General features: G+C 41.1%; 1 protein-coding gene across 4 annotated transcripts; it reads right to left on the bottom strand.

Annotated features, from left to right (window-relative positions):
• Positions 1-70,450: 70,450 nt before the first annotated feature.
• Positions 70,451-264,360, bottom strand: PKP4 (plakophilin 4). 4 transcript variants are annotated; one of them, XM_065413829.1, is made up of 22 exons: positions 264,300-264,360; positions 213,449-213,582; positions 190,181-190,293; positions 171,484-171,518; positions 154,686-154,817; positions 154,399-154,589; positions 152,912-153,470; positions 145,732-145,923; positions 142,602-142,822; positions 137,592-137,720; positions 121,929-122,142; positions 93,035-93,218; positions 91,915-92,032; positions 91,164-91,355; positions 90,798-90,971; positions 88,790-88,940; positions 84,324-84,519; positions 79,021-79,105; positions 78,779-78,896; positions 74,609-74,740; positions 71,517-71,590; positions 70,451-70,699 (listed from the first exon to the last, which is right to left on the bottom strand). In XM_065413829.1, the coding sequence occupies exons 1-22, from the start codon at positions 264,328-264,330 to the stop codon at positions 70,451-70,453; spliced, it is 3,624 nt and encodes a 1,207-aa protein (XP_065269901.1). In that variant the 5' UTR covers positions 264,331-264,360. The 4 variants fall into 4 exon arrangements, with proteins under 4 accessions (XP_065269901.1, XP_065269899.1, XP_065269898.1 ...); XM_065413827.1 differs by lacking the exon at positions 264,300-264,360 and having other exon boundaries at positions 70,451-70,627; positions 213,449-213,577; XM_065413826.1 differs by lacking the exon at positions 264,300-264,360 and having other exon boundaries at positions 154,692-154,817; positions 213,449-213,577.
• Positions 264,361-268,101: the final 3,741 nt, after the last annotated feature.

The following is a 268,101-nucleotide window of genomic DNA, read 5'->3' as shown; positions in this document are numbered from 1 at the left end:
GTGTTCATCATTGGTGATCTTATTGTGTCACTGAAGCTTATGGCAACCATGTGATCGCTGACCATGTAGTGGCATTCCTTGATATCACGCTATGTAATTTCAGCCAAATTATTTCCATACCAAGAAAAGCTCTGAAAGCGAACCAATGCTGATGGAGGAAGTTACTGGGCTCAGCTACGAATAGCCTCACTGGTGATCTTGTCCTGACCCTTAATATGAAGCAGCTGATGAAGACAATGAGAATGAAAAAGTCAATCCACCACTCTTCAGCCTTCCTTTGCAACCAGAATTCACTACCATACATTTAAGTTGGTATAACCATAGTTCTATTGGTCTGCAGATTTGTGGTATGCATAATGTCACAACATTTCCACAGAGGCTACTGAAGGGCCTGTAACAGAATGGCAGCTGCTACTATAAAAGCAGCCATATCTTTAAAACATCCTCCAACATTGTCTATAACCAGGGGTACATTTAAGGGTCAGAACATGGTCACCAAACAAGCAGTCTTGGGCCCAATGGTCATGTCACTTTAAGCTTTTTTAAACATAAAAGGTAAAAATAAATAAAACAAATGCAAATTGTGTTGACTTGCGTATTTCCAATTATTGGAAACTAGCACCAAGGTGACACTTTTCCTTGCCAAATTGTTCTGTGATGCTATCCAGATCCAAATTTGCTGTCTGGTCTTTCTCAAGAGGGAGGAGCTCAAGGTCACGCAGCTGTGTCTGTGATAGTGTTGAACACATGTAGTTTTGGGTATGTCTTACTATGCTCATTGCACATTCAGCATTAGCCACTTCAACTGGTATGGTAAGAAAGAGTGGACACAACATTTTCATTTCTGGTAAAACATCATCAAGAGAACTTGACACTATGAAATTCAAGTCGCTCTGCACTCTAAGTGACAAACTTAACACCTGTGTCTTATGTAAAATAATACATCTTGAAAGACAATCTCATGAATCAAGTCTAAAGAAAAATATAAGTATTTTGCCATGAATTTCAGAATGTTTTCCTTTGATTCTTCTGAAGTTATATTCTGAAGTCACCTGGGATGGAAGAAACCAGATAGAGTAGCTACCTCTTGAAAACAATCACATGGAGCTCTTAGTTCCGTGATGACATTGTCTAAAACGTCAAAATATTCCTTCAAATGGTTATCCTTTGCTTCTAAGGCAGAATCATGTGCAAATTCATCATCCATGCGGCATACACGTATCTTCCTATGGCTTGGATAGTTTACATTTTCAAAGCCCATTGCTTCCCACCTGTTCTGAGATTCTTTTACAATTTCCTCATACTTTTCTTCAGATCTGAGTTTGCGAAGCTCATTCACTATACTCTCAAATGTCCAGAGGACTTGGAACTGATCAATTTTCTTTGACTAAAGGATTCCAAATGCTGGAGTCATGACAACTAAGCTCCTATGCCACCATGACAGATTGAGGTAGAGCATCCAATCCATCAAAGACAGGTTGCTTTTTGCTCAGTTTTTTGCTCATTCAATTATAGTCTGAAAATTTACTATCATTGTCTCAGTGGTTTCATTCAAGCTGCCTATCTAGTCTTGCAGAGTGCCTTTAGATGTAAAGGTTTCCTTTATTCTTCCAAAACCTATTCAATGTCACCTACTGCATCACTCCTGTCAACTTCTTCAGGGGCCTGAAGTGCATCATCAGTTTCCTCTTCTCATTGCAAAATTGTACTCTCTTCAGCAAGAGTTTGAAGATAAAGAATATTTTTAGACTCAATCATTAGTTTTTCCCATTGATAATAAAAGTCTGTGAAATATTTATATATTTCCTGCAAAGTTGTGAAGAAAACCTTCAGGTCTGGACTGGCCTTATCTTCAGCAGCATGCACCAAAACTAGGTTAATGTGATGTGCTGGGCAAAGGATGTATAGTGCGTATATTTTGTCTCCCTTGCCTGAAAGGTATTCTTTCACTTTTGCTTGAAATCTTCCATGAGTTCTGCCATAACACTGGCCCCATCATGTCCCTGTCCAGAAAATGTATTGGAGTCTAATCCATACTTGCAGAATAAAACATTAGTTAACTGGTCACACAATGATGCAACATCTGCCTCCCTTACTGCCACAATGCTTACAAAATGCTCTTTTATATGTACCTTTCCTTCAGTATGATCAATATTAGCAAAGCAAAATGGTCATTTGATCAACATGACTAATATCCATGATTGCATCTGCAATGACAGGAACAAACTTAGCTTCTTTTTAGCTATTAAGTATGAGCCTCCTGGTAACTGATGCTAAAAGACTTATAAGTTCATCAGTAATTGTTTTGGTCAAGTATTTGATTCTCTTGGTGTCACTCTTATGCTGGGCAAAAGTTGTATTATGTCTGGCAAGTAGCTTAGTGAGGCTTTGAGTAAATACTACAACTGTTGCTCTCTAACACTTTGCAGTGGCCATGGAAGGGGAGAGCTAAACTAGCTAAAGTTTTGACAGTGTAAAGCAATATTTTTAGTACTTCTTGCCGTTTCCTAATATTTTCAGATGCTTGTTTATCAAAACATGCATTGATACTACACAAACTGTAGAGCTGCCTTATGTGACTGTAGATGTTGTTTCCTCCTCCGATGAACAGACATTGACTTTAACATATTCTTCCAATCATTGAAACCTGTTACACACATTGATTTTTGAGTTTCTGTGTCCCCGAACCACCAGGAAATGTGACAGTATACACAATCTGAACAATATGGGTATGCTAGGCACATAACATGCAAATCTTCATACAGTGCATTTTTCATTTTGTAAAATGAAGATGAAAAATGGTGGTTTATAGGGAAAAAATGAAACTGTCCATTTGGAATATCACTTTCAGTGGGCTGGCAAGGACCAATCTACACAAGCATACACAATTGCTTATGTGATAAAACTGAATCTTTAAAGCGACTTATCAGATGGGAACTTCAAACCTATACCTTTGACCTGCTTCATTGTTGACCTGGGGTTTGGAACAGCTTCCCTATAAGGAGAGATTAAAAAGACCAGGACTGTTCAGTTTAAAAAAGAGACGACTACGAGGCGATATGACAGGTCTATAAAATCATGAATGGTATCGAGAAAGTGAATAGGGAAGTGTTAGTTACCCCCTTTAAAAACCACAAGAACTAGGGGTCACCCAATGAAATTAATAGGCAGCAGGTTTAAAACAAATATAAGGAAGTACTTCTTCAAACAACACACAGTCAAAATGTGGAATTCATTGCCAGGGGATGCTGTGAAGGCCAAAACTATAACTGGTTCAAAAGAGAATTAGATAAGTTCATGGAGGATAGGTCCATCAGTGGCTATTAGCCAAGATGGTCAGGCACACAATCCCATGCTTTGGATGTCTCTAAACCTCTGACTGCCAGAATATGGGACTGGATGACTGGGGATAAATTCTCATTAAATTGCCCTGTTCTGTGCATTCCCTCTGACCTTGCGGACTGTATCACTGTATGACACTTCCCAAGCATTTGACAGTGCCACCTGCTCAATATCCCATTGACACAGGTTAATACAGTAACTCCTCACTTAAAGTCGTCCCGGTTAACGTTGTTTTGTTGCTGATCAATTAGGGAACATGCTCGTTTAAAGTTGTGCAATGCTCCCTTCTAATGTCGTTTGGCAGCCGCCTGCTTTGTCCACTGCTTGCAGGAAGAGCAGCCCGTGGCAGCTAGCTGGTGGGGGCTTGGAACCAGGGTGGACTGGCAGCCCCCCATCAGCTCCCCCTATCAGCTCCCCGCTCCCCTAAGTTCCCTGTGCAGCAGCTGCCCAGCAGGCTAGCAATTGCAGCTGTCCCTCCCCCCACTGCCATGTGCTGCTCCTGCCCTCTGCCTTGGAGCTGCTCCCTGAGCCTTCTGCTTGCTGTGCGAGGGGGAAGGGAGGAAGAGGGGGCTAATGTCAGCATGTCCCCCTCCCCCCTGCTTCTGCACCTCGCTTACCCCATCTTCCATAGAGCCGGGGACACACACGACAGGGCTCAGGATGGAGGGAGCTTGCTGGCAGCAGCTGCATCTCAGCAAGCTGATCTAATTAACAAGGCAGTGTACTTAAAGGGGAAATGCGCATCTCTCTCTCTCTCACACACACACACACGGTGTGTGTCTCTTCCTCTGTCTGCGATGCTGTCTACCCTCCCTCCATTCCTGCTGCCTTGTAGAGTGTGAGAGTTAAGCCTTGAGGGCTCAGTCAATTGCTAGTTCATCATTTAGCAGTAAGGCATTCCCTGGGAAATATCCCACCCTCTGACTCCTCCACCTCAACCAAGCTTCACAATCATCATCACTGTGTACCAGTATTAAATTGTTTGTTTAAAACTTATACTGTGTGTGTGTATATATATACCCCATTGACACAGGTTAATACAGTAACTCCTCACTTAAAGTCGTCCCGGTTAACGTTGTTTTGTTGCTGATCAATTAGGGAACATGCTCGTTTAAAGTTGTGCAATGCTCCCTTCTAATGTCGTTTGGCAGCCGCCTGCTTTGTCCACTGCTTGCAGGAAGAGCAGCCCGTGGCAGCTAGCTGGTGGGGGCTTGGAACCAGGGTGGACTGGCAGCCCCCCAATTCCAGGGAATTTTTTTTCACCAGACAAAAGACTATATATAATATAGTCTTTTGTCTGGTGAAAAAAAATTCCCTGGAACCTAACCCCTCCTTTACATTAATTCTTATGGGGAAATTGGATTTGCTTAACATGGTTTCGCTTAAAGTTGTATTTTTCAGGAACATAACTACAACGTTAAGTGAGGAGTTACTGTACTGAGCTAGTTGTAATCTAGTATTGGAGGCTGCCTGATGGTAATGGCAAGGGACTTTGTTTTATCCGGATTAATAACCAAAACAATGCATACTGCTTCTTGCCTGCCTAGACTGGCCATCAGCTGCAGTGATTCACCTGAACTAGCAGGGCAACATCCTCTGTGTATTAGAGGTCTCAAAGCAAAATGGTGTTCAGCTCCATGCTGCCAACAGCTGCCTTCTTAAGCTTATCCACTAACCAATCAATACCGATATTGAACAATGATGGTGGCAGGACGCAGCCTAGCTGAACTCCTGTGGAAATAGGAAACCATGCAACGTATCTACTATCAACTTGAACACAGCCTTCTGTTCCGATCTCTTCTCTCAAAATGTAAATCAAGGCAACAGTAGGCCAAGAACAACTAGCTTTCCCCAGCATAATTTAACATATGAATATGTAAAATCAGCAATAATGGATTTCGGTCAACATTTTCCAGCAATGAGTGGCACAAGCAATTTCTACATTTGTGATATTTAGAAACAATATTCTTCTGGTTTTATTTCATCAGGGTTTTTTCCCTGTTTAAATATAAATCCAGCAAGCTAGGTACAACATATTAATGAGAATATCACACAACCGAATACTACATACAACTGAAACACAGTTGGTGTCAATGAAGATGTCTAAATTCTACCCTATTTTTGAAAAATAAGGCTGTTTTACTTGTGGTCTCAGTTCAACATCAAGGTACCATGTTTATTGAAATATCTCATCAGCAGTTCAAATTAAGTAGGTTGCTGGAAATAACAAAGTCTGGTTTTGCAAACGTGATGTTCACGAGCGTAACCCATATGAAACCTTTTTGCAGGATTGGGTCCTAACCTAACACTAACATAACTACAATTAATTGAAAATAAGTATATGCAGTAAGGCTCTCTGAACCCCATTATTAATTCTTATAATCCTATAGTCCCACTAGTTAATCCTATTTCATCCTTATAATGCTATAGTCCCACTAGTTAATCCTATTTCATCCTATGCAGAAATTAGATTGTCCAAGGTAGATGTCTGATTATCATAATAATCTTACAATGAAGACAGCAAGCAGATAAATCTAATCTTGAAGCTTTATTTATTGGATAAATTTTTTTTTACAGTTTAAATTACACTAAATTTAAAATAAAAATGCTAGTAAAATATTGTCTTCTAAAAGCTATCACCCTATGGTGCACACTTTCTGGGCTAATTACTGGACTGGTCTGAACTACATTAAAGGGACACTATAGGTACTTTGAAAGAGACTATACACTACAGTCAAAGTTGCCCCAAAATTTAGATTTTGTAAAAGAAACTCTTACAAAAATGAAATACTTCAGGAATTAAAAAATAAATTCAGTAGAATTTAAAAGACCATCCAAAACCTTAGAAACTTGCTACAAAGTGAAACTGACCTGACTATATTCATTGTGCTTGTGAAGAGACATGCAAAAAGTAAACAAACATGAGCATTAATGAATTTTTTTTTAAATTATTTCACTTTTAATAATTTAACATTTTATTCATAAGGAAGAATATTTGTGTCTTAAAATATTATTTTTAATTTTTCAGTGTCCCAAAAGCCTGTGCCTGAGGTACATTCCTTTAGGGCAAGCTTCCATAAAAATTCTGAACGACATGATGTGAGGATGTTTGTCCTATTTCTTTAAAACTGTAGCAGGAACCCAGACCGGGGGAAGTGGGTTGGGGAAGGTTCTAGGTAGCATCTTGTTAGTGAAATAGAGAAAGAGAAGGAGTAGCTTCAGGGATAATATTGTTTTGCTTATTCATAAAGCATCTTGTCCAGAATTAGAAATATTTTTTCTGTGTTTTTTCCTCATTTCTACAGAACATGTTGTCAGAAGATGACTAATTTTGAACCAGTATGAATAGGACAAAAGAAAATGTCCCAAGAGTTCCATTATGATAAGTCTTGAGAATGGCCTGAATGGAAGGAGCACTTCAGCAGATTCTGAACCACAGTGGAGCTTACCACAGAGAGTGGAGAAGTACAGGTTAGTTCATTCATTTATACAACAGGGACTGAGCCTGAAAACATTTATAAATTATTTGCTTTTGTTAAGGGATGAGACAGAATTAACTATGACATAGAGTATCAGAGGGGTAGCCGTGTTAGTCTGTATCCACAAAAACAACGAGGAGTCCGGTGGCACCTTAAAGACTAACAAATTTATTTGAGCATAAGCTTTTGTGGGTAAAAAAAACACCCCACTTCTTCAGATGCATGGAGTGAAAATTACAGATATAGGCATAGATATATTGGCACATGAAGTGAGCTTCATAGAGTGAGATTCTTTCCCTTGTTCTGATCCATTTATGCTGGGCAAAAGGACTGAAGTTGCCTAAGAAGCTCTAAAAGCCCCAGATCTGGCCAGAGAGAATTCCCCTCAGCATGGCTGGCTCCAGGCACCAGCCCAGCAAGCAATGCTTGGGGTGGCCAAGGGGATGGGGCGGCCAAGGGGGAGGGGCGGCACATCGGGCTCTTCGGGGGCGGGTCCCTCGGTCCCTCTCGGAGGGAAGGACCTGCCGCCGAATTGCCGCTGAAGAAGAAAGCGGCGCGGTGGAGCTGCCGCTGATCGCGATCGCGGCTTTTTTGTTTGTTTGTTTTCTTTTTTCGCCACTTGGGGCGGCAAAAACCCTGGAGCCAGCCCTGCCTCTCAGCACAGGGAACTGAGGACACTATCAGAAACCCTAATGTAGGGGTGGTGTTAGGGACCAGAGAGGTGTTTTGGGGCCAGGTCGCAGTACATAGCATGTATTGATTCTGGACAATGCCACCGCCCATAGAGCGGTTCGGCGTGGCAGGCGTAGCCCCACATGCCCCTGGGCTCTGAGTTTTGTGCTGTGCTTCTAAGAGGCACAGCACATAATCTCATGCATAATGCTTAAAAAAACCTGATCAGCATTAAATTCTATGAACGAACAGGTGTGCATTTATCCAAGGGTGCAGAGGCATGGGGAAAGAATGGGAACCTTTATAAGGACCCTATAGAAACAAGCAGAGCATTGTGACTTCACTATTAATAATGTACAGCCCATCTAATAGTTGAGATTCTAAAAGAGGAGCTTTCAGAAAATTACACTTTTTAAAATTTTGAAGTTGTTTCCAATATGCAGAGTTCAAAAGAGACTTTTTTTTTTTCAAAATTTAGCAATTTTTTTGTATAAAAAAAGTTACCAAAACGTATGGACATTTTGAAAATCGTTTTGATAAAATATTATAATACAAATTGATAAAATATTTAAAAAATCATAGAAAATTCACATAAAAATACATTTAAAAAAAACCTCAATAGTTTTGTCCTGAAATTTATTGTTTTAATACAAGTATTTTTTGACAAAAACCCTTTTCATTCTAGTAATTGTCAACTACCTTTACACTTAGGCTATGTCTACACTATGAACTAGGGGTGTGATTGCCAGCTTGTGTAGACATATTGGTGCTATGTCTCATCTGAGCTAGCATGCTAAAAATAGTAATGTAGCTGGGGAGCACAGGCAGTGGCAGCAGCAACGTCATGCTAGCTGCACCAAGTACAGTCCTGCCTGAACCTTATAGGGTGGCTAGCATGTGCCGTTGCTGCAGCTGCTTGTGGTACCATGGATGCACTACTATTTTTAGCATGCTAGAGCAGATGAGAGTTAGCACGAGTACGTCTACACAAGCTGGGAATCATGCCCTTAAGCTCATAGAGTAGACATAGCCTAAATGTCTGAACTTACTCTGAAATAGGTGTGTAGAAGGTGCACCACCACCCATAGTGCCACCTAGTGGTTAGGCAGGGATTGATAGGTCGCCCTCCTGTTAGAAATTCGGTCCTGCCCTTCGATGGCCCTGCCTCAAGGTTTTCCGGTCCTCCCCTCCTGCACAGAGGTAGCAGGGGCTGGGGCTTGGAGTAGTCAAAGCCTATTCCAGCAGGCCTCTGACCTAGGTGAAGGCCCCTGGTGTTGCACGGTCTTGTGGGAGGGGTAGGGGAGTCTGAGTCCACCCTCTCCACCAAGCTCCAGTCCAGGGCCCAACGGTGGGCAGCTACACTTGGCCCTTTGGGGTGCTAAGCCTCCACCCTCTCTGGACCATTTCTTACCCATCTTTTTAGTTGTACCAGAGTAAGTAACTTTTCTCCAATCTCTGACCTATTTGCTCAGTCACTTATCTTTCTTTTGTAGGTTCTTCACTGGTCTGTGTATTGAGGCCTCAGGCAAGGTGCTCCTGGGTAGTATTTTCCCCTGAGAGTTCAGGGCAATTGTCTGTTCCCTTCCATTCCTGCTCCAATCTTTAAAGCCCTGCCTCCAGCTTGTACAGGCCCTGCAGGTGTGACTGGATGGGGCCGCCTGGGCCCAGAGCTACTCTTTAACCCCTTGCTCACCAGTGTGGTGTTTGTAAACCCCATCACAAGGTGGTACAACTGGCTTAGCATCTGAACTAGCAAAAAAGAGTAATCCACCCAAAGTAGTGAAAGCATAGTGCAAGAGTTTAAATATATAGGCCAAAGCTTTAATTATAAAAGAGTACGATTAACTGATTTTCTTAAGTTACATTGTCAGAATGATTTCTGGTTTCTAAAAAAGGCATTTAAAAAAAGTTGCCAAGGTAAAAAATTAAGATGACAAACTTTCCCTTTCCTGGAACTGATTTGCATATTGGCTTATGCAAATATTTCAGTCTCAGCAGCAACAGCACCATCTACTCTTACTTCATTCAACGTGAAAAGCACTCAGATACTACTGATGGATGAGTGTGGTATGAGAGTATAAATAGAACAGAATAGATTACTGGAGAGTTTACTAAAGAATCATTTTTACACTGTTAATAATAAAAACAAACAATTTCCTTTAAGTTAAATCCACTGTGGCAACTTCAGTGTGCTTTATCAACCCAGTAAAGTGAAAGGCTTTTTCCACTTTAAATGTGTATAGTTAGGGATTAACTGCAATTGTATAAAAAAAGTATCCATTTTTTCTTGCTATATCTGGGACAGTTTATTTTTTAGAAAGTACATTATACACAGATTAGATATGCCACATTAATTTAGAATAACTATGTACACTCAGCTATCATAGAAATGTCCCACCCAGACATTATTTGCTACTGGAGCTCTGCTATGAAGATTTTATTTCTATTTCAGTGTCAGGCTGTTTAGATCTAGTTGTTTTGCTAATTTAACCAGATATACTATATGTTAGCTTCCCTATTAATTGCTTAGGCTTTATATTTTCTTACAAACTGAACATTACCTTAATATTTCTGGCACATCATGCAGCCTACTAATGATTGGATAGTTTGCTTGTAAATAAGAACAAGTAAGTATTGTTGGTATGATTTGAAAATGTGATACCCCCTCAGACCAAAACTGAGACTTTCCCGTCTAAGTCAAAGAAATCCTGCTGGTTTTCCCACACTTGCAGGAAACAATATGCTAACATTTCATCTCAATCCCCCTAACATTAGCTTCACTATTCTCATTATATGAATCATATGGTCTTCTCCTTCCATTCTGCTTTAATCTGCTTAATGCATAATACTGAACAACCAAGAAAGGTCTTTCATCATTTTGAATATCAGACAAAGGTTTTTCTGCAAAGTGCTGAGGATAGCCAAAAGTACAGGGAAGGTCTGCTGCCCTGCTCTTATTAAATAATTCCACTTATTCTTGTTTTCCTTTGTGATACATGTGACCAATGAGTGAAAGTTTGAAAAATCCACTTGTTTTTATTATCCAAATGCAGCCGGTTGTGACATGGACACTGGAATCTCTGCTCTTTTATTTGGATCCTTTCAAATATGTTTGACTGGTGGCTCGTAAATTAAACAGTGAGTCCTAGTCATCACAATAGGAGTCTCCACTTCCAAGTGTGCGAGTGAAGGCTATGCACATTTGAATTGTACCTCAGATATAATTACTGTCCATTAAATTTATTAAACACTGAAATTTTTGTTCTGGCCTCTTTAATATGTTAGCCTTACAAACAGAAATTGTTTCAGTTGCACAATGGGAATAGAAGTGCCAGTCCTGGAAAACAGACTAGCATATTATCAGCAGATAAATATAATGTATGCACTTAGCAAGCAGTCTGCGGATGCTGTTCAGTTGTTGATTTTGCTTCATTTCTCTGCCAATAGATTGATGGTTTATGTGAATATTAACAGAGTTGAAGAATGCCCCTCCCTACCCAGGGCTACTCTGCAGAATTAAAGGCTAAAAGACACTGAAATAATGGTACATGAGGTCAATTGGGTAATGTGGAAAATCCTTTGAATGAGTTGTCCCAAACTACAATTTAATTTTGAAAACAAGAAAGGCTATGCAGTGTCAATCACTGATGAGGGTATTTTTTTACATAAGCTTTTTGTTTTGTTTGTGTTTCTCTGCTTATACAACAGATTTTATTATAGGCAGAGCTGATAGTATCAGTTATAGTTAAAGTTGGCCAACTTTTCCCATTATAAGACCCTGTTTTCAATTGCTTATAACTTTGTCAGACTAACCATTTGGGCTGGGTGTCTGCCTTGAGCTGATATTTTGGGGAATTTTTCAGCAAAAATGGCTCTAGCACCTTCATGACTGGGACAAGAAGCTCAGAAGGACAGGATGATTGGGAGAGGAGACTGGGGCTGGCTAGGCAAAGATTTCTGAGACTGGATATTTGTTCAATATTGTCATCTCAGCAGTTCACTACAGTTGAAAATTCACTGAAGCACTGAAACACTTGAAAAAAAGCTGAACTTATTACAGTTTGAGGGGGTCAATCTCCCTTTTAGAAAAATTAATTTTTGCTTCAAACATATGTACTTTATAGATGCCATCTGGTAAAAAATAAATTGCTGTGTTTTGTCAATGTTTCTGATCTGGATTCAATAGGTTTCTTTAATGACCTATCTCCAGCTTGGAGAAGTATGAATTCTGTGTCCCTGATGATGACACCTGCTGCTTTGCCGTGCAATCGGGCAAGTGCAATGAGCAAGTTGCTGGTGGAGTTCAAAAGCTCTTCTAGAGAGAGTACCCTGTCCACTTCAGAACACTCAAAGGTGGATTAAGACTATACTGGACCCAATTTCACCAAAACTTTACCACTCTATGCCCTCCCTCACACAGCTAGTAGTGTGTGCTGCACACAAGGCTGAACTGGTCACTGCTGAGCCTCACACTCCTGGGGTGACTAAGGCTGTCAAGCAATCAAAAAATTAATCACAATTAATTATGTGATTAAAAAAATTAATTGCGATTAATCGCGCAATCAATCACACTGTTAATAATAGAATACCATTTATTTAAATATTTTTGGATGTTTTCTACATTTTCCAATATATTGATTTCAATTATAACACAGAATAGAAAGTGTACAATGCTCACTTTATATTTATTGTTATTACAAATATTTGCACTGTAAAAAAAAAAAAAGAAATAGCATTTCAGTTCACCTAATACAAGTACTGTAGTGCAATCTCTTTATCATGAAAGTTGAACTTACAAATGTAGAATTATGTAAAAAAAACTGCATTCAAAAATAAAACAATGTAAAACTTTACAGCCTACAAGTCAACTCAGTCCTATTTCTTGTTCAGCCAATTTCATTTGCAGGAGATAATGCTGCCCGCTTCTTGTTCACAATGTCACCTGAAAGTGAGAATAGGTGTTCGCATGGCAGTGTTGTAGCCGGCGTCACAAGATATTCAACCACCATTCCAGAGGACATGCGTCCATGCTGATGACGGGTTTTGCTCAATAACAATCCAAACCAGTGCGGACAGATGCATGTTCATTTTCATTATCTGAGTCAGATGCCACCAGCAGAAGGTTGATTTTCTTTTTTGATTGTTCGGGTTCTGTAGTTTCCGCATAGGAGTGTTGCTCTTTTAAGACTTCTGAAAGCATGCTCCACACCTCATCCCTCTCAGATTTTGGAAGGCACTTCAGATTCTTAAACCTTGGGTCGAGAACTGTAGCTATTTTTAGAAATCTCACATTGGTACCTTCTTTGCGTTTTGTCAAATCTGCTGTGAAAGTGTTCTTAAAATGAACATGTGCTGAGTCATCATCCAAGACTACTATAACATGAAATATATGGCAGAATGCGGGTAAAATAGAGCCAGAGACATAAAATTCTCCCCCAAGGAGTTCAGTCACAAATTTAATTAACAAGTTTTTTTTTTTTAACAAGTATCATCAGCATGGAAAAATGTCCTTTGGAATGGTGGCCGAAGCATGAAGGGGCATACGAATGTTTAACATATCTGGCATGTAAATACCTTGCAATGCTGGCTACAAAAGTGCCATGTGAATGCCTGTTCTCACTTTCTGGTGACATTTTAAATAAAAAGTGGGCAGCACTATCTCCCGTAAATGTAAACAAACTTGTTTGCCTTAGCAATTGGCTGAATGAGAAGTAGGACTGAGTGGACTTGTTGACTCTTAAGTTTTGCCTTGTTTTGTTTTTGAGTGCAGTTATGTAACAAAACAAAACAAAAATCTACATTTGTAAGTTGCACTCTCATGATAAAGAGATTGCACTATAGAAAAATACTGTTTCTGTTGTTTATCATTTTTTACCATGCAAATATTTCTAATAAAAAATAATATAAAGTGAGCAGTGTACACTTTGTATTCTGTGTTGTAACTGAAACCAATATATTTGAAAATGTAGAAAAACATCCAATTTTTTAAAACAAATTTCAATTGGTATTCTATTGTTTAACAGTGCGATTAAAAATGCAATTAATCATGATTAATTTTTTTAAGTTAATCATTTGAGTTAACTGCAATTAATTGACAGCCCTAGTAGTGACATGGCCTGTGAATTCAGGGTGCATTTACTTCTCCCGGTTTCTGCTGTGTACTGTGCTAACTGCTGTTCACTGACTCACTTCTGCATCCAATAGTGGCCTTAGGCCCAGGTCATCTATGCAGACATACAGGACCTCTTATAGAGCACCCAAGTATACTTATCTGACCGGCCAGCCATAGCAGTACTAAGAACACTCTCCATCTCTAGTTGTTCTGTAAATCCCCTCAGTCATCTAATCCCCCATATAGAGTTTGTATATAACTCTTTTCACCTTTACCTTGTCCTGTCAATAATGGTTGGCAGCTCTTTTACTTCAAGGGCTCTTGTCAAGTTAGTCTTCCAAGCTGACACCAACCTTCTTCATGTCCTCCTTCTGTGTTGCAAGCAATCTTTTATTGTGGTCTTTGTCCCATGACTGCTACCTCTTGTACTCTCTGGCCAACATATCCCACATCTCATCATCTGACATGACCCAGCCATCTCAGTGAGCCCTCCATTTACACCAAGTGCTCTTCATGAGACTCCTAATTTCAACATCCACATTCCCATCACGGCTCAACACTGAACTGAAATACTTATATTGTTGCACAGACTTTAACTCCATACCATCCAGTTTTACTGGCTTCTCATTGTTCCTCTCAATGAAGCTTTGCATGTATTCTGTCTTTTGTTGGGTGATTTATAAGCCATTTTCAGCTCTCCTGAGTTCTAGGTCCCTTTTTGGTTCATATTTATCTTCAGGGAACATGATATAATCAGTGAAAAGCATGCTCCAGGGAGCCTCTCCCCTAATCTCCTGTGTCAAACTGTCCAGTACAGTCACAAGAAGGAAGAGCTTAAGGCTGATCCATGATGTAGGCTCACCGTCACATTTCTTTTTTCAAAGCTTTGTTCTCCATGACAATTGTCATAGCCCTCACTGTGTTCTCCCACATGTCCATTGAGATTTACTCTGATAATTAAGTGCTCCTCAGCTTGTGGTACTTCACTTATCACTTGGTCAAACGCTATCTGGAATTTCTCCTTCTCATCACACGTACACCAATCTGTGGAGTGTCTCTGCATGTAGTGTTGCAGATTTGTCCTCTGTTCAGTGCTATTCTAACTTTCTTTAGCTGGTCACTCTTCCTTTGGATATTCATTGCCATATCCTGTAATATTTCTGCTACCATTATTCCTGGTCCATTCCTCCTTGCTACTGAGCCAGGATACATTATCTTGTAATAATCCTCCCTGTGATAATGGATTTTGACCCTTTCCATTTTGTCTCTAATATACAGGAAATGTGTACTCTCCTTCTCTTCAGTGTCTTGGCTACTTTTCTTGATTTCCCAGTCATTGTTCCTACATTCAGGGAAACTATATGTAGTTCTTGGGTTCACTTCTTTAGCTGCATGCACCCAGAATGTACAGCAATTTTAGCAGCAAGCATGTAACAAGCTCTATTAAGCAAGTTGCAAATTGTAATTTTTGGAGGCTTGTAACTCAGCCAAATTTGGGTGTATTTTGATAGGAGCATAATAAAAAGCACCTCCCTGACCCAGGACTGCCCTCCTGCCAAATTTTAAGTTACTGCTTCAAAACATGCTAGTACAAGAACCTTTCAAAGAAATGGTTAGAAATGTTTAATACGGGCAAAACTACCTATTTTTTCCAACCCTTTCCTTGAAAATAGCTGAAACTTTTTCACTGAATTATTAGCAAAATAACTGAAACTAAAGCAGAAACATGGTATGGTAAATTTCAGCCTGAACAATTAAAGTTTGACAAAGTTATATGCAATTGAAAACAGGGGCTTATAATGAAAAGTCTTAGGTAACCTTAACCATAAGCATCACTACCAGCTCTGCCTATAATACAGTCCATTTCCTTGTAATTTTGCTCTTGCTAAACTTTTTAGGATATGGAGTCTATGAAAGATGTTGTACAAAATAAAGTTATATTGTATATATCTACACTAATCTAAAGATGAATACACTCATCTACATATGAATGACTCATGTTTCACAGTGTCAAGTAATAAGCTTGCAGCCAAAACAAAACAGCTAAATAAAAACACTATAACACAAAAGGTTACTTTCCCAACTAACACTGCTTTTTCTTATTTAATCTCAGCTACAAAAGCAACTCTGTTGTGACTCCAGCGGCATCTGATATTATTAAACCCCTTAGTCATATGCACCCAGTGTCCAGGCTCTTTGTGTAAAAAAAAAAAAAAAAAAAAGAAATCCTCATTTGATTTCAGGGGTGAGATTTCAAGCCACAGTCTATAAAAGACTGATGTCAAACACATTCAAGGTCAGGATCTATCTTCCAGTCAATAGTGTTTGTTTAGTTCTTACTATGGTTCTTATCCTTTCTATTTCCATGTATTCTATTCCTTGCATGACCTATTCTTCTTTTCTGAGCCAAGTGATCATGATATTTCCTTGATGCTCTTACAAGCATTTTAAACAACCATTTCTATTTATTCTTAAACAAATTGTCTGGTATGCAGTATAACAATTATTTAAGTCTAATTAAAAAAATCATATTCTCTCCCACATTTAACACATTTTATTTATTACTATAAATATGTTAATATGTTCTAATTCACCTCCATGATTCTCTGCAATATAAATTGTCGAGTCTAATGGTTTAATTATATTGTTATTTTTAACTTTGGGAGGCCAGCTGTACAGGAATTGCATTCACTAGCCAATTTATATCAGCTATCATACTGCTTTGGCCTAGAACTCATCAAATTTCATTAAAGTTAACTAAACAGAGTTGTGTTAAGTTTGAAGTGTATGTAGTCTCTTAATAAAATACATTAGGAGCAGATAAGGAACAAATTCTCTATTGAAAACAGACTTAGAATGGCTCATGCTATCCCATAACTTTTAGGTTAACTTGTTAAAATGATCTATACCAGGGGTAGGCAACCTATGGCATGTGTGCCGAAGGGGGCACGCGAGCTGATTTTCGGCGGCACTCACACTGCCCGGGTCCTGGCCACCGCTCTGGGGGGGTTCTGCATTTTAATTTAATTTTAAATGAAGCTTCTTAAGCATTTTTAAAACCTTATTTACTTTACATACAACACTAGTTTAGTTATATATTATAGACTTATAGAAAGAGACCTTCTAAAAATGTTAAAATGTATTACTGGCACGCGAAACCTTAAATCAGAGTGAATAAATGAAGACTCGGCACCTCACTTCTGAAAGGTTGCCGACCCCTGATCTATACCATATAACCATACAGAATACCAATATTTAACATATCCCTGATCCCGAATATGAAAGTTATTTTAACATGACTTTTATTAACTAGAAAACTAAAGTAGATTATCTTGAAAAGTGGTTTAATATAGGGATTATTCTGTCTCAAGGTGTGGTGCTTATTATATACAGATACAAACCATTGGGACTTCTGACACTTGCTTTTTGGGGTACTGGAACTTTCACCAAAGGATGGTGTGCAAATGTTTGTACATGCAACTGAGCATCTGAAAATGTAATTCCTCTAACCCTGTCACACTTCAGGTAGAAGTAGGAACTAACACTCTGCATCAAGAAAAGAATCTAGTGATTTGAGTGTGGAACTGGGAGCTCTTGAGTTCTAATCCTCACAACCCTTATGGTCTTGAACAAGTCACTTAATCTCTCTGCATCAGTTTCTCTATTTGTAAAACCAGAATAATAAAATTTACCTACCTCAAAGGAAGATTATGAGGATTAATTAATGTTTATAACATGTTTAAAAGTTGATAGTGAAAAGTTTTATTTCTATCAAAACAAAACAGAAAATCCTCTTGTGCCTCCTGTCTAGATTAATAAGCAGGAGAGTTGATCAGTATTTCTTATATTTCCCAGCACACATTCCCACTGATCTGGTAGGCACTTTTCCTTTTTTGGTTTACTGATTGGTGGGTCCTTGACAAAATAAAATATTCTAGTGAGGAGGGAACTTAAAGTGTTTGGGGTTTAAAATAGTGTATAAACATTTGAAAAAGTTCTGCTAAAACATTTTTTTAAATTTGATCCCTTTACTCCACAATTCCCTGGAAGTCACAAGTCACCCTGTGCATATGCTACCATCCCTGTACATCACTGATGCTTGCAAATTGCACCATGTGATTTCCCCATTAATGGACTGCCACAATGGAGGTGGCTCAGCTGAGTGGATGAGCTGCCTTACAGCTAGAGGCAGCCCTTGCTTAAGGTTTATAGCTCAAGACCATGGAATATAACCCTCTGGGCTCCAATAGCAGCACCGAGGGGCAACAAACTCCCTTTACCCCGTGACTCTGCCACCAGGGATGTGGGGCTACAATGGGAGAAGGTCCTGTGCTCTCATAGCCAGGCTCAAGTTGGGATGGGAGGTGCTGGAGAAACAGGGAATAACAGTGTGGAGGACAGAGAATGAACAACAGTGATAAAACCAGATCTCAAAAGATATATGTACTACATTGTGGGAGGGGAAGTGTTAAGGAACAGATATGTTCTTATTGTGATGGCTCATGATTATCTGGTATGGATAGGGGCATCAGTTTTCTAACACACTGTTTTGGTTAATGTAGAGAGGACAACATGCATCTAGAATCAAGTTAGGGAATGATATTATAGCTAGAGCCCTGTGCATAATGCAACTGTGCTATTGGGAAAAATGCATCATAATTGTCCTTTTTTAAACTGGTGCATAAATGTCCTCAAGAATCTCAAGTCTCATAAAAAAGTTGTTAGATCTTATGTGTGGGAAGATGCCTGCCTTTTGTTTATCTCCACCTATTGTCACTTATCATACATTTACATTTGTTGGAATGGGGATTGTGTGTGGACAGTGTCTGGCACAATGGGGCTCTGATCCCTCATTGTCAAATTGTGAATTATTTTAGAAAGCTTCACTAAGAGGTGGGAGCAGAGGCTCTAACTTTGTGGGTGTTCCGGGGCTCATGCATCCATAGAAAAAAAATTGGGGGTGCTCAGCACCTATGAGCCATACTGGTTCCTGGCCCCCCCTGAGTTTCGTACCTGAGGTCTGCTAACAGCACATGCCTTAGCCCTAGACAGAGCTTGAGTGTGGAATGTGATAAGTTCTGCACTGCTCCCAACTTCCGCCTTTGGGACAGGGAGTTTGTTTATAAACAGAGGCAGGGTGATTAAGATAAAATGCTTGTCATTAAATGAAATTAAGGATTGTTAGATGATCTCCAAAGCATTGCCAGGCACTCCTGTTAAAAGATAGATAGGAATAAATGGTCCATTTTCAGAATGGAGAGAGGTAAACAGTGGTATCCCCCAGGGGCCTATAATGTGACTATAATGTGCTGTTCAACATATTCATAAATGATCTGGAAAAAGGGGTAAACAGTGAGGTGGCAAAATTTGCAGATGATACAAAATTACTCAAGATAGCTAAATCCAAAGCTGACTGCAAAGAGTTACAAAGGGATCTCAGAAAACTGGGTAACTAGGCAACAAAATGGCAGATGAAATTCAATGTTCAATGCAAAGTAATGCACATGGCAAAATATAATCCTGACTATACAATCTAATAAACTAAATGACCTGTTACCCATCAAGAAAGAGATCTTGGTGTCATGTGCAGTACTCTGAAGCACTATGCAAATGTATAAGGATCCTTCTCACCGTGTCTGTATCATCCTGAACTGCAGAATGCTCATTCTCCAGCTTCAGAAGACTTAAAAATTATCTCCAGTCATCAATGGGACAGACACAACTGAATAATGTAGGTGTCCTTAACGTGCATCAAGACCGTACCAGGGAACTAGATGTAAATAAGATTGCTGATAGTTTCATGCAGAAAGCTACAGTAAGACGTAATGTCTTTAAACTGGGATGTTAGTGAAGACAGCTTGTAGGTTACTGCAATGAATGTAATATACTGTAATTCATGAAAATGTAATTATGTAGTTCATAATAATGTAATCATTATTAAAAGAGTAAAGATACCAATGATAAACACCCATTCAATAACTATAATATGAAAGAAGTGTATAAATATGCTGAAAATAGCCTCCCCCCAAAACTGGCAGTGCCTCCCCCGCCAAACACACCTACCTCTTCAAAAGCATTCATTGGCAAATATAAAAGTCAGTGCTTATGGGTGGGAGGCTATTTGGAGTAACGAGTCCCCTTTTTCCTCACATGAAAAACTGAATAGTAGGATCTCAATTTTCCATAGTTCAACAAATGAATGAAAACAATAGCATGAATAGAAGCTACCCTCTTCTATTGTGATTCTACTGCCTCCGAAGTCTGAATCAGACTTTATCATATTCCTGGAGAGTGTCCTCGGAGTGTTCAGAGAGAAATACATCTCAGAGCACAGATAGATAACATCAGTTTGATGCCCAAAGTGATACCAGAGTTCAAATAAGTGGCCATTAAATAGGAACTCCTTGATCCCAGCTTTGCTTTTCCTAGAGAAGTACTATTGAGTAAGTTATTTCTGGTTTTATTTGATCTCTTCTAGCTCCTCTAGACTTTTTGGTTTAGCTATTTCCTGACAGTGTTTATTAGGTTGGCTATTAGGCTGAGAAAAAATTTCCCCATATCTTTTGATGCTCTCTTATTAGACTCTGTAAATTTAATTGAAAGTCATACATATTGATCTCATTGAGTTGGGAGGGGCACTGCCACAACCTTGGGATTGTAGACTTGGGGTCTGCTCTTACTCCCACTATAGTCAGTGGTTGACTTCAGCAGGAGCAGGATCAAGCCCATAAGTATCAGATTTCAGAGAGTAGTTAACTTGGCATTTGCATTCAAAGAGATTCATGTGCTGGTGTTAGATTTTGGATGTTAGTAATTTTGCGATTGACTGGATTTGGAATGGGATTTGTTTTGTAATAAATGTTTTTCTAAAACATTGGGGATTGCTTAGAATAGAAGCAGGACAATGGGATGGTTAGTGTGAGTTGGTGTGCTTTGGTCAGACGGAGTGTGGCACAGAGTGCACTTGGTCTGGTGGGGTGGTCAGTCAGCCCCTGTTTTGTGAATCTCTGTGGTGGTCCCATTCTGGGCTATGGGGGGTGTTAGTTTCAATCCTGCTGGTGTATATGGGTTTCCCCTTATACTTGGCGAGGTTAGCTGGTCCTCAGGGAATCTGGAAACCGCTTTGGTTCTTAAGTCTTTGTGGAGGGATCGGTAGGGGAACCCAAGCCCGCCTACTCCACTGGGTTCCAGCTCAGGGCCCTTTAACCAGGCAGTCAGAATCAAACCTCAACAACTCCTCCTGCTCTGCCCTGAGCTCCTTCCTACCTCCCTTGGTTCTGTAGGTTTTTCCAGCCTGTTGATCCAGTCATCTCTGCTCTGGGGTGTTGTTTCTGGGAGGCTTCTTATAAGCTTGCTGGCAAGATTGTCCTTCTCTAGCCTGCTTGTTCCTCTAGCACCACCCCACCCCTCTGCTTCTCAGCTGTTTTATTCTCTTGGCTGCTGTGAGGCTGCCAATCAGTACTGGCAGGGCTGGTTGTTGCATTAACTCCTTGGTTGCCAGGCCAGCATGGGATCTATACACCCCATGACAGTTAGTTTAGACAAAAGATGCAAAATACCACATGAAACTGGTAAAGAATTCACTTGGAAGTGTTCTCTGAAGCTGGCTATTCTGGGTTTATTTTAGTGTTGGTGACAACTGCCTTTTCAAGATTAATATAGATTTTGTGCTCATTTACAGACCACCGCAGACTAAAAGATTCATAACTTGTTGGCAATGGGGGCAAAATACCCCATACCTCTTGTCCTTGGAGATTTCAGCACACACACTGACAAGGCCACGGATGCAAAAGCCCCAAAATTCATCTTCTCACTTGCCTCCCTAGGACTTCCACAGGTCATCTCTGGTGCAAACCATGCATAGCTGGTCACACTGTGGACTTTATCTTCCGCCTCACTGTCAAGATCAAGGACATCACAACCCAATTGCTGTCTTGGACAGACCATCATCTCATTAAGGCAGTGATAAGAGACCCTCCAGCTCTCAGGCAGCAAGAAAGACCATGGTCAAATCAGGATAATTGAAGACTAATGGACTCCAACAAATTCCAAAGCCTGCTGAATGACAACACTGCACCCACAGGATGAGGAGTAGAAGACCCAGTGAATCTGGATTCGGGCCAGAATGTGGAATTGAAATAACTTTAACGGCACTGATGGATGATCTCCTTCTGTCAGTGGACAGAGGATGTACCTCCATTCTCATCCTCCTGGACCTCTCTACAGCATTCGACTCTGTTGACCAGGAGATACTGCTGTCTTGTCTGAGAAAGGTGGTAGGAGTCCAGGGTAATGTGCTAAAATGGTCAGAGTCCTTCCTGGAGGGACACTCCCAACAAATAATGATGAGTAAATGCACCTCACTAGTAGACCCCTCAGTTCTGGATTCCCAGAAGGATCAATTCTCTCTGCAATCCTTTACAGCTTCTACATGCAACCTCAAGGTGAACTGGTCAGACAACATCCAAGTGCCAGCAGTATGGAGGTGATACACAACTCTACCTATCCTTCACCACACATGACCACAGCACTACCACAAAGATGTCTCAGTGCTTGGATGAGATCAGCTCATAGAGGAAGAACAGCTGGTTGAAACCAAGCAAGACAGAGGTGATGCTGGTGGATAGAAGAAAGCATTTTGAACTGTTTGCAGCCACAGTATAGTCTCCTGTGGTTGAAAATACACACCTATAATTGGTCAGTTTAGTCTGTAGTCAAGGAATACTCTTGGATTCCTTGCTGACACTAAGCTTCACATAGCAGCTTCCATAAATAATGTTTTCTATCATCTCCAGTTGGCTAGAAGACTCCATGCTGTCCTGGTGGGTGATGATCTGGTCACAGTTATTCATGCCTTTGTCACTTCTTGACTCACTAAAGCAATGTGATGTAACCAGGCATGAAGCTTTCAGTGCTTAGGAAACTCCAACTATTTCAAAACACTGCAACATATCTCCTCAACAACAGAGGCTACCACACAAATCCACACTGTCTTCCCATAGAATTGCAAATCAAATTCAGTCTCCATCCTTATCTTCAAGGTGCTGCATAGCCTGGGTCCAGGATATTTAAAAGATTGCCCAAAGTTCTGGGATGAATATTGTGGTTAATAACTATGTTCCTCTGACACAGTGATACATCCTACAATAAGGGTAAAGCTCATGTGTGCAAGACAGAACTTCCTTGGGACCTAGTTCGAGACTGTGGAATGAACTCCCACCAGAACTAAGGACCATCACAAACTACACCACCTTCCACTCCTAGTGCAAGGTCCTTGCCTTCTTTAACATAAATACACAGCAACATATATATTTTTTAAAAAACCCAAAACACATGTGACAAAGTTCCTCCTCTGCCCTGGTGGGTCCTGCACTTATTGGCAGATTTGCTCGCCTCAGAGATTCACAGCAGCCCTCAGTTTGGCCAAGTTTGCTAGTGGCTCAAACTTGCCATTCACTCAGCTAACCTCATCACTGGCCAGCATGGGGAAAGGGAGGAGAACAATCCCTGCAGTCTCTGCTGACCCACCTAGTGGGTCGGGGGATAGGCCAGGGACCTTCTCCTCTGGTGGGACCCACAGTCCAGGTCAACTCCTCTTGTATCAAATAGGTTGTTGAGGGGCATAGGGGAACCTGGGCCCGCCCTCTACTCTGGGTTCCAGCCCAGGGCCCTGTGGATCACAGCTGTCTATAGTGTTTCCTGTAACAGTTGTGTGATAGCTACAACTCCCTGGGCTACTTCCCCATGGCCTCCTCCCAACACCTTCTTAATCCTCACCGCAGGACCTTCCACCTGATGATACTTGTACTCCTCAGTCCTCCAGCAGTACACCTTCTCACTCTCAGCTCCTTGTGCGCCTCTTGCTCCCAGCTCCTCACACGCACCTCACTAACTGAAGTGAGGTCCTTTTTAAACCAGGTGCCCTGAATAGCCTGCCTGTCCTAATTTGATTCTAGTAGCTTCTTAATTAGCTCCAGGTGTCCTAATTAGCCTGCCTGCCATAATTGGTTCCAGCAACTTCCTGATTGTTCTGGAACAGCCTATTATCTTACTCAGGGAAAAGGGACCTACTTAATCTGGGGCTAATGTATCTACTTTCTATCACTCTCCTGTAGCCCTCTGGCCTGACTCTGTCACATACACCATACCCCAAACAAAATACTCCATTGCACACAATTCTCCCCTTAGGGAAAGGTTGAGAGAATAAACAACACATGACAGCTGTATAGACATGTTGCTTAATATATTACTGGAAGGTGCTCAGACACTACAGTGATGAGCATGGTATAAGAACCATGTTTAGTTAGTATAGTATAGCATAATACAGCATAGAATGTTACAGGGAAGTTCCTTCCTGTCTGCAAAAGATTAAAAAAAATCACTTGGCAAAATCAAGAGTCAGCCTGTCATTCAGTCTGTTGGAAATGTAATCTAACTTGGCTAAAAGCTATCCAGAACAATCATACCAAGTAGATTCCTGGGTTTCAAACATATACTTTAGCTACAGACCTGGTTATCTTTTTAAACCTATGCCAGATCTTCCTACACACTGTGATTAATTTCAGAATTCAGTGCTTTCATTTAAAAAATATCATTCGCTCACATCCTTCCCGCATGGTATTACAGCAGTTTCTCTAATCTACATTTTCTTTGGGATCATGGCTTTTCAGACTCCAGAATTACTGATCTTTGGCCTCTCTCTGGTAAATTGAGCCTGCTCACGCCTGTGTGTGACATTGGAAATGTGAAATCTTATTAGCTTTTTCTTAAGCTCCGCCAGTGACAGGCAATGTATCTCTTAATGGAGTCAATGCAGCCATTTATCTATGTGGCAGGAGCACAATGGAGACTAAAAAGCATTATGGTGCAGTAACATGACTCATTTTTGATTAATAGATAAACAAAGTTTGTTACCTTTAAGTTAAAGTTGCTCTATGTCTTAGGTTTTTAGGTGCCTGTCATCATGGTAGTTAATAATAAAGTCGAACCATATGAATTCTAAGCAACATTACAGTTAAGAAACCTAAAAGCATGGAAAAAAACAAGTAAAGAAGGGTGATTTTCAGAGAGACTCATAGCTCATATAAATACTTAGATAAATGTTCACATATATATATATATTAGCGAGACAAGCTAGAGAGCTAATATCTTTTATTGGGCAAATTTCTGTTGGTGAAAGAGACAAATTTCTGAGCTACACAGAGCTCTTCTTCAGGTTTGGGAAAGATACAAGGTGGTACAGATTGTTTAGCATAAATAGTTAGCACATATTGTAAGAGATCATTCAAGATGAAGTGGCCAGTTAACATCTCTGCAGTCATGGGACAAAAAAGTGGGTTACAGATGGTCGTAATAAACCATAAATCCAGTGTTTTTATTAAGACCATGATTTTTTAGTGTCTAACAAAGCTATGAATTTAAGCTCCCAGGGTAATTTTTAGAAGGTGTTGTGCAGATTTCCTTTGAGGAAAGGACTGGGAGGTTATATATGGAGTGATCATTCTGTGAAAAATGTTCACCTACGGGTGATATGGTGTTTTTGTCTTTTATAATTTTTCCGTGTGACTTCATTTGAGAACTCACCATCAGCTACTGCCACACACTGGAAGGAAAAATCAGTAAACCTACCTGGAAATCATGCAAAAAACCTAAACCAACTTTAAAAAAACCCTCATGATAGTCATCCAACAGAAAATCAAATAGTGGAACCACTACAACAACTCCACAACCCACAGAACACCATCTCTGGGAGAAACCATGACACTCGGACCCACCACATGGACATTACACGACACCTCAACATCATCAATTTATCAAGACTATCCCTAACCAGAGCTGAAGTATCTGTACTCTCCAAGGGACTGAACTTCTGCCCCATCACAGAACCTGATACCATACTAATGTGGAGAACTAGAAGAATTTTTTCACTGACTCTGCCAGAAAGAATTATTTCACAACAATGGTAACATCACCCACAACTATCATGTCCCTACAGACAGGCATAAGAAAAAAGAATCATTTGACTGGACACCCCACAGTGGACAGCCCACTTAATCATTACATTGTTTGCTTCAGGAAAAAAATTGACTATGAAATCCTTAACAAACATCACATCCACCACAATCTCTCCACTGCCAAGAGGATACTTACGCAGTCCCTGAAATCCAGTTACCAGATAGCGACCAAACCAGCGGACATAGAAGGTGCCATAGTAATTCTCAACAATGAGGACTACGTTAATTAGTCCAACCAACAACTTTCTGACACTACCTACTATAAAGAACTCAAAGAGGACCCCACACCACAATTCAACCAGGAATTTAAGGACCTCATCAGATATTTCTCCAAACTATTCCAAGAGAAACTCTACAACCTCATCTCCCACAGACCCACTCCAGTGACCTTCTATGATGCCGAGCCATCATATCTGGCCATTGCACTATTAATAAAGGAATATCAGAACTCATAGAACCATCCTCAAACCACTCACCATAAAGGGCCAGCTTCCTCCAGGACACAACTGACTTCCTCCAGAAACTCCACAACATTAACAATCTCCCACAGAAGAACATCCTGGCCACAATTTATGTCACTTTCCTGTATGCCAACATCCCTTATAATGATGGCATCGCTGACACATTGCCAAACTCATCCATTTCATCCTCACCCATAACTATGTTACATTCAACAACAAACATTTTGTCCAAATCATGGGAACAGCCATGAGTACTAGGATGGGTCCCCAATATGGTAACCTCTTCATGGATTACCTTGAGGGAGAATTTCTGGACAAATGCACTATGAAACCAATGATATATCTGAGATACATTGATGATATTTACATCTTCTGGACAGATGATTTAAACTTCCTCATAGATTTCCAACACAACTTCAATAACCAGCACCCATCCATCAAACTTTCTCTAGAGCACTCCCACACCAGCATCAACTTCCCGGACACCATGATCAGCTTCAACAATGGAACCCTACAGATAACTATATACAAGAAACTCATGGATCACCACACTTATTTCACAGATCCAGTAACTACTCCAAACACACCAAGAAATCTATTATCTAGAGTCAGGTACTCAGATACCACAGAACATGCTCCGAGGAGAAAGATTGGGATACATAACTTACTACACTTTAAACTGCTTTCACCAAACAAGGACAGTCAACCAGAAAAATAGATCTTATCATGGAATGAGCCACCCAAATACCCAGAAAATATACTTCAATATGGAAAAAAAACCTCTGACCACACACCCTTAGTTTTCACCTACCACCCCACACTGGAACCCATACAGGGTATCATTAAAAAATGACAAGCCATACTTGATGGGGACCACATCCTGAAAAAAATCTTCCTCAAGTCCCCCTCTTCTGGCCTTCAAACAATCCTCAACCTTGCCAAGTTCATCATCAGAAGCAAGCTCTCCACAGACCAGGACCAACCAACTCAAAGCAGCACCAGCCTCTGCCAGAACAACACATGCAAAACCTGCAGACATATCTCCACTATTATGACATACCTTTCAAGATCCATGGGTCCTACACATGCCTATCACAACATGTGGTGTACCTCATCCAATGAACTATATGCTCTAATAACAACTCTGGGGGTAAAACCAGACAATCACTATGCTCTCCAATGAACTCACACAGAAAAATGATAAAAGACAAAAACACCATATCACCTGTAAGTGAACACTTTTCACAAAACAGTCACTCCATATATGACCTCTCAGTCCTTGTCCTCAAAGGAAACCTGCACAATGCCTTCTAAAGATGAGCTTAAATTCATAACTTTGCTAGAGACTAAAAATCATGGTTTTAATAAAGACACTGGATTTATGGCTCATTACAACAATCTGTAACCCACTAACCTCTACTTTTTGTCCTATGATTGTAGAGGTGTTAACTGGCCACTTCACCTTCAATGGTCTCTTACAATATCTGTTCCACCTTGTATTTAGCCATGACACTCCAAATACCTTTCCCAGACTTGAAGAAGAGCTCTGTGTAGTTCAAAAGCTTGTTTTTTTCACCAACAGAAATTGGTCCAATAAAAGACATTACCTTACCTCCCCCTTTGTCTGTGTAATATCCTGGGACCAATACAGCTACAACAACACTGCAGACAACTCATGTATATATCATATTTCACATTCCACAAATATCTATGTGTGTTGGCTGCATATCTATACTTTTTTAGGTAACCCATATCTCAAGAGGCTCAAATAGCCCTCCTGAACTCTGAGGAAGTTCAGAACCAGATTCAGATCTGGATCCAAATTTTGTGACAAGCCTAGGCACTATGCTGTTGCCTTGGCCAGAGCAAACTCTGTTCTTTGTGTAAATAGAGGATCTACTTTTATTAGTTAGTTTTGACCATGGATTATGGCTGCTCTCACAGAATGACCAGACAGAGACCTATTTATGTCATACTGGGCTCAACTTGTTTGATCTAACCTGAGTGGCCTGTGAAAAGCGTGTAATATCAACATATTGGGGAGAGTAAGAGAACCAATTCTAAATGGCCCATCTGTGACAGACCCTCTTAGCTCTATGCAAACTGTTGCACAGGTTCCATAGTTGCTGCTGGATCATCACAACCACAACTGTCAGTTCTCCCAATATTTGGTGCATTTCTGAAAGTCCCAGCTTTTGGATTCATTTGATTATGTGAGAATCTCAGAGTTTCTAGCCTTCATGAATGTGAAAAAAAGCTTGAGAAACTCTAAAGCCTATACTACCAAAAGGCAAATAAAAAGCACCCAACATGTGTTTTTTAAAATCTTGTGATTTTTATGCCCATCTTATGATTTTTGAATGTTTGGGGTTGGCAATGCTGCAGATCTTTTCCCTTCATCTCTCTTCTATTTTCTCTTAAGAAATACCACAAAAGAGAAAATTTTCATAAGTATTGTTTGCCACTAGAGGGCATGAGACATTCAATAATTCAATGATAATGTTCTAGCATTGCTTACCCTGATTTCCTAATGGGTCTTGTATAAAAAGAACTCACACGTGATTGATGTCCTTCATGGTGGGGAATATATAAGTAGACTCAAATTTTCAGACAACTGCACGTGATACAGGTATTTCCTGGACCATTAATGCTGAAGAGCTGATCCTGCAAACATTTACACACTTTAGTAACTTTATCCCTAGAGTTAGTCAAGTGTCTGTTAGCAGGATTGGACCCTTATATTACTGGCATTGTCCAAACTGTCAGAGAAATTAATGCTTTAAGAGCAAGTACGTGTTTATATATATTATAAGGATCACAGCATTCAGTGATGGTCAGAAATACATTTGAACTTGGTCTATCTAGGGTGTCAGTATTATTAGATCATAGATACTGTAAGCAGTGAATAGACTATTCAAAACTATTAATAGTTTTCTGAGCCAGTAGCACTTTGTTTTCCATATATGCATGCACAAGATCCAATTAAGAGGTGGTGTAAGTTATACATCTGTAAGTCGGTGTTCTGTATGTACCATTACATAAGGCACTATGGAGTTGCCTTAGGGGTTTCATAGTTAAAGTTGTATTTTGTTTTACACTTATAGTGATATGTGGAGTCCTTAATAAAAGTAGAAAATTCGCAGAGTGACCGTCAAATACAAACTATTTCAACTTGGATGATGCACCTGAATTTTCTATTAACTTGTAACTACCTGTGGAACATCCTTTGCAGGAATCTAAAAGACTGAAAATCATTTCTTTGTGATATTTGTAGGAGATGTATAACTTTTTTGTGACTATATAATATAACATTAAAACTTGAAAACTTGATATTTAACCCAGTGTTCTCCCTACACATAACAACAACATGGAAGGTCCAATGGTAGAATTTGTAAATAAACCAAATGCTAAAAAGTTATTGGCACTTTTCACTATAACTATTGAATTGTATGCAATGGAGGAAGATAAGACATTACTTCCGCTTTGCTTCCATCCTCTGTGACTCATCAGATGTCCTCTCCCCGGCACAGATAGTCCCACCTCCATTCCCCTCTCCAAAATGCTACAAACAGTTAATGCAGCATTAGAGCTACACAGTTATAAATCACAAAAAAATATTAAGGTTCTAACAATGTTAACTTGGCCACACTGGACATTTTGTGAATTTTATGACATAAACTATTATATTTTAACAACACATGTAACAAGAAGAACAGAAATTTTATATACACACACACACAACACAGAGGAATTAGTACAGCGTCCAGAACATTAATTTGTGTGTTTCTAGACGTTTTTATTGTAACTGTGCAAACTTTATGTTGTGTTTGCATTTCATTTCCCAGGTTTAATGAAACAAAAATGTCTCATGTGTTAAATAATGTTACTACTTACATTGTCTAAGCTAGACTTTGAAATACTACCTCATTGATGTGAATTGAGAGGGAAAAGGTTGAATTGCTGCTGCTCATGTTTGGCTGGACACAGTTTCGAACGAGGCTTGGCTAGCAGTGCAGTGGCATGGAGTTATATTGTGACTGATGTAACTACACAATGAAAGAAGAGAGAAGAATAATTTTAAAAAAGTAAAGGTTAGAATTGGCAGTGTTCAGAATTCTATCACTACTGTGGAAAGGTCCTAAAATTGATTAATCAGGAATTTTGTCATGCCCGTACTCCTATTCCTGACATTATGGCAGATTTTGGGAGAATTTTTTTCTGTGGGCTAGATCACAATCTATCCTTTTTCAGGTGTGTGGGTCGGGGTGGGGGAAGTGAGCAAGAAACCTCCCCTTCATGCAGCTTGTACAAAGGCAAAGCATGAAAGCAGTCCTCATGAACGGGGATTGCTCAGTCCTTTTATCTTCTGAGGAACTTATCACCTGGAAAGAGGTGGAAAGGAGACAGGGACATAGGAACCCCACTACCACCTTCCACACTGTGCACAGAGCAGGGTCAGCACACTGGGAGAAGCAATCTTCACTATCCTAATATGGGATACAGAGTGTACAGCCAGCAGCCTTGGGAGATATTATGTCTCCTGAGGACTGGTTTCTCCAGATGGTGCCCCAAAACTGCCTCCACATAGTGTTCTGAGAGTGCTCTGTGTCTATACACACACATATATATATAGACAAATAGTTAATAGATAAGGGGCCAGTAGGGTGGTGCTCAAGAATACATAGCATCGCTCGTGGTTTTCTAGAACCATAAAATTTGTAGTGCACTCTAACTGGCTTTCTTTGTGCAACTCTTTACATCAGCTCTTAACACACAGGACTCAATGCAAACTGCACAATCTAGCCCCATGTGTGTATCAGGGGGACAGTTAAAATCTCCCTCATGCAGGTTGTTCCAGGAATTAGGAAAAGGTGCAGTGAATTCCAAGGCACCAATGAGCCCCACTAAAATATTAGCAGATGCCCAATGAGCATGCTCAAATGTGATGTTTCAATTGTGAATAACTTTTTCCTCTATCAAATCTAGTCAAGTCATTAGGTTCAGTGAGGGCTATTATCCATGTAGTCAATTTTAAGTTTCAAACTTCAGCCATTTTTAGCCCAGTTCAACCAAGTGTGGTTAGAATGGTTAGAATTTATTTACTTTTTTTTTTACAGTGGAAAAACTTTCCCTCCACTGTCCCAAACTCAAAAATGGCTCAAATCGTTTTGCTCAATCTTTTATAGGAAACTCACCTTCAGACAAAGAATCAGAATAGAACACTTCATCCCAAAGGGGGAGTGTTGCAGAATGTTATGGGGGGTATGAAAAGTGGGCATGGGGGTTATAATGGAACTTGTTTTGCAACCTTTAGTATTGCTGGCATGACCAGAGCCCACTACAATTAACATGTCTGTAGCTGTTAATAAATGCTCATTCACTACTTCCAATGTCTATGGGCCTAATGATATTGACAAAATAGACAAGACTTTAAGGTTAGAAGGGACCATTGTGATCATCTAGTCTGACCTCCTGCACATTGCAGGCCATAGAAACTCACCCACCCACTCCTGAAATAGACCCCTAACCTCTGGCTGGGTTATTAAAGTCCTCAAATAATTTTTGACAGCTGCTGAATGGCCTGATCCTTATTTCATTATAGTGGATTATAAGTGTGTGCAAAATTTGGAATTAGATGAATCCTCTTCTGCTAAATCAACCCATTAACATCTCTGAAAGTGACTGACAGCTTTAAATAGGATCTGGATCAATAGAAACGTGGGGGGGATTTACAGCCAAATAAAAAGGATTATACATTTTGTTCCCATGTCAACCACTCATGATTCTTTTTTTTCCCCCTGGTGTCAAAAGTAATTTAGCCTTTCATGCTAGATAGTGATCTCAGTCCTATCCCTCTCTCTGACCACACAGGGGATGAGCTGGCTGATTCTAGTGTTACTTGACAATCTGAATCATTTCAGTAGACGATCAATGAATTGTGCTCCACTCCAGCAACCTGATTATAAGCTTTTTATAATGAGCCAGATGTCTTTTGCACTTAACTCTAATGGAGATCAAACCCCTCTGGTGGTGTGGGATTGCTGTATGGGGATATGTAAGGGGACAGTTCATTTCACACTCTTCAAAGTTGAGAAAAACGAGCCCACACCTACCTTGAGCAAATAACTTGGAAAAAGAAATTAACCAGTTAAAATGTCAGAAAACCTGTGTTATGATTCATTCTGTAAAGCAATACAGTGAAGAACAAGTAGCAAAATAAAAAAAATAAAAAATCTGCTTATTACCAACAGGGAAACTTACACGTAAGGATGATTCCAAGTACTAGGGATGTACAAAGGAATATAGCAGACAGGATGCTGTGATGCCTAAGGATTGGCCTACACTGGGGACTGCTCTCACCAGGAACTCTAATTTGCACTCTGACACCCTCAAAAGTCCTGCAGGTTTTCCACCATGTCTCCAGCAGGGAAGGGCTAGATGCAGCTGCCTCCAGTATTCAGTTCAGGCTCAGGGTAAGTCTTAAATGGGCCCAGATCTCAAACAAATGCAAGGCCACAATTTTGAAGGGAGCAGTGTAAGAGAGGGTCATATCATAAATGACTGCCTGTTGGTTGACCATTCTTTAATCTTAACTTGATCAGGCTTCAGATTTTGGCATCCTGGAGTCAGAGTTGTGGTGCTCATGGGGAGGGTATGGTATTGTTCTGGGTACTGGGGAGTAGAGCTGAGGGTTAGTCATATGACGGTTATGGGAGGCTCTTTGCAGATATGTGGCCTGATTCTCAGGTCCGGATGAGCTGTAATCACTGCAGAGGGGTGACGGAGAGTGGGGTAAGTGTGACTTTATACCCCCTCGGTGGCTTCTCAACTCTGGGGCTGACTGGGAAACAGTATGGACCCCAATATAAGGTAGAACAGTCCAAGAGCTGATCTATTTTATGTCCTGCTGCCAGTAGCCCAAAGAAGCAGTTCTGGCAACCAGCAATATCCAGAGCACAAAAGTGTTCCAGCCACATCACCTTCTCACTGGTAGCCCCCTGAACGGAGGAGTTTGAAAGGGGGTGGCATAGAGCTACTGCACTAGTCAAAGCTAACTGAGCATTTCTCTTACATAGGGATATTCCCAGCAGGCTGGATCCATTGTGTTTCTAGGTCCTTTGCATTGGCCTGGAACAAAGAGTTGGGCCCAAGGTGTAAGGCTGGGATGCGTTCACGTACCTGAGTGATGGGCACAGTGCCTGGGTGCCTGGGATGCACCACACTGAGAATGCCACACTCAGGGCAGACTGCAAGAAACAGAGCAGACAATTCCCCCAAACTGGTGGTTTATTCTATAATTAGATTCACCAAGCCAGTAACAAAAGAGCTTCTGCAGTACCACGCTGGTTAACCAGAAGCCAAACACAGTCCCCTCTAGGCATTCCAGCCCTTGGCTCTCATCCAGATAAACAGGTCTAATATAAAGCAACAGAGGGTCCTGTGGCACCTTTAAGACTAACAGAAGTATTGGGAGCATAAGCTTTCGTGGGTAAGAACCTCACTTCTTCAGTGACAGGTTCACCATATGTGAGGTTCTACTAATCCCAAAGGATCATACACTTACCCCCAGGTCAATAGGTATCTCAGATCTTACCCAAATATCACGCTATCAGCCAATCCTTAGTAAACTAACTAAAGAATAATTAATAAAAGAAAAAAATAGAATTCTAAATGGTTAAAAGATCATATACATACAAATGATCACAAAGTTCTTAGATCAGGTTTGTAGCCGTGATGGAATAGACTGCTGACTTGCAAAAGTCTCTCTGGTAACTTCCAAAAGATTAGAAGTCCTCAGTCCATAGTTGTAAATCCATAGTCCAGAGAATTGAAGCAGGAAAGAGGCAAAAAGGAGATGTGTCAGGTATCTTTTATATCCTCTGCCATGTGCATGGAAAGTTACTGTCCCAAACAAAGCCCACAGCCCCGTCTATGGAAAGTTACTGACAAAGATGGAGTCCAGGTTACATGTCCTCATCACATGTCCTTGCATGGTTTGCTGAATCATGGGGCAGCCATTGGCTCCTGGCTGTCGGAGACATCCACAGGAAAGCCCTACTGGGTTTCTTCAATGGCCCATTGTGCGAGTGGAGCGTCCTTAGTGGGCCACCAACACATAGATTTAGATCAGGGCTAGACAGCTATCTGGGAGGTGTCACCCAGGAACATAACACATGTTTGAAATACAAATGCATAGCCAATATTCATAACTTCAGATACAAAGATGATGCATGCATATAAACAGGATAATCATACTTAGACATTCAGACCTTACATGACATACTTTGTACAAGATTTGCTGCAATTGTATAACAGCGGTAACAACAGTGATATAAATGATCATCTACAATCATACAGCATCATAGGTGCCATATAAGACAGAGAGACACAAATAGAGACTATGCTGGAGATTGCTGGGCGGGGGAACTCAGCCTGTAATGTGCCTGTAAAGCAGATCCCAGATTGCTCCAATTCCCCTGTGCATCAGAGGCCTGGCCTGGATCAGTGGACCTGTTGAATCTATGGTTAATCTGTGATAAGTCAATGCTGCCTCATGGCAAGCTACTGAAGTGCCACTGGAGTGGTGTCAAGTACATCCTTCCCTTTCTAAAGAGCCAAGCACACTGCACCTTAACAGCACTAAAACTTCCTACTGACCTAAGAGCAAAGGACTCTTTGGGGTAGGAAGGGTCCAGAGTGACCTAGACAAATTGGAGGATTGGGCCAAAAGAAATCTGATGAGGTTCAACAAGGACAAGTGCAGAGTCTTAGAAGGAAGGAAGATTGCACTTAGGAAGGAAGAATCCCATGTACTACTACAGGCTGGGGACCGACTGGCTAAGCAACAGTTCTGCAGAAAAGGACCTGGGGATTACAGTGGACGAGAAGCTGGATATGAGTCAGCGGTGTGCCCTTGTTGCCAAGAAGGCCAACAGCATATTGGGCTGTATTAGTAGGAGCATTGCCAGCAGATCGAGGGAAGTGATTATTCTTCTCTATTCGGCACTGTTGAGGCCACACCTGGAGTATCGTGTCCAGTTTTGGTCCCCCCACTACAAAAGGGATGTGGACAAATTGGAGAAAGTCCAGGGGAGGGCAACAAAATGATTAGGGGGCTGGGGCACATGACTTACGAGGAGAAGCTGAGGAAACTAGGGTTATTTAGGGTATGTCTACACTACGAAATTAGGTCGATTTTATAGAAGTCGATTTTTAGAAACCGATTTTATACAGTCGATTGCGTATGTCCACAGTAAGCGCATTAAGTCGGCGGAGTGCGTCCTCACTACCATGGCTAGCATCGACTTACAGAGCGGTGCACTGTGTGTAGCTATTCCACAGTTCCCGCAGTCTCCGCTGCCCATTGGAATTCTGGGTTAAGCTCCCAATGCCTGATGGGGCAACAACATTGTTGCGGGTGGTTTTGGGTACATGTCGTCAGGCCTCCCTCCCTCTGTGAACACAACGGCAGACAATCGTTTCGCGCCTTTTTTCCTGGGTTACCCGTGCAGACGCCATACCACGGCAAGCATGGAGCCCGCTCAGCTCACCGTCACCGTACGTCTCCTGGGTGCTGCTGGCAGATGCGGTACTGCATTGCTACACAGCAGCAGCTCCTTGCCTTCGCAGCAGATGGTGCAGTAGGACTGATAGCCGTCGTATGTCTCCTGGGTGCTCCTGGCAGACCTCGGTGAGGTCGATCGGGGCACCTGGACAGACATGGCTATCCGCCTCTTAGAGCACTGAATGGGAGCCAGAGACTCCGGGTCATTCTCTTCTTTAAGTTTCATCTCATGGAGATTCAGTCCTGCCTGGAATATCATGCGAGCTGGAGGCTTCTGCCTCAGGCTGCTCTCCCAGCCGGCAGCACCGCGCGGTCGCACCTACCCCAGCCTACCACTTGCTCCCATGGCTCATGAAGCCTGGACAGTAGTAAGGAGCAGTTCAACTATAGGTTGAGCAAGTGCAGAATGGTGGTAGAATGTCCTTTGGACATTTAAAAGCTCACTGGTGCTGTTTGCTGACTAGGTCAGACCTCAGCGCAACCAACATTCCCATTGTTATTGCTGCTTGCTGTGTGCTCCGTAATATCTGTGAGAGTAAGGGGGGGCCATTTATGGCGGGGTGGGAGGTTGAGGCAAATCGCCTGGCGTCCGATTTTGAGCAGCCAGACACCAGAGCGATTAGAAGAGTACAGCAAGGTGCGCTGTGCATCAGAGAGGCTTTGAAAACCAGTTTCATGAATGGCCAGGCTTCGGTGTGACAGTTGTGTGTTTTTCTCCTTGATGCAAACCCGCCCCCGTTGTTGATTTTAATTCCCTGTAATCCAACCACCCTCCCCCCTTCGAAATAAAGTAACTATTGTTTTGAAACCATGCATTCTTTCTTTATTAATTAAAAAAAAAAGAGATAACGGACAAGGTAGCCCGGCTGGGATGGGGAGGAGGGAAGGCCAAGGCCACATTGCTTATTAGAGCCACACTAAAAATCAAACTGTTTGAATGATAGCCTTCTGTTGCTTGGGCCATCCTCTGTAGTGGAGTGGCTGGGTGCCTGGAGCCTCCCCCCCGCGTTCTTGGGCGTCTGGGTGAGGCGGCTATGGAACATGGGGAAGAAGGTAGGCGGTCATACAGTGGATGCAGCGGGGGTCTGTTGGCTTTCCTGCAGCTCCAACAGATGCTTCATTATGTCTGTTTGCTCCCCCAACAGACGCTTCATCATGTCCATTTGCTCCCCCATTAGCCTCAGCATCGCGTCCTGCCTCCGCTCTTCGCGCTCACTTAATTCTTTCCTGGCCTCTGCCACTGAATACTTCCATGCATTAAGCTGTGCCCTATCAGTGTGGGAGGACTGCATAAGCTCGGAAAACATGTCATTGTGAGTGCGTTTTTTTCACCTTCTAATCTGCGATAATCTCAGGGACGGAGATGATAGGGGGAGCGTAGAAACGTTCTATGCTCTACGATTCTGGGGGTACTGCATGGTAACCTGTGCTGCTGAGTTCGCCACGCTGACCAAACAGGAAATAAAATTCAAAAGTTCCTGGGGCTTTTCCTGTATACCTGGCTAGTGCATCGGAGTTCAAAGTGCTGTCCAGAGCGGTCACATTGGAGTACTCTGGGATAGCTCCCGGAGGCCAATACTGTCGATTTGCGCTCCCACTACCCCAAATTCGACCCAGCAAGGTTGATTTTAGTGCTACTTCCCTCGCGCTAGGGGAGGAGTACAGAAGTTGATTTTAAGAGCCCTTTAAGTCGACGGAACGGGGTTGGTTGTGTGGACACATCCATTTTAAAATCGACCTAACACAGCTAAATTCGACCTAACACCATAGTGTAGACCAGGGCTTAGTCTGCAGAAGAGAAGAGTGAGGGGGGATTTGATAGCAGCCTTCAGCTACCTGAAGGGGGGTTCCAAAGAGGATGGAGCTCGGCTGTTCTCAGTGATAGCAGATGACAGAACAAGAAGCAATGGTCTCAAGTTGCAGTGGGGGAGGTCTAGGTTGGACATTAGGAAACTATTTCACTAGGAGGGTGGTGAAGCACTGGAATGGGTTACCTAGGGAGGTGGTAGAATCTCCATCCTTAGACATTTTTAAGGCCCGGCTTGACAAAGCCCTGGCTGGGATGATTTAGTTGTTGTTGGTCCTACTTTGAGAGGGGTTTGGACTAGATGACCTCCTGAGCTATCTTCCAACCCTAATATTCTATGATTCTATGACTGAGACTGGCTTCCCCCTGTGGCAGGATAGTGTTGCATTGCCCAGCTGCCTCTAGGCTGTTTGGACCAGACAACTCTAATGTTCTCACTTATGCATTTCTGCCATACCCATAACATTTTTTTATAACTGATTTTTCTGCCTAGTCTAACCACTGAAGCAAGGACTCTTTTTCTATTTTTATATATAACAACATACCTTGCTAGTGAGCACTGTATTATTATGTCCTTTGACTGGCCTGTGTTCAGAAAGGGTGTAGCCAGCAACTGAAATTTTGTATCCACCCACATTAATTGGTCTCCCCATCTACTCTGTTGCATCACTCCTCACACCTATAAATAATGTATAGAAGACAATTGGTATTTCAACACAGCAATATCTTTAAATGAGCTATTTATTTCTTCGCTTGTGGCACCTTTATGAAGTGCTACCCCCTTTTGATAATTTTTCACATCATCACATCCACTACTGGCTATTGCTGGAGCTTCCCTATAGAGGTGAAAAATTCCTCTGCCCACTCCCTCAGCTCAATTCTACACCTTTTTGTTAAGCTCATTGGATCCCACAGACAGCAGGAGTTGTTTTCATATTGGCTTGGGTTGCATGAGCCAACAAGTCTTTCAAGGTAAAGTGTTGCCCATATTCTTAGTATTCTTCTTGGGGATGTTTTTGAGGATGGATTATGATGATCATCATTCTTACAATGATTAAATCTCTTTGCTTTGGGTAAAGAACCAATTAAAAAATATTTGCAGTTTCAGAACTTCCTAGTGGAAGAACAAATGTTTTGTTTTCTCCTCTGTTCATTGACAGAACTATGAGTGTCTGCTGTTTAATTTCCTGAGGCAACAATTCTACTGGTGACTGGCAGGTTTTCATTGTTCTTCATAAAGCCTTTTATTAACACACTGTTAGATCTCTATGTCTGACCACACCCACAATGTTAGCAATCAGATTGGGTTTAATAGTAAAGGTCTACCACAGGAGTTTATGATATCCTGTGGATCAGCCAGTATGCATATAGATTTCACAGTACTTACTAGCTAGATCCCTGCTTATCTTCAGAAACAACTGTAAAATGATCACTCTGTCTCAAAGTGCTTCACAGGCAGGTGCAGGTTAAATTTTAGTGTAAATCGGGATAAACGTTTGCATTTTATAGTCCATAACAGGAACACTCTGATTTATAACATCCTTACATGGTTTTGTATGACTACACAGTACATTTGAGATGCAGGTTAGACTGAAAGAACTAAGGTCCTTCCTGAAAGATCTGCAGGTGGGATTTTCAAAAGTGCCTAAGCAGTTAGGAGCACAAGTTCCATTATCTTTTAATAGAATTTGTGCTCCTAACAGCTGTAGGCATTTCTGAAAATCTCACTCTGTGACTGTATTGTTAATGGAAAAGTGGAGAATACCCTCAGACAGGATACTGGAATAACAGAGGTGAAGTGGGCTCTCCCAAACCGACATGCACCCTAAGGAGCTGGTCTCTCTTTCCATGATTTGTCCTCATTCCTACACTATAAGAGCTATGTCCACTGTAGTCTGTTGTCATAGTTTGTTACGATACTTGTCTATTTTAAACTATACGCTTTTCTGGACAGGCGAGTTATTTTCTTACTTGAGTGGAAAGTACCACACACTAAATAATTCTATGAAAATGAAATCAAAAGGAATAAGAACAGATTGAAACAGAACCACTCTGAACCGTGTCCAATATGATCTCTCTACTCTCACTGATTGTACATATTCCTGGCTATGTAATACATTCATTTCAATATGATTCCCAAATTCCTCATTTTTGCAGTTCTCCATTGACAGAGGTGTTTATCTTCTAGAAACAAGCCAGTTTGCTTCTCAACACACACACTAATGCAGTGGGCAAGGGAGGGTGACAGTGAAGCAAAGCAGAATGCAAATGCCATACAGCGGGGTTCTCAAACTGGGGGTCGGGACCCCTCAGGGGGTCGCGAGGTTACTACATGGGAGGTCGCGAGCTGTCACCCTCCAGCCCAAGCCCTGCTTTGCCTCCAGCATTTATAATGGTGTTAAATATATTAAAAAAGTGTTTTTAATGCATAAGGGGGGGTCGCAATCAGAGGCTTGCTGTGTGAAAGGGGTCACCAGTACAAAAGTCTGAGAACCCCTGCCATACAGGCTTCTGAAGTCTACATCAGAGAAGCAATCACTCGAGTCACACTCACAAGAACAGTGTTTTATTTCTACCCTCAGTCACCAACTCCCACACACTGAGGCCCTCTGATTCTTGCTTCCTTTCCTGGATAGTATTTACAGAGAATTCAGGTTATTGGTTTTATTTCTATTTTGTGCTGTTCAATCTTATCAGGCATGAGAGAGGAGACAGAGTGGAGTTGAGATCAGTAATCGGAGGGAACCAAGCCAAAAGAAACAAGATCTGAAAAGGGCTGTGAAGGAAGAAAAGGAGAGGCTGTTCCAGGGGTAGGGGTAGCATGAAAAAAAGAATGGGGTCATGTGTGTAGGGAGACAGAGGGCACAACTAAAAGACTGTCCCATCTGCAACAGACCTGGCCATGATAATACTTGTGTTTGCTTCCTATTACTTGAATTATGGCAAAGCAATGTATTTGGGTTTGTGAGCATAACCTGAGAAAACTGCAACTGGAGCTGAATGCTGGAGCCATCTGTTCACATTACCAAGAGCATGTCCTCCCAGTGCTCCGCTCTGGCTCCCTGTACAGCACAACCGTCATTTTAAGGTTTTGGTTCTTATTTTCAAAGTGCTAATGGGCAGGGTCCAGGCCAGAGGCCTAAAACACTGGCTCGTCCTCAGGGATCTCAACTATCCTTGACACCTGCACTGCTCAGGGAAAATGGAACTGGTCACCAACCACAAAGGTGAAGCAAGAGAAAGGGCTTTCTTAGTGGCTAGAGCTCTCTGTCCTAAGGTCTGAAACCTCCCACACAGGGCCACCCAGAGGATTCAGGGGGCCTGGGGCAAAACAATTCCGGGGGCCCCTTCCATTAAAAAAAAAGTTGCAATACTATATAATACTATATTCTTGGGGGGCCCCTGCGGGGCCCAGGGCAAATTGCCCCACTTGCCCCCCCCCCGGGTGGCCCTGCTCCCAAAAACCTCACTATGCTCCAGCTCAAAAGAAAGGCTCACTTCTGCAGATTTGCCTTACTCGTGCACTTTAACATACACAAAACAACAAATACCTACACATGCCATCCACTCTGCCCCCATGAAAGGAACTGGGGAGGAAACCCATTTGGCAGATGTTAGTCTTCTTATATTTTTTTTAACTCTGGAAGACACTCAGATGCCATATAAGAACCTAAATAGATCAGAATAGCACTATAAGTACAACAGTGTTTTTGTGACCAGTTCGTGACACACTCATCTGGCCCAGTTATAACAAATACAGTTAAGTTCTGCCCACTGCATATTTTTTTCACAACACAGTCATGTATCAGGTGGTTGAGTTTGGGCATCCACACGTACTATGCTGCCTAACTGTGTTTGTATTAGGGCAATCTAAGCCACCATTCCACAGTGTCAAGAGTCATTGTTTCTGGGATTTATCATGTGTGAAGACAGAACCTGCCTGGAAAGTGAATTTGAATATTCATGGCAAGACTGTTGACTTTAAATTTGACTTGGGAACTGACATCCTACGTCTACACTACGGGAGGGATCGATTTCAGATACCCAAATTCAGCTACGGGAATAGCGTAGCTGAATTCGACGTATCTGATCCGACTTACCCTGCTGTGAGGACGGCGGCAAATCGACCACCGCGGCTCCCCCGTCGACGGTGCTTACTCCTACCTGGACTGGTGGAGTACGCGCGTCGATTCGGGGATCAATTATCGCGTCCCGACGAGATGCAATAAATCGATCCCTGAGAGATCGATTTCTACCCGCCAATCCTTTAACCACTCCCAGAGCTGAAATCACTTGTCACAGCTTTGTCTAGGCCTGGAGGTATTCTGAAGGAAAAGGCCAGTTCACCACAGGAACAACTTACAAAGATAAAAGCTATGTATTCAGAGTGCATGTATTCAAAGGATCAAAGACTAGCAATCTTCTCAGCCACAGAGTGGAAGCCATGATGGGTCTAGTGAGAAAGGTGGAAGAACTCAGTGGAAGATTTGATATTGGACTTTTGAAAGGAGATCCAGTACAAATCAACTTGCGACAATGCTGAACCCTACAGTGTACAAATACCTCTACCACACAAACCTTGGAAGAGATTAGCTGCAGTTTTATGGAAATTTAGAGGTCATTATTACCTGGTTGTAGTGGGCTATTTTTCCAGGTATATAGAAATCATGAAAGACATAACATTTCACAGTGTTATTGAGAAACTAAAGTTCACTTTTGCTCATTTCTATATTCCAGAACAACCAATGACAGACAACGGACCACAATTCACTGCAGCAGAATTTAAGTCACTCTGAACAAAATATGATTTTTGATCATATTCTAGCAGCCTACCTTACTACCAGCCCACATTACTAGCAGCCCACATTACCCACAAGCGAATGGAGAGGATGAAAGCATGCTGTACAGACAGCTAAGAAAATCCTACAGCAGGAACATCCATTCCTTGCTCTTCTGAGTTACATATCGACATCAATAACAGCTACTGGATATAGTCCAGCATACCCCTGATGGGAAGAAAACTCAGAACTACTGTTCCAACTTTGGAAAAGAATCTATTGCAAAAGTGACCAGGCATGAATACAGTAGCCAAATTGGATAAACAGGCTAAAAGAGCTTATGAACGCTTACAACAGACGTCACTCAGTTAAAAAACTGCCAGGTCTAGCCCCCAGTGACTGTGTTTGCCTCAAATTGGATGGAGAAAAGGGATGGACAACTCCAGCTGTCGTAAAGAAAAAGAATTCAGTGCCCAGATCATATGTGGTTGAGACCAACAGTTGAGAGTTCAACAGAAACCACTGACATCTACAGTTTGTTCCTCAGAAACGACAGTCAACAGAGCAAACTCTACAGATGGCAGATGCTGAACAAGAAGATGACTCAAGGATTCCAAACCGACCATGGTCAGTCAACTAAGGCCTGGTCTACACTAGGAGTTTATGTCGAATTTAGCACCGTTACATCGAATTAACTCTGCACCCGTCCACACCACGAAGCTATTTAGTTCGACATAGAGGTCTCTTAAATTCGACTTCTGTACTCCTCCCCAACGAGGGGAGTAGCGCTAAATTCGACATGGCCATGTCGAATTAGGCTAGGTGTGGATGGAAATCGACGCTAATAGCTCCGGGAGCTATCCCACAGTGCACCACTCTGTTGACGCTCTGGACAGCAGTCCGAGCTCGGATGCTCTGACCAGCCACACAGGAAAAGCCCCGGGAAAATTTGAATTCCTTTTCCTGTCTGGGCAGTTTGAATCTCATTTCCTGTTTGGACATCGTGGCGAGCTCAGCAGCACTGGCAACGATGCAGAGCTCTCCAGCAGAGATGGCCGTGCAATCTCAGAATAGAAAGAGGGCCCCAGCATGGACTGATTGGGAAGTCTTGGATCTGATCGCTGTGTGGGGCGATGAGTCTGTGCTTTCTGAGCTGCGCTCCAAAAGACGGAATGCAAAGATCTACGAGAAGATCTCAAAAGCCATGGCAGAGAGAGGATACAGCCGGGATGCAACGCAGTGCCGCGTGAAAATCAAGGAGCTGAGACAAGGCTACCAGAAGACCAAAGAGGCAAACGGACGCTCCAGATCCCAGCCCCAGACATCCCGTTTCTACGAGGCACTGCATTCCATCCTAGGTGCGGCCGCCACCATTACCCCACCACTGACCGTGGACTCTGAGGATGGGATATTGTCCACGGCCGGTTCCTCGGACATGTTAGCGGACGGGGAAGATGAGGAAGGAGATGAGGAGGACGAGGCAGTCGACAGCGCTTACAACGCTGATTTCCCCGACAGCCAGGATCTCTTCATCACCCTTACAGAGATCCCCTACCAACCGTCCCCAGGCATTAACCCGGATACAGAATCAGGGGAAGGATCAGTCAGTAAGTGTTTTAAACATGTACACATTTATTTTTAACAGAACAGGAACATTAACAATATTAACAATGGGTTTTTCATGATTAGTTTGCCCTAGGCGCTTAATGTTTCAGTCCTTGGCAGTGCAACTACTGAAAAAAAATCTAACAATGTCCGGTTTAGCATGATTGTTTTGCCCTAGGCGCTCTACTGTTTAGTCCCTGCCAGTGCAGCTACAGTAAAATCCGGTCTATATGTCGGGGGATAGAGCAGAAATCCTCCTGGGACATCTCCACGAAGCTCTCCTGGAGGTAATTGGAAAGCCTTTGCATCAGGTTCCTGGGGAGAGCGGCCTTATTGGGTCCTCCATGGTAGGAAACGTTTCCGCGCCAGGAGACAATCAAGTACTCGGGTATCATTGTCTTGCAGAGCATGGCGGCATATGGCCCTGGTCTTTTGCAGGCTTTCCCGAAGCATCCGTTCTTTCTCCATCTCTGAAATCCTCATCAGAGTGATGTCGCTCATGGTGACCTGCTTTGAATTAGGTAGGGGAATGTTAGTATTGGGACTGCTTGCCTGTTCCTTTACAAAACTGTAACCGGCGGTTTACAGCCACGCGGTGGAGGCGGGAGAGGGGCAGCATACAGGGTTCTTTCCCTGGGACAGCCGCGAGGGGGTGGGACAGGGGCAGAGTTCATGCTTGTCGGATTGCTGGCAGCAGGGACTGGCATTGCTTTGAACGTGAAAGGAGGCCAGTGCTATTATTAAAGTTTTAAGCAGCCACAAGTCTACGGCTTACCATGTCAGCCTGTTACCCAAATTCCGCTGTCCTGTCCCGCTTGTCTGATCTGCACTGCAAGACCCCAGGCACTGAATGCGAAGGCCGAAAATTCGACCTTGTCCTGAGTGCGCATGTGATAGGTGCTGTGCATGGTCTTGTTCACAGAGAAAGACTATGTTCTTTGTTCACAAAAAAATTTATCTTTCTGAGGAATTCACTCCCTTTTTCCCATCCCACAGCTGCGACTGTCTCCCGACCTACCCTGGCATCACACTCCCAGAGGCTAGCGCAGATTAGGCGTAGGAAGAAGAGGACACGGGAGGACATGTTCTCGGAACTTATGGGCTGCTCCCGAGCCCAGGCAGCCCAGCAGACCCAGTGGAGGGAGAACTTGTCCCAAATGCACCGATCACACATGGAACGGGAGGAGAGGTGGCGGCAGGAAGACCAGCAGGCGACTCAGACGCTGCTTGGACTAATGAGGGAGCAAACGGACATGCTCCGGCGCCTTCTGGATGTTCTGCAGGACCGGAGGCAGGAGGACAGAGCCCCGCTGCAGTCTCTCTCTAACCGCCCTCCCCCGCCACAAAGTCCCATACCCCCCTCACCCAAAGTCCCAAGAAGGGGGGGTGGCAGAGTCCGTGAAAACTCTCACTCCACCCCTGCAGACTGATCTACTACTAGAAGGCTCTCATTCCCCAAAATTTGACAAGTCCTTTCCTTCCCGCCTCACCCAAGCCCCCGTCCAAGTTTCACCCCCCAGTTTCATGTGTAGTTGCTAATAAAAAATACGTTTCTGTTAATTACTGTTTCCATCATGTTCTTTAGAGGAGAGTCTGTCTGAAGGGGGGGAAGGGGGTTGGTAATTGGACAGGACAGTCACCTTTACCAGGGTACAGAGGCGGGGGCAGGTTCAGCAGCAGGGCACACACACATTGCAGTCACTAGTTACCCTGGTCAGTCTGGGAGGTGGTTTTCATGTTCTGTGTGGGGGGGGCTATGTGACTTTGTGGCGGGGGAGGGCGGTTAGAGATATTATGCAGCGGTCCTTATCCTGGATCACAGAGCCACGCAGCAGGGGATCTGTAACCGTCCTCCCCCTGCCACAAAGTCACATAGGCCCCCACACAGAGTCCCGAACAGGAGGGGTGGCAGGCTCCGTTGAAACAACCAGTCCACCAGTGCGGAGCCTATCATTCCTGGAGTTTAGAAGCGTCCTTTGCATCACTACACTACACCCGCTCCCCACCACAGTCTGCGTCCCAGGTTCAACACTTTCCCGCGAAAACAGTAATAAAGAAAACGGTGTTCATTAACAAATTTCAAGTGATTTTTATTTTTAAACGTGTGGAACGGGGTGAACGGGGTATGTAACTGGAGAGGATAGTGAACTTTTACTGGGTAAAGAAACGGGGGCAGGTTCAGCTTCTCTGTAAACAAACTTAATAGTCACAGGTTACCCTGCTCACTCAGGAACCTAGCTTTCAAAGCCTCCCGGATGCACAGCGCGTCCCGCTGGGCTCTTCTAATCGCCCGGCTGTCTGCCTGGGCGTAATCAGCAGCCAGGCTATTTGCCTCAACCTCCCACCCCGCCATAAAGGTCTCCCCCTTGCTCTCACACAGATTGTGGAGCACACAGCAAGCTGCAATAACAATGGGGATATTGGTTTCGCTGAGATCAGAGTGAGTCAGTAAGGTTCTCCATCTCCCCTTGAGACGTCCAAAAGCACACTCCACCACCATTCTGCACTTGCTCAGCCGGTAGTTGAAGAGTTCTTTTTCAGTGTCCAGGGCGCCTGTATAGGGCTTCATGAGCCAGGGCATTAGCGGGTAGGCTGGGTCCCCAAGGATGACTATAGGCATCTCCACATCCCCAAGAGTTATTTTGTGGTCCGGGAAGTAAATACCTTCCTGCAGCCGTCTAAACAGACCAGAGTTCCTGAAAACACGAGCGTCATGAACCTTGCCCGGCCATCCGATGTTGATGTTTGTAAAACGTCCCCTATGGTCCACCAGGGCTTGCAGCACCATTGAAAAGTAGCCCTTTCGGTTAATGTACTGGCTGGCCTGGTGGTCCGGTCCCAGGATAGGGATGTGAGTTCCATCTATAGCCCCACCGCAGTTTGGGAATCCCATCGCGGCGAAGCCATCTATGATGAACTCCACGTTTCCCAGGGTCACTACCTTTGAGAGCAGTAGCTCAACGATTGCGTTGGCTACTTGCATCACAACAACCCCCACGGTAGATTTGCCCACGCCAAAGTGGTTCGCGACTGACCGGTAGCTGTCCGGCGTTGCAAGCTTCCAGAGGGCTATGGCCACTCGCTTCTGGACACTCAGGGCTGCTCGCATCCGGGTGTCCTTGCGCTTCAGGGCAGGGGACAGCAACTCACAAAGTTCAAGGAAAGTCCCCTTCCGCATGCGAAAGTTTCGCAGCCACTGGGATTCATCCCAGACCTGCAGCACTATGCGGTCCCACCAGTCCGTGCTTGTTTCCCGGGCCCAGAATCGCCGTTCCACAACATCAACATGACCCATTGCCACCATGATGTCCTCGGCGCGGGGTCCCGTGCTTTGTGACAGGTCTGTGCCACTCTCAGACTTCAGGTCCTCACCGCGCTGCCGTAGCCTCCTCGCCCGATTTCTCAGGATCTGCCTCTGGGAAAGGTGGATGATAAGGTGCGAGGTGTTGACAACGGCCATAACTGCAGCGATGGTCGCAGCGGGCTCCATGCTCGCAGTGCTGTGGCGTCCGCGCTGTCACTGACCAGAAAAGTGCGCGAACTGATTTCCCGCCGGCGCTTTCAAGGAGGGAGGGCGGGAGTGACGGTTCGATGACGACAGTTACCCAAAACCACCCTCAACACATTTTTTCCCCCAGAAGGCATTGGGGGCTCGACCCAGAATTCCAATGGGCAGCAGGGACTGCGGGAACTGTGGGATAGCTGCCCACAGTGCACCGCTTCCAATGTCGACGCTTGCCCCGTTAGTGTGGACTCACAAAGTCGAATTACTGTCCTTAGTGTGGACACACACGTTCGACTTTGTAATATCGATTCCACATATTCAATTTAAGTAAAATTGAACTACTCTCGTAGTGTAGACATACCCTAAGTTGTTATGCATACGGGTCATGTAATTAGAAAACCAGAACAATTCAGACACTTAGACTAATTCCTACTGAAATTCAAAGACAGTGTGATAGTGTAAATATTGTAAATAGTAGGAATGTAGAAGTTAAAGAGGGGTGATGTAATGGAATGTTAAATTGCATTATACTGTTCAGCCATTAAGTAGCACTGTGTGTAAAATACCTTATTTAAACTAAACTGAGCCATATCTAGCAGGCATTAAAGGGTCTTACACTGAACACATCTAGTGTGTATAAGCAAGCTCTGTAGCCAGTCCATATCTGGTACAGAAGTACATGACACTCCCCATAGCACATTAACATATACTGCTTACTAGGCAGCTGCAAAGATTTTAATAAAGCCTAATGAAGCCTCTCCCCATCTGTGACATCACTCAGGACTGGAGAGAACTGGCTGGACTGACCTGGACTGAGAGTTGCAGGAACTACTGTTTGGGCAGTGTAAGCTGGTGGGTGTTTCACCAGCCAGGGAAGGGAAGTAAAGTTTGAGCCATTAGTCTTACAAAACCCTTTCCTCAGGATTTGTTTTATCATACGCAGAACAAAAAGCACATCAACTGAAAAACATTGAGCAATAATTCTTATAGGCTTTCCCTGATTTAAGTAGCTAGGAGGGGACAAGACACACCCTTTGCTTTGACCGGGGTTCCCTTTTTTATAATACGCTTTCCTGAGCATCCACAAGACAGGCAGGGAGTCCCGTTAAGCCTTTAGAGACTGCAGCACCCTTATCTTGTCAAAAGCAATTTTTAAGAGGAGATCGTAGGTATATGTGGCAAAATTCCTCCCTTGTACCTTTACATCAGGAACAGGGGCACTGTTTTTAAGTGAAATAACTGTGGTTCTTGTGCTTTTTAAGGTCTAGCCACAACTTCAACTGCATTCTGCTATTTGCAAAGCTTCACATTTTAAGCTCACTTTTATTTAGGGTGTTGTTTAGGGTATTTATGCATGCCAAGATCTCACAGGAATCCTCCCGAGATCTCCCCAGGAAAGTTTCCTGAAGGTACTCAGTAATCCTCTGCCACAGTTTCCTTGGCAGAGCAGCTTTGTTCCTTCCCCCACTGTAGGAAACTTTCCCACGCCATTCAGCAATCACTTGTGCGGGGACCAAAGTAGCACATAGGGGAGCAGCATAGGGAGCAGGGCGGAAGCCACAAGCATGGAGTAGATGTGCCCTCATTTCCCTGCTTACTCTTGGCAGTGAGATGTCTGCTAGAATTACTCCCGCCTGTGGTAAAGTGTGGGAGAATTTAAGAATTTGTCTCCTAGAAAAATGTACCATGACCCTTGCAAAGAGTGTGTGCTCTTTTCCCCATGTGGAGCACCTTCCCCTCTCCCACCGTCCCCCAACACTCACCATGCTTTGGGTGTTCGCAGAGATGTGTGCCTGGCTAGGGTCAGTGAGAAAATGATGGCAATGTTGCAAAACGTGTATTTAACAGAAATGTTTCAATGCTGTGCGTGAATTGGACAATCTCACTTCTGTGCACTGTCCCCTGTGCTTCACCAGATGTGGCCTTCAGGAACACCCCACGTACCCTGGCCGGATATCTCTGCCAGATAAGAAAGCGCCCAAGACGCAGCAAAGAAGCCATGTTCTGGGAGGTCCTGCAGTGCTCCAGTGCAGAAAAAAGGGAACAAAAGGAGTGCTGGGAAGCCGAATGGCAGGACAGAAGAGAATCACACATTTGTTAAGGACGCTATTGAGAGGATAATTAAAGTAATGGAGGAGCAAACGCAGATGCTGAAGTCCTTAATAATGCTGCTGACTGGGCAGATCAGTGCTCGACCTCCACTGCAGCACATTCAGAGCTCTTTTCCATGTCCCCCCAAACTCCGCCCGCACAGTCCTTTCCACCTGCCGGGACTTCTTGGTTTCCCCTTCACTCCACTCCCTTGGACAACTTTCACAATGATAGCTGGACCTACACACAGCTGTGAAAGTCTGCCCTTCCCTGGTTCCTCCTTTCCTGCCAAGCATCTATGTGTTTGTGTGTGCTGCTGCTTGTGCAATAAAAGCAAACTTTTATAATGGTAAATCATCTTTATTTTTTTTCTACAAGGGGAGATTGCAGGCACTGCCAATATATGCACAGGCATTTTAATCACTTTATTACAGGAATATAAGGCCCCAAATGTCAGCATTGCCCCCTCGGAAAACTACATGTAATGTAACATTGAAGCAACTCAGATAGAGAGATATATTACTGGTGGTCATTGCCAAAGTGCTGCCTCAAAGTCTCCCTGATTCGAATAGCTCCCCTCTGGGCTCCTCTGACAGACCTGGTATCTGGCTGCTCAAAATCAGCGGCCAAGTGGTCTGCCTCAGCACTCTACTCCTGAGCAAACCCTTCACCCTTAGCTTCACAGAGATTATGCAACGTACAGCATGTGGCTATGACCATAGGAATATTATCCTCAGTGAGGTCCAACCTGCTGTAAATGCATCACCAGCGCGCCTTTAATCTGCCAAAGGCACATTCAACTGTCATCCGGCACCTACTGAGCCTGTTGTTGAATCACTCCTTATTAAATGGCTATTAGCCAGGACGGGTAAGAATGGTGTCCCTAGCCTCTGTTCGTCAGAGGATGGAGATGGATGGCAGGAGAGAGATCACTTGATCATTGCCTGTTAGGTTCACTCCCTCTGGGGCACCTGGCATTGGCCACTGTCGGTAGACAGACACTGGGCTAGATGGACCTTTGGTCTGACCCAGTACGGCCTTTCTTATGTTCTTATGTTCTTATGCTGTCCAGGTGGCCCGTGTAAGGTTTCATGAGCCATGGCTGTAAGGGGTACGCAGGGTCCCCCAGGATCACTATGGGCATTTCAACACCTCCCGCTGTAATCTTCTGGTTAGGAAAGAAAGTCCCCGCTTGCAGCTATATGTACAGGCTGGTGTTCCTGAAGATGCGTGCGTCATGTACCTTCCCAGACCACCCCGCGTTGATGTCAGTGAAACGCCCACGGTGATCCACAAGCGCCTGCAACACCATGAAGAGGTACCCCTCCCTATTGAAGTACTCCATTGCAAGGTGGTCTGGCACCAAAATTGGAATGTGTGTGCCATCTATCACCCCTCCACAGTTAGGGAAACCCGTTTCTGCAAAGCCATCCACTATTTCATCCACATTTCTCAGAGTCACGTTCCTTCATAGCAGGATGCAATTTATTGCCCTGCTCACTTGCATTAACACAGCCCCAACAGTCGACTTCCCCACTCCAAATTGATTCGCGACCGACCGGTAGCAGTCTGGAGTCGCCAGCTTCCACACAGCAATTGCCACACGCTTCTCTACTGAGAGGGCAGCTCTCATTCTAGTGTCCTTACGCCGCAGGTCTGGGGCGAGTTCTGCGCACAGTTCCAGGAAGGTGGCTTTCCGCATCCGAAAGTTCTGTAGCCACTGCTCATCATCCCACACCTGCATGACGATACGATCCCACCATTCAGTGCTTGTTTCATGAGCCCAAAAGATCTACCCTATGCACCTGCTCTGTGAATGCCAAAAGCAATCTAAAATTGCTCCTATCCATATCACCTGTGAGTCTTCTTCACTTAGGAACTTCATGATTAGCCGCACTGTCATCTGTGATGTCTTCATGACAGTTAACAGAGCATAGGAGAGCTGTGCAGGATCCATCCCTTCTCACAAAGATGCCACGGTGCACAGCAAAGAAGGGCCATTGAAAAAATGCCATGAAAGAAAGCTGGAAGCCCATGGAGTGCTGGGACAGAAAGCAATGCATAACGGGACATTTAGCACTGTCCCAAGATGTGCCGTGATCCGCTCCATCGTTCCACAACACCTAGCGACAGAAGGACAGTGCGATAGGTACCCACAGTGCATTGCTCACACTGTTGATGATGGTGCCCCCACTGAGGACGCAATCTGCCAACAGACAGAGCACGTGTGAACATGAAATTGCGATTTTTATTATGTCGACCTTTAGGCGTCAACATCACTGAGGGATAGCTCAGTGGTTTGAGCATTGACCTGCTAAACCCAGGGTTGTAAGTTCAATCCTTGAGGGAGCCACTTAGGGATCTCAGGCAAAAATCAGTACTTGGTCCTGCTAGTGAAGGCAGGGAGCTGGACTTGATGACCTTTCAGGGTCCCTTCCAGTTCTATGAGATATAGGTATATCTCCATATATTATATTATAATTGGTAGTGTAGACATGGCCTAAGTAAGATGAGGTCTATCCTAGCATCCATGCCTGTAGAATATTCTGCATAACCATAGCATCCCGTAATATATTACTCAGGGTTTTTACTCCAACCATCTCAGGTTTAGTCTCAAAATAAATCCCAATGACAACAGAGACATGTGAATCCTCCCTAGACTAGCAAGAACTATGCCACTGCATGTAAGTCCATCTGCCACAACTAAGAGCCAACATCTTTTGTGCCTAACTGTAATATATACAGACTTAATATCAGTGCCTAAGTAGTTCACATGCTGATGCTTAAGTGAAATGACTTGCCATGATTGCCAGTACACCTCTACCCTGATATAACGCTGTCCTCGGGAGCCAAAAAATCTTACTGCGTTATAGGTGAAACTGCGTTATATCGAACTTGCTTTGATTCGCCCGAGTGCACAGCCCCCCGGAGCACTGCTTTACCACGTTATATCCGAATTCGTGTTATATCGGGTCGCCTTATATCGGGGTAGAGGTGTATACTTCCTGCTCTAAACGCCAGGACATCAGAATTGATGCTCATTTTTTGCAGCCATTTGTCTGTTTTTAGAAATGAGCAAGTTCTCCTTTTAAGAAGTATAACTGGAACCTGATTTCTGTTTTTCAGTCATTTGCCTCTAGGTGGCATACAGGCCATAATAAAAACAGATGGAAGAGGCATGCATTGAGGCGCTTTCATCTGCAAATTACATTGGCCTTTGCTTCACTGTAGCACATACACTTGAGCTGCCAAACTGGCTGATAGCAAAAGTCTTTATGCATATTTATTTACAAATGGTAATAATCTAAGAGGCAGAACTAAGATGGGGGGGGGGGGCGGGGGGTTATTTTGTATTTTTTGTTAGTTTTGTGTATCTTTTGTAAAACACTGCAGTAATTGAAATCACCATCTCAGCAAATGGAAGCTCCAGTGAATTAATCTCAGTTAAGCATCTCTGTTGTACTTCTCACCATGTCCCTGAAGTGAGAAGCTGGTATTTAGGATTTTATTACTGTGGTAGGGCCAGTGGAATAAGAAGTTGCAGATGTTGTTGTGCAACCTTTACCAAGGCAAACAGTTAATATTGATACAAATGAAATCCTACAGTGAGGCAAAGAATGAACTGTAACAAAGCAAATTGCTATGGCAGCTAATTGAGCAAGAAGTACCATCTATAACCCCATGGGTTAATTCAGTTTTACTTACACACTGTATATCAACATAGTTTTAGATGCTGTGGTGGAGTTGGGGGGGGGTAGGGAGGGGAATGGCATGTTTCCTAACTGAGCAAGTCTATTAGTCACTATGCTACTATAAAATGGAGTGTGTAATATTAAACACAAAAATGAAAAGTAGTGTTAAGAGTCAGATGCTTTCCACAAAATACTGGCAGGGACACTCATCCATATAAAATTCAGATACTTTAAAAAAACAACCATCCTTATCTGTGTTAATCATTAACACCTTGCACAATCAAAACTCCAAGGAATATCAAAAGTCAAATTTACTTTTTACTCTTTCTAAATGCTGTTTGTTTACTTTTTGCACTGCTTTGGAGTTGGTTATAACAGCACATCAAATAGTATTATTTTTGGCTCTCCTACACCTCACTCACAAAACCCAGTCAGATGTTTTACCAAGGTTTATCCCAAAGCCCTTTAGTATGCCTAACTTTTAAACATGGGGTTACAGAATCTCACATAATATAGTATCACCTGCTGGATAAGATGACTGATAAAGTGTCATTGTGATATTATGACCATGACAACCACCCTGCTGCTCATTTGCCTCCCCCTGAGCCTACACTGGATTCTTCTGCCTAGGGCTGGCTCCAGGCACCAGCTAAGGAAGCAGGTGCTTGGGGGCGGCCAATACAAAGGGGCGACACTCAGTCTGCTATTGGGGCGCCATGTCCGGGACTTCGGCAGGAATTCGGTGGCAGGTCCCTCAGTCCCTCTCTTCCTCTTTGAGCTGCCGCTGAAGTGCCGCCGAAGAGGAAGGGAGGGATTGAAGGACCCGCCGCCCAACTGCCGCCGAAGAATGGAGCGGCACAATTGAGCTCCTGACGACGTGCCGCCTTTTTTTTTTTTTTTTTTTCCCCCGCCGCTTGGGGCGGCAGAAAACCTGGAGCCGGCCCTGCTTCTGCCATCCTTTTCTTGAATTGTCAAGTGCAAGGGGAAATGCAACTTCTTCATCTTCGACTCTGTGCTTAGACAATTACCTCACTCCAGATTTAGGCTACTCTGAGGTCACAGTTCAAGCTCCTTCTCCCCAAGAACAAGCGACCCAATTTAGCAGCATCCCCTTCCAGTTCTGGTTGCCTTAAATAGAAGCAGAAGCTCCTTGGCACCGTTAAGAACATGCTGAAGAAATACGTTAAACAGAATTTAGAACGATGTTTACTTAGGCTGTGTCTACACTATGGACCTTACAGGGGCCTAGCTGTATTGCTGTAGCTGTGCTGCTGTAAGCTTTCCCGGGTAGCTGCTCTATGTGAGTGGCAGAGAGCTGCCAATCCAGTGCCTTTCATGAACAGATGAACTGATGAAGATTTTTTTCAGCCTGCTCACTCCAGGACTTAGTGCGTAGGACAGAAACTGGACTCCTGGATACTGGAAGATGGGGGGGGGGGGGGGGAGAATCAGCTTCATATTATTTGTGGTGTTTTCCTCACATTTGTATTTGCTACTTTCAATGACTGGCCACTATTTCAAATAAATCTTACTGATTAGAAATGGGACTGGGCTGCAAACTTTAGCTCTGGATTCAGACTCCCCCAATGTTCAGATCCCAGTTTATGGTTTGGCCCACAGAGTGGCCAGCAATGGAATTCAGATTAGAATTTCCCTGAAATTTGTAGGTGTCTTGTTTCCAGCCCATGTCTGTCGCTGACCATCTAATAAAAAATTGATGTTTTTGTGCAGATATGGAACGCCAATGAATTTGAGCTAATTTTAATGTAAGTCCAACAGTACAAGCATCAGCGTTCTGTATGTACACTGTACTCAGTTTGTTATGAAGGCAAGAGTATGCCTGTGTTTTGGCTTTGGCAAATGCTGCAGTGCCACCTGTTAGATAAGACGTTCATATGACAGATGCCAAGCCCTCATTTTCCACAACAGACTCTCAGGCATCTGCCTAAGTAAGACTCTGCGTCAGATCCTTGTGAAGAAGTATTTTAAAAAGCATCAAACCTTTCATTCTTGCTCTAGATTGATGAAAAGCTGCCACTTCTAGTGAGTCCTTCTTTCTGCAAACAACAGGCAGGCAGCTGCCATGCTCACACATTCCCTTGCAGATAGCAGACTGCATCAGGCTCCAGCTACAGTAATTATCATATACTGGTTGTCTCTTGGCTGGCTCACCTACTGACAACCAATCAGAGAGCAGGAAGTTTGTAGTTCCGTACTGAGAGCCATAGTAAGCGAAGTGGGAGTGCAGGTGCCAGTTGTCATGGAGAAGTGAGTTCTTATTTTTGCAGGTATTGGGCTTTGGCTGCAAGTTGTTTGATACATCAATTTGCAGCCAATTCTAAAAATTACCACTATGCCAATGACAAACTTAGGTAAATAACTTTGCAATAGGATGAACAGGAATGGCCAGCAAAGACTGTGTAAATATGGATGTTCTTCATTTGTCTTTGCCACAGGGTGGCAAAACTCATGAGTTTGTTGAGGTAGCCTTTTTGGGTTAGGTCACATGATGAAGAACTGGAATTTGCTCCCTATCAGGTTAGTTTGAAGATTTCTCTTATAAAAATATAATGTGGTGCAAGGTTTAAGATGATGATAAGCTTTCCTGGGCAGGAAAGAAACACATACTGATATGTCAGTATGGAGCCAGGAATACTTACCGTACGGAATGAATAATAATGATACTAATTAAGGAAGCTCCCCTGTGAGATGCAGTTTGAATCACACAAGGCAGATGTCTCCAAAATATTGTTCTCCCTTCTCATGGGAGCCATCCTAACTTGCCTGTTGTATTAGGACATGCACAAGTGCAGGGACCATGGTTTTAGGGGCCTCTTCTTAGAATGTTGTTGTGCTGTGGTAAGTGATTGGATACTGAATGGAATGGGTCTGAAATTTTGCTCCTTTGTTGCACACCCTCCCAACACTATGACACAATTACCCCTAGGTTATAATAATGTGCTTATATTTTTTCACTGGAGGATCTCATGTCCTTTTACAAAGGCAAGTGAGTATTGTTATTACCTTTTTTAAAAAATGAGGAAGTTGGAGGTACAGAGTTTAAGCCATTTGCCCAGGTTTTCCACAATAAGTCAATGGCAGAGCAGGAAGAGAACCCAGGTCTTCTGACTCTTAATTCTCTACTCTAGCGAATGGAATGGGCTGCCTCCCTAGGAAAGATGGGAAGAAGAAAGATAAACCATAGCTGGAATTTGCACCCTAGAAATAAATACATTGGCTAGCGCAGCTAAAGTGAAACGAAGCTAGACCTGGGATGTAAGTTTTCAGATGCCAATTCAGGGGATCTGCTGAAACATACCATGCAGAACCTGTGGCCTATAATCCTATTTAGTTCACGGATTATTATTTTATACTCTAAATAAGATAATATCTGCCAATCTTTACTTCCCCACAAGCTGAGAAGCATTTCAGGCCAGGTAACCTGGTTCACTGGTTTGGGACGTGCAGAGAAATTTTGAGAAGCATCCTAAAATGATACTGTATTGCCCTCACTTTCCTGGGTCACAGTGTACTTGTGGGCATTAAAAAGGGTACTGTACAATGTGCCTGGTTTTTGGAATGGTGCAACAGATAAAAGGGATGAGTGTTAGCAAGAAAATGTGTGTGCACCGAAAGCAGTAAACTAGCAATAGTTTGAATATCAACCAGACATCATTAACAGCAGGTATGTGCAATAGGAAAGTGACAATGTTTAGGTCCATGTTTCCTCCCAAGCCCTCCACCCCCCCGCCCAGTTTCTGTGTATGTTAACAAATTGAAATCCTGGATATATCATATGACTTTACATACAGGATTGGTAGCATTTTATGCAGTGAATATTTAATAAAATATTTAAACGAAAAATAGAGAAGGTGGGGCATATCCTGGATTCATAAGCATAGGGAGTGGAGGAAACAGAGAGAACATAAGAGAGACTATAAGGAACATATGGCTCCAGCTCCCAGTCTCTCAGGCCAAGGCACTGATGCCAAAAAAAGGTGAGTTCTGCACTGGCAGGAGGTGAATCTGTCTCTTGTGGAGAACAAAAATGGGGAAAGAAATGATCTGTAGTGTATTTGCATATCCTTCTGTTCTCTATCTGGCTCTAGGGAAAGGCCTTTTTAATGGAAATACTTGGTTTAGATGATCAGCTCTGTTATTTGAAGGCTACAGTAGTCAGTCTCAGACAATAAATCTCAGTTGATCATCTGAACAGAATATTTTCATTGGAAAAAGGGCTTTCTAGAAGCAAGTATCTCTCAAACATATAGGATAACCTCAAACACAAATTTGGCTGGCAGTCTGGACTATTGTCAACACTCTAAGGGTTCAAAACAAGAAAACAAGACATTTGTCATATCCCATGTACTGTTAAGAACTCACCCCTTTCAACAAATAGTCATTCCATATGAAGCAGGCATCTCCACTGCAACTCCATTCACGGGTGCTATTAAGACCAGCAAGTACGTAATGCTTTTTCTGTCTGGAGAAAGATGAAAACAGGCATGTTCTTCACACAGTTCTAAAGAATACACATTCTATTCTGCTACTCACAGCTCAAACTGTGGAGTAGACATCTCCCCTCCCTCCTCCTCAGATTTAAACTGGCACATTGAGCCAGTGAACATATGTATTTATCTAATCATGCTGTGCTAACCATATCCCTTTACATAATATTTCAGTTCCCACGGGGAAAGACATGGCCAAGTTTTAGCTTACCTTAAAACAAATAATCACTGTTGGATATTCTTGTGTCTGCTTAAGAACAGGTATTTGTTAAGTAAGAGAGTTTATTTGTATAGACATTCAAAATAAGCAGTCTACTTTGGTTTAAAAATCAGCTCTGAAATCTTTAATGAAATACAAGTTTAATGGTCTTCTCTCTATCCACACTAGAGAATTCATCATGACAAAAACAATAGATACTTCCAACTCAATTAGTTCCCCATTATTATTATTTTGTCCCTCAGGAGACCATTTCTGCATGTTTATGTCAGGAAGTTCATAGCACATTTAATATACTTGTATTGTAAACTGTTCCTTTGAGTTAAAAGGCATCTGAACATTGCAGAAATACTAATCCTCAGGCTTTTAGAAAGTAGGGGGAAAACATTCACAAACCTATTATTTGTCCCTATGGCTAAAGCAAATGAAAAACTCCTCGAAACACACCATAACCACACCCCCAAAAACACGTAACACATACCCACCCAGCTCAAAGGCTAAGCAAATCTCTCTCCAAAGAGATATATTGGAAGTATTTATGTGCCAGCTCTTTCGTAATGATAATAAAGCTGACTGTTGTGCTGGATGCTTTCTCATAAGCAAATAGTCTTGTGAACAATAATGATCAAAATAATACAAGAATATGAGAAAGAGATTTACATTAAAGTTCCACACACTTAATCATAATGCCCTTCCCACAGTGGGAATTTCAATAATTATCTTTACTCTGCTTAATGATTCTCTAAACTCAGTGTTTTATATAAAAAATTAAATCTTAATAAGGATCTCACAGATTTGTTTTATTCTTTTCTTGATTTTCAAATTTCCCTGCTCTCTAGTCACTCAGCATTTCCACTTTATATCATTAATATAAACACCGAGAAACATACTGTTTGTCTTTATTAGCTTCTTCACTTCTGAAGGTTAGTGAAAAGATGTGCAAAGCTATTGATGAGTGAGAGAACCACAAGAAGAGGATTTCAGTTACTAGCTTTAAAACAACCTAGACCTAGTTTAATGATTTACTTTCCTATACAGCACATGAGCACATGCAGTGATATAGACAGACAAATTACACGATCAAAGCAGTGTAGCTGAAATCTTAGTGTAACAACCCAGGCAAAATACATGTTAGAGGGACATGTGATCATATATACTAAGTCAGTGTTAGACAAACCCATCCCAAGCATCTGTGGTCCAAAGGAGTCCAAATCCCATCTGGGGTGCCTTTTATTTTAAACAAGCCATGGCTATACACATTAATAGGCACCTTGCCACAGTCTCAGAGGACACAGAACCTGGGCTCTTAATCACCTAGCTCTCAGCCTCTAGCACTTGAGCTAAAAAGAAAGTCTTTGAGGCTGTCTTAGTCACTAAAACCTAAACTTGCTCACACGCACTAAGTCAGTGTGTTACACTACTCACACACTATTTTCAACTGTGCCATCCTTAGACAAATACTATGAGATCGTCTAATAGCCTTGTCCTTCAAAAGTAAACAGACCTGTGTTCCATGTTACCCTTTATAGCCAACCAAAGAATGTCTCATTCACCACTGTCTTGTGTCTTGTGCAGTCATTTACATCCCTGCTTAAAACAGTCCCAAGATTATAACTGTGGCATTTTATGGTCGCTTAGCCTGTGTGTAAATGGCTACACAAACCATGAGGTGCTGGTGTGTCAGGCACAGAAAATCTCGATGTGAGCCTTAACCAGACCAGACCCAGGACAACCCTTCTCAAACAGTCAGATCTCAAGTCAAATTCTGCTGCTTAGGGTGATCTTGATAAGCTAGCCCTGAGCTGAAAAACAACCTCCAAACCCCATCAGATATCAGGAAATTAAAATGTTTGCTGTTTCCTATTGGCTGACCTCAGAAACAGGGTTGTTAGTTTTTTCAATTTTTACAAACTTACGTTGGAAATACAAAAAGTGGCTTCCCACTGGATTTTTCTTCTTCTTTTTTTTTTTAAATGAAATGGGTATCTCTAGCGTTTTGTTTGATAAAGATAGCTAAGCTGGTCCCAGGCTTTGGTGTGATAGTCTGGTCCAACTAGGATTTTGATTCTGGTTTCCCTTTGTTGTTCTTCGTGTGACTAGGAGTAGCACAAGAAAGAATACATCTAGTGATTCTAGATAAACAATGGATTATTTCATACAGACTAATAAATCATTCAGAAAAAAGCAACCCATCCCATTATTGGTAGTTGTTTCATGCTAACCACTAAAACAGATCACTAGGAACCTCAATCTGCTTTGCTAGTCCCAAGATACAGTATCTGGTTCAACATGACCGGCTGTCAGTCACTTTAGAAACTTTGGGCGCAATTCTGTCCTTACAGGCATGGCTAGGGCTCCTACTGATTTCAATAGATACATGCTGGAGGCAGCAGCGTCTATTGGAAAAAGCAGCAGACTGACTTCTAAATCCCAAGGTCACATACAATAAGCCAATGGCAGAGCTAACCTAGGTCTTCTGAATCAATCACATATGGACATGATGCCTTTTTTTAGGTGGTTTATTGGTCTGACACTCACTGAATAGAAAAAAAAAATCAACTGGGGAGCCACTTCAAAGTCACTTAACTTCTGTGTCCCACTTTTCCCATCTGTAAAATGTAAAGATCTACGGCTACAAAGTGCTATATAAATGCTAAGTATTATTAAAGGGCAGAATTTGACATTGTGTCTTAGACTCTTGCATATAAATAAAAGAAAACGGCTATTATATCTGCTTTGGATTTAGTCATGCTGTCTGATTACCCCACCATATTTTCTTCTAATTTAGTTCTCTGTGAAATGTGTGGTGGAAAGATAGGTTGTATAGTAAGGACTGAAGGTCCAATGGTCAGATTATTCCTGATTTCTTTTGGGAAGATGGTCCATATGCTGAGTATGGCTGTAGAAAATACCTTACTTCCTGGACACTCAATTTTTATCTTAGCTTTTTTAGTTCTTTTCTTGCAGACAAGCACAGCTGCTCTAGTGGGTTCCAGAGGGTACCTCTGTGATAACATGGGCCTATCCCATTCAGAGCTCTGTAAATCAGAAACAGGTCCTTAGAAATGGATCTTAGAAAGGGCCAGTGCAAGTTGCAGCACACTGGTATAATATACTCTCATCCATTGAGAGGAGATTATACCTTCCTCATAGAGTATATCATTGACTAGAACAGAGTATGCTAGGGAGTCACAGTATTGCCAACCTCAGGCATTTGAAAATCGTGAGATTAACTTAAAAATCAAAGTTTAAAAGTAATGTCACTTTTGGGTTCTTTTTGTCTTCTGGTTTCATAGGCTTTAGAGTTCCCATTAGTAATCCTGTCACAGTGATGGTTCTATATGTTACTATCTCAGAGATAGCTCATATTCATATAAATCCAGTGAAATACCAGCAGATGAAAGAAAATTAATAAGGGACCATATTTTCTTTTAGACTGGGACACCTATGTTCTAGTTCAAAGATATGCCTTTGCCCGAGCTTGGTGCAGTCTAATGTTCTGAAAACAAGACTAAGAACCAGAAACAACTCAGTTCTGGTCTTGGCTCTGACAACAACTTCCTCCCTGAGCCTGGCAAGTCATGTAGCCTTTCTGTTCTCACTTTACCCATCTGCAAAATGAGGTTAATAATAATTGCTACACACTTATCTACATCAGTGAAAATGTGAGGATTAATCAGTTAGGGCTAAGTTCTGCTGCCTTTACTTATGTTGAATACTGCCATTGAAATCAATGATAAAACTCATTGTGTCAAGAGAGGCAGAATCTTTCACTGAAAGTTTTAAAGGGCTAAGTATTTTTAAACATAGGATGTTTATCTGGTGAGAGCTAATTAAAATTTCCTAATGCTTCAGCACTACTGGTTGATAAAAGTTAAAACAAAACAAAAAATCAAATTATTCATATGTGCAATCAAAACATACACTCTTAAGTATAAACCAGTGTCTGATAACAAAACACTTAACATCTTAAAGGCCCTGCACAGGCATAAATTGATTAGTCCTCAGAGCACTCCAATGAGGTAAAAAGTCAGTATTACAATGACCATTTTACTTATGGAGAAAGAAAGAGAGAATCAATAGCAGAATCAGGATTGACACTCGAGAGCGTCCCCGTCACCTCCTGTTAATCCAGTAGGCCATTCTGCCTCTCGCTGGCTGAAACAGCAAACAAGTCTGATTAAACCCAGTCAGAATGCACCTGTTCAATAGCCCTGTGGTATGTAGCTGTCACTGTACCGACCTGCATCAACCTTTTTTTATTTTTTATTGGACTATGACTTTATAACAAGATATATTACAGTACCTGCTTGGTAGCCTATAATTAACTACTTGAATGCCTGAGAACTGCAAATGTTTACTGAATTGCTCACTGGTCAAGTCAAACCATTCCTGCATGTGGGCAAAGGAACATTAAAAAAAGCCCTTTTATGAACATTGTGATCATTATCAGAGCTGACAAGTTGTCCATGTCCTAGAAACTCTGCCTGGGACTTAATGAAGTCCTTGAAATTACTGAAAAATGACACCATCAAAAGAAATTACATAGAAAAATTAATCAAAATCCTTTTTTAACATATTTGGTGGAGACACCTTTATCTAGACCTTGCTTCTAACAACCTGCTCAGATATGTTTGAGTTAAATAGTTGTTTATATCCATTAGCGAATGAGGATTGTTAGAAGTGAAGATATATCCAAAGTACTCTGCAAATACCTGATTAATAGCTTTAGAATCCGTAATTATAGCCCTGTCAAGAGCCTGAAGTCCTCAATAAATCTCCTCTCATCTGCCTTTTTTGGTTGCTGGGAGAGGAGTCAACTTGATTTATTCCCTGGTTCACATATTTCCACTTTATTATGCCTTTGAGAATGCAGCTTTTTAATGGTTGGAGTTTAATTCTGGTCTAGTTTGCAACAAGTAACCTAAGACACTAATGTCCTTGTAGAAAATAGGCTAAGTCTCCCAGATTGGCCTGACTTTCTGCTGCTTTCCTTTAATTCTCCCTTTTTCAGCAGCATGTCTCCTCTTCTCATTGTGGAGACTACTAGTATTCCTCCTTGCTCTGGTCACCTGATAGCTGATGGGCTTAGGGTACTGTCCTCAAACCTGTTAGGTGGAGGCAGCAACTTCTCTCAGGCTGCTGTTTGCAGCATAGAATGGTTTATCAGTCTGGATTAGGATTGGAGTCTGTCTTTTGGAGGATGGTACTAGCACAAGTCTTAAAAATGGAGGGCCTCTCTGCTCAGCCTACACATTAACAGTTTCACTACACTGTTCTTAAAAAGGGCACTCTGTTCCCTTAAGCAGAATTCCTCAACACACACTTGTGCAGAATGTTGTGAAATGGCTGCTTCCCATCATCCCAGAGGTGGTGGCATAAAGTAGTTAAGTGATTCATAGAGATAAATTTCCATGTGTTGATAGACATATGACCAAATCCATAGAGCTTCTGCCCACCAGCAACTACTATTGGAGTCAATGAGGGATGCTGGAAATTAATGTTATTCAGAACTTGTCCCATTCTTTGCAAAGTGCTTTGGGATCCTTTGGGATGAAAGTTTCCATGTCAGTGTAAGATATTATTAATGTATATCCAGCTGCTAGAGTGCTCCTACAATGATGCAGTCAGAATCAGCATTCTTGATGTGCATTTCACTTTTGGAATATTGTTCAGGAGCTTGGGGAGTGGGAATCTTATGGTTGCTTTTAAACCTGAGTGCGACACACAGCTACCCTTTTCCCTGCACCACCTTTAAGTCCCACTGTTTTCTTGAAGCATAAATGATTACCCAGTGTTGAGTAAAAGCTTTAAATAACAACCTGAATGTAAGAAAAAAAATTAACCGAAGAACTGTACTTAGACTGGAAGTGAATTTGTTCCGTAATAAACTTCTAAAATTCAGGTTTTAGTGAAAAGCAGACCATTGTTTTAGATGTACAATTCATGTGAAATCCATTAACAAATCACTTCAGGGACTGGTGGGAGATGGAAATAATTTAGAATAAAACATTTCCATGATCACCAGCTGAGAATGGCAAGGTTCAAATTAAGAACAGTTAATATCACATAGGAATGCAATTCTTTTTTGTGAATTCTAGCCCCAAAGCTTAGCTTTGTGCAATTATGCTTAATAATAATACCTCATTTGTTACAAACAAAAAAACAAACACAAAATCCCTCAAATGGATGCTTCATTGTTTGTTTTAAACACACACTGGGCAATCTGGTGTAGAAAACATAGCGCTTAGCTGACTGGCTAAGTTCATCCTGACTTTAATGAATCCAAACATTGCTATGATGATGATTATATCATATTACATTCCGAGTGCCATAATGTGGTGTTCATAACATGATGGGTGTTGACACAGAGCGAATACAGATGAGATGCTCAGTACCACAAACAGTTTAGCCACCACTAATTAACTAGAAATGATTTAATATAAAGTGGAAAATCCTGCAGTTTTGCACTGGCAGTGCTGGGGAAGTTGCAGAAAGATTCTTCCCAAGTGTGTTTATGTAGGAGTTGGGAAGAATAGGGATAGCTCAGTGGTTTGAGCATTGGCCTGCTAAACCCAGGGTTTTGAGTTCAATCCTTGAGGGGGCCATTTAGGGAACTGGGGTAAAAATCTGTCTGGGGATTGGCCCTGAGCACGGGGTTAGACTAGATGACCTCTTAAGGTCCCTTCCACCCCTAATATTCTATTAATATGCACCTAGACCTCCCCTGAAGGTCAACTAAGTTGTCTGGTGGTTTCACATAACCCCAAGGAGGGAAGGTCTTCCAGCCCCTGTGTCTGTGTCCCCACGCTCCCAGACCACATGTCTGGGAAACAATTATGATGTAACAAATGGAGGTTGACCAGTGATTTTGCAAAGGCGCAAATACATTTTAAATCCTATTTTAAATGGCCTTGGTAACAAATAGGGGACAAGAGAAATAGAAGTACAGAAGCAGAACAGTTTGAATAGATGATTCTTGTACCGTTTGGCAAGAGATGTCAGCAGCTTTTTAACAGGGTTGTGAACATTTCACCAGGAAGCACAGCAAACAAAAATCAGACTTTTAGATATGAAAATGTATAACTAACCATACAGCAGAAACCTCAGTGAAGCAGAGATATTGTACACTCATCAAAAGAACTGAGAACTCCCAATAATTAAACTTTTGTATAAGACTTTATTCTCTCCAGGCAGCTGCTTGATTGGTGCACATGAACTCCACAAAAGAAAAAAAATCTTTTCAATGTTCTGCAAACAGCAACAACTTTGTGGTGTAAGTGGAAATAGGCATCATGAAATTTTATATATCAACCAGGGGGAGAGGAGTTATTTCTAAAATTGCAGCACTGTCCAAGAGTTGGAAACTAATTAAGTATTGGAGTACTTTTCCAGCTCTACCAGCAGCTTACAAGACTCTGCAAAAAAGTTGTAGTGTCCTGTAACATCTGATAGCATCTTAAAATTCACTCAAGTTTTTTCCTCTGCACCAAGCTGTCAGTTCTCCTGTAATATCTTTCTATTGCTCTTCTGAATGGCTGTTCACAGGTGCTTCTCCCATGTAGCCGTAATGTAAACATGTTTTGAGACCTAATCTGTTAGTTCTTTTTTATTTTTTAAATAGTGTGTGACAGAATGACTTACAACATGAGGCTTGTAAATAAATAAAAAGATTTTGTTGTGCTTTCCCTCTAATTCAGTTAGCAGATTGAATAGCACGCACACTCGTTAAATTCTTCCAGATCCCACTCTTTCAGATTAACATGCTTCAGACTAATGACTGAAATCCATCTTCCTGTTGTCTCTCTCTGTAGGATAATAATACCATAAAGAAATATGAACTTCATGCTGCTCGGTCCCCACAGTTATCAGTTCTGTTGATGGCTCCTAATGCCAGTGTGTTGATCATTGAATCATAGAAGTGTAGGACTGGAAGGGACTTAAATTGGTCATCTAGTCCAGTCCCCTGCACTCAAGGCAGGACTACTTAATAACTAGACCATTCTTGACAGGTGTTTGCCTGACCTGTTCTTTAATACGCTCCAATGAAGGAGATTCCACAACCTCCCCAGACAATTTATTCCAGTGCTTAACTACTCTGACAGTTAGGAAGTTTTTCCTAATGTCCAACCTAAATCTCCCTTGCTTCAATTTAAGCCCACCGCTTCTTGTTCTATCCTCAGAGTTTAACGAGAACAATTTTTCACCCTCATCCTTGTAACAACCTTTTATGTACTTGAAAACTGTTATCAGGTACGCCCTCAGTCGTCTCTTCTCCAGACTAAACAAACCCATTTTTTTCAATCTTTCCTTATAGGTACATTTTCTAGACTTTTAATCATTTTTGTTGCTTTTCTCTGGACTTTCTCCAGCTTGTACACATCTTTCCTGAAATAGGGCACCCAGAACCTGACACAGTTCTCCTGCTGAGACCTTGTCAGTGCCAAGTGGAAGAATTACTTCTCATGTTTTGCTTGCAATACTCCTGCCTATACATCCCAGAATGATGTTTGCTTTTTTTGCAACAGTGTTACACATAGAAATGTAGGGCTGGAAGGGATCTGATGTCATCTAGTCCACCCTCCCTTGCTGAGGCATGATTAAATATACCTAGACCATCCCTGACAGATGGTTGTCTAACCTCTTCTTAAAATCCTTCAAAGACAGGGACTCTACAGCCTCCTTAGGTAACCTATGCCTGGGCCACATTTACTGCAGTCCTGTCCTATATAAGTGGTGATTATTTTCTTACCAATGGTGGTTGATTATTTTAAGTAGGTAGAACTCAAGTTCCTCACGAGATTCTAATAGTTGTAAGGAAGGTGACATTGTGAGTGGAAAGTATTTGACAATGTTCATAATTTTGAATTCTTAAATGCAGTAATTTCTATCCAGTTCCAAAGACTAAGAGAGGAACAAGAGGTAGGTCAGTGGAGAAGTAGAAGACATTGAACCCCTCATCTGAAAGAAGAAAGTCTAATATATAGCACTATAAATTACTGATTCTAGATGAAAACATTATAAGCCTGACATTCATTGCTATGTAATATTTATAAGCTGAGAACATTCCTACTCCCACTTCCTTTTAGAAAGAATATTTGGGAGGAGGGAATATTTCTACTTGTACCTTGGGCAGCCTCATTTGCTCTCAACATCAGACACCAACTTTATGCCCACACAGCACAAAGATTCCACTCTACTTTGAACTCTTCTTTTCTATCCAGACTCACATCTCAGACATTTCCAGATGTCCTACAGTTATTTCAAATTCCCCACACCAAAAACGTGTCTTTTCCTCACCACTTGTTGATAACTGCACTAATTTATCCAGGACCACAACTCAATTTAATTTTTTATTTTTCTTTCATTCATTGCTCACATCCAAACTCGTTCCCAAGTGTTTTTGCTTCATCCCCATAACAGTTCTAGAACCCATTAGTCTCTTAAAATCACGGTCCTAAATTTTCAAACCTGACTAGATTTTACATAGTTCCCTGCATAATCTCTGACATGGGTTGGGGCAACACCCAAGAAAGGCCCCAGGTACCTCTGTAGTGAAGACAAATCCTAGGTTTGAAACAGCTCCTATCTAAGTGGAAGAAAAGCATTCTTCCTCTCCTTTTCGAAATCTATCCTTAAAATTCATGTTTTGTCTAGCCTTCCATGGACACTTATTTATATGTAACTATCCCAATCAGACTAACACCTTAGGGTAGGCATGGACACTTCGTAAAACCGTATGCACAACTGTCACCTTATGTCCCTTAAATTTGGCTCTTGTCCATAATAAGTGTTTCCTCTGCAGACAGGACGACAGACCTGAAAACAGTATCTTTTGTGGCCTTTTTAGTAAGAATCTCAAAATGGGACCCTCAGTAATACCTCTAACTATCCTTTGAATTGCCCCCTGCTTACTTATTCCACAAAAGTTATTTCCACATATGAATCCTCCAAGAGAGATGTCTATGTCTCTTACTAAGTCTCCATTGCATATCTTCTAAATCCATTCAGGATTATATTTGCTGCTTTGAATAAAGTTTTGACTCTTGTTTTTCTTGTACCACGTTTACAATTTAATTCTGTGAAAGGTGTATACAAAAATGATAGTTTCCCAGCTTCTTGGTGGCATTTAATTTCAAAATTTGCATCCCCTTTCCCAAGGCCATCTGCTTTTTGTTCTAGTTAAGTATGCCTTTTCCATTTTTATTGTCCTCCCTGGAGATGTCAACCTGAATGCACAATTGTGAGCTTGATTCTCTTCAAAGGAATTCAGCTCATAATTGTGCACCTGACATTTTGAAACCAGGCTGAAAGTCTAACTGGATCACAAAAATCAGTGTGCCAAAAAGGAACAATCTAGACATAATGATATCTGTGCTACGTCACAGAAGAACCAGGCCTGGAGGGATTTCCTTGGTCTCTTGCTTCTGAACTCAGTCTCAGCAAAGAGGCAGAGTCACTTCAGCACACTACCGCTCAGTACTCAAGTGACTTCCTCCATAGTCTTTCTTGGAGCACCACCACAACTGGATTCTGAGAAGAGAACACCATGGACTGTAACCATCCGCAGAGGAAACATCTAGCTTCAGGAAGCAAAATTGTAAACTAAATCATAAAGCCTCCCCTCAACAAGCAAATGATAAAATCCAAGCTAAAAAGATACAGACTGTAGGGGGTGGGAGATCTTGAAATACCTTGCTAATACTTCCTAATAAAAGTATTTGCCACCTTTTAAGTTCTTTTATTATGTAGCTTTAGGCTCTTAACACAGTATAGCACTATGAGGTATTATTATTTTATTAGATATTTGTACAGAGCCCATCACCACACATTTAGATGTTTACAGTCAATTTTTTAAACAGACAATACACACAAACATATGCGTAACCCATAGGGGTGGCTCAGTGGAATTACCACTCTTTGGGCTATATTCTCTGCACCCAAGAGCTGTAAATTGCTATGATGACAGTTAATTAACAGCCTGCTAAATGATCTGTTCAGAGGTGGCTCCTAATTTATTCCATTTTTAGTCTATTGTTATTAAGACATTCTGCATTAAAAATAGAGCTTTTTGGAAACAGAAGGCACCGTCTGCAGACCTGGGGGGCAAATTGTGCCCATGATTATACCTATGCAACCATACGGTAACCTGTGTGGGGGATGGGTTGCAGAGCTGTCAGAGTTTGGCCTATAACTTATTAATTTTGTTGGGAATTTTTCATTCACTAACACAGAGGCAGCAGTGTTCTAGCAGACAGAGTCAGGAGAACTGGATTCTATCTGCTCGCTTGCTGTGTGACCTTAAACAATTCAGTTCACCTTTCTCTGCCTCAATTACCCCAACAGTGAAATGGGGATACTTGTAAAGCACTTTGAGCTCTATAAAGAAAGTGAAACAATGGCAAATGAATATTGTAATAAATACATATAAGAAGGTTAGTAGCATCAATAGCATGGGACAAATGCATGATTTATGACTGTTTTTTACACAAGAATTCTAATGGAGCAAGTGGAATATAGGCCAGATGGTCAGGTTGCTGGATGAAATTTCTGTGAAGTAAAAAGAAGGGGCTTAAATCTATTCCAACTTTTTTTCTGGCAGAAACACGATAAAACTGTGAAATATCCTGGATTCATCAAACAGAGAAAGTAAAAACACTAGGCTAGAGGAAAAAACAAGGGAGGCAAGTGCATAATTTCATGCTTTGGTATACCAGCTTGACAAATAATAAATGTATGAACTATAGAAAACTGGGAAAATGGCCAAAATGGTGTGAGATATTTAAACTTCTTACAACATGCAATTAGAATTCACATTTGTTGTATTTGTTTTTGTATATTACACACACAAAATAAAAAATGAGCAGGAAACAACTTTCCATGGATGAGACTTCCACATTTATTTTTCTTGAAAATGGCAGTGAAGTATCCTATGAAAGAGGCAGGGAATGAGAAAAGTGTAGATATACGTGACTGTACTTTGTGCTTCAAAATTACACTATTAATTTCAAAAACAAAAATGATATATTTTTAAATTTATAACAGTTCCTTGTATTTTCTTTTTTTGTTTAAAGATGTCACTTTCCAAATCTGTTTTCAAATGACACACTGCATAACAAATGATGGCACTTTTAACCAATGTGGCGTTTCCATATTTACACCAATGAAAGAAATTTACAAGACGTAATAGCATACAATCTCGACATTTAGTAATAGCAATAAAACAAGAAGGGCATCCATTTTATTTTTCTGTACAAACTATCATAACAAGACTTTTATTCACATTTTAAAAATCAGCTTTAATTTTATCTGACCTACACATTTTCCAAATTCATTTTACTCAATTCTCAAACCTTTCATCACATCGCCCACACCTTCACCAGACTACAGGAACTACAATTAGATCTAACGTCTAAACAGAGCAAGAAGTTCTCCCTTCCAATTTCTCTCTCACCTTCCTGATAAGTCCTTGAAAAAAGCTCCTCCTTGTTCCTCCTTTTACTTCACTTTCACATTTCACCATCCAAACAGCAAACAGGCCATTCCATTTCTTCCCAAGCAAGATTAGAAGTTATAGCATTCCTCTGTGTAACTTTCTGATGCTACACCCAAGAATCAGGTGACCCTGGGTATTGTTCTGCTCTGTAAGAGGGCCGTCTAGTGGAATAGAAGTCTACATAATTTGTGGTTGATTTCAGTCCATATTGTGTCATGTAATCTGTAGTAGCTGGAAAATGAACTCGATCATCAAAATAGGGGTCTTCATAGCTATGTGGGGACTGTAAATATAATCTGTATGCATCATAGTTCTTTCTGTTGGAGTCATCTTGACTGTAGTACAACTGCTGATGCTGTTGACAAAATGGACAAATAAACAATTAATTTTTAAAAATTAGATTTTAAGGGAAAAATATTTGAGTTTCTTTTTCTACCTTTGGGTGAGTTTTCAGAGTTGTGTGTATAATAGGCTTTATTGCAGAGATGTAGCTATATATTATCCATTCACGCAATGGAGTGGTGCGGTGACGTCTTTGCATACTGATCTCTAAAATGTTACTCTTTTAAGTCACCATGATTTTTCAGACCCATAATTCTCAGTGGGTGCAGCTCCACCAATTGGGCCAGTATCCCACAGACTACTTTTTTTTTTTTTTTTTTTTAAAACAAGTGTGAAGTCTAACCAAAGGTTAGATGAAATAGTGGAAAAAATTCTTCACCCCCCCATCTACTCTACACCCTCCACAAGTGCAACTACACCCACATGGAATCACAGGTCTGGGGGGAAAAGAAGTAGACACAGCCATATTTACTATCAAACATTCAGATAACAAAAGTATCTTTAGACTGCATGGATTATGACTCTCCCTTCAGAAACTACAAAAAAGGCAAGTCAGGAAATGGGTCTCACAAACCAGCCACAACAAGAATAGATGAATAATTAAAGTCAAGTGATTAAAAAAAGGAAATACAGACGCATTAAACTGGTAAGTTATTTCCAGATACAATAACACTCTCTAAAAAACTATTTATTAGAAGTGCTTTCTGTGAAGCATATGTATAACATGCAATGGTATACTCTCCCTTTAGTTCTACTAAAACAAACAATACTATCATTATATGTTGAGCCTTGGTATCAGTATTCTTTTAAAATGAGATTTCAAAAATTACCTGTAGCCGTCTATTTTGTTCTCTTGCTGGTGAGGAATAGGAACTGATGTAAATCGGTGAAGGTTTGCTGGACCCTGTAAGAAAATATAGTATTTTATCATTTAATGTCCGTCAACATCTTTAGTTTTTACAGTGCCTATAACAAATGAAAGTGGCACTTGTATATTTAGAAACTTTCACATCCTGCTAGTCCCGACACTGTGCTGAAATCAGTGGAACTGTTTTATAAGGGCCTGTGTGGCGGGGCCAGACTACCCCGCCTTAACCCGGAAGGAGTTAAGCCCCAGGGACTGGCAGCGGAAGTCCCGCCTCCCCGGGCAGACTGGGCATGCTCCAAGTGCTACAGGAGTATAAAGGGAGGGAGACCAGCTCATTCTGGGTGGGAGCCTGTAGGAGAAGGACCTGCTGGGGGAGCGCCTGCGGCGGACCAGCCACAGCCACTGACTGCACCGGGAAGAGACGCCGTCCACGGCCCGCCTGCGCCCCGGCGATTGGAGGAGACCCAGGAGACGACCGAATCCGACGAGTACCAAGGACCCGATGACTCCTGGGAGACCCCAACGGACAGCCTGGTAGGAAGTGACCCTGGGAGGGTGACAGAGTGGTACCTTCCCCCCCCCCGGGGAAACTCAGCGTGTTTTGGTCGGAACCCCCCACTGAGTTGGTGGCAACCCACTATGCTACTGTTACGGTCCTGGGTTGGGGCCCCCCTACTGGGGCTGTTGCACCCCAATGATAAAGACTCTGGCTGCTAGGCCATGCTACCCTCCACCCGAGGGTTGCTTCCTGGACTCTGGCCGGTAGGCCCCACTGCCCTGTAGCCAAGGGCTGTGTTATAGACTCCTGCCGTCAGGCCGCGTCTCCTTGAAGTAAAGGGGACGCCATAGACTCTGGCCTGGACTGAAGGGCTATTTTACGGATGGTGGCGGATAGTCCACGCCGCTCGCAACCTTAGGGGCGTGGACCGTCACAGCCTGACATGGTCTACTATATCAAGATAGTGTCACTACTGTCATGACATCTAAAGTATTAATGACAGTGGCTAAACCGTGCACCTTGCATATTATTGTGTTTTGTTTTTTTAAATAAAATCTACAACCTTTCCTTCTAATTTATTTCCATGGCACTGGGATTGAAGTTTTCCTTATGCTGAACATGAAGGCAGAGTCCATTGGAACATATTTAAAGTTACAGGTGGGAAATGTTTTTGTTTTCTGTGGTTATTTTAATAGATTTTCCTCCGTAAGTCTGAGGTGAAGAGAGAGTAGGCACCTGACCACAGAGATAGGTGAAGCATGAGTATTTTCTGCCCTCCATTTATATCTATAAATAACTTAGAGTGAGGAATCTATCCCAGCTTGGAACTGAAACAAGATTTATGGGTCCAAAAGTAGAAGATTTACTAGTTGGGGTAAAAGAGAATCTCCATTAGCTGTCAGCAGCAGTAGAACCTTAATCTTCTTCCTAGGGTGTTGCCACTAGAGGGCAAAATCATTACCCTTGGTGAAAATCAAAAATGAATCATCATAAAGGGGAGTAGTAACTGAACATTGGCAGTAAAATGACTTCCCCTGGATATGTACTCTGAGGGCTTGTACTTAGGACTTCTGGATTGTAAAGCATGAGCCTTTACTGTCTGAACTAAAAGATCAGGTAATTATCTAAATGCAGGAACAGACTCACATAATCCTTTATATATGTTTTAGCCATTACAGGGAACAAAACATCATGGTGTTAGTGTGGCTACAATAAATTAAGTGAGAGCAGAATGTTTTGAGCTCAAGATAGACTGGAAACCACAAATTCCTCAATTCTAATCTTTGCTCTGCCATCAACTCTACCTGTTGCTTTGATCAAATTACCTGACAATTAGCTTACACCTTAGATTCCCCTTATGTAAAATGGTGATATGCCATCTATCATCTACCTCAAAAGGAACAAACCCCATACCTATAACAAATTAGTTTATTGGTGGCCGAAAAACAAACAAACCAAAAAAATAAAAAAAAAAATAGAAAAGTTATGTGATGCGTCTATGCAAAAACTGTTACTTTACAACAATGCCAGACGGACAAATAAATCTCACAATATATGTTTTAACAGGCATTTCCTTAGAAAAGAACATTGTATTTGCAATGTAGCATTCCTGATGTAAAACACCCATTTACTGCCATAGTAACCATACATCATTAGTAAACAGTAATGTGAAATCACAGCTTAAAAGACAACAGCACAAATGAGATCTGTCCCTCAGCAGCAGTTAAATTGCCTCAGGATTTTGTTGTTGTTTAATAAACCAGCTTTTTAAATAAGGAATTTGTGTTTTTCCCTGTTTACTCTGCCTTACTTGGGGAGCATAATAATATGTAAGACAGTTGAGATCAGGGAGAATATGAAGTCTTGGCATATTTCCCCCCCTAATATTTATGAATAAAGACATAAAATAAAAATAAATATTCAACATGGTTTGATTATAAATGTTCAGTTTGGTATAATCAAAGATCACTTTTAAATGGTAAGCCCAACATGTGCTGTTATTCACTGAACCACAACCTTCCCACATTTTTAAAGACAAATATGTAACCTGATCTCTTCTTTTTCGGGTAAATTGGGCATTTCTAAGAGAAACAGCAAAAAATAACCGAAACAAAAACCCCATTCTGACACACACACAGTAAAATTAATAAATAAAAATGAACACAAAAACAATGTAAAAAGTGCAGAAGCATAAGTAACTGAATCTCAGGGCAGCTGAGATGTCAAGATACATGCCAGTTTTTACTTACACAAATTCCTTTGCAGCACAATATTTAAGTTGGCTTCAAATTTTATTACATTGATGCATTGTTTTTAAAACAACAAATGCAAAACAACGGTATAAAACGGTCATATCTGGGAGGAAAGTGATTTGCTCAAGGAATCAATGGTGAACAACTGACATAGCATTATTGTTCAAGACAATTTTGTTGCTGCTGAGGAATGCAACAAAAATAGTCCAATCACTAGTTTTTAACTGCACACAGTACATTGTTCCAGGCCGAAAGAGTATTTTAGAAGCATTTTGTTTAGAGTAAATCTAACTGGTCTCTTACCAGTATATATGTCTTTATGCGTAATGACATCACCTTGGCTATTGTAATACTGCATAGAAGGTTGTGTCCTATTGTATTCAGAACGAGGTTCTCTAATTCCTAACAGTGCTGGCGATGAAGATGTGCTGCCAACTGATGAAAAGGAGGTAAGAGAAAGAAAGAGCATCAGTGTCTGAAAAAACCTTAGGGAAATGAGAGTGATAGCTGGAGATATGACAATGAGTTTGGTTATAGAATCATCACCACTCTCAAAAATATTGTCTGGTACAAGTGAGGCCAAATGTCTTCAACAACTCAAGAATCACGAGAACGCTGAACGACCACACTGCATCAGAACAATGGTGCATCTAGCCCAGTATCCTATCTTCTGTCTGTGGCCAATGCCAGATGCTTCAGAGGGAATCAAGAGAACAGGGCAATCATCAGCTTCTGGCAGTTAGATGCTTAGAACACCCAGAGCATGGGGTTGCATTCCATATCATCTTGGCTAATAGCTGTTGATGGACCGATACTCCAGGAACTTATCTATTTTTTTTTTTTTAAACCAGTTATACTTTTGGCCTTCACAACATCTCCTGGCAATGAATTCCACAGGTTGATTGTGCGTTGTGTGAAGAGGTACTTCCTTTTGTTTGCTTTAAACCTGCTACCTATTATTAATATCATTGGGTGATCTCTGGTTCTTGTGTTATGTGAAGGGGTAAAAAATAGTTATTAACTTTCTCCACACCATTCATGATTTTGTAGACCTCTGTCATATGCCCCATTTTTCCAAGCTGAAAAGTCCCAGTCTTATTAATCGCTCCTCATACGGAAGTTGTTCCATACTCCTAATAATTTTTGTTGCGCTTTTCTGAACCTTTTCCAATTTCAATATATCTTTTTTGAGATGGGGTGACCACATCTGCACGCCGTATTCAAGGTGTGGGTGTACCAAGAATTTGTATAGTGGCACTATGATATTTTCTATCTTATCTATCCCTTCCCTAATGGTTCCTAACATTTTTAGATTTTTTTTGACTGCTGCTGCATATTGAGCAGATGTTTTCAGAGAACAATCCACAATGACTCCAAGAACTCTTTCTTGAGTGGTAACAGCTAATTTAGACCCCATCATTTTGCATGTATAATTGGAATTATGTTTCCCAATGTTAATTACTTTGCATTTATCAACACTGAATTTCATCAGCCATTTTGTTTCACAGTCACCCAGTTTTGTGAGAGCCTTTTACTCCTTGCAATCTGCTTTGGACTTAACTATCCAGAGTAATTTTATGTCGTCTGCGATTTTTGCCACCTCGCTATTTACCCCTTTTTCCAGATCATTGATGAAAATGTTGAACAGCACTGGTTCCATACAGATCCTTGGGGAACACCACTATTTACCTCTCTACATTCTAAAAACGGACCATTTATTCCTACCGTTTCCTGTCTTTTCCTGTCATGAGAGGACCCTCCTTCTTATCCCATGATTGCTTTCTTTGCTTAAGAGCCTTTGGTGAGGGACCTTGTCAAAAGCTTTCTGAAAGTCAGAGTACATTATATCCACTGGATCACCCCTGTGTACATGTTTGACCCCTTCAAAAATTCTAACAGATTGGTAAGGCTTGATTTCCCTTTACAAAAGCTGTGTGGACTCTTCCCCAACAAACTGTGTTCATTTATGTGTTTGGTAATTTTGTTCTTTACTGTAATGTCAACCAATTTGCCTGGTACTGAAGTTAGGCTTACTGGCCTGTAATTGCTAGGATTGCTTCTGGAACCTTTTAAAAAATGTGCGTCAAATTAATTATCCTCCAGTCATCTGGCACAGAAGCTGATTTAAGCAATAGGTTACATACCACAGTTAGTAGTTCTGCAACTTCATATTTGAGTGCTTTCAGAACTCTTGGGTGAATACCACCTGGTCTGGGTGACTTATTACTGTTTATCAATTTGGTCAAAAACCTCCTCTAATGACACCTCTATCTGGGATAGTTCCATAGATTTGCTACACAAAAAGATTAGCTCAGGTGTAGGAATCTCCCTCACATCCTCTGCAACGAGGACCAATGCAAAGAAATCATTTAGCTTCTCTGCAATGGCCTTGTGTTCCTTGAGTGCTACTTTAGCACCTCGATTGTCCAGTGGCCTCAATGATTGTTTAGCAGGCTTCCTGCTTCTGAGGTACTTAAACATTTTTGTGTCTTTTGCTAGTTGCTCTTCAAATTCTTTTTTGACTTACCTAATTATACTTTTATGCTTGACTTGCCAGAATTTATGCTCCTTTATTTTCCTCAGCAGAATTTAACTTCCGATTTTTAAATGCTCCGTTTGCCTTTAACCGCTTCTTTTACTGGGTTGTTTAGCCATGGTGGCACTTTTTTGGTCCTCTTACTATATTTTTTAATTTGGGGTATACGTTTAATATGAGTCTCTGTTATGATGTTACCACTCGGCTTGCAGGCATTTCACTCTTGTGACTGTACCTTTTAATTTCCATTTGACTAGCTTCCTCATTTTTGTGTAGTTCCCCTGTCTGAAGGTAAATGCTACTGTGGAGGGGTTCTTTGGGATTTTCCCTCCCACAAGGATGTCATATTTAATTACATTATGGTTGCTACTACTGAGCAGTTCAGCTATGCACCTCTTGGACCAGATCCTGTGCTCCACTCAGGACTAAATCTCCCCTTGCGGGTTCCAGGACTAGCTGCTTCAAGAAGCAGTCATTAATGCTGTCTTGAAACTTTATCTCAGCATTCTGACCTGAGGTGACATATACCCAGTCAATACAGGGATAGTTGAAATCCCCCATTATTATTGAGTTTTCTATTTTTGTAGCCTCTCTAATCTGGAGAATTCACAATCATCATCATCATCAGCCTAGTCAGGTGGTCAAATGCTATATTCCTACTGCTATACTCTTTGTTATTCAAGCGTTAAATTTCTATCCATAGAGATTCTATTGTACCATTTGATTCATTTAAGATTTTTTACTATATTAGACTCCATACTTTCATTTACATATAGTGCCACTCCCCCATCAGCATGATCTACTCTGTCATTCCTATATATTTTGCACACTGGTATTACTGTGTCCCATTGATTATTGTTGTTCCACTGTTTCTGTGATGCCTATTATATCAATATCCTCATTTAATACTAGGCATACAAGTTTACCCATCTTAATATTTAGACTTTTTGCATTTGTACACAAGCACTTATAAAATTTTTCACTTTTTAGCTGCCTACCATTATGTGATGCAATTGAATGGGGACTCTTTCATTTGACTGTTTCTTTTCAGTTCCTACCTGTACTTTATCAATATAGAGTATCCCCATTAATAGACCCTCCCCTACGGGATGTTTCTGTCCGAACTGTGTGCTCCTCTGCATCTATCGGCTTTCCACCAGCCCCTTAGTTTAAAAACTCCTCTATGACCCTTTTTAATTTTACATGCCAGCAATCTGGTTTCTGCTTTGGTTTAGGTAGAGCCCATCTTTCCAGTATAGGCTCCTCCTTCACGAAAAGGTTTCCCAGATACTAATAAACCTAAACCCCTTCTCCCTATACCCTTGTTACATCTATGCATTGAGACCCTGCTGTTCTGCCTGTCTAACTGGCCCTGTGTGTGGAACTGGAAGCATTTCAGAGAATGCTACCGTGTAGGTCCTGGACTTCAATGTCTTATCTAGCAGCCTAAATTTGGCCTCCAGAACCTCTCCTCCCCAGCACTGCACATATGCCTGTCTAGATGTCTTGAGAGATCCACAACCTTCACATTTGGCAGGTAATTCACTAAGCGGTTCTCCTGGTCATCAGATACCCAGCTATCTATATTTCCAATGATCAAATCTCCCATTACTATTACCAGTCTCTTCCTAATAACTGGGATTCATGTCTCCTAACAACAAACACTTTGAAGGAAGTATTATTATAGTATATACATATTATATGCATAAATCATACTGTGTTTTGTTTTGTAACAAAATATAAAAGAAAACCCTTAATTCCAATGCACTGGTCTGAAAAGCAAGACTGATAAGTAATCTAAGGGCTAAAATCTGTAATATCACTGAAAGTAAGGCACATTCAAAGGTACCCTGAAGTTCTAAAAGAGACATACTAGATCCCCCTCAAATGGAAAAGCCCTTCAGGCAACCTGTCCACAAAGAGGGATATTAACTGACCTGACTGAATGATAGGTGACATTTGCTGATTTGTTGTAGACAAGGAAGGATGTGATTTGAATCGGTCTCGTTCTAATGTTGATACTGGTGTAATAAAATGATTCTGATTCCATCCATCCTGTGGAGTGGGAAAAGGAGTATGTCAAAATGAATTACATTTCATTAAAATAAATGGTTCAGAATCATTGTGAAGTTGTTTCCAGATGAATGCTAATTTTGTCAGAACCATACTTGTAATTTACCTTTTTATAAATGCTACGGAGGTCTCGGTATTGCCATAATGTATTCAATACCTGAGCTGCTGCCTTGACCACTTTAAGTGATGATCTAAGAAGATAAAGAATATTATATTATTATACAGGATTGACTCTTGTAAAGAAAGTGCATGTACGCATTACAGCTTGAAACACTATGTGAAATGGGCTGGGCAGTCTCAGCCTAAGGCCCAGTGAACAGATTACCATGTCACAAAAATTCCACTACTGCAACTAACAGTCTCAGCAAAGAGGCTGTATAGGACTGTAAGACACAGCTTGACACTAGAAGTGATCCCTTCAGGTGAGCCTTGAAACACATGAAAAAGCAGTACGGGTATGTCTACAACACACCAAAAAAAAAGCAGTGGCTGGCTTGGGCTCGTGAGGCTTGGGCAGCGGGGCTGTTTCATTGTTTTGTAAACTTCTAGGTCCCAGAGCTCAGGCTCCAGCCCGAGCCCGGAAGTCTACATGGCAATGAAACAGCCCCACAGCCCGAGCCTGATCCAGCTGGCATGGGCCAGCCATGGGTTTTTCTTTGTTGTGTAGACATACCCTATGGGGTAGTCAGGACTGCTAGTATCTGTGGTGTACATGTTTGTGAATAAACTTCTCTCTCCGGGGCTGTCAATCCAGCACACTTCATGGAAAGCATATGTTACATAAAATAACATTCAAATATATCATAATAAATCATTTACACTTCTGCCTTTAAAGCAATCATCCTATACAAATATAAAGATTATTGTAGGCAGGGCTGGTAGCTACTAATAACGTTGCCTGTCTCTTCCCATTATAAGATCCTGTTTTCAGTTTCTTATAACTTTGCCACACTTTACCATTTGGGCTGAAATGTTCTGTGTCAGGTATCTGCCTCAGGCTATTTATTTATTTATAAATTTCAGCAGTTTCCAGGAACAAGGCAAGGAAAAAAAATACACTTTTGCCACGTTAAAAAATTCTGGGGACTTTTTCTATGACAAGCAATAGCGCCCCCATGCATTGGAGCAGGAACTTGAAATATGGCAGGGGGTAGCCTTTGTATCAGGAATATGCCTTTTGCTGTCCCTGTAAAAATCTACCCCAGTTTAACCAAGTTATAAACTTTAAAAAAAAACAACAACAAATCGCAGTTCCCACATGCTCAGTAGAGATTTAGATTTTAGCAGCTAAATTCCCCAAAGATTTCATCTTCACTGAGCATGCTCCATCCCCTCATAGCTTGAAGTGCTGACAGGACTGTGCATGCACCACCCCCACAGAGTGACTAGAGGGGGATGGGAGAGAGAAACCATAACTTAGTGCTGGGATGGTGGAGTGAAAAAACACAGATTAGCTGGACAAAGAGGCTGAGACTAGGGACCAGTAAGGGTGAGAAACGGGGCAGGGAAGAGAGGAGACAGATCTGACAAGAAACGGTTACTTAACTGCGGTTCTTTGAGGTGTGATGCAGACGTGAATTCCACTTAGGTGTGTGCACGGCCGAGTGCAACGAGTGACAATTTTGCCTAGCAGTATCCGTAGAGGGGGATCGCTCGCACCTTGAGGCTGTAGCCTCCCCTGGCTATATAAGGCATTGCTGCTCCAACCCCCTTCAGATGCACTTTCAGTGAGCTAAGCGCAAGTCCCAACGACTGAAGATGCAGCAGGTACCCCAAGATGTCACGGATAGAAGCTAGTGTTGGTTGAATTCTATGAGCCAATGACCACACTGAAAACAGCTTCCTTTTAGCTGAATAGGCCATTCTGGTAGAAAACTTTCTATTGTTGAGTAGGGCCTGTTCAGCTGTCACCAAACTCTGCTCTTCCTCCTCATTTAGCCACGAAGCCACCCCGTGAGATGTAGGGGACTGAATGCAATGTGTGACTGTGATTCTTTGTGAGCAGGTCAGGATGGAGAGGATGGGGTATGGGAGACTGAACTGACAATGCGGGAAAGTCAGAGAACCAGCACTGCCTCAGCCATGTTGGGACAATGAGAATGAGCTTGGTCCAATCTGCTTTCAGCTTGAGGATGATCTGTGGGATGATCGGGTTTTGGGGAAAAGCATACAGGCAAGCCAAATGCCAGCTGAGATGGAAAGCATCAGACAGGGAGCCCAGACTGAGGCCTCTTGAGAGCAAAACAGGTGACATTTCCTGTTGTCCCTTGTAACAAATAGGTCGATTGTCGGAATGCCCCACGCTATGAAGATGACCCAGAGGACACTTCTCTTCAGAGACCATTAGGGAAAAATTCCTGCTCAGATGGTCTACGAAATGATTCAGGACTCTGGGCAATTGGTCAGCTATCGGTTAGTGCTCTCTGTAAAGGGCTTCACTTACCACTGTAGCACCTCCTGCTGGCTGTCTTGGGAATTAGCTCTGCATGTTAATGCGCCCTCTTCGGGTGGTGCCTTGCTGCTGTCACTCCTGGTTTAGGACCCATGTCTCTCCAAGGAATGCAGCGTCCTCTTCTGCGACACACACTGTGCTCCCCACTTCCGGGACCTGCAGTCCGCTGTTCAGCCATTTCCCTTAGTGGCTACTGCACTGAATTGTCTGGCCACTTCCTCATGCCCCAGCATCCTCTTTGACCTTGCCTCAGGGCCTCAGCAGCCAGCCAGGAGCTCTCTTGCTCCCCCGGTCCCTGCTAGCAGCACTGCTCTGTCCAGGGTGCTGGCAGTTCTCTCAGCCCTCCAGAGACACAATCCTTTCTCCCTGGGCTCCCAGCAGAGAACTGCCAGCCTCTGCCCTGCAGCTCCCTTTTTATATGGGCCTGCTTGGCTGCTCCCGTCAACCCTTCCCTAATTGGCTGCCTCCAGTGCAGCCTCCCTAGGGCTGCTTTTAACCCCTACCAGTGAGGGGCAGCTGCCCCATCACACTCTCCTTGATGCAGAACTGCCACAACCTGATTGCCTCTTGGGACAGAATCCTGGAACACATTCCCCCTTGCTTGTTCACATAATGCATTGTGGTGGTATCGTTGTAAGTATGTGAACCATTGAGCCCGATACGGTCCAGAAAAGCATGACATGCATTGTAGAAGGCCTGAAGCTCCAGCAAATTGATAAGGACTCCTGCTCCAACCACAGACCTTGAACTTTCAGCAACCCCAGGTGTGCTGCCCATCAGGGAGGCATCAGTGACAGCAGACCTGGTTCACAAGGGCCAGAGGGAATGCCCTGGCAAACATTCTCTGGACACATCCACCACTGCAAGGAGTACAGGACCAGTTAAGAAAGATGAACCAATCTGTCTAGGGGGTGAAGAGTTGGATGGTAAACCATCCTGAGCCACATTTGGAGAGGGGTGAAGGTGCAACTTTGCTACTGGACCATCTGGGTGCAAGCTATACTAAGGGTACTAATTAACTATATACAACTAGAAAAGTCACTAAAAATAGAGGGTTTGCGAGGTGAAAATCACAGAGGACTCTGACTCCAGCTGGGGCGGAAGAAAGAACAGAGGGAGGTCAAGGTGACATTGCCTCATATAGCTAAAGGAGGTGCTACAGCACAAGGCATGAGCGCCTCCCCTCTATGGGTTCTGCTAGGTAAAATTTATGACTCCGGTGCACACACACCTAAGTGGAATACAGAGCTGCATCTACTTGAAGAAGAAGGAGCTGAGGTTCAGGGGTGGAGAACTGTGACTGACTGCTCAAAGAGACTGGGATAAAGAGCCAGGAGACTGAAATTGGATGAGAAACCTGGGCAGATAGATTGGGACTGGGTGTCAGTGTGGAGGAAGGAGGAATGTGAGCTGTAGACTGGACAAGAAGCCAGGAGTAGGGAACAGGGACTGACTGGTCAAGGAGATTGGGGCTGGGATAAGAAGCCATGGGAATGGATAGGGAAGGAGACTGGGACAGGGCAAGGAGCTAATGGTTAGGTAGAGACAAGATCGGGACAGGTTGGAGAGGATGGGGCAGAAGGGGTCAAGCTTGGAGGAAATGGTAGTGTCTGTGCCGGTTAGATCACTGTCTCCTCCGCAGCCTGGAATGGAAACCAAGATCTATGAGTTTCACCATTCCTCTGCTTTCAGCAAATATATATGAAACCTATGGGCAAAATGTCCTATGCCCCTCTAATGCTGGTCATTCAGTGTGCAGGATGGACCTTCTCTGGAAATAAATCAGGGTGGTGTGGTAAAGGAGGCTCTTGTCTTTAGGATCCCTGCATCATTTGTTGCACAAATTGGAAGGTGTGTCATGAATGAGGCAGGAGAATGCTTCCCTGAAGAATTGGATTTTATCACTTCCTCTACCACATAGTTTCCATGTGATACTAGTCAGGTCATTTCATTCAAACTTTTCACAGGTGGTCATTACTTAGGCACCCCTCATTTTCTGGCTGCTCAACTTGATACCCTTGGAGTCTAATTTACAGATGTACCGAGTACTCACAACTGCAACTAAAGGTAATGGGAGCTGGGCTTTGAGCATATAAAATGCTATGTAATCGTAAGTACTCTGAATAATTAGGCTGTAAGCATCTCATATTGGGCATCCAAAATTAGTGGATACCGTTGACCTTAATCTCGCCGTGCCTTAGGTCCTCAGCTGTAAAAAGAGGATAATACCTTCTCATCTCACAGGGTTATTACGAAAATAAAATTAATTAATGACTGGGAAGCACTCAGATATTACAGTGATGAGCACCATAGAAAAGCCCATGAAGAAATTAAGAATTTTTTTTTCAGAGCAGGATTTGGGTAGTGTGCAGTAAGACCTAGGACCAAACACTGAACAATGAGGAGAAAACAAAATATTGAGGAGCTGCTCATTAAGTGAGCAACCTCCATGCTGTGCATGGATTGAGACAGAGGTCCTGTGGAAAAAATAATATGTGATCATATATAATTAAATACTTTATCATAATGTTATGCACAAGGGGGCCAAGATTAGGGTTCCGCAGGCAATCTTAATTCTGGCATTTCCTAACTTCTACTTGCCTGACTTTTCAAATCTTAATAATGTTCTATTAACTTTTGTGTGTGTGTTTAATATTCATAACATCATTTTCAGATACTTTTATTTTATAGGTCCAATGAATCTGACTACAGTATATTACTGTACAGCCCCTAGAAGCTTTATATGGAGAATACTGTACAATGTAAATGATTGGCAAGTACTATATGGAAATAATACAGTTTGCAGCTGTGTGAGACTGCTCGTCTTATCAGCAAACCTGAACCGAAGTAACAAATCCTTTTTCTGCATGAAATTCACTTTACAAGTTTTGTTTTCTTGTTTTTATCTGAAATGGATGAAAGAAACATTTTGCTTGCAAATCTAGCTGCCCACTTGCCTGTCACCCCTTCCTTTTGTTATGTTCACCAGTTTTTCTATTCCTCCTGTGTCAGCCAAAGCTTTGGCATTTTCCATGTTTTTACTGGTGACCTCATGCAAAGCACAGCAGATTGCTGCTACAGTCTCATCAGACAATATGCTTGGGCCATTGCCTCCTGGAAGGCGATTCACCAGATCTCGCATAGCGTATTTACCTACAAAAATCCATAAACCAAGTTAGGAAATGCACTTTGCAATTTACATTTGAAACATAAGCACTCTGACAAGAAATATATGTCTAAAAGCAACAATGAGGAAAGTAGAATAAAAAATCAACACTAAGTGGAAAACTGAAATAATTCAGATTGCACACAGAGGCAAGAGACACTGTAATGTAATTTGCTAAATGGAAAATACATTGCGTTTTTCTTCTGGATTAGGAAAAGACTGATAAAAAAATATTATGGCCATGTGCCAATGTACACAGACATACACTGATCTGTGAGCTTATTTATTTTAGTTAAGGATGTTTAGCAGAGTTGTTTTATAGCAAGAGAGAAGCAATGTTACAAAAAGATTACTTAAGCATCTTTCAAACAACTTCTATTTTATAGAAATGTGTAAGATGTTACACTTGTGCATATTCCAGTCTTCTTTAGGCAGGACTTGAATTGATAGGTGGCTATTGCATGATCACATTTCATTGTTTCTGATTGTGATAGTTTAAAAAAAAGTTGAATAAAGGAATAAAAGGTTGAGAAAATGTTGGAACTTGCTATCACTTACCCTTTCCCCTAATTCAAGTCGTGCTTTAGTTGCTGACAGATACTATGATTATTTGAAACTCTTTATGCCTTTAGATGGACACAAACCACCACTTGACCAGAAAATAGCACAAATAAAACTGTTTAACAATATTTATGTACACTATAGGATATCTGTTGACGCATCCATATAGGAAGAGATGCAATAAAGAATTTGGCTAAATAAAGTGGGATAGAAGGCACAACTTGGCCTTAATACTGGATAGTTTAGAAATAGGAATTATTGATCAGAAGTAGAATTGCTACAGGAAAATGACATTATTTCTCATCACTGGGGGAGCAGTAGGCTCATACTGAGATTTCCTTTTAGAGAGGTGTGCAGAAGCCTTTCTGTAGTTTTGGAGGTATTACCAGACATTCTGTTCACCTCATTTATCACCCATAAAAGATTAGATCTCAGCTCTTTCAGATTTCAATTACCAACTGACAAACAGGAATAATCACTTTGCAAACAAAGGAAATTAACTAAAGCTAAAGTAAATATTATTTTTATTGAAGACATATATTTAGATATAATGGTGAATAATGGGATAAATTGTACATACAGGTATTAACTTTGTATTTGCATAATGTGTCAGGGGAGAAATTCTGATCCTTAACCACAAAAGAAATGCTACTGAAAGTAACTTCTTTTTAAGCATACTAGAAAACTGCAATATTTTTTAAAACCAGACAACTTGGGATATATTGATACTGTGACTCCACCTGCCTTTGAGGGAGCTAACCAAAAGGTGAAGTGGTGGCACCTTTGGTGTAGTACCTGCTAGGGTGTGGAATTCAATCTACCTTGACATTTGCTAGCGTGTTTATATCCCCACATTTAAAAACAAACAGATTTTTCCTCAAGGCTTTTATTTAAAAAAAACACACCTATATATAACTGTATTATTTCCATAATTAGACACTTTCTCCTCTTTTCTTGGTTGGATCTTTCATCTGTTTATCTCATCTATCTACTTTTTGGAAGATTTTGATTATTATATTGTTTGTAGATATGTGCAAAATATTAGGTACACACATTTTCCAACTACAACAGGTCTATTTTAAAGTGAAACTTAATTAATTTTTGCAAATATGTTTTTCAGAGCAAAAACATGCCAAACCTCATTTCTGTTAAATATTTCTTCACATACAAATTTAGGAAATGCAGAGTCATGTAACACAAAGTTGGCAAAAGTATATTGCAAAATTCCAGAAACAAAAATTGTAACCCTCTCAGTACTTCTAATGTTATTTTGATTTTATTTATTTAGATTGGAAAAAAAATCAAACTCTGGGGTCTACATACAAGACTTAAAATTCCCAGTAGAATAATTATATTAGTCCAGTTAAATCTGGGTATGTCTATTTTGCAAAAAAGATCCGTGGCAGCGAGTCTCAGAGCCCAGGTCATCTGATTCGAGCTTGTGCTATGGGGCCAAAAATAGCAGACTAGATGTTTAGGTTTGAGCCTGAACTCTGAGACCTGGCAAGAAAGGCGGGTCTCAGAGCCCCGGCTCCAGTCCAAGTCTGTGAATCTACATTGCTGCTTTTAGCCCATTGTGTGAGCCCCATAAGCCTCAGTCAGTTGACCTGAGCTCTGAGACTTGGGCCACAGGTCTTTTTTTGCAGTATAGATGTACCCTCCATTGTCACTGACCCCACTATCATAGTCAAAACTACACAAAAACAATTATCCCATACCAATCAATAATTCCATCCCCTTCTCAAAATTCTGTGGAAAACTAGATCTGTTTTGCAGCATGTCTGGAGACTTAACAAATCCAGGCTCTGGTAGACAGAAGAGAGGGCCCATTCCAGAGTTGAGCAGCCTCAGGAAAAATACTATGCCAGTATCTCTCTTTTGTACACTTAGAGAGGTCCAGCTGGGTATTATCAGGATGCTGCAGACACTGTAGCACCCATCTTCTTACTGCCTTCTTGTTCGCCTCATAGAAATTGAGCAAGAGAGGGGAAAGAATAGAACCCTGCCTTACCTCCAGTCTCAGGGTGCATAAATGATAGCCCACAATCACCTGCTGGTGCTCCAATGTAAAAAGGAGTAAAAACACTTAAAAGGGGCTCCCATCTACTCCTGCCAAAACGTAGAGCCTGTTAATGCCTTATGATCAGCTGTATAGTATGATCAACTATATTTGACTGAAGACAATGTATAGGTCTAATAAAATCAACACAAACTCTATTTGTTCACCAACAGAAGATCACTGACCAATGCAGCTATTGTAGTTTCCATCCCATGCCTGGATATACATAGACCCCTAGACTGATCTATGAATCTGAAGACTGTTAATATTACCAAAGCTGCTTCACCAACATCTTTCTCAATAATCTTTACCTAAATCACAAAGCAGTGAGTATTGATCTATAGTTGGCAAGATCATTTTTATGATCATAAAATTATTGCACATCACCCAGACTACTCAGGATGGAGAAGCTTTATAAATAAAATTATTATAAAACTGTACTTGCAGTAGCATTTACATTTCTGAGCATGAACTGTACCTCTATTTGTACAAGTAACACTGGCCTAATTACCACACTAGTCTAAAAACAAAGCCAGAAAGACATTTTTTCCTGTTCAAAAATTAAGATTTTCTGCATCATGACAAATGTTGATAGAGTTAATTTAGGCCTGGTCCACACTAACCCCCCACTTCGGACTAAGGTACACAAATTCAGCTACGTTAATAACGTAGCTGAATTTGAAGTACCTTAGTCCGAACTTACCGCGGGTCCAGACGCGGCAGGCAGGCTCCCCCGTCGATGCCGCGTACTCCTCTCGCCGAGCTGGAGTACCGGCGTCGACGGCGAGCACTTCCGGGATCGATCCGGGATCGATTTATCGCGTCTAGACAAGACGCGATAAATCGATCCCAGAAGATTGATTGCCTGCCGCCGAACCAGGAAGTAAGTGTAGACGTACCCTTAGACTAGAACAGTCAAGGGTGAGGCATTGCAGCATATGCTGTTCCACTTCCCGTGATTGGTATTGCAAGGTTTCGTATCTAGGGCAGGACAAGTGCTTTTATTTCAGCAGAAAAGTATATAAGATGAGAAAGGCACAGGTTGGAGGTGAAGAGAGTTCATCATTAGTTTAGAAAAGGGAAATAATTAATGAATTATCTCTAGAAGAACAGCCCTGTCAATTACATATATATGTATACTTAGACTTGGAGCTGGTTTCTGGTGGAAACAATTATTATGGCAGGAGAAACAAAACAAAACAAATCTGATATTGTCAGAATAAAGCATTTATTTGTGTGTTGAGACCTGAACTGTTAAATCCCTTTATGATACAGGACCCTGTAGCCCTTTGAGAAGGTTACTAGTTAGCTTCAAGAAAGGGGAGTGGTATTTCTCATCATGTTTTACAATGAAACTTCCTGTATGATTCAGTTTGAATTCAAGCAACTTCTTTTTGCTGTAAGGGGACTGGCTGCACAGGTTGACTAAAGACAAACAAATAAGACAATGTTGCTCCAAAAAGCTATTTCTGCCAAGAAGACTAAAATGTATGTGACTCTAATGATGTGATATGATTGATACACAACTAGCTCACATGGTGTATTCTCATCCTAAAATAAGTTTTCTTCAAGCACTGAAGGAAGGATTGCGTTGTGCTGCTATCCCTGCATACTTAAGTATAGTTACATATACTTACCAATAAGCTCCTTATTGCGAACATCTAAAGCCATATTCCTTAAGGCAGTTGCCACAGAAGAAACAACTCTATCATTATCCATTCTCAGAAGTTCCACAAGGATTGGAAGCCCTTTTTCTTTTCTGACAGCAGCTCGAATATATGCTGCAAACTATTACACAAAACTCAATTACTTACATACCTACCATATTAAAACAGCACCAATATTATCTTTTACTGTATTACAATTCATACATGTTTTAGTGAGAAAGTTCCAAAGGCAGACACAAGAAGTGGGTGCCCAGTTCCCATTACTTGGCACTGGGAGTTAGGCCTCTGTGCCACTGAAATTGTTCTCCTTGTAGAAGAATGTTTAAATATATGAATTAATAAAAGAAATGTAGTGACAAAGGAGGTTAAATCTATTAGAGAGGGAATAGTATTTCAGGAAAAAGATTGATTAAAAATGTCAGTCACAAAAGCTTGAAAATCCCAAATGATATCTGTCAGCTATTTTTGTATAGCAAAGAAAACAATGAATATTTTTATTTCTATGACAAATACATAAAAGTGATTAAAAAGAGATGTCATGTGGTGCCTTTGCAATGGACCATACATGAGGGTCATAAGCAGGAGTGCACAGTTGGAATATAGCAGCAAATAATAAAAATTATGCCCTGCTCTTGTTAATAACCAATTAGGTATCAACTACCATCATTTACTGTAATACCCATGTTCTGATACTTGGGAAGAGGTGGTACTTGCATCTATTATTTTGTACATTTTTTAGTTGGCTTTGGTCTTTTTGGCAGTCATTTTCCACCACAATTCAGTGTTCAAAGTTTTTTTTGGCACACGTATTCAATGGGAAAAACCTACAAGTTTTCATTTTTTTTTCTAAATAGTGGTAACTGATTTTAATGCCATTCCCAATAAGCCACCCATTTTCTGCTGCTAGCTCTTCATTGCCTTTCACTGTGAAAGTGAAAAGGAGTGGAATGGAGAGGACTGTAAGGGAATTGAGACCAAGAGAAGTGTATAAAGTTTTCTCTTTCTCACCTTTACCAATGTTTTTCCCCTCACATACTTTATTTGTAAATTTATTTAAAAATGAAAACCAGAAGAACTTTATATTATGACAACTACGAATACTATTAATGAAATAATGGCTGTGGTACAGTTGGAGATTTAAGCGAACGCCCTGCAATCTTGAGCTCCTGAATGCCAGACCCAGGTCTGCCATTAACACCATAAGTGGTTTTCGACAAAATTGTTTAACCTCTCTCCCTCGGATTATACTTCTGTAAAACGACAGTAGTATTTGCTTATCTATTTCATAAGACAGTTGTGATCATTAGACTATTTTGTAAGTGTTTAACATAAAGGGCTACAAAAATACAAAATATCAAACTGTATGTTGTTGTTTCTCTAGACAAAAGAATACCAAGAACAAATAGGATATGAAAATAATTAGATTAAAATAACTGAAAAGAATGGAATCTCCCTAAATTAATCTTAATTCCAAGTATGTGTGTCCACATCACAAAGACATCTTGAAATTTGGCACGTTTGGTTCTGTGTTCAGACAGGCCTCGGACAGGAATTACAGAACTGCCAGGGTGTCTGAATGCACTGTGCTTGACTCTAGCTTATGTTTTGACATTTCCTTTGCTTTTCTAAACGGAGGTCAGGCAAATATTAAGGAAGTGATGCATTTGGAGCAGGATGCTGAGGATCCTCCATTTCCATTGACTTCAATGTGAGTTTAGGAAAATGCCCACCTCAGAGGAGCCACTGAGCATATCTCAGGACTTTGGGTTTCATGGAGAAACACAGGAGGGGTGACTGTAGGACCACTAATAACACTGATTAACGGAGAAACACCATATGCACTTTAGGAAATGGCATATTCTACCCTGCTCAGATGTCATGACGTTGTTAAAGGAGAACACTTAGTTGAAGTACAAGTGTAGTAGAAGAGGTGGAAATTCATTTGCCACAGGATTATGGGATGGGTTTAATACAATACCTTCCAGTTGCCTGCAGAAAGATTCTGGAGAGATCCTGCAGAGCCCTCTAAAGTAGCTGGGTTGGAGCTTTCTGCTAGAAGTGTTAGATAGGGTTTTACTACAGATGGGTGCCACAGCATTTCCACACCCTTAGGAGACTTTGAAAATCCTGGTATAGGGCCAACTCCATCCCACTGAGAAAGAAAAACACGTTAGCTATAAGTATATTGGTTTAAGCAAAATTGAAATCAAATGTTTATATCATAATTTTAAAAAGTGGATATAGTCACCATATTACTGGATATGGTCAGTTTTCTCCCGGACACAGTATTTTACTATTGGAAAAACAATACTTGATGTTTTTATAATAGAAGAAAAATACAAACCTGATCTTCTGGTGAAGTTCGTTTTTTCTTCTTCTTTTTTTTCCCCCAGCAGCTTGGCTCTGAATCTTTGCTGGGTGATTCTTTCCCTAACAAGTCATCCAATTCATTTATACCCAGCAGACGTGCCTGAGGTACCTCCAATTCTAGGCGATAGGACAAGTTTCTCAGTGTGCACACACAGTTCTCCACTGTCTGGAACCCAAAGTATGGAGATATCCTGTAATTAATATACTTTCACAAATGGTGAAACAGCATATAAAACAAATCAAGTACAGGTGAAAATATTTTTGGAGCACAGGATTGGGGAACAAGAACTCCCAAATTCCAGTTGTCAGTCTCACAGTGGCGCTCTCTATGGCTCTGGGTAAATTATAGTCTCTCTGGTTGTTTTCTCAACTATAAAACTGGTGATAATAGGGGCCTACCTCACAGGGGTGGTATGAGGATTAATTAAGCATTTATTAAAAAGAGTTTTGAAGATAAAAAGCATGGTAAGTGCAAATTATTATTCCCCCTCCCCCCCCAAAGAATGGGTGCTTCATCGTGAGAATTAAACACACAGAATAAATAAATTTGTGTTCCACAACAGAATTTGATTTTGTGCATAAATAAATGTAGGGGTGGAAAAGGTTTTGTAAAAATAAGTAGAGCTCAAGAGTTTTGTGGCTGACTTGCACTATCCAAAACAAAAACGGCACATCAGACAACTAGTCTGATACCTAGAAATTACTTAGTTAAAATAAGCACACACCTTGCTGTCATAATCTGATGTGTTCACACATGTATGGATCACATATAGCAAAGAATCAACCAGCCCTTCACAAGACCTCATCTGCTTCCTTGCCTCTTCTCCTGCAGAGCTTAGATTCCTAAAGTGTTAAAATGCAATAAGAATATTAATCAATATACTGTATATTTATGTATGGTTTTCAGAGTCATACATATATACAAGTAATGGTCTAATCAAATCATTTGCAGAAGGAAAGTCTTTTTATACAGTCGGTTGATAATATAATTTTTTTTAAAGTAGTCTCATGTACTGCACATGACCCCTGAATTCCCTGTCATTTTTTGTGGTTTTATGTTTTCCTATTTTTAAAAGTGCTTTTTTTTCTTAATGCTGTTTGAAACACCCACTTAAACAAGAGAGGAAACAGTGAAACTGACTATACATAAAGTGTCGAATGCAGAAGGTAAATGGATTAAAAAAAAAAATAGAAAAAACATATTTGTCTCTAATTGCTTTCATTTATAGTAATCTCAGATATTACTTGTAACAATAGCAGGTAAAAAAAGTTCATTCAATAGAACAATTTTTAACTTGATAGTGTCCATTTAATTTATATACATTGTTTGCTGTCAGTAATGTTTAAATATTCAATCTAACAAAGCACTCCTAGTTTTCTTACTTAGGTTTTTCATTAAAAATAAATGCCTCTAAAATTTATTTTTCATCAAAATTAAGTTTTAGATTTTATATAATCTTATTAATGATGTGAACAGTATCACATGATTTTTGTAGAGATGGCTTTACTCAAGTTAATTCAAGGTTTGAAAGAATAAGTTTCATAGACAGTACCTTCAATATCAAGACAGTGGTGATTAATATGGAAAAGATTAGCTATGAGCACAAAAACAGTAGAAGCTTAATCCTTACCAAGTAGCAGCATTAATACATTCATAAAATATTACCTCTGAGCTCCTAAGTTTATGCTCTTTTCCTACTAATTGGCATGCGAGGAAGAACTAAAAGGGTTAAAAAGGATGTAACAACTATATTATTTAAGAAATTGCCATTTAAAAGGAATTTGAATACATTGTTGTATAACTTGATTACTGTGTTAACAGAGATCTTGAATAGGGTGATTTACCTCAGGCATCCCGTAGTATTGCGCAGAACTAGAGAAGTCTGGAATTTAATTTTATGATCATCGTCAAAGGAAGAATTATTCCATCCAGAATGTGGAACTATCACAGTGTTAGTTAGTGTTGATAGAGCATCTCGAATGATTGTCATCTTTACTGCATCACATGAGGACAAGTTCCAGAGAACTCCTAAAAAGGGAATTAATGTCAGAAGATAACTGGTAACTTTGATTACAGTGAACAAATATAAACCAATAGTAACCACATAATATCTATCTCCTTAAACAGAGGGGAAAATTAATTTACTTATATACAACCAAAAGAAATATAGTGGATTAATTCTGTAATGCAACCTTTATTCTCCACATATGACCAACAGGTGGTCTGCAAAGTTGCCCTTAAAAGATTTATTTTACAGGTTGGGGAGACAAAGTGGTTCCTAAACTGTGGGATATGTTTTCTTCAACATTCCTCAGTCTGGTTGATCCATCAGGGAGCATACCTGTAATTTCAGATCGGCAGTGTACCAATTAAACTTCCTGATGGAACAGACAGAACATGTGATTATTATCACAATGGACCTAATGTTGGGTAAGCTGGTGGGTTCCTGGGGTGGGTGGGTGGGGATGAGCGTGAGAGAGCAGGTGCACAAGTGAATGCAATATATTTCTCACATCAAAGAAAAAAAGAACCTTAGAGAAACTCCCTCTATTGATTTGATGGGGTACAAAATAAAGATTCACTGAGGAGGACAGAGCCCTGTTTCTGTTACCTGACAGGAGAGGGAAAATTCCCCATCACATTCTAGAAGCCAGGAGGAAGATTCTCCTGTGCTTCTCTAGTAACAATACAGAGACACCCAGAACCCCAACTTAGTTGCCAAATATTCCTACATGCTCCCCGGAGATAAATACCACAATCCTGACACTTGTACCTCCAACTGCTAAACCCTTACACATCTCAACAACCAACCAAACTAGCAACTCCTCTCAGACAAAAATCTTCCCAGCACTCCCCACAAAATTACAAGCACCAACTCATAGTTCTTTAATATGAGAGAGAGAGAGAGAAGCAGAGAAAATGCTGTAAAGTTGGCAGAGGATGAGAAAGAACAGTGGTGGCCAACTGTGTGGAAAATTAACTTAATACTAGGGTTCTAAGTCAAGTGGCATGCTGCATATATTCGCTACTCTTCAGATGCCATCTTGCGTGCAGAATCTAAGTTTTCAATTTTTAAAAAGTGAATCTGAGAAGTAAACTGATCTCAGCTCACCTTAAGATGTTAACTCTGAAACTCAGTGATGATAACTTAAATGTCAACATTAACTATTTCACTACTGACCAGAGCATGTAAGAAAAGAGAGAATCACATTACAAAGGTCTGTACAATTTACTGTGAATGACATCTCATTTTGGAGCCATGAATGAATACTGCTTAGGAGATACTACCACTTTTCTTTTTTGCTACAGTTATGAAAGAACTAAGCCCAAAGAGCCCAGCAGACTCCATGGGTGTATCTGAACCCAACGGGAGAAGCCAAGCCCCAGGAGTTCAGCAGAGCATACATGATGTAATTTTGATCATCTTCACAATACACTGAGTGGTGTCTCATTTTGTGTCTCAAATACATGGACCTTTGAAGAATATTACTTCTCCACCTGCTCTGATATCCCGTATTTGACTCCTGGCTAATACTTGCATTTTGTATGGTAGGTAAATATGTATGCAAGTTAAGTGCTCCTCTGCTTTTAGCAACATGCCAATACAACCTTTACTATTACAAAAGCTGACCGTCACTACTCAGGGTTAAATTTAAATAATCATAGACACAGGAGTAAATCCACTTATTCCTGTTCATAAAGACAAACACTTGGAATCAGATTTGCCAAATTCCATTCAGTATAAAAATAATTTACAGTAAAAGTTTTAAAATTGTATTTAAGCTTAGGTCATGTGTATTTGTTTTAGAACACAATTTACACCCAACATTATTTAAGATGCAATGTTCCGGTTAACTCCACTTCATCTGAGATGACTTACTGATTGGGACAGAAGTCTTACGTTGCTTTCATTTCTGCTATTTGAAAAGAAATGGTCAGTCTGTACCTCAAACAAATGAAAGACTTTTTTGGGGGTTAGACTCTATACAAAAGACATGCAGACAGCAACTTTATCATCAGGAAGAGTGCTCCAAAAGTTGCATATCTCGTACCAAACTTTACCACAGAAAACAAAGAATCAAAACATACTAGATACAATTTAACAAACAATTTCCTGGCATCAAAGAGAACTGGAAAGAAACCAGTGATTTATTCCTTCCCCTCTTTAGCAAGGTTATATGTAGCTGAAATAATATTCTGCTGTACTAAGCACTTTGTTGGTGCTGCTGTAGTGGTTACACTCTACCAGCACTATATGAAAAATAATCATAAGAAAAAGCATTAGGAAGAGGCTGGTCAATTCTACTTATCCCTTTGCAGTGAAAAAATTTCTGGGGCCAGCTAATTAAATTAATAATATCTGTGCACTCACTACCTCATTTAAAAAGTAATAAACCACATCCCCTCCATCTTCACTGAAAGGGTGACACTTGATGGGTCATGAAAAATGCTATTAAGAAAATAGTAAACAGAAAAGACATCCACCCTAAGGGACAACAAGACAGATGAGAAGGCAGAGAATACAAGAGTGATATCCTTTCATAATAGCAATACAACAAACAAGATAAAGTACATGGTGTTAGATTCTAATATGGCACAGAGCCTTTTAATAGCAACAGCAATTACTTTAAATCATTTCAAGACAAAAGTTTTAAGAAAGAAGGAGAGTAAAGTTTGTTTTTGTTACCAATACTATTTTGCACTTTTCTAATTCCTTTCACTGTAAAAGTTTTACAGCTATTATAATCCTTACAGTACCCTCTTGAAAGAGGCAAGAATTACCAACCCCAGTTTTCAAGGAGTTAAGGTGGTGAGGGACTCATACAGGGCAATTCAGGTTAAAATTTTCAAAAGTGGTTTCTGATTTTGGGTGACCAATTTGAGACCCCATGCACTTGATTTTCAGGATTGCTGAGATCCATAACTCCAGCTGAATGCTGCTGGCCACCCAAAAATTGAGAGGCAGAAAAATTTTGAAGCTTTTAAATTAAGTGTCTTTCCCAAGGCTGCAGAGCAATTCAGTGCAGCAGGAGCAGAGTAGAAATAAATTACTAGCCCTGTTTTCAAATCATTAGATTATATTCCTCCTCCTCATGAGTAAAGTAAATTAGGGTGACAGGCATGCTACAGTAGAGAACAAAAAGGCTTAGAAACAAACAACTTTAGCCTAAACTTTCTCCCCAAACTTGGCAGTTCCCAGGGTTTGCCCTTGAGGACCTTTGCTGTCACAGCTTTTGATGGCACTAACAAGATCCACCTATTATGTGTGTCAACAGAAATTATTTTAGTTTTTATCCCTATCCAGGGTCTGATAGCTTGCCACCCTGCTACAGACATATAGTTTATAAAAAACTAAACCAAATCTGAAACCAAATCTAAGGAACAACAAATTTATACACACACATTTGCAATCAGTTGGACTGATATAGTTTAGTAAATAATTTAAGCAGTATTTAGTCCACTGCATTTCTATCATAATTTTTTCTCCCACCAGGAAACACAGCTTGAAAATTCATCTAACTTCTCAGTTAGTATTCATCCTTCACTGGATGTATTTTTAATTTACTCTTCATGTATCATATTTCACTACTTATAGAGCAGAATAGCAGTGTACAAACCTCCAGAGAAAGTTATTAAACGGCATTTCCTCAATAGACCATTACAACTACTATTATAAATGACATGATTAATTTTTCAGTTTGACCAAACCCTTAAAACATTGTTAATTCTCCCTTCATTATTCAAACATTTCTGGCCACAGAGAAATGTGACAGAGCAAAACCTTCGGGCATGCAGCAAAGCCCATCTTTTTCAAGGCAGTTGAGTAGGGGTGGGTGAAGGCAGATATATTTATGGGCAGTCCTCTGTTTTATGTTGTGATTTTCAATTATGAGATACTCAGTTGGGGCACTGGATGCATTCGTACACTGGCTTCCCGTTGAACAACTGAGATTTTTTGAAAGCTTCTAATTCAGCAAATTTGAGTGGATTTTCACAGGAATGGCAAAAGGCAGAGCCCTGAAACAAAAGCCACACCCTCTGCCAAATTTAAGGTTCCTGCTCCAAAGCACGGTAGTGCTAGAACTTCTCAAAAAAACAAACAAAAAAACAAAAAAAAAAGGTTGCCAGCATTTTTTAACAAGAGAAAAACTTATGTTTCTCTACCCTTGTTCTCGGAAATGGCTGAACAGTTTTGGCCGAAATTAAGCCTGAGGCAGACACCCCAGCATGGGAAATTTCAGCCAAAATGGTTAAAATTTGACTAAGTTATAAACAACTGAAAATAGGATCTTATAATTGGATGTACTGGGTAACCTCAGTAATAGACATTTCTACCAGTCTCACCTATGATGCACACATTAAGTTAATATCCATGTGAAATTGCAGACTAAGACAACAAATTGCACTTATGTACCTTGGACGGCCTTACCTGAACTCTGCATGAATCCCTCTCCATCACTCGGTCTAAAGTTATATCTACATGTAGGGTGGCATGTAGAGTAGAGAGAGTGCACGGGTATAAATATCAGTGTAGATGGTGAGGCACGTCTTAGGTGAGTGGAGTATCCTATATGCCTGAATCCTAGGGTATGTACCATACCCGGCTCTCTATGGCAGTGCCTTCCATGTCTACACTACTCATTTTTAGCAGTGCAGAATCCCACTGCCTCTCCGCTGCTGGCGCCTTTCTTCACCACAGGGAAAGGCTCTGAGAAGGGGTCGGCAGCAGGAAAAAGCTCTGGGAGTGGGGAGCTGCTGGCGCCTTTTTCCACTGCCTCCCCCACTAAAGCCTTTCACTGCAGGATGTAGCTTCCTGTGTAATGCTTGTACTCTACATGCTACCACACGTGTAGACATAGCTTAATATTAAAAAACATACGTTCCTCTAAATGTGGAATTTCACCCCCAAAATTTCACTTCTCTGAAATCCTGGCTGGGCAACATTCACTTCTGCAGTAGTGACAAGATCAAAGTCCAATATCTCTATAATGGTTATTGGGATAGCTGGATCTGTGTCCCTTTTGAAAGCTTAGGACTTGTCTACACTTAAAAGGCTGCAGCTGCGCTGCTGTAGCTCTTTGGTATAGACACCTACACCGATGGGAGGCTTTCCCCTGTTGGTGTAGGTAATCCACCCCCCAAGAGGCAGAAGAATTCTTCTGTTGACCTAGTGCTGGTTTACACCAGGGGTTAGGTCAGTATAGCTACATCTCTCGGGTGTGGATTTTTCACACCCCTGAGAGATATAGCTATACCAAAGTACATTCCTAGTGTAGACCAGGCCTTAGTCATCCCTCTTCCAGTGGTATAAAGCTTTCATCTCTAACTCTTTAGAGTTACAAGATGTTGAAGGGTGTGGGGGCTGCTTTGAATTAATCTATAAATACTGTATGTTTGATATGATTTTCTAAGGCCTTGTCTTCACTGATAAAAATGGTGTTTTTTTTAATCTCTAGGTAACTAACATGCATGATCTAGGCTGAGGTAAAAACACACTGACCAGACACTTGAGTTTTACTGCAAGGTAAACATACATATGCTCCCTTCCAGGGTTGACCTCACAAAGATTAACTTGCAGTAAAACTATGTTCCAATTGGGAGAAGAAATTGATGATTGAGCCTGGTATTTTCTTTTATGTGGTTTTGTTTATTTACAAGGAATGCACAAAGTCCTGCTGCTCCAAATGCAGGAGGAACCAGAAACAAAAGGAGTAGTTTCTTAGCTTACAAGCCCAAGCTTCTTTCAGCCAGCAATCCCCACCCAGACCCTTTCTCTAGGCATCTCTCAGGACCACATTTGGCCTATAGGTTGCTGTTTGGTTTTCTTGCTCTGCCTTTGAGTCTCTCAACTCGCTTCTCAACTGTCAGTGCAGCTGTCATTCTGGTGTCCCTGTGCTGGAGGGCAAGAGCAACCTTGGCAAACAGATCCAGGAATATGGCCTTTCACATCCAAAAGTTCTGCAGCCACTGTTCATTGTCCCAAACCTGCATTACAATGTGATCCCATCAGTCATGGGCCCAGAAGAGACTCCCCAGCATATGAAACTGCTCCATGAATGCCACCAATAACCTTGAATTGTTTTTCACTGTGTCCCTTAGCACCCTGTGTTGGAAGAAATCATTTTCCCCCATTGTGTGGTTTTACCTGTAGGTCTGCAAATATAGGAGGATTGTGCATCCTGTATTTGCAACTTTCATGCGAATAATGCAGAGGTCTGCAGGCTCCATGCTTCTGTCAGATGGTGGACAGCAAAAAGTGCCACGCAGATTTGTGGGATTTTTTAAAAAGGCACAAAAATTATGGGATATGGATGGCATTATGGGATGGAGAAGGTTGCATGCTGGGAACTTGACCCCTAGCTTCAAGAGACCCCAGGGCAAGTCATTTCTATCCCACAACACATTGCAAAAATTTCCCAAAAGGCACTACAATGGACACCACTGGCACATCTACTTGTGGTGCACTGCCCTTTACACTGACAGTAGAAAAGTGCAGCTGATCCTGTTCACCTACCTATTTAAGTAGCTAAACCCCAGCTGCTAGGGTGTAAATACTTCCCTGCTACTCCCAGTCTTTCCCTGTCTCTCTGGGATTCTGAAGAGAGGGGCACTATTGGGAGGAAGGAAAGAGGTGCTATGACAGTGGGAGAGTCCAAGTGGAGAGGCAGGGACAGCTCATGGTGTGGGGGGGCCATAGAAATAAAGCCAGAGGACTCCCCATGTCACAGTGTGGCTAGGTCTTGGATTACCTCAATCTGGCCCTGGGCTGTTGGAGTAAGGAGTCAGCCTCCTCCTGCCTTGTCCATATTTGAGCTACTGAAGTACTGTGGGAGGTATGCCTTCAGTTTGTGGAGTCTGAACTGTTCTTGAAGTCAGAAGAGGAGTAGGGGGCAAAAAGTAGAGACAGAAAGGAAAAAAAATAAAAAAGAATCAGATTTAGAGAACTCAACAAAACAGTGAAATACAGAGTATAAAGGAGAGGTCAAGTCTCAGCATTGGTAGCAGTGGGGAATTTAAGACAAGTAATGGAGCTGTAATGGGGGAAGAAATTCATTATTGTGAAGAAATGAAGGAAAAATTCAGGAAAATGGGGAGGCCAGTAAAGTGGAACAGAAAAATAGAATCTCAGAATATTTCCCTTAGTTACATTAACAGCAGCCCTCTGTGAAATACCAAAAATATATAAAATGCAATATGAAAAGCAACAAAAAATAGCATTTTTCTATTTAGATATCAAATGGCGTGTCCTTCTCATCCCCCATCAAATTAATGCTTAGCAAGATGTATATGCCTGCAGTCTCCCTCTTTCACCCTGGTCTTACACAGTGAAAAAAAAATTACATTTCTGTACCCAATTTGTGCTTGTTTTAAAATATAGTTAATGAAATATAGTAAGTTCATGAACTTTTGAACTGGTTTTAAACACGTGCTAATATCTTTGTATTCTGTGTAGTTAAGAAAAGGATGAAGTGTTGAGTGAGCACAGTAAGGTTTGGTCCACAGTAACAAAATTACCTGTTGCGGACACTGAATTTGCAGCAACCGGCATAGCTGCACACAGTTTAACTGCAAGTGTAACCATGTAAAATATGTATATATAGCACCATTTTGACAACTTAGGCTACAGGTTTTAACCATAGTTTCTAAAATGGTGTGAACACACTTTGTCCTTCGCTATACTTGCAAGGACAAAATGTGTTCAGCAATCTGTTGTCAGCAACAGATTTTTTTGTACAGGAGGTAAGATTTAACTGTATTATTTATCATTTACACATTTTTAGCCTTGTTTATATTAGGAAAATTACCTGTTGCTGACAAAAGGTGCCTGTAGTAGTTGCAATCTGAATCGGTTTTTAGTGATTTAAATACAAACGCAGACCAAAAGAAGCTGATACCAGCACAGTTTCAGAAACCATCGCTGAAACCTAAAACCTAAGTTTCGTAGTGCAGTCGAGGCTTATGACAAATGTAGAAAAAAATCTTCAAGGTTTTTCTGTTCCTTTTAAAATGTATATATATTTAAAACTAAAGGTATGTTGGAGAGCTGATTTGTTTTAAAGGCAACCGGCAAAGGATTGATTAAATATGGGCGTGTGCCCTTTTGCCTTCTTTATGGTGTAATAAGAATGTCAGAGGGGGTTTTAATTTTCCCCCTTTTGTTTATTTTTTGGAAATATACAGAATGTCAACTCCTGTCTGTTTTGTGTTCCTCCAGTGCTTGAAGACTACAAAATGCATGGAGTCTTGTCTGCCATATTTTTGGCAGAAGTTTACAACCATTGCAGCTTTCACAGTGATAATGGCATGAATGGATAATGGATGAAAACTCTAGTGTAGATGAAGTTTCTGCAAACACCACGTGGTCTAATCCTGCTCAGAGCAGATCTCAACAGCAAGCGAATGATATGAGCTACAGGAGCCTTTTCTGCACTAGAACTTCCATTGTTATGGTCATTGGCAGAGCTGCAGTGGTGTTAGCAACAACTGGATTTTTTTGCCAAAATTTTGCTACTGTAGCCTCAAAGGATGTATATTATTAGGCCCACAGAACAACAAAGACAGGATGGCTTAGAGCAATGGTTCTCAACCCGTGGCCCAATCAGCACACGGCTGCAGCCCATGTGACATCCACAGGGTCATACAGGTAGTACTGGATGCGGCCCACATAACACATTGTGGGAGGCATATGTGGCCCACAATGGTAAATAGGTTGAAAAACACTGATTTAGAGACTGTATTAGGGCATTTCTATCTGAAATGAAGACTGACAAATCTTGAGATTGTGTAGGCAGAAGTCTAGAACAGGACAGAAAAATCCACATAGAGTTTCTCAGGGAGAACCTGCAGAAAAACTCCCTTTATCTCCAACTGGAAAGAAATAGGCAGACAGCTCTTCTAGGATACTAGCCAAGCAGTTGAGCAAAACTACAATGGATCAGAGTCTGGAAGAAATCTGATTGTACACTTGGAGCTGATCATGTTCCTTTCCTGGTATGTGAAGAGGAGGCCCCCCGACTCCCCCAACACATGATATGAGATTTTCACCCACAGAAAAGAAGCAGAAAGTGTCAATCCTGGGCCAGCAGAAAGAGGTCTGCTTATTGGGACTCTCCCCAACAGGATGAAAAGGATCCTCTAGATCAAAGGGACTTCCTGCAAGAAGAAGACGAGAACTAATGAAACTTCTCATTCTGGGATGTAAAACTAAAGTGAGAGGATGATGATGACTACACAGAGAAGCAAGGAAACTGGGAAAGGAGGGTCCTTATGGGATTCAATGTTCTAATATCACATTACCTTTCTGGAGGTTTAGAGACCTTTGTAAGGGAAGGTCTGTCAGTTAAGTACAAAGACAACTTTGAGATCCCAATTATGGTGCCACATGTGGCATGAGCTGACAGTGGAAACATACATGGATCTTTCTGTGTAGAGATACAACAAGAAGAGACTCTGAGGATGATTCAGCTCAAAAGAATGTAAGCAAAAGGATGAAAACCCTCCAACAACTTATATAAAGGGCTTTTGAAACAAAGGTAAGATGGCAATTACTGTGACCTCAAACCTTGTGCAACGAGACCTACTTTCTGTTGGAAACATCACTACATCAATGATAATACAGGAAGATAAGACCTTGGCATCAACCACGAGGAATGGAAAAATGAGCATTTCCATACCATGGAACAGTGGCTAAGGGGCTATGAACACTTGTTCCCATTTCTCAGAAGCCACATCCTGGATGACGGAGTGCAGCACTGAAGCCACTGAGGGGAGTTTGTAGGAGGGAGAAAGAATAAAATCAGCATGTCTCAGGAAAGGTCGCATTGCCAATGCCAACACTGCTCCTGGCTCCTCCACCTGCATCTGTGTTCAGACAGAAAAACTGACCATAGATACCTCTACTCAGGTCTTGCTGTGGATTTGCAGAGACTTGTGGCCTGCATTTCCTCATCATAGAAAGGGTGGGGGCACCATCAAGTGAGAGAGGTGTCTACTGGTAGAATCTCTCAGAAAACAGGTGGGAGAGCTAAAGGAGGAGGAGGTGGCTAGACTGAGCACATGAGAAATTCACTGAAAACATTCATACAGAGAACTCCAAGGCTGAGGAAGTAATCCAGCTGGAGGGGACTGTAGTAGCACTATTGGGGAGGAGGAAATGGTTCCTTCACAGGGAGGAGGCTGGCTGCTGGTTACTTCTGGCAGCGGGCAGTGCTTCACTTCTGCTCTCAACCCACCGTCCACAGAGAGAAAAAAATGGTATACTGCCCTGGCAATGTGAGATGAGGAATCTTTCCCAAAGGTGAAGGAGGAGAAGCCATGTTCCATCAGTGCTGGGAGCATTATGGCCACCACTCTCAAGAAGAAACGAAGGGTGGTGATGGTGATGATCGATGACTCCCTTCTAAGGATAACATAGGGATCCAGTGCTGGCCTGACCTGGCATCCTAGGAAGTGTGCTGCCTGCTAAGAGTCCATATCTGACACATTATGGAAGGATTGGTGAGGATCATCCATCCCCATGCTGCTCATCCATGTGGGTACTAACGATACTGCAAAGTATGACCGTGATCAGATCAGAAGACTACAGGTCTCTGGGAATGAGGGTGAAGGAGTTGGGGGCGCAGGTGGTGTTCTCATCTATCCTTCCAGTCAAGGGTAAGGTCCCAGCCAGAGATAGACACATTCTGGAGGTGAATGCATGGTTGCACAGATGGTGTCACCAGGAGTCCAAAACATGGAAACCTGGGTGAAGGATCCGAATCTGAGTGGCAATCATAACAGGGACAAAGAAGAGACAAGATGGAACACAGAGGGGAAATCTAATGAACATCTTAGATGTCTGTATACTAATGCAAGACGTATGGGGAATAAACAGGAAGAACTAGAAATACTAGTGAATAATCACAATTACAACATAGTTGGCATCACAGAAACTTGGTGGTAGAATTCACTTGACTGGAATATTGGTATAGAAGAGCACAGATTGTTCAGGAAGAACAGGCCGAGAAAAGAGGGAGATGGCATTGCCTTGCTGTAGCAGGGTGGTTACCCCGGTCCTGCCCTTAAGACAGCCCTGGGAGAGGGCTGTTGCAGGGGGAAGCAGCTACTAGGCTGATTGGGGGAGCAGCCGCAGCTGGGCCACGCCCCAATCAGGCCACAGCTGGCCTGTATAAAAAGGCTGTGAGCCAGAGGCCAAAAGGAGTCTCTCTCCAGGCTGGCAACTCCCCAGGCTGCAGGGCCTGGTCCAACGCCCATTGAGGGGGCGCTCCGGAGGCTGACGGGAGCGGGGCCTGGCTGTCTGCAGAGAAGGTACCGAGGGTGGAGCAGTGCTGGGGAAGGGCCAGGGAGCTGGGGAGCTCCAGCCTAGCAGAGCCCCAGGCTGCAGGCTGAAGGAAGGGCCCACTAGAGGGTACTAGGGCTGCAGAGGGGCAGCTCCGCTATAGGTGGAGGCAGCAGGTCCAAACCCCCCTTGCCTATGATGAGTGGCTTTTACACTGCAGTCTGCCCCAGGGAGCGGGGGCTTGGTGATGACTGGCAGTAGCCCAGACTGAGGCAAGGTGGGGATTAGAGGGTTGGGGGGGTTTCCCAGAGAGGGGAGACCCATAGAGACTGGTGGGGTATTGCCAGGGGGCAGCCCCAGGGTAACGGGGCACCGGGGTCCGGGAGGGACACGGGGCCAGCTACAAGTGGGACACTGGCCTGCAGAGGGCGCCCAGGCTGGAAAAGAGCTAATTCCCTGAGACAACCAGCAGGAGGCGCCGCAGGGGTGAGTCCCATGCCTTTACACTTGCATATCAAAGATGTATACACTTGCACTGAGGTTGAGATAGAAGTGGGAGGCAGATGTGTTGAAAGTCTCTGGGTAAAGATAAAAGGGGTAAAAACAAGGGGTTACTACAGACCACCTATCAAGGAAGAAGAGGTGGATGAGGCTTTTATTAAACAACTAACAAAATCATCCAAAACACAGGACTTGGTGGTGATGCGGGACTTCAAACTAGCTAGACATCTGCTGGAAAAATAATACATCAGAGCGCAGATTATCCAACAAATTCTTGGAATATACTGGAGACAACGTTTTATTACAGAAGGTGGAAAAAGCGACTAGGGGAGAGACTGTTCTAGATTTGATAACAACAAATAGAGAGGAACTGGTTGAGAATTTCAAAGTGGAAGGCAGTTTGGGCGAAAGTGATCATGAAATGATAGAGATAATGATTCTAAGGAATGGCAGGAAGGAAAACAGCAAAATATAGACAATGGACTTCAAGACGGCAGACTTTAGCAAAATCAAAGAATTGGTAGGTGAGTAAGTTAAGTAAATCTAAGGGAAAAAAGAGTTCAGGAGAGTGGACAGTTTTTTGAGATTTTAATTGGGACATAAGAGCAAATTATCCCAATGTGTGGGAAAGAGAGGAAGTCTGGTAAGAGACCACGCTGGCTACACCAGGAAAAAAGTGGAAACTACATCAAATTATGAAGGCTGAATATAAAAAAACAACACAAGCATGTAGAGACAAAATTAGAAAGGCCATGGCACACCATGAGATTGAACTAGGTTGGGACATAAAGGGCAACAAGAAAACCTTTTACAAATACATGAGACGCAAGAGGAATACCAAGGACAGGGCAGGCCCATTACTCGATGAGAAGGGAAAGACAATAACAGAATACGCCGCCATGGCCAAAGTATTAAATGTCTTTTTGGTTTCAGTTTTCACCAAAAATGTTAGTAGTGATTGGATGGCTAACCTAGTGAACATCAGTGTAAAAGGGTTGGATCTGAAGCTCAAATAGGAAAAGAAAGAATTACTTAAACAAGTTAGGTGTCTTCAAGTTGACCGGTCCTGATGAAATACATCCCAGAATACTTAAGGAAGAAGGCTAAAAAAGGTCTCTGAGCCATTAATAATTATTTTTGAGACTCGTGGAGGATGGGACAGATCCCAGAGGACTGGAAAAGGGCAAATATATTCCCTATCTATAAAAAAGGGAATAAGGACAGCACAAGGAATTATAGACTAATCGGCTTAATTTTGGTACCCAGAAAGATAATGGAGTAAATAATCAAGCAATCTATTTATAAGCACCTAGAAGAAAATAAGATGATAAAGTAACAGTCAACATGGATTTGTCAAGCACAAATCATGTCAAACCAACCTAATATCTAGGTCCCTACCAAATTCACAGTGCAGTTTGGTTAATTTCATGGTCATAGGATTTTAAAAATAGTAAATTTCCTGATTTCAGCTATTTAATTCTGAAATTTCACAGTGTTGTAATTGTAGGGGTCCTGGCCCAAAAAGGAGTTGGGGGGGGCCCGCAAGGTTATTGTAGAGGGGGTGCAGTACTGCTACCCTTACTTCTGCGCTGCTGCTGGCGGTGACACTGCCTTCAGAGCTGAGAAGCTGGAGAGTGGCGGCTGCTGACTCAGGGCCCAGCTCTGAAGGCAGAGCCACTGCCAGCACAGCACAGAAGTAAGGATGGCATGGTATGGTATTGCCACCTTACTTTTGCACTGCTGCCTGCAGAGCTGGGCCCTCAGTCAGCAGCCGCCACTCTCTGGCCACCCAGCTCTTAAGGCAGCAGTGCAGAAGTAAGGGTGCATGGTATGGTATTGCCACCCTTACTTCTGCGCTGCTGCTAGCGAGGCGCTGCCTTCAGAGCTGGGTGCCCGACCAACAGCTGCCGCTCTCTGGCCACTGAGCTCTGAAGGCAGTGCAGAAATAAGGGAGGCAATACCGCAACCACCCCCTTGCAACTCCCTTTTGGGCAGGACCCCCAATTTGAGAAATGCTGGTCTCCCCTGTGAAATATATAGGGCAAAAGCACACAAAAGACCAGATTTCATGGTCAGTGACGTGTTTTTCATGGCCGTGAATTTGGTAGGGCCCTACTAATATCCTTCTCTGACAAACTAAGAAGTCTTGTGAATAGGGGGAAGCAGTAGATGTGATATTTCTTGACTTTAATAATGCTTTTGATACTGTCTGACATGACCTTCTCATAAACAAACTAGAGAAATATAGCCTAGTTGAACTTACTATAAGGCGTGTGCACAAGTGTTTGGAAAAGCATATTCAGAGAGTAGTTATCAATGGTTCATAATCAAGCTGGAAGGGCATGTCTAATGGGGTCCCGCAAGGATCTGTCCTGGGTCTGGTTCTATTCAATATCTTCATAAATGATTTGGACAATGGTATAGGGAGTACACTTATAAATTTGTAAAGGATACCAAGCTGGGAATGGTTGCAAGCACTTTGGAGGACAGGATTAGAATTCAAAATGATCTTGACAAACTGGAAAAATGGTCTGAAATAAATGGTCTGAAATTCAATAAGGACAAAGGCAAAGTACTATACTTAGGAAGGAATATTTAATTGCAGAAATACAAAATGGGAAATGACTAATTAGGAAGGACTACGGCAGAAAAGGATCTGGGGGCTATAGTGGTTCTCAGGCTAAACATGAGCCAACAATGTAATACTGTTGCAAAAAAAGCAAACATCATTCTGGAATGTATTAGCAGGAGTGCTGTAAGCAAGACATGAGAAGTAATTCTTCCACTGTACTCAGCTTTAATAAGGCCTCAACTGGAATACCAAGTCCAGTTCTGGGCACCACATTTCAGGAAAGATGTGGACAAACTGCAGAAAATCCAGAAGAAAGCAATAAAAATAATTGAAGGTCTAGAAAACATGACCTACTAGGAAAGATTGAAATATTGGGTTTGTTTAGTCTGGAGAAGGTGGATATGATAACGGTCTTCAAGTACATAAAAGGTTGTTATAAAGAGGAGGGTGATAAATTTTTTATCCTTAACCATGGATGACAGGACAAGATGAAATGGGCTTAAATTGCAGCAAGGGATATTTAGGTTAGACCGTAGGAAAAACAAATTACCTAGGGAGATTGTGGAATCTCCGTCATTGGAGGTATTTAAGAACAGGTTAGACAAATGTCAGTGATGGTTTAGATCAGAGGTCGGCAACCTTTCAGAAGTGGTGTGCCGAGTCTTCATTTATTCACTCTAATTTAAGGTTTCGCGTGCCAGTAATACGTTTTAACGTTTTTAGAAGGTCTCTTTCTATAAGTCTATAATATATAACTAAACTATTGTTGTATATAAAGTAAATAAAGTTTTTAAAATGTTTAAATTAAAATGCAGAGCCTCCCCGGACTGGTGGCTAGGGCCCAGGAAGTGTGAGTGCCACTGAAAATCACACATGCCATAGGTTGCCTACCCCTGGTTTAGATAATACTTAGTCCTGCCTCAGTGCAGGGGACTGGACTAGATGATCTATCTTCCAATCCTACATTTCTATGATTCTATAATTCTGCTGAATTCTTGAGGATTAAATATTGGCTGTCGAGTGTCTCCACTCATGTTGAAATGTGCCTTGGGACGGGGAGGAGGACTATTCGGGCTTTTTGCAGGGGTCAGAATTTGGCTTAGAATCTTTAATGATAAAAGGAGAAAGGGAACAGATCCAGTCAGGGCCGGCACAACCCATTAGGCGACCTAGGCGGTCGCCTAGGGCACTAACATTTGGGGGGTGGCGACCGTGGCGGCTGGATCTTCCGCCGCTTCTGTCGGGGGCGGCATTTCGGGGGCGGGACCTTCCGCCGCCTAGGGCGGCAAAAAAGCTGGCGGCGCTCCTGGATCCAGTCCATATATCACCATATTTCTCTAGTATGGTATGAGTTTGCAAAACTTCTTTGTAATTTATTAATTTCTATCTCAGATGTAATTAATAACATATTGTAATGTTCTATACACCATATTTGCATAAATAAAGGTAAATTACAGCTCTGTGGACATATGCTAGACAATACTACATCAGAGTTTAAAAGGTGTCTAGATCCTATCATAGTTAATGAAAAAAGGCCCAGATATTTACTTCTAATAACATTCTCTAGGATTTCTCTGGATCACTCCTTTTCAAAAAGCAACATCTCCAACAAACACTGTTTTAAAAGCATAATGATTTCAGACAGTTTGATGTTTTCTCACTTGCAATCATCAGTGCTGGAAATGAAGGTTACTCAATTGTCTGGTAACAAATCAATGACATTTCTTCTGGGTTCAGTACTCTCCTGCTTTTCATCCATGCATTTAAGACACCTCAGACATGCACTTTACAATGTTACTGGGAATTCAGACATCAAGTAAAAATAAAATTGAAACCAAAAGTATCTTTTGATTTAAAAAAATATTACCATAGCAATTGTGAATTGTGAATTGTTAACAGAAAAATTCATTACGGTTCATAGATTTCTACCTAGTCTTAACTCTTTAAATATAACCAAGAATACACAAGAATGATCTCAAATGATAAGAAATGGTTCTGAATCATACTTGAGAGTTTTTACAAAATCTCTGGAAACACAATCAGGCCCTGCTTCTTTCAAAGGTAAAGATGCAACATAAAATGCAGGAATTTAACTAAATGGTCATGTATTTAAGAGAAGTGTGGGAGCTTTTTAACCTATGGTTTACTAAATTAGTTAGAAAATAAAGCATTCAGTGAAACCTAGTAATAAATTAGATGAGGAGACATAGTTTAAAAAAGTTATTTCAGTGATCCACAGTAGAATGATACGACTGTACAAGAATATTCATTCCTACTTTTTTTGGTCTGTCAGGCATAGAAATTCAGAAAATAACACGACTGCTTTCCACAGTAGATGAATATTTCCACTCATTAACATTGAAGTAAATAGCTTGTCACATTTTAAAAGTTGTTTCCTAGTTATAGCTTGTAAGTTTTTCAAGACTATGACAGTTTCTTTGCGTGATTCGTCAACGCGTACCCCAGTGGGATCCTGATCCTGCTTGGACTGTCTGTGCACTATTGCATTAAAAATAGTAAACATTTTTTGAGGTTCTGTGGTACAACAATATACAATAATTTTGAGTGGTTGACAGTCCGTTGAATCCTGACTGTTGAAGCCACTTGGAAACAATCAACTTTTCTGCATAGTAAGTAAATTTTCCATTTACTTCAAGAACGGGTTTGACTTGATTTGGGCAGGCTTGGTTGCTGTCATGGGAGAAATTCTGCATCTAGAGGGACAAGTTAAATACAATCTTCTATTTGGAATTCAGCCAGTTTTACTGACTGAGATTCTGAAAGTACTAGGGGAGCTTTAATCTATAAGCTGAGAGTTGGACTCATTTTCCTCATTGCTCGTAAAAAGCAAGTGGGGACATATTGGTTTTTTTGACAGTTAAGGTTAATACCTCCCTGTGGAAGATGGGGTGCCAACATTTCTCAAATGAGTGAATACTAGGCCTTTACTCAAGAAGCCATTTCTTGATACTGGAAATTCTCTCCAACTATTGCCTTGCCTTTAACTATCCTTTTGGAGACAAGAGTATTGAGAAGGTTGCAAAAAGGGCAACTCTGTCATCTAGAATCCTTAGATTTTCATTCATACTATTCATTATGGTTTAAGACCTGCACTAATATTGTTAGGTGACAAACTACTGGCAATGGACCATGAATAGGTATTCATGATGATTCTTTTAAATCTTTCAGTAACTTCTTATACTGTTAACAGTGAGGGCTTTTTTTTCTTTTCTTTTTTTCTTTAAACTTGCCAGCAGATTCTGTGTCTGGGATGGATGGTATTACGCAAGTAGTTTTATTCCTGTCTGAGAGGTGGCAAGGGGTTTTTAAATAGTTGCTCCTCCGAACTAAGAATCTCATGTGGGGGCTCTGCAAAGCTCTGTTTTGCCACCAGATTGAATCAAAGTGTATGTGATGTTCCTGTGGTAAAATAGTGAGATGATACGGTTGTGAGCCATCAGTTTGCAAATTAAATGTGCATCATCGGGCCCAGATGGTGCTAAGTTTGTCCTTTACCTGTTTAAACTCAAACTTAAGCCGTGGATAAAGGTGAGATGGCTGGAGTTCATTCTGGAGAAGATGCTGAGGATGTGTCCACTTTTTGCCAAGAAGTTTGCAGTTTGGGAGTGTTCTGGGATCCCAACTATTTGTAGTGCCCTAGGTGGTGTCAGTCACAAACACTACCTTGTTGAACTTGTATCCAGTTATGTACTTTTGACCTTTCCTTTTGGTTTTGGACTTTGTTACAATAATATAGATCTAGAAAACACTACTAAAATGTGCTCTACTGGGCTACACTTGAAGACCATTTGAAAATTACAGCTGGTGAAGAAGGAGAGGTTACTTACCTTGTACAGTAATGGGAGTTCTTAGAGATGTGTTTCCCTATTGGTGCTTGACGTCAGGAAGTGTGCACACCTGTGCGCTCTTGACTGAAGCTTTTCATCAGCAGTATCTGCAGGCCCATGCCTGCGCCCTACACATCCTCATACTCTGGTATGAAGGTATATGGGCAGTGGAACGGGAGGGCAGACCTGCCACCACTCCAGTCTCTTTTCAACCACAAAAATGTGGTAAAAGGACTCGGAGGCAGAGGGGAAGGAGGGTAGGTAGTAGAGCACCCAAAGGGGGACACAGTTTGAAGAACTCCAATTACTGTACAAGGTAAGTAATCTTTGAGCAGTGTCCTTATGGGTGCTCCACATTAAGAGATTCCTGAGCAGTACCTCAATTACAGAGGAGGGTGTTGAGTTGGCAGATTCAGTATGGACCATAGAACAGTGTAATCAAAAGCCACATCAGATCTATTTAACGGAGTTAGGCGCAGGGGTATTGTAAAATGGGACCCTACCCCCACCCTAAGTTATTCCAGTGGGATGAGAAACAACCCGTCTCTCACGACCCCCAATGTTATCCAGAGGAAGAGTCTGGGTGTAGTTTCCCACCTGTGAAAAGGTAAGACACTAGTAATTTTAGGGGACTTTCTTCGCCCGATCTACCTAGCGAGGTTACACCAGCAGGGCCTTGCCTACTGGGTCCTCAGAACACTCTGGGATTGGGTTTAAGGCTGCAACCAAATTACAAATTACCCTCCCTTTTGAGGGACATCACAGCTGCTTGTGAGACCCTAGGACTGAGCCTCAAAACTGGAGACTATGGCGAAGGAGCTTCCAAATCGCCTCGCCCTTTTGTCACAGTACCTCCTCCCCAGTTGCTCCTCTTACCCACGTCAGATGTGTCTGTGAGGTGGGGTGCTTCCATCAGTTACTAGATAGTTAACATACTCTTAACTGGAGTAGTAGCTATAGCTTGAACTAAACTGTTTAAAAGGGCACACACACAAAATAGCAAATCAAAATCAAACAGTTTTATCTTTCCCGGAAACAGCCTAAAAACAGGAGAAAATTTGTTAGCCAGCTTCAAAATATACTAAGCAGGTCAAAGGTTTTAAATATATTAAAGCAATCCTTATCCTACTTCCTACATCCAGATGAAAAAGCATAGTATTTACTCTGCAGGTATACATACAACCCCCTCCACACTTTAAACAGTAAGTCTCTTTCTCCCCAGTAGGTATGAGTGAATGAAGAAGACCCACCTCCTAAGTGGGTGAATGCACTGGCTGAATACTCATTGGGGGGAGTGGTCCGCTCACCGACCTGGCAGTCCAGTGTCAAATGAAAATGGGGAGTAAAAGAGAAAAGAAAAAAACCTGTCCTCTTCTGAGTTTAGGACTGCCCGGCCTGCTGCGACGTGGGGCTGCCTTTGTCTGGTGCACAGCTCATGCATATCTTTGCCTTGGGACTGGACTGGGAAAGCCTCCATAGATCCGGCTGCAGTTACCCCACAGGACCCTCCACCCTCTCCCTGGCTCAGAGGCTGCTAGGAACTCCCCAGGCCAATTCTATTTACAACTCCCTGCCTGACTATCAGGGCAGTATGGGGATGGGGGTTACTGGGCTCCCACAGCTCGGCCCCCTCCCAGCTACTCCATTTACTCTCCTAGCTAGGGTCTCTGTGACGGTCTCTCATTCCCTTTACAGCATGTCTCAGCCACTCCCTACAGGCCCATCCTGTTTCTAGTGCTGTTGTTCACACCCCTCTATGGGGTCCTGCCTGGCTGAGTCTGTCACTGCTTCACAGTGGGTTTTCCGCTTTCTGTACTGACCGTCTGTACTGTACTATTCTGAGCTTGCTGGCTCTCACACACGTGTCGTGTCTTTAGGCAGCTCCCCTCCGGTCTCTCACACTGCACTTCTCCTCCTGGCTTCTGGCCACAGCTCCGCACCCTGTCTGGTGCTGCTCTCTCTGTCTTTCCCCCAGCACACACAGAGGCTGGGACAAAACACTACAGTTAAAACACCTTCAAAATCCACCAACCATTCACAGCCTCAAAATACCAGTACTACTGCCCCTTTACAAACAAGCAAACATCCCCCACCTCCTGTCCCCAACAATCCATCACCCCCATGAATCAGACTACATAAAGTAGAAGTCTCAGTTTATGATTCTCTGTCACCCTCTTCATCCACTGACAGCCATCTCTCCTGGGCAGAAGCAGGGCTTCCTACCACAGTAATGATACGAGAGAAGTAGAGGGGACTCAATGTGTTGATTTTGCTACTGGCTGGCTCCCCTCTTGAGAAATTTTACACTCGTTCTCAGATTTGAATTGTCAGTTCATGGCAGCGTTCTCTTGGCGGATGACTCAGTAATTATTAAAAATTGCATATGGGTTCTAAAATATGTAATCTGGATTTTGTACCTTTATGGATATTTTTCTACCGTATAAGACCCAAAAGCTCCTGAAATTCACAGGCTAACCCAACCTAGTGAGAGGTAAGTAAAATAAAATAAAATAGATTAGCATGCCACTTCCAGGTGTCTAAGAAAGTATCTACACACATAATGTCTATGCGTGGGGAACTTGAGAACAGAAAGAGGAATCTCTGAGTAAGCTGGAATGAGTCAAAGATTACACGTAGGAATAGCTGGTGCAGAATGCCTAATAAGATGATTTTGTACGTTACTTATTTTATTTAATACATGTTACTATTTGATTAACCTATAATTGATAAGGAAGTGATCAACAGCAGGCAAATGCAGTACTGAATACAACTGATAGAAGAATGGTCACATCACTCAATATTAAATGTACTTTTGAAAAAATAGAAAAACAACTAAGGTAGCTATACACATTTGAATACAATTATATGTACTGCTTTAAAGATAAAATGTTCAGGAATAAAGTTATTTTATGAAGTGCCACTTAACTATTTAAGATGAATACATCAAACTGTTTTATGAACCAATGGCCATTTAACTAATATTTAAAAAAAACTAGTTTTTGCCCATTGTCAAATACAAATGAAGGCCTTGATCCTGCACATTCCTGCATCCAGGCAAGCCCTTGTACTCATGAACAATCCCAAACAAGTAAAAATAAAATAAATAAATAAAACCCAAAACCTTCACACCTCTGGATTTGTATTGCTTATGACTGACCCATGGCTCACAGGAGGTGAGGGGGGAACACGGATAGGGTTACTTACCATACGTCCAAGTTTCCTGGACAAAGGCTTTTTTCCGTCTCTGTTCTCTGTCTGGGGGAGATTTTAAAAATAACAGGAAATGTCTGGGGGTTTTGCAGAGCAGACAAGGTGCAGCTCACAAAGAGCCCTGATTGGTCCACTCCCGGACTGAGGCCCTTATCCCCTTGCAGAGAACAGCATGGGAAAGGGACTGGCCCAGGTCATACAGGTAGGAATGCCAGGAATACAGCCTGATCTCCTGAGCCAAGCTCTTCGCATTCTCCCGCAGACCGGCCCAATGCCACGATACGAAGAGATTGCATCCTTGTATACTCCACTGAGCAATGACTCATTCTGAATTTGAGTGAATGAGCTTCCAAAGCGGAAGCATTAATGTGGAATGAAACATCAGATAATTAAGGAAACTTGTGTTCTTACCAAAGTTTATCAGTCTGTTTATCCTGAAAAACCTCAAATTCCTTTCAAATGTAGATTAACTCAGAGAATGCCACATTCTGTACTGTCAGCCTAACTCATAAGAGTCCACTAAATTCAAACCAAGCCCTGTCCTCACGACAACATCAACCCAGAGCCTCCACAGCCTGTCCCCTGCCTTCATGCTGACCTTCCCTATCTTAGTGAACAGCCCTGTCCCTTCCCACCTTGCCCTGTGAAACACCATTGTTAGTAAATACTAATCCTTTTAGTCCTCTTTTCCTTTTTGTATGTTAAATTCATTCACACATTAATTATTCTCCAAAAAATCTTTATGGTATTAGCAAAGAGTGTGTTTGAATAGTAAGGTCAGGGTGTTGGTTTATAACCTATGAGTGACCTGTATTCAGGAATTTTATGTGATTGAGTATTGAGCTGTATCTAACTATCCTCAGCATCTTCAGATGTGGGAATCCAGGTGTTCAGGGAAAAGACACCCTCAAACTACTAAAAGTGTCTGCAGAAGTATGTAATAAACAAAACTGGGTGATTGATAAGGGATAATTTTTATGGCAGATGTTTTCTGTAATAGATGAAATAATGGCCCACTGAAAGATGTTTTTAACTCATTAAAAACTGTCAGTTTTTACAGCTCGTAGAAATAATGACCAGATTAGAGATTCCTTTTTACTCATCAATCAGGTAAACTGAGCACCATAAAAGAAATTCCACCAGTAATGTCAAAAACAAAGAATACATAGTAAAATTAATTATGGGAAACAATTTTCTCTCCAAAAAGGAGCTTCTGTGTCTCACACCCTATAAAAAACAAAGGACTTGAAAACTAGGTTGGGGAGTGAAAACTGCCATCATCCTACCAGTTACAGAGGGGAGAGAGACAGAGGCCAGGACTCTATCTAATGATGTCTCTCTTCTTTCAGTATTCTGTATAGTTCTATACTAATCTCTGATTGTAATCTTTGATTAAATAATTCCATTTGAGCCTGTTATTTGACAGTCTTGAGTTGTTATTAAATTTAAACATGCAACACCGTCCTGACCCTGCTGATTCAGCCCTATCTATCTATCCCTGTGTGATGCTTTTCAGGGTGCCCAGAACCAGGAGCCAGTGTTACCCCTCTGCCTCAGCCAGAGAGAGTTTTGCTGGAGTTTAAACTGTGTGCCAGCTCCCTGACACACCAGTCTGTCCGCCTCCTCAGCACACTCCTTGAGACTCTGCCGGTCTGAAAAATGCCTTGCAGGTAACATTCAGGGCATCCCAGATCCCAACCCCCCATGAAGAACATTTCTCTGCAGCATCAAATCCATCACTGACCCCGTTTAAAATGCTTACTACTCTGAAAACCGCATGATGTATTGAACTTGAATAGTCAGTATAACTTTAGCCTGCAACATTATACATAAAGACTCTAGGGCCTTTTGGGCTCAGACAGAGCCTGAAGAAGAGCTACATAACATAAAAACATAAGAATGGCCATACTGGGTCAGACCAAAGATCCATCCAGCCCAATATCCTGTCTACCGACAGTGGCCAATGCCAGGTGTCCCAGAGGGAGTGAATCTAACAGGTAATGATCAAGTGATCTCTCTCCTGCCATCCATCTCCTCCCTCTGACAAACAAAGGCTAGGGACACCATTCCTTACCCAGCTCTGTGAAAGCTCAAAAGATTGTTTCATTAACCAACAGAAGTTGGTCCAATGACAGATATTATTTCACCACCACCCCCGTCTCTCGATTTCTATAATTGTCATTTGTTAACTAATTAGCCTTTCTAGGTAAATATATATCAAAGTAATTTCCAATTCCTTGTGTACTGACAAAACCTAGAACCTCCACAAAGCACAGTTTATCAGGAACCCTCAACACCTTTTTTGTTTATATTAGCAAAAATGGCTAGGAATACAATAGTAGCAGAAATATCATGGTGAAAAGCTCCTTAAATATCACTTGCAAAATCACATTCACCCCCCTCCCCCCGCAATTCCTTGCTCCTGGAAAGTTTGTTGATATTAATTTAATTGTTTGCAAACTTCACTTTATTTTGTTTTTTATTAACTGTTGATGCTTAAAAATGAAACCCAGAGACGGTATAGATTGATTAGAGTCAATAACCGCTCCTATGCGCATACTAATTCTTCTTGCTCTAGCTTTTGTAACAGCATTAAAAGGATGCATTATAAATGAAATACACCTTGAAAATCATAGTGCTCATAACTAATTCTGAATTACTGTTGTAGTTTAGGTAAATGATGTTACTAATTTTTCCACCACAGGGTATTTAAATCACATGCAGTGGTTATGGTTTTGTCCCATTTTGAAGGCTCAAGAAAGGTCTGATATTCTTGAATTGTTTCATTCTTTATGGGGAGATTGTGACAGGGACACTTGCCTCTTGTGAGTGTCTCCTGTTAGCTGGGTGCGATGCTGCAAGTTCTCCTGCGCCAGGTGCTGCCCATAGGTTGTTGACCTTACTAGATGGGTCTTCAGTGGCTCAGACCTCCAGCCAAGTCATGCAGTCTAAAATGGATGAACTCCTTCCGGGGTAGCAAAGAGTTCGACACACTGTCTGCCATCACCAGGGCCTTCACCCCATCTCTGGGCCCCTTTAAGTCCTGCCTTTCACTTCGGTTTTCCAACAGAGCTTGTCCTTCCCAGGCCTTAGACCACTTTGCTCATAGGCCCCGAGTCCCAGCCCAGGGACCTTTCACACAGCAGCCATGTACTGCTTCCTTCAGTTTGCTGCTGCTGTTCCCTGGGCCTTTTCCCAGGTGGCCCCTTTCTCTTCACCCTGACTTCAGGTCTGAAGTTCTCAAATCCTCTTCCTCCTCCCTGCATGCAAGTACCTCCAGAACCTGTTTTCTCGTTTTCTTCCTGAGCTCTTGTGACCAGCAACAAGCACCCCTGAGCTTCTCAGGCCCTGCAGCTCCTTCTAGCAGAGCCTGCTGGGCCCTGATTGGTTGCGTCTATGCTGCCTCACTAGGCAGGCCTCGAGGACTTACCTTCAGTGGTAGGGTGTGGTAGGACCAGGAGAGTCTCCAGCAGGGGGCTATGATGGCCTGGTACACCCCCTCACAGAGATATATTAATGGGGCACAGAATATGCATATTTATTCCTAGGTTTTACTCTTTCAGTATGCCCATGATTCCTAACAATCATTTGAACATAGATGGACAAAACAGTTAAGTTAATACTGATACAGCAAAGTTCCAGACCTCCAACAAAAACCTTTAGAAAGGCTGATAACAGAAAACTTAACAATACTGCCAAAAACCTGTGTCTTAACTTTCTCTAACACAGTAAAATTCCTTTGTATGAACATGCAATTAGGCTAAGTTTCTATACCCAGTTTTATGCCAAACCTTCTGTAAGGTTACCTAGTTTAACAAAAAAGGAGACTTTTAAAATTAATTTTGAAATAATTTTTGCATCTTAGAGAACAGATGATAATGTCTGAATGATCTCCTGCAATGCCCCTCAATTTTAAGCATTCTGCAGAAAATCTCACCTCAGATATTTGTTTCAGTAAAATAATTGTTTTGATTAATTGATATCTTAGGAATTATTAGGAACTATTTTAGGAATATTACTGTGCAATGTGTGCTTCAAACATAACTCACACAATTTTCATAAACAACTCTTTGCACTAATATGAATAATGGGCTATTTTGGAACTCGTAGGATCCTTACACAGCAACCCAAATGCAGATTCTATATTTAGTTCTGGATATGGTTTCTATCTCCATATTTTTTTGCCTTTTCAATCACTTTATTATATCACTTAGTTTTTAAATAACGGCAGGTTCCAGTTATTCAGCATTAGCAATTTCTCCCCAAATCAGGTTGTTTTCCTGAGAGAAATTTTCTTTCCCTGAAATTTCAAGTTTCTAGAATTCAGATTTTAAAAATTTTGGATATGTTCTAGAAACTATTTGCACAGTCAAGGGCTTGCCTTTATTAGTGTGCCAAAAATCATAAGCCAATACCTCCGCGTGAAGAAAAAGAAATCCAAACAGATAAAAAACATTCATTCTACATAATTCTTAGTTTATCTGGAATAATAAGAAAAGTTGCATCCATCCCATACAATAAGAAATGACACTGGAGGGTAGGATTTCATAACCCATTATGCTAGAACATATGTGCTGTAGTTAAAGACAGTAAACCAATGGTGATTGTTCCCTTTTTTAGGATTCCTAACATAATTAGTACTGAGAGATTGCTAATGAGACAGACATAATTTATTTGATGGAAAAAAACCATGAAAACCCTTTTATGAAAAAAATGCACACTTGTTCTTCATTACAGAATGAAGGAAATGTGATGAATGCTTTGAAGCACTAATTAACAATGCTGGGATTTATCTGAAATTTGAGAGAGACCATAGCGTTACCCTGTGGTGTAGACCTGTACTACAGACATTTTTCAACATTTATTATGCTATGTCTAGGTAAGAATATATTTATGAGGCACTGCTAGGGTGTGGTTTGCCATCCATAGCTCTGTATTTCTAGGTTTTGCAATTGTTAATCGAATAATTGAAGTTATTGGATATTTTTGCTTGAATGCTTTAAATTTTTTTTTTAATATACTGATACTTTTCAAAATGTCTTAAAAAATCTCTAACCTTCTACAGTCTATATGGTGGGGTTTTCAAAAGTGTTTAGCATTCATATAACTCTGCTCTAACTGAAGTCAATGCCATTAACTTCCACAGGGCAGAATTAGCCCAACACTCAGCACTTTTGAAAATCTCACTTGTAGTTTTTTTGTTAAAAAGGAGCCTGAAGAATCTATGAGTCTCAAGATCACCTTTCTTAAAACATCCAGTTGAAATTAATTAAAATGGAAATGAAGAGATTTATTTGAAAATTCTATTTTCACTCACAAATTATGTGCTGTAATTTTGTGAAAGATTATAGTGTATTCTTCATAAAAAATAAAAAGATTGAATTCTTTCTATGACTGAAAATCTGAACCCAGCCTTAACTTTGCAATTCAGATGTATCCAGCACATATCTGGTATAACACGACACACAAGCTAGGCTCATTTTAGTTTAAGAATCATTAAATAACCTGACTGTCTCCTCTTTATAAGGAAATAACCATATCCCTGGTAGAAAAAACTCCAAAGTCTGAAGGATAAGGAGTTTATATAGCTTAGGATATTTTCATTACCAGTTAACATGACGCCCTATCAAGTTATTACTGTATTTTGCAAGTATTTTAAATTGAACATTAAAATTTTAAATGGAGAAAAAAATTAAATAGAAACAGAAGGGCTATCAAATGTTGTTGAAACAAAACAGTTAAAGGAAAGTGAAACCTCTTTGGCTTTCTTACGCTCTTATAAGTTCTTTAACTCCATAATATCAGCATGTAACTCATCTTTACATTACGTAATAAATTGTGTCTGTTTACTTTTTACTCGGCAATTTGTGCTGATAAAAATGGAGCTCCTTTGTATGATGTGACCACAAGATACTGTGATTTATTAAATGTACAACCAGGTGTACTTACTTTCCATTTAGTGCATATAATGAAATGGATATTTGTAGGAACATACCATTTTTAAAATCACTTCACTAGATTGCAAACGGAACATTTTGTCATACATCAAGCAATTTCCCAGAACATCTTTTTCCATGACAGTATTACATATTACAAAAGAGATATGCAGTCGAAAATTTAGCTTCGCATTCTGATTTGATCGATTGTATGGTTACACAAAAGGCCAAGAGCCCTCTGATGCATACACTGGACAACTAAATTTTTAAGCTGAGTCATAGAAATACACATCTAAGCGACTTGATTTAAGGCAATTAAATGCTTCTAGATTTATGAATTGAGTGATGATTTAGACAAATGTGTTCTATTTTAGACAATGGAAGTTGATTTTTTTTAAACTAGATGCAAGAGAGTTTAAATTTTCATTGTTTAATTGCTCCAAAACAACTGATGCTTATAATGATATATTTAGAAGTGCATTGGCATATTGATAAGCATAATACATTTCCAGATGTAATTGGCAAAAGTTGGAACAGCTGTAGCTGAGATTCTAGAGCTCCAGTACATACACCATAGTCAAACAGTTAAATAATTTACCTTAGCTGTTGGTTAAGGTAACATTTCAACAACCTTTCGCATAATTTTGCTGAATGTTTTATGTTTGTTTCACACATTGTGAATGCTAATGCTGTGTAAGTGTTATATGTGTTGAACACATTTTAACACTTACAGCTGTTTAGTGTATTTCAAATTGCATTTAATCACAGAAACAAATGTCTATAATAGTATGCCTCTACATATATTCAAGTATCTACCAATACAATTATCATATTTCTATGAGATTATCTTTAAGTATAAAATATAAACTACTGTGGTACTGACAACAATAAACATCAGCAAGGAAGTGCTATATAACTAAAAAAACTAAATAATTCAAAATATCTAACACTACGTCAAACAAGGAACCAGAATACCAAAATACATGCTTACTTCTGGGTCCATTTTTGGAATTCTACAAGATCAAGTTTAAAATAGTTGTCAGTAGAATCCTAAAAATGTAACAAGATCAATAATAGAGCTTAATACAACAACATTCACATGCAGGAATCGAGGACTGCATCTGTAGATCAAATGTATCCCTAAATTGGATGTTTAGTTATTCTACATTTCTCACAATGTATCTGTGGGTGTATACAACTCATATTTAAGTGACAATAATCACAATCAAATGATCTAGATTTATATATTGACCAAATTAGTAATGCACAAAGAAAATTCTAATGGATATCCTGCAATGTTAGCATGCATTTTCCAGCCAAATAATTTAGCTTCAACTGCCACAGAGAAATATAATTTACTTCACCACATGCTATTTCCTTTCCAAAACATACCTGTTACGAGCTCTCTTATTTCTGCATCAATAGATTTTCTTAACAACCTCAAAAGGGCAGGTATCCCACCAACATTCTTCATTGCTATTTTATTTTCATCAGTCGACTTTCCATAAACAAGATTTCTCAGTGCGCCACAAGCGTTCTTCTGAACTTCAAGGACTCTGTGATCCAAAAGGTCAACCAGATGCTTGATTCCTCCTAACCTACATACCTAGAAAATAATACTCAATATTAGTTCAAATTAATAGTTAAATAAGTTTCATTCTGTGCATAAAATGAAAAAAAGTATAAAGAAAATAAAAATTCTCTTTCTAGTCCAAGAAGAAATGTTGTTGTACATGGGGACTTATCAATATAACACTCATATTTTATTGCACAGCTAAGTGTTTACTGGCACTTCCATTATACACAACTATTTTTAGACATTTATAAAGCAATCATTATTGAAATCTTTACATACTGTTTGCAAGTTACAATCCATACCACAGTACGTTCCACATCTAAGAATACCTCTATAAGGAATTCCAAGAGTACCACAGTAATGCTAGAGAAGCAAAATTATAGCGTTTTAATACCAGCTATATAACTTCATTTAAATGAGAGTTTTGGCATACAAAAGGTCCCTTTTTAGGAGCAAGATTTAGTTTACAAAAATGTATTAAATAAACAACTACATAAAATAATAACTATAGTAGGAAAACCTTCATACATGTTACTTAAAGAAAAACAAAAGGGAAAATTTAGGGTTAAATCTGGCTCAAAACAAGATTAATAGCATTGTTTACATAATAAATAATAAATTCTAATTAAAGCAATCTTTAAAAATCCCTCAGCACTGTTTGCAACGCAAATATTGCAGCATTGTATTAGCATATGAGAACCAGAAAATGAAATCTACAAGGAGCAAAAATGAAACTGACTAGCCTATTTTCTATATTCAAGCTTCCCCTCATCAATTAGGACCTGAAACAGCTCCAACTGTCCTGAGGTACTTTCTTTACCATCTATAATAGGCTGACCAAATTCATAAAGTCGTACACGATCAGCAGTGCCTGGCAGATTGAAAGCCAGAACCAGAGGGAGACCAGCGAGCGCTCTTTCCTGCCAAAAAGGTCTATTCTTTTAGCCTCCTTCTCACTAGATATACTGGCCTGTCACTCATCACCAGTGAGTCAAGGGCCAGGTGAAAGAAAATGAATCCTGATCACTTAATGAGCACAAAATAACTCTTCTCTGTTCACTTAAACCCCAGAGCTATGGTGGCCAGCATCTGCCAGAGTGTGCTGGCTGATTCAAGGATGACCTTGTTAATTGGCAGTGCCACCCTGCTTGGGCCTGTGTTGTGCAGAATGTCCAGCAGTCTATATGGAGCCTCCTGGATATCTTCCAGAGGAATATGAAGGGTCTCCACCACAGATTTAACCAGGTCCTGGAAGGCATTGAGTCATCTGCGCATGGTGGGTAAGCTTCACCCAGAGAGTATGACTCGTACCAGCTGGCATCCCAGGCAGACCTCCCTCAGCTGCTTGGTCATCCACAGAAATGATTTACAAATACTGAACCTGGAAGGAATATGGGCTTCCCCCAGGCGGAACACAGGGAGTGTGTGGGGTGTGAGCAGGGATCACTATCATACACAGGGGGGCGTTTCAGTGAGAGCATCACACCCCAAAATATACTATTCTAAATTAACTAAACTATAAACTAACTATTCCTAACTATTTACAGGAAAAAGGCTGAAGAGTTCCAGTGAGCACTGAGGCTCCATCCCAGACCACAAGTGGTGACAAAGAACTGAGATGGCGACAGTGCAGCAGCCCCTCTATGCCCTCAGTGCATAGCACAAGGACAGCAGATACTGCTAGGAAGAATTCTCCAGAACTGAGTGCATGGAGCACATGAGCTACCTAAAATGCACTACATATAAAGTTCACTCCACATAGGGACAAACACTTAAAGAAGATTGAAAATTTAATGAAAAGTTTTAGTATGTCGATTTATCTCAAGAGAATAACACAATTCTGAAAAATACACAGTATTAGGGTCTAGCCAAATCTATCAAATGGAAATTTTTAAGATGGAATCTAATATGTCAAATTATCTAAGGGTGGTGCTTAGATTGCAAGATGATAGGTGCCTTTATATATATATACACATGCACACACCCCTACCCCTAAAATAAGCAGAAAAGGTTCAGAAGGAATTTTGAAATGCAAAACCATCAGTAATATAATTCAAATTTTGTAACTGATCAGATCAACTCTTCTTATGTAGAAAAAAGAAATACATGAAAGGCTGGTGAATTTGGACATTTTTTTAATTCATCTGTTTAACAAAAAAGTCTGTTTTTTTTTCAATAAAACCCTAAAGTCAATCAATCCTTACTGTAATCTAGTTTACTATTGTTGGGATTATAGTGCAATTGACAGTCTGGTATACACTTGTTTGTACTTCCACAACACAATATAGAACTACACTGCAAATTGACACTATGTATCACACTTGCATAGAGTGACACTATTATGAAACTGAAAAAACATTGATGAGGTATTAATCTATTATATGAAGTCATTACTATGTCAGCAATCTCTAATACTGTATCTAGAGTATACAAGAGATTGAATCAGTGCTTATTTATATGATAAGGTTCCTGTTGCTGGAACCTTTTAAAATAAATTAATGGAGATATCCTATCTTCTAGAACTGGAAGGGACCTTGAAAGGTCATTGAGTCCAGCCCCCTGCCTTCACTAGCAGAACCAAGTACTGATTTTGCCCCAGATCCCTAAGTGGCCCCCTCAAGGATTGAACTCACAACCCTGGGTTTAGCAGGCCAATGCTCAAACCACTGAGCTATCCCTCCCCCCATTAAAAAAAAATTAAGATTGAATCAGTGGTTATTTATATGATAAGATTCCTGTTGCTGGAACCTTGTCTCTTCGAAATTCTGTACTGCACCAAGCACACTGTCAATACTCAAATTATCTATTTATTTGGTATCCATTACAAGTCTTTTTTACTCCTGCTCCTTTTGATGCAAAGAGCAATATTACAAAACATAATAGTTTTAGTTCCATCCAAGTAAGGCAAGAACATTCAGAGCAAAGATTATCTTTTTTTCCATTCTTAAATCTCCCTATTGTGCCTCCAACAATACAGCTCATGTAGTAACAAAATATCACATGAGATTTCAATGACATCTAGACACATCAAAGTGAGTTAAGTAAAGAGTGATGGTTTTACGTCCACTTCTATGCCTTAGTCATAACTTGACTGAATGCTGTTTTGGGTATTTAATATAAAATGAAATCTGAATTAGAAATCCATTCACAAGACCTTTTCACCGAACCACCATCCATCTATTCAAAGAACTATCTAAACAAAACTATAACAACTGTCATTAATACCAATGGGCACTTCCTTTTCTAAATGAAAAAAACCAAAAGAACTCATGCAAAATGACAGTTCATGAAATGATGTACCAGTAATTTAAAGTATTCAAGGAAAACTGCAAGTTGTTGATAGATGTTCTTTAAATATGTTCACTGCTTAATCATTCTGTTTAGTTTTATAGGCAATTTAAATAGTAAAGATTGGTTCATTGTAGATAAGTAATTTGCATACCTTCATATGTTTCAGCAATGCAAGCATTTTAGTTCATTTTGCAAGGCTTTTAATACCCTTGATATTCTAGTAAATTAATCTGATCATTATAATAGTGATAAAATAATTAATCTAAATAATGAAAAATTCAAAGTTAAGGCAGCTCTAGATAAGGCTTTACTGATTTGTGTGGTGAAGTAATTATGGGCCGTCTCCAATCCAAAACAGCCTCTTGGCTGCTTATCTCTGATTTGAAGGGGGCATACTCCTCATTCATAGCTCCTTCCCAGGAGTTGCCGACTCCATCAAGCCTCCTGAAGTTGAGTAAATCTCCATCCAGCACCCTAATTTAAGGGGCAATTTCTCCTTGGCTGATTCAATGTTAGCCAGTCAGGGAAGAATTGATAAAGGCCTCATTGAAGTAGTCTCTTTTGAAAGATTTGAGAACAGTTCTCTCTCCTACTGGAGACCGGCACAAACAAGTTATTTCAGCTCTAGTGTTACAGAAATTCCTAAGGGCTGCTTAGTCCCAATGGAGCCTGAAGGGAAAGGAATGATGGATCCAGTATGTCAATCTCATTTATGAGATTTTTCCTATCTCAGAGTAGTTCTACAAACCCACAACATGGATCTGGAAGGACTGGGGTATTTTTGCCTTTTCATGAAGGGGACAAATATTTGTCCTTTTCTCTTGGATAGGCTGACCTAACAAATTCAGTCTCTCGGGCCAAAAAATCATGGAGCAGGCCATCCAGTATGACTGAACCAGTATAATCTGTGACAGACAATAAATTGCTGCAGATTACTTCACCTCGACCTCCAGAGCAAGGTGTATGAAATTAGGGATTGAATTGCAACTCAGTCACAATTCAGTCTGCTCCTGGGGCAGCGCACCTATGCGCTTCTCATTTCCTCGGAGCTAGTGGTAAATCCACAATCTAAGTCCTTATAATTATAAATCTAGTCCAAAAAAACAACAACACCACAATTATTACTTTATGCCCACAAATTTCTAATAATTGGACACAGCCAGAGGAAGTGGGTCCAAAACCCCAACAAAAGATTAATTCAGCCTGATCCCACACCCATTTTTCAAGTAAATGGTAAAACTCCCATTGACTACATGGAGAACAGGACTGAGCCTTTGAACTGCAATGTAAGTTTTATTAAAGTTTATTTGCTGTTTTCAGACAGATATGCTATAGAGAATTTTGAGCTGTCTTTCCTATAAATCAGTATTTATACTTAATCCTAGTGAAATAGGAATCCAACACAATACAGATGCAAATGTGATGAAACACAGGTGCAGGAGTCTGTGCCAGTTTCTTTACACGTGTGGGGCAAATAGATAAAATGGTTACCTACCTTTTTGTAACTGTTGTTCTTCGAGATGTGTTGTTCACGTCCATTCCACATTAGGTGTGCGCGCGCTGCATGCATGAGCGTCGGAAACTTTCCCCTTAGCGGCTCCTGTAGGGCCGGCGGGGCCCCCGCCTGAGCGGCGCCACTGTGTCGTGCATATATATCCCCGCTGGCCTGACCCCCTCCAGTTCCTTCTTGCTGGCGACTCCGACAGAGGGGTAAGGAGGGCAGGTGGTGGAATGGACGTTTTTTCTTCTTCGAGTGCTCGTTCACGTCCATTCTACATTAGGTGAATCAGAAGCTTACCTTTGGAGGTTGGTAGGAGTCACGGAACAATTGATCGGAGGACCTCCCTGCCAACTGCCACGTCCTCTCAGGCTTGCTGGTTGACTGAGCCCCCTGAAAACCCCGTGTGGAAGGCGGAAATGACTGCCAGATGCACCCTGATCGAGGACGGGGCCAGCCCCTGCTGCTTGAGGTGCAGTAGATACTCTAGAATGGTCAGCACCAAAGCCTGGCGTGGCTGAACCTGTTGGGGCCCACACCAGCACGAGAACCTCTTCCACTTGGCCAGGTAAGTCGCCCTGGTAGAGGGCTTCCTACTACCAAGTAGAACCTGCTGCACAGGGAGGGAGCACTGGCTCTCCAAAGCATTCAGCCACAGAGCTTCCATGCCGCCAGATGCAGTGATTGCAGGTCGGGGTGGAGGAGCTGCCCTCAGTCCTGAGTGATGAGGTCCCGGTGCAGGGGCAGGGTTAACGGGGCTTCCACCAACAGCTCCAGGAGTGTGGTGAACCAGTGCTGGCGGGGCTAGGCCGGGGCAATGAGGATGACTGCCGCCCGTCCCTGCACACTTTGAGCAGGACTTTGTGCACCAGAGGAAGCGGGGGAAAGGCGTATTTCAATTCCCCTCCCCATGGGATCGCAAAAGCGTCTGCTATCGAGCCCGGGCTGCGACCCTGGATGAGCAGAACTGCAGGCACTGGGCGTTGTCCTTGGTGGCAAACAGGTCTACCCGGGGAAACCCCCACTTGCGGAAGAGCGAAAACAACGTCCGCTCTGAGCATCCACTCGTGCATGCGGTACGACCTTCTGAGGTGGTCCGCCAGTTCGTTCTGCACCCCCGGGAGGTATGACGCCTCGAGGTGGATGGCGTGGGCTATGCAAAAGTTCCAGAGGAGGAGAGCCTCATGGCAGAGCGGCGAGGAATGGGCTCCACCCTGCTTGTTTATATAAAACATGGTGGTCGTGTTGTCTGTCAGAACTGTCACGCTGTGACCACTCAATGTGGCAGAAAGGTCTGGCAGGCTAAACGAACCACCCTGAGCTACTTCACATTGATATGGAGCGACCGCTCTGCTCCCGACCACAAGCCCTGAGTCCTGAGGTCTCCTAGGTGAGCACCCCATCCAAGGTCTGACGCGTCCATTACAAGCGTCAGGTCCGGCTGTTGTGCGGCAAAGGGGATGCCTTCGCAAACCACTGTCTGGGACCGCCACCACCGCAAGAAGTCTAGCACGTCCCCCGGGGCTGTCACTACCAAGTCCAGGGGGTCCCTGCCTGGGCGGTATACATGTGCGAGCCAAGCCTGCAGCATCCTGAGTTTTAGTCTGGCATGCTTGACCACATGCGTGCATGCTGCCATGTGACCCAGCAGCCTCAGGGAGCATCTGGCCGTCGTAATGGGAAATTGGCACACGAAGGTCACTGCCTGCTGGATGGCCAGGAATCGTGATACTGGAAGGCTCGCATTTGCCTGTACTGCATCTAGGACTGCCCCTATGAATTCCACCTTCTGCGTTGGAATGAGGGTTGATTTGGGGACGTTGACCAGGAGCCCCAGCGTGTGGAATAGTCTCAGGGCCACCTGTACGTGGAACTGAACCTCCTCTTCGGACCGGCCCACCAGGAGCCAGTCATCGAGGTACGGGTAAACTCGAATCCTCTGCCTCCGTAAGAAGGCCACCACTACCGCCATGCATTTTGTGAACACCCGTGGGGCCGCAGCTAGGCGAGAACTGGTAATGTTCCTGGTTCACGGTGAAACGCAGGAATCGGCGATGCGCTGGGTGGATGGCGATATGAAAGTTCGCGTCCTTCATGTCGAGGGCAGCGTACCAGTCTCCCGGATCCAGGGAAGGGATGATGGTGCCCAGAGAGACCATGCGGAACCGGGCCTTGACCAGGAACTTGTTGAGCCCGTGTAGGTCTAGAAGGGTCGAAGGCCTCCTTTGGCCTTGCGAATGAGGAAGTATCGGGAGTAGAACCCTTTCCACTTTAGGTCTTTCGGTACCATTTCTACTGCCTCCACATCTAGGAGCATGCGAACCTCCTTTTCCAGGAGGTGCTCGTTAGGGGGTCCCTGAAGAGGGATGGGGAGCGGGGGTGGGGAGTGGGCAGGGAGGAGAACTGCAGTATGTATCCGTTTCGCACCGTGCGTAACACCCAACGATCCGACGTAATGCTGGACTACGCACGGGAGAAACGAGACAGGTGGTTCAGGAAACAAGGGGACGGATCCGGTGGTTGGTCTGGTACACTGTCCTTGAGCGCACCTTCAAAAGCCTGGTTTAGGGCCTGGCTGGGACTTATGTTGGCCTTGGCTTTGGCCCGGCCTATTGGAGCTATTGTTATTGTTATTATTACGTCGCCTCCTGTTATCCCCGCTTCGCCTGCGGTAGGGCTCATGCCTAGGACGAGGCTGGTAGTGACGCTGAGGAGGAGGCTGCAGCTTGAAGGGCTTCCTTTGAGTCGCCGGGGTGTGCATACCCAGCGACTTGAGTATAGCCCTCGAGTCCTTGAGGCTATGTAGCTTTGCATACGTCTGGTCCGAAAAGAGCCCAGATCCTTTGAAGGGGAGGTCCTGGAGTGAGTTCTGGACCTCAGGCAGCAGACCTGACTCCTGTAGCCATGCCGAGCGTTGCATGACCACGCCAGATGCGATTGTCCTGGCCGCCGCATCTGCCGAATCCAAGGATGCCTGGAGAGAGGTCTTCGCTACGGCCTTGCCTTCATCCACCAGCGCCGTGAACTCCTGCTGGGAACCCTGCAGGAGGTTGTCCTTAAACTTCCCCACTGCCGCCCAGGAGTTGAAGTTATGCCTGCTGAGGATGGCCTGCTGGTTAGCAATCCTCAACTGGAGCCCCCCTGAGGAATACACCTTCCTGCCAAACAGGTCCAGGCGCTTCGCTTCCTTGGCCTTTGGGGCCAGGGCCTGCTGCCCATGGCGCTCTTTTTCGTTTACCGCCGAGACTACCAGGGAACATGGGCTTGGCTGGCAAAACAAAAAGTCGTACCCCTTTGACGGGGTGAAATACTTGCGCTCCACACCTTTGGCTGTTGGAGCGCTGGAGGCCGGGGTCTGCCATATAGTCTTATAGTTCGACTGTATGGTCTTAATGAGCGGAAGCGCTATTCGGGATGGACCTTCTGGGCTCAGAATGTCCACCATAGGGTCCTCCTGCTCAACCGTCACCTTGGCCTGCAACCCCAAGTTATGAGCAACCTTATGCAGTAGCTCTTGATGGGCTCTGTGGTCTATTGGCGGAGGCCCTGCTACCGCTGTGCCTGCTACTGCTTCATCCGGGGATGACGAGGAGCAGCTTCCCCCTGCTGGTCCCCTTGGTCCCCTTCCCCCGCGGGAGGGGCTTCCGGCTTGAGCTGGGACAGCTGACCTTGGGGCGGCACAGGACTCGGTGCCGGTCTCTCCGGTCTCTCGCTCGGTGAAGGTGCAGGTGGTCTGGACATCGTAGCTTTCCGCACGGAGGAGCGTCGGTGCGGGGACTTGTGCACCGAGTAGCTGGCCCCGGAGGGAGCCCCTTGCCGCTGGTGGTAGACCCAAGGGGTCCAGAAGGGCCAGTGCCTTGGCGGTTCCCACTGGGGTTGCCACCCAGCCTGGTGTTCTCTGTTGCCCGGTGCAGGTAAATGTATTGGCCCGAGTCGGCGCCGGACTCCAGTGACGCCGAATGTGAAGGCCACAGCGGTGCCGTCGATCTGTGCCGGCAGGAGGTCAACAAGCGGCTTCTTGCCGATCGCGAACGGGACTGGTACCGCTGCTCATGGGACTGGTATCAGTGCTCCTGCGACCTGGACCGGTGACTTCTGGAAACCTTCGGCGATGACCGGCTCGCCTTCTCCTGGTGCCGGTCTTTGGGGGGTGCTGGAGAGCGTCGGGTCCGAGACTTCTCTCTGCGTCAGGGGTAACAGAGTCCACAGACTCGGAGCTCGACCAGAACCAACTCCGGGAGCGATGCCGGGACGGTGTCCTCGAACGGTGCACCGTTGCCGGCTTTCCCCTTGACGGCACCCAGGGCCCGGGTGCCGGAGGCTTCTCCCTGGTCGGGAGGGGGCTCAGCGCCTACAACCCAATGAGGTCTTTCACCGCCTCAAAGGTGTCAGGCGTGGAGGGTTGATCTATTAGTCCCTCGAGCCCATCGTCCTCACTGAGTTCACTTGGTACATCATGCTCTTCCCGGTGCCCGGGACATTAGATGGCAACGGTCTCCTTTGTGGGGAACGTCTGCGCCCTTCCTTTGGTTTAGTCTTGGGACGCACCGGGGAGGATGAGCTGTGCCTACTTCGCTCCAAGGCTGATGGCTTGCGGTGCTTATCCGGCACCGGGTCTCTTGCTGACTCCAGGGCACTTCGCACCGAGGAGGCTGGAGCTGGCGACGGGCGCTGCGGTCCCGATGGCTGCAGCGCGGCCTCCGTTAACAACTGCTTCAAACGAAAGTCTCTCTCTTTCTTTGTTCTAGGCTTAAACGCCTTGCAAATCTTACACCTCTCTTTTTGGTGTGCTTCCCCCAGCAACGTAGACAGGAGTCATGGGGTTCACTAACCGGCATAGGCTTGCGGCATGTGGCGCAAGCCTTAAACCTGTGGGCCCGTGGCGGGTGCTGGAAGCCTCCAAGCACCTAATCTGCTAAATGTCCACAACAAGGGAATGCTAATGAACTGATAGCAGTTAAGTACTCTAAAGCTAAGGGATTGCTTCTCATACGAGAGCAAGAGGTTGTTCCAATGCCACATCGGACAGTAAGAAGGAACTGGAGGGGGTCGGGCCAGCGGGGATATATATGCACGGCGCAGTGGCGCTGCTCAGGCGTGGGCCCCGCCGGCCCGACGGGTACCGCAAAGGGAAAAGTTTCTGACGCTTGTGCACGCAGTGCGCGCACACCTAATGTGGAATGGACGTGAACAAGCACTTGAAGAAGAATCATAGATTCCAAGGCCAGAAGGAACCAATGTGATCATCTAGTCTGACCACCTATATAACACAGGCCACAGAACTTCCCTCTAATAATTCGTAGAGCATGTCTTTTAGAAAAACATCCAATCTCAATTTTAAAATTGTCAGTGATGGAGAATCCATCACAACCCTTGGTAAATTGTTCCAATGGTTAATTATCCCCACTGTTAAAAAATGTACGCCTTATTCCCAGCCTCTTTTCTAGAATTATAAATGTCTTGTAAAGAGGTCAGTGTGACTATTTCTTAGTAAGATTTGAAGTATTTTTCTCCCTAATATAATGAAGTCTTTTGATATTAGAAAAATTGCACTGGAACAACAATTACAGAAAAGTTTAAATAAATGAAGAAAATTAAAAAGGAACTGTAATAGGACTGGTGTCTCCAACCTAAGTTTGGGGCCACTCCTCCTGTAAATCAGGTACCAAAAGAAGACCAGTCTCCACTTCCTCCAATCCAGTCCAAATAGGAACCAATGAAGAAAGTCTCTTCAGATTCATCTGGATGAGAACAGCTCCTCTGGGCAGCAAGGAGGCAAGTTCCACAGCTCTTCTGTGTCTCTGTTCTCTTCCCTTACTAGGAAGCCACTAGCTCTGTTACCTCCCAAGTAGGAAAGAGACAGAACTTGTTTCTCCCTGAAAGGCCCCCAGGACCTCTAGAAATCTCAGAAATTTTATGGTTTCCCTGTTTGGGGAACACAGCTGTCAGCTCAATCTCTTAGTAGCCTAATAGATCAAAAGTGTTAGTTCCTATACCCCCCAGCCCCTTCTCTCATCACCATAGGCACAATTCCATTTTACACACAAGAAATTAAATGAAACAGACCATCCTACACTCAAACACAGAACAGTAGAATACCTGGAGGAAATAGTACAGAACACAGAAAATTAATCTCAGATGAGGATGTCAGGGGCTATCTTTCACTCCAGTTTACAAGGAGAGGAATTTACAAGCCTCCAAGTGAAATCAATTGCTGTCCAGGAAGAAGAGCATTTTGTGACCTCATACAGTACAATAAATACTGCTGCTTCTTGTAATTTTCAATACTCTTTGAGGAGTATTGAAATTTACAAGTAGTTCAGGGCTCTCAAATCACACAAGTTAGCACATCACAGGAGGTGCTTAGCAACTTCCATGATTTGGATCTTTATCTCTACTGACAGGTACAAGAAAAATAAAGCGTTGCCATCAAACATTTTTCTCACTTCGGAGTATTTTATCCACATAAGTCAGTTGCTTGCTGATATTTAGGTGTACATTTTTGGTACTCCTGGGTTCTGTTTCCAGGCTTTGCCACAGCCTTGCTTAGATGAGCCTGGGGTAAGTCACTTAATTTAACTGTTTCACTAATAATTTTAATGAATGTAAAGACACAATGAGATTATCGGAAGAAAAGTGCTAGATCAGTGATTCCCAAACTTGTTCCGCCACTTGTACAGGGAAAGCTCCTGGCGGGCCAGGCCGGTTTGTTACCTGCCGCGTCCGCAGGTTTGGCCGATTGCGGCTCCCAATGGCCGCGGTTCGCTGCTCCAGGCCAATGGGAGCTGCTGGAAGCGGCGCGGGCTGAGGGACGTACTGGCCGCCGCTTCCAGCAGCTCCCATTGGCCTGGAGCAGCGAACCGCGGCCACTGGGAGCCGCAATCGGCCGAATCTGCAGACGCGGCAGGTAAACAAACCGGCCCAGATCGCCGGGGGTTTTCCCTGCACAAGCGGCAGAACAAGTTTGGGAACCACTGCACTATATAAATTAACAAACACAAACCACATTTAGTGACAGCTAAGATTTCATCAGGACTCATCCCACCCACCTAAATCCTTGAAAGCATGAAAATAAGAAGTCAAGGCAAATATCTCCTGCACTCCTTACCACCTTCACATCACCTATGACACTGTTGATAACAGACTCCAATTTGCTTTGCTGCATTAAAACTTGATGGTGACCACATGGTCTCTCATATTAACAGATCAACATATCTGACTGTCACAGATGTCATATCTCTACTGTCACTGGCCACTGTTGGAAGACAGGATACTGGGCTAGATGGACCTTTGGTCTGACCCAGTATAGCCGTTCTTATGTTTACGTAGCCCATTCATTTGGAAAGTTATTCTGCTTTAACATTGCTGTGGTTGTCATTAAGCTTTTTAATGACAGAGTGAGTTGGATGAAGTGAGGTATCTATTGCTTTCCAGTATGTGTTGGAGATGGAGGTGAATGCTTCATGGAGTGTTGAGTGTATTAGCAATTGTGTTGGAGGCAACATGAACATGGCAAGGAACGCAGGAGATGTTTAGTTTATTTCTACACTTTCAAGGATTTGGATAGGTGGGCTGGGTCCCTAGTGCAATCCTGACTTTGACTAAACATAATTTTCTGTTTATGTTAATTTCCCTATTCCATCAAGCACTGTAAACTAAAACTTCCCATGAGGCACTGCACCATCACATGGAAATGCAGTTTAATGTTGAAAGTACTCAAGACTAAACTTTTTGGGTCAGTTCTACAAACTAGTTGAACTGACCCCTCACCCTCCTTTTTTGCACAAAATCAAAATTATCCTGTGAAAAATTGACATTTTGCAGAAACTACATTTTCTGTCAATAAATAATTCTAATGTAAAATTCCCAACCAACTGTTGTCAAGATCACCGCATTATTTTTTAGCAATAACAACCTGTCAGCTGCAGAGAACTTCTGTGAGTGAATTTGTGGCATCATTCACTTCCTGAAAGATAGACTCATAGACTCATGTTCTCCCATGCAATCTTCTGTGAGTCATCTTGTATATTCCTGAAAGATGCTACAAGATCTCCTGAACTTCTGGAAATGTAAGAAAGGCAGGAGCAACTGCAGCAGCAGGATGAATACCTGCAATCCACCAGCAGGCCTGACTACCATGTTGTCACTTCTTTGACAGTCAAGGCCAGCAGTAAATGACAAAAATTATCATTTTTGCTAACACTACTTCAATCATGTGTTAGCAAAAATGATAATTTTTGTACTCTGCCTTTGTAAACTATAACTTATTCCAAAATGCCTCGAACCACCACCTCTACTGAAAATACTGCATCAACCCACGCTAACAGTGTGGCTCCACCTCAAACAAGCTTATGAATCTGCTACTGTCTGAGCTAATGACCATCATCCTTTAGCTCAAAGTAGAGGATCAGGTTTTTACATCCTCAGGTCAATGGTTCAGTCCCCTGCAGATGATCTGATTAGGGATGTATTACATATCATCTAGCCATGAGAGGGGGACAAAAAGCCACTCTGTGACAGCCTGGGTTATATACTCCTCATGCCCGTGATGCTTGTTCTGAGCTTCGGGTAGTCTGCAGAAATTCAAATCTTTATGTGTGTCTGACAGAATTAAACCTAGGATTCATGAAGCTAAAATTTTGAACCTCTAGTGCCTTGGTTGAAGGACTAGGTAAAGTCTGTTAACTTGGAGGCCGTAGCAGACTCAAACTTGTATATATGGTGCAGACACTTAAGGGTAACAAAGACATTTTGTGTAAGTGTGGGTTACACTCTGCTCCTATCTGGATGCTTCAGGTGTCCATAGCTGTTCATTCCACACATGTATCTCTCTGAAGAGAATCTGGAATCTCTGGATCTGAAAGAACAAACTACTGGTGCTTTAACTGAAGTACTAGATCCAGGAGAATAAAGGGAGGAGCAAACTCATAAGCTACTACTTATGGTGTAGCCCTCAGAAGGACAAATCCATACAGTGTTAGGATGGGTTACAACAGCATCTTCTGAAGTCCTTTGGTGATTTGTTAAGCAGTATGTCTGATACATCACATGATTCTGAACTTTTTGTCATTGTGTGGACATAGCTCCTATGCTACAATACCTTATATCCTTAGTAACACTGTATCAATATAACTTATATCAGCATTTGAAACAGTAACTTTTTCAATATTAATTAATTAACACAACTATAATTACAACTTTTATCAAACATTCTTCCGAAGTGGTCATTGCGAAGAATCACACACACTTAATTTCATATCTCGGTCTACCATAGTATGTTTTCAAAGGGGGTCAGAAGAAACCATTAGACACTGGACATTTTTTGTTGTTGGATGGTGCATTTCAAAATAGCAATATCTAACCTGTTTTTTTTTTAAATAATGGCAAGCATTTCATGAACAACGAGCACTTGAAATTGGTTTTCTAACTCCAAACAAGAGATAACATAGAACATTTTCATCTCTTAAAATGAAAAACTGGGAGCAAATTTAACTATGAGAGTGCAAGTGCTCCACTATAACATGAAGTATTATTATTGATAATAAAACACTAAAAATTGTTGAGTGCAGGGAGATCAAGGATCTCTACTAAAAGAGACTGTAGGACAAAAACAAAGGGAATCCCAGATGTGCTCCCATATAATTTGCTGGTTAGGTTATTAGCTCCATCTCCATTTTTTCACCTAAATATTTTAAAATAAATAACACTGTATAAGGGGAATGGTGAATAAGATGCACATGTGAGATGCGTATGACATAACAGATTCCTTCAACAATGGATATTTTATTGCTGCTGTATGAAAGGAATAAAACGATGGCCAGTAGCCCTTATATGTACAAAGTTTATATAAATTCTAGACATTAACTATGTTCTTCCATGTACCTATAACTGCCCTCCATATCACACTTGATAAACCCTTTCCATAGCTCCATAAATATTCAAGGTTGTTTTGATTAGTGCTTCACTGCACACCACAACTTTTGCTTTGTTTGCATTAAAAAGAGTGGAAGGCCTATGTAGATTTTTTTTTGAACCCCTTAATTATCAGTAGTAGTTCTTTAAATGCTGATTTCGTTGGTCCTGCTAGTGAAGGCAGGGGGCTGGACTCGATGACCTTTCAAGGTCCCTTCCAGTTCTAGGAGATAGGATATCTCCATTAATTAATTAATTTAATTAATAAGTTAAGCCTACATTTAAGAAATAATATAAGGTCTGACATCAGGTTAAATACTAGTAATACAATTTTGCTGGATTACCCACTTTTAATGATTTTCACTTGATAGTAAGAGAGAAGTGTTAATATATCTAGAATTCTCAGAATTAACATGCCTCTAGTACAAACAAATGCTTAAAAGCATCTAGACCAGGGGTTCTCAAACTGGGGGTTGGGACCCCTCAGGGGGTCGCAAGGTTATTACATGGGGGGTCGCGAGCTGTCAGCCCCAAACCCCGCTTTGCCTCCAGCATTTATAATGGTGTTAAATATATAAAAAAGTGTTTTTAATTTATAAGGGGGAGGGTCGCACTCAGAGGCTTGCTATGTGAAAGGTGTCACCAGTACTAAAGTTTGAGAACCACTGATCTAGATCCAAGTGTTACAGTCACTTTTGTGATCAAAATAAAAGGGAAAAGTGTACTTGCTCATTGTTTGCAGTTCTTCACGAAACAGAAAAAAAAATCAACACTGTACCTCAATTTTTACTTTGTTATCTCCAAAGCACAGGTGCTGAAGGTAGGCTGCTGCATTTGCTTGAACTGATGGGAACTGGTGCTGAAGCATGTGAATGACTTCAGGCAATTCTGGATCCCGCCATGCAAACTCCCTTCATTAGATAAACAAATTCAAGTGAAGGTGTTAGTTTATACATATGTTTTACTCCCTATAGTTACTGGAGAGTCTTAGCAGTTTTCTAAAGTATTTGCTGCCCTGTAGTATCAAAAGTAAAAGAGGAAACTAAATGTGTGAAAATGGTTCATTATTCCATTCCACCTTTCAGTTTTCCCATCAGTAGAGAAGCCTTTATATTCTTTATGCATCACAGCAAAAACATTATAAATGTCCATATTGCCTTCTTCAGTTAGATTGCTAATACAGAGTGTATAGCTAGAGTGAAATATATATACTTTAACTCTACTTACTGAATCACTGAAATCTACATAAACCTCCTTAGCTTTAAAAAGGGGGTGGGGTGAGGGAGAGGATGACCCATATGAAGATACCTAGTTCTTATAAATTTCATTCAGCGGAGGACAGGTGTAATTCATACAGAGAATATTTTTTTCTGAACATTTAACACATTTTTACTGTTTTATAGTCAATTATACTTGGACAAAAACAGGACTGATACGAGTGGCATTATCAACCATATCAAAATAAAGTACCACAAGGCTGTAACAGCTTGAATTGTCCAGGGACTGTGGACTTACAACTAGTTTTATTGTAACTGTTTCACCAAGTACACAGCTATTTTACGTAGCCAAAAACCTGGCAAGTCATTAGACACGACCATGAAATTTATAGCTTTAGGAACTGATCCAGTGACATTTGTTGGGCTATTTTCTCTTTCTAAAGAATTTTAAACAAAACAGTAGAGAGATCTTACTCTTCCTGAAAATCCAAACATGTGAAACAACTAAAGTTCCAAGAACAGAATGATAATGTTGTTCCAAAGTAATCCTTTCAAGCAGTTAAGACTCAGAATGTGACATATAATTCTATCCAGTTGGTTGACCTTCTAAATATCCTCTTTTAAAAGACACAAATTACGTAAGTTTGGGCTCAAATTTTATATTAAGAAAGATGTGAACAAAATCTAATAATAATACATATATTTTTAATTGTTATTTTATATTTCAAATTTCAATGGAAACAGTTGTTTGGATTAAAACATTTTCAGGCAGTAAAGGTTGCAGCAGTATGATAGTACATATGAACCAGCAGTTAAAACTCACTAACCACAAGGTAAAACTGTTTCATTGTGAAAGCAAATTATAATGCAGAAAGCAAAGAAATAGTTCTAGTGGTGAAAAGTAAATTAGATTTTTTAAAGGTCTGTTTTAATAATAAAAGGATTTATTATTAACAATGGTATGGAATTTTAGGAGTGCTTTTTTTGTGTGTAGGTTCTACACAAAAAAAGGAATACTGCACTTCTCCTGTTGGCTCAGCAGCAGTACTTAGCAAACAAACACTATTCCTAGAGCTACACTTATTCTTGCTGACATCATTAAGACAAGAGTACAAGTGAGCCAGTTAAATGGAATGAACTGTCTCCATTAGAAACACAAGAACTATATCAAGATTCCCCAAATGGAAAAAATGACTAAATTGATGGAAAATTTCATTTTCAAGATTTAGGGATGTGATTGGGTATACACCAGCCCCACACTGAGTCAACAAGGGTTAATGAGCTAGAGTGGGCCCACTCAGCCTTGACCTGCTATACCTGCACTTACTGTCAGATAATGACGGGCCAGTTAAAAAGGGAAGAGGACAGCCCAGTAGGTGCACTGACCAGGGAGAATAGATCTACCTTGTGCTCCCTGAGAAAAGGACCAGCCCAGAACCTCCACAGAGACTCCTGACTGCCAGAGCCCTCTGGAAGAAGATAGGCCTGGCACAGGACTATTGGTTTTGGCACTATTTGTTTGCTTTACTACAATAGGCTGTCTGTGCTGCCTCAGATAGCCCTGAGGGGCCTAATGAGACTGTTGCAGGGAAATCCTGTCCAGTCGGGGTGTTGGGAACTGCCTCAATCAACTCTGTGGACTTTTGCACCATACTTGAGTCTGCCCTGTAGTTTGTCCCTGAAGAACCGGCGGTCACACAGGAGCATTCCAAACAATGGAGTGTAAAATAAACCACGTTTATAGTCTCTCTTTAAAACAGGGTGTCTAAAACTTGTCAACCTCGCCATTGTAGTCTGACTATAACAGAGCAGATTTTTAGTTGTCCTCGTTTTTGAAATGGAGATACAGGCCCACGGATTCTACAGGTTCCAACTTAAGATGCTCCATTTTAAATGCATTTTATAGAAGAACCAAAAGTGTGAAAGGTGTTTTAAAGACAGAGAGGGAATCTGGTAGCTGCCTCAATTACCTCACAATCCAAGGGCCAGAATATAATTTCCAGAGGTCACTCCACCAGATTAAAGATAAAATAGAAACAAACTGTACTGTAAAGCTCTCTGGGCTTTATCTAGCCACATGTCTGATAACCTTTAAAATGAAACAAGTGGATATATGATGATAAAGATGTCATCCCTAGCTGCTGGAGTAACATGACTGTGCTGTTAATGTCTCTTTAAAATATCTTGAAGTCAGTTAGTGAATATTACAAAAAAAAAATTAAAAAATTGAGATCAGGCATTGGAGATAACAGACAAATCAGGTACATTTCTTGTTTTAATGATGAAACAAGGAAGATGGGACTGACTACACTCAAGACAGCTTTATCTGTACCTACACACCTTATTGTTCACAAATATAAAGTTGGGTAGGCTACAATTTTTTCAAAAGCATCGTTAACAGTGGGTGATAGTCTGTGAATAATGTCAGATATTGGACATAGAATAAATTTCCTTCAGTCCAGAGTCATAATAAGCAACTATTGTTGACTAAACTGCAAGAATAGAGTCAGGAAGAACCAGAGGAGTAATTCTGAAAAAAGTATATTTGTTAAAAATAAAGAGTTTAGCATAATTTTTAAAGATTTTCTTTAATATGGTTCTGAAACTCAGTCTGTGGGCTGCACTTTCAATAAGTGTGGTTGCTTCTACAATTTATATATATATTCTTATAAAATGTTTTAAAGGGAACATTTCAGATAATCAAACTAGTCATAATAGTTTAAAAACCATCAGACTATGAAATTATCATACTATAAATAACATATTAGAAAAACATGAAATTCTTGACTTAGAGAATCCGGAAGTTAATATTAGTTCTTTCTAACACATTAGTTCTTTCTAACTAGTTCTTCAATTGAATGCTTGTATTACTTTATATTTTATGGAATATTTATAATGCTGTTAAATTGCTAATAGTCAAGATACTATAGCATAGCAAATTTCAAGACATAAAACCTAACTTGTGCAATACTTTTTACCTTAAGAGGGCTATAACAGGGAAAGACAAGATCTGGATACGATAAGAGATGGGAATTTTATACAGCATAAGAATTCTTCTTATATTTCCCAAAGCATTTATTGCTCAATGTATTGTAGCTCAGACTCCATTTTATATTTTGACTATTACAGTATTACAAGGCCATGGAGAAAGATGGTAATTAGCTTCCTATGAATACTGGGTCTGCAACTTGTACAACAAATATACTAATGAGGCAATGAAAAAGATTTCTCACAGTTTCCCTCTTTTGTTCTAATATACAGATTAGAGAATAATGCATACCTCTTCTTTATTTTCACCAAAATGAGTCTATGGGCTTGTCTACTCTTTGAAATTTACCAATATAATTATTCTGGAATAGCTGTTTCAGTAAACTTCCAAGTGTAGACAAGCCCTTTGTCTTTCTGATACTTTTAAAGACCTGGTTCAGTCATCTTTAGTCTGATGAAACAGTACCTTACTTCTCAAATAGATCTTTTATATCAGTGATACTCAGACCTCAGTGGTTCAGGAGCCAAATTAGCAATCACCATTACCCAAAAGAGCCACAGTAGTGTGAATTCATTGTTTCATTTACTATTTTATAGCTATACCTCTATTTATATCTATATATTATTCTCACAGCAAAATGACTGAACAAGTATACTACAATTGGTTAATAACATAGTAAAAGCATCCTGATGGATTAATAATTAAATCACACAGTGTTTTAATATCATGTGCTGCAAAGAGCTGCAGCAGACACATCGAAGAGCCACTTGCACTCACAAGCGGCAGTCTGAGTACAACTGTCTAAATCAATATTTAGTATGTGGAGCAAGCTAATGGGCTACATGTTAAAAATGCACCAATGGCCAAATACCACAAACATGACTTGTTAAAGTTTGTAGCACTATTAAGCTGACCCAAAGAAGTGGTTTGAAAGTTCACTAACAGGGGCCAAATCCTGTTTGTTCTATCATGCAAGTAGCCCCATTACTGTCTACAGGACTATTTGAATAAGTAATACCGGAAAAACGGTCTCCATTTCCATTTTAAATGCATTTATTCTATGTTAATATGAAGCAACTGTTTTCTACCTTTGCAAAATGGTATACTTATTCCGAAGATTTCCAAGCAACTTTCCTTATAATGAAAGCTGTTCATAAATAGAATGATCTAGTATATTTAGATATTTACTTACTCATTTTCAAAACCTGGCAAACATGTGTGACAATTTAATAAAAAATACTCTATAAAACCAAATGAAACCTTTCAAATTCACAAAAGTTCCTCAAAGTATATGAAATTTCCTTTCGATATCCTAAAATAAACTTGGAAGAGAATTACAATAATTGTTAACACAAACGTAAGTAACAGTCAACTACTGTAGCAAAGTAAAAGCAATGCACTTACTGGTTAAACTTCTGAATAATTTTATAAATTGTTACTCATTAAACCTAAATTAATCACAATGATCTGTATAATACAGAACTAAAAAATGCACTACTAAGATTTTCAATTTAATCAAGGAACAATTTTAGAATCAGATAATTCTTGCAATGGTACATGATTCCTGAAAGCTCAGTTGGACTTGCCTAGGATCTTTCTGTATGCTGTCTATGGATGGAGATCTTGTTGTACCATCATCTGCTGGTGTTGCATGTTGTAGCCTGTTATAACTGGACTCTGACAGTCGGTACTGCATTGACCTGTAGGGTTCCGCATAGGCAGCTGTTGTGTTCAAGGGATAATTATTTCTTTGGTATGCAAGTGTGCTACGCTGACTGGATGACCTTTGCAGATTTCCAACACCTAGTGTAAAATCAATATTAAAATATGCTAGATATCTTTTATAGACATTTGTTATGAGACAATTATTGGTTTAAATAAAAAGCAAGCAAAATTAAAGTTGAAGTGAGACTGAAATACCCAGAGGTCTAAAAAGCTATCATTGAATAGTTCCCCAGCACCTCTCATATGAAAAATCCTTACAGAAAAAGTTCCAAGGACGATAATGGGCTGATTACACAAGTAAAGTTATTGTGGGATCAGGCCCAAGTTATTTCTAAATAAGATTGAGTGTTTCTGTATTTAATGTAGTAAGTACTATATGTGTCAAATATATTAGCAGTAAACCCGGAACTGAAGAGGAACCTGGTTACAAATAGAACAGTTTAAGAGGTGTTTAATAACATTCGATTGTATGCATCTATAGTACTGAAGAAAGAAAAATGGGAAATAAAACAAGAAGCTCTCCTGATGTTAATGCCTCTCCTTTCATAAAGTAGATGCAAGTTTGTCCTGCTTGCTTGGGCAAAATATTAATTGGGGATTGCATTGTATTTAAAGAGTCTTTCAAGGCACTAATCTCAAATGGTTCAGAAAAACACCACTCGTGTGTGAAATGAGGTATGAATATGAACCTTCTTGATTACAGTGTGTTCTTATGGTATTTTCTGCTCTTCTAAAAAAACATAAGGATATTAACTGAACTAGAACTTTATTTTTCAGTTTCCCAATTGAGCTAAAACTTTGACAAACTTTACCTGGTTCAGTTTTGCTTACATGAGTTTAGTTGTGGCAGGTGGGACAGGGAAACTGCAAAACTTGTGCCTCATTCATAGTACTCTGAATGCCTCAGCTGGTGCAAAATTATTAACAAGCAATTTAAAAGGTTTAAAAACATTATTATAGGTATTGTGAACTATCACTCTGGAGACTTAACAGTAAAACCTTCCTAATTCAGACTAATGATTGGGAGACCTATTGCAAACTACTAAATTGTGCAAATTAGTAAGTGAACAAAAGATCTAAAATCAGAATAATGCATCACAAACATACCATGCCTTTTCCTTTTATTTGAGAATTTCAGTTTAGCTGCAATTATTTATGATAGTACTTCATAGTATGTCATTGTATATTCTGTCATATAGCATATAAAAGTAATTAGATTTTAATATTGGATCTTACAATATAGCATTCCAGTATTAAATCTTTGAGAAGTTGGGTGAGACCACGTGTTTTATGGCGCAAGATGTGAATTAGTGCAGTGCAATTTAGCAGGGTTCTACTACATTGATAAAACAGTAAAAAGTGAGAGGAAGGATATGATAAATATGGGTCAACAGTGTAACACTGTTGCAAAAAAAGCCACCATCATTCTGGGATGTAGTAGCAGGAGTGTTGTAAGCAAGACACGAGAAGTAATTCTTCCACTCTACTCCATGTTGATAAGGCCTCAGCCAGAGTATTGTGTTCAGTTCTGGGCACCACATTTCAAGAGAGATGTGGACAAACTCGAGAAAGTCAGAGGAGAGCAACAAAAATGATTTAAGGGCTAGAAAACATGACCTATGAGGAAAGATTGGAAAAAATTGGGTTTGTTTAGTCTGGAGAAGAGAAGACTGAGTGGGGAATATAGTAACAGTTTTCACGTACATAAAACATTGTGACAAAGAGGAGGGTGAAAAATTGTTTTAATTAACCTCTGAGGATAGGACAAGAAGCAATGGGTTTAAAATTGCAGCAAGGAAGGTTTAGGATGGACATTAGGAAAAACTTCTTAACTGTCAGGGTAGTTAAGCACTGGAACAAATTGTTCAAGGAGGATGTGGAATCTCTGTCACTGGAGGTTTTAAAGAACAGGTTGGACAAACACCTGTCCGGAATGGTCTAGTTATTAAGTAGTCCTTGAGTACAAGGAACAGGACTAGATGATCTATTGAGGCCCCTTCCAGACCTACACTTCCTACACTTCTATGATTGGCTAGTGAGGGTTTAAACCAAGAAATACGCTATACCCAGCCCACGCCGCTTTCCGCAACTCCCATTGGCTGGGAACGGTGAACCGCGGCCACTGGGAGCTGCGAGTGGCCGTACCTGCGGACGCTCAGGTAAACAACGTGTCTCCTGGCCCTCCAGGGGCTTACCGTGAACAAGCCGCGAACCAAGTTTGGGAACCCTTGGTCTAGCTCAAAACTGACTTATCAGCATATAGTCTTGAGCAGTGTTTTTCAACCACTGTTCCGCGGCACACGCCTGGTGTGCCGTGGGAAAAAAATATTAAACCATGCTTGAATGTCGGAACTGGTTACTAAAATTTTTGAATCCCACCACTGATGTTAAGGACTATAAATAGCTCAGAATATCAGCTTTGTGTTCAGCCAAACAGGCCCAGGTTGCGCACTGAATAAAGTATTTTATAATTTTTCATATTTCTGTTTACTTACTATTTCATAATAAAGTAATTATAAAATACTTTCTTTGTGTTTATTTGATTCCTATTCAAGAGAATTACTTTATATATAGTCAATATAGGCACAGAGTTAAATTTTTTAACATTTTCTAATGGTGGTGTGCCTCGTGATTTTTTTCATGAAACAAGTGTGCCTTTGCCCAAAAAAAGGTTGAAAAACACTGGTCTTGAATACTTGCTATAGACATCACAAAAGAATAAAGAGCATTTTAAACTAATCTGTTTCTTACTCCTATCTGCCATTATTGTGCAAGGCTTTCAGATTTAGGTCTCTTCCTCTTCACTGATTTATGGCTTCTAATCTATTATTTTAAATTAGCAACACATATCTATCATCATGCATATTGATAGTGTGGCAACAAATTATATTCTCTCAAGTAGAAAACTAATATGTAAATCAAGAAAGATTTTTGGGGCAAATCATCTAAATTTGGGGAACGCTGAAAAACCTCAATTCTATACCTACCTGACCCAGTTCGATATAGTGCTGTCTGGGACCCTTGGTGTAGCTCAACTGCTCCATGATTTGGACTGCGGTATACAGGACTGTAATAGGTTCTCCCTTCATATATGGGGGTGATGTGTAGGTCAGGAGATACAGCTGAACGTAATTCTTGCCCAAGCTGACTGTTCTGACTAGCATACGAACTCCTCAAGCCTAGAAGCAAGAAAAAGGTAAATATGTATGGTATGCAATTTGTGGCAATTTAAGTCAATTTAAGTCAGCTGGAATTCAGAGGCTTTGTAGGAGTTCTGCCTAAACTTTGTAGAGTTGTTAGAAGTAAAGCACTGCAGTGAAATCAGTATGGACTACTTTTAATAAGCAGCAGTTTGGGTATGTCCAAACATAATGGTCATATTTCTGCTCCACCTTCATCAGAAAATCATCCCCATTAAGCAAGTGAATTGTGATGGTCCCTTAGCAATTTTACTGTTAGTCTTTTAATTAGCCAAAGTGATTATATGTGCTCCACAGTAAAAATTATTGCTTGCTTTTAAGTTTTGTGAAACTATTGTGAGATTTTTTAAAAAGTAACTAAGGAAATATGAAGTGCTCAGATTTTGCATGTACTTTTCAGGAAGATGATGATGATGACATTTTACCGTAACTTCTATTTTTAACATTTTTTAACGTGGGTTTTTATGTAATTTAGACAAGCAGATAATTCAAATTGTTCCTGAAACTTTAACATTTATTCTGAAAATTTCAAATGTTATTTGTAACTTTGCCTATTCAGATCATGGAAACATTTCAAAACAAGAAAGAATAGAAATTTGTTTCATATTCCTATTTGATTTTCACTTGTTACTAAACAAATGGTTTAGTTGTAATATTCTAAGGTTCTTAAATGTTTTGTATCAAAAACTTCAAAACAGTTCAAGATCATTATTTCTGGATTTGATGACTGCTCAGCAGAAAGCAACAGACTGTTAAACACCATTACCTAACGTTTCTCTCTTTTTGATGACAAATGTAGCAGTTCCATTCCAAGATATCCCCTCAATCTATACTGTGCTGCCAAGCTGATTACAAGATTCTGCAAAAACTACTCACAAATGAACTATTAATTTCACCTCCTGCTACCGCTGAAGTCAATGGATGGCAATAGTCTCATTGGCTTCAAGGAGAGCAGGATCATGCCACCTGCAAATTATTACACTTTACCGCCAAGCAGTAACAAATATAGTTTGAGTCAAATGTTTAATGGCAATTTCATTACAAAAAAAGAGAAACATTTATAGGAACATTGTATTTTCTAAATTTAAAGGTCTTAGCCTCATTTTGTGTTCTCCTTCCAATATTTGAAGGGCTAACTGGAAAAGTAACCAATTATAAGAAAGTATTTTCTTGGTATTTATTTAAATCATTACGGATTCATAGAATATTCAGTTAATGAGGTCCTCCCAAGTGCTCTTAATTCACAGATTCCGAGGCTAGAAGGGACCAAGGATCACCTAGTCTGACCTCCTAGATGACACAGACCATCGAGCTTCCCCACGATAATTCCAAGAGCATATCTCTTAGAAAAACATCCAATCTTGGATTTAAAAATTGTCAGTGAGGGCAAATCCATCATGGCCCTTCGTAAATTGTTTCAATGGTTAACTATCCTCATTGTTAAAATTTTATGCCCATTTCCAGTCTGAATTTATCTTTCTTCAAATTTCAGCCATTGGATTGTGGTATAACTTTCTTTCTGCTAGACTGAAGAGCCCATTGTCAAATACTTGTTCCCCATGTAGGTACAGACTGATCAAGTCACCCTCCCTTAACATTATCTCTTTTCATTCATCTGATTATCCACCATGAACCCCAATCTTTCTCAAAGTCACAGGATGGGTGATTCTATCCCGGGAAGCAGTAAGTATGGTCTATGTTCTTTGTTTCTAGATGTACGTGTTCACATTTATTTGTATTAAAAATGTATATTGTTTGCCTATCTCAGTATATTTAAATATGTATTATAAGGAATAATTACTGTTAATAAAATAGATGGTAGTGATATATTAATAGTCTGCTACAATAAATGCAGACACTTAGAAAGAGAAGCTAATCACTAACGCAAAGAAGACAAGTGCATTTCAAAGTAAAGTATTTTTTCAGAATATAAACATCTTCTAATGTCCTTAGCTATAATATACCAAAGGATTACACCACAAATAAAATGGAATTAAATAAAATAGAAGATCCATCCAGCTAATTAATGATGTTAGTTTTGAAAATGACTAATCCCATGGCAGTTCATATTGCCATAATTGTAAACATGCATTCTGACAGATTTGTTCAATCCTTCAACTAACTAGAAAAGGCCAGTTAATAAGGGTATGTTTAAAAGTCTACTGTAACTTTATTGAGAAGATAATTTATTTACTTTATTTTTAACAATACATTCAGTCATTTGGTAGTTTGACTAGCTGATAAGATATATATGGCCAGATCTGCACATTTTCTAAGAACAAGATTTTGCCCTGGTACCACTATGCAAGCTTCCCCCTTATCTCCTGTAAATCCTGTCCTCCAAACCAGAGATTCTGTTAAAGCTCAGCAATGCTGTATCTATAATTCTAGCTAACCTAATACCCAACCCCTCTCTCTGTCTCCTAGGCCCTATTTTCTTTCTGGACTGCTAACCTTCCTTCCTTTCCCTATGGTAAAAGTGTATTCAAATATACCCTGGTATCTCCATCTTTTAAATATAAAGATCCTAACCTTGACTCTGCCTGTTCTTCCAACAACTATCCTGTCTTCACTTATTCTCCTTTAGCTTCAAACTCATTGAGTAGACTGTGTTTACAACTTATGTATTACCTCTCTCACCTCAGACTCTGTATTTTACCCATTCCAATTTGGCTTCAGCCCATTCCAATCTCTTGAAAGCGCTCTCAAAATTTGAAATGACCTCTTTATGGCTAATTCTTGAGGCTTATATTCCATGCTCAAACTTTCTGCTGCCATTGATACCAGACACACACTCCTCTGTTAGCTTCTGCGACTTGTCCTCCCTCCCTTGGTTCTCTTCCTCTCATTCTGGCCACTCTTTCAGCATCTTTCAATTACATTATCTTGTTTCCATTCTCTCTCTCTCTCTCTCTCTCTCTCTCTCTCTATTGGAGCTCTCTCAAGTTTCCTTCCATTCTTGGCTCTCTCCTCTTCTCTTTTCATCCCTAGTCTTTGGGTGACTTCATTAGTTCCATGGACTTAACTATATTCTTTAAGAGGATTACCCTCAAATATACTTTTTCTTTGAATACCTATCTCCTGTGGTTCAACATGCATCAGTTTCTCAGACTAACTTTGCACCCTTAACTCTTCTTTCCCTGATTTGTTAATTTTGATTCTCCCCCCCAACCTCAGAGTTGCACTAATGCTAGATTTCACTCCCACAGGATTATAAACACAATTGATCCAAAATCCCTCCCTAAATACAAATAATTACACAAACACAAACTACAGAATTAATCAGAGTCATACAATAATAGTTAGTAAATAAGAAAGTGAAAATATAGGTACTGCAACTAGTCATACAGAAATATGATCAGCTTTGTTCACAAAATCAGGTGGGGTTCAGGAGAAACAGTGAAAGGTTCCAGTCCACAGAAAGTTCATAGTCCAGAGAAAGCAGTGTTTTATTCACACTTCAAACAGCTTTTTTCCAATCCATTTTATAAAATTCAGATGGAATTGCAATCATGCCTCCTGTACATAGATCATAATTCTAGGCATTGTGTTTTAATAACTATTAATTATAGTTACACAAAAAGTTAATATTTGGACTCAGATGAGTAGATAAAATGAGGGACATTATTACACAACTCCAAATCATGATTATTGGAGAAAGAAGTGATATTATACCTTAACTTGTATTTTAATACCTTTCTCAAAAAAATCTCAAACCTGCCCTACTATGATGTCTGAGAAGAAACTCTCTGGTCACCATCAGGGCTTCTAGGGACATTAAAACTTGTGCAGAAAAAATTATCTAGATGGTGGGGACAGAAAGCTTAAGTGACTCATCCAAAGTAAATCAGGAAGCTAGTCTCAGAACTAGGATTAAAATTCAGGTTTCCCAACTTCTAAACCTACAGTTAGGTCCACTAGATCACTATGTCACCTCCCAGGCAAGTCATTTAACCATTCTGCATTTCAGTTTCCTCAGGACAACTGCATGTACCACACACTGACCCTTTTCTGAGACCACAAACCCAGAGGAAAGAGGAGCTGATCAGCCATTCTACTATCTCCTCTCTCAGCTTTTACAGCAGTGTGCATTTTTTTGAATTGTGCTAGAGGCTGCTGCAGTACTAACCTTTTTCTCCCCTGTCCAAATTTCCTCCCCTAGAGTGGGTCCAGTAGGTGGATATAGTGTCAGTGGTCAGAAAACTGATCACATATAAATTTGAGTCTAAGGTTTCAGGCGTTTTTGCTTTATTCCCCCTGAAAAAACACGAGAACTAATTTATATTGGGAAAAGTGTATTTCCTCATCTTTTCATAACTGCTGAAAGGAGTTTATTCAAACTTTTAAAAATAATTTAACTTTGGACAGAGACAAAGCATAGAATATTTCAGTTTCAAATACAAATGCTTTGGAAAGCTTTTAGTGGAGGTTATAAGAGAAACTGTTCTGCATCCTAGACTATAGCTGTTGCTACTTGCTGCTCTCAAACGAAAAAAAAAAAAAAAATTAAAACTTTAACAAATCTGTCTAATGTTTTGATTTGTCAGTTACTCAAATGAGTCCTTTTTCCTAAGGGCTGTGCACGGCCATGGATCAATGTGTTTAAGGTGGTAAAACTGCTCACAGTACAAAGCTAAAACATTAATATTTGTACAGTACTTTGAAAAATGTAAAGTACAAGATAAATGCTAAGTATTATTACTATAAAGGATTACTATCACACTATAGGTTATCCAAATCCACTAAACTGTATTAATTTTGACTGCAAAATTTTCCAGGTCTACATGCTAAATACTGATTTTTGCCTTATCAGTTGGCAGGTTATTATTAATCCTATGAAAAGGAAGGGGATGGAAAGGGGAAGCAGGTAGCCAATTCCTGCGGTGGCAGGGGGAACAGATTGGGGACTGCCTGGTCTATCAGTGATAAAGAAAAAAATTAAACAAGCACTTTAATCTGCATTCACAGTGAAATAACATGATTTTCACTGCATGATCACACATGTGGCTCTTTTAGATGAAAATTAAGAGACAAGAAAGGGTAATACACAAGTACAACTTCAAGGTCTAAAGTAACTAACCTAACAAGTGGGAATTCTGCACCATTGTGCATGCCCAGAATTCATGTCCCCTGAAGATTTCTTTGCTTCCCTGCAGAAAAATTACTTTCTGACAGGGAAGAAAAGGGAAGCTGCAAGAGCAGTCACACACCACTCCCTTGCTGCGCAGGTACGTCATTTCAGGCACCTGGAGCAGCCAGCAGAGAGCTAAATCACCCCAGGGCTGAGGACACCCCAACCAGCGGCTCCTACCTTGAGATGGGATCAGCTGCTAGTCCCAGCTGGGCTGGAGGCAGGAGAGGACGGGACTTCCTCTTCCCTTGCAAGGAGTGGCTGGGGCCATGTCAGACCCACCCCCAGAAATCTCCCCCAGCTGCAGGAAGCTCAGCATCCTCCCCTGCTTCCTGCCCGCATCGCTCCTCAGCTGCAAGGGAGAGGTCACTGTATGGGGAGCTGCTCCCCCATCTGCCCAACCTCCATGCATCTGGATCTCTCATACCCAGACCCCCTACCAAGCCTGACCCTCACCCAGAACCCCCCTAGTCCGCCATGCCCAACCCCCATCCCATTGAACCTCAACCCCTGCATCTGGAGTCTCCCTGCACACAGACCCCTGCCTCTGGACCCCCACCCCTGCATCCAGACCACCCCCCATTGAACTCCCTGCACTCAAACCCCCACCCTGACAAGCCTGAGCCCCCATATCCAGGCCCCGCATCCAGACCCCCAACTAGCTGCATTAGACCCCCACTCCACCAGCTCCCAGCCCCCCTGCTGAGTCCCCCACACCCAGACCCCTCCACTGAGCCCCAACCACTTTCACTTGGAAGCCCCTGCAGAGTCCCATTTCCCCTGCACATGGAACCTCTCCAACGAACCTCTGTGCATCCAGGTCCTCCCACACCTAGACTCCACACTGAACTACCTGCATCAGGACTGTCCCACACAGAATCCTCTCAACTCACACCTGGATCCCCCCCACACAAAGTCCCTCCACAATTGGATCCTGCCCGGTTGAGCCTGCCTGCCCCACATCTGGGGCAGGACCCCAGGGTGTTTCTGGGGCAGGCCCAGGCCTTGTGCTGTGTCAGGGTTGGTTGCAGCCTCACTACTGAGTCCATGTCCTGGGGTGGGGAGGCTGGAGGGTGATCTCTCATCTTCGTACAGCCAGTGGCCTGTGTTCCTCATTGCCATGCTAGAGCCTCTGCATTTATTTATTGAGAAATAAAACTTGCAGAATTTTGCATAAATTTTAAAATATTGTGTGCAGAATTTTAATTTTTTGGCACAGAATTTTTAATTTTTTGGTGCAGAATGCCCTCAGGAGTAACCTTCTCAAATAAACAGGTTCTACTTTTCAAGGCTGTATATGAACTATGTCTACACATATAATAGCTGCTCCATTTGCCTACACCATCACCGTAATGCTAATACTTAATTTGTTGTGAAGTGCTTTGAGATTCATGAGCTAATTTAAATGACTTTAAAACAAAGTTAGGTTTAATGTAAGATTACCTGCACCACTTGTAACTTTGTTTATAAGCTCTATATGTATTTAGATACAACTTGACTTCTAATACAGTCCATATTTTTTGGAACAATCTTGCAACTTCATCCAAGTTTTGAAAATAAAAGTTCAGAAAGCATGCTATGTTGTACATCACTATCATAATTTGTTGAATTGAGAGAAAATATGGCATTTGCTACAAACTTCCACGGTCACAAATATGAATGCAATACACCATTTGATACATCAGCAATTATAATTTGTCTGAAGAACCTAGAATAATTGTTGTTGTTTTTTTTACACCACAGTGTTTAATTTGTATATTTATAACTGCATTACTGATTTTCTACACATGAAAGTGTGCACGAAGTTTTAAGCAGCGTCTTTACCTTTTTACTAACCTGTAAGGCTATCTGGACGTGGTGGTACCATTCTCTCATAGATATCATATTGCTGTCCATACTGGTCAATGTCATGAATTGTTCTTTGTAATGTTGTTCCCAAATGCTGTGGAACTGCAGTCATGCCAGCGCGTTTTGGGGAAGAAGATCCCATCTGGGCTTGGGATGGAGAAGCTACTCTTGTCTGTGCATCAGTTAGGGCAAGAGGTGAGCCCACTCTGACAGATGTTTGGTATTGAGAAGTTCCTCCACTGGGGTTAGCTGCCTGCCTAGATGTGACTGAACCGATCCGCCGTACAGCTGCTGGTGAAGCAGGTCTCTGTGTTGTATAGGGAGATGTTGCTCGCTGTACAGGTAATGTAGTGGATGAATATGCGCTAGAAATAAGGGGTCGTGATTCAGTAACTGATGGAGAACCATAACCACTTCCTACAGAAGTTCTCAGTGACCCCCTTGAAGGAGAAACACCTGTGCTGATAACATAAGAAGGAGACTGTGCTCTGGATGGAACAGAACTAACACGTCTCATCGCTCGGTTGGCAGCAATATTTACGGAGGGCTATTTAAGAAGAAAAACAAAATGAGTTTTATTAATTTCAAATATTTTGGCTCTGTGATTATTTTCATTTTTTATTGAAACAGAAAAGCCATCGGAAAAAGCACATCATTCAATACAGTATAAAACTGACCACACAAGTAAGGATTAAATTTACAGTCTCTCTACTTCTTACATTTCCTTTATATTATGTCTTTCTCCCTGGGAAAACACATTAGTTGAATTCTTCACTTATTCTCCACCTCTTCTCCATCTAGAATGTTCCATAATATCAAATCAAAATATGAAGACTGATATCCCTCCATTCTGTACTTCTGAGTGCGTCTCTGCTTCTTTTTTTGTTAACATACTAACATTTGTTCACCCCCAGTTCTAATAACTAATTAGTGTTGAATCCTATCTGTAGTTATATATATAGTTCTATTATAAAAGAGATAAAACTGAAAGAAAGTAGGACTGGTACCAGTCTGTGATTCAAGAAAGAGCTGAAAAAACAAAGGGTAGCAGAAGGAGATAAAACAAACATTGCCTGTCTTTAACATAAGACTTAAACAGAGGCATAAATCTATGATTAAGATTTTTGTCTTCCCTAAAGTTAAATTGCTTCAATTGCAGTTTTATCGAGTTAGGATACAAATAATGTACTCTTTTGCCTGCTGTACTTAGAAGAGTTTATTGGGTTTCAGTTACAATGAATTACCAACACTGGATGCATAATAATTTTAGTAAATAAATATTCTTCTGGCTGTCTACCACTTAGATTACTATTTACCCAGAAAAATGTTACTATTTCATTAATTTGAAATGTTTCAAAGGAACTTTATTAATTCTTGCCTATAATAAAAAATCTAGAACTAGCCATATATTTGTGTTCAAAATGTATTTCAGAGCAACAACTAAGCTGAAAAAATGCATTTGCTATGTTGCGTACCTGAACTAAAGTTTGTCCTTCAGCCCGTGAGTTTCTCACCAAATTATTACTAGTGGTTCCAGTAAGTGAATGCTGCTGTCTATTTTCTGACTTGCCCAAGTTCTGGCTGTTATGGAAACTGCTTACTTCCTGGTAACCACTGTCAGAATAAGAATTCATTTGTGTTGAACTTCTTGAGTTACCTACTGACCCTGCAGATATAAAACCAGTATAAGAAAAAAAGCTATTACATAATTCTGACACAATAAAGAAATAAACTTCCAGTATTTAAAATGAGTACAACAGACCCTCACTTTCATGGAGAGATGTCTGTTCTGGTGAGCAGAGGTTCCCTTGTTCTGGCTCTGTTCTAACCTGATAAGTATTGATATGGACACTGTCGGACACTCTGGGTTTGCTTACATCTGTAGTTGGCACATCTGAAAGCAGAGTTCAATTAGTTAAAGCTAATGTTGCTTATATAACTGACAGTACTTTTCTAGTACTTTGTTATTGTCTTATACACCACCTGTTACAAAGAACTTAGATGCTATATAATAGGAGAGGCACAGTTCCATTGGTATGTCAGTACCAACTAATCATATGCAATTTATCTGAACCTTACACATGAGAAGCTCTTCAAGCTAGTTTCTTACATTTCTGAAGGTGGTATAAAATTTTGAGTTTTGTTATACTTCCCCTGCCTATTTTGATGCAAAATGCAGATTCATATCTCACAACTATGCAGCGTATTATTTAAGATGTGATTCTACTATGAAGTGACTGCAAAAATGGCACCTTCTAACTGAATGGATATCTACACTAGCACTTTTGTTGGTAAAACTTTTGTTAAGTCGGGGTGTGAAAAAAATACCCTCTCCCCCCTACCAGCATAAGTTTCATCGACAGAAGCTCTGGCGTGGAAAGCGCTACGTTGCTGGGAGATGCCCTACCGGTGACATAGCTACTGCTGTACGTTGAGGGTGATTTAATCCTGTTGACAGAGGAGCTCTCTCCTGTTGGCAAAGAGCAGCTACATGGGACACCTTACAGCAGAGCAGCTGCAGTGGTACAGCTGTAAGGTCTCTGGTGTAGATATAGCCTTATTCTCTGTGTGTGTCAATCTGCAGATTGTAGTGCAAAATAAGTTTTTATTTGTTAACTCCTTTATCACTACAGGACCAACACAATTAAAAGGCTGTCTGAATTATATTCCTACTTTTGCATCACCAACATAAATGTTTACAAAGTCATTTATGCACATAAAAATCAGTTGAGTAAAATGAGCCTACACAAGTGCCTCTAAGGACCTAATTTGGCTTGAATAACCTTTATTATTATGAATGATAATGTCTAAAGGAAAGAATCCAGCTTTACTTTCAGATCCCAATTTGAGATTGCAGAACAGAGTTCAAAAAACTATGTTTACATGTAAACTTTCACATTTGATAAGAATCATTGACACACAGCAAACATGAAAATCTATGACTATATTTTTAGTTACATTTCAGATCAGAACCATACTGTCTACCATAAATCAGTGAAAAATCTGAAACAATCCTTGAACAACTTTCCTTATTATGTCTATTTTCTTCTGAGCACACAAGCGGTTTTGTCATTGAATGGTGCTTTACAAAAGATGTGTTACTAGTGTTGATTATAGTATTTTAACAAGAAAATAGAGCATTAAAACTTTTAGTTTGGGAAATCTATCTTATGTAAGAATTACATTGACTTTAATACACAAAGAAAAGGTGTGTGTAATTTCAGCCTTACACTATTCCTTCAAATAATTCCTTCATTACATCAATTTGTTTTTTTTTTAAATTCTATTTGCATGACAAGCTTATACTTCCAGTTTTGAGCAGCATAAGACCTTTTGTTCTGTAGATCTATCATTTTTGCCCCTATTTTTCACTCATGTGATCAGTTATCATTATAACAATATTCTCTCCTGCCAAAAAAGTACATGGCTCCATTAAATGACAGGCAAAGTGGAGAGGGTGCTCACATCTACAAGGGGTATCCATTCCGACATAAATAAACATCTATAGTTACACCTAAACCCAAATTTATTCTGTTTTGTTGCGCAGATATTAGATGCTGAGACAATCATTAGTTCCTCTTCTAGGATCAGTTTTACTGTTTTGTATTTTCAAGAGAAAATAATCTCTGCAGATATATTTCAATAACAAGTTTCAAGTAGTATGTTTTCATTCCTTCAGAAGTGATTTTGCTACCAATAAATGGATTTTACAAGATGCCAACAACCCCGTTAGATAAATTTCATTTAAGATGGTTGCTGAATGGCTTCAAGATGTCAATGAATATTTTACATTCAATAAACATGATTTCTCCCAAAATATTGGATGCTTTGCTTTCATTATCTAAAAGTTTTTCAAGACCAGAGACAAATGTAGATGAGGTTTAAATGTGTAATGGGGTGTCAAATAAGAGGGACATTTTTAACCTATGAATATGGTTTCTGAAATGTTGGGCATCCAGACATTCATGAGGCTGGCAACCAAGATGCAGACACCTTCTGTGACACAGTGGGATATGTCTAGGTCAAACCACTGTGATCTCCATGTTGTAGTACTAAACCCATGTTGAACCTTGCACAAGGCAAGGTTATTATGATGTATTCCGGAAAGCCACCGTGCCCAAGAAAGATGCTTGACATCTCCTTGAAGGATGATCTCAGAAGTCATCAACAAGACAATAATTGAGGGCATTGACTCTGATTGTCCTTCAATTACCAGCCCATAACCATGAAACAATCTACTCCCTACACACAAGGCTGACTGGGAGAAGGGGCTGGAGTTTCCTTGACCTGGAGACTATATTTAAGGAAAAAGTGCTTCTCGGGGCAGAAGGGTGGAAGACAAATCCATTGCCACAAGCAAGATGACTGGACTGGAGAGACAGAAGGCAGGCAGGAGGAATTATGCCTAGCCAGTAATGCTAACAAGAATGCAGATTCAAAGAAGGGGGAGATCAGTCTTAGGAGCCCGGGTCAGGCAGTGGTTGGAGCTCAGGACTTTTATTATTTTGCAAAGATTTGTAACTCTCTAGTGCTTAAGAGTAAAGTGACTGTAGTTAAGAAATTCCTTTGCTAGGCCTGTGTTCCTTGCACTCATGTCACATTGTTCCCAAAGAGGTTAAATTAGGAGCCAGAGTGCCCACAGCTAGGTAGAACTTCAAGGGAGTGTGTGTAAGCAACTAGGAGTATTGTGAGGTCTGAGGAACTGCATTTAGGGACTAGAGCAGCTGGACTGTGGCATCCCACATTTCAAAGGGCTCACACAAGAAACCTGTGCCTGGGAGTGTGGCCTAGAGAGACAAGAGCTACAAACCAGTGACTAGACTCTACCCAGATCCAGCTAACTTAGAAGCACAAGCATATTTGTGTTCACTTACTACATACTAGTGACTGGCCAAAGGGGGACTGGGGCCAGTTGCAATAGACACAAGTAACTAGTTCTGGCTTCTGTCAAGGAAATGTCCCTGCACATTCACATTTATGGGATCTGCGACCCAGTGCCCACTGAACTTCAGGAATCTTTGAGAAGGCAATGCTATCATATGAACTCAGTATTGCAGATCTAAATGTTTGGACCTGAGATTCCTTTACTCCATTCAGGGCCAGCTCTAGGCACCAGAAAACCAAGCACATGCTTGGGGCAGCTCAATTTCAGGGGCGGCAAAAAACCTAGAGCCGGCCCTGACTCCATTAACTTTAATTTAAGCATGTGTGTAGTCACCATATACTTAAATGTTTTGCTGGACTGGGGCCAGAGTGTTCAGTACCTTGCAGTATCAAGCCCCAAAAGAAGATGCAGGAAGCCAAGGAAATAACCAGTATGGTTAAACTGCAAGGTTCAAGTCAAATTGGTATCCCTGAGAAAATGGAAATCCAGTCAAAAAGGTATATATAAAGCAAATAGCTGAAGAGAATAAAACAAAGAATTTTTTTAAGTACTTCAGAAGCAAGCAACTTATGAAAGAATTGATAAGTTGACTGAACTACCAGGGAAAAAAATGACAAGGGTAATAACAATGCAGAGAAGTAAAATTATTTAATTGCATCAGTCTTCAGAGCAGAGGATGTTTGGGACACACCTAACCTGGACTTATTCATTTCAGATAATAAAGCTGAGATAATTTCAGAAATGGTGATATTAAAAGAGATGATGCTAGAACACTCTGGTAAAGAACAACCATTTCTGAGGACTGGATAGTATGTACCCAAGAGTTCTGAAGTAATTTAAGAATGAAGTGGTTGAATTGCTAATAATAATAAGGAATCGCCTTAAAATTGGCTTCTATACCAGAGGTTAGAGAGCAGCAAACGTTGTAATTGAATTTTATAAAGGTGCTAGAGTGGTTCTGGAAATGACACGAGTGAGTTTTATTTCAGTATCAAGTAAATTTCATTTAAAAAAATTAAAAATAGAATTATAATACACATAGATGAAGAGATGATATGGACAAACCAGCTGGGCTTCTGTGAAGGAAATTTGTGCTTCTCTCTAATCTACAATTTTTTAACTATCTAGAATTTTAAAGTGAATAACTTTGTTATAAGTTATTTTGACTTTCAAAAAAAATTGACTGTCTTAAGAAGCCATTAAGAAAAAATAGTTAATTATGGGTGAGAAAGTACGGTTATTGATTAGAATATGGATTAGAGACAAAACAGAATATTTAGAAATAGTCAGTTATCATCACTATGGTTGACGAAATTCAGGGTGATCCAATGCAAGGCACATTAGTTCACAGTATTCCTAACACTCATGCACAATGAAGGCTCCTACATTAACTGTAATCACTCAGAAAAAAAAAAGACCTGTGTGTCATGTGGACTTCTGCTCAGTGCTCCTCCTTGGTCAAAAGAGAGAAAAAAAAATCTTAGGACATATAAAGAATGGGATAAAAAAGTAACAATGAACATATTTTGTCAGTGATGCTTCCTCAACTAGAATATTGTGTCAAGTTCTGTTTACCTGGTCTCAGAAAGATATAGCAGAAATAGAAGTGGTCCCCAAATGGGCAATGAAAATGATCAGTTTAGAACAGGGGCTCTCAAACTCTGGGTCTGGACCTCAAAGTGGGTCCCAACCCTGTTTTAATGGGGTTGCCAGGGTTTCCTTAGACTTTCTGGGCCCCGGGGCTAAAGCCAAAGCCCGAGCTCCACTGCCTGGGACCGAAGCCCAAGCCCTGGGCCTTTTGGCTTCGGCTTTGGTCTCCCTTCCCCCTCCCGCCAGGGGCGGTGGGGTTTGGGCTTTGGACCCTCCGCCCTTACCTGGGGTGATGAGGCTAAGTGCATAATGCCGGCTATATTGCCAGTGCCATTACATTTTTAAATTAATTTGTTTGTTCAGTACTTCAGTAATCTTGTTTCTCTTACTTCTGGCATCCCAAGCCATAACTGAAGACTATCTCTGAAAAGGCCATTTTAGGATCCCATGAATATTCTGAAAATATATATAGATTTGGACCTATGCTTTGTAAGGCTACAGGTTATTCGGAAATACAGTAGGTGATATTTGATTTTTGTTTTTTTAAAAGATAGCCTGGTAAAATCTTTAAGGTATTTTGACATGCTATTTTATCACTTTATTTTGTCTCATATTGTAATTTGTTAAAAATGTATAAACTTCAAATAAGAACACAAAACAGAAAGCCATTATTCAAAGAATAATCTCCAACTGGATACCGGTATTACTACAGAAGCTGCATACTTATGAGACAAGGACCCCTCCTGCCTATTTTACTGCAGTAGCTAGATTCTTGGTTTGGAAGGACCTGACCATCTTGGTGCCATGTCTGAAGCACCACTTTTTTCTGTGCTATTATCAGACTGTCTACTTTATTGAAGTTTGGTTTTGTGAAAGGTATTTCCATGAGGATTGCTAAGAAAGCCAATGAAAATACAGGATTAACCACTGTGGGAAAAATTCATGTTAATTTTGCCAAATGCAGCAGTGTATATCTCCCCTTCTCACACCTAGCATGAGGTCATAATTTGTTATTTTATTATTAAATATTTATATTGCAATAGCATCTCAAGGATTGGGGTGCTGGACAAACAAAGTTGCTGTTCGCTGCCATGAAGAGCTTATGATTTAAGATGATAAGGGGCATAAGATGGGAAAGCGAAGGATACAGTTCTACACACACACACACACAAATTATAAACAGAGAAAATATGCCCATTTGCTCCTCAACTAAGCTATCATTAATTTATTGATTTCTTGTAAGTGTCACGTCAGAGGTGGATATTGAGATGACAGTTGGAAGGGAAGATAATGTAGTGATCTTAGATATAAGTACAGGGAGGTCTTCCCATTCCTAAAAAGAACTGCAGAAGACTGCATGAAGAGGAGTGTGTGTGCAAATGCACGTGTAGCTGACAAAAGGGCAGACAAGGCTGGAAAAGACAAGGAAGTGGGGAAATATGTTATAAAAAGCAATGCAAGACAAGTGGTAGAGCACAATTTGAAGGGTCTTGAAGGAAATAGAAATTAATGTCATGAATCAGGATAGGTCAGTGGAGGAATTCAATGGAACAGGTGATGTCAGAGCAATGGATGAAGAGGATGGGCTCAGTAGCTGTGTTCTGAATAATTTGGAGGGGCCAATACGAGTCTCAAGGAGGCTGAAGAGGAAGCAGGAACAGTAATCATGACAAGAGATAAGGGCTCGGATGAGAGTTTTGCCTGGCAGCACAGAAAGAAAGAGATCTTAGAAATACTATAGGGGAAAAAATGCAAGTTCTCGACATAACCTAGATGTGCAAGACAAATTGAAGGTGACCTCTAGTTTATGGTCTTAGGATACAGGGACAATGTTTATGTGTGTTCAACTGTAACAGAAAATGGAGGAATGAGTGGGGTTTTGGAGGAAAGATTAAGCGTCATGTTAACGTTGATGGAAAATAGAGGTGCATTAGGATGGAGAGAAACAGAAATGTCAGTAATCAGTGTAGAAATGATAGGTGAGACATAACTGTGTGAGATCACCCAGACAGGGGAACCAGAGATAGAGCCCCGAGAAGCAGAGGTCAGGTAAGAGTTTTAAGAATGAGGTACCTAGTAAGAGGCTAGGATTGTGGACAGCGGACTCTAAGTCTGGATAAATGCTGTTTAGCAAAGAATATAGCAGAACTACAGGAGAGAAAAAGTTAGTAGCTGAGAAAGTCCACCTGGTCAAAAGATTTTCTTTCAGAGGCATTTACTAGCACAGGAGCATTGATAAGAAGTAAATCTCTGGAGTGAGCCAAAGTTTGGGCCTGGAGACTGAGATGGAAGAGACGAGGAGGGAGTGCTAGAATATTTTAATTTGCTTTAAAAAAAAATCAAAATTTTATGTGACAGCTAAAGGTAACGAAACTTCTCCCAAGCCCTGGTAAAGGACTAACCAGGTATGTTAAACTGGTGGTACTCAGGATGAAAAACAGATGAGGTATGAAAGCAACTGCTATTACAACGTGCTTCAAATGACAGCTCTAAAACACAAGCAGAGTTTATTTGTGCCTAAACTTATGAAGCAAAAAAGAAACACGTTGAGTTTTACTGGCACATAGATCTAAACAAAATATCAAATGCCTCAATAATTGTGCAAGCAACCGTAAAAGAAAATCCACATTACAAACTGTACTCCCTAATTTGCCTCTATGAGCAGGAGGTGTTCAATATCTTTCAAATTATAGATTAAAAAACAATTAACATTTCCTACTAACTGCTGACAAATTCATAGGATTGGTTAGTCAATCAACACAATTACTTGATGGAAGAACATTTTTAGGTCAGAAACATCTGGGTTATTATGACAGTGCAATCAATTCACTATAGCAACTATTATGACCATGTTATAAGTAGAATTGACATGAAGTGCTATTACATCTAATCATTTCAATATGAATGTTGCACAGAATATAGGATAATATATGGATGTTGAAATGTCTCCCTCCTACAGCTCTTTCAACATTGTCTGGATGACTGATTATGAGAGATCAATATTATTAACAGCCTTGAGTAATAAGTTTGCATGGATAGAACGCTACATTTAAATTATTGTACATTTGTCTCTAACAACCATTTTAATCTTTAATTTTACTTTCTTTTTGTCTCTGAACAAGACAAGGAGTGCCATCTATATAATATCAATGGACTGTACTAGATCAATTTCAATTGACAACAATAACCTTCACTATTTGAGGAGACACAGAGGAAGAATGAAGAGGGAATCAAAATGGCTTGTGCAGTGATACACAGGCATTACTATGATGGGGATCAGAATCAACACTTAGCATCAGTCCCACATTCCTCACCTAGAAAATACTGACAGTTGTGATAAAAACTGGAAGATCCGTAAGGCTTTGAAAGGAGTTCTGGGTGTTGGCAGGAATGCACAATAAAATGGTTTGTTCCCTCTCTAGCTTTTTGTGTTACCATAAATCATGAGAACCAAAGCCCTCAATAGCTTTTTATACATGATTGCTGATCTAATATTGTATTTATGAGCATCTGCAAAACAACATACTTCATGTTATATCTCTGTTATAAATTCTCTACAGTGGTACTGGTGCATAAAGAACTTTCATTTAAGTTCACATCTTATCATGTGCTGATGTCTTTCTCTGTTGTAAATTACTAACTTCAGAGGAAAAAAGAAAAAATGATTTAAGGTGGTGTTTTCATTTATCTTTAACTTCAGTATTTTTTTTTTCAGGTCTTGGTTTGTAAAGCATCCTGTGCTGACAAATCTTCAAAATAAAGCTTAATAGTAAAAATATAAGTAAGCACAATCTATCATAGTGCTATTACTGCTTCAATTTAAAGGTAAACAATGTTAAATAAGACTTTTACATCAATTTACATTATAAGTAAATGATACAATTTGTTGTAATATATATTATTTCATTATTACTCAGGCTCAGCAATTGCTCTAGATCAGTGGTCCACAAACTTTTTCAGTCGTGCCCCTCTTGAGAGCCGTGGTCAGGAGCCAGGGCTGTGGCTGGGAGCGGGGCCATGGCTGGGGACAGGAGCGGGGCTGGGGCCGCGGTAAGGAGTGGAGTCGTGGTTGGGGCCGTGGCCAGGAGCAGAACCGCAGCTGGGAGTGGGGCCGGGAACTGGTGGTCGATGCTGGAGCTGCGCCTGTGGTCGGGAGGAGACAGGGCCAGAGCAGAGGTGCGCCCTGCCGCCCCTCCCCCAGAACATTCCTCCATGCCTCCCTCCCTCCTGGGGGGGGAGAGGGGCACGCACCCCACAGTTTGGGGACCACTGCTCTCGATGATCCCTATTTAACAAACAATATCAGCAGCACAATATAGAAGGATGCGGGCATCCTCCTGAGTCAGCTTCAGTGAGATTTTAAATTGAGCATAATATTAGGGGAATCGCATGCAGCAGAAGCTCTGTACGCCTAGGCTCCTGCACAAGGCATAGAAGTAAGGATCACTTAGAGTCTCTCTGACGCTCCAGCTATTACTGCTGTGGATACACCACTTTGATAAGTGCAACCCTCACTCCGGGGACATGGAGGAAGAGAAAAAGTAAGAAAGATGGAAAGATATATACAAATGGAAGGAGATTTGAGGGATTAGAAAAATAGAAAAAGATAGAAGACAAACTAGGGCAGAACTGCTTTAAGGGAAGTCATGGAGACAAACAATGACTGAGAAGAAATTTGCTATATGAGAAAATTGAGGAGGAAAAGAGACAACTAAGATGTGCATGTGTGTGTTTGTGTGGAACACAGAGGAGGAGATGAGGACAGGACAAAGAAGAATAAAACCTATCAAGTGACATCTCCTTTTTCAGCTATGGAGAGATACTGGAACATTAGATAAACAAGCAAAATGGGATAAAAAGTTAACAACAGAAAATATGAAAGGGAATAAGAGAAGAAAAAGTTAAATTTCTGATGACTTTCAGGACAAAAATTAAAGCTTCCTCCAATAAAAACTTCTCATAAATTCAGCTTTTCACTTATCTCATCTCCCTCATCCCCTCCTTAAATTGGGGGAGATATATAGGAATGTTCATATAAAACCACATCTAACTTCTTGCCAGACCACAGAAGTCACTAAAAGTTGGATTCTGATGTACTGAGTATAACAAGGTTAGAAACTTATTTGCTATCCTGTAGAAAGTGTTCTAAGAATGCCCATAAGCACTTCCATGTTCCATAAAAGTAATTGAAAAAACAAAACCTAGGCTGTAGCAAGTATCAGCTTTGTTTTTTGGTTTGTTTTTAATATTATATGCCTTCCACAAATCACCTAGGCAGACAAACTGATTACCAGGACTACAGTTTAAACTAATTACAGTGGTGTAAATACTAAGATCTTAAATCTACTCTATAAAAGGAAAAAAGAGGGAAAAGACAACAATCTTAATTCAGAGTTGAGAGGGATACATCTTGTGAGAAGCACTGTGAGAAAAAGTAAAGCCCATTTTCCTCATTTTATGACTTGCTTATTAGCACCCAACCTGAGAAAGGGCATAAACAAAAGGGAAGTCTGAGGGTCTTATAATTAAGTATAAGCCAAAGGAGGGGAAAAGGTTACTTTGTTCACTTCATAAGAAATTACATTCTGTGATGTCTCAATGTCTGGTTTAACTTTCTTTAGTAAACCCAGGAGGCAAAGGTCTTTATTTTTTCCTATCTTCATGCAAAGGAAAAAAATAGAAAACAACATATGTTCTCTAGTATATTCTCTGAAATGATCTTGTGGCAGGAAACTGTTTTTGAAATCATTGTCTAGATATGTCCAATTGCTAAATTGCTTCCTGAAAACCTATCACAGTAAGGAAATACAAACCAAAGTCAATTTACCTTTAAATTACGCAATAAAATCTTGATTTCACACTTCTGGCATTACATTTGTCACCATGGTTATTTTAATGTCACACACACAAGACTGAGTTTATTGCAAGGAAGATTAGAAAAACATGGAAGCATATTCAATTATTACTATTTATATAGACAAAAAAATGTTACCTACGTTCCGTAACTGTTGTTCTTCTAGAGGTGTTGCTCATGTTCATTCCATGTAGGTATGTGCGCACCGTGTGCACTATCGTCAGAAGGTTTTTCCCCTAGTGGTACCTGTTGGGTTGGCTGTGGAGCCCCCTGGAGTGGCGCCTGCAAGGCTATGTATATAGGTCCCTGCCAACCCACCGCCTCTTCAGTTTCTTCTTGCCAGATACTCTGACAGAGGGGAGGCAGGTGGGTCTTGGAATGGACATGAGCAACACATCTCGAAGAACAATAGTTACGAAAGGTAGCTAACCATTTTTTCTTCTTCTAGTGATTGCGCATGTCAATTCCAAGTAGGTGACTCCCAAGCAGTACCCAGAGGAGGGGTCGGAGTTCACCAAGTTGCAGATTGCAGCACTGCTCTACCAAATGAGGCATCGTCTCTAGCCTGCTGTGTGATGGCGTACCACGATGTAAAGGTGTGAATAGACTATCAGGTTGACACCCTGCAGATATCATGAACGGGGACCTCCGCTAGGAACGCTGCAGATGAAGCTTGCGCTCTTGTGGAGTGCGCTGTCAATGCTGGGGCTGGTATTTTTGCCAGTCATAGCATGTCCTGATACAGGCCATGATTCAAAAAGAGATTTGTTGGGATGAGATTGGCAGGCCTTTCATTTTTTCAGCAATGGCGATGAAGAGTTGCGTCAACTTCCTAAATGGCTTCCTCCACTCAATGTAAAAAGCCAGTGCCTGTCTAACATCTAGGGAAAGGAGCATGCATTCCCTGTCATTAGCATGAGGCTTTGGGAACAACACTGGTAGGAAGATGTCCTGATTTGCATGAAATTGTGAGACTACTTTAGGTAGAACGGCTGGGTGCGGCCGCAACTGCACCTTGTCCTTATAAAACACTGTATAAGATGGCTCAGACATTAAAGCTTTGAGCTCAGACACCTCTGGCTGAAGTTATAACCACGAGAAATGCCACTTTCTAAGAGAGGTAAAGCAGAGACCAAGTTGCTAGAGGTTCAAAAGGGGGCCCCCCCGTCAGCCTTGAGAGGACCAGGTTAAGGTCCCATGGAGGGACCAGTTGCTGCACCTAGGGGTACAGCCTGTCTAGCCCTTTAAGGAAGCATCCAACCGTGGGGTTAGCAAATACTGACTGCCCCGCTGCACCTGAGTGGAAAGAGAAATAGCAGCCAGGTGCACCTTGATTAACAAGACTCATAGACTCATAGACTTTAAGGTCAGAAGGGACCATTATGATCATCTAGTCTGACCTCCCGCATGATGCAGGCCACAAAAGCTGACCCACCCACTCCTGGAATAATTCTCTCCCTTGACTCAGCTGTTGAAGTCCCCAAATCGTGATTTAAAGACTTCAAGTCGCAGAGAATCCTCCAGCAAGCGACCCCTGCCCCATGCTGCGGAGGAAGGCGAAAAACCTCCAGGGCCTCTGCCAATCTACCCTGGAGGAAAATTCCTTCCCGACCCCAAATATGGCGATCAGCAGAACCCCGAGCATGCAGGCAAGATTCTCCAGCCAGACCCGCATTGACCATTGATACTAATTACCAGTGATGGCACGTTATTGACCTATTGACTAAAATCACGTTATCCCATCAAACCATCCCCTCCATAAACTTATCAAGACTGCTAGGCTTAAACTAAAAAGTTAAACCAGGGAGCAGTACCTTGGCGAAGGTGATCGGCGCTGCATTATAATAGGCTTGCCCCTATGCCGAACTGGTGCTGGCGCACAGGCCGGTAAAGCAGGGGACTGTGCCGTCATAGTAATCAGTTCCCTGGCTGCCTCGAACGTGTCCGCTGTGGAGGGAGCATCCAAGTCCTCCTCCAAAACTTCCCGCACCAGGGAGTCCACTGGGGCCGGACTCAAAGGACTTGCCCGAGAGGCCAGAGTCGATGGTGCCGGTCCAGGTGGACCCAAGGTTGAGTGTCCCGACGCAGGACGCACTCCCACTGGTGTCTGTATGCTCCACTGCTCTAGTAGGGGAGCGCACCCTGTCAGCCCTCTTTTTCTTGTGCGGCACCAACCTCTAGGGCAGTGGTCCCCAACCTTTTACGTCTGGATCGTGGCGGTGGATGAGCATCCGCCAAAATGCCGCCGACAAGCGGCAACATCAATAGGCGTCACCGCCAAAATGCCGCCGACAAGCAGCGACATCCAGAGGCTTTGCTGCCGAAATGCCGCCGAAAATCGGCGGCATTTTGGTGGCGACGCCTCTGGATGACGCTGCTTCTCGGTGGCATTTCAGCGGTTGCTCATCCGCCGGCCAGTACGCGGGCGCAATTAGACGCCCCGTGGGCACCGCGTTGGGAACCCCTGCTCTAGGGAATTGCTTGCTAAGGGAAGAGAGAGCTGCTCCAACGACCACCACAGGTGGTAAGAAGGAACTGAAGAGACGGCGGGTCAGTAGAGACCTCTATAGATGGCCATGAAGGCGCCACTCCAAGGGGCTCCACAGCCGACCCGCTGGGTACCGCTAGGGGAAAATCCTTCTGACAGTCGTGCACACGGTGCGCACACACCTACTTGGAATTGACATAAGCAATCACTCAAAGAAGAACCAGGCATGTTTAATCAAAGTCTAGGCACTTTTCCTGTAAATATACTGAAATAATTTTATGGTTCAAGATGGGCACTGTAAATTACCTTTAGCCAAATGAATTACTATCTCACCAATTACGTATCATCAAATGTAAATTCAACCACACCATATTGCAAGATGTTGGGAGGAAAAGTAGGCCGAGTTCAAAGGATATACGGTGGCCATAATTACAAATTAGCCTGAGGAGAATGAGGCAGTTACACCGAGTATTTTTTTTTTATAAATATCATATGTCCCTCAGATTACCTGTGCGCTATTATCATGCCTGAATGCAGTATTCAAATGAAGGAGGCTGTAAGGGAGAAACCAACAGGAAATGAAACAATAGCAATGATAAGGGGCTATGATAAGGTGTACCAAGAGTCCTTTGGGAAACAATGAGGAAACCATTAATTGCGGGGGGATACCCTGTGCCTGGCTCCAGCTAGTCTAGTGTGTTGTATTTTTCCCCAGGATCAAAGGGTATACTAAAACTTTAAAAAAAAAAGAACAGGAGTACTTGTGGTACCTTAGAGACTAACAAATTTATTTGAGCATAAGCTTTCGTGGGCTACAGCCCACTTCTTCGGATGCATAGAATGGAACATATGCATCCGAAGAAGTGGGCTGTAGCCCACGAAAGCTTATGCTCAAATAAATTTGTTAGTCTCTAAGGTGCCACAAGTACTCCTGTTCTTTTTGCGGATACAGACTAACACGGCTGCTACTCTGAAACCTAAAACTTTAAAGATGCTGGTCTTAAGAAGAAGGGGGGCACCCAGGGCATGTTAGTAAGATCTTACAGACAAGCAAGGAGAAACAGAGACAGGCAGGACAAACTGTTTATTCCAACCCAGAGATGGAGGTAACTGCACTAGATGGAACATACCAAAGTTTACAAGGAAAGTTTAAGGGTTAGGTGACGGGAATAGGCGTACAGATACTTTATTGGTTTTACCTTTTTGCGTTCTACATACCTTTAGGTAAAGGAATAAATAATGCCCTGCTTTGAAGAGCTGTTTGTGTCACTGCACATTTATACTGTCACAGGCTCATGAGGGGAAACTCGTATAGGTGCCAAACTCAGCTGGGCCTGTTGCGTTAACATGGCTGAAAAACGGAGGGACTGCAGCCTAGAGATTCAGCTTGAGTGGCTGGACCTGGGGTTCCACCCAGACTGATGTGCAGGAAGCCAGGCCTGTTACCCAACAGGGTGCACTTGAGAGAGACTAAAAGAACTCTGAAGTGCAGTTTATCTAACTATGATGTAGCCTGAATAAATAATCAAATTTCTAAAACTGGATTCTTTCTACAGCAGAAACTGGAAAAGGGTGGGTCTACTTGCATGTCTTATAGGAAGTAAAGGAATCCCTGATCTACAGAAGTGGTTCTTAAAAAAAAATGCAGTGAGGCAGTTATTAAACTGGCACCAATGTCTATCTGAAACTATAATTGGAATTTTATTTCACCAACAACTGTGCTTAAGATATAAACCTGTAATTAGAGGCAGCATGAACTAGTGCAAAGGGCACTGGACTGGACTGTGGGTTCTGTCCCTGGCTTTGGCACTGTCCTCAGGCAATTAAATCTTTTGTGCACATTTCTTTTCCCACTCTGTCTTGTCTATTTAGATTGTGAACTCTTCAGGGCAGGGACTGTCTCTTCAGTGACAAATTACTGAGTTTGATGGAGGAATTATTGATTGAAATGTTATTGGCTGTTTTATGCAGGAGGTCAAATTCAATCATTATAATCCAGAGGTGGGCAAACTACGGCCCGCGGGCCACATCTGGCCCACAGGACCGTCCTGTCTGGCCCCTGATCTCCTAGCCCGGGAGGCTAGCCCCCAGCCCCTCCTCTCCTGTTCCCCCTCCCCCACAGCCTCAGCTCGCTCCGCCGCTGGCGCAATGCTCTGGGCGGTGGGCTGTGAGCTCCTGGGGCAGCGCAGCTGCACAGCCCGGCCTGACCCGGTGCTCTGTGCTGCGCGGCTGCCTGTCCTGGTGCAGCCGCGCCGCCAGCCACCGGTGCTCCAGGCAGCGCGGTAAGGGGGCAGGGAGCGGGGGCTTGGATAGAGGGCAGGGCAGTTTGGGGGGATGGTCAGGGGCTGGGGGTGTGGATAGGGGTCGAGGAGGTCAGAGGGCGGGGAACAGGAGGTCCCAGGGGGGCAGTCAGGAAGGAGGGGGGGGTTGGATGGGGAGGCAGGGACAGTTAGGGACGGGGTGTCCGGGGGCGGTCAGGGAGAAGGGGTGGTTGGATGTGGCAGGGGTCCCGGGGGGGAAGAAGGGGGTTGGATGGGGCGGCGGGGGGCTCTTAGGGGTAGGGGGTCCGGGGGCGGTCAGAGAGAACGGGTGGTTGGATGGGGCAGGGATCCCGGGGGGGCAGTCAGGAAGGAGAGGGGGTTGGATGGGGTGGAGGGCCCGGGAGGCCATCAGGAAATGGGGGGGGTTGGATGGGGCAGGAGTCCCGGGGGGGCTGCCAGGAGGCTAGAAGTAGGGGGGGGTCGCATAGGGGTCGGGGGCCAGGCCATGCCTGGCTGTTTGGGGAGGCACAGCCTCCCCTAACTGGCCCTCCATACAATTTCAGAAACCCGATGCGGCCATCAGGCCAAAAAGTTTGCCCACCCCTGTTATAATCTATAATCTTTTGATTTTAAAATCTATGAAGATTTCCATCCACATTCACTGTCTAAGATTGATAAGAAGTAGAATACAACACACCACAGGACTAACCTTCCTTGTTTTAGGAAGGGAAGCTGCCATATGCACTGAAGAAAGTGAATAGAAAAAAAAAGATTGTTTTGACAACTTTGCCTTTGCCTAAACAGGGAGTAGCTGCAAAAAGAAAAACAAACAAACAATCTTCAAACTTAGACATCATGGTATAATTGTCACAGACATTATCAGCTATGAAGAGTAAATCTCTATAGTACATAATGGAATAATTGCAGACGAGACCCAATATACAAAAAAAGCTTCTCTTATAGTTTCACTTTTCTCTCAAGAAAATTCAAAGGCACAAGAAACTACCATACAGACACAAAATTATAAATATACTCTAATTGGAATATACTTTACAAAAATAAAAGGTAACACACAAGTGTAAACAAAAGTATATAAAAAAACACTACTTTGCACAAGACGCTTTCAACAGATACATAGTATTTGTGCTATAAAAGTTAATACAGGTCTGTCTCATCTTACGCGGGGGTTCCGTTCCGCGGTTAGCGCGTAAAGCGAAAACCGCATATAGCCAAAATTCCATTGAGTTCAATGGCGGGCGAAATCGCCCGCACTACAGGTATAATATTAAAATTGTTATTTTTCTCTTTTTGTTTTGTTTTGGCCGACCGTGTAAAGTTGAAATCGCGCATGTTAAATGCGCGTAAGATGAGACAGACCTGTATTCAGTTTACTTTAGAACAGGTAGTAAATTATGAGAATGCTAGGAAAATAAACTGCTTTTTTAAAACGTGAGATGAAGTTTACATAGAAAAAGATTGTACCTGCTGATCTCCAAGGAAATGACTTCTCAGTAGAGCTACAGAAAAAGGGGAAAAAAAGTTATATTTATTTCCCTTATCACTAAAGTTAAAAAGGATTTATAAACTAAACATTTTTTCTTAATATGAAACTATCCAAAAACCAGCAAAGAATAAAAAAACCCCAGATGTTTCTCAAGTAAATGTTACTAATGTCGTGCTTTCTATTCTGCACAATTTAACATTCAGAATCATTGTGAGTTATACTCTATTGTATTAATCATAGGAAATGCCTCTAAGTATTTCACAACACAAAGTGGCATTTAAACCTATCTGCAATAGGATTGATAAGTGCATGACTTATATACACTGCATACCTGAGGTGTGACATCATCAATATAATGCTGTAAAACATTTTGCAAGATTCTGTATGAAGGACACTATATTGAAATAAATTACAACTAACAAAGGCTGATGAAAAATTTTAGCGGATGTATTCCATGAAACTTATTTTCCAAAGCAGTTTTTTGATGTCTAGCACATTATGACTGATGAAAAGTAAAACACTAGTTATATAACTGAATATGCATATTTTTGAAGGTTAAGACAGACAAAACAATTTTAGATGCTCAAGGATCTACACGACCTGTGCAATAAAGTCTCACCAGATAAGTATGTTATCAGTATAGCTCTACAACTGTACATTCCTTCACATTATGAATTTATTTATGAACATTTAAACTCTTCTCCCCTCCACATTAACATTTTCAGATTTTAATATATATTTGAATACTACCGCATTTGCAGGTGGATGAGAAATTCAAATTAGCATATCTTTGTATTTCATTAGAAGAATTTATGCAAAATAAAAGTATTTCCACACACTGGGTACAATTGACAATCTTTTAAAAACGGTCAATGCAAAATGATAGATTTAGTAGAGTATTGCAAAATATTCCAAAATACCCTTATGCTTAAAGACAAAAAGGACTCTCTCCCTAACATCAGTTTTCCACAATATTCTAGAAGAACAGGAAAATGGAAAGCTGGTCAGAATATTTATGTTACATCATGCTACTTTCTAAATTGGCCCTCTTTTTTCCTTTACAACTCATCACCTCTGCCACATTACGCAACAAAATCTCAGCAACTCAGTTTGAATTGAGAAAGCTAGCTGGCTATCATCTTTCACAGTAAGCGTGTATACAGGACCTTTCTTGGTCCTCTTGTGAAGAAATACTGCCATTCATGCTCAACTGTGCCAACTTGTGTTCTGTGACACAAATGGGAACTATAATTAGAACCATGTTTAACCAAAACCAGGATTCAAATCCAGGTCTCAAGAAGAAGAAAAGCTACTCTATTTATAGCTAGTATCTCCTTTTTTCACTGCTAGTCCCTCAATCTACAGTAAGTCATTTCTTGTACTTCTTGGGGGGTATCCAAGCCAATGTTGTGTTAACCCTTACTTTTAGTATTTTACAAAATGCCAAAAAATTGCATTAGACTGAAATTTATCATGTAAGATTACAGCTAAGGAGTGATCTGGGAAGGAAGATTGCCAGATATTCTTTTCAGTCATTTGATGGTACAATAATAGAAGTTTAGGTTAAAATGTTTATTCAAGCTGCTCACTTGCCTTACATCTTTATTTACACTATGCCATATTTTCTATAAAGGCTGTGAAGAAAGAAGTGGTCCAACATAGCATGCTGAAAGTCTGGATATCTGAGCTCTTGTAGACATTTCATGTTGCCTGAAAGGCACCATTATGCCAGAATTAAATTGGGATCAAGAGGTTGGGTATACCTGAATTTAGATATGACAATCAGTCACCTTACACCACCACTGCTGCATGAGCTTAACTGTCAGAAAGGGTGAATGTACTGCTATTTTCACAAACACTCCTTCCCCTGCTTGCAATTCCCATCTCTACCCTAATTCCAACTCATTTGTCTAAACCCCCATTACTCTCATGAAAAGTACCCTGCTATCTCACTTCAAAAATAATTACCCTGAATAGTTTTTCCACAGACAAGGAACTGAGTCCTTTCACTTTAAATAAAAATTAAGGATATTTTAATTTTGAATATGAACATATAGTTATGCACAAGTTCAGAGTGTTTTTCAGGTAGACTTTGTGCCTAGACACACAGATGTACAAGTCAGCCAAGCAAACTGTAGTCAACCCTGCTGGCTTTTAGCCTGCAAACTAAACTTTACAGCTGTATTTGAGTGTAAACAGTAAAAATGATTTTCATAAGAACAAACATGAAAATCCACATTAAAGTTGTGATTGAGTTTAGTTTAATACACATGTGCAGAGTGAACAGATTTGTGTTATCCAGGATTGAATGCTGAAATCTAATCTTTCTACATGCATTTGCTCTTTAACTGTACACACTCACTTGGATTTATTGAGTTCTGTATCATTCATTGTCCTCAGCCTACACTCCAACACTTGCCTTCATCAAAACTCTAAGAAATATAAAGAAGTTATTCAGAATGACAGACATTGTAGCTATCAGTGTCATAATCTTAATATCTCCCTAAACATCAGAATACATCCCACCTATCAGGATCTCTAATTTTCCTACTGGAGATTAAAGCAGCTTCAGCCCTATTTATTGGGATGGCGCTGATCATATTGTAGTGATGGGTGAGGGTGAAAAAAGCTTAACACAGAAAGCTGGGCCTTTGTATACACAAGTTCGTGACAGTGATTCCCCCTGCTCCCCCTGATGAGTACCTGGATAGCTGGGCTCTCTGCATTTCCAGGATTTGTGAGAGTCTAAGGGCTTGTCTGCAAATAAAACATTGCAGTGGCGCTGCTGAACCACTACAGCACTTCAGTGAAGACACTACCTCTGCTGATGGGGGGCATTTACACATTGGTGTAGATACTCTATCTCCCTGAGAGGCAGTAGCTGTGTCAATGGGAGAAGTCTTAAAAAGAATCCTTAAAAAGAGGTTTTATACTTAAACATAATCTGTTGCTTATGGAGCAATATGAAAAAACAGAGGTATCACACACTGGTCATTCGTCACACATTCTGATGGCTTGTCTCATATTGCCAAACGTTAAGGTAGAGAGGTATGATTGCTGGTGATGATACATGAGCCAGGAAGAAACATGTTACTTACTCTACAGTAACTGTGGTTCTTCGAGATGCTGTAGTCAGTGTGGATCCCACTAGAGATATATGTACACCTCATAAGTCTAAGTCACTTTCTTTTTTGGCTAGCAGTGTCCACTGTGCTTCCATAGGAGGAAATAAAGGGCAGGGAAGCCATGACCCTCCCTCAATTCCCTCACAGTTCAAAGCCTGTGTTGCCGAGGACTCAGAAAAGTGGAGATGGCGGGCAGGTCATGGGATCCACACTGACTAAACATCTTGAAGAACCACAATTATTGTAGGGTAAGTAACCATTCATTCTTCAATTATGTGTCAGTGTAGATTCCACTATACGGCAAACAGTACCCCACCCCCACCCCAATGGTGGGAGTAAGACTTCTCAGCTGTATCAGTCAGAGACTGAAGCCCTGCTCTTCCATATTTGGCATCTGTCCTGGCAGCCATGTCAAGGGCATAGTTCTTAATGGTCAATGGGTTGCTCCACATGTTTGTTTCACAGACCTCAGGGCGTGGCACATATCTGAAACAGGTTAAAGATGTCGCCCTGCTAGAGTGAGCCTTGCTGTTCACAAAGAGAGACACTTGAACCAACTGACTGCAGACGGAAATATACCATGATCCACTTCAAGAGTCTTTAGGACAAGATAGCTTGGCCTTTTGAAGTGGCAGACAAAGCTACAAAAAGGCAGGATGAGAGTCTGAAAGTTTTGATCCTGTTGAGATAGTGGAGCAGAGTCCTAGAAACATCCAGGGCATGAAGCTTCTTTTCTCCAGGTGAAGAGTGAAGCTTTGGTAAGAATACTAGTTAGGTGGAATTCTGAGACTGCTTAAGAGATGAACATTGGGTGTAGTTTCATCACACTGTGTTCCTATGGAAGAACATGTATGGTGGGTTGGCCATCAGGGCCTAGAGTTTACTGACTCTCCATGCTGACATGATGGCCATAAGAAAGACCATGATGGTGAGGTGGTATACGTATTCTGATAATGATTTGAAAGGAGGCTCCATAAGCTGTAGGAGGACAGTGTTTAGGTCCCATGTGGAAGTCAGGGCTCTCACTGGAAGTGTCAGGAACTGTGATGGAGATGGTCATGCCTAGTGGTCAGAGCTGCAGCAGTCATGCCTAGTGGTCAGTGCTGGATTCAGGAGTCCAGGTGGGGTTGGAGTGAGGCTGGAGCAGGACTAGGAGCAGGGCAGCAGCAAGAGACGAGCTGGAGCAGGACTGGAGGAAGAGCAAGACTGGAGCAGCCGAAGGCTTGAGGAGTCCATTGCCACCATCAGGCAGGAGTGAGTTCCAAGTCCCAGGGAGATACTGAGCAGACTGAGCTGCTGCTCCTCCTGTGAGGCTTATATACCTGATCTGGGAATTGCAAGACCAGTTCTTGGCTTGTGGATTGGCTGGAGCCTAGCACAGGGGTGACTTATCACCTTGCAGGAGGGCAGGTAAAGAGATGGTTTTTGATGCACTTGCAAATATAGGGTCTGAGACTTTTTTATTCCTTGGTTAGGCTTTTATCATTGGGGCATGTCTTTGCTATGTCAGATACTCAATATTCACATGGACTTGGGTTTGTTGCTTATATAGGGTTACTGTCAGAATTTGTTATGTGACTTAAGAATGAATATATCACTTCATCTGTCCTTTAATTTTCATTTTAAATATCTACGACAAGAATACATTTTCAATAATATAGTGCAGGGGTCGGCAACCTATGGTATGCGTGCCAAAGTTGGCAAGCGAGCCGATTTTTGATGGCATGCGGCGGCGGGCTGAGCCGCTCAGCCCACCGCCGCGCTGGGGTTTCCGCCGCCGGCTCCTGCCAGCGGGGTCCCGCCGCCGGTCCCACTCAGTGCCCGCTGCTGGCCTGGGTGAAGGAACCCCAAGCTGGCAGCGGGCTGAGACCCCGGCTGTCAGGAGCCGGCGGCCAGAACCCCAGAGCAGCGGGAGGCTGAGCCGCTCAGTCGCTGCTCTGGGGTTCTGGCTGCTGGCCCCTTGCCAGCCGGGGTCCCCGCTGCAGCCCCACTCCCCTTGCTTCTGGTTGGAGTTCCAGCGCAGGCACCCTGCCAGACAGGGTCCAGGCCTCCGGCCCTACTCAGCCCTACCAGCCACCAGCTCCACTCACCTCAGCTGCCGTTCTGGGGTTCCAGCCGCTGACCTCCTGCCAGCCGGTTAACAGCTGATCACTCAGAAGCCGGTGTGCAGCTTAAAGTATCCAAATACGTGCCAGACATTGGAAAACTCAGCAAGGAAAAGCAAGGGCAAGGATCACACTCAACTGATAAGATCTGCATTTTAAATTTAATTTTAAATAAAGCTTGTGACATTTTGAAAACCTTGTTTACTTTACATATAACAGTAGTTTGGTTATATAATATATAAACTTATAGAGAGACCTTCTAAAAAAACGTTTAAATGTATTACTGGCACATGAAGCCTTAAATTAGAGTGTATAAATGAAGACTCGGCACACCACTTCTGAAAGGTTGCTGACCCCTGATATAGTGCTTTTTATGCTTTCAAATTCTTGCTGTAGAGCATCTCCCAATAAAATGGCATATATTCAGCTCTAGATACCTATAATATACATCAAAATGTACCACTGAAAAACATGAAAAGTACAATATAATGGGGTCTTACATTTCTTCTATTTTTTATTAAAACAGATTACCCATGTTTTTCACTTCAATAATTTTCAACTGATCTTCAATGCCCTTTTTATTCTTCAGTTTTTTGGACAGTAAACGTAAACACATGGTGTTAGTAGAGTGCCTAGGATTATAGGGCTGGGAACTGACCAAGTCCTAGGTGCTACGACATGATAAATGTTAAATAAGTAAATAAATAAATAAATGAACTATTTCAGAAATCAGCATTTTAAGTATTTCCAAAGATGAATTAAGAGTCCTTAAATGGCACTTTAGGAAAGCCTTATCTCACCACAATTATCATGGAATCCATTGTCCTTTTTATACGGGAGTATGTTACATATGTATGTCTGATACATATAAAGAGAAAAACAGTCCTACAATATATTCTTGGTGTGATTGCTGTGGGGATTGAATCTAGGACCTCAGGATCTGAAGGTATGAGCATTTATTGGTGGAACCAAAGGATCGGATCCATTGAATCTGGATGCAACAGTTTTACCAGTGATGTTGCATCTTTGCTTAGCCTAAATTTGCAAAATAATAGCCATGGGGAGAACTGTGAAGCAATTAAATATACATTACAAGCACGCCTACAGATCACTGGCTGGAGAGAGACATAACATTTTCCCATACGAGAAATCCATTTGCATCCTGAAATTCTTTCTGAACATTTAATAAAAAAAAAAAGCAAACTATTTCAGTAGTGTTTTTCATAAGTGCCTAATTTAGAAAACAGAAAATTGCTGTTTCTCTCCATCAATCTTCTCATTTTCCATTTGGCATTAACATATTAGTGTTTGGAACTTGCGTGTCTTTGTTTAGCTAACTTATTTATTTACTGCTGTAGGTCCTGTCATCCATCTGACGCCCCTCCACTCTGTTACCCTCACTTTTTGTAATTTAGGATTGTAAGGCATTGTGGGGCAGAAATTGTATATTGCTACTTGTTTCTGTTAAGTCCTTAGTCTCCTTTTAGGTACTATAAAATAATAATTTGTTTATGCAGCAGCATTGATAAAGTCAGCACAACTGGAAAGGAGTGATGGTTTATTGAATAATGCTGCTTTGCAGTAAAGCACAACTTATTTTTGTGTCTATATAAACAGTTGCTATTTGGTTTTGCTTTTAATATTTAAGAAAAGAAGAATTATATTTCAAACATATTTGGAATCCAAAAGACATATTCCCCTGTAAACAGACCTAAAATACAGATTTGGAAGCTACCATAAACCATGTGACCTTAACTTAACTTGTAGCATTTGATTCCTGATTTAAAATTTGCAGCCCACACATCAACATAGCCGGAGATTAGAAAATATGGACCTGGTTCTTGTCCATAGTAAGGCCCCATTTACACAGCTCTACCAGGGTAGAGGGGCCTGAAAGAATGTGTAAATGTAATACAAAACAGATCAAGTAGTTTACTTGTTTTAAATACAAAAGAATTTGTGAAGATCTACATTATATGCTGTAATAACACTGAGCACCCTGTGTTTTACAAACTAGACATATTTTCCATGCAGATAGAGCACATACATTTTAATATGTTTTTTATTTTAGTTTTTCATGGAAATCCTATAATTTGTAACATATTCCATAAATATATAATTTTAAACAAGCACCATTAGAGAAAGTTAGGATTACTTATGACTACAGTGCTCAGAACTCATCTTTTGAATGCTGTATTCAAAAAATCACCTATATCTATATGAGAATGCCCAGTAAATATGTCGAATAGATAATTAAAAAAAAAATCAAGATAATATCCTCTGCCAAAACATGTTAAACAAAATGACAAATTACACATTTCCAATAAATTCAAAATGTAAGAATCTAAATTACATTAAGGGATGCCAAATTTTATTTTTTGGCAGCCCTGAACTTCATGGCAACAGGTTAACAGTGAGGTGCTCCCAGAATCTGCATTAGGACCAGTGTTTTAAATATTTTTATTAATGATCTGGAAAAGAGGTGAACAGTGAGGTGACAAAATCTGCAGATGATATTATTTAGATTAAGAACTTCTGAGGGACCTAAGAAAGCTAGATGAGTGGGCAGCATAATGGCAGATGAAATTCAGTGCCAACAATCACAGGGTAGGTATAATATGAACTACTCATACAACGGACTAGATTCTAAATTTACAGTAACCACTCAGAAAACAGACCATGGGCATCACCCTGCAGTGGTTATTATGATTCACTATTTGTATTCCCAACAGTGTTTGAAGACCTCAACCAAAGTCCAGGTTCTGCTGTGTTAAGCACCGTACAAACATATAAGAAGAGACAGGTCAAAGAAAAATTCTGCTCAATTTGTAGATTTTATATACATACGAGGTTGTAGAAAGAATGGAATGGAACAACAAAAAGAACACTGAAGATTTTACAATGCCATTACATAAACCAATGGTACACACTCTCCCATAGAATATGGGTTCAATATTGGTCATCCTATTCATTAAAAATGTATCTGAAGTAGAAGGGGTCCAGAGATGGGAGACAAAAATAAGAGACTGCCACATGAAAAGACATTGAAAGAGTAAGAACTGTTTGTCTTAGCAATGCAATATAGAAAAGTGACAAAGGAACACAAAGCAATTAATGGTATAGGAAAAGGTAAATTGGATGCTATCTATTCTTAATACAAGAAGAGGATATTCAATGAAATTGAAAATCAAAAGAAACTTTACACCATACATAGTTAATATGTGAACTCACGGTCACAAGCTATTACTGAATCCTACAGCTTAGTAGGATTTCAATAATTATTTGGAAAATTGGATCATTCATAGTTACATTAGATACATTAACAAGTTTAAAAAGGGATTATAAACCTGTAAATGTATCAACCTCTAAATAATGGAGATTCAAGCAAGTCACTCCATAATTGTCCACTACAGGGTGTCTGGCATGTTCCTCTGAAATATCTTGTTCCGGTGAATGTGAGAGAATACTGGACTAGATGAACACTTGTTGGACTCAATATGGGAAGTCCTATATTGCTACCAACTTCCGATAACCTGAACAAATCTGATTCCTCCTAAGCTTTTTAGATAATTTTGAATATAATAAAATACTAAATAAAATTCTTGCACCATGTACAAAAATGTCAACCACTACATCTGAAGTTAAAATGTGTCATTCCATACTGAACTAAAGAAAATGAAATTTACTGTGTACTCAGTTCTCCAACATAGTGAGTCGTCAAGTCCAGCTCTTTTATTTACACACTCTAATCACAGCGAGTGCTGTAACCAGTTATTTATTATTAAATTTTAGTATAAAAATCAGGTTAAAAAAAAATCTAATGATTGTGGTAATTTATCCGCATTTTTTGCAGAAAGCCACTGATCATCATAAAATTAATGTACATGGTTTATAATTAATTTGGTGGTATGACATCATACATTGCAGTAATATAAAAGCCATTTCAAATCAGACTTTTCTAAAGTCTGAACTATTAAATACCATACTATTTACATTATTGTTCCACGTGTACTTGACTAAGGAACTTTTACTCCTGGGGAAATTCTGCACCACTGCGCATGCGCAATATTTATGTCCCCTGCAGATTTCTTTGCTTCCCCACAGAAAAATGACTTTCTGATGGGGAAGCAAAGGGAAGCCACAAGAGCAGTATTTTTTGGGTGCCCAGGGCAGCCAGCAGAGAGATAAATCACTGTGGGGCAGGGGGTGGGACTGGGGAACACCTGGGTGGTGGCTCCTACCCTGTGCCGGATTCAGCTGTTAGTCCCGGCTGGACTGGAGAGGACGGGACTTCCTCTTCTCCTACATGGCATCCGGGGCCGGGTCAGACCCACCCCCAGATTTTTCCCCTGACTGTAGGAAGCTCTGCAAACTCTCCTCCAACTCCACCTTTCCTGCACCCATTGCTCCTCAGCTGCAGGGGGAGGGATCACTGCTCCCTCATCTGCCCAACCCCCGTGCATCCAGACCCCCTTATACCCAGACTCTCCTGATGAGCCACCCATACCTTGATACCCACCCTACCGAGTCCCAACCAGCTGCATCTGGATCCCCATCCCACTGAGCCATACTCCCCCAGCATCTGGACCCCCCACTGCTGAGCTCTATCACTCCCACACCCAGACCCCCCTGCTGAGCCCCAACCACCTTCACCTGGACCTCCCTTCAGAGTCCCATTACCATTGCACCCAGAACCCTCCAACAAGCCCTCATGCATCCAGATCCCCCCCCCCACGCCCAGATTGCCCCACACAGAACCCTCTCAACCCACACCTGGATCTCCCCACACTGAGCCCCTCCACACTTGGATACTGCCTTGATGAGCCTGTCTGCCCACACCTGGTGCCCCTGGCACGGAGGGGCAGGGCCCTGGAGTGTTTCTGGGGCAGGCCCGGTCCTTGTTCTGTGTCAGGGTTGGGTGCAGCCTCAGCATTGAGTCTGTGTCCCAGGAGGGAGCTGCACAGTGATCTCCCACCTCTGTGCAGCCAGTGGCCTGTGCTCTCCAATGCCATGTTGGAGCCTCCAAATTTATGTGAGAAATAAAATTTGCAGAATTTTGAAGAATTTTAAATTATTGTGCGCAGAATTTTTAATTTTTTGGCACAGAATGCCCTCAGGAGTAAACTTCATCCTGAATTAACACAGAAATTAAATAATAATTATACTTTTAGACAGCTAGAAACATTAAGGAAATCAGAGCACCTGATATGCACAAACACCTCTTTCAGACAGAGACATCTTGCTGCATGCAGTGGAATGTCCTATACCAGCTAGGATGACACAATCAGGTGAAGTCAGGAATGCCTTGCATGCTACTGCTTCTCAGATGGACCACAATTCCCTTGACTTTGCCTTGTAGTCTGCTTGCTCTCACCTATATTGCTCAACACTTTGACACTCTTAGAGAAATGATGCCATTAACACACACAAAGATATTTTATAAATGAAGAGTATCTTTCTTTTATAGGAAAATGTTTAATACTCGATGGTGTATTTTACTGAATTCATCTGGAATGGTTTTTTTTAAAACAATAAATCTGCAAATTATATTTTATTTATATTGTGGAAAAGGAAATGATATATTACACACAGCAGAGAAAACAAGCCATTCTAGTAGTTATGAAAACCATTCATTTTAAAATCAAAAGTCTTCATATAGCTACTGTATTAGATTGTTAGAGTTAGCTTGAATACTTCAGTTTAATAGGAATGCTGGCTGAATTTCCGTCAGCATAAATGCCCTACAGGACTTTTAGATACACATTTTTAATTCCAGCTGGTGGGGACCATTATCATTTGGATTTTTACGTCCCAAAGGAAATTGACTTGTGTCAGAAATTGTTTGCAATCAGAATGGCAATGAGAAGTAATTAAAAATGGTTGCTTGAAGAGCTGTGCTTCAGTGAACTGCTCCAAATAAAACTACTTCTGGAGGTCTGTATCTCTACCATTCACTGTCTGCAAAGTTAATTTGTTGACAATTTAGTATACTGTCAAAGTGCAGCCAAAGTTTTATTTTCTTTTTGTTAAAAGGTTAAATGACACCTTGTGTTGTCACAAGTAATAAATGTGCATTCAGTACTTTACAGTTAAATACAAAAATATTTAAGTGGTGTAATAAAGTTAAGAGTTCTACTTCCCAACAGTACAAAATTTTCATCTGCTACATGGAGACAGTAACTAGTGAGGGGAGGGAGATGAGCTGGCTACATGATGCAACAGGTTAATGCAACTAGCCTTCCACATGGCAGGATAGGCAGCCTGTTTAATAAAAGTTTAATTATCTCTTCCGAGTATGTATAGACTTCTGTCTGCATCACAGAATTATCACACAATCTGATAAAGCTGACAGACTCTGCTCAGGAGAAGCCCAGGGCTGAATTTTCAGTAGTAATGTAGGTTAGAAGTGAGGTGCATTGATAGATGTATGATTATGGAAAGCTGAATATCCTACCTGCTGCTGCATTGAAACAGTCTTTAAAGAACAAACAGGTACACTGAAAAACTTATTACTATTCTTCCCAATCCATCATTTACAATATATTTCAATGTTTTGTATTACTGATTTACAGCATCAAAAACAATCTTGCTGTACCATTTTTGTCTCTAAGGCTATCTCTCCACACCAGAGCCTAAGCCAGCAAAGCTCTGTAGGCACAGCCTAGTACAGATGTAAGCTGACAGGAGATCCTGTGTCAGTACAGTAATACCACTCCCCCAACCAACATTAGCTAAGCAGACAGAAGCACTCTTCTGCTGGCATGGATGGATCTGTACGGGGTGGGGAGAGGCTGTGTCCCCTTTAATTTTTCCCACCCATGTGCGGAATGAATTTTGTTATGTGCACCAATATGAAGGTGATGTGTGGAGGGTGAGGAGCCCCAGTGGGCCAGTCAGTATTCTACCCTCGGCCCGCTGGGAATATTAGTTGGCAGCTCCTTCATGGAGCCATGAGCATAGGCATGTATTTGGTGCAATTCACCCTCCTCCCCACACTTGCCCTTTTTGCGATGTGAGGAGACCCTGGCACACATTTACATTGAGTGTGCAAGGTTGCAGCCCCTTTTCTGGCTCCTCCAGAACCTTCTTCTCAGGTTCTGGCTGCACTTCTCCCCACACCTCCTATATTTGCACACCCCATCCATTGGCCCACGAAGTCGTGAGATCTCCTTGTCAACCTTCTCCTGGCATTGGCCAAGGCGGCTGTCCATCATACGAGAAGGAGGGCTGTTGGATGGGGATGTGCTCTGAGACTGTGGGGCCTATTTCCGCTCCTCCCTGAAGTCATGTATCAGGGCAGAGTTCCTCTGGGCTGCATCTGCTGGCTCCCTGAATGGCTTTGAGGAGCAGTGAGGTGCTGTCCGGGGGTCTCTGCTAGGAGTCCCCCCTCTGGCTCCCTGCTTTTGACACTGTGACCCTCACTTCTGTCCCTGCTTTCTCATTTGTTGCCCCCTGAATTTACTTGAGTCCTGGGTTCAATAGTTCCTCCCCTTAGCCTGGAGGAGGAGCCTTTAGATGTAGGTGGACACAACATCAATAGGTGCCCTTCCAACAGAGCTGCAGTGAGTCATCACTCAGGCATGCGGCAATAACTCAGTTGCACTGACTTACCGTTCCACACAGAGTCTCCAGTCATCTGGCAGCATCCTATCCCTGAGCAGAGCCTGGGTCAGATGACCCACAGGCTCAGGTATTTCTCCAACCCCACTAAAACTGCAAATCAGTCTGTTCAACAGCACTACACAGCCAGAAACCCTCCTACTGCTTCGCAGTGTAACACTCTCTCTAGACTTCTAGCCTTGCCTAAGCCCTGTTCCAGCCTTGTCCTAAGCCCCGTTCCAGCCTTGTCCTGGCCCTACTCTGACCTCCAGACCTGTTACTGACCTGCTCCAGCCTTGCTTCTACCTCCTGACCTCCTAGCTTTGACTTTTGGCTTGTATCAGGGCTCTGGCTATAGTACTTGGCTGGCCCACGGACTCTCATCTGGGTTCTGACTTTGGCCAGTCCCCAGAGTTTAGTTCCAGCCTCAGGCCAACCCTCACCTCAATCCCGACTCTACATACAGCTTTAATCTCAGCTCCAACCACTAGGCGTGACTTCCAGGAGGCAGCACCTGGCACTTGGTGCTTATGAGGTGGCTAATGTACAGCTTCACGAGCCAAGGGAACAAGGGGTGGGCTGGGTCCCCCAGGATTACTAATGGCATTTCAACATTGCCAATGGCAATCTTCTGGTCAGTGAAGAACATTCCTGCTTGTAGCTTTCTGAAGAGTCCTGCATTCTTAAAGATGCAAGTGTCATGCACTTTCAAAGCATCACTAGAGATCCACCAACGCTAGCATAACAATAGAAAAGTAGCCCTGTGTTGATGCACTCTGTGGCAAGGTGGTCTGGTGCCACAATAGGGATATGCATTCTATTTATTGCTTTCACACAGTTGTGGAAACCCATTGCTGCAAATCCATCCACTATGTCCTCCACATTGTCAAGAGTCACAGTCCCGTCTACCAGGAGATGACTAATGGGCCTGCACACTTGCATGACAACAGATCAACTTGCATCCACAGTGGATTTTCCAACTTCAAAATGATATCCCACTGACTGCTAGCAATCCAGAGTTGCAAGTTTCCACAGTGCAATGGCCACTTGCTTCTCCAGTGTCAGTGTAACTTTCATTTGGGTGTCCCTGTGCTGGAGGATTGGGGCAAGCTCAGCACGCATACCCAGGAATGTGGCCTTGAGCATCTGAAAGTTCTGCAACCATTGCAAGTCATCCCAAGTCTGCATTACATGATCCCACTAGTCAGTGCTTGTTTCTTAGCCCCAGAAACAGCTGGCTTTTGCATCTACGGCTGTTCTGTGAATGTCAACAACCTTGAATTGGGTCTCGCTATGTCTCACAGGAATCTTCCCTCCAAGAAACAGTCATGCTCCCAACTGATTTTGTTCTTCTTATGGCTCTGCAAATAGCAGAGGATTGTGCACCCAGTGCTTTCAATTCTTATGACAATAATGCAGGCTCCATGCATCTGTCAGAGATGGCGAATAGCAAGGAATGCCACACCAGTTCTTGGGTTTTTTAAAAAAGGCACAACAATTATGGGATATAGATGACATTATGGGATGGAGACAGTTGCATGCTAGGAAGTTGACCCTTGCTCCCAGTCACCCCTACATGACTTGTTTCTGCCCCACCGACTTTAATCACTTCTTCTTGCTTTTCTGCATGACCAGGATTTTACAACCTCGATGTACAACAATATTGGGTCATGTGGAAATATTTATTTAGGGTTACCATACGTCCGTTTTTTCCCGGACATGTCCGGCTTTTCGGCAATCAAACCCCCGTCCGGGGGGAATTGCCAAAAAGCCGAACATGTCCGGGAAAAATGCCGGCCGGGCACTTCCCCTCCCGCGGCTGCTCTGCTCCTCCCCTGACTCTTCGGCTCTGTTTAAGAGCCGAGCTGCCCAAGCGCTATGGGCTTCAGGCAGCCCCCTTGCCTCCGGACCCCAGCACCCCGAAGCCGGTAGCGCTTGGGCAGCTCGGCTCTTAAACAGAGCCGAAGAGTCAGGGGAGGAGCAGAGCCTCCGGCCGCGGCGGCTCTGCTCCTCCCCTGACTCTTCGGCTCTGTTTAAGAGCCGAGCGCTACAGGCTTCAGGCAGCCCCCATGCCTCCGGACCCTGCGCCGCCGGAGCCCGGGAGGGGAAGTGCCCAGCCAGGGGCGCAGGGTCCGGAGGCATGGGGGCTGCCCGAAGCCCGAGTGCTACCGGCTTCACGGTTTGCCGGGCAGCCTCCAGACCCTGCGCCCCCGGCTGGGCGCTTCCCCTCCCGGGCTCCAGCTGCGCTGGGAAAGCGCCGGCCGTGGGCGCAGGGTCTGGGGGCTGCCCGGCAAACCGTGAAGCCGGTAGCGCTCGGGCAGCCCTTTTCGCGTGGCTGGGAGTGGGAGGGAGGAGGGGGCAGAGTTAGGGCGGGGTTGGGGCGGGGAAGGGGCAGAGTTGGGGCGGGGCTGGGGGTGGGAAATGGGCGGGGCCAGGGCCCCGTGGAGGGTCCTCTTTTTTTATTTGTTAAATATGGTAACCCTAATTTATTAGCAGATAAATTGATTAGTTATGTATCTGTTTTAAGAAGACTTTATTGTCAGTGACCAATTTAAAAAAATGACACAGTAATATACATAGGTTTATAAGGAGTTAATTAGAAAAAGTTTAACTGGAAGATGGTATTTTAAGTAGCAAAAATGTGGAAGATTTGTCTTGGTCAGTCAAACAGGACACTTTAGGACACTGACAATAATTCTCTTAAGCTTAGTAAAATTGCATTTTACTGACACATGAAGACCTAGGTTAGGGAGTGTTTTGTTCTTCTGAATTAGTATAGAATTAACTAACCAATGATGTTCTTAGTTGGTGGCTGCACTATGTGAGTATCTACATTTAAATCACAAACTGAAGATACAAAGGCAGCAGCTTTCTCCTGTCCAGGCCAGTAAAGACTAAGCTAATCTTGACTAAGCTAAAAAATACTGCTTGTGTAAACCACACACCTCCTGGGTGTGGTGTCTGAGAGAGAGACTGAGTCTGCTCTACAGCCTTAACTAAACAGCCAGTTGGCTTTTAGCTCATGCAGTAGAGGCTCATGCACTAAGCTCCAGAGGTCCCTGATTCGATCCTACCCCCTGACGACTGGGGTCTGTCAGCGTTACACTTGCATCTCTTAGAAGCAGCATGTTCTCAATTTCATTCAATGGGTGATAGCAGAGAATAAATGAACCAAAGAGGTGGATCTCATAGGCTATAGGATGTAATATCCAACCCCCAATTTTTATCCAAGTGTCCCCTGTGAGCTGTAACATAGCATTACACTCTCTGAGTAGCAGAGGATTACGCCCTCCATCAGTGTCCAGTGTAATTGTAAAAGCAAGAAGAAAAGGGGTCAGAATGAAGCTTGGTGTTTGTGTGAATGTAAATTTAAGAATACTCTTTTGATTTGATATCCATAACTGCCCATGAAAGCTCCTTGCAGTATAGCCTTGGACAGGTGATCTTGGATTCCATATTATAAAAATATGAAGCATTAATACCTAAAATCTTTGGATTACTATTCAATTAAGGGGTTTTTTTGTAAAGTATCAAATATTTCAAATCAGACATCACAAGACTGTCAAAAAATGTGCACAGTACCTTTACAATTAACTATGAAAAAACTATAGCACAAATACCCCCAGAAGATGTATGTGCTTGGAGATTTTTACTAGACTCATTATTTACATAAACCAAATACAAGACAAACTGGCTTAATTTAAGTGCTAATTCCCCCCCCTAAGCCTCATTAGCTTAATTATATAAATGGTCATTTATTAAACCACAATGGAAAGAACCGAAAGATAAATAAAACTGCATTTATGTCTAATGCAAAATGTGATTTCCTATCTGGTAGGTGGTAGTAGGAGATAGGAGTATATTACCCTTATGTCACTGAATAAATAATACCACGTCAGTTCAACACCTGCACTGACATCCTGATTCTTTTGGATGCAATGAAGATATGGACTATTTTTCTGCAAAACTCTTAAAGGCTTGAGCCTTAAACATTTAAGAGACCTTAACTGTCTAAGAGATAATGTCTTTCCCTTTGAAATGGAATGGCAGCTGAGGTGAACTTGGACTTTAATGAAAGGTAACTGGAGGCAGGCCATTTTGAATCTGGGACCCTTAGAACTCATTCCCTCATGTGGCAATAGAGCTCTAGTTGTTTAGCTTATAAGGCAGTGCAAAGACCCAGCTCTTTTTTTTTTTTAAGGTGTGCATGTGTAAGAGAGAGAGAGAGAAACTGAAAAACAGATGAGGAAGGTTGAAAAAGATATATATTTCCACATGCAAGGAGTTTTTGTATGTATCAAGCCTTACAGAGTAGAAACACTAATTTTATGTTAGTAACAATATTGTCAAATGACAGAGGTGAAGTACTTCAAATATGAAATAAGAGATGATCTCAAATGAGCTGTGTAATTGGCCTTACATTGGGAGAGGTGTTTTTGGCAGGCACAAGAACAATTTGGAAAGGCCATAGATAGGGGACCATATTTCCCTATACTGAAAAAGGGACACGGGGTAAGTGGCGATGCCAGGTGGCCTGAGCCCCACCATGCGTTGCCGCTCATCTCGAGTTGACATCACAGATGTCATGACTTTTTTGGCAAAAATGGACATTTGTCCTGTTTACCCTTGTCCAAATGTTCTTCTTAGGGCAAGAACAAATGGGACAAATGCCCAGTTTTGTGAAAAAAGTCATGATGTCCAAGACAGAGCTTAAAAAGGAGACTGTCCCAGCCAAATCTGGACATATGATCACCCTAGCCATAGATGAAATTAGCATTTCTACACATTAAATACACTATCTCCATAAAAGGAGATCACGTCAAATCATAACTGAAGTCACTGTTTGAAGAGTAGAGAAACACAAAGATGAATTCAAAACAAACAGTAATAGGTGTTAAGAAGATGCTCTCTAGGTGAGTGTTAATTATTAGGTTCATTGTAACTGGAAGCCCAGGTACAGTTATTTAATGAAAGAGCAAGTTAAGATCCTTAATAGTGAGTGTTGAATGTAACAGGCTTCAGTTTCAAGGGCTGCCAATCACCTAATTTTCTGGAGGATGTGTAATTATCCACACATATTTATAACCAAAAACATTTCTAATTACACAAAAAAGTGTACTGTAATTACTGTAATTCTTCTATACACAAAATTAATTTTTTTTAAGATGACTGATAATTATTGATACATTGTGTCAAATATACAGGATTATGTTTTACACTAAAATATTCAAAAGTATGCATATACAAGGAATTTTCAGAAACAAAATGCAAAGAAAATACTTTTTTAAAAAGGTGAATAAAACTAGATAACCTTACTCAGGAAAAATGCTGCAACACAATTACTGTACTGTATATGAGCATGCTGTCTGGATTTGTGTTGAAATAGCACCCTAACTTGGGTGCAAATATTTATAAATGAAGTACTCCCTGTTGGACAATATTTGAGAAGTATTTGGAAACACACATCCAGTACAAATATTATGCCCTCATAAATTATATCAATAGTTATTGAAACCATCAGTTTATTGATTTGCTGCAAATAAATAAATTAGCATAATTGCTTTTTCAAGTCCATAAAATCAATGTGATAACTTCTCCCCTCTACTGTGTTACGACTTAGGATAACCCAAGCAAAATTAAAGGTTTACTTACTGCTCTGAAAGATAATCAATGAAGCAAGAGACCTTTTTAATACCAGCTCTAGTGAGACAGCATTTTTGAATGCTGAATACAGTAATGAAACCTGAACAACTTTTATAGAAAAAAATTATCCGTAGCACCCAAGACAACTGAATAAAACATTTAACTTGGGGATACGTGGAAAATAAAGCCATGAAGGCCTGTACCTTGTGCTGGCAATACTTGGTGATTCTGCGCCAAGCCTACATCTTTCTAGCTGACTGGCAACGATTTGCCTTTCCACCTCCAGCTCTCTGGTGAGTCTTTGAAACTGGAGCTCCTGTGATTCCAAAATAAAAAAATAAGGCATTCTAGAGTTAAAAGTACTTGGTGTACATCAATATTGAAACATTAATCATTATACATTAAAATTGTGCCTTGGTGTGACTCTTAATTAGCTGAAATAATCTATAATCACAGTAATACACACAGTGTGATTTTACAGCTCTTTAATATTTGTAGTATCTTTTCGTTTAATCTTTTCTATTAAAAAGAGAAAGAAATGATGCTCAGGTCTGCTTCTATCTCATCTGTGATTTCAACTCTTCCAATATCTTCCCCTGCTGCAGCATTTTAACAAACTGTGGTTTACAATACACTTTCCTCAGTGGTGTCTGTAACTGAGGCATATCGCACAATAATACAACTTATTCTCAATTGTAGAGATGGCTGGGGTTGGAGAGAAGGCATACATCAGAGCCAATTCCCAACTGAGATGGAAGATATCAGTTAAGGAGCCTGGACTCGGACCCATTCGATAGCAAAACTGATTACTTCAACTAACTTTATTTTTTGATTGGTATTAGCATCGACTTCTCTTCGTTCAATATAAGACCCAGATAATCAAAGAGACACAGTTTGAATTAGACTTGTTCTCTGGACTTGCTTCTCACTAACCAATTATCCAGGTACAGGAAAACAGTAAATTTCTCTTTTTCTGATGTATGCTGACACTACAATCATGCGTTTTGTAAAACATGAGAACAGGCTGAAGGGAAGCATAGTGTACTGATAGTGTTGGCCAACCACAACAAATCTCAGAAACCTCCGGTGGCTCAGGAGAATCACCATATGGAAATAAGCAATGTGAAGATGTAGGGCAGCAAATCAGTCACTGTGCTTCAGTGTGGAAAGGATAGTTGGTAGGGTGACCATACGGAACCTCAAGTATCTGCTGTATTTGTCAAGGCTGTGGAGACTGAGGATGGGTCTCATCCCTCCTTTGGATTTGGGGACCAGGAAATACCAGGAATACAACCCCTTTCCCTGATACTCCTCTACAATTCTCCACGCAAGCAGAGTCTGGACCTACTGAAGGAGCAGTGTCTCGTGAGTGGGCTTCCTGAAGAAGGATGGGGTAGGTGGGTGGGGTGGGGTAATGCATAGGAAATATGTGGCATAACTTGATCTCACAGTGCTTTAGAATTTGATGGGGAGTAAAATTTATACCAAACTGAAGCAATGGAGACAGGGAGGTCACAATTGGAACACTGCCCTGGATATACAAATCAAAATTGCTGCTTTGACACTGGAGGACAACAAGCTGGCTGGTTGAAATTAGACCTAGAAGACCTCCTCCTCTGTGATCTATGACTCATCCTGGAAAAATCTTGCTGTTTCACAGAAAGAATAACTGATGGACAAAACACTGAAAGCTGAATTGCTGCTGCTTCTATTGACCTCCATATTGACTCCTCTTTGTGGATGGGGTATAAACATCCAAGGAATGCAAAGAAGCCTGGAAGTCTTTAAAATGAATTTAAAGTCTTGTCAGTCTTCTCTGAAAACAAAAAAGTGATCATCAAAAAGATAAGTCTTCTATGTTCTGCTGAACATCAGGAGCTATTCCAGAATTTTGCAACCACAAGGCCATCCTCATGGTCACAGCTGATGCCATAATTCTGGATGAAGCATCAGCAACGAAGTCTTGGCCATCAGAAGGCCCTCCACAATGAACACCTTAGACCCCTCCCTGGAAACATCTGGTAACTTATTTGTGAATTTGGACATAGCATCCCAATTAAAGCCATATTTGGATAATAACACCTGCTGATTTGCAATGAGCATCTGCAATGAAGTCATATACATTTTCCTCCCCATCAAGTCCAGTCTCTTGGACTTTTATATAGGGGGTGGACCTATATCTTCCCCATTGTGACCTGTCATTTACTGCTTTTACCATGAGCGAGTTAGGAGCTGCATGTGGACATAATACTGCTTTCCAGAATGTTTAACTGTAGGTGGTAATGAAGCTGCAATATTCCATGGGGACTTGGGGCTCCAAATTCTCCTGAGCAAATGCAGCCTGAATTCCCAAGGTGGAACCCATATGCCTGAGAAGGCCCTGGTGTTACTTAAAGTCACTGGGCACTGGTGAGGAAAAGACTTGTACTGCACAATCATTCAGAGAGTAAGAATAAGGGTGTGGAACCAATGGGGGGGAGGGGAGGGAAGGGAAGGAGGGGAGAAAGGTCATGTACGAGCAGATCCAGCTGAGGAAGAATGACCTCAGACTGTACCTGTAATAGAGGTGGCATAGGAAGAGAAACTGCAGTTGGAATCAATAATTTTGCCCTGGATTCTGTTGAAGAGCCGGATCTCTCAGACTAAAGCACATCCCAAGGATTCGAAGGAGGCAATTGGGAATAGAGGTATGGCATTGGGGGTGGCCAGTGGGTATTAGGCCGGGGCCCCTACCCCTCCTTTGGGAATGTTGCTGATCCTGGTACTGATGGTTAGCTCAGGATGGCCTTGAACCCTTCTGAGAACAGTGCTTTGAAGGCACTGGGGAACCAGATCTTAAGGAGCCTTGAAAATCATCCTGTGGGAGCAGAGGAGCCACCTCTGAGGGAGCAAACAAATGATTAGCCTCATCCAGAACCCAATATGGAGAAAGCATCAGTGCCGAGGATGAATGAGTAATTGATGCCGTCAGAACCAGAATAGGCATTGTACTTCAGTACTGGAGCAAATTACGTCTGAGACAGAGTTAGCACCAAACCTGGTGATGGGTTCTGTAGTAAGGACATCGTTGGTGCTGAAGACAACATCTGTGCCAATGTACTACAGGGTACCACAAAGGACGTTGGCTATGACTCTGAAGTCTGAGCCCCTGATGGTGCAGAATGCGATGCTGATGAGTGAGACAGCTATGTGACCAGATCAGATGGCCCAATGGCACAGCAGAAGATGATGATGTAGAAGCTATGCCCTGAATTACAGGGGAATCAGGAATGGAAAGGCAAAGCAGATCTGACGCTGCGCGGGATGCCAATGGAATGGATATGGTCTGTGCTGATGATGATAGTGAACTCAATGGATGCTCCATGGCCAGTACCGTAGTAGACTGTAAAGAGTCCAATTGATCTCGGTGCAGAACTGGAGAGTCGTTAGACATGCCAGCTCCATTGTGCATAGTGCAGGACTCATGGTGCCGGTCAGCATTTCTCTTAGAAGATGAAGAGGAGTCTCTGAGTCCTGAAATGGTTCTGATTCATCTTGTGAGACCTCTTCTTTGGAGGACCCGAAGAAGGAGAATGAACCCTCCTCCTGTTAAGGAAAGTGCTGAATCGAGCCAGGAGCCACATCTTGTCTAGGCTCTGAAGGAGAGCATGGGGCCAGATGATCTGAATATGTTCAAGTGCCAAAGTGGGACTCATAATCTGTTCTAAGAGATGCTGTTTCAGAAGCCCCAGTAGCTCCTCTCTTTAATGTTCTCTTCTCCCAGGTACAAAAAACACCATGTATGGGGGACACTATAACCCACATAATGGAGAATGTTTAAACCCTGGTGAGGGCATCACCCAGGGTAACTATCTATCCATCCTCACTACTATAACTAAACCTAAGGTTACTAATACACTACACTAACAATGAACTGTATATAATAAAATCCCAGCGAAAATGGACATAAACAGTCTGAGGTAAATCACCACAAGAATTCTCTGACTCTAGCCGTTGGCAGTAGGAAGGAACTGGGTGGGGGGTTTGGGATGGTGCTGCCCTTAAATAGCCAGGCAGGGGCTACAGCCCTGGGGTGCAAGTGCCGCCCCTACAAGTACTACTAGGCAAAGTTCTCTGACTTCGGTGTGCTGGGCACATGCATAGCTGAGCGGATACAAGTCTGCAATAAATTAAAGACGAAACAGTTATGTTCGGGCTGCATTTTCTTTACTCTGATCCTTAGTGTTTTGTGAAGCTAAACTTGGATGAAAAGCAATTTAAGAATTATTTCCTTACTGAAGACTTTTGTACATGTATATACAAAAAAGGAAGGTAGGATAAAGCATGGAGTTTCCATATAATCACTGTAACAGGAAAATGATTTTCTATGAACATTATTCAAAGAAGATTAAATACCTTAAGGAAAATGCTATTAACCCAGACATTTATGAATAATTTTGTCCATATAGAGACATATCTAGTATTTCTAGGTCCCTCACAGCACATTTACTGTACAAAAGATGGTGAAAAATTGTTTTCTTATCTATACAGATGAGCAATTATAACTGAAGTCAACAGCAAAGAAACTGATAAAATCAAAATCTGAAAACTGCTGGAATTGCTTTTCTTCTAGACTCAATCATGCTTGTATTGTTCTCTGTATTATTAAAAATCTTAAGCTACCGTGAGGGGAAAGCTTTTTCCTGCAAATTTTTCCTCTCCAAGAAACGATCACCGAAAAGCAAGAAATTCAATGCTGAGTGGTCCAGTCATCCGTTTAATCTTGCTGAGTCAGCAGCAATTCATTTTAAATCCTATAGCATAACATTTGCATGTACAAAGAAAAAGTGACTCCACAGATCTATAATTTCATTCTGAGCAGCAGTTGGCAACTAGCTGCCTTTCAATTTCAAAAGAAATTACAATTTTGAAAGGCATCATCATAGCAGGGGATTTAAGTAATAACTTGATATTGACAATAAAACAAGAAATGCAATATCTTCAAATGTGAGTGAAAGGAACAGTTAACATGGAACCACAATTGAAAAACCTCTATCCAAGTCTCTTGAAATTGTATCCCAGAGGAAAAAAGATAAACCAACAAACATTTTGGTGCGTAGTTTTTATGTAAATCCAGCTTCGGTACTTTCTTGATGATACCCCTCGCCATCAAAGTATGTAAACTTTAAAACTCTTTTGAAAGCATGTTTGTGGTTTTCTTTTAATATCTCCAATTTCACAAGAGTAAAATAAATATTAGAAAGCCACGATTTGTTTGTTCCAGTTTCTCCAGAACTATGCACTTTTAAAGATCTTAATTACACTGCAGACATTTTGAATGTTCCATACTAAGCATCATTATTGTAATATCAGAAATTAGACACCACTAAAATTTCCCCTGATGTCTGTAAGCATTCCCTCCATGATGGACTAAGGACTATGGGCTTGTCTACACTACAAAATTAGATCAACTTAAGTTAAGTTAAGTCAACCTACAGCCACTGCAGCAATTAAATCAGCTGTTGGTGTCCACACTACCCTCCTTCAGCCGGTGGTATGTGTCCTCCCTGGAATGCTTGCACTGACTGAACTGGGATATTGGGGGGCACTGACAGTTGTAGTGTGGGAAAATGACCGATGTGCGGGGCTCACAGCTGAAGCACCCTGCCCCAGGAGCTGGAGCTGAAATGTGAAATAGTAGCAGCCAAGAACATCAATTTCACAGCTGGTAGGCTCCCTGCTGTTTAATTGAGCCTATCACTGGGCTCAGGGCTTGGAAGGTCAGCTCTGGGGCAGGGTGGGAGGACTCTAGCTGTCAACCCCATGCAGGGCTGACTGCCAACAGGCAATGTAAGTAATGCATTGTGTACACGGACATTGTGTTGCCCTAACTACATCGACCAAAGCACTATGCCTCTTGCAAAGGTGGAGTTATTAATTCAATGTAGTGGGCAACTTACATTGGTAGGAGCACCACTGTAATATAGACACTGACAGAGTTAGGTTGGCATAAAGCTTATGATGAGCTAACGCTGTAGTTTAGATCATGTTTTAGTCTAGAGAGCTCTTGCTGAATTGGGCCCTTATCTATAGTCACAACTGCATTGGTTTAGGTCTGTGGGTCTCAAACTTTTTTTTTCGAGGACCACTTGAAAATTGCTGAGGGTCTCGGCGGACCACTTAATGATCTTTCCAAAAGTTGTTTGTACAGTTGGCTAACTATTGTAAAGCGCTTTGGATAAAAGTGCTATATTAATAAATAAATAAATAAACAAATAAACAAACAAACTTTGTTCCACAAATAAAAGCACACAACTCATATTTAATATCAGAAGTCTTACATTTCTAATGTGATGTATGTGCCCTCTCTCCCGCACTACAGCAGCCCCCGAGCTGGGACTGGGAAGGGCGGGGGGGTGGTCTCTCACCAGCAGCCGCAGTCATGGGAGCTGGGGAAAGTCACCTCTTTCTCTGGCCAGTGCAGCCCTGCACGTCCCAAATTCCCCCCCACCCTCTCTTCTCACCCCACTTCCCCCTTCTCCCTACCTCCTATTCCCCCCAAGGCCACCACCTCACCTTACCTGTGCGTCTTCTCAGGGGCCAGGCAACTAATTAGTGGAGCCATGCCTGTGTGTGCGGCCACCCAGGCGAGCACCTTAGAGGGAACTATCTGTGGACCACCTGAATGGAGCTCGCGGACCACTGGTGGTCCATGGACCACAGTTTCAGAACCTCTGGTTTAGGTAAAGGTGTGATTTTAAACAGATTTAGTTAAAATGGTGAACAGTCTTAGATTTATATCTTATTTATAATAATTCAGTTTATCAAACTGATTTAAGTGGTGGTGCAACTTTGAATATAGACAAGGCTTGGGTCTCCTGTGCTTAAGAAAAGCTATGACATTGGTTCTTTTAAATACTGAATATTTAAAACATGTAATTTGAAGTATTTTTCTAAAGTTAATTGATGTGCAAAGTGAAGATTATTTTAATCATATGGAAAATTTACTTCAATTACGTCAGTGGCGGATTTAGAGTTAGTGTGGCCCGGTGTGCAGCTTCATTTTCAGGCCCTCCCCCTCGGGACCCAGCCAAGAAAAAGAACATTATCTCTTATCTCCCTGCTGTTTTTCATTCTTTTTTTCCTTCACCCTCCTTCTATATTATAAGTAATGGGAAGTAAATGACAATACAGTGAGGTACCTTGATTGGGGCAGGAGATTGGGGTGTGGGAGGGGGTGCAGGGGTCAGGCTCTGGGAGGGAGTTTGGGTGCTGGGTGCAGGCTCTGGGCTGGGGCAGGGGATTTGGGTGTGGGAGGGGTGAGGCTCTGGGAAGAAGTTTGGGTGCAGGTTCTGGGCTGGGGCAGGGAGTTGGAGTGCGGGAGGGGGCGGGGGGGCAGCACTTACCTTGGGAGGCATGGCTCCCAAAGAGATCGGCATACACACCCCTCTGGCAACGGCTCCTAGGCGGGGGGGGACGGGGACCAGGGGGTCTCCTTGCACTGTTGCCTGCAGGCGCTGCCCCCGCAACTCCCATTGCCCGCAGTTCCTGGCCAATGGGAGCTGCGGAGTTGGCGCTCGGGGCAGGGGCAGCGCACGGAGACACCCCCCCATCTCAGGGACATGCTGGCCACTTCTGGGAGTGGCGCAGAGGGAGAGAGGCAGAGCGGACAGGCAGCTGCCTTAGGCCTTCTGCTGACACATCACGGTGCGCCCCTTGGTGGGACGGGGGCAGGTGGTCTCTGTGCGCTGCCCAGGGCGGGGGCACCACGCGGAGCTGCCTTCCCTCCCACTAAGGGCACACAGAGACGTGCCAGCAGCCGGCTGCTTCCGGGAGCGGCGTGGGGCCACCGGCCATGCCATGCCAGCAACCTGCCTGTCTGAGCCCCGCTGCGCCGCCGGCCGGGACTCGGGGGCAGGTTGTCAGATGAGATTTATCCTGCATTTTGGGGGGACCCCTGTCATTGGGGGCCCCGTGTCATCGCAGAGTTTGTTTCATGGTAAATCCGCTCCTGAATCATGTTAAACAAATGAAATACTTCCACTATTTCTTCTTCAGTGGTTAAATAAATAGTCAAGGTGTGGCAGCTTTAATTATTTTAAAGATAGATGCCCATTGTAAATGAGAATGTTTACTGAGTAAAAGGGAGTTAAGCAGTAGCAAACAGTGTGTAGCAGTCTCAGTTTGAGTGGAATAAAGTAAATAATCACACTGGAAAATGTTCAGTTCTTGGCTTTCTGCCATATAGGAAGGGTGTTTAATTACTGACACTGGCGTATCCATATCAACAGAAAACTGAATACCAGAAATTCCTAATTTAGATTTGTAAGGTCCTTACTTTTATCAGTTCTAAGAAAGAGGTAAGACCTCTCTCTCTCTCTCTGTTCTTCTCAATTCACTCTGTTGTGCTCAAGTACTACAGTGTATTCAGGAAAGTTGGCTGTTATATTGAAGCTTGTGTGCTTTAATAGCTACACCAACAATAAGATGTTAGATTTCTTGCTTTGATCAGAAGACTATTTTCAAGTAGTTAATACATATAACATGCTTTCCTTTAATAAAAATAGGAGAATGGTATATTTCTACATTTGTTTAAAAGAGGCTAAAACCTTTCTCCATTTGCTCCCCGTTAAAACAAACCAAGGTGTGGAGATTATAATATATGCATTTTACATAAGTACATAGTATCAATCCACTGTAGACAATAACATACTCCTAAACTTAACATATATTGTTAAAGCAATAATGCTTGATTTTTTCTGAAAATGTTTTTATAATTGGATCTGGAAATTTTCAAATGTTAACTTCCTCAATGCATACAAATCCATATTACGACTACTCAAGCATAATTAAGATTACATTCATAGTTTTTAGTTTAAGTGAGATGTAAATCTTTTTAATAGGCATGAAAACAAATAATCACAATTAAGCCACTTTATTCAAAGATATTTAATTTTGTGAAAGTTACAAGAAAATGTATTCATTGTTTAGGATTCCAAAATTATTAAAAATTACTTTGTGAAGTTTTCAGTTCTTGTGTGTAAATGCTTCTTTGGAAACTCACCTGTCTATCTTACAATGACTTTGCTTTTACTTCCAAAAGTTTAGGTAGATATAGATTATTAAAGAGTGGTAGCTCTGCTATAGTTAATATTGTGTAAGGGACGAGTCTCTCCTGTGTGAGGCTCCAGCCAACCCACAAGCCAAGAATTAGTCCTTGGACTCCCAAACCACAGGAGGAACAGCAGCTCTGTCTGCTCAACATCACTCCAGGACTTGGAACTCTCTCCTGCCTGATGATGGCAATAGACTTCCCAGGTCTTAGCCTACTCCAGCCTTGTTCCCAGTCCTACTCTTGCCGCTACTCTGCTCCCAGTCCTGCTCCAGCCTGCTCTTGCTGCTGCTCTGTACCTAGTCCTGCTCCAGCCTCACCTTGGACTCCTAATTCCAGCTCTGACCATTAGGCCTTACTGTGCCAGCACCAACCACTAGGCCTAACCATCTCCATCCCAGTTTCTGAGAAGTTAGGCATTTCTTACAGTTAAAAGATGATTATTTTAAGTGTTCTAAAATCCACATCTTATTCAGTTTGTCTCAAAGTTTGCTGTGCCTTGTAGGGGTGCAGGATAGGGATAGTGGTCCAAATTTGGAGTCATTTGAGCAAGGGGTTCCTAGGATATGGTCCCTCTGCTGTGGCCACTGAACTTGAGGAAGACCCATGTACTGTGCATTTGAGCCCCTGGCAGCTTTCAGAGAATCTGTGCTGTGCATTAGGTGTTGCATGCATACATTCTGAAGGGGCTCCTTTTGAAGCATTAAAGGTACTCATCCCCGCAATGAAACCTTAATGGCCTGTTTTGAGCGAAGCCTCCATATGCCAATAACACAAATTACAGCACTTTATCCTAACTAACGTTACAGCAGAGTTTGGAGAACAGAGAACATGAGCACTGTAGGGAAAATCTAACATCTTCTCTTTGTTAAGGCAACACTCTGGTTTAGGTCAGGTGTAGCAAAGAGAAGTTACACCTGGCCTATACAAACACTGAGCCTACTCCACATAACCCACCCAGACTTGCTAAATGTTACCACCTCTTCACTCTTTCCCGGAGGATTATTTATGGCAACCCCCCCCCCCCCTTGCTAAGCCCTGGAAGCCACAGTCAAGTATGCCAACAAACTGGCAACCGGATCCCAGTGTGCACGGCTGCTAACACAACATACAGAATTCAGTACTGAAATGAGGTCTACTTGATTCCCTGAAGGTACACATGCACCTCTTCTCATATTACAGTGAAAACTAATTTCCCCCATCACTTAACACAGCTACCCCTAATAGCTGGAGTGTATGCAGATAAATGATGGACTTCAAATCTGTGGAACTTAATACACTCACACCTTTTCAGAATCCTTCTTCTCTACTTATTATGACACCACCCCACTGAACCATTCCCAGAACCTATTGCTAGTGCTGGGGATAGAGCTAAGATTGCACTGTGAGTTTGGTGTGTACCTTCACTCATATCAGAGGTTTTCAGAGGTTTGAGTGTAGCTGGACTCAACATTCTGGAAAGGCATGACGCACTGCTGGGCAATCGTAATTCTGCTTCTGTGAAGTTTTTGGGCAATGTTGATAAATGCAAAGTAATGCACATTGGAAAAAATAATCCCAACTATACATATAATGATGGGGGTCTAAATTAGCTGTTACCATTCAAGAAAGAGATCTTGGAGTCATTGTGGACATTTCTCTGAAAACATCCACTCAGTGTGCAGCAGCAGTCAAAAAAGCGAACAGAATGTTGGGAATCATTAAGAAAGGGATAGATAATAAGACAGAAAATAGCATATTGCTTCTATATAAATCCATGGTATGCCCACAACTTGAATACTGTACGCAGTTATGGTCGCCCCATCTCAAAAAAGATATAATGGAATTGGTAAAAGGTTCAGAAAAGGGCAACAAAAATGATCAGGGGTATGGAATGGCTGCCGTATGAGGAGAGATTAATAAGACTGGGACTTTTCAGCTTGGAAAAGAGACAACTAAGGGGGGATATGATAGAGGTCTATAAAATCATTATTCATGTGGAGAAAGTAAATAAGGTAGTGTTATTTACTCCTCATAACACAAGAACTAGGGGCCACCAAATGAAATTAATAGGCAGCAGGTTTAAAACAAACAAAAGGAACTATTTCTTCATACAATGCACAGTCAACCTGTGGAACTCTTTGCCAGAGGATGTTGTGAAGGCCAAGACTATAACAGGGTTCAAAAAAGAACTAGATTACTTCATGGAGGATAGATCCATCAATGGCTATTAGCCAAGATGGGCAGGGATGGGGTCACTAGCTTCTGTTTGCCAGAAGCTGGGAATTGGCGACAGAGGATGGATCACTTGATGATTACCTGTTCTGTTCATTCCATCTGGGGCACCTGGCATTGGCCACTGTCGGAAGACAGGATACTGGACTAGATGGACCTTTGGTCTGACCCAGTATGGCCATTCTTATGTTCTTAGTTAATGTTAACATGCAAATGTAAAAGAAAGTAATTTCAATTTAAAATTGTAAATTCAGATTGTAACTAATCAAGGTAGGGACTATGACTTGCTGTATGATAGTCAGTTATAAAAGCTACCAAAATATAATTTTTTTTCATTAAGTCTTCTATGTGTCACGGAAGCCAATGGATTGGAAAAATATTCTACAAATGCCATGTCAAAATTCTCATTGAAAATTTCAGATGTCAGTTCTTTGAAAAAGAAATGAGGTCCATCTAGCCCAGTATCCTGTCTTCCTACAGTGGCCAATGCCAAGTGCCCCAGAGGGAATGATCATTAAGTAATCCATTCCCTGTCGCTCATTCCAGCTTCTGGCAACCAGAGGCTAGGGACACCATCTCTGCCCATCCTGGCTAATAGCCATTGATGGAACTATCCTCCATGAATTTATCTAGTTCTTTTTTGAACAGGAGCATGGTCAGATATAACAATAGTATCAATGCTACAATCAGTGACAGAATTTATCAAGTCTTGTGACCTAAGTTCCCTCTAAGCTGCGTGGCTGCGCAACAGCCTATTAAGCGCCACGCAGGTGCTCAGGGCTGCGGTGGGGAGAGATGTCTCTCCCCCAGTCCTGGACCTGCTGCCTCTCCCTGCCAGCCCCAGCCCCGGCCCTGCCATCAGAGACATGGGGGGAGTCTTCTCACCATGCCTTAGACCTGGGGCAGCCTGCACCCCAAACCCGTCATCCCCAGCCCCACCCCAGAGCCCGCACCCCCATCTGGAACCCTCAAACCCCCCCCGCACCCCAACCCTCTGCCCCAGCCCTGAGACCCCTCCCACACTCCAAACCCCTCGGCCCCGGCCCCACCACATGAATTTACATCACCTCCATATTGGTGCACATAAAATTAATTCCGCACATGCATAGGAAAAATTAGAGGGAACACTGCTTGTGACACTAAGAAATAGTCCAATCTTGAATATGTTGAAGAATCTCTGTATTGTGTTAAATTATATTGTTTTCACTGCAAACATATTTCAGTGCTGCACGTTAAGCAGAGTGGTAATCTGAGATGAAACTGGTAATATGGGGAGTGTGGTTTCTTTAGGAGCAGCGAATCTGAATGTTGCTAGTTTCCAGTGGAACACAGGCTGGACACTTCAGCGAGATGCTCGGAAGGCTCAGAGGTTGGAGTGTGCCTATTGCTACCTTGTAGAAAAACAGCAGGGCATTTGTAGACCTAGAGGGGAGTCCTTGTATTGTCTGTGGCTGGAGGAGTTGGGAGCTGACCCCTGGTAGGCAAAGACAAGGTTTCCTCATGCTAAAAGACAGGTGGTAGCGAGGAGCTTAACAATCTTTGGAATCCCTGGAAAGCATCACATTCTTTGGAAGCTCAAAAGGGGGCTCATCTGAATTTATATTTAAAAAAAAACCCAACATGTTAGCAAAATCACTGTTTCAGGACTCAAACCCAGTGCCATTGGAATGAAAGGAGTTACAGCATTACCATTAAACTCACTTTTACAGAGAGAGTATTTACAGGCCCTGACTGATCACTTGAAGAAAAAGCTAAAAGAGGATGGGGTGAGAGAAATAAGGCCTCTCAGCCCGTGGCTCTCAGGACACCTTCTAAGCTTAGGAGCCTGCCTTTCCTTCCTCTAGCAACAGCACACTGTAAAGTTTAGGAGCTGCACAGGAAAGCTTGCTCTCCCCCATACTCCACAGTGTCTAACTCCTTAATTTCCTTTCCCCCAAAGTATCTTCCAGACAAAAGCTCTAAATTAAAGTGATTAAAATGATACACTTAGAAACTCACCCTTCAAGAGTAAGGCAATTTCAGATAACCTCATTAACTACATCACTGACGTAATCTTTCAGGATTTAATGGAAAGGTGATATTAAAAAGTACCCAAACAAACTTAACTGACATGTAATTAAAACAAAACAAAGCTTATCTTCACCAACCACAGTATAAACAATGATTAGAAATCTTAAAAAAAAAAAAAAAACCAACCCCCCCAAAAAACAACACCTCTTCAATTATAGAGGCTTCCCTAATTATTCTATAGTTAAGGTTGAGTTCGGTTTTTCAGATAAAGCAAGGTTTAAATCCCCTGAAGTATGAAAACAAATGTTTATCATAACCTACAACCCTCTCTCAATGATTTAATTTTCAGTAAAGTTAGAAGTAAATTGTTCAGTAGCTAAGTCATCTTGGAGTTAAAGGATTTAACTGATTTTTAGAAAAGGCTTTGTTTAAATGCTCAAAATTTAGGAATATGAAACACTAAACAAAATCTCTTGCACAGACTAGTTTAAACAGTTAAATAATGCTAATAACTTTTATCTATTAATGTTTCTGCCAAGGAATAAATGAATACAATTATTTGTGAGAAGACTACAAGTAACATTTTACATGAAATATTGGTGCATATAATATTTGATATAATTCTGTCACTGAAAGTTTTAAGGATCAGCAATTTCTAGACAGACACACTAACATATGTAGGTCTGACTTGACATGGCTTGTAGAATTTGCATCCACAAGATGGTGGAAACTTACAACATTGTTTCCTGATGTGGAGGGCATGGAAATAGTCCCATGGTTCAAAAGCACTCCAGTCGGTGATTCCCTTTGTCCCAAAACCACTGAAGAAGTACACCACACTCCAGCTGTACAGTGAAAATAGATGGAAAAGGGATCTACACTCTGCTGTCTGGGGCCAAACAAAATCAAATCAAATCAACCTTTCTAGAAAATTTGTCTCATTCAAACATTGCGGTGGCATCTGTTGGGATTGAAGAATTTACAAGGGGTGTGTTTAAATGGTAGCTGTGGGCCAAAATGAACATCAGGAGAAGGGGCTGAATCATTTAGAAGTTTACAATACATCCCAGGAAAACACTAGTGAACAACACTTTGAAATGTCATAGCATGTAAATAAGTCTGGGGCTTTTAAGCAATTTTTTTAAATGTTAGAGCATATAAATCAGTCTGGGGTTTTCTTAAAGCAAAATCATTGTACTTCATTAGGCCCAGAATGGTTGGTGGGCATACTGGTAAACAAAAACCTGCTCTTTTTGGTGGCAAACAACAAATGATATGCACCAGCCCATCCTCCAGCCTGAATTAAGTACCTCTTTCATAGACTCCTTTAAAAATTATGTTCCTCCTCCGTGTCCAGTGACCACTCCATGGCCAGACAATGGTATTTTTATACACCCCACTCATGAAACAGTGGTAGAAGATGTAGAATAAATACACCCCCCACTCACTTTACATTTTACAACATACAGATTGCTTGAAACCATACTGGGTGGCAATGAAGTTGGGGTCTTCCTATAGAATTCTGCAGACATTAAGGAATGACATCTTAAAATTAACTCACTAACAAATGGATTTGGTCAAACTATTATAAAAGGTGGAGGAATTAGTAATTTAACTTCGCAGCAGGAGGCAGTAACTATTAGCAATATTCACTTCATTGCGCAAATTTTAAAATGAATTAATATCTGTAAATACTGTAATTAATTCATTAAATAAAAATGTTTCTCAAGCAATTGTGTGCAGCATATATGATACTAAACTTCTTATGCATTTAAATAAATAAATAACAAAATAAAGCAAAGCAGGGGAATGGTCAAGATTGTTAAAACAGCACACTTATCTGGAGCATACTAGTGGAAGGGAATTTATAATATTGAGGAAGAAAATTTGCAAGACTAGAATGTCCTGGACCTTGGGCACCACACAAAATTAACTATTCGACTGTGCCAATTTTGATTGTTATTCCTAGATGGGCAGAGAATCCCAAAGAATTGGTATATGTTAACAGTATGGATAGAAAAGAAAATGGGACCTATAAACAGCACTGTCCCAGCATGAAGATGGCAACACAAGCAGGAGATTAAATAAACGCAGCCTGCTGTAAATGAATCAAGCACAGATGGTTCTGTGAGTGCTCAGCATGAAAGAGCCTGATCACAAGCAACAGAGGTTGGGCCAGATTAGTCATTAAAGAGATAGTAAAGGAGGTGGTACACCCTGGGGACACAGTATGTGCTCTGGGATACTACAACTTTTCGATGGGGACAACACCATGCCGGGGTCCTGGATGGATTTTGTTTGAACGTCAATTCTGATTCAGATTGGTACCTGTGCCTTATGGCCATGTGTGCAGATTAAGGAGAATGTGCCAGAGGACATGACAGACAACACTGAATAGGAATCACTGGGTACCAGTCTCTTTGCATCCATACTTCCCTTATCCATAAATACCATTGAGTTAGTATTAAGGAAAATAGAGCCATTGATACCTATTGCGCAACTAATAGCCAAGCAACAAGAAATTGTGGACAATACTGTACATGCAGTGAAAACACCCCATTGGGCTGTACCATAAGAGATAAGCTTGCATTCCCTGGTTTGTACTTTGAGCATAACATTAATGGTAGTTCAAATAATTACAATTACTGTGGTCTTCAAAATGTGTTGCTGGGTAATAAACTTTTTTTTTAAAAAAAAAAAAGCACAAAGACAAAAATATAATTGAAGTAAAACAAATGGTAACAGAGAAAAACAAATGCAGTGGAATGTAGGCCCGGCTTGACATGAGTAATTAAACATGGGGAAGGCCTCATTTCTTGGAAGACAGGATTAGGCAGATAAATAGATCAGCAAACTGAAAACAATGTTTGTGTTAACTAAGACAGGTAAATGGGTCAGCGAGCTAAGAGACTACGGCGTGGTCTACACTGGGGTGTGGGGAGAATCGATCTAAGTTATGCAACTTCAGCTATGTGAATAACGTAGCTGACGTCGACATACTTAGATCTACTGACAGCTGACTCCCCCATTGACTCCGCCTGCGCCTCTCACTCCGGTTGAGTACCGGAGTGGACGGGAGAGCCCTCGGCAGTCGACTTATCGCGTCTAGACTAGACGTGATAAATCGACCCGTTAGATCGATCGCTGCCCGTCGATCCTGTGGGTAATGTAGACAATCCCAGAATGTCTGAACTAGCTAAGATAAGGGGAGGGAATACCCAGGGAAGCATGTACAAAGCATAACATAACAATGGACAAGATAAATGAGGAATGTAAAGATGAGGTAAAGAATAGATCGAACATGGACACTGCATGTATAGTACCCCTGCTGGAGGCCTGGTGGTCCTACCACACCCTGTCCCAGGAAAGGAGCAGTGAAGGTGGGTCCTCCAGGCCTGCCAAGAATGGCTGCAGGTAAACAGCCAATCAAAGCACAGCAGGCTCAGTTAAAAGGAGCTGCAGGGCTTGAGCTAGTCAGTTCCTGACTGGGACCAGAGGAGCAAGGACGGGTGCTTGTTGCTGGTCACAGGAGCTCAAGAACAAGCTCAACCAGAAGGAAGATTCTGGAGATACTTGCATGTAGCAAGGAGGGAGAGGATTTGAGAACTTCAGCCCTGAGGTCAAGGGAAGAGAAGGGGCAAGAGGGGAAAAGGCCCAGGGAATAGCAGCAGCAACCACATAAAAGGAAGCAGTACATGGCTGCTGTGTGTAGGGTTCCTGGGCTGGGACCCAATGTAGTGGGCAGGCCTGAGTCCCCCCACTGGCAAAGTGGCCAAAGCCCTGAGAAGGGGACAAGTTTAGTTTAGAAGCCCAAGCACATGGCTGGAATTTAAAGGCTCAGGGATGGGGCTGAAGGCACTGCAGAGGGCCCTGAAGGCACTGTTCTATACCAGGGCAGGCACGGACTTAAAGCTAACCCAGAAGTGGCTGAGCCCGGAGACAGGGCTAAAGACATTAACATGGGCATAGGGACAGGCCTTGTCTCCATGCCTTGTTGAACCTTTTACCCCAGAAGCGGTTCATCCATCCATTCACCTATTAACTGAGTGACTTAGCTGGAGGGCTGAGCCACTGGAGACCCGCCTGATGAGGGCAACAGCTGACGGGGCACTGGGAGCAGAGAAAGGAAAGAGTGCACGATTGCACCCAGCCAACAGGAGACGTTCACGAGGCGACTATGAACCATTACAAAATGCAATTAGCTGTGTAGATGTATATAAATGGAGAGCGTTTCTTGTAACTTTGGATCTGTGATGTACCCTGCACCACCTACGTCTGAGTCTGATCAACTCAGCATAGAGCTGCTGTATGCCACGTAAAGATACCTGAGTGACAAGCCTGGAGTCTGAGTTCTTGGAAAGCTGAGTGGAAAGAGGTTTTGGAGGGAATTTGTACAATACACAGAGCCCAGATTACTGAGGAAAGGAAGTAGGATATTTGTAAAACAGGATATGCTGTTTTGCAGAGCTTCAAGTTCTTCATAAGCAAAATCGCTGCGGAGCTTAGGAACTCCATAAGGCAGACACTTTCCCAAACAGTGCTCTTCCTAATACTCATAGCAGTAGCGCTCCTCTCCTGCTCATCTCAGAAGAATGTAGGAGGTAAGCCCATCTGTGGATCTTGGGAAGTTCACAGAAAGTAGGGAATGAGCCCAGCAAGGAGCTTTTGGTGCAGAGGAACAGAATTGACAGGGGTATGTGGGATATAAAGTTTTCTATGAAGACATATTTTCTATCAGGAAGACTGATAAGGTGGCAGGTTGCAGAATGACTGGCCAATGGAGCTTCAAAACTCTGCAGAAGCAAGGTCTTTGTTGCACCAGAGTTTATGATCTCTGCAAAGCAAACACTTACAAGCTACTTTCTAAGATCATTGGCACTGCATCTTCCCAAGTGTGCACCTCCTAATGTTTTTTCATATGATATTGTTAATCCCATATACTAACTGTAACATGAAATGAATGTTTAGGTAAATAAACTGGTCATCCCCAAATCTTTTTTTCCTAATTTTGTTGTTGCACTGTGTTTTCATAAGAGTATACTAATTACTTCACAAACTTTAGTTTTACATCAATGAAATTTGTTTGGGAATACGGTATGGCTCCAGTTCTATTCCCAATTAAGCTGGTGCAATTTTCTTTTAAGTTAGTGGGCACTGCACCTGCATAATGGAGGACAGAATTTGACCCCAAATATCTTAATTTAACAAGAGAGAAAGATAGACCAAAGAGCAAGGATAACAAATTTTTACTTATAGCAGAACAAAAACATCTGAAGCCACAAAATGGATTTAGTTCCCATTTGTTTCTCTTATATATACAAAGCAGAAGCAATTCATGAAATTTTGAGGAGGTAACAAATCAGTTATTCCAGATAAATAATCTGTACACCAATTTATGGCAGACTGAATTTGTATCAGGGTCCAAAATATGTGGGTTTAGAAGTAAGCACTGACAAAATCTTAATGATAAGTGTGGTGATAAATATCCTATGAAATAGTAGTCAAGTTTAGCTGTGCAAGGAAAACCCACATATATAAGTTTCACTAAAAAGAAAAATGAACAAATACATACTAGTATTTTACTCTGGTTTATCTAAACACAGAAGAGGATCATACAAAACATTATAATAGAATTAGTGTAGTACACATTTTTTACAATGAGAAAACTACTGTTCAATCTGCACTCTTCCATATAAATAGAACAAAAAACCCCAGTGAAATACATGATAAACCCAATTAATGGGAATACAAGGAGACCATAAGCTCTGTCAAGACCTAGCCTTATAAACCTAGGACATACAAAGCAATCTTTCTATGCCATATCAAAAGCTATATGATGGCTGATGATTGAGTTTGCCTTCTTTTTCAAAATTCTTCCCTGTTCTTTAGAACTGATTTACATTAAATGAAATTTAGCATTCACTTTGGCTTCATTCTTCCATATTCAATAGACATTCTTTCAAACAGAAGTCTTCCATATCTCTAATCATTCTCATTTCCTGTGTATTTCTTTTTCGCCTTCTTCAGATGAGGCATCCAGAGCTGAGCACAGTATCCAAAGAAGGGTTACCATTGATTTATATAATGTCATAACATTGTCAGTTATTTTAGATCCCATTCTTATACATTTTAACGTATGCTTATCACCACTGAGCATGTTTTCACTGAACTGTCCACGAGGAAACCAGAACTTTTACCTGAGTAGTTTCAGTTAATTTAGAATCAGTCAGAGAGTGAGTTCTCAATGCCTTACAGAAGTAGTCCCAGAATGAACAAACATGTATTCAGGACATAACACTGAACAAAACAAAACAAAACTGAAACAAACAAACAAACAAAAGTTCAAGAAAATATAAATAAGTCTGCCACTTCATCATACACATATCTCCACCCATTTGTAACAAACTGAACTTAACATGCACCTTAGACCACATCAGTATTCCTACTAATCCATCTTTGCAGAATTACTAATTTTTCAAACTTCAGAGCATCTTCAAAAGCTGCCATTAAAAATGAACAAAAAGAACCGGTCACAGAAATGGGTTTCTTTCCCCCCCCCGCTTCAAATGCAAAATGCCTTCCCCAAGCTAGTGACGTGAGGTCCTGAATGGTAATACTGAGTCCTCTAACAGTGACAAGTTGACCATCCAATATCTTGTGACCCAAGAGGTTGGCAACATGAGGCTTAAAATAATTAAAAAGCCAAAAATCCCCACGTCAATTCATACAAAGCATTTTTCAGGAAATAATACAATTTAATTTAGTCTAAATGGGTTGGTTAATTTAGCATGCCAAAGCCAAAGTTCTCCAGAGCCAAGGGCTCCTCGGGCTGATGTGGTTAAGGAGCTCAGCTTTCAGATCCCCTCAGGCTTTGGCTTTGACCCTCCACAGGTGGCAGGGCTTGGGCTTGGGCTCAGGCTTTGGTCCCCCTTCTTGGGGTCATTTAGTAATTTTTGTTGTCAGAAGGGGGTCGATGTGCAATGAAATTTGAGATCCGCTGGACTAGGATCACCTCTAAGGCTGAGAATGTAGTTTATTTTCCAGGCCCACACAGTCTTCTGCCTTTTTTCTAGCAAATTTTTGTTAAACTTGCACTAGGGCTAAGACAAACAAACAGGTGAGCTGCAAACAACAGCGTTAATTTTAATTTTGCTGGTTGAGGATTTGTAAGGTGGTATCTGTCCTCTAAGAACTGGACTGAGATCACCTTGGCATTACACATAGATAACCATTAAATGGCACAACTAACTTCGGGTTCCTACTATTCTGGGTTGTATTTGAACCATCAGCCTAGAGGTAGAAAACACCATAACACAAACAACATAAACCATCCTATCCTCTTATTTGTTAGCGTCAGTGCAAATTTAATGGACATTTTTCTGATTTCATTTAAATAAATTTGCAAGTCATAAGGTTTATTCTGCTCAGACTAGGAATAAGTACTGGAAATATGGGGTGAGAGGACTTCTCCCTATGGTGCAGCAAATGGAAAAGCTTCAGAATTAAACCACAAAGGCCTGGTCCACACTAACCCCCCACTTCGAACTAAGATATGCAACTTCAGCTATGTTAATAACGTAGCTGAAGTCGAAGCACCTTAGTTCGAACTTACCGCGGGTCCAGACGTGGCAGGCAGGCTCCCCCGTCGACTCCGCGTACTCCTCTCGCGGAGCAGGAGTACCGGCGTCGACGGCGAGCACTTCCGGGATCGATCCCAGAAGATCGATTGCTTACCGCCGGACCTGGAGGTAAGTATAGACGTACCCAAAGATTGCTTTAAAGCAGCCAATTTCTTGAAAGTTGCTACAGAACTTGTTGTGTTTATATTCAGTTTACATCATTACGGCCATACATTCTCATTTTTTTGTCCATTTGCTTCTCCCCCTCCCTTTTCAAAACCGAGTAGGATGGTACATGCATCTCATATGAAGTTACATATATTAGATGAAGTCCTAAAGCAATCTTTGATGGGAATATATACCCCATGTCCAACTCCAAGTAAAAACAAGAAAATAAATTAAAGGTATTGTCAAGAGAAGTTTCAAAACAACTGCGACGGAGGAAGTGGGGCAGGGGTACGTCAGGAAACCTTGTAGAGACATATGTCAATCAAACCAAAAGAAATTCTGAGTTAAAACTGTTCTAGCATCATAATCTCTAAATTGTTTGCATAGGTACTGCAATTTGCAACACATGGATTTCTGGAACAATGAGTGATTTTCTTGATTTTACATCTTATCCCAAGCACTCTAAGAGCAAAGGATTAATATTAACATGGGGCAAACTATGACAACCGTTATGATAATTATTTGGGTTCAAAGTTCTTAAATTGAATTGCATACCTAGGTTTTTTTTCATATAAAAATATTTTTATAAAGCTATCAGAAATCTACTTCTTTTGGAGAAGAAAAATTTCTAGGTTGCATTTTGTATGTATAAATCCAGGATAGAGGGCTGTCTGCCTTGCAGGTATCAGTTCCTGTAATCAATTACTGCTTTTATTAATGTTAGTATTGTTTCAGTTCTGTATTTCAGTTACAAGGTTTCCTTAAAAAAAAAAAAAAAATCCTTGTTTTCTTCAAAATGCCAATTCAAACTTATGCTGAACTTGATTTCAAAATATTATATTCTGGAAACCTTGACTTCTATAGAAGAGTAGACAAAACCTTAACAAGAACAATGCATGATGATAAATATGAGGTGTTTAAAGGAGAAATAGCATTCACATTTCTAATATTTATCTAAACTATGAATTTCAAAAGTAAATCGCTAGCTCAAACAGTTAAAACCATCCTCTTAAAAAATGAAGTTAATAACACAAGACAGTCACAAGAAATCTGAACAAATCTGTTGTCTGCAGTTTACTGAAACATTCCTGCACAACTACCTTAAGAACACATATGGTTCTTATAGTCACAACGTTTTCCATTAGCTTTTTTGCATTCAATCCAAATTTCAAATCTGACTTACAAAAAGATTTCCGGGCACGAACACAATGGTACAGATTTCCATACTATTTCTCTTGATTGCAAATAAATGAAGATGTATGCTACATGTTCAGATTCTGACATGTACACTGTTGAGGTTTACATTTCCTGGGGGAATTCTGTGCTAAAAATTTTGCACACAATATTATAAAATTCTGAATATTTTATTTGTCAAAATAACACAAAATAATCACGCCAGTTTCAATTATTTTGGTAATTTATTTCAAAATACCAGCAAGTATGTCTGCAACACTACAGACAACAAAAAAGATTCAGAAAATGTTTTTTGACAAATAGATTCCTTACTAGGCATACTAATACAGAATTGTGAATAATAATTCATTTAAAACAACAATATAGAAATGCATTTCCCAGACCCTGCAGAAGCAGTGCTAAGGCTTGGGGAAGTTAGGGGTAACAGAGGAGCGGAGGGAGAGGGAAGTAATTGCTGGGAAGGAGCCTGGAAGTGAACCTGGAAGGTATTGGGTGGTGGTGGTGATGAGAAACAGAGTTTTTGTTTGATGGGGAGGGGCAGGGAAGGCATTGTTAGGGATTTGAGGAGCCTCCCCCATGCAGACCCTGGCTGCCCCCTAGCCTCTCCCATTCATTCGGGCACATCTGCCCTGTCCCAGTCTTTCCCTACACTCCTCCTCCCCATGTGTCCTTGCACCACCCCCTTCCATTCAGCATCTGGCTCAATGCTGTCCTTCCCCAGTCTGTACCCGTCACTAGCCCTTTTGAACCCCAGTCTATGTGATCCCCCAGCAATCCTGTGTGGCCAGCTCTGTCCGTCCCCCCACACCCGGCTCTGCAGGCATATTGCTGTGAGAAAAGCAGCCTCTGCTCTCTCCCTCTCTGTGGCTCGCTGCTCTGGCTCGTGAGCCAGCTGCCCTCTCTTCTAGCACCACAGTAGCCCCTGGAGGGCAAATGGAGTAATTATAGCGCCTCTCTGGCAGAATGTATTATTCTGCAGAGAAAAAAATCTGTGGGGGACATGAATTGTGTGTGCGCATTGGAGTAGAAGTCCCCCAGGAGTAGGAAAGGAAACACCTTTTAGAAATTCTTGAGTTGGAATGGGTCAAGGAAACAAAACAAACGAAGAGTAGAACATGCTTAATTCTGAAAAGCATACTATACTTCTGAACTGATACAGAAGAAAATAAAAATACCTGCTCTTTTACAGAAGCTAGAATGGTAGTGGCAGTAGTCTCTGGCTCCATGCCCGGGCCTGTGGAGGTTTCCTGGGTGGTCTGCTGCAGACCTTCCTCCACCAATGGGGTCTGCTCAGGAGCTGGCATATTGCCTACAACCAAACAACATTTAACTAGTTAATATTTTCAGCTGGTGATGTTTAAGTAAATGCAAGTCTTCTGGCATAGACATTTTGGCAAAGGTTTAACATGAAAAACCTAAGGAATTTTTCACATTCTGACTATCTGCATGTATTGCTATCAACATTGTGCTTCTCTACCAATTTTAAACTGGAATGATGTTAGGTCACAAAGAAAACATTTCAGACAAAGAGCTTTAAAGAGTGCTTTAAAATGCTTAGAAAAATACTGCTTTATGGTACCAAGTAGAGATAGCCAATGCAAGCAATTTTTATTAGCAAATAAATGCACTTGCACTTTTCAACACTGAATAATAATAAAAAGCAGCATGTTCCAAGAGTATTTTACATCTACAAAGTGCTACACACAGGGCTCTTTAATTATTATGAATAATTAATGCACACATTTTGCAGAAAGGGAAACTCAGACAGAGAAGGTGAATTGCTCAAGCCCTGTACACAGTGAGACAGAGGGTGGGATAGCTGGGATTGGAACTCAAAAATTCTAAGCCTCATGATCAATGAAACGGTATGGTCTAAAAGGCTGAAGACAAAAAAGATGCTATTAAGGAATGAGAATTATCTTTGTATTTAGTTAAAAAAGTTAATCAATACGAACAGTACCAAAGTTAGCATCCAGTAACACATCATAAAATGGTACATGTACAGGAGACATATCATTCCACAAATCAATTTTTATAAGTAAATGTTCTAAATAATCAATACATATTGCTGTGCCATCTGCATATGGTGCTCCCATCTTCCTTCACAAGCAAGAACAAAACAAAAATGAGAATTAACTTACTCAATGCTTTTCCAGAGCAAACAAAGCTTTATGCATAGTTGTATTAATACTCTGCACTCTTATAGCTCCTTCCAGTCTAGGCTCTCAGAATGCTTTACAAACATTTCATGAATTAAACCTCAACAACCACTCTATATAGAAGTAGATAAATATCTGCATCTTCATTTTTACAGAGGACAAAACTTGGGCTTCATAGCAAACTTGCGGCAGTGCCAGGCACTGATCACACTAGTCCTGAATTCCTGGTCAGTTTTTAATCACATCATCTCTCTCCTGCCTGTCAATTATATGCTGATTCACTTTAACTCCTGCTTAAAGGAAAAAGCATTGTCTATGCAAGACTGTTTAAGTAAGGGTATGTCTACACCCAGCCGCTAGTTCGGCGGCTGGGAATTGAAGTTCTGGGTTCGACTTATCGCGTCTTGTCTGGACGCGATAAGTCGAACCAGGAAGTGATCGCCATCGACTGCGGTACTCCAGCTAGACGAGAGGAGTACCGCGGCATCGACGGGGGAACCGCGGCGTCGACGCGGGAGCCTGCCTGCCGCGTGTGGACCGAGGTAAGTTCGAACTAAGGTACTTCGAACTTCAGCTACGTTATTCACGTAGCTGAAATTGCATACCTTAGTTCGAATTGGGGGGTAAGTGTAGACCAAGCCTTAGGTATAAGAAATGGCAAATGTGTACAAGAAGCGTACTTTTCCTGTAAAGCCCTCAAAAGTTTTTTTTTTCTTTAAGAGGAGCGTTTTAGTTAATATGTAAGTTAACTCTTGTGAAATGTTAGTTTTAACTGGACAGATATAGATCCTGAATGTGGTTTTTTCCTTCACTTTGTAATCCTTGTAGAATTTGCACTTCTGAAAGAACCATTTTTCACTTTTAAATAACTATTCCTAAATGCATCCTCTTAAATGTTATGCATTCCCTATACTTGACTGCCAACTGTAGGGCAGAAGAGTATCTTCTCCAAGATGCTTTCACAAATGTGTGAGCTAGATTCTGTGATATTTCAAAAAAACCTTAAAGAAATTAAAATAATTAAGAGAAATTAGAGGAGAAAGGTGTGGAAAATAGAAATGTAAAAGCAAAGAGTTTTAAACTTTTTATATGATACTGATCTGCTTCTGGTGAAAGAGAATACTTTTGTTTATCTTTACAAGTTTAGAAAGAGGTTAAAAAAGTCAGAAACATTAGTACATCATGGTCTTTAATATTGTATGTAGCAACTTTCACAGAAGTTAAAGTTCTGAAAGTGCTTTAAGTAAAACCATGTAGAAACTGACTAAAATAATCTGGGTTGTTTTAAAGTAAAAACAGAAATTAACGGCATTTACAGCAATGATAAAGTAACTCATCTAAACTGAAGTAACATCAGAAGTTGAAATGAAGATGGGATGAGTGGGGAAAAACATGTTACATATATACACTATATTTTATTTCAGTATTATATTCTTTGGCAATAAGAAACAAAGAAGGGATTGTTGCTTGAAGTGAATTAGTATAGACCGAAGTGTTTAGTAATCAGATTAAAGAAGAACATTTGTTGTTGCACTATTTTTATTGTATTCATTGTTTTTTTCCCCCTGAAAGTAGCAGTACAGAAAAAAGGGAATGCCAATATAGTGTTTCAGTTCCCACTGACACCGTGTTACAGTCATCAACATGCTGCTTCACAGTATTGCCAACATCAATTGTTAAAAAGTCATCAGTCAAACCCAAAGAATCAAGAGGTTTGTTTTTTTTAAATCATATTTTTTAGTCAAATTTTAGGTTCTTACTATTTGCCTTCTGGATTTTGAGATTTTTGGGGTATGTAATGGTCTCCACTCAGGGTCTGGTTGGGAAGCGTGGCCTAGTGGTCACAGCCACAACCCCAGACTGCCAAGGAGGTTGTGGGGAGGGGAACCCGGGCCTTCCCACTCTACCGGGCTCCGACCCAGGGCCCTTTTAGTTACCAGTAACCTGGCAACCAAGACTATTTAAGGCTGTCCTCCCTGGGCCTCTTCCTCTCGTCGCTCCCACCTGGTGTCACCTCAGTCCAAGGCCTTCGCCTGATGGGAAAATCCAAATCCCAAGGAAGCAAGATGGAGTCACCACTGTCCAGCGCCACAAAATACTTCCCTCTCTGCTTGTCTCTGCAAAGCATCCTCCCTTTCCTCACAGAGGGGCCCCTTTGGGCAGCTGCATCAGAGCCATTAGGTTTCACTCTGATCTGCTGGAGCTGTGCTGCTTGCCAACTGAGCTAATTCGCTGCCTTTTAATTCCTCCAGCAGATGAAGCATTTGCTGCAGGTTTGGTGGGGCGGAGCTGGCTGAGCCCAAAATGAGCCCTTAAGCCCTTGTTGCTCAGTGTGGGGTTTGTACACCCCATCATAGGGTACAATTTGGTCATATATGTAAGCTTTTCTCTGTGACCATGAGGCAGGGTGGATTTGATTTAAATCACTAGTCAGGAAGACTCGATTTAATCATGGTTTTCTACATAAAAGTGCATTCTTGTTGGTTGTTATAACCTTAATACATATTCTTCACAACTCAGAAATAGATGTAGGTTTCATTTTTAGAAGGTACACACTATACATTTTTAAACAGTGATTTATTTTGAAAACGTTTCAGTTTAGTTTTACAGCTATATCAGAAAATAAATGATTTTTTACCAAAGGTAATTGAAGCAGATATTTATGAAGTCATTGGGAAGTGAACTATCTCCAATTCAACAGGTTAATCATTAATGTTTGGAGGATTTTCTTGCCAGGGTGTATTAGGAGGAGAACATCACCAGACAGACATTTAAATTGTTTTATTTGACTAAAACAACAACATTATGTATTCTGGATTTTTTTCCCTTGAAAAGCAAACATACAATTGTTTAACAAAACAAGCATATGTCCCTCGCTTCTCACATTTATCTCCAGACTTCTTCTCCTTGTCCAGATATATTCCGCCCCCAACAATCTTCTTATTCATTGAACTTTTTGAAACTTTGCACTTTTAGAGAGAGGTAAGGGATTGACTACGTGTACACAAATTTGCAGATGTACAATAGAGTTGAGGTCTGTTTTTTCTCACCTTTATATATTACTTATTTTTTTTAAAACATTTTTGCTGTTAACAAGCATGTTACCTCTGGAGACAAATCCACAGTTTGAGAACTGCAAAACTAAGCATCTCTGATGGTATCTTCTAGACTGAGCACTGAGTCCCATTGGGTAGCTAGAAAGATTAACCTAAATACACTATACAGAAGCCTGTGGAACCCCATAAGATTGGGTCCTTAATCCATGAACTATTGGAACTCATTTACAAAACTTTTCCTAAACATCACATGAATATATTGTCTCATACTATAGAATTAGAATTTATAATCCCTATTCCATGATGAGATATCTTTGAGCTATAATGTACCTTAATTAAAACGATCTTTAGATAAGTTTTTTCCTCAAAAACCATTTTATAAAAAAAATCTGATTTAAATAAAAAAAATTGATTTTTTTTTTAAAATCATTGATTTGTATCCACCCTGCCATGAGGACAAGAAACTTATTTTTTTTTAAATGGAAACGTGAGATTCCCATTTAATCACTTGTTTCCAGGAGCTCGGTCTTTAAGTAAAACATCAGATATCATGAGATCCACAGTAGAAGTGAAGAGTCAGTAAAAATGCATTAGTAATTATTCATTCAAAGGCTATTTGCACATTAAGTGGGATATGATTCACCCAACTAAGAGATTGTGAATCGTAGTGCCACTGCCCTCCTCCGGCAACCTTTCAAATCAAAGTACTTAGTTGGGTTGTCTATATCAGTGGGTTAAATGAATAACTGAAGAAGATTATATAACAAATGCAGATTGTGTGGTTTTAATAATAATATTGGTGCCATATGTCCAAAGTCATCTAGGCATTTTAAAACATAAATAAAAGCAAAGTACCAAATTAGCAGCTAAGGCAATTTACCAAAACAAAGCAAATGAAATCCAGACCAAACAGAAAAAGATGCTCTTCTCCCTACACATATACACAAAAGTCTTCATTCCCACCTTGATTGATACTAGCTACATACTACGGCATAACACCAATTTGGTAATTAGATTTACTAATACTCAGTCAACTTACTATCATTTCCGTGCAGTAGGTGGGCTGTGCTAGTTTTATTGACCTTCTGCAAGAAGCACATTTCATAGGAAAGATTTGAGAAGGTCACAAGGGCAGGCATTACTGAAATCCTTTCCATGTATTTATCCTTGCACATATTAAAAAGATTAAAAATACCAATCCTGATCGCTGCAAAAACTTGTACTTCCAGGTTCTACTTCCATTAAAACTGAGCCCTAGTTGCCCACCTTTTATACTTGTGGCTAAGGCAGTCTTCAACATTAAATAAAGCCACCACAGAACAGAAACATTGTTTAGTGATTCACCAGCACAAAGATAAGATAATACAGACTTGGGTATTAGCAACATGCTGACTATATCTCAGACCATGCTGTCTAAACAATATTATATATTTAATATTAATATAACTCAGATTTCTGCTGTTCCAAATCTGCATCTCTAGTGAAGAGAAGCTTGCAAAATTTGTGAATCACCAACAGGAGTAACTTTGTTGAACCAGTGAACCCCAGGGCATACAGTTGTGGAGATCCAGGGGCACCCCAAATTAAAGCCACAGAATCAACTGGCCATGGGCAGATTCCCAAACTTTGGAAGGGACCAATTTCAGTAAGTATGGAATGATATTATAATAGAACTGTATGGGGGGAGCGGGAAATGGAACAACTTAGTTTCAGGCACCATAAGGGTGCCACCATATTGGGCTAATGTCTCTCTCTCTCTCTCTCTCTCTCTCTCTCTCTCTCTCGTAGGCTTTTAACACCACTCCCACACTCACCCACTACTCAAAATGATGGCTGCAGCAGAGACTTTACAAACTCTCCACACCTTTGTTTCTATAAATATGCAAACATAGAAAGACTACTTCAGTTTGCAGTGTACTGCTCTCCCCACCACATTCCCCAGCATGGTGCTTATTGATCTCTCATCTGCATGGTTAACACCCTCTTCCCTCTAGCATAATGGCAGCACCACACGGGAAACTATTTGAAGAAAGGCACTTTTACTCTAGCAGTAAATTCAGAAAAGAAAAAGCAAAAAAATTCATGTTTCTGGCTCACAGTGTCATTAATGCACTTAGCTTTGAGCAAACATGAGTCACTATAAGTTGAATTGCCAAATCATGCTGCACAGATATTTCCTAAAAGAACGATATTTTAAAGAATTTTGCCATGCTTTGAGTTACTGAAGAATGTTATTTATTTTGCCGTGCACTTTATGGTTATCCATGGGATTAAATAGGCACAAATAATGCTCTAACTCGGCAACAAGATTGCACAGCAAAACAGCTCTCTCGGCACTACCCATGTACCTTGTGGTTCCTTTCCACTCCTGAGTTTTTGAACAGAGTACTCTGTCTTTTGGGGACATGGCTCAGGTTAACATCCTCCAAAGTATGGACAGACTACTGAAGTTCACATACAATTACTAGCCTGCTGCTGCTGCCCCCTCTTTAGTTAGCTACCACCTTCTCCCCAGTAACTCACAGCCCATCTAGAATTTAGTACCCCATCCCTCAAATTTGCAAACCAAACTCCTCCCTGCCATCCACCTCACACCACAGGGCTGGGGGCTCCTAAAAAGGAGGAAAATGTTGTAAATGTCTTACCATCTCCAAGGTCACTCAAGACTGGGAAGAACCAAAAGGAATGGAATTCCAAAATTAAAGAAAGCAATATTTTATCAGTTTTGGCATGAAGACTACAATTCAAACAAACAATAACTTGTTCTTTTTCTCCATAGCACCAGCATGGGGGGGAGGAGGGGAAAGGAGGCGGGGGGAAAGAGAGAGAGACTGATAAGGGAAATGGTTAGCACCTCATAGACACAACTGCTAGGGATGATGGGAGGAAAACAACCACCTTGGAGCACATGGCCTTGAAACCTTCTACCTTTGCACAGCTTTATGAATTTTTTATAATTTTTTTAAAGCTCACAGTGTTCACCTTGGTGTATTCTTTGTTAATGAAGTAGTTAAAATGTGCTTACACTCATGGTTCCAAATCTTGCACAATTCATTGAAAAGTACAGCATCATGGTCACAACAGCCACACGTACTCAAATAACAAAAAAACCCACAAGATTACAGGCACGATCACAATTCCCAAAAAGTGTACTAAAAACTCAAAAATAAATGGAACACACACATAAATCATGATTCAGTCATTGTACTAGTACACGTACACAAGACACATTCAGTAATGCTGATAAATTTCTTATGCAAAGAGTGTATGTACTTTTGTAAGTGGCACCTAGACTTGAAGTATGGGTACAATGCATTCCTCACTGTGTCCCTGTCTTTGCATCATTTTGTAGAAGCCTCTAATATGGCTGTTGAATGTTTTCACCAAATTGACCCATCTCCTGCTGTCATCCATTTGCAAGGCTCTTTCCCTTGCTCTCAAAGGCTGAGCATAACACAGCAAGCAGCTATCATATGAAGATGACATTTCTAAGTCTCCACATCAGGATCCTGCATCTACTTTTCAGTCTTCCAAATACACCATCACAGTAATTCTGCAACTACTCAGCATATAATTTAAACACTATTCATAAAGACCACTTTTTGCATTGCAGAAGACAGTCCAGAGTTTTTGAAGATCCTGGTGTTACGGACCTTTCCAGATCACCCCACATTAATATTGGAAAAATACACCTTCCTATTGATGAATTCTGAGGCCTGGTGGGGGTGGGCGGTTAAAGAACAGGCAAGTGACCCATCAATGGCCCAATATAATTGGTGAATCTCAAGCCTGCAAATCCATTAATAACGTTCTGTGCATTGCCCAGTCTTAAGATTTGGGGTCGCGGGGGAAGGGAAGAATCACTGGAATAGAGGGGGAAATCACCTTATTGCTAGCACCACACACCTCCACAACAGCTCTGACAGTTGATTTACCAACCCCAAAATGGTTAGCTACTAACTAGTAGCATCAGATGTGGCAACCTTCCAGACAGCAACAGTCATGCACTTCTGCACACTAAGGGGAATTCTCATGTAGGTGGTCTGCTGTTGCAACTCTCGCGCAAGCTTGGCAGAGATCTCTAAGGAATCCTGTAGCTATCCCACAATGTGGCAGCAGAATAGAATAGAATAGATCTCAGAATGCATACAGCATAGAAGTGGAAAATGCACCACAAGGTCTGATCAGAATGCTGAGTGCTTTTTTTCAAAACATCATTGTGTTATGTGGTAGCAATGATATGAGGCAGAACTACCTTAGGCCTTGGCTACACTTGCAGCTGTACAGCGCTGTGAGGTAAACCTGTCTTCATACAACTGAGTAGGGAAAAGTGCTGCAGTCTGTCCACACTGCCAGCTGCCAGCGCAGTGGTGTGGCCACACTTGCAACATTTGCAGCTGTGTTGGGAGTGGTGCATTATGGGCAGCTATCCCAGCATTCATGTGGCTGCAACGTGCTTTTCAAAACGAGGGGGGGAGGGGGGTGGGGGGTGGATTGTGACAGGGAGTGTGGGGGGAGAGAGAGTGCTTTTTGGAGCATGTCAGCTCTCTATTTTGCAAGTTCCGAACTCCCGGCCTTCTGCTCATTCATTTACTCACTCAAAGCAAGCTGCAAACTGTTTGCTTTTCTCTGTGGTACGAGCTTTGAAACCGGCACTTCCGCATTCCTGCAGCCGGTCACAACAATGGAGAGGATTGGCCACTTGACAAGGTGATTAGTACAGCGTTTACACTTACACCCGTGAGTCGTAGCCACTCCGCTGCAGCTGTTATTCCTCTCGGAGATGTGGAGTACCTGCAGCGGTGTACCCAGGGAGATACAGCGCTGTAAGTTCCCTGCCAGTGTGGACGGGGAGTGAGTTACAGCGCTGGGGGAGGCTTTACAGCGCTGTAACTTGCAAGTGTAGCCAAGGCCTCAGTTGCAGAATGCCAGCATGTGCATATGCTCTTCTCATGCAAAATTTGTTGTGGATCACTTAACATGGGTACACAAAACCTGTGGGAAGTTTTATGTGCAGATATGCCCTACCCAACTGATCTGGCCAATTGTTTCACTTAGCTATGCATTTCCTTTTCTCCCTCTGCTCTTCACCACACCTTCTTTTCTGCATCACTATATCCTCTTCTCCTTTAAAGGGCAGCTTTAAATTGATCAACTTGCCTTTTTTTTTTTAAACCAAAGTTAAAGATTAACTCTTCGTCATTTTCAAACTTTGATGTAGTACTTACTGTAGGAGGAGCTGGTAGTGACGCCTCTACTTAGGTTGCCCAACACTTTCCATTACAGAATATTCTTGCAACTTTTTTGAGAATTTTTAACACTTAAGTTTGCAGCAGGCCTTTGACATTCAACAGGAACAAGGTTCTAGAGCTTGAGATGTATCTTTCATTTGCCCCATGAAATTACATTCAAGTCTGCCTGAGATAAATTCTTGAAAAAAGAAATCACCATTTCCTTTCTGTTTCTTGCATTCCTTATGAAAATGTTGGCAACCTGCCAAAATAACTGAAAATGAACTTCTAAAAAGCTGAAAGAGACATGCCAGGCACCCCACAAATACACCTCTGGAAATACACACATCCCCAGCAGCCCACATTCCCCCACCTCGAGACACCACAATGGGCAGGAATCCTCCAGTTCTATGGATTAAGGGGGGAAAAGCCAGACTGGAATTTCTATCCAGTCACAAAACCCTTCACATAGTTCCAAAGGCCCATCTCTCCCCCTTTGAGATAAGAGCCTTTTTCTGCTGTCACCTAATTTAGCTCCTGTAGCTCAAGTGACTGCAGTCTGTGCTGCAATGTTGAAGATTCAAGGTTTAAACCTTGACAGAGGGGGTTGTTACAGTTGTAACAAACAGCATTTGTTTTTGCCTTTTTCTTTTAAAAGGGTTAGGGAAATCTGTACAAATAAGGTTATTTAGGTTGCAAAGTCAAGCACTTTAAAAGTAGAGCTGGTCAGGAATTTTTTGACAATTATTTTTTTACTGGAAAATGCCAGTTCATCAAGACAAACCTTTTATAGAACAAAGCTTTTGTTGGGAAGGTATTGCAGGCCCAGGATGGAATTTCTGGACAAAATGAGAGATACTCCCTGTATACCTGCTCATAGCCCAGTGGTTAGGGCACTCAACTGGGATGTAGGAGGCCCAGATGCAAGTCCCTGCTCCAAATGAGGCAGAACAGGAACATGAACCCGTATCTCCAACATCCCAAGTGAGTGTCAATCACGTGGCTATAGAGTCAATCTCTTTCTCCCTCTCCCTTCCCACTCTGCTGTAGCTTTTCCACTTTGTATAAATGATTAAGAATCCATTGGACCAGAGAGAGACTGACTCCACAGTCAGGTGGTTAGTCAGGTAAGTGCCCTAACCACCTAATTTCAAGAGGTCTAGTTTTTGTTCCAGTGTAGAAGGGGGAAAAAAGAAGTCAAACTTAATTTTTTTTTTAATAACAGAATTATTGGCTCTCCAGCCAGCCCCACTTGAAAAACAGGAAGTGCCAAATTTATGGTTGCCCATGGAACCTTAATTCAGCCCCCTTGTGCCTACACATTATGTTATAGTTTTTAAATTATATGATCACATACTAGTTTTTCCACAAGATCCATCTCATTCAGTGTACATTGGACACAAGACATCAAAACAAAGATTGCAGTGGCCAATCTTAAATTTAGCATTTTTTAACTTTCAAGTGCTTGACTTTGCAACCTAGATAAGTCTTATTTTTTTTATGTAGAAGACATACGATAAATTTAACAGCATACAAAATGCAGAACAACAACAAAAAAATCATACCCTGTCGCAGTAATGAGACAACAGGATTATGCAAAGTATGAAGTGTCAAAATGAAAAAAAATCCCAAAGACTAAATATTAAAATAATAGTAAAAAAAATCAAGTTCAGAATAGACGATAATAAATTTCAAGTGGATGAGAAATGAGATGTCACGTAACAATGTATTGATAAGAAAATTATACATTACTAAACAAATGGTATTCTAGTACTCTATTTGAATTATCTTTCACAAAGTGACTAAGTTCCAGAGGAAGATGAAATAAACAGAAAGTTATGAGAATGAGATATGAACTACATCCAGATCTAGTTGAAATCTATCCTACAATCCTAAAAGAAAATCTTTCTCAAGCACAGGTGTTCAGTGGCCTGGACATCATTGACAGATTAGACCTGTCCCTTTTACAGCAAATGGAGATATTCTAAAGCAGCGGTGGGCAACCTGAGGCCCATCGGGGTAATCCGCTGGCAGGCCACGAGACAGTGTGTACATTGACCATCTGCAGGCATGGCTGCAGTTTGCCGTTCCCGGCCAATGGGAGCTGCAGGAAGCGGCGGCCAGCATGTTCCTGCAGCCATCGCCACTTCCCGCAGCTCCCATTGGCTGGGAATGGCGAACCGCGGCCACTGGGAGCTGCGAGCGCCCTGCCTGCGGACGGTGAATGTAAACACTGTCTCGTGGCCCGCCAGCGGATTAACCTGACGGGCCGCAGGTTGGCCACCACTGTTCTAAAGGCTGTATTACACCCAGACAGAGAAATTTCAGACTCCCCTGCTGCAGATCCAGTTCACCAATTATTACTAAAACATTGCTACTGAAGAAATGCCTAGATGAGATCTCAAACAAGCTGAGGTCCCATTATGCTTGGCAAGATCTATAGTAAAATAACAGTCCCTGCTCCAAAAATCTTACAAGTCTAAGAAAATAGCTTATTAATGACTGTTCACCACTACAAAGAATTTACAAGCGTAGAAGTCCTCCCACAAACCCCTCAAATCCAAGTAACTGAAATTTGTTAACTATATTGTCAGAGTAGCAGGAGGATTTTAAATTTGTATATTTTTGTCTTGCTTGAAGTGGCTTAGTTAAGCCTGCCACTTTACCATATCTAACTCTGATTTCCCTCAGCAACAGACCAGAGCAGTCTATCTTGGAGCTCCAGCCTGCCAGTACTAGTAACTAACCCAAACAGCTGGAATCAAGTGAACCTTAGATCCCTGTGGTTTGAATTTCTTTCCTCTCAATTTCTACAGAGATCTTGACAAACTGTTTTGATAGTATACTCATAATAATTCTTACCTATTAAATAATTACATAGCTATTTATTTAGTTTTTCTTTTAAAGATTCAGTCTTTGATGAAAGGTGTGCTGGTCTTGCTTTTCTTATTCCAGAAAAAGACATAGCTCCTATTAAAAGAAAAGGTTTTCTGAAAAAGTGAAAGGCTTATCATCTTCAAATAACTATTTTTAGACTAACCCAACCGGACATGCCTGGTTGCAAGAAAGCGTGAACATCCCAAAAAACATAACTGATATCTGCAGACTGCTGATCTTGGATAAGGAGCTTGGACTAGAATAACTTTGTACTAGTTAGCATTGCATCTCAGGTCTGGCAAAAAGTTAAAAACCTTCGGAGGCAATTATTCTTTCTGGTAGAAAGGATTAGCATCTCCAACAACAAAAATGAACATCCTGGACTTTTTCTTGAACTTCTCTTTCAGTATACATGTTTTATGAAAGATACTTTGATTTGTCCCTTAAACATTAAACTCCCTAATGAAGAATCATTTTATTCTATTTACACAAAGACTATTTTCATGCCACAGGTGGCCTCATAAGAGATGTTTTACTTTTTTTTTTGCTTACTAATAAGAGGTTCATGTTACATTTGTACAACTTGCAGATTGTACACAGACATATCTTGCAGGTTCTGAAGACTTTGAATCATAGAATATTAGGGTTGGAAGGGACCTCAGGAGGTCATCTAGTCCAACCCCCTGCTCAAAGCAGGATCAATCCCCAGACAGTTTTTTACCCCAGTTCCCCAAATGGCCCCCTCAAGGATTGAACTCAGAACCCTGGGTTTAGCAGGCCAATGCTCAAACCACCGAGCCATCCCTCCCCCTGTTTCAGAAGAACTAGTACGTAATATTGTAGTTTTCCCTATTACGACACAGATAATCTTCCCTTTAGAACTTTTACTTCACAATCCACAAAATGGCTTCTCTTGATAAATTGCAGGTAATTCCACAGTTCATGTGCACTTGTTATAGTATTCAGTAATCACTCTGACATTCACTGAAGCCGATCTCTATCAAGCTCCTTATCTCAGTTCCAACTGCCTTCCAATTGCATATCCAAGCTCCTGAAAGGTACAGTTCCCCCACATCTTCCTTTCCCAGCCCAACTTAACATCAACGATCAATCAACATTTACATAAATACTGAATTTAAAATACTTTTAAACCAACTTCCTAACAATGCTCAATTACTCATGCACCATTGCTTGGACTTAAGGGTCCCCCTTGAGGATATCAGTACAACTGTTGTAAGTAGAGCTGGTCGGGAATTTACAGCAAAACAGTTTTGCCAAACTCTGCTGCCTTTTTCAGGAGGCACTTTATTATTTTGATTCTGTTTTCCACCAACCCGCTGGATTGATGATAATGGGGACTAAGGGTTACATGTCCAAACCCAAATGTCACCGCAAATGGCTTGAACTCTCGGCCATTAAAACTATGGCCCCTTGTTAGACATTGCTATGTCAGGTGTATCATGTCTAACAAAAATACATTCAATGTGTACAATCACCTATTAGCAGTAGTGTCTTCTAGTAAAAACTAGAAAGTGAGAGTAATAGTCTAGAACAAGTACATAATTTTTTCTAATCAACATAAGCAAATCTGAATGTACTTTGCTCAAGGGGGACATTTTTTCCTGTGCAACCAACATGGTTATGCTTGACTTGGCCATATTTTTGGAATATACAACAAATCTTGACATCCTCCTCAATGTCACTTTGCATTTGAGATTGGTATAAAATGTATCTAGCTCTTCTAAGATTTTTCAATCCCTAAATGATCTTAATGCAGGGGTAGAAAACCTATGGCACGCGTGCCAAAGGCGGCACGCGAGCTGATTTTCAGTGGCACTCACACTGTCCAGGTCCTGGCCACTGGTCTGGGGGGCTCTGCATTTTAAATTAATTTTAAATGAAGCTTTTTAAACATTTTAAAAACCTTATTTACTTTACATACAACAATAGTTTAGTTATATATTATAGACTTATAGAAAGAGACCTTCTAAAAACGTTAAAATGTATTACTGGCACGTGAAACCTTAAATTAGAGTGAATAAATGAAGACTTGGCACACCACTTCTGAAAGGTTGCCGACCCCTGCCTTAATGTATCCTTAATGTATTTTTCTGTAACATCTTAGGGATAACCATTTTGGTGCCTTCAAACAGAATAACATCTAGGACAGAGTTCCCCCTTGAATTGGTACATGGGACGGAGAATCTGCTAATAGTCTTAATTACATTCTGCAGGGTCCCATCTTGAGCCATAGCTCTGATAAACACTGTCCACATTTCATTTGAGATACGACAGACTAATTTATTTTACATTGTATTTTGTTGTTTTTATTTTAAATATATACAAATACATGCACAAGATGGAAATAACATATACATAACAATTCAAATGTTCATTAGTTGCAAACCTGGGGGGTTAAAAAAAAAAACCCTGAACCTGTGAAGGTCATGCAGGGCATCAATTATTAATGTGACTAAATAGATACATGAAATGAGAATATAACCTATGGGCACATCTTCACTACCCGCCGGATCGGCGGGTAGCAATCGATCTATTGGGGATCGACTTATCGCATCTAGTGAAGACGCGATAAAATCGATCCCTGATCGCTCTGCCGTCGACTCCGGAAATCCACCGCGGCAAGAGGCGGAAGCGGAGTCGACGGCGGAGCGGCAGCGGTCAACTCGCTGCCGTCCTCACAGCCAGGTAAGTCGACCTAAAATACGCAACTTCAGCTACGCTATTCACGTAGCTGAAGTTGCGTATCTTAGGTCGACCCCTCCCCCCCCCCCCGTCCCCCGTAGTGTAGACCTAGCCTAAGAGAACTGGGAACAACAGTTTAGTTTTAAATTGATATGTACAATTCTAGCTCTGGACTTTACTCCCACTGCATTTTAGTCAAACACTCTACAGAGTGTCTGCAATCATCATCATCATCATTTTTAATAGGCAGCAGGTTTAAAACAAATAAAAGGAAGTTCTTCACGCAGCGCACAGTCAACTTGTGGAACTCCTTACCTGAGGAGGTTGTGAAGGCTAGGACTATAACAATGTTTAAAAGGGGACTGGATAAATTCATGGTGGCTAAGTCCATAAATGGCTATTAGCCAGGATGGGTAAGAATGGTGTCCCTAGCCTCTGTTCGTCAGAGGATGGAGATGGATGGCAGGAGAGAGATCACTTGATCATTGCCTGTTAGGTTCACTCCCTCTGGGGCACCTGGCATTGGCCACTGTCGGTAGACAGATACTGGGCTAGATGGACCTTTGGTCTGACCCAGTACGGCCTTTCTTATGTTCTTATGTTATCTCCCTCAGGTTTGTATTCAAATTGCAAATTATACATTTGTAAATTAAAAAAAAAAATCTCTATTCTAGGGGCAGGGGAATTACCAGGCCCCATTTGGTAATGGCATTCGATGGTTTGTAGTTAGTTTCAGCTTAACATTGGCCTCCCATAAATAAAGACATGAAACTTTTTACAGCCATAAACTAAGGCTAAAGATTCCTTCTCTTTTTGAGCATACTGACATTCAGTTTTTGTTAGAAACTGATGCATAAACCACTGGTCTCTAGATTTCACCATAATGTTGTAAGAAAACTGCACTAACACCCTCCTTGGAGGCATCTGTGGACAACTTAGCTTTGTGCATACTGTCACAGTACCTTAGGACTGGAGCCTCTAACTAGTTCAGTTTCTCAAACTCCTTATTAAGATTAGCATCTCATGTCCATTGGACATGTTTGCACAGTAGCACTCTCAGGTTGCTGGCTTGGGCAGCTAGATTAGGCACAAAATTCACCATTCCAAGGAATCTTTGTACCCTTCCATCCTTCCTTGTCTGTTAGGGCAGTCACGCTGGTCAGCACCTCAACCTTGCTGTGATCTACCTGTACACTTTATTGTGTTTATTTCTATCACAAATATGTTATTTCCATTACACAGTATTTATATTTTTCATTTGTTTCATTTGAAAGAGCCCAGCAGCTCTGGCTCTTTCCAAAGCTTCCTGAAGCCTCTGGTCATGCTCTTTTACTGTTTTTCCCCCAGATCAAAACATTATCTATGTAGACTTTAGCACCTGTTATACCATCAAAAATTTGTTACATTTTCCAGTGAAACACCTCAGGTACCAAAATAATCCAAATGGCAGTCTGCACAAACACCCAAACGGGGGTGCTGAGCATGGTTTTTCTAAGGGCACCTGCTAGAATCCTGCTGACACATCCAATGTAGAAAATATTTAGCATCTGCCATATCCCCAAATATTTCTCCCCTTGTAGGTGGTGGAAAGTTTTCCCTTTTCACATATTTGTTTAATTCTTTCGGGTCTAGACATAAAGGAAAAGGTTCTGCTCTCCTCCTTCTTCCCCCCTCAACCCGCACACAATAACCAATGAATGTACCTACTCTGTTGGTTCTTCTACCCTGGTACATGTCTGTTTATAATTCTATAAAGATAAAATCTTCTCTTTCTAAAACAGCTCATGGTGGATTAAAGAAAAACCACACACACAAAAAACACAGTGATTTTTTTAAAACATTGATTTTTTTAAATTTAAATCAGATTTTTTATTTTAAAAAATAAACCTGTATTTAATTCAAAAAAATCTATTTAAAATTATGTTTGAAACTGACAACCTATTTTGAAGCTTAAATTTATTATAATCAATTAAAGTCATTTAAAGTAAATACAAAAAATAATATTAAGTGGTACATGTTTGTTGCCAAGTTTTAAAGAAAGTCACTTGCTAAGCATATGGAACCTGATTTGTTGAAGTGTTAAACCAGCTTTTGACAGCAATAACCTCTTCTGCAGATGCAGAGAAAGATTATTTTCTTCATTACAGTTTATTCGCCTAGCTCAATTCAATGATTACTTCATTCAAAGTTAAGAAATCAATTAGAAACTGAAAAAGCAGGACAGCTTGTTTTCCTCTACCAATCTATTAATAAAAACAAGGTGTATTAGTTCTAATATCTTGAAGGACATGTTGATCAGAAATAATCAGTTCAATTCACTAACTTCAGATAATACTTCCTTTGTTTAACTGATTTATTAATTTAAAATGCAAAATATGTTTTGATAAACTTTTCTTTTCTTATGTATCTAGCACATTTAAGGTAATTTTATTTAATAAAAAAAAATTGTAATTTTTGCACATTCTAATTGAATTTCCATCCAATAGAGGTTGACACAAATCACAAGCAAAAAATTAATCTTTATTTAGTAAAAAGTTAAGATATAAAATTGCTTAAATAAATTTGTACAGAAACAATGTACAGCCATGCATCAGTCTATTCCGCAAAGAGACCATTCCCATTAAATGAGTGATCTTGAATTAAGGCCTGCATTTCTCGGGACAGGCCAGCGGTCTGAAGCCAGCAGCTGCACCTCTTGACCACCGCCAATGCGACCACCCTAGCCGCTGAGTCAGCTGCGTCCCATGCCATTTGAAGGGAGCACCTGCCGCATTACCCTCCTTCACCAGGGTGCCAAACTCCTGGGCCAAATCCTGGTGCAGGGACTCCTTGAACTTACAGAGGGAGTCCCATAAATTAAATTTGTGTCTGACCAAGACAGCCTGGTAGTTCATCCCCTGGAACTGAAGGCTGACAGTTGAATAAATTTTCCTCCCAGGCTCTTGGCCTCCCAGCCTCTTGATTTTTGGGTGGCAAACTGGTGTGCCCCAGCTTGTCCTTTTTATTGGCCACTGAGACAACCAGGGAGCCTGGAGGAGGGTGGGTATACAAGTACTCAAACCCTTGGCTGGGACAAAGTACTTTTTCTCAGCCCTCTTGGAGGTGGGAGGGATGGAGGATGGGGTTTGCCAGAGGGCCTTGGCAATTTTCAAGACGCCATCATGGACTGGTAGTGCAACATGGGCAGGGGTAGATGCCGAGAGCACACTGAATAGGGTGTCTGCCTGCTCAGCCATCTCCTCTACCTCTAGGCCCAAGTTCTCGGCCATCCATTGAAGCAGGGACTGGTGCTCTGTAAAATCATCCAGCAGGCTGGCCCTCGAGGTCCCCCCACTGCCTTGTCTAGGGATGAGGATGACGACTATCACCAGGGAGGCCCCGGGCCATCATTCCCCATGGAGGAAGGGGGTTTTGGGGTGGGCACTCACTCCTCTACCCTGACCTCTGAGTGCGCTTTGCGCACTGAGCCCAGTGCTGCTGGTGCCATCAATTGTTGCTCCGAGGCAGCGGCCAACGAATGGTGCGAAGGGGGCATCGGCATCACAGGCATGCCCATGCACTCCAATAGGGCCACTGTGCTGGCCACTGCCCATGTTGCCAAGGTGGCATCACAAAGGTTGATGCAGCCTCAGGTGCCCAATCACGCTGGTGATGCCTCAGCAAGCGGCTGAACTCTGGTGCGGGGGACGGGGATCCGTGCCGAGAAGACAACTGGTGGGGGAGGGTGAACAGTGCTGGCGATATGGTGACCAGCGCTTCCCCCAGGCGACCTGTGCCGCGAGGGCGGAGACTGTGATCACGGTGCCAGTGATCTTGGGCAAGCTGCCGAGGATCTGGGCTGCGAAGCCGGAGATCTGCAGTGCGGAGTCAGAGAGCACTCCCTCGGCTCTGCGGATCAGCAGTGCTGAACTGCTGTCTGGGGAGTCCTAACAACTGGCTTGCCCTCGTAGGGAGCCCTTGCCACTTCCTGCGGCACACGCAGTGCTAGCGGTGCTGGTAGAGGCCTCTGCTCTCTAGCACCAGGAGAATCTGGGAAGGCGTCAGCCCTGCCACAAGTCTGGGTCCCCTACCATTCCCGGGAGTTGGTGGCGGATCCCTTGGGGACTAGGGGCCCTGACTGGGGAGGCAAATCCATGTGGCTCCGGTGTGAGTGGGTGGCCCAAACTGGGTCCTTTGCCTGATACACCATGGCCTTTCTTACCTGAAGCAGGGAAGTTGTGCTTCTTGGCCTTCTTTTTGGGCACCAGCAATGGAGAGCAGTGTCAGGCAGAGCCCAGTGCTGGGGATGCACTACGCACCGAGGCCAAGGTACTAGGGGGTAGAGTCCAGCCGGGAAGGCTCAGAAGCCAGGCAGAGAGCACGAGGGGGGCCCTCAGATGGATGTCACACTCCTTCTGGGTCCTGGGTCTAATATTTTTGCAAATACAACACTTGTCCTTCACATCTGACTCCCCCAAGCACTTCAGACAGCTGCTATGGGGGTCACTAACAGGCATAGGCCTGTTGCAGTCCCAGCAGGGCTTAAACCCCAGAGACCTTGCCTGGGGACTTTAACTTCTAACAACACTTAACAACTACTTAACATTAACTACTATAAACAAACTATTTACAAGGCCCTAAGGCACCAAGTCAGAAGAAACGAAAACCACTAGTCCTTGCTAAGCAAGGAAAAGGCACTCCAACTAACTACCATGGGCAGTAAGAAGGAACTAAGAGGGCGTAGGGCAGGCAGAGCCTAATATACCGAGGCATGAGTGTGGCACTCAAGAGGGTGCCACAGCCGCCCGTATGGATACCGTTAAGGCAAAAATATCTGATGGCCACGCATGTAGGTGTGCACACATCTAAAATGGAATTGACATGAGCAAGCACTCAAAAAGCTCATTTTCCAGTGCGTGTAAAACATGCTTAGAATCTTCTAAATAAATGTTTTCTTTAGACATCAGCATTGCCACCTCTCACAATTTTATGATAAAGTCTTGCAATAAATATATATATATATATGATCTGTTTTTAATGACACCGCAACCGGATGCAAGCATGTGAGAATCTCAACTCTAATTTTTTAAAACAAAGTAATTTTCTAGCCCTCCTGATTGTAGAGAAAAAGCATGAAAACATGACCCAAGGGTACCTTAAAGACTCAAGAGTCAGGAGGCAACTAAAAAAGAACGCAACATTTTATAGATCTCATGGTTTTTAAGCCAATCTCGTGATTTTTGGTGGGTGACTCATGATTTTTACACGCTTGTGGCTGGCAGTACTGTGACAATCAATATTTTCTCCCACTTTTCACATACTGGAACACAATTTCAATTCTTTGCATTTATATGAAGCACTAGCCAATATAATTTTGTTTCATTCGCTTCCTGGTTTATGCATCAGGATTATTATAGCGGCAGTTCAATTCATTTAAGCTTGATTGGGTTCAGCAGCACAGAAATAATTAAGAGACATAAAAGAACTAGCAGGGGCGCATTTCAATAGTTTAAAAAGTATTTATAGAGCAGAGTCCACAGTACAGACTAAAAGCATCTGAACATTTATAATTATTTAGAACTATGGAGAAGATTCCTTCACATTAAACAGCTTAATCAAGCCATTCTGGGTCAGGCCCAAAGATTAAATCATACCATAGATAAACATTAGTTAAAAGATCTTATTTTTATGATAAATGTTCTGTACTTCTAGAGCTTCTTGCATCCAAGGATCTGAGAACACTAACAAATAATCAACCAATTAAACCTTTAAACATCCCTGAGAGGCAATGCATTATGCCTATTTTAAAAGGTGAGTAAAGTGAGGTAAAGGGAGGTTAACAGATTTATCCAATATCACACAGGAAGAGAATCCTGGAGGCCCAATTTTTAATCCAGACCTCTAATTAGTAGTTATTGCCTCCAGTATTAGAAACATCTAGTTTACTTTTGCCTGTTATGAAAAAGGCTTACTTACTTTCATCCATATAAATCTGCAAGAGAACCAACACGAAGGATTCCGATCTGACAGATGCTCACGCTACAGATAGATAAGATCTTTAGAGAAATTGTACCCCTATATGTAATATGCTGAGAGACTCCAGACTCCAAGTGTTTTCTGAGATCTAGAAAATAACTGTCTACATGTAAATCCCTCACTTTAATAAGCTGCTTCTAAAATATATTCTGGTTCAGTCTCATAAATTGAGGACCACGATCTCTATGGCTGAAATCCTCATCTGATTTAAAATGTCACGTCTATTGATTTCAACTGAGCAATGACTATTTATTAGGGCTGTCAAGCGATTAAAAATTAATTGTGATTAATCGCACTGTTAAACAATAATATAATACCATTTAGATATTTTTGGATGTTTTCTACATTTTCAAATATATTGATTTTAATTACAACACAAAATACAAGCTGTACAGTGCTCACTTTATATTTTTGATTATAAGTATTTGCACTGTAAAAAAAACAAAAGAAACAGTATTTTTCAATTCACCTAATACAAGTAATGTAGTGCAATTTCTTTATCATGAACGTTTAACTTACAAAAGTAGAATTATGTAAAAAACCTGCATTTAAAAATAAAACAATGTAAAATTTTAGAGCCTGCAAGTCCACTCAGTCCTCCTTTTTGCTCAGCCAATCGTTCAGACAAACAGGTTTGTTTACATTTGCAGGAGATAATGCTGCCCATTTCTTGTTGACAATGTCACCTGAAAGTGAGAACAGACGTTCTCATGGCACTCTTGTAGCTGGTGTTGCAAGATATTTACATGCCAGATGCGCTAAAGATTCATATGTCCCTTCATATTTCAACCACCATTCCACGGGACATGAGTCCATGCTCATGACGGGTTCTGCTCGGTAACAATCCAAAGCAGTGCAGACATCTGAGTCAGATGCCACCAGCAGAAGGTCGATTTTCTTTTTTGGTGGTTTGGGCTCGATAGTTTCTGCCCTGGAGTGCTGCTCTTTTAAGACTTCTGAAAGCACGATCCGCACCCCATCCCTCTCAGATTTTGGAAGGCATTTCAGATTCTTAAACCTTGGGTCCAGTGCTGTAGCTGTCTTTAGAAATCTCACATTGGTACCTTCTTTGCGTTTTGTGAAATCTGCAGTGAGTGTTCTTAAAAGGAACATGTGGTGGATCATCATCCGAGACTGCTACAGCATGAAATATATGGCAGAATGTGGGTAAAACAGAGCAGGGGACATACAATTCTCCCCGAAGGAGTTCAGTCACAAATTTAATTAACGCATTATTTTTTTAAACGAGCATCATAAGCACGGAGGCATATCCTCTGGAATGGTGGTCGAAGCATGAAGGGGCCTACGAATGTTTAACACATCTGGCATGTAAACACTTTGCAATGTTGGCTACAAAAGTGCCATGCAAATACCTGTTCTCACTATCTCGTGACATTGTAAATAAGAAGAGGGCAGAATTATCTCCTATAAACATAAACAAACTTATTTCTCATAGCGATTGGCTGAACAAGAAATAGGACTGAGTGGACTTGTAGGCGCTGAAATTTTACATTGTTATATAACTGCACTCAAAAACAAAACAAACAAAAATCTACATTTGTAAGTTGTACTTTCACGACAAAGAGATTACACTATAGTACTTGTATGAGGTGAATTGAAAAATACTATTTCTTTTGTTTATCATTTTTACAGTGCAAATATTTGCAATAAAAATAATATACACTTTGATTTCAATTACAACACAGAATACAATATATATGAAAACGTAGAAAAACATCCAAAATATTTCATAAATTTCAGTTGGTATTCTATTGTTTAATAGTGCGATTAAAACTGATTAATCGCGATTCATTTTTTTATCGTGATTAATTTTTTTCAGTTAATCGCATTAATTAATTAATTGACAACCCTACTATTTATACACGTTGAAAATCTGACCGTGTGTGTTTAACTTATTTCCACGCTATGTACCCCATCTCATCTAAGAGTGACTTCACCAGAATCTGAATGAGAGTCTCTGAAAAGAGACGATCATGGGAATGAAACCCATTTGCTGCATACAGTATTCTTTTATATATTGCGATCCTCATATAGCTGGTTGTCAAATATAATTCCTAGTTCTTTTCCAGTCCAGTTATGGAAGTTATTTTCATGCATACATTTTAAGGCAAGAAGGGTCATTACAGGGTAAGAGTTGTACAAAGGCACATAGGGAACATCCTATTTGCCAAACACTCAAGTATTAAATTTATACTTAATGTTAATCTAAAATAATGATCTTCCCTATAAAAGCTGATTACACCATTTTTGCAGAGCTACTGTTTTGTTAAACATATATTTAAGAGAACTTTTTATAAAAACAAAGGACAAAATTAAAAGGTGGTTTCTCCCATTTTCCTGGGCACCATCAACAATATCTAACATTACAATTTCCTGATTTTAATAATAGTTTTTCCAAAGTGGGGAAAGAAAATCTTAGAAATTAAAATAAAATTCACTTTTTAAGCAGTGGAAATAATGACAAGATAATTACAGATATAAAAAAGTGTAATTAAATGGGCAAATTCAATTATTTAAACATGCCTAGAATCTAGTTATAGTATATTTACACATGAATTTTAATAGTCAGATGTGTTCTACCAAACCACACAAAAAGGTTAAGACTTCGATCAACTAAATGTTTTACTCTGCATTTTGATACAGAGTGTCACAAAGCTAAAATGAGGGTTTTAAAACAATGTTCACTAATCAAATTAAACTAAATCCTTTCAAATATTCCATTTTATTAAGAAACTGCAAAATTTTAAGACTTACAAGAACTAACCTTTTATTAAAAAAAAGAAAAGATTAATTGCTGTTTTAGATTTCCATTTTCATAATATATAAGCCTACTCTTGCTTCATTATACAAGTCCAGGAAAACACTTATGTAATAACACAGGAAATACAGTCATACGTGACAACTGTAGAAAAGAATGCCTTTTGTAGAGCTCACTTGAATGATAATTCAGCTATGTTCACCAAATAAACATTATACAAGACTTCTTTAATTGTTAAAAGGAAACACTTTATAGAAGGAAACACTTTATAATTACTGATATCTGACTGGATGTTAGAGTACAGTATAAAGTAAGCAACAGGAAACAGGATGAGCAGTAAAAAAAGGAGCTTACATCCCTTTCAGCAAAAAACAGGTCTCAGTGTTCCTGAAATTCACCTACATAGAAGATAAGAGTAAAAACTTGTGCAGAAGCAACATTGTAGTTACTGTGTCACATATCAAAAAAATGTTACACAGTAACAAACATAGCCATTTATAGCCTCAGTTACTAGATTTAACCTTGGTTTGTAGATTTCATATGTTTGTACTAAAATATTCCGTTACTATGAATACAAAACTATCTACTACAGATAGATTTTAAACATTAGTTCAGCGGATTTAGTCACTATATAAAAATAAATTAAATGTTATGGTTACTAGTTCTATATTTCAGCATTTACTCCCCTACAATGTTAATCAAGATGATTAGTACAGTCTGTAGTCCTAAACAGCCCTGGAAATTAAATGGCTATTAGGATCCCTTTTGTTCTGTTTTCTACCTCTGGAAGAAAGCATAACTGTATTTAATTTTAGAACAGTTTAAAGCGGGGGCAGGCAAACTATGGCCCGCGGGCCAGATCTGGCCCCTCAGGGCTTTGGATCCGGTCTGCGGGATTGCCATCCCCTTGGCACTGTGGGCCCCACGCTGCTCCCAGAAGCGGCTGGCACCAATTCCCTGCAGTCTCGGGGGGCGGGGGGGCAGAGGACTCTGTGCACTGACCTTGCCTGTGGGTACCTCCCCCGAAGCTCCCATTGGCTGGGAACGGGGAACTGCGGCCAATGGGAGCTTCGATGGAGGTACCCACAGGCACAGGCAATGTGCGGAGCCCTCTGCCCTCTCCCCCCTGCCCCCCGGGACATGGTTGCCGGAGCTTTCTGGAGCGGCACGGGGCTGGGGCAGGCAGGGATCCTGCCCTGGCATCACTGTGCGCCACTGCCGGGCCGGAGCCCACACCCCAAACCCCTCCTGCACCCCACACCCCAACTCCCTGCCCTGAGTCCCCTGCCTGCACCCCAACCCCCTGCCACACCCTGCACCCAACCCCCTGCCCTGAGCCCCCTCCTGCACTGGGCACCCCCTCCTGCACCCAAACCCCCTTACCTGAGCCCCCTTGTACACCCCGCACCTCTCCTCTGCCCCAACCCTCTGCCCTGAGCCCCTTCCTGTACACCGCACCCCCTCCTCTGCTCCCTCCCGAAACCCATACCCCTGCCCCAGCCCTACATTCATCGTCCTGCATGCAATTTCCCCACCCAGATGTGGCCCTTGAGCCAAAAAGTTTGCCCAGCCCTGGTTTAAACTATAGTCATTTGAGATCTGCAGTGTTGAATTTTTGATTATTTTTCAACAGTAATTCACAATAATGTTAAAAAACCAAACACCAAACCCAATTCTTGTATTTTGCTTTCAATAGCAGAAAATAATTTTGATTGTGGCTCCCTGGCTCTCCTTTCACTGTTTTATCTTAATATTTCTGCTTGCTTGCTGCTTTTATGTTTGATATTTTGTCTTTATTAAAAAATACTTTGCTTATATCAGTAAATCTATGTTTCTGCTAAACTCATCTTTTACAAGAATGCCCTGGTTAACGGTGGCATTTTATCTGCAATTTTGATGTTATCTACCAGTTATCACACAATTACTACAGTACAAGTAAAATTAAAACAGGAGTTTAAAGAAAAGGAAAATTTTGTTTCAATTTGACAAAACAACAGGTGTCACATTAAGAACTAGGTTTAATAGAGTTTCCAGGCTTAAGAGAGTTAACTAGGCTTAATAGTTTTCTGAAATCTTGACAGCTTTTACAAGTAGATTGTTACAGGGGGTATTTGAAGTAGTGGTAACATTACTAGAGTTTTAGATATTTTTACAATACCATCCCATCACCATTTCCCCCACCCACTCCAAAAAATGGTCAATTTGAATAAACTTGGAAAGGGCTACACCACTTGGTAATGTGCTCATTTTCTGGAAGTATTCTCATTAGTTGCCAGTATTGAAATGGATTGAGCTTTTAGTCTGTGTTTCAGCTTTTCATGTACTCTTTCTACCATATTTATTGCAGCAACATTGGGATAAAAATATTCCCAACAGAAAAGTGTCAAGTAAGAAAACATCTATATCACTGTTAGCTTTAACTCTTCACACTTGAAACCGCCGCCACTGTAAACCAAGACCAAATATATTCAACATATTTTAAAATTCTGAACTGTTTGAATTGAGATGTCAGTCATATTATATAATTTTACTAATACACCTCTACCTCGATATAACGCTGTCCTCAGGAGCCAAAAAATCTTACCGCGTTATAGGTGAAACCGCGTTATATCGAACTTGCTTTGATCCACCGGAGTGCGCAGCCCCGTCCCCCCCAGAGCACTGCTTTACCGCGTTATATCCGAATTCGTGTTACATTGGGTTGCGTTATATCGGGGTAGATGTGTATTACCATTTTACATGAAGAAACATAATTCTCTGGAAGTTTCCTTCATATGGTCACTATAAAGATAGTATTTAGAGCATCTTTAAGGCTTCTGCATTCTGGATACCAGGGACTGCTGGGACTCACATACTCACTATGTCAGGACTGATAGGCAGGCAGGTGCATAGGAGCTGCTGTATAAGCTGTACACTCCTTGCAGATTCCCCCCACACAGGAGTATTCGTACAGTAGCAGGTTAAAATGGCTAAAGCAGCTTTTTGCTACCAGAGTAGCACAAAGGTGCCACAACTTTGGGAAATATTTGGACTGTTACATATAATTTTAATTTGTTTCACTGATTGATATCTATTAAAAAAAGTAATGTTCTAGCTTCAGATATATACAAAGTCAGTAATTACTACAAGCATGTATTCAGAGCCTGGATATAGCCCGAGGCAAACAATAATTTAGTGAAGGGAGAGTGCAAGAGAGAAGTTTAATAAAAATATCCAGAACAACAACTTGTGCCAACCAAAAACCCTCAAATATCTTGACTTTCATGTTGCAACACTTGACTCTCCTTTCTTCACCCTTTTACTGTCAAATTTAGATTGGAAGCTCACCCGGGTTTAACTATATTTTCTTCGAATGTCTGAAAATTGCCTTGCACATCTATGGCATTAAGAAGAATAGTAAACAGTAAACCCACTGAATTTTTTGGCACACAATCAAAAATTAGCCGTTGAAAGCCTAATCACATGTAAGTTATTTAAAATACAGTTTACAGGGTTTCAAATAATAAAAAAAGTAAATGATGGAAACAATACATTATAAAGCCGTTTATTTAAGGCCTGCCATATTATGTTTTCAAATCACAATTTGAGAGGTAGATAAGATGGGGAATGATTATACACAAGGCTTCTCAGTAACCTATTATAAACCTAGTCTTGTATTTTTGCCATTTCAATAAAAGCCATGAGTGGAACATTTTATCACTGGACTTGAAACAGATGCACCTTCTGTTGACATAAATGTATTTATGTACCGTTTTTAACATGGCTATAATTGTATTAGAAATGTAAATGTCAAGCACACAGAAAAGAAATTATTTGAAAGCCCCATTGTTGTAAAGGCATAGAACAAAGGGTACCACAGAGAATTTAATGTGATTATACCCGATTAATGCAGTTCTCTGCCAATTAAGTTCTTGTACAACCAGTCAGGTAAGAATACAAATGACAGAGCAAATATTGTTTCAACATGCCTAATATGGGCAGGGTGAAGGAGAAGCTGTGACTCTAAGGCCTGCCTCAAACATATCTTGCCCAGAAAGTAATACAACTCCACCTTACTTTTTCTGACGGTGAGAAATACAGTGGAATCCTAGTAAATACATAGCCTCTGTGTAGCTATGGTCTCTAATTACTTCTTTATTTAACGCTTTTGTTTAAAATGTGATCTGCAAAGGAAAAAAAACCTAGGTTGTGCCCTTTGTTTCTCTATGACAACACTTCCAAGGTTTTTTGCTGCTTTTTTATATTAAACATTAAAGTGACGATCAACTCAATTTGAGTAAGTAAAAAACGTTCTGCTATAGAGCTCTCTTTTTTTTTTTAAAGGAATTTAAAAATATTTGCAAAGTCAGCCCTCTTGCCTTCTATCTAGGCAGAGATCAATCAACCAAATAAGCTCAGGTACCCTCTCCCCTGTAGCAGCACAAACCTTCATGCATCTTGTTGCCTATTCATCCCCAGTTCAGTGATGGCGCTATTGTTACTGGAGAACACCCTCTTGAAGAGCTCAGGGAATAAATGCAGCTCTGTCAAATACATGAACTAAACTAAGAGAAAAACTCTTTTTTTTTCGTTTTCTTTCAGTTAGCATCCTCTTAGGAGTTACCCATAACTTTGAATTTTCAAAAGATAGAAGCGTGATTTCAAGTTCATAACATCCCTTCAGGATTTTGTCTACCCTGTTATTCAATTACTCTGACTGGAAAACTAATAGCGTAGGGCATTACAATTATCAAAGAAGGAAAACTCAAGCAACTAAGAGATAATAGATTTTTATTTATATGACTATAGTGCTTAGAGGGCACCAATCAAGCATCAGGGCCCCATTGGGCTAAGTGCTGTATAGACATACATTAAAAAGGACAGACTCTTCCCCACAATGCTCTGTTATGACAAGATGTAACAGATATATAAGAATCCAAAAAGGATAGAAAATAGTGGTAAAGCAGGTTATTGTATATTAAACAGAGGTCTGTGTGCACCACCTGTCTAGCCATTTCAGCTAGTAATACTTCATAGGTATCATATGATAGGGGAGCTTTAAGGAAGAAATTGAAAGATAAGGTAGAGATTTTGTGGATTTTTTTATGGGCACTTTTATTACATGGCATTTTGTTCATATTATTTAAACTTTGTATTTTATTAAAGCCTATTTTACTGACACACCTGACAAAAACAGTTGGGAGTAAAAATCTTTGTTAGAAATCTAGATGCCTCAGTCTTTTAATTATGATCTGAGAATGCTCTCAACTCCTTTTCTCAGGTTTTCCAAAGCAATAGCAAGCAAAGAAAAAAGACAACTACATTTGATAGTTCTAATCTTTAAAGCTTTTCAGGTTCCCCTCTGTATACAAATAATGGAGCAAAAACCACAACTATTTTTCTTTTGCAGATCACCTTTTAGTGGTACCCAGCGTACTGACTAACAAAATGTGTTAAAGCTCTGTAACTTGAAGTCTTTAAATCAAGAGTTGAGGACTTCAGTAACTCAGCCAGAGGTTATAGAGCTATTACAGGACTGGGTGGTTAAGGTTTATGGCCCATGATGTGCAGGAGGTTGGACTAGATGATTACGATGGTCCCTTCTGGCCTGAAAGTCTATGAGCTCTGTGGAAGTGATTGGATGTCAATTGTTTCTGATTTACTTTGCAGCCTACACTAAACTGTTCTTTATTTGGTCACCAAGCTGCAACGAGCTGTGTCCCTTCCATCACCACCTTAGGGTGGCCAAAGAAGTTGAACAATGCTACTGTATGTTGGGAATATGGGTGACTCAGGAAGGATATCAGCAGCAAGGCCTTTGGTACCTTATTTCCTGTGTTGGTGGACAAGGGAAGGAAGGGCAAGAAGAAAACATCATAAATTTATCGATGTGTAAGTGTAAATCAAGGCCAAGTTGCCTAATTTCAGTTCCTCTGGGTTTTTTCCAGTAATAGTTTTCAGGAACAGGATCCAGCTCTTCCCTTTAATGAAGGATAAGGTCTCACACTTTGCATGACCAGATCTGGTAGGACAATGTTCGCACAGCTGTCCCCAGTAAGAAATACAGTTCTGCACAAAGCAAAAACGAGGACTGGGAGTGCTTCTATAATTTTTGAATCTGACCTCAGGTATCTCTTGCCCCAATGCTAGGTCCCATTTAATGAGTCCATCTCATGATAAGATAGGGTTCGTGTATGTGAACAGAGTAGATTTATTTCCACATGCACTCACAAAGGCTATTATCCTCCACTATTTGCTACAGTGACCCCTAAACTTCCTCTCTGCCAACTTCTTGCTCATAGTTCACCATGGTTTATAGAAGACATGTGACAGATGAAGCAAGAGGGGAGAACAAACAGAACACCACTGGCTGAAGTCTTCTGCCAATTGCAATACAGGGTTTTTTGTGTGTGTTTGTTTGTTTTTTAAAGAAATTGCATGCTGTGGTCGTGCAGGAAGCAAAAATATTTCTTTGCTTTCCCTCTAGCTTCTGCACAGCTGAACTGTTTCGAGTAGTTGTCAGTTTAGTGAATCTGACATACCTTCACCTACTTATAGAGTCAAGCTTTTTTTTGACTTGAAGAATTTTCTTGATATTTTTGCAGACTAAATTACTCTGATTTGGACTGAGCTCTCTACTGGTATGGAAAACAAAACACTGTTTTGAGGGGACAAACACTGCATCTCCTCTGCATTTCAGCCAGTGACACTACTATAGAAGTGTTGCAGCAGCTTCAGACTGCAGACTGCAAATTGGACTCATCCTTCCTTTGCTGGTAAAGGCCAGCATGGAAGTACTTGGTCCACTATTGTTGGCTGAGATGGTCAATATTTTTCCTACAGGATCGGAGAGAAAAGGGAGGCAAGGATTCCAGTGGCTTTCAAAGAATCTAAATGCTCAAGAAACCAAACACTTCCTAGTGATAATTTAGTTACCAACTAGTTACCAATCACTCATTTTGGGGAAATTCATTGAGATGGTTGTGGCAAGGCTATTTTGGCATTTTCTTCATTCTGGGGAATCTGGTTATAAGCCTGGATAATGGCTAGCAACTACATTGTTTGCATTAAATGATTAGTTGTCTAAAGGATCTACTCTGACTCAAACACAAGCTATGGCTTGATACAGGAATCAAATGGTGAAATGCAAGAAGTCACTCTAGATGACAACAATAGTGACTTCTGGACTTAAAATCTATTACCTGCTCCAAGGGATACATGAAGACAAAAAAAGTCTGTGCTGATTCTTTTACATCCATCAGTATCTTTTGACATGGTTGACCATGAATTTTTGTTGCCTCCTTTGCAAACAACAGCAGGGGTGGGTGGAGGTGCTTGAATTTTTCTGAGAAAACGCAATAGGCAGTTGTGTGCAATTGTTCCTCTGTCCTGAGAAGTCTTCCTTAAAGAATTCTATAGGAGACTATATTGCCATCTCATGTTCAAAGTAAATGACAGCTACTGAGTAGGCAGGTTAACAAGGAGACAAGGATTGTGAAGTATTGAGTATATAGATGACTCCCAGATCTGTATCTCCATCACAGATATTAGGCCTGAGAGACAGAACAAAACTCTGTTTATAAACATTTGAGCTTGGACAAAGGCTAGCTGGCTGTGTCTTATTCCAGACAAAACAGCGATAACATTGATGGGCTTCAGGAAGCAACCAGAAATTATATCTCAGCACTCTTCCCTGAGTGAGTTGTAGAAAACAGGTGCACAATCTGAAGGTGCTAGAGACCAGGCTATGGATCCAAATGGTGACTGTGGCCAAAAGCATTTGTTTCCATCTGTACTTGATGTACGCTTAACATCGTTTCACTTAAAGTTGCATTTTTCAGGAACATTACTGTACTGGGTCATTCACATACTGATCTTGCCAACATCAAATCACTGTCTCTTTAAAACATGAGTTCCCATAGTTCATGGATTAGGGACCCAATCTTATGGGGTTCCACAGGCTTCTGTATAGATTATTTAGGTTAATCTACCCAATGGGACTCAGTGCTCAGTCTAGAAGATACCATCAGAGATGCTTAGTTTTGCAGTTCTCAAACTGTGGATTTGTGTCTCCAGAGGTAACATGCTTGTTAACAGCAAAAATGTTTTTAAATAAATAATATATAGAGGTGAGAAATAACAGACCTCAACCCAATTGTCCCTCTGCAAATTTGTGTACTGAGTCAATCCCTTATCTCTCTCTAAAAGTGCAAAGTTTCAAAAAGTTCAATGAATATAAGATTGTTGGGGGCGGAATAGATCTGGACAAGGAGAAGAAGTCTGGAGATAAATGTGAGAAGGGAGGGAGAGCCAGTAGAAACAAAAGTGAAACTGTTAGAGCAGCATATTCCAGAAGTCTTGAGGTCTTTCTGAGTGTAGCCTTCATTGATTTGAGATCTACCATACCATTCTCTCACTAGAAAAGAAAACCTATAATGGCAGCAGGCTGTAAAAGAGACCCAGTTTGGGAATATTTTAATGACGTTCCTCTACCTATGGGTATGACAGGCATGTGTGCAAAATGCAAACAACGCAACAAAGAAATGCAAGGCCTGGTAGCCCAAATGAAACAACATCATGAGAAGTGTTCCTTCTCAGGAGGAAGCTGCGTTGAAGATGATGAAAGGAACATGTCAGAACATGCAGGATCTTCAGGTGGGTAAACTTTTTTGTATTATACTTCTTCCTTAAGGACTGCCTGTCTTCCTTCTAGACTATTCTTGAATTCTCATGTTTGAGCAAAAAGTATAGTTGTTACTCTATGGTACTATCATTTTAGATGCAGTTGTGATAAAAAATAAATAGCTGAAATAGGCAGATCTTCCTTTTACAATTTCACCTTTAAAGTAGTAATGAGTGTCAGTGAATGCAATGAGTAACACTAAATGAGCAGTATGGTAATAATAATTAAATAACTGCATTGACTTATTTTGTTTAGGAGAATCCATCCTCAACATATAGGATTCTGAAGACTATTCACCTTCAAGATCACCATCATTTTCTGTAGTTTCAGAGTTATCTGCCAATGATAGTGTTTCAGTCACATCATGTATGTCACATAGCCACAGTATATCGCCTGTAGCAAAAAGAAAAAAAAAATCATCATCCGGAAACAACCATAGATAACTTTTTGATAAGAACCAGCAGATTACAAAAAGAGGTAATTGATGAAACAATTGCCCGGTTTGTTTATGCAGCAAACTCTCCTTTCCGTATGATTGAGAACCAACAATTCATTAACATGGTTCAGTAATTAAGACCAGGATACAGTCCACCCAACAGCAGATGTTGCAGGCAAATTGCTGGATAAAGTGTATGAAAGAGAAATTGAGCAGTGTGCAAAAGGTCTAGAGGGTGAAATTGTTAACTTGAGTCTTGATGGGTGGAGCAATGTCCACAATGATCTTGTTGTACGTGCTTGTGTGACAACAGAAGGGACTGTCCTCCTTACAGAAACAATTGCTACATCAGGAAATGCACACACAGCAGAATACTTACAAGAAGTAGCAGTAAAAGCTATAACAAACTGAAAAAAAATTCAAATGTCTAGTACGCAGCTTGGTCACAGACAATGCTGCAAATTTATCCAAGATGAGAAGGAAATTTAGAAGAGAGTGAAAAGAGTCCCAAGCTAATAACATACAGTTGCAGTGCTCATTTGATGCACCTCCTAGCCAAAGACTTCAGTGTTCCAGAAATAAAGGCTAATGTTGTTGAAGCGGTAGACATAGTATATCTTGACTTTAGTAAAGCTTTTGATACTGTCTGACATGACCTTCTCATAAGCAAACTAGAGAAATATAGCCTAGACAAACCTATTATAAGGTGGATGCACAACTGACTGGAAAACCATACTCAGAGAGTAGTTATCAATATTTCACAATCAAGCTGGAAGGGCATACCAAGTGGGATCCTACAGGGATCTGTCCTGAGTCTGATTCTAGTCAATATCTTCATAAATGATTTGGATAATGGCATAGGGAGTACACTTATAAACTTTGTGGACTATACCCAAAACCTTTGGAGGGTGGGATTAGAATTCAAAATGATTGTTTTTATATTCATCCTTCATAATATGATCTAGTTTCCACTTTTTGTATGACTCTTTTCCTGGTGTAGCCAGGATAGTCTCTTATACTTCCTACCTTTGCTATACATTGGGATAGTTTGCTCTTTACCCTCAATAGTGTCTCTTTTAAAAAAAAGACCGGTCAACTCTCCTGAACTCTTTTTTCCCTTAGCCTTGCTTTCCCTGGGATCTTACCTGCCAATTCTCTGAGTTTGCTAAAGTCTGCCTTTTTGAAGGCCACTGTCTTTATTCTGTTTTCCCTCCTACTATTCCTTAGAATCATGAACTCTGTCATTTCCTGATCACTTTCACCCAAGGTGCCTTCCACCTTCCAATTCTCAACCAGTTTCTCCCTATTTGTCATAATAAAATCTAGAACAGCCTCTCCCAAGTTGCTTTCTGAATAAAAAAAGTTGTCTCCAATGCATTCGAAGAACTTGTTGGATAATCTGTGCCCTGCTATATTATTTTCCCAACAGATGTCTGGCTACTTGAAATCTCCCATCACCACCAAGATCTGTGCTTTGGATGATTCTGTTAGTTTAAAAAGAGCCTCATCCACCTCTGCTTCCTGGTTAGGCGGTCTATAGAAGATGATTACTGTGACATCAGCTTTGGTGTTTTTTTTACTCCTTTTATCCTTATCCAGAGACTTTCAACAGGTCTGCTTCCCACTTCTATCTCAACCACAGTGCAAGTGTATATATATTTGATATACAAGGTAACACCTCCTCCTCCCTTTTTTCCCAGCCTGTTCTTCCTGAACAAGCTGTACCCTTCTATACCAATATTTCAGTCATGTGAAATATCCCAAGTTAATCTATGATGCCAATTATGTCATAATTGTGATTATTCATTAATATTTTTAGTTCTTCCTGTGTATTCTCCATACTTCTGGCATAGGTATACAAACATCTAAGATGTTCATTAGATTTCCCCTCTATATTCCCTCTAGTTTCTCCTTTGTCCCTGCTGTGATTGCCCATATTTCTCCCAGATTGTGACCCTTCATCCAAGTCTCCATGTCCTGGACTTGGAGGGGCTTTTGTCTCCTGCCCTTGTCAAACCTAGTTCAAAGCCTGTCTCACTAGGTTAGCCAGGTTGTATCCAAAGTTACTCTTCCCCTTCCTTGCTAAATAGACTCCATCTCTGCTAAGCAGTCCTTCTTGGAACAACATCCCATGGCTGAGGGGAAGCCAAAGCCCTCCTGGCGACACCATCCACACAGTCATGCATTCATCTCCAGGATTTATGGATATGCTCAACTTTAAGCTCATGAGTAATCCCCACTGAAATCACAGGGAGTAAAGTTACATACCTTTTTAACTGTTTGCAGAATCAGGGCTTAGTTTTCCAGTATTTTGTTTTTTGGTTACAGCACTTTTGTAAAACTCTGATACCCTAATAGGAGTAGTGTTTAAAAAAAAAAAACACCCCACAGTATTTATATTTTAGTTCAATCTAATGAGCCTTTAGTTTCAAATGAGCTTTACAAAACCTCAACTTAATTCAACATCAATAACTTCAAAAGTGATTTAAATTATTTAAACCAATTATTTAAATTGCCCACCGTAATGTAGACAATGGGTTAGAAATTGCTAGGTTAGGAGGTGCTTCCTTGTGTGACAAGCATAAATACTTAGAATCATCAATGTTCATCTGAATATTTGTCTACAATCACTAGTAGTACTGTACAATCAAAAGGTGGTAAGTGTCATGTCACTGATTTTTTTGACAGACAACGCAGGCATAATAGCCAAGAAGAGACTTTTGCAATAAACAATTGGTATTAATATAACAGCATAGGGCCATTCTGCATATATTCCAAATTTATTATCCAAAGTCTTGGAAGGATAGATCAAATATCTAGAGGATTACATTTTTTTCTCACTTTGCAGTGAGAAATACAAACAGGAAGGTGGCCAGGCATTTGTCATGCCTCATGAAATACTTCTTCAAAGTGTCTAGAAGTTTGTTCAGAGTGGTCCAAATTAATGAAACCCTATGAAGACCATTGGCAGAACTAAGTATTTGCCTAAGAGATCAAATATTGGCCTGAAGAGGTGCACTGAAGAATTACATCAAATACTGAAGCCAGTAGCAATGGCCCTTGATTTTCTATACTTGGTTGCCTACAACAGCTTTGCAACAGTATAATAGGATACCTTACCATGAGTAACACTGAAATGTCAGTTTAAAATATTTTATAGTTATTTATGTTTATGCTGTGTATATTATACATATATAATACAATATCAATTAAAGTTATTACTTTGTAATGGCTCTTCTTTTCAGGTTAGGTTGAGACTTTGTAAATCTGACTTAAGTGATGGGGTGGGGGGGATTTGACTTAAATCACCTTCTTTTAAATTCCTTCACCCTAATTAAACAAACAGCAACAAGATTAGTCTTATTGTAACATGGGGTCATTCTGAAATTAAGGAAAGTATGTTCAGATCAAATAAAAGCAAGTGCTACCTTCAGACAGTGCATAGTTAATTTGTGGAATTCACTAACACAGTAGCAACTGAGTCAAATACAATGGCTGAATAATTCTGTCTATTTTAATGCACCGGTTAGCTATTTTTGGACTTTTTAATTATTTACACACCCTCAGAGCCAGAGGGGGAGAAAACAGAAAAATAATCAAATCCCATGTTTCAGGGCATAAAACGGAATATTTGGTTCCTCCCTCCTTCCTATGAGCATTAAGTATTGGCCACTGACAACTACAACATTCAATGAACCAACAATCTGGCAAATCCTATATCCCTTTTAGCCTATTTATTTAGAAAATTTAGCACATCTAAAGTTGTTGGGTTTTTTAAAAAAAATCAATATGCAGCCTTGCAAATTACCTTTAAGGACTATTACATATGTATGATGGCAACCATGCATGAGAACAAGACTCTGTTAATGCCATGCTAACAGCTTCAAACAAAAATGTAATAAAAACATTGTTCACAGTTCTTCAAATGCTCTGGAGTAACACTAAGATCATTTAAATGTAAGTTTATCTAATAGAGTAGCAGGAACTGAATGTAGATTTTGAAGTTTCAAACATGAGAACTTATATTATTAAAATTCTAAAATACACCTCTACCTCAATATAATGCTGTCCTCAGGAGCCAAAAAATCTTACCGCGTTATAGGTGAAATCGCGTTATATCGAACTTGCTTTGATCCGCCGGAGTGCGCAGCCCCGCCCCCCCGGAGCCACTGCTTTACCGCGTTATATCAGAATTCGTGTTATATCGGGTCGCGTTATATTGGGGTAGAGGTGTATAAAGACTGACAAGTCTAATGCCAAATGACAATGATTTTTTTATTGATTTCCTATATAGAATTCAGATATTATTGTAAATTGACAAATCAACATAAAATGGCAGCTATATTTTCTGCTTCGGTGAATGGCAAATGCTATATTTTTCTATCTTGTATAATTATGTTTATTTACTGTATGATCCAGATGGCAAGAGGGAAACTTATCAGGTAACAACATTCACTTAATTTTTGGCAACATATTTTTATTCACCTTCAAAACAACAAAAAGGAAATTCAGAGTAACTTAAACCTACAAAAACAAACCTCTAATATTTTGTTCTTAAAATATATTTTGTGAAATATATTTTGTTGTAATTTTAAAAGGCATTTTTGAGTATAAGCAGCACAGAGGTCAAGTGACTTTTAAAAAAACTATGACAGTTTGGCAAGTGCAAATTTATTTTTTAAATTGTAACGCTACAAAAAGTAGCTTTTTACAATAGAAGTGTTACTAGTATCACTCCTTCAGCTTGTTAAATCCTACTGCATTTCAGTACATTACATAGTCAGTATCAATCTCATATTTGCAACTGGCTCTAGAAGCAGTTTCCCAAATATACTTATATATATATATATATATATACACACACACACACGAACAACATTTACTTGATGCTCAAGAGAGCATCACTCCTACCCAACAAAAATAGTAATTTATACCATATACACAGGCTTAGAAAGATTAGATTTCTATTGGTATGTCAGTAAATGTTTATTTCACTGTATATACAAAAACTGATGAAAAATACTTTCATCAATAATAATCAAAATTTACAGATAGGCAAACTTAGAAAAATGCTGCTTGAGAGTTTATTTAAAGCTATTTACTTAGTATATTTTGAAATATGATGTTGATAATTTGTGTTTTAATGGTTATGGTATAAATCAGGGGTCGGCAACCTTTCAGAAGTGGTGTGCCAAGTCTTCATTTATTCACTCTAATTTAAGGTTTCACGTGCCAGTAATACATTTTAACGTTTTTAGAAGGTCTCTTTCTATAAGTCTATAATATATAACTAAACTATTGTTGTATGTAAAATAAATAAGGTTTTTAAAATGTTTAAGAAGCTTCATTTAAAATTAATTTAAAATGCAGAGCCCCCCAGACCAGTGGCCAGGACCTGGACAGTGTGAGTGCCACTGAAAATCAGCTCGTGTGCCGCCTTTGGCACGTGTGCCATAGGTTGCCTACCCCTGTATAAATAAAATAAACCTTTTGAATCTCCAAGTCTACTGTAATTATAGTAGTCTGACCCCCAAATTTCCCACAACTGAAAATTTAAATAAATAAAAATTGAAAAAAATACTTAAAAATAAACATGTTGAAATTATTTTAAAAAATTGAATTCTGCCAAGCCTACATATACCCCAGGATCCCTATTGCAACACTAAAATAAAACTTCCATTAGGACACACTACAGTACAGGTTAATGGACTTCCAATAAAGGGATTGGTAAAGTTAACAATTTAAAATCAACTTTGTATTAATGGATCTTCAATTAATCAGTCATACAATCAGGGAAAAGCCTGCAAATCCAAATAAATAAATACATATTTGCTGGGGTGGATTTGATTTAAATCAAACTGATTTTAATCAAGAAGACTCGATTTAATCATGGTTTTCTACATAAAAGTGCATTCTTGTTGGTTGTTATAACCTTAATACATATTCTTCACAACTCAGAAATAGATGTAGGTTTCATTTTTAGAAGGTACACTCTATACATTTTTAAGCAGTGATTTATTTTGAAAACTTTTCACATTAGTTTTACAGCTATATCAGAAAATGAATGAATGATTGGTTATTTCATTTACCAAAGGTAATTGAAGCAGATATTTATGAACTCATTGGGAGGTGAATTATCTCCAATTCAACAGGTTAATCATTAATATTTGGAGGATTTTCTTGCAATGGTGTATTAGGAGGAGAAAATCACCAGACAGACATTTAAATTGTTTTATTTGACTAAAACAACAACATTATGTATTCTGGATTTTTTTCCCTTGAAAAGCAAACATACAACTGTTTAACAAAACAAGCATATGTCCCTTGCTTCTCACATTTATCTCCAGACTTCTTCTTGTCCAGATCTGTTCCGCCCCGAACAATCTTTTATTCACTGAACTTTTTGGAACTTTGCACTTTTAGAGAGAGGTAAGGGATTGACTCTGTGTACACAAATTTGCAGAGGGACAATCGGGTTGAGGTCTGTTATTTCTCACCTCTATATATTATTTATTTATTTAAAAACATTTTTGCTGTTAACAAGCATATTACCTCTGGAGACACAAATCCAGTTTGAGAACCGCAAAACTAAGCATCTCTGATGGTATCTTCTAGACTGAGCCCCTTTGGGTAGATAGAAAGATTAACCTAAATACACTATACAGAAGCCTGTGGAACCCCATAAGATTGGGTCCTTAATCCATGAACTATTGGAACTCATTTACAAACTTTTCTTAAACATTACATAAATATACTGTCTCTTACTATAGAATTAGAATTTATAATCCCTATTCCATGATGAGATATCTTTGAACTATAATGTATCTTAATTAAAACTATCTTTAGATAGGTTTTTTCCTCAAAAAGCATTTTATCAAAAAAATCCGATTTTAATAAAAATATCTGATTTTTTTATTTTATTTTTTTAAATCATTTATTTTTATCCACCTTGATATTTGCAACAACTAAGCAGTTACTGGAATTCAAGGAAAATTCAACTGGGCGTTCTCTGCTTAGATGCTTTTTTTGCAGGGTGAGGGGGGAGAAGGGAACAGATAGGCACAATAAACTGGAAACATTCTCCCACCCACTACATATTTTATATTTCTGGCACAGATGGCATAGGCAAAATATCTCATCCCAATTTAATTTGCCTTTAATTAGTTTTCAGTTAAATTTAAACACATAATATAAGTTTTCAAAGCAATATTCTTCAAAAATTTGTTCATAATAGGTAAAACTCACCTACATACGGAGGGCCAGCCTAAAGCTTTCCATGCCACTTAAGCCCCATATAGTGGGATTGTGTCAGAAGGACATGAAAGGAAGAACTGTGTAAGCAGGCTTCTGTATTCTATGCACCTTGAGAGAAAAAGGAACCCAGGCTTCAAACCTCCTGTGGGAGATACATAGTGTCATTGATTGCAAACTATTCCTGTGGACTATCATCTGCAGGGGGGCAATGCAGGCCCAACAGCTGAAGGATAAACTTCATCCACCATCCCAACTACACTTAGTGCCCCACACAAAGAGCAAGTAATCAGAATTTGTTCAGCAGGAGTGAATTTCACCCATAATGCTTGTTAAATTAAGCATGGAACATTTTTTTCAGCCTGCTGTGCTGCTATAGACAAGTTTTAGCTTGCACAACTTCATATGATTTACAGTGCTTTTTTCTACAGTAACAAGGAAAAAACTGCTTTGTGTACTTTGTAACTTAAAGCTATGCACAATTTTTGATTCACAGAATAGTTACATTCCAGATGAAGATATTAAATTAAATCAATATTATTCTCAATCAAACTATGTGAAGTTACATACAAAAAAATGCTAAAAAAGAACAATTAAGATTATGAAGTTAAGCACTCAAAAGTTAGGAAATGCCAGAATTAAGGTTGCTTTCTATTAGTATGGATTAGTTCTGGATTGAAGTAATAAAATCATCAGTATTGCTAGCCTATCCAGCAAAATGAAGGCAGAATTAAAAATAGGGGTTTGGCTTTGTTTTTTAAAAACAAAACAAAACGGAAAGCTTATGGTACATTTTCTGAACCCCGAAACCTTTTCAATACAACTATCTCCAGAACCAAGGAGAGACAAAACTAACCACAAGTTAAACTGGAAATAATCAATTACTGTGTTGACATGATTGTTACATTTAACTTCATTTAACTTTCTCTCTTGTTCTGACTTTAAGACAAGACAAGACAAAATTCTATGCTACCAAACCTATTAAAGCTACTAAAGGGTCTGTCCAGGAGTAGTGGATCCAGGAGAATAAAACAAAAACACAGAACTTAGGGCATGTCTAAACTTAAAATGCTTAAATAAGCTTAAATAATTAATAAGCTTAAAATGCTGCATCGGCGCAGCTCTACCAATGCAGTTGTACTGGTGTAGCATTTTAATGAAGATGCGCCATGCCAACAGTAGAGAGCTATCCCATCGGTGTAGTTAATCCACTTCCCGACAGGTGGTAGCTACATTGACGGGAGAAGCTCTTCGATGGGAGAAGCTCTCCCATCGAAGTCAGAGCTCACGGGGACAAAAGGGGATGAAGGATAAACTGCAGACCACTTTTTCTGCAGAGTTGAAAATAAGGGACACTGAATGAAGTACAATAGTCACTGCTTGCTTAACCTTCTCACTAAAATGAAGTCATAAGAAGAATGATCTAGAGTCCAAAACAGTAAGACATTGCAATTAATTTTTTTAAGTAGCTTTGAAGGCTTTTAGTACTTCATTAGAAGACCCTTGGTCCCCAGGTTGCCTCATTAGGAACCAATCATGAGTCAAAACTATTAAGTGAGAAATATTTGGATGCAAGCAAAGGCTGAAGAATGAGGCATGGTGTTGCAATGTAATCCTAAATACATTCCCTTCCAGAGGCGGGGGGGGGGGAGAGGAGGGAACGGGGGAGGAGGGGGATGATTCCAAGCTAGCTTTCATGGGGGGTGGGGGAGGGAGAAGTAGGAAGAAACCACCATAAAAAGTAATGTTTTAGCCAAAACCCCATTTTGCCCAGAATCCCTGAATAACTCTGTAAGTCCAAGTTTACTAATGAAGCTGCAGACACTAGGAGTTTGAAGATTCAGCAAAGATTAATAGTATGACCAACATCTGGACTTTGACTATTTTCTATCAGTGGGAAGGTGGAAAAAAGAACCAACACTTGATATGAACCCCAGTTAATTACCAAGAGACCCTTCCTCAAGCTTCTGGACATCTATGTTGTTAACAGAATTTGTGAACTTTGCAAGACAGTGATGATCTAGTCTCCTTGAAGGAAGAAGTAATTTTGTTATAATCTGCTAGAGGCTGTCCGAGGTTAGATCCCTACTTGCTTGTTAGAAAATGTCCAGGGTGAGGTTAGGAAGGGGAAAATAACTAACTTGGTGGGATATAAACTAGCTGGCCTCTTGCTAAGGGACATGCTGTAAGATTTTTTTATTTTTTTTCCAATTGACATTCCTTGAATATTTTCATCTCTCTCAAACACATGATGTTATAGTGTTTCTAACAGCAGTTATAGTGAACCTCTTCCCTGCACCAGGTGTGGGCTCCCCACCCAGGGTGACCAGATGTCCCAAGTTTATAGGGATAGTCCTGATATTTAGCGCTTTGTCTTATGTAGGCACCTATTACCCTCCACACCCCCATCCCGATTTTTCATATTTGCTATCTGGTCATCCTATCCCCATCTCAAGATCTTCTCTACAGTACAAGAGATACCATTACTGACAATGAGTATCTGCAATAGGTGCAGCAAAATTGGTATTAACCACAGTTTAACTACAAGTGTAACCAAGGACAAATTGTTCATTTCAGAAATAGTACTAAAAACCTACTGTCTCCAAAGTGATGCTGAACATTGTTTGTAGTTAAATGTAGGCTTGGCATAATCAGATTTTTCTTATATATGTATGTAATTTTGACCAATAATATCAATGTTTATTTTTAAGCTTGTTTATTTCTATTTATTTAAATTTGAGGGAAATAATGGGTGGGTCAGATAGTAATTCTGTAAGGACAGTAGATGTTGAGATTCAAAAGATTAAAGATTTATAACTGTTAAAACACAAATTGTCAACATCACATGTCAAAACTTACAAAGTAAATATCCTTATACCAAACTCTCAAGTTTTAAAGCAGCATTTTTCTTAGTTTGCCTATCTGTAAATTTCAATTATTAATGGAAATATTTTTCATTAGTTTCTCTGTGTATGGTGAAATAGACATTTACAAACATTTACTTATAAAAAAAAAACTAATGCTTCCAAGCCTTACTGTAGTTAAGCCTTGATCAGCACCAGTTCTGCTGCATCCACTGCCAGCAATGAGTACTTATTGCAGTGTAGAGAAGGCTCAAGAAACTTTCCTCTCTAGGAAGTCACACAGAGGGAGTGTCTATTGGAAGTTTGTCACAGAATAAGTCGCCTATAGATTTCCAAGGGAGAACATCTATACCTCACTCAGGACATTAACATATAATTGGCCTAGTTATTCAACCAGGATATTATGATCACACCATATTAGACAAAACTTAAACGGAGAATTTGATATGCTGGATACCCTTTAAACTTTGAATTTAAATTTAGCTGGGATAGGAAAGGAAGGAAAAATCCTCCAGAAACTTCTCCCCCCATACAAGGAAATTTAGAAGTTACATGTAGGAAGTGGAAACTTTTTCTGTCATACATACTAAATCAACAAATTTGCCTTGTGATTGTCAGACATTGAAGGCAGATCTGAACTGATACATGTCTTGTTAGAGTAAAACCTTTGTTCCACATGAGATAGGTCGCTAGACAGAACTGTCCTGACACAATATGGGGAGGTGGGAAAGGGGGTGGGGACAGTCATCTGTAAATACAGTACAAGTTTTTTTTGTCCCAGAAAGAAGAGTGCACCAAAAACATGAGAAAGTCAGATGTAAGGCTTGAGGACCTTCTTCAATGAGACTTCACCTCCCAGACAGCTTAATCCCATTAAAAAAAGTGAGTGCTTCTTGACTGATATAAAACCAAAAACACCTAGCTAACTCTAGTGTTCTGAAGTATTATAGAACAAAAATAGTTTTTTCCAAGGATCTCAGAAACCCTTGCACCCTGGATTATTAGCATCTTTAAAGACTTTAAAGCCCCAACACTTGGACTTTTGAAAGAAGATAGCAGAAGCAAAACATTCTTAAACTATTTCTATACCACTTGGCTAGTGAATCTCATTCACCTACGATTCTCCATTTTAGAGGACTTAACGTGGTTTCAATCCCCTAGTTCAGCTGTCTCCACTGGAGAAGATCTCAGATTCCTCTTGGGAGAAAGCCTATTGGTCTTGTCCATAGAGTGAAAAAAGGAAAATGAAAACAGTCCTTTTTCAGCTCACCACACTTCTGAGGGATATGCTATTGATATGTTGATAAACTACTCTGTTTCATAGCTCACTTAGCCTCCAATGTTGTGAACTCTTGTGATTTTATTGTGACACTTGGTGTTTTTCTTAAAGTCCCAGATCCTAGAGTCCTGGGATTAGGTACGAATCTCAATTTTCATTTAAAAAGAAAAAGTTTCAAGTACCCTCAGAGAAAAGTATGAATAAAAAATGATCCACAACAGCTCAAAACCTGAAGAAATATAAAAAGAACCCAACATTAATTTTTTCAACTCTCATTTTTTAAGCAAGTCCCATGATTTTTTTAAGGACTTGACTCACGATTAAATGCTTGGAGTTGGTGATACTGAGCATCATAATCAGATACTGGAAAAGGGATAGAATAAACTAATCCATACTAGGAATCTTAGGACAAAGAAAGATTTTGTTTTTCTGTTGTAAGTCATGCCAATACACCATTTCAGACTGAGCTGAAGGAACTGCTAATTTCCTCCCATCCTTATCTTTTTTCCCTTTTCAGTAGGAGAGCTAAGCAAGGGGAAAGATGTTCCCTGCTCAAATATTCTAACATTTCTGTCCTAAAATCATCTTTCCTAGGAATACTGAGATAGGCTAGAAGTAAATATAACTGCAGTGAAGGGTTAAAGAGAATTTGCTAAGTAGTGCTGCCTTCTTTAAACCTGCTTTGAGCATAAGGACATGGATGTAATGAGAGGGACTTGTGGCTTTAAGGTAACCAAAGACAGTCTTGGCCCCTGCACAGGCACATTGAACAGGAAGTTTCTCCCCCACTCCACCCCACCCGGGACTGTTGCCAGAGAAGGAGCAGTCAGTTCAGAAATGAAAGCATATGGAGTAAGTGTGTGAGAGTGTGTATGCGAGGGAGGAACATGGGTGTTGGTTGTCTACACAGAGCCTAGAGAGGCAACTAAACTTTCCTTACAAGATTTGTAGTTTGATACTAGTTATGGAGAGAATAAGGGAAATGCCAGCAAGTAAACTGACTGTGTTGGTTCAAAAACTGCTCTCCTGCTGTCCTCATGGTAGTATTCTTTGTCAGAAAGTGAAGGATTGACTCACAACACAATGGAGGCATGAAGTGATCATGAAAGAAAAGCTGATCTCTGCTAAAGCCACTTTACTAGACCCCTTGCCATTTACCAAATTCACTGTACAGCAAAGCAGGAAGAAGCTGTGTTTGGTTCCAGGGAGGTAAGCATTAACCAAGATTTTTGAGGCAAACAAATTTGCCTCCTATGCACCATACTGCTTTCCAAACAATTGCTGTTGGGGTGCTCAATTACTGATAAATGCTAGTCATCTACTGCTAATTTAGGGGAGTCCTCAGCTGTCCCCAAAATGCACCTATAAAGACCTCCTCTCTCTTCCAGACAGGGACCAAACTAGAGGGAAAAGGAGAAAACTACAAAGAAAAAACAAAAACTGGGGGTACGGGCTCTGGGGTGGGGCTGAGGGGTTTGGAGGGCAGGAGGGGGGATCAGGGCTGGGGCAAGGGGTTGGGGTACGGGAGGGGGTCAGGGGTGCATGCTCTGGGCAGCGCTTACCTCAAACAGCTCCCAGAAGCAGCGGCATGTCCCTCCACTGGCTCCTACATGGAGGCGAGCCCAGGCGGCTCTGCATGCTGCACCATCCGCAGGCGCCGCCCCTGCAGCTCCCATTGGCCGGGGTTCCCGGCCTATAGGAGCTGCAGGAGCGGCACTTGGGGCGGGGACAGCGTGTGGAGCCTCCTGGCTGCCCCTACACATAGGAGCCAGAGGGGGGACATGCCGCTGCTTCTGGTAGCCACGGCATGTGCGGAGTGGGGCAAGCCTCCAACCCTGCTCCCCGGCTCGAGCACCAGAGCGGGGCAAACCCCGGACCCCACTCCCCAGTGGGAGCTCTAGGGCCAGATTAAAACGTCTGAAGGGACGGATGCGGCCCTCGGGCTGTAGTTTGCCCATCCCTGCTCTAACAGTTTGGAATTTAAAGGGTGAGGGACTTTCTTCAAATATTCAAAAACTGAAATATAAACTTCTTCTATTTTCAGAAATCTCAAGTAGGAAAGCATATCAAAAGTTACATGGAGTCATTTGGTATCACAAGCTTTTTTAAAAAAAGGTTAGAAGCAGAACTGCAACATGTTGCCCAGAAAATACTATTTAATGTGGCATCGAAGCAGTTAACATTTCCTACTAGACATTTATCCTGTTAGTGTTGGCAGCCTACTGAACACATTTTAACAAGTTTGTTATGTGAAGTTCCACTATAAAGGTTGGATACAAGTTTAAAGGAATGCTTTGCAGTTTAAGTAAAGTAATCAGTTTATTCAATCTGTAGTGCTCTATGATTAACTGTTAATCATCACATACATTTCCTGTGTGCCCTCACTATTATAATTTACATTATATTAGTCGCTACAGGTCACAAACAAAAATCAGAGAGTCAACTGTGGTAGGCACTGTACACAATAGAAGATCAGGGCTGGCTCCAGAGTTCTTGCAGTCTAAGGCTATATCTTTATGCACAGTTGCACTGGCTTATCTAGATCATTTTAAAATTGATGTAGTTAAACAACTGGAGACCCTCTATTAGATGCATTTTGAACGGGCTTAAACTGGTTTAGCTCCAGTCAGTAAATTATTAAATTAAAAAACAGTTTGCAAAATTGGAGTATGAGCCATGGGAGTACAGGTAATTTCGGAAGAAACACCGGGGTGGGGGACTTGCCTCTGCAATAATGTTTACAAGTGCACTCCCTGTCCTGCAGTGGTTAGGTAAGTGGCAAATTGAGATTTCTGTTCTAAACTCTTCATTATCTCAGCCTCTCACTCCATTTGTCTATTTCATCTACCTGTTGTATCCTATCTGACACATAGGTTGTGAACTCTCTGGGAAAGGGACTGTGTTCTTTGTTATTTACCCATTTGCCTAGCAAAATAGGCCCTGAACCTAGATAGGGGTTCCTAGGTGCTATGATAATACAAATGAAAATAAGCAAGGGTTAAACCAGTTCAATTGTTTCTACATGAGCAGTTTGCACCAATTTAACTAGTTTTAAAATCTACAGACAAGGTTGAAGTTAAATGTAACAGTAGGTATAAAGTACAATAGGAAAGAGCAGAGGAAGAAGAATGAGGGAGCTGTTTGGACAATACAAAATACTGAGTAGTAGGTACCTAAATGCCTATCCCTTTTCCAACAAAAATCTCAGATCCTCTGACTATTCCATTCAATTGTTGGTTGTTTTGTTCTCTCAGCACATTTAACAAGCATATCCTGGCAATAAAGCTAGTGATCACTGACATGTTTATTCTGCCTACAGCAATAAACTCTACTATGATCACTAAGCTCCTTGGACTAGTCACAGTGCTTACTTATAACTACATAATGTCACAACAAGAACAGGAGTACTTGTGGCACCTTAGAGACTAACAAATTTATTTGAGCATAAGCATCCGATGAAGTGGGCTGTCACAAGTACTCCTGTTCTTTTTGCGGATACAGACTAACACGGCTGCTACTCTGAAAAATGTTGCAACAGAAGGTCAGAGGCATGCCTCAGAAGTTGATTCTTCTGTACTTAGTAATACAACAGATTTCTTTTACTGAGATGCTATTAGAAAAAGTCCCATATTCTGTGATCTCTTTATAACTAGTGAAGTACTAATGTGTTTAAATAATCCACATACAAGTCTCAATAACATTGTGTCACAGTTAACTGTACTATCTGCTGCATAATACCTAATCACAAAAGAGGTGAAACATTCAATTGTATCCAAGCAAAATGAAACAAAAGAGCACTTATGAATGACTCAAATTGTGAATATGCATAGTATTTCTTTCAAAAGTTCACAGAATACATGCAGGGTTTTTTTATGCCTATCATTTGATATAGCACACATTAAAAACATACAACACAGTTCTTTTACAAGTTCTGTAGAGGTGCTTATTCTCATAATTTTCATAACTGTCTAATATAGGCAATGTAAAAATAGAGAACTACTTGTTACATTAAATACCATTTTCATTTTGAAAAATTAGCTTCAACAAAAAAAAAAATCAATATTTTGCCAACACATGAAGCTGCTAGAACATTAATAAAATACTATATCATATTATTACTTTTTTCTTTTACCTTTTAAATACATCTGCGGCACACAGAGCAGTAAATGAGAATGCTATGCTTTAAAAGAATGCCACACAAGGTATGTAACATTTCCAATGTGCAATCAGAAAACTGGGGTGAATTCTCTCCCTGTATAAAATGTATTTTCTTAAAAAACAAAACAAAACAAAAAAACCACACTTCCTTAAAATGTACCAGTTTGATTACAGCATATAACTTCTACTGAAAGGAGGATCAAACAAACAAACAAAACCTCTTATCTTTTTATTTTCTGTTAAATTTTGACGTTGTTTAGGTCAGAGGCCATGCTCTACAGCCTCTACTCCCTTCACCTTTGAGTGGAAGATACACAGCATATTGTTCATGCTACCTACATGTAAACAAAAATCGTTTTAGTAGCATATTCCAATGGTCAGACAGCACTTACAATTTTATCAAAGTGAACCAGTATTAATTGAACTTTTAAAGATAGATATTTTAAATTTCATTGGTTTCCCAATTTAAAAATACAGTTAAAATTGAGAGTTAAGTTCCAATATTTTAATTTTCAGAGGTATCAGAAATTCACCAAATGTCAATGTCTTTCCAAGACAAAAAGTGTACGGTCTACCTATTCAATAAGTCAAGAAAGCTTTATTCTCCCTGCCCTTCCCAAGTCTCGTACAATGATTAATAAAAGGAGTAACAGCCATCAGCAGAATCAAAAGCTAGCTATAAAGTATTATTACTTTGAGGCCACACCTGTCCCTGCAACAGTTTTATTTTTAGTTATACATCACATGTGCATTTGGACTGTGATTTAAAATTAATATGCAGTGGAAAATTAGAAAGACAACACAAGGCTTAATCTACCCTGGGCCACATACATATTTATTTCAACTGTAGTAAGATATTGTACATATTTTTTATAGCAAAGTAGAGTTGGCTTCTGAAAATTAGTGTTCCTACGAGAACGAATATATACAATGTTCCTGTACACAATTTAGGATTTCCAATTTAGAACATTCATTGATCATAGAAATACTGGTTTGTGCAGAAACAACCCAGTCTCCAAGAATTTTAAAATCCATTTTCACTCTTCCAATTCTGCACCTCTCAACACCTTTCCTCCCGACAGGATGGGCGTGTTGACTGCTAAATCACATCTCCCAATTTCCTTATGCTTTTTGTGTGATTGTAGCAAAATGTCCATACACAGCCAAGATAGTAAACTCAATTTATCCTCAGAGGCAAATGTGTTAGCTGTAAAACAGCTGCATGTATCATTACAGTCACCCAGAAATGCTCTTATTTTGAATATTTGTCACTTTTCTCCTATTTGTGTTGCTTATTGATCAAACAAAAAGGCTGCCAAGTTACCAGATTCCCATAGCTGTACTTCCTACCGCCAGCAGTAGAGGATTTTAGGGCTTAGATAGTTTTCTTCATTTAAGGTTTGGGTACTGGTGTGCAATCTGAAATTTAGTTATCATATCAAAAGCATACCTAATCTTTAAATTGTATTCAACATACACAATCAGTGACTAGGGATCACCTCATGGCTTGTGGACATAAGGTAGTTCAGTATAATAATCACAGTAGAGGAATACAATGCTGTTTCCTTAGCTTAAAAAATACCCACAAACAGATTTAACAGTTCAGCTTGATATCCTGATCATGTGGCCCTATTAACAAACCTGTCCCAAACAATGTTTGTCAAAGCAGCAGTTTGCATGATAGTTCTTGGTCTTGATTAGTAGCTACTACAGTTTCTTTAGCTAAGCACTGTGTAATTATTTTCTTTGATCTGACAGAGAAATATAAGCCACAGACAGAAAATAATCATCATTAGACTATGCTCAGACACCCACTATTAGTATTCTGTTATTTTATCTACAGCTGGACTATTGTTTTCTAAAAGTTTTCTAAATCCCCTTTTCTCTCCCCACCACTCCCAAATCACTTCCTCACAAATATCAACTTAAATGGCTATGTCAGTTTGAATAGCAGAATGAAAATCGCCCTGGTGCTAACAAATGTAAATCTGGGGAAAGACGTGGTGGCGATTGTTGCCTCCTGCTGGGTTTCTGTGTTGTTTCAGATGGTAATTGACACGCCCTGTAATTTAACAGTACCAGACAGTTCTATCTGTCCCATCTCTGGCAAAACACTGCCTCTCTGTTCCTTTTCATTGCGTATTATATGAGAGTATAAATGCAGCTGAGTATGATAAAGAACGGTAGTTCATATTAAACAAGAAGGATCCATGCATAGAAATATTTTCCAGATTAGATCGCCGTTTACAAGTATTAACAAAAACATATAGCAAAATGTGTGTTGCGGCAACACCACACACGACGAACATTTTTCTTCTCCTCCCGCCCGCCCCCGCCGCTACCACCACCAAAGCTTCTGCAGCTCGGCTTAGGAACATACACCAAACAATTTAAATACCAATTGCACAAATGTTTCAGCAAAAACTTGGCGCAGAAATCAAAGGCCCTTGATAACGGGGAGGAAGTGAATATCCAGCCTTGCTCAACTCGGGTGCGGTGAGGGACAAGCAACCTTGAAACTGATCTCATCGCGGAGAAATGCAGCGAGAATCTAACCTGAACCTGTGCAATGCCATGCCGAAGGCATTAAGGCAAGCAGACACCGCTCCTGCCCTCTCTGCAGCCTGGAAACACAGAGAGGTTCGCTAGCTCCCGGGTAGATGCTCTAGTGACCTTTGACTATTGGAGGAGAGCTGGGCAAGGAGCGATCTGTTGCAGCGGGTTGTGTGCGCGCTTCCCCTGGCGCATTCCTCACATTCCAGCACAATCTAAAGCCCCAGGAACAAACAGCGTGTGTCCCCCTCGCCTCCCCCCGCCCCACACACGGTACGAGCCGCACACCTGCCTTCTCATCCGCCCTGCGCTCCACTCCGCAAGCGCCCTGTTTGTCGCACTCCTAGAACATGCAGACAAAACCAGGCAGCCTTCTGCCCCCTCCCCACGGGGCTCGGGGACCGCAGAGGGGCAGTTCCGTGGGCCTGCCACCTAGAAGCCCAGCGCGGGGAAAGGGTTAGAGGAGACTGTGGCTGCGTTCATTCAGCCTAAGCAAAGCCAATTTTACAGGGAAACGGAAGGCTGAAGGGAAACACGAGCTTGGGAGGGCCGGGGGAGAAGAGGTCTGGGCGACAGAGGTTAAGAATGGAGAGGGCGTTAGGGGGAGAGTTTTGGGAAAGGAGTCAGGCCAAAGGCGAGGGGAGGGGGGGACGATCAGAGGAAGAGACAGGCCTCGGGAGGGAAGGATTTGGGGGGCTATGGGTAAGGCTGGGGGAGGGAAGCGAGACTAGTGCGGGAAGAGACAGGCTAAGGGGGGAAAGGATTTGGGGTGGGGTATGGGAAAGAGACAGGCCAAGAGGGGAGAGGCTGGGGATGGCCAAGTGGGGGCAAAGGGTTGTTAGGGGTGAAAAGACAGAGACCTTGCGGGGAAGGGATCTGGGGGTGAAGGGAGAGACAGGGAGACTCAACCTCTCTCCTCGGCTCCCTACAGCTGGTTTTGCTCCTTCCTGGCTCAGCCTCCCCTCTGATCCGGAGCCGGGTCCGCGCCCCAGGGTACCCCCCACCCTAGAGTGTCCCCGAGGCCTCCCATGTCCCCGAAACCTCACTCACCGCACAGATGACACCGCTGGCAGGGGCTCTGGGCGCGGAGGGGCCCCAGCTGTAGCCTCCCCGCCGGGTCGGGCCCTACCCCGGGGTCTCCATGGTGGTGCCGCCGCCGAGTCCCGACCCCCTTTCAGCCTAGTCTCCCTAGTCCCTCCTCCCACCACGGACGTCAGCACAGCGGCCTGCCTTGTGCCGCAATGCTATTGGAAGAGCCCGGCTCAGGGCCGCACCCTATTGGTCACGGTCTTATATTAAACCACCCAATGAGCCGGTTACTTGAGGTTTCTATAGTTACCGATGCTGTGATGGGGCTGAGTGGAAGGACTTGGGCTCGGAGCTGCAGTTCCTTGAGGCTCGGGTGTGTGCGGCGGAAGGGGAGCGGGCAGAGGGAATCATTAGGTCACTGGGGGAGAGGGAAGGCACCGGGCGGAGAGAGGTCACTGGGCGGGAGCAGGGAAGAGAGGGGAGCCGGTGGGAGGGTAACTGGGTGGGGTAAGGTCCTTTTCCACGCTCTGGGGCCTCTTAAACAGAATTGCCTGCAGAGCTAGGGATTTACACGGGAGCCAGCACGCTGCAGCCCTGCCCAGGCTTGGGGACTGTCAGGCTCGCCTGTCCCGCTGGAAAGGTGAGGCGAGAGGAAAGGCAATGCATTGACAACGTGGTGCAAAATCCAAAAAAGTTCCCACCCTAGTAGTGAAGTTTGCCCCAGACCATTTCTGCTAGTAACTAGGAGTGGGTGGAGGTCTCCTAAGATACCATCTAAGAATCCATCCTCCTCCTTCCGGTAAGTGTGAATCCCAGCCTTGATTTCAGCTTTGACTCCCCCCTGTGTCTCCCATTAGACTTGGCTCCTGGTGAGCCGCTGCTTTTCAGTCACTGACTGTTGTCCCTGTATGTTGTATAAGTGGATCTGGTGAGAGAATGGCTGTCTATAGCTATAGATATATTGGAATGGGCCATATATTTAGCCATGAGCAAGAGCAAATATAATAGGAGTTACGAATACTTCCTACCTGGAAGACCGGGAGCAGCAACTAGTTACAAAATGGCTACTTTAGAACTACAGCTGCTTGACTCTTCCATATTTAAAGGGGCAGTTTGAGAAAGGTATGCTGGGAAAAATGCTCCTATTAGAGGGCAACCCTTTAGTAGAGTCAGAAAAGGCCAGTAAATTACTAAGGAAATGGTGCCTGCTAAAGAAATAATATCTGTAGCATGTATCACTGCAGTATTATAGGTCCTAAACAGACAATACAATACATACCATTATCTGACTACTAAGTTTCACTGTGCTATTGTCCTGCCTATGTGAGGTGAATGTAAAGACTGTGTTGTGGGTGCAAACTTTTGTTATGAGTTGTTGCCTGTCTATGAAATCAGCTAGACTTCAGTTTCTGGATTATTTATATAATATATATGTAAACCAGCTTTCAACCCATGTTTTGCTCTATGATAACTTTAATCTTGGTCTGTTTATTGTTGTGCTGATAATGTGGGAAGCAAGTCATGTGATAAAATGCATTTATCATAGATCTTTAAGCATGTTGCCTACTCACTGTCTTCTGATCTTATCTAAAATAGATGACTTAAAAATATTAGTAACGAATCTGGCCTCTTGGAAAGTACTAACAAGACAGCTCTGGAGACTGAACAGTGTGGTAGCAGAGAGCACTATGCATTCATTCAGTTACGTGTTGCATTTTGTCACCAAATGCTGCTATGCACACAACAACAAAAATGAGTTCAGCAGGAATAACAAAACTTATTACAGCATAAAACAATCATAGGACTGGAAGGGTCCTCAAGGGGTTGACTGGAAGGGACCTCAAGAGGTCTTCTAGTCCAGTCACCTGCACTCAAGGCAGGGCTAATTATTATCTAGGCCATCCCTGACAGGTGTTTGTCTAACCTGTTCTTAAAAATCTCCGATGATGGAGATTCCACAACCTCCCTAGGCAATTTGTTCCAGTACTTAACTACCCTGACCGTTCGGAAGTTTTTCCGAATGTTCAATCTAAACCACCTTAACTGCAATTTAAGCCCATTGCTGGTTGTCCTATCCTCAGAGGATAAGGAGAACATTTTTTCTCCTTCCTCCTTGTAACAACCTTTTATGTACTTGAAAACTGTTATGTCCCCTTTCACAGTCTTCTCTTCTCTATACTAAACAAACCCATTTTTTTTCACTCTTCTCTCATAGATCATGTTTTCTAGATCTTTAATAATTTTTGTTGCTCTTCTCTGGACTTTTTCCAGTTTGTCCACATCTTTCCTGAAATGTGGTGCCCAGAACTGGACACAATACTCCAGTTGAGGCCTAATCAGTGCGGAGTAGAGTGGAAGAATTACTACTTGTGTCTTGCTTTACAAAACTCCTGCTAATTCATCCCAGAATGATGTTTGTGGGATGTTTTTTGCAACAGTCTTACACTGACTCATAGTTAACTTGTGATCCAGATCTTTCTGCAATACTCCTTCCTAGGCAGTCATTTCTCATTTGTATGTGTCTGACTGATTGATTGCTCCTTCCTAAGTGGAGTACTATGCACGTGTCCTTATTGAATTTCATCCTATATACTTCAGATCATGTCTCCAGTTTGTCGAGATCATTTACATTTTTAATCCTATCCTCCAAGACACTTGCAACCACTCCCAGCTTGGTATCATCCACAAACTTTATAAGTGTACTCACTATGCCATTATTTAAATCATTGATGAAGATATTGAACAGAATCAGACCCAGAATTGATCCCTGTGGGAC

This window comes from Emys orbicularis, chromosome 11, assembly GCF_028017835.1.
Source record: "Emys orbicularis isolate rEmyOrb1 chromosome 11, rEmyOrb1.hap1, whole genome shotgun sequence".
In the NCBI taxonomy this organism is placed as follows: domain Eukaryota; kingdom Metazoa; phylum Chordata; order Testudines; family Emydidae; genus Emys; species Emys orbicularis.
This window is presented reverse-complemented; position numbering and strand designations above follow the sequence as displayed.

Bases quoted from the DNA above. Each gene is read 5' to 3' on its own strand.
- PKP4 (XM_065413829.1), bottom strand. From the start codon at position 264,330: ATGCCTTCGGCATGGCATTGCACAGGTTCAG. The intron at 213,583-264,299 runs GTTAGATTCTCG...GTTTGGTTGTAG, and splicing joins ATGGCATTGCACAGGTTCAG to GCAATATGCCAGCTCCTGAG. The intron at 142,823-145,731 runs GTAGGTATAGAA...ATTTTACACTAG, and splicing joins ACTATATCGAACTGGGTCAG to GTGTTGGAAATCTGCAAAGG.